This window comes from Ciconia boyciana, chromosome 1, assembly GCF_034638445.1.
Source record: "Ciconia boyciana chromosome 1, ASM3463844v1, whole genome shotgun sequence".
Lineage (NCBI taxonomy): Eukaryota > Metazoa > Chordata > Aves > Ciconiiformes > Ciconiidae > Ciconia > Ciconia boyciana.
The window spans coordinates 219044398-219295000 of NC_132934.1; the positions used below are offsets into that span (position 1 = coordinate 219044398).

Genomic DNA, 250603 nt, shown 5'->3' on the forward strand with positions numbered 1-250603 from the left:
ACACTTGGATTTCATGATGCTGCAGCCTGGAGATGCAGACAGCTGCAAAGTCACATCCAAGGAGAATATAAGGTGCCAGGGGAGATGGAGAGACCTTTGGAGGGTTCCCCATTCTCTTTTCATCCCAAAAGCCACAACAAGCTCCCAGATGGAAACTCTGAATGGGATATTTTCCAACTCAGGGTTGTGGTGCAGCAGCAGCCAAGAAAGGCACAGCCACATTTTCCTCCTGGCATTTCTTGTTGGGGTCTGATGGATGGGACGGACCAGCCATGGGAAACGGGGCACGCTGGGCAGAGGGACTTGATGTTTCCGAAGGGAAGATTATCTGCTTTCCCTGCACAAGCTCATTAAATAATAATTAAACAACCTCTTTATTAGCTCTAGCAGCAGAGATACCTTTTGCTAAGTAGGAGACAGCCAAATCAGTGCGTTCAAAAATACTCTTCACCCAAGTGACCCTGAGCTGTCCTCCCAAGCAGGGCTGCATCAGACAGATAATGCACTGCAGAGAAAATAAACTTTATCAGCTCTCATAGGCTCTGTGATATCTCAGGAAGGCATTATTAGATCTAAAAACCGTATTATTAATATTTTACAGCTGCATAACTCCTTTCTTTCCAGAGAGGCTGTGCAGCGTGCACAGACAGCCCCCCAGGACCCAAAAAACATGGTTAATTTGGGGGCGGGAGGTCGGAGCTCCTTGACAGGAGGGAATAATCTGGTGGAAAGAGGAGACTCTCCAGCTGCAAAGGAGCAAGAGGCAGACACCCAAAATGGCCCAGATGAGGCGACCCTCACCCCCCACGCCTAGAGAGCAGCAGGGAAAGGTGGACACCCCTTTCAGCAGCAATATCACACTGCAATTTTGCACGAAAGAAGAGCACCATCTATTGACTCCTCCTCAGCACCTCATTTCTAGCTGCTGTGAGCCAGCAGGAGTTTTGCAAGTGCACAGGCTGCTGCTCCATCCCAGGACCCAGGTGTTTGGCAGAGCACCCTCGAAGGCAGAGCAGCATTGTCTCCTTGCAGCAAAAACGTTCTTGTCCCGTTGGTCCAAGAGGGCTGCTCAATGGCACAGCACCGGGTTGCATCTCCACGGTCAGACAGGCTCCTCCTGCAGCCTCAAAGGCTGCTCGCCTGTCTTTTCCCTTGTAGGATGCAAACAGCTTTCTGCAAAGCATTAGAGCTGAAGGGGAATTTGGCTCTACGCTAAGGGATGCCACGGGACAGCGGGTGCATGCGGCTCGGCCGTGGCCATCACGCACTCCCTTGTGCAAGGGGTGTACAAGAGCCGCCATCCCCTTGGGCTGCAGGAATTCAATTAGCTATATATGAATCAGCTACACATGAATTAGCAATATGAATTGGTATTGCCTCATGTGGGAAAGGGATGCAGGAAAAAAGACCACGAATTCCTTGGAAGGAAAGTGTTCTTCGTGGTGCACTAGCCCTGTGGCTCCCAGCTTGGAGCCGTCTCCTGCCTGCTGCTGCCACTCTCTGACCAAGAGCTTTCCTGCAGTTCTTTCAGCTTTTAGGTCACTGCAAGCCTTTGACCTTCAGATATTTGGACACGCAGACCCTGAGTGCATCCCGTGTAAATGAAAAGGATAATTCCTATTGAAAAGCAAGCATTAAGAAAGTCCCAGAGACTAAAACCTGAATGGGCTACATGAAGTGCTTTAATAAAAGGAAATTATACCAATCTCATTACAGTCAGTTCAGTGCTGTTAAATTCTCTGGAGGATGTGGTGGAAGGCCTATTTCTTGGAAGAATTAAAACCAGTTTGCAGCAAACGATAGCAGTGCTTATCTTGTGCAAAGAGATTATAAAATTTCACGTGTCTGAGATTGTAAGTGTCCACAAATGAATAAATTGGGGCTTCCAGCCTGGAAGAGGCCACGTTAGCAAGCCCATATCTGCCCAGGCTCTGCTGGTTACCCCAACTCTCCTCTAGGTCCAAGAGCTAAGCTGGGTTTGCAAAGGAGCAGCTCAGTGTCCTGCATTGGAAATGGGACTCATCTCTACTTGTGGGGCTGAGGATGATCATTTGCTGCATGTGGGGTTAGGAAAAAACAGCTGGGATTTTACATCTGAGCTCTGCTGACGTCTTACAGAGAGCCAGGCAAAATCCGAGACGCAAATGTTTTGAATTCTGCAAATATTGTTTGCAGAGCTGGCATCTAAACTGAGTGGCCGGAGGCCACCAGTGGCAATTAGCCACCTTGCTTCTATATATTTTTGGGGCTGCTTTCTGAATCCCTGCCTCGCCTTTTAACGCATGTAGGAGTTGCACTGAAAGCTGTCAGCAACCGTAGCACAGATGTTGATGCAGGCTGAGTTCAGAAGAGGAAAGTCAAAGACAAAAACAGAGGCTGAAGTCATGGTTCCCTTTCCTGTCCCCCAACCACGGGACTTTCCTTCCTGTCCTGAAGAAAGAGGAATCTCGCGGGCTGTGCAAATGCAGTGAGAAGTATCCTCATTATTCTGATGAACTTCATCCTGAAATTCTTCTATAGCAGCAGAGGAGGGAAATTTCAAGGCATCTATTAAACTGAAATCTCAATTCTTATGAATGGGCAGTGCTATAGAGACACAGAGGAGAGCAAATTGCAACAGAGTGAGGTTTCAACATCTGCAGCAATAGCTGGAAGGGGCAGAGATAAATCCTGCTCTGGGTAAGGAGGAGGAAAGCAAAAGAAAGGGGAAAAAGTACAATTTTTCCCCATTCTGTTCTTGCAAAACTCCCAGCCCACTCCCTTGGGCGTACTATTTTGGGACAGCATCGCCCATGATGTGTGAGATGGCTTCAGCCCTGGAAAATCTTTCAAAATATGAGAATGTTTTTTATGAATAACACAGAAGTAATAATGTTTCCTGAAGGATGTGCTTTGACTTGAAAACCTTCCAGCGGGGGATTAACGCCACACTCAGAGGCTGCCTGAGCTCAGAGCATTTATGTGGCTGCATAATTGCACAAGATGCACTTCTCGGAGAGTTTCAAGTCTATTAATGCACTTCGCTCCTCGGGGACTGCGATTTATGGACAGCGGCCATCATGCTGTTTGTAATTCAGTTTAAAAAAAAAAAAAAGCTTGCAAGTCATGATGCTTCGCAGCCCAGTCCAGATTTCCACCCCTCGCTACATCTGAGTGCTAGGTGTTAATTAGGAGACCTAATGGCATTTTATAAAGGCAAGCGGCTAAAACGTGAGTATGCACATAGCAAGAATGCACTGAGACAAACATCCGGTTTTCTATTTTCTTTCCTTTTTTTTATGAAGCACGTCATACAAGTCGGAGCACCGTGGAAAACAAGGTCTTTCCTTGGTTGAGGATGTCAGCTGGGTGAGCACTTGCACTTACACCCACCATCCTTTCAGCACAGCTTTCAAATGCAGAAGGTACTTTGCAACGCCTTCGTTGTCCACACAGTCTTTCTGCTGAGGCTGCAGATGGATACTAATTAATGGCATTCATGATGGCAGCAGATTTATTGAAGCTTAATATATGGGAAACAGTCCCCTGACCACATCCAGTGTGGGCAGCTTGATCCACATCTAATGGGGAGATGCAAAGTCCTGCCATCCCCTGCCATTCCCTAAAGCCTTTCTGTCCACGCAGGCTTACAATTAGTCTTAATTGCTTCTAATGACCTGAGTGCTGATAGCAATGCTATGAGGAGGGGCAGAGTTTCTCCTAAGAAGGAACTTACTGAAAAGTAATTAGTCACTGAGCCAGACTGCGTAGCGAGTTCAAGGCGGGCACCGCTGGGTGCTTAATAATTGAACAAGTTCCTGCTTCTTGGAAGCATTTGTAATTTGCAGTTGTTATTGAAGTGAAACTTTACATGAATTTATACACAGACATCCTTAGAAGAACTGTGCCTTTATCAGCCTTCAAAGTTATCTAAATTATAATACATTTTGTCTTTACTAGAGTAGGCTAAATAAATTGCTATGCAAGTAAATGTTATTACAGCCCTGATAAAGCACTGCATTCTTCCCATTTCCACCAGTATCCTTTTTTCTCTTTTTTTGAAGATGTTTACTATCACCTATCAATTGAAATATAATCCCACCAAGCCCAGACACTGTCAAACCTAAAGGGATGAGAAAGAACTGTAGTCGGTTTCTAGAATGGAAAAGTCCTTGGGAAGGAAAGCCAGGCTGTGTGGCTCAGCAAGGAGGCATACTGTTTGGGCTAAAGTAATTTTAAAAATCGTTTTGACATTACAAAAGTCCATCTGGGAGACTTTCAGTTAGAAACCTGCAGGACTGAGAGATACCGTCCTTCAAGAAATGCAGCCCATGAAATGAATGAGATATGAAAACCCTCGGGGGAAGAAAAGGGCTTGGGGATTTTGCTCTCTGTGATGGCACCAACTGGATATCGCTGAAACTGGAGAGCGATGCTGCAAGCATGCAGGGGACAGGGAAGGTCAGATTGTCTCCAGAAGACTCCAAACTGGGTTTCTCCAAAAAAACCCCTAATACTGCAGGTTAAAGATTTTTTTTTTTTTTACCATGTCCTCACCAGGACAACCCAGTAATAACAAAAATCGTCCTGAAATTGCTCTGCCCTAGCATAGACTGTGCTGGGGAGAAGGAGGCCAGTGGAGATGGGAGAGGGTTGCACGATGAGCAGCTCTCTGCGCAGAGACTCGCTGGCTTTCATCCACAAATCCTGAATGAGGAGCAGAGGCAGCAAGCGGGGAGAGCAGGGAAGGAGCAGGACTCGGATGAGGACCTAGTCCCATGCAGAAATAGGGTTAGTCCTAACAGGGGTAAAAAAGAGGGATGAAGACGATGATGGGTCAGTCCACCCAACATCCCAGATGTCTGTATCTTAATGCAAGGAGTGTGGAGGGGAACAGGAAGAGCTGGAAGCCTGGACTTGGGTCAATGGCTCAAACTGCCCCACCAAAGACCCAGAGAAACAATCTCCATGACTAGAATACTAGTAGAAAAAGAACTAATGTTTTCAGCAAGGGCAGACAGGAGCAAAAGAGGAGCATGATGCCTTCTGTACCATTGCAGCGGTGCAGATTTATTCTGAAGTTCAGACCACGCCAAGAGTTAGACCAGCTGAAAGTCCGTAGGAGTTGGGACAAGAAAATGAACACTGTTGTGTGGGTCTGCTACAAAGTCATGAAGATCAGGTGGAGGAAGCTTTGCAGGCAGCTAACAAGGTCAAAAAAACCTGGAGTTTACAGAAATTAGGGCTCTTCACTCAAGGGATGGACAGAAAGTGTTGTAAGAGCATCGTCTGGTGCTCTGCTTTCAAGCCAAGAAAGAACTGGGCGAGATTGCTGGGACAATACTGAAGAGCAGCAGGAGCACATAGGGGGGATCCAGCCAGCAAGGATGGCCACCAGAGCTGCAAGGATGGCCACCAGCGCATGGAAGGGAGGGAGCCCAGAGAGGATCTGGTCTTGTTCTCCACGGTGGCATTGCCAGCCAACACTGCTTAATGGCTTTTTCACATCAATGTTCACCGAGAGGTCAATTGCAGCTGTGAGCAAAGTGGAGGGGAATGGACAGAGCCAAAATTGGTGAAACAGGAGTTTTGGGAGTGCTTAGATAATCTCAGTATTTTAAACTTGCCTGGGCCTTATTTTGGAGGACTTAAGGACAGGGTCATTTCCAGTGCTGGCTTTGGAAAGTCACGGCGAGAGGCTGTAAATCTGGAAGAGCACTAAGCAAAAGCAGCTGAGAAAACAAGCAGGAGCTACACTAAGCCGCGCCGTGCCGGCTGCGCGTGGAGATAAGCTGAGCTTAGAGCCAGCTATTGCTGACAGCCGAGCAGGGACAGCGTGGGCAGTGCCACAGTGACATTCAGCAAGCTCCAAAGTCCTCCTCACCAGAGCCTCTGCCTGAGCAGGATGACACAGAATTGTCTCAAAGGATTAAAATTTAACTTTTTTTTTAAAATTGATTTCCAAGTGATGATCAGGTTTCACAGCAAAGCTGACATGCTCCATCTCTGATCTCTGTTTTACACCAAGAGAACCTCCCATGAGCAGGACACTTGGCCACATCTCCAAAGGGCTGAGCTCAGCTGTGGCAACATCAGAAGAATACGTCCCAGGCACAACGGCCCCTTCTCATTAAGCCAGGCAAATTGGATTTTCTAAATAGGAGAGGAAAATGTCCACATCTGAGCAATCATCCTGCTTGTGAGGAACTCTCAAAGGTTGCAGAAGCAATTAAGAAGAGGACACCCATGTCCAGGTGGCCAGCAGCCCACCTCATCCACGAGATGGTCCAATAGTGGCCCCAAGAGCATAACCATTTACTACTCAACATTTCCTTGAGTCAGGACAGTCATTAACTATTTAGCAACCCTGAATTTCTCTTCCACTGACATCCCAGGTCCTTCTTTGAACTTTATCAGCTTTATCCCATGGGAGGGAGTTTCATGACAGGATGGATGGGACCCCACATGAAGAGCCACTTCCTCTTGTTTGCTTTGATGCACCTGCTGGTGGCTTCATTGGATGTCCCTGGAGTCACAGTGCAAATTCGGGCATTTAGATTGCCCAGAGAGGTGGTGGATGCCCCATCCCTGGAAACATTCAAGGTCAGGTTGGACGGGGCTCTGAGCAACCTGCTCTGGTTGAAGACATCCCTGCTCATGGCAGGGGGGTTGGACAAGATGACCTTTAAAGGTCCCTTCCAACCCAAACCATTCTATGATTCTAACATGAGGTTTGCAGGGCCCTGACCAGCCCAAGTCTCACGGTAGGGCTTCACCTGACCAAGTGGACATTTCCACCTCCAGGTAGCTCCTTTGGGCTCAACAGAAAAAACCAGATGCTCTGAGGATCTGGTGCCCTGACCCACGCAGGCGACAGTCCCGTTTAGAGGGGGAGGTTGGACTGGTGGCTACGAAGGTTTTTCCAGTTAACCCTTCCGAGGGTCTGCACCTTGGGTCCAGGGCAGATGTCGCAAACCCTTGCTCCACCAGCGCATTTGTCCAAGTCCCTGGATGAGGCACAGCTGTGCTGATATAATCCCAAATCCTTTCTTGTCTCATACCGCTGTGCTAGGGAGTATTAAAAGAGTCCATTGGTCATAAATCCACCACAGGTGAAAACCTGAAAGCCATATACAGAAACAGGTTGTGTGACTTGCATGGACACTGCAAGGAGGCAAGGCATGAGGGACTCTCACCCAAATGCCAGTCACGTGAGCCATGTATTCCCCCAAAATAACTAGCTGGGGGGTATCTGCCTGCTGAAAAGCTGGTGGGAACATGCAGAGCTGTCAGCTGGTAGTTACCACCGCAGCTCAGGAAGGAGATGGACGATGGAGGTGATGGATGGATGGATGGATGGACGGAGGGATGGATGGAGGGATGATCTCTTCTGCCACTGGCAGAGAAGAGGAGGAGTCCAGCGGGTCCTGGGGACGCTGGGCCCCCCAGGGCCGGGGAGCTGTGTGCCGGTATGCCGAGGGGTGGCAGTGTTAGAGCAGAGAAGGAGGACGGTCCCTCCGTGCAAGCAAGGAGCCTGCAAAGCCCCCGAGTCGGGACGCCCCGAGCCCCGCGCATCCTTCACCCCACAGCCCGGCAGCTCTCCAGAGAGTCCTGGAGCTGGGGATGAATTTTCTTTCTGTGCATATCCCTAGGCAAAGGGAGGAAATAAAAAATAATGAATTTAACCGACATTTTTTAGCTAGGCAAAAGGAAAAAAACCAAAGAGCAGTTCTGCCTTCCTGCTGCTCACAGGTTTGTGTGAGCAAGGGTTACAGCCACCCGCATCTTGAGTGGGTCCTAGGGACATCCTGCCTTCCTGTCAGACTCAGTTTCCCCATCTACAAAGTCAGGGCTGTTCAGACGAATTTCCCAGTGAATCAAGTCATGGCCACCCACCTCTCAACCCGCTGCACAGAAAATCCCCAGCCCTGCCTATAACTTTGGGGCTGCTCACCTGAAGAGCATCCTGGAGGCTGTGGGGTACGAGCTGCATGAGGCCAGCTGTGCTTTGGGGAATTGCTGAGTCCTTTGCCCCTTTTTAACAGGACGGCACATGCCTTGTGCACAGAAAAAACAGAAGCACAATGGAGGAAGGAAGGTGTCATCCTCACGCTGCCCCAAAACCCCTCTCTGTTGTTTTTGCAACTTGAGCTATGGGGGTGATTTACATAGAATTCACGTGCTGTAGGGAAATGCATTTTTACGGCATCCAAATACGGATTAGATCTAGCCGTGTCACTCACCTTGTTCATAGCATATCCATTTATTACTCTTCCCTTATTCAGCTATTTTATTAATTATCCATCGTGCACGCTTGGTGAAATTGGGTAGCTGAAGAGTGACATCCAGTGTTTTAGGCACACAACAAGAAATGAGCATTTCCCTCCCCAGAACTTCTGAAATTAAAAATCAATGACGTGGTCAATAATCTTTTAAACTGGGGCAAGCTGGGTTCATTATTCCAAAAGCATTAGTTTGCTCCTATATAGGATCACTCCCTGCTTAAGCAGGGAGCAAGCTGGAGGCAATGGAGATAAGGTGAATGCAGATCTGACATGTGGACCCCCCCCCCCAACAGTAGGACCAGGGGATGCTCACTGAAACCAGTAAAGGAATGATTTAAAACAGGAAAGTCCTGGGTTTATGCAGTAGGCAGCACATCTCAGAGATTTGCAGCCCATGAGGCTGTAGAGATGCAGAGGACCAGCAGGTCAAAGGGGAATTAATTTACAGCCCACAAAGGTTGTAGAGATGCAGAGGACCAGCAGGTCAAGTTGGTGGACAACAGGTCCATGAGCAGATGGCGAAGGGACGGTGTGACAGTTCTGGCTGCTGGGGTAGTGTGAATGCAATGGAGCCCAGGAAGGGGCTCTCCCCGTTAGCATCGCCACTGCGGACAGCAGACAGGGTGAGCTGGGCTGTGGTCCGACATGGCTGGGCATCAGCTGTGCTCTTATGTTCTTGGCCAAACACTGCTAATTTATTTTTATGCAGAGATCTTATTTTTATTTTCTTAAAAAAAATAAAGAAATAATTAAATAAAGAGAGAGAAAGTTCTTTCAGATGGCATCAATGTAAGAAATTTTTACATAAGTTAGTTCTTTGCTGGATCTTTTCCCTTTAAATCTAGCATAGATGTGAAAATGAAAATATTTTCCAGCAAGTCATAATTAGGAGAATGAAAGCACTTGTGCTACTCTGGGACAACCGCAGAGTACAGCAGCGTTCATGATTTTACTTATGGGAGAACGAAAAGCGGCTCCAGGATGACACCCCACATCTGCAGAGCAGCCCAAAGTGTAACCTCTCTCCATAGACCAAGTCGCCCAGAGCTTTTTAACATGTCAGGGCTGAAAAAGAAAAAAACATTTAAAGGGTTTAAGACCTTTAAAACTCCTACTGCATGCTCGCTGGGACCCATGCAATCTGAGGCTCAGGCTCCCTGAGGTTTCAGCACACTCCAGCACTGGCTGTGCAAGCCCTGATTACACTGTCCCTGGATATTAATTATTCTGAAAAACATTTCTAAAACCTCAAAGATCTGCAAGCCACTAAGAGACCAATTTGCACTGTCTGCACTGGCATTGCCACCCGAGTGTAAGAATTAGCGTTTCGAAAACAAACATGTTTGGAAATGCAACTTTTCCCAAATGCTTAGGGGGAGTATTTTTAACACGAGTATCCAGGAGCTCTGCCATCAGGGGCACGAGGTCCGCTTGGATGCAATCAGAAATTCAAGTGGGAAATTGCTCCATAAGGTGCACGTTAGAAAATGCATGGAAACAAGCAGAGTCATTACCTGTCCTGTTTGCGCCGAGCGTGATCATGGCTTAGCATTGACTGTACGTGCTCTCATATCCATGGAGCGGGGCCAGATCCTGCCTCCTGCATGGGGAAAAGAGGACACATGCCCTAGGTCTTCTTGCACCAAGAGGTGCTCCAAGAAGTGACCACAGAAACCAGATGACCAGAGATGAGCATGTGAGGGGGGTGCAGGGAAGGATTAAAGTGGGTAGGAGTGGTAGCAGTGTGGATTTGCAAATTCGCAATGTTTGCAAATTTGCCAAAAAATTTTGCAGCTTTGAAGACTGAGGGGGGGGTGAGGGTGGGACGGGGGGGTTTGGGCTCCAGGCATGGGGAGGGAACCGTAGGGAGCACCAGTGAGACTCATGCAATGGCAGACGGCAGAGGAGAAGCGATTCCTGAGCTGGAGGAGCAGAGTGTGGCAGTGGGAGAAGGTAGCTCAGACAAGTCGGAGGGCAAAGGGAAGGAGGGAGAAGAAAAGGAGATGAAAAGAAATACCTTGTCCGTTGTGAGCAATGAACTCAGCTGAACTAGCACGGGGCTTGGCTCTTCTGCCATCCCAATGGGTGGTCCCAGCCAGGAAGAGTGGGAGCTCCCAGGTGAAAGGACTTGGCCTTCAAGAGAAACCGTGGTCTCATTCGGGAAGGTCTGGTTGGCTTCTGTCTGACAGCCCTGCCGCCCTGTCCCACACCTGGCCAGATGTGCTCAGGAAGGGGGGACGGTGCAGGGAGGCTGCTGCTCGGTGCAACTGTAGCGCAGGGAAGGGATTTGTCCCCCACCCAAACACTGGCACAGGTTGCTCAAAGAGGTCGTGGAGTCTCCATCTGTGGAGATATTCAAAACCTGACTGGACACAGTCCTGGGAAACTGCTGTAGATGATCCAGATGATCTCAAGAGGCGCCTTCCAACCTCAACAATTCTGTGATTTGGTCCTTTGTCTTACAGCATTTAGCAGCTTCCTTTGCCGATACCTGCTAGTCACACTTGAGCAAGTCCCCGCAGCTTCATGTGTAGCATTTCCATGGTACAATTTCTCCAGCTATGCCAGACATCTGCTTCCGAATGAGATGAGCTTCCCCAGAGGAGCATCTCACCCACCATGGCCTGGAGCAGGAACAGGGATCTCAGATCTGTTGAGGGTGTAAACGTTTGTGCTGACCTCTCCATCCTCCACCCACCATGGCCATTCCACCCGGGACATGCAGACACCACCAGGGTCCTACAGAGCTGCACTCCTGGGAGGAGATATCTCAGATACCACCAGACATCGGTGTGCTCAAGACCATACAACATTCAGGTCTAGCAGACTGCTGTGAACCAGTGGACACCTTGATCATCTCTGCCCTGTCCCCAGCGAGCCAGTGATGACATTTTAAGCTGGAGCAGCTCTTAGTCCTGAGGTGTGGGTGTTTCATAGAATTGGGTAGTTTAATAAAATTGCCATCCTGAAGGAGGGATTGTTGTCCTGTGACATATTTTTCCACCAATTCGTTGAGAATGAGCAGAGGCTAGATAATCCCAGGATGATCTATAGTGGGTGTATCTGAAGCTACCTGTAATTAAAACTTAAATTATAACTGACAAGACAAGATCGCAGCTCGAATGGTTTATAATCAGCAATGAGTTTATAATCAGCAACCTCCTTCGTGCCATGCAAGAGACATTTTATTACCTGTTTTCCTACAGGAATATTAGAACTAAACGTTCAGGTGACTAAAGGTAGGGGAGATTTTTCTCATCCATAGTCTAAGCTCAGGAAACCATAGTTATGTGGGTTCGTCTGCTTGGAAACGGAGCTGGTGTCCCCTTGTTAGTCCCTGGAACAAGATGTGGACTGCAGGATACCATCCACAGCAGAAATGTGATGGAGAAGGTGTGAACCTCACACCAAAACCTCAACAAGTGTCGTGAGCACTTGGAGGCTATCAAGGATGCTAAGTCCATTTAGGAGGGACTTTGCACGGCTCCCCCCTATTACTGTTTCTGGCTGTGATGGCTTTTGGTGAGGACGTGACTGGACAATGGCAGGGGACAAAATAATTATGAAAATATACTGAGGATTCAAAGATACATGCAAACCACCCACTGCAGTAAAAGTTTATTTCAAAGATTCTGTTTAAAAACTGGCTGGCCCAATCTGGCATGAATCCTATCTCACACTTTACAAATAAAACCAAACCGGGATCCATCTCTGTGTCCTCAGGTTCCCAAAAAGATCTCAACCTCTTGCCAAGCCCTCAGCGATGCTCTGCTGACCCCATCTCCCCCCGTCTAAGGATTCAGCCCCAGGATGTTGGACCCAAGGAACTGGTACCTAAACCCCACCTATATTCTGGCTTGACTTCTCCTCCCAGGGATCATCCTGGGCAAAACGACTTTGAGGACACACTCCAGGAGCACCACCAGATCCCACCACCTGGCAGAGTTCTCCAGCTCTTTCATTTATCAAAGACGAGACTGCAATTTGGAGGAATAATTGGGTCGGAGCAATGGAAATGAGACTGGTTTGAGTTTTGGTTATGTATCTAGATGCTCCTGAGATGCAGGTGGGTGCATTATTCACAAATTGCTAATATTGTAATCAAATCTGTATTTTTCTGTATGGTGTCCAAGGACACATCCTGCACCACAGAAGCCTGAGTGCATCAGAACCTATTTACACAGGACAGGATTTAACGCTTTCTAATTGCCATCCAACGGCTTTCACTTAAGATGGTTGGAGGACAGTGAAGATATTTATGTAGGAATCTGGAGCACTGGTCTAGGAGGACATTTGGAGAAGGAGTTTAGTTTAGTGGCTATGAATTGCCCCTCAAAGGGCATGTCTCCCTCCATTGACCCTAGAGCCAGGTGGCAATGTCTTCTCATGCCACATGCCTGGATTTCCCAGTCCACGCAGCTCTCAAGGGCTGTCATTTTTCCCCTTGGCCTCAGCCACACTTGACAAAGCCTCCAAAAGAAGAAGCTGTGAGGTTTAGAGGCGATGGTCTCAAGGATGGAGAGGGCAAGGAGATGGGCTGCTCACAGAAGTGGCTCAGGGATGGCTGGTAGTCACCTGGTTGTCCATGTAAAGGGGTTGTATGTTGGCCAACATACCTAGACATACCTAAGCATGGTGCATGGAGCAGTCCTGGGCTCCTGTCTGAGGCGGAATTAAGAACCAGAGGCCAACCTCCAGGGATGGCAGCCAAGGAAACTCCTGAGCAGCCAAAGATATTGCCTAGCCCAGTCCCATGCACGTTGTCTTTGCGATTGCCCGCTCCTCCTGCACCAGCTGAGCCACATGCCAGGCTTGACCTGAAAACCCTGGAGAAAAGAGATGGAGCTAGAACAGATACAGGTCGGGATCCTCTGTGGCTGCGTTTGCATTTGGGCTGTGCCCACATTTGGGAGAGCTGCTGCTGGCCCTACCTGAGAGCTGCTCCTCTGCCTTGGCCGTGCACTACATCTTCGGTGTATGCCTCGGGTGGTGTAGAGGAGGAGACGGAGACTTTCATACCCTCCAGAGTGCGACCCAGGCATTGGAAAGGAAATGCCAAAGGAAGGGCCAATATTGAACCATGGGAAGCTCCTCCAGATCTGGGAAGAAAAGACCGGTCTTCCTCCAGTGTTTCTCCACTGGCCTCGACACAACAGCCCACTTCCATCACACGACAAACTTGGGGGAGTGAAAACTCTTCCTTTGCTGCTCTTGACTATGCAAATCTGTTGTACGATCTCCACCTGCTGTGAACTGCGGCGTGCAACAGGGGGATTCAAAACTGTTGAGATGCTCTATCGGGAAAAGAACGTGTGGGTCTCCCAGCTCAAGGCAAGAAAACATCACGGAGAGCATCTCTGGGGAGCATCTCTGGGTGGGGAGCAGGGCAGCGCGTTCAAATATGTTCAATATCAGTAATGGCTTTGCCCGTTGATTTACTGCAGGAGTTTTGTACTTCCCACTAAGGATAACATTAAGGAAGGGGAAGACCTAGTTATAACTTCAAAGTGCAAGTGAGTTATTGTTGATACTATTCTGTTAATATGATAATATTTTTCAGACTAATTAAGTGTCTCATTTTGATTTACTTTTTTCTCATGGGGTCCAGGACAGAAAAATATGATTGTAATACATGTCAACAGGCTCCAAAGAATGAGAATTTGATCTACTATGTCTGAAAATGACTTCAAATCAATGCTAATTTTAAGGACATTACATGCTGGCAATTTTAATTCAATACAATAAATTATCTTGGTTTTTTTAATAGCACAGCATTGTTTATACAAATTACATCCTCGAAGCTTACTAGTTTGGAAAAAATAATAATAAGAAAGAGAAATGGAAAAGGGTAGATTAGATGAGAGGTACAGAGTAAATGAAGTATCAGTTGTATTTAAATCTCAGTGTGGCAGAAAATCTATTTATTTGTAATATTAAATGGATCTCTCCTATATGGTTATGGAGATTACTTTCTGGGTGAAAGGTAAAACTATCTGAAAATTACCAGAGATTTAATAATGTTAGGAAATTGCATGAGACCAACCATTACTCTCAACTACTTGTGGCCAAGCACAAAACATTTCCAAGAGAGCTTTATTTCCCCTCTCTTAAATTGGGATAAGGAAACCAAGAAAAGGCATAAAAACTTAATTAAGCTTCATTTCTCCTTCTTTTTTTAGCATAAACCTAATGAAAACAAGGGTATTTTTTCTTCTGAGCATTATCTTATGTCCAGCCACTATAAAGAAAATTAACTCTATCTCAGCTGAAACCAGGACATCTTAGTTTTGATTTACCCAATGTTAGAGAAAATAGATAAATTCCAAAGGAATTTGTGCCTATGAAAGTGCAGTAGCTGTTTCGTGGCTTGAATAGAAGATGCTGGAAGTTTCGAAAATGCTGCTTTATTTTCCTGCAGCAAACAAATATATTCCATAGGGTTTGGGCAGAATAGTCCTTTCCAATCTGCATTAAATCTTTATGAGCAACAAAGGAAGTACTTCTATTGAGAGGAAAGAAAATCTCTGTAACTCAAGAATCTTGAAAGCTCATAATGTAAAATAAATGGAAAAGTACGGCACGCTCCTTCTTACCCTTCCTGGAGAAATCCAAAAAGTATCACAAGATTATATGAATAATGCAATTGTAGAGCTACATTATGTAAAATAAAGATATGTAAGGGCTGTAAGCTGTCACACATTGTGTCCCCCTCCATCTGAGCTGAAGTCACTGACGGATACTTATTCCTAGTTTTTTTATTACAGTGTCTTTGAACTTCATGAATCTCTAAAACATTTCTTGCCATGGTAAAAGACATAATGCTGACCTACATCAGCCAAAAAAAATTACCATGAAAATTCCTTTGCTTTTATGTACCAGGAAACGACCTGGAAGTCAAAAGAAATTCTACATTTTCATCTGAATGTCAGCAACAGCAGTGGAAATTGATTGCGTGCTGCAATGACTGTGGGAAACGCAGTGAGCTGCAAGTAGCCAACCAGAGGTAACATGGGCATGAAAAACGGTGATAAAAATGACTTTGGGTAGCAAAGATTGTAATAACCTAGCAAACGAGAGATGGATGATTGACTGCTTCTGACCTAATTCCCTGCATTCCCTTAGAGAAGAGAAACGGGCATTTCCATAATGCGGCTCATCTCCTCCTCGGTGCAGAATGGGGCAGAGGAGCTGCATTCCCCAAAATGCCCCTTTTCCCCACGGACCAGAAAAGGGACCCAGAAGGACCAGTGCAGGTGGGGGGGCTCTGTATGGAGGGCACCCAAAGCTAGGTGAGACGAATCCTTGTCCTTCATGCCCAAAGCTGAAGAGCGTGCCATCTAAAGACGTAATCCACATCATCAACAGAGAATCCAAATCATCTTAATTGGGGGTTAGAGACAAGGGGGGCCGAACTGTGTCTTGCAATGTGTTCGGCTCTGCAAGATTTCATCCAACATGTGTTTTCCTTGCAGAACCTCTGCAAAGCTCCTTAGAGAAATGTCTCCCTGCACGTCAGCCTGTTTCCAAACTCCCTCTTCATCCTCACAGGTGTTTTGACCAGCCCCACCATGGAAAGCTGCAGCAGCAACGCTTCCACTAAAGTCTTTTTCTTGGTGGGGTTTCCAGCTCTCCAGGATTTCCAGACCCTCCTCTTTGTTGTGTTCTTGCTATTCTACCTGCTGATCCTAGTTGGTAATGTCGTTATCATCACCGTGATTGTGGTCGACCGTACGCTCCACAAACCCATGTACTTTTTCCTGATTAACCTCTCTGTGTTAGATGTGCTGTTCACAACCACCACCATCCCCAAAATGCTGGCAATGTTCCTGGCCAATGACAAAACCATCTCGTTTCGGAGCTGTTTTCTGCAGATGTACAGTTTTCACGGGTTGACGGTAACCGAGGCGCTTCTCCTGGTGGTCATGGCTTATGACCGCTACGAAGCCATCTGCAACCCCCTCCGTTACCCGGCCAAGATGACAAGAAGAGTGAATATCCAGCTGGCAGTGAGCGCCTGGATCACTGCGCTGCTAATACCCGTGCCCGTCATCACGCAGACCTCTCAGCTAGCTTACAGGGACACAACCAGGGTTCACCACTACTTTTGTGACCACCTGGCAGTGGTACAAGCCGCGTGCTCGGACTTCAGTGCCGATTTCCAGACCTCCTTGGGGTTCTCCATCGCTATGACAGTGTCAGTCATCCCTCTGTGGCTCGTCACCCTCTCATACGTCCACATCGTCCTCTCCATACTAAAGATCAACTCCAAGGAAGGACGCATGAAAGCTTTTTCAACGTGTACTTCCCATCTGCTTGTGGTGGGCACCTACTACTCCTCCATCACTGTGGCGTACATGTCCTACAGAGCAGACATCCCTGATGATGTCCATGTCATGAGCAACGTTGTCTTCTCTATTTTAACTCCCTTGTTAAACCCCATCATTTACACTTTACGGAACAAGGAAGTAAAATCTGCGGTTAAAAAGTCTATTTTTCGAAAAATCTTTCCCCTTTCTAAAAGAACGAATTTATTTGGGTAAAATTTACAGCAGTGCAGAAGCCTCATGCTATTTATTATTTCAGACTTCTGGTTAATTAAGACATCATCACCTTTGGAGTTCTCTTTGGTTCCCCTGAACCATGGTATACCCTATGTTAATGTATTTCAGCCTATTTCTGTGAAGTTTCTAGTAGACTTGCTGTAATATTTATAATTTTCTAGTTTGGTTTCTATCCTTCAGTGACTAAATCACAGATGCACTAAATAAAGCTGTGAATGCACCAAATAAAGCTGAACTAGAGCAGTACCACATTTCTTTAAACTTTCCCCTCCACATTGCACCGTGGAGGATGCGTTATTTTAAGAGTTTAAGGGCTTTTTTGAGGGTTTAAGGGGTTCTCCATTTAAGAGTTTCAGGGGTGGTAGCAGTTATTTTCCCTACAAATGACACAGGTGACCCTGGATTGTTACTCCTGGGTGAGAAAACTACAAAATCACCTTACAGGACTGCAGAACTGTGGGAAAAGTTAAAAATAAATAAAAAATGCAGCTTGTACAGCTGGATGAAACGGTGCCTGTGTGCAATACGGTGCCATCAACCACCTCTTCTATCCAACAGCCTGATCCACAGGTTCCTGCACTAGGAAAGCCGATGTGAAGCAACAGTCAATAAAATACCATGAACCTCAAATTTTAGACAGAGATGCTATCAAGCATCAGAAAGTGTGTTTGCTTATCTGGAGCTTATTTAATTCATTTTTTTTTCTCCAGAGCAGTCAGATAGTTCGGTGCCAATGAGCATCTCTGACTTTTGAGACATGCTTGCTTTTTTTCTGTGATTAACATACTCAAATATATGTCTTTTCTACAGCATCTGTTTAACGGAGCCTTTTAAAGCTCATTAAAGGTGTTGGGGTCTGCAATAGAGATTTTGGGGAAGGCTTGGACTATCTCCTCACTCATTCTTCCACTAACATTTTTAACTTGAGACGCCGATTCAACGCAGATTCAAGCCCTTGCTTTGATAGTCCATGTAAGATTAGAAGGGTCTCCGTTTCCAGTGTACAAACATCTTTACCCTCCTGTGACCAACCTTCAATGCTCTTGGCTGCCTCTGAGCAGAGGACCTCCAGCCAAGGAGGGCTGGAGAGGTGGAGACCCTGCCAGGCGGGCAAGGAGGTGACAGCGGCCGCTCTCCTGCACTGTCCACCACCAAAAATATACATGTAGATTGGGGATTAATTGAAAGAGTTAAGAAAGAAGTCATTTAAACATAGCAGTCAATTTTGGCAGAATGCTTTATTTTTTAAATGTTTTTTAAACATTTAGTGTTTCCCATTACATTGAGTCCCTAACGTACAGAGCATCTTCTCTATCACAAGTGTGTGAGCAGGAGCTGAAAGCTTGCAAGTCACCGAAGGCATTTTCATGGCATCGTCTCGGTTGCCTAAAAGTGGCCACCACGCTCGGGCATAGGCTTTTGCTCCAAATGAGGAGGCACCATGGGATTCATAGAGGGAACAAAAGATGCCCGTGTGCTCCGTTGGCACGTACGTGGGCACATGTACATGGGCGTACACATACACAGGCACGTGACAGCTGCAGTAATGAAGTAAATCCTGGAAAAAATAGCAGTTGGTCTTCCTCTCAGATGTGAGTGGAGGAACCTTCCAGCCATTGTGGTTCCTCTGCATGTCTTTAGCCTTCGTTTGCATGCACCCCACCGAAGTGGAAAGGCTGCCAGGAGGTGGAGCACAGAGATTCCCCCAACAGAATGGGGACATACTGTAAAAACTCAGCACCGATCCCCTGTTCACAAGAGAGGAGAGCTGCACAGATGTTAAGAAAGAGGTTTCCACCAGGGATCTTGCAGACACACTAACAAGCACACCAAGTTCAGGTGCCTGAAGAGCTTTCGTGGGGCCAGGAGGTCTCCAATGAGCTTTGGCGACTTCCAGGATTAGACTGTGTTAGAGACTGGGTGCCACAGATCATCAATTTCTCCTTGGTCCCAGCTTCTGCAGACTGTGGTCTTTGGGTCTGGGAGAGCTGATATCTCCTTGTATCATGAAGCTCCATCACTTCTAGTTCGACTAGAGTGGAGTTTTCAGTTGAAAACCCCTCCTAACAAAGTGTTTAGCAGTGAAGAACCATTCATAATGACCAGTAAAATGTTCTTTTTTTATTACTCACACAGTTAAAAACCTAAGCCTTATTTCCACTTTTATGTTACTCATTTCCCGCCATAAGATCTTGTTTCATTTTTTGTCTGACGCCAGATCCCTGTTGCCCATGTAAATTCATGTACGAGATAATCAAACTCTTCCTTATTAAATGAGTGCCCAGAGGCTCTCACTGTAATACATATTTTCCAAACTTTTAACCATTCTCATGATGGTTCTCCCAACCCTCTTTATGTTCTTTCTTCTTGAAGGATAATCATAAAAACTCGATATAATAATCTTGTATTGGCTGCACCATCATCAAACAGAGATTACCACTACCTAACGCTTCCAGCATTCCCCCCCAATATATACAGGATTGTTTTACTCCTCTCAACAAGTCATTTTGCAAAGACAAGTGTTCCCGAGAAAAATAAGCCCTAAAGATACGAATTTTAGCTACTATTTTGATTGCATGGATTTTTCCAAGTGCCTTGAGGATGGGAAGCAGCCAGCACATTGAGCAGGGAGCTGTGCAGAGCCCGGCATCGTGGAGGTGCTTAGCCCAGAGGGGTACCCCCCAACCCAACAAGGCTTGCACACCTTTTTCATCCATGGCTTGGAAACTCCTCCCAAAGCCCTGGGATGGGGTACTGGAAAGGGATTCAAAATTCATCGCAATCCGTAGGAAGAGGGAGCATGGTCTACGAGGAAAGGGAGAGCACTGTGCTCTCCCCTCAGCTAGTCATCAGGAAAAAAAAAATTAAGCTGCGGAGAAAGGATGCATTCAGGTTTCCCCCAGCGCCAGCGGGTAGGATGTTACCAGCTGCCATAAAAATCCCATGGTGGTCTTGGGTGATGGCTTGTAACCACAAACTGCAGTGGGAAATCAGCCACCGCAGCCATGGCGGGGAGATGCTGAGACCCACCAGCAGCATCGCTCCTCCCCTTCCAACACCCATGGGCAAACTGGGGTAAAAAAGCCCCAGAAATGAACAAAAAATGAACATCACCTGTCACTTCTTAGAAGTTTGTTTCATTATAAGGGAATAAACCTCCCCCAAGCTGCAGGTGTCCCCTCTGCGTCCTTCACAGAAGCCATCTACAGGAGCTGCACCCAGGAGGCATCGCTCTAGCACGCGCACCTTTACCTCCAGAAATTATTACAATAAAGCCATTACTGGGACTTCTGTCCCCCCTTGCACATTGCTGTGTTGCTGGGACTTAGTCTCGAGGAGGAGGAGACCTTTCTAGGACCCCCCCAGAAGGAACAGAGCCTGCAACAAAGGGAAGAGCCCTAGTGCAGCACCTCACTGCCAGCATGACTATATAAAAGAAGGAAATCCACCCAAAGGATTTTACGTAGTTTTTAAATAGAGTTTTCCCCTTGGACAATGCGAGCTGTTCATTTACTTTAAGGAACTGGACTTTTTTACCTGGGTAAAGCCTGATTCTGTTGGCTGCTCAAGAAGGAAGCAAAGACCTCGGCTGGCTCTTAACATCTGCATTCAAGGGCAAGGTTAGAGCAGGCAGGGTAGAGAGGCTTGCAAACAGCATTCAGAGTAACATTACAGAAAATAACTACCAAGATAGGATGCTAAAGCCTTCTCCACTTCCCTCATTCATCACATCTGACAACATAATAATTTTGCCTAACAGCTAGAAACCATTTCCAGCTAATATTATTTGTTATCTGCAGCAATAGCATTATACTAATATCTAGAGGGTCACGCAGCTGCCTTTTACAAGACATTGCATTCACATAATGCGTTTTCTGCTCCAAAACTTCATCTCAGTTTTATATGAAACAAAAAATAAATAAAAATTACATCAAGCAGAAGAACCTGCAGACTCTGAGCACCAGTTTTCCAGCCGTAGCTGGGTATATCTGAGCCAGGAGCTGCAGTCTGTTTATGAATATGAACCCCAAATCCTTCCCGTACCCAATTTGTACGTCAGCCAGAACAACACTGCGTAATACTTTACTCTCCATCCAAGCAGCAAATTTTCTCACCTAATACTCATTATTGTCCTTAAATTACTCCAGTGCTCTCCACCTCACCTCCGGGGATGTCAGCCCCCCTTCTCCAGCCCCTCCACAGCCCAGCAGCTCAGACCGCTCTCCTTTCTCAACAGAAATCTTGCAGGAAAACCATGATTTGATTTTTCCCCCCCCTCATTTCAAAATGAAAGAAAATCAGAAAATCAAATCAAAAGATGTCAGGTTTTGCATCCATATAAAAATATAGGCACCCCAAGGAGCTTATCACTGCCCACTTTCATCTGCTGGTCTCCCCCTCTATCGTGAGAGCCCTCTCCCCCTTGACTTGCTGCTGCTTCTTCATGCCTGAGATGCCCTTCCCAAGTGGGTCATGAGCTTATATGTCGTGCAAATTATGTACACATGGATGCGAAGCAAAGGCCAGACTGTTTCAAGTGCCATTATAATAATAGCTTAAAATGATACGAGTTTATGGAATCTATTTTGCAATCAGAATTCTTCTACATAAAGTTCTTGTAAAAGCAGATATTCTTTTTCCATGGTTCCTTTATGCTCACCAGCGAGCACAAGAACTTCAAAATACATTTGCTTTCATTGTTTTTTGGTTTGTTCTGTTTGTTTTTACATGGCGTGAAGTGAAAGCCTCGCTCACCACAGTGCTCCACGGAGAAGGCACCCAAGGGTACTCCCACGAACCTCCTTCCCTCCCACAAAAGCACAATGCTCACCGGGGTCACTCAAAAGCCTCCAAAGAAACCCCTGAGCACCACAAGCAACACCCTGTCCCCCCAGCTGACATCCCCCCCTTCTCATCCATCAGGGCCAAGCTCTCCAGCTGAGCTCCTCCATAGCCAACAAGGAAAAAAAAGAGACATATTCAGGGGTAAGTCATCTTGCCTCTTGTATTTCTCCCTGCGGGATGGTCTGCACCTGGAAATGTTTGCAATCACCAGGGTGATTGGGCAGGACACTTCTGCTCTCCTTAAAGCAGATCAGTTCTGGTCAGCTCACAAGGGATCTTGCTGCAGCATTGCAGCAAGGAAAATAGAAAGCCGTGAGGTTTCCAGGGCTGTTTATAGATTTAAGAGCCAGGGAAATCTGGGTTGGAAATGTCACAACATCTGCAGTAGAGCGATACACATTCTGATTAATTGTTTTTAATAGAACAAAAGAAGTGGCAGAAGTCCCTGAATCTGGAGAATTAACTCATTGTTTCCTTGGTGGCTTATCACCATTTTTCATAGTTTGCACCAGCAGTGTGGCACTTGGTAACACAGATATCTGTTTTTTCCCCTCTGCTTTTTGCATAGATTTTTCTGCTTTTGACTGCATCCCTTCACTCCTGGAGAGCTACATGACATTTGCTGTGTATTTGTCATGCTGGGAGAGTCTGAAAATAGTCGAGGGGAGGGAAAAAAGGTATTTTTTTGTACACAGAAGAAGAAAAGCCTTATGGCCCAAACCCCAGGGAGCCCGGGGAACAGCTGGGAAGCCACTCCCAAGTCACGCTCTACTGCAGCTTCCCTGCTTAATGGCTTTCTTCACCATTTCTTTCTCGGAAATCTGCACAGCTGCAAACCCTGCCAGGAGCCGGGCGTCTTTCAGAGTCTTCCCGTGGTCATGAAACCCTTGGTCTTGCCCGCACGCCTCTGCTTTGAGATGTCTCCTTTCCCGTGTGCTAGGTTGGTGACCTGCCCTTTCAGAGCAGGGATGTTGCTGTGTCTGAGATGAGATGGCTCCTCTTTCACCTGACCAGGCAAGGAGGGATCAAGAGGGATCCTCCTCCCCGCTCCTGCTGCTGAGAGCCTTCTCCTTGGTCCCTCTGCACCAGGCTGGTGGGAGCAGGGGAGACACCATGCCCTGGAAGATGCTTTTCCCATGTGAGGCTTGTTCCTTGCACTGGGGGTGAGCTGAGCTCTCCACACCCCAAGGGAAGGGAGAAGGAGAGGCAGATACAGTGTCTCACCACGAACCAAATCCTCCAGCTCTTGCTATTAGAAAGGATGGGGCTTGGGGACATCATTGCAAGGATCCTGTTTGGCCCCACGCATCTCTCTACGAGTCTTCAAGACAAGAAAAAGTAGTAGCATCCTTCTGCCCTTGCCGCAAAGAAGGTGAATGGTGTCCTCAGCTGCATGAGACAAAAGTATTGCCAGCACATCAAAGGAGGTGATCCCTCCCCTCTGCCCAGCACTGGTGAGGCCACAGCTGGAGCGCTGGGTCCAGTGCTGAGCTCCCCAGTACAAGAGAGACATGGACATACTGGGGAGAGCCCAAAGAAGGGCCGTGAAGATACTGAAGGGACTGGAGCATCTCTGCTATGAGGACAGGCTGAGAGAGCTGGGACTGCTCAGTCTGGAGAAGAGAAAGCTCAGGGAGGACCTTATCAATGTCTATAAATACCTGATGGGAGAGTGCCAAGAGGACAGAGCCAGGCTCTTTCCCGTGGTGCCCAGTGCCAGGACCAGAGGCCACGGGCACAAACCGAAACACAGGAGGTTCCCTCTGAACATCAGGAAACACTTTTCACTGTGAGGGTGAGCGAGCACTGGCACAGGTTGTCCAGGGAGGTTGTGGAGTCTCCATGCTTGGAGATATTAGAGTCCTCTTGACATGGTCCTTGGCAAGTGTCTCTAGATAGCCCTGCCTGAGCAGGGCGTTGGACCAGCTGACCTCCAGAGATCCCTTCTCACCTCAACCAGCCTGTGATTCTGTGATTCTGTAGCTGCTGCGTGTGGTGTGGTTGCAATCCCATCGCATGCCAGTGTCCATGCCAGCGAATTACTGCTCTGCAAAACTACGTGAATCCTAATTCCTTGGGGGGTTCGAGCTTTGTGAGCAAGATATGGCCTTGTACTGCCTTTGTGCCACTTCGTGTGCTCCTCAGCCCTTCGATTTGCTGTCCATAACAGTAATTTTATCTGTTTGCCTCCAGGAAGCTTCTGGTCTTCCCAACTTATGTGAACAGATACATGGAAGTAGGGTTTTCTGGTCAAACCTGAATTTGGTAAGTCTCCGTGGTACTTTGTGCTTGGGTGTATTTAAAACGTGTCAGTGGTGTCATTCCTCTGCTTGACAGATGCACTCATGCTGGTTTGACTTTGTAATCTGCTTTATGGACTAAAATGCAATATTCCCTTCGGTCACAGACTAAAGAGGTAGAAATGCAAGGATGCTTGTCTTTGGTGAAACATGTTTCTTATTCATAGTACCATTTATGGTTTTAGGAGTAGTTGCCCAACTTATATGTAAATTATACTCGCTAACATTTATCAACTTCATTGCTAAGAAAGGAGGATGAAGGTGAATTTAAAACAACATCTAGGGAAAGCATTGAAGCCCTTGGCATGCAAACCATTGGATGTGCTGACTGTGGGACATTCAAACAAACTGGAAAATGCTGCTCTGGCTCCTCCTGCAGCACAGAGGACAGCCAGGAAAGGTCCACATCGCATGCATCAATCTGCTTCTGGTTTGAATGGGAATCTACGGATGTTCATACCCAAGAGGGATTCGAGCAACTAAGACTGGGCACCCAGTTCTCCCATCCTCACCAGTTCCCCACCGCCTCTCGTGCCTCCTTCCCTCCTGCCAGCCCTCTCCAGCCCCTGTGATGCACTGGAGCGGCTGGGGCTCAGCCAGCCTCGTCCCCTGCAAGCCCAGGTGGCAGGAGGGATGGTGCAAAGCAACGAGCAAACATCACTGCTTTTCTAGCAACATCAGCAACGCGGGAACGGGACCATCCTGCCTCTTGCCGGCAGTGGCAGCTCCGCCGCTGGGGTGGAGCAAGGCAGGAGCAGCCCATCCCCAGAGGATTTTTCTGCTTTGCTGGCTATTTTCTACCTTTAAGATGTTAAGAATCACTCAGAGATGAGCAACCCCTCGTTAAAGGTTTTATTTTGTAGGGAAGTTGGGGGCTTCTGCCTCTACCTGGGAACCTTGGCATGAGCTCAGTGCCTTGGGGCAACAATGTTTTCTTACCTCATCACATGCACAGAGCTGCAATATTACTGAACCCAATTTATCACTTTTTCTCTGCTGGACGAGATCTAACTTTAATCCTATTTCATACCTCCTGGCTACCTTGATCAGTGTGTTCTCATCCTGGGAAGAGTCACTGCTGCTACAGCTTCTCACATCAGCCATTTCCTTTGATTCTTCCCCTGACATCTCTGTTTTCCTTAATTTAAGCTTACCTAACATTTGGTTGTTACGTTTTGCAAATTATCTAGCATTTCTATTTTGGAGATCTACAGAAGCCTGTCAACGTTACTCCATCCCCTCCAGCAGTCTCTGTACATGGTTCCTCCTCCTTTATGCTTGAATAGTCCTTACTTTCTGTCTCTTACCCTCCCAAAAAATCCAAAAAAGGAACAAAGCTACTGTGGGTTAAAAGAAAACGTCTCCTGTAAATAAATACCTGGTTAAGAGATGATATTCACATGGGTGGAAATTAAAGGGGAGAGAGCCAGGGACTGGTTTGAGTCCCACGTAGTTCATCATGCTTTTGCAAGAGAGAGAAAAAGGAGCAAGCAGAGAAGCGGCAAAGTTTCCCATGACACAAATTATGAAGGGAGGTAAACATGATTTGGGAAGAGCCACAGAGAAATGTCACGATCCTGAATCGCTGCGTGATGGAGCAGTCGCATGTTGGTGTTGATGAACACAGGGTAATGCACATGGAGAAAGACAAACTGACAACACGCACTGACAGGTTGAAAATTAGGTGTTACCACGTGGGAAAAGGCATGAAGACAACCATGGCAGCTCTCTGAACACAGCAACTCAGCACCATCAGCTGCCCCCGAAATGGAGCAAATAATCATGAACGCTGGGAAGCAAAAAGAGCAAAAGCAAAAGCATCATTATCCCGCATAGTGTCCTGAATCCTCAGATACAGCACCCAACAATTTTATCTCCTCATCTACTCAAAATGGATTGTTTGGTGTTTCTCCTGCCACAAACACACCTGCAGAAGCTTTGCTCCAGCCCGGGCTGGCTCTGGCCCTTTGTGTGTTGCTCCAATTTTGCTCCTGCAGTCTCATGCCGCGTTCATCGTGCTTTGTCTCCTCCGCTGGGGATCACTAAGGGCTCCCAAAGGGCTGATGTCTCCCTGCATTTTTTGTCTTCCCTCTACATTTCAGTACGTTGCCTCTGCTTCACATCCATGCCCTCAACAGCATTTCTTTAAGGACCTGCCAGCCCTTAGCTGAGGAGTCACAGGCAACCCAAGTAGCCGGGAGCCTCCATCCCAGGGGAAGCCACACCATGCCTGGGTGGCACATCAAGAAGAGCCACACCATGCCTGGGTGGCACACAAGAAGAGCCACACCATGCCTGGGTGGCACACAAGAAGAGCTTTGTGCCATGGGCAGGAGATGGGCTGAGCTTGGCCATGACTCCCTTGCCCAGCACCGTGTCTCTGGGGGGAAGGAGAGATGGCAAGCGCATGTGATGCAGCATTTTCCATTTAAATGCTCTGATGGGAAGAATGACAGTTTCAGCATTAACGGACCCCTGATTTCTGGAATTCAGTTACGTGCTGCTGGGAAAGGCACAGGCTGAGGGGCAGGGGGGGCTGGATGCCAGTAGGAGGACAGAGGAAAGGGCCCAGGTGGTAGGTGGAGGTGGGACAGGACAGGATGGGACAGAATGAGTCGCAGGTGGAGGAGGGATGGTGGCAGTTGGAAGTGGGATTGGGGTTGCTGGAAGGTGGCGGAACAGGCGCAGGTGGCAGTTGGAGGAGGGAAGCGGATGGGATGGGCATGGCATGGCATAGGGATGCGATTAGATAGGACGGGAAAGGATGGGTGGCAGCTGGAGGAAGGATGGGGATGGGATGGGGATGGCATGGCGTGGCATGGCATGGCATAGGGATGGGATTAGATGGGATGGGAAAGGATGGGTGGCAGTTGGAGGAAGGATGGGGATGGGATGGGGATGGCATGGTGTGGCATGGCGTGGCATGGCATAGGGATGGGATTAGATGGGATGGGAAAGGATGGGTGGCAGTTGGAGGAAGGATGGGGTCGCATGGGGTGGCATGGCATGGCATGGCACGAAATGGGTGGCAGTTGGAGGAGGGAAGGGAAGGGAGGGAAGGAGAGAGGAGGGGAGGGAAAGCAGGTAGAAGGGGGTTGGGATGGTGGGAGGTGGCAGATGGAGCCCAGGCGGCAGCTGGAACATGGCAGGGCAGGGCTGGGTGGCAGCAAGGTGAGGGTTTGGGGTGGGGACAGGACGGGTCCAGGTCGGGGCAGGACATGGAGGCCCCCAGCGCCAGCTGGCGATGCAGGAGTGGAGCTGGATGAGGGCAAGAGCAGGGGCTTGGGTGCAGCTCGGGGCTGGAGGGTCTGGTGGCAGTTGGGGGGGCCCAAAAAGGGGCCAAGGGAGATGGGGAGTGGGGCTGGGTGGCTGCTGGGAGAGGTGGGATGGGGCCACAGCCAAGCAAGGTGGTGGGGGTGGAAACAGGGTGACAACCCCCCAGGGTGGGCTGAGGCCAGGGGAGGTTGGGGTGGGGGCTGCACTAATGGAGTGTCCCCACAGGGCTGGCCTGGCCCGGAGGGACACAGGGATGGGGACAGGGCACTGCCCACCCCCAAGGGGCGTGTGGGTCACGGCACTGATCCTGCTCCTCTGCCCAGGTGAGGGGCAGGGAGAGGGGGGATGGAGCAGGGCTGGGGCACCCCAAAGGGCAGGGTGGAGGGAGGTGGGACAGGAAGTGGGCAGGGGGATGTGGGGGGCATGCATGGGGTGACATGGGATGGGGGACATGCATGGGGGAATGTGGGTGGGGGACATGCATGGGAGGACGTGCGCTGGGGAAGGCAGGCATGGGGACATGTGTAGGGGGACATGGGGGACAACAGGTGGAGGGATGTGGGTGCAGGCTGGGGACACGGGCTGGGGGACGTGGGCTTGGGGACCTTGGTCAGGGGAAGGCAGGGTGGGGGACACAGGCTGGGGGATGCAGCCAGGGGCATACGGGTGGAGGACGTGGATGGGGGATGCAAGGGCAGGGATGAGGGTGGGGGATGCAGGCTGGGAGACACGGGCAGGGGGTGCAGGATGGGGACAAGCATGGAAGGACGTGGGCTGGGGAGCGTGGGCTGGGGACATGAGCAGGGGATGGAGACAAACATGGAGGGCTGTGGGCTGGGGAACATGGGCTGGGGACGTGAGTAGGGGGATGCATGCTGGGGTCAGCATCTTGTAATTACAGAAGTAATCTCATTTTTCCCCTTTTTAAAAAATGTTCTCTGGAGTTTCTTGTATCCTAAGCTTCATTAGAAGCCAGCGTTAACAGCACAGAGCTGCTCAACCACCTCCTTTATACCTCTCCGTGAAGACAGATGGACTCGCAAAATTTAAACCCACCAAATTTTTCAAACTTCCACTTAAAATCCTCCTTCTGCACTGCAGCGGTGAGAAGTCCTTCATTGCCTGGTGTGATTAATGCCCTTTTTCCCTAAATGCAGAATCTCTTTCAGGTTTTACTGAAGCATCAAGAATCATCTACTCCGAAGTAACAGTGCCCAGGCAGCTGGAGGCAAAGGATGGGACCTTCACAGAGGTAATTTGCTTTTTAGAAAATGTTTTTTAGACCACAGGTCCCTCCAGGCTGTACCCTGCCTCTGCCAGGGGCCACGGGTGGGTGCCAAAGGGAGAGCGGGGTGAGGAGACTGCCAAAAATCAGCCAAAATCAGCCTGTAAATAGTGTTTCCACTGCTGGATTAATTTCTGAAATTAATCAGTGGCTCGGCCATTCCAGGGGGACAGGTCCTATTTAATAACAGCAGAAGGAAACCACCACATCATCCATCTGACGCAGGCAAAGTAAGGCTCTTCCCCAGTTTTCCTTCTTCTGCTGTTTTTTTTCACAGGGCCACTGCAGGGAATTACTTAACTCGCACTGAGGATTTCTGCTTTGCTTTTCAGAAATTTGATAGCCAAGGACATCGCAGTTTTCACGTACAGTCCGGAGGGACACCTGATAACTGAGTTTCCATATATTCAGGTAAGTTTAGACGTCTGTCAAGGATGCATCAACAGCCAGAACTACACCAGTGGATCTGAGCAAGGGACGGCTTTCTGTTTCTAAAAAAATCTGGTATTTTTACACAGTTTGTTTAAAAAAAGGAAGGAAATTGTATAGAGACTGACAAAAACTGGAAAAACAATTTCAGATTGATCATCACACTTGATTTCCCTTTCAATTTGTAAAAGGTTTTAAAATAATCTTACTCATCAAAAGAAAAACTGAGACATCAAACACTACCACCTAAAAATTAATCATTATCCAACGATGAGCTATCGGCTCCTGCTTTTTCCCTGCTTACCTTTTAAGCCTTCACTCTTTTTTGCACATGAAATACCCCTTCCAAAGTGGTGAAGGGTGGATTTGGGGAGGTTTTATGTGTCCCTTTACTGATGCAGGGGTTTTGGACCTGGGCATGGGAGCTTTTCCCACAGCCTGAAGCCATGTTTGCACCTTGCAGGACGACTGCTACTATGAGGGGTTTGTGGAAGGCTCCCCAGGATCCATCGTCTCCCTCAGCACGTGCTTTGGGATCAGGTAGGGCTCTCCCCAGGGGAGAACGACGGGTTCGGTATCAAATTAATTGGGCTGGGCATTTATCTCCCTTTTTAAAGCAGGTGCCCTCACTTCTGCGTGCGATGCTTCCTGCTGCATCCTGCTACTAAAAATCAAATCTTCAACATCTTCAAACATAGCTGACATTTTTTTTAGCATTACCGATTTTACAGCATCTCCTGTATAGATTTTAAAGGCAGATATTTCATAGAAAAACAGGTTTTAATGGAATTTTTGGGCAAAGAATGTGCTTTATATAGCTTCTAAGCAGGCAGCAGGTTTGACATGCCAAGACACTCCAAGACTTACTTTAAAAGACAGTAAACTAAACAAGCACTTCTCGAGAAACTTTCCTCTTCAGGCGCACTCCACTTCTGGGATATATTTATTTCTGATAGTGCAAGCTCTGAACATGAGACAGGAAGCATATCTGCACGGGCATAACAGTCTCCTGCAAATCAGACTTCCTAAAATATGGGTGGTCACCCATAACCATCACCAACGTCCTTCTTGAAGTCCTTCCTGTAGAACTTATTCTTTATAATAATTTATCACTTTATAATATTAGTCAAACAAAAAGGAACACCAGCGTAACCCATCCTCTGAAGATTAAGAGGATATTTAAATGAACCGTGCATAGCTCAGCCGTCCTGTTCTTACATTAACCCTCTGCAACATGATCTAAACCAAACCTTCCATCTTCTCCAGAAATAGCAGCCCTGGGGAGCAGGAGCTGCTTTTTTTTTTTAAGAAGTTGTCTTAACTTTGAAAATGTTTAATTTTATTTTGTATTATTTTCACTGGCTTTGGTGGAAGGAAGTTATCCAGCCCTTCACACAGCCGTCCATGACTTACAGCATCCAGCAGAAACGCCCACACTCTGCACCAGTGTCAGCATGTCTTAGCTTCCTTCACAGCCTGGATGTAGGGGACTCACAGGGTGGGAAACCAGCAATTTTTTCCCATTAAAGACGTTCTTGATAAACACACTAGCACAACTGCCTTCGCAAAGTCTTCTGGGTTTCCAGCTCAGTGTTTGATGAGGCCACGTTGTCCTATTGTGATATACAAACCAGTAATTATGAACACTTCAGGACTAAATAACACAAACTCTGGCAAAAATAAGACCCATTGAGCCTCTCTTATAAGACCAGGCATGAGGCTGAAATTTGGTAAACCTACCTGCACGTTCTTTCTCAAACAAGCACCCCAAAAGGTCTCTGAATTAAGTGAGGTTTTTTAGGATGCAAACTTATTAGCAGATGCAGCCTATTTAGCTGCGGTGTCTGCGTGGGGATAAATAGATCTTAAAGACGGATGCTCCTTGGAAGAGCCGTAGCGCAGAGCTTTTATTGCCTTCTCACTTTCAATTAATATATGGCATTCATCTGTAGCTTCTTTACTTTTTCCCAAAGCTGCATGATTGCTCTCTCAAGGCTGTCTGATGTATCCTAAACCTTGGGCATGACGCTTTTTTCCCATAGAAGATCTTTTAGGTGAGCTCCTCGTATCGTCTCACGGGATCCCTGCCCACAGGAGCAATGGTATGAAAGAGCTGAATCTTTCCTTAACCACTCTTTCAAAAAAAAAACCATAAAATATGGGCTGATACCAATATCCCTGAACCCCAGAGGTGGCTCCTGGGGTTTCTACCTCTTGGCAAGATCCACAGGGCTGCCCCACATCTCCAGCCACGCTATGACAAGCACTCTGCACTTTGCTTCTTCCTGTATTTACTAAATAATTTAAGAAGCCATTTAGTTCACGTCTCTTACTGACTCCTCTGTTTGAAAATTTGCAGTGGAGTTTTCCAAATTGGAGATCTGAGGTATGAAATCAAGCCCGTGGAGAACTCCTCAACGTTTCAACACCTCATTTACCGAAGGGCATTGGAAGGTGGCTCACGTCGTCTGTGCCAAGTGCCTGAAGAGCACAAGGACCATCTACCTGAAGACGGAGAACTTGCAAACAGGAGTCGTAAAATCCTTGTAAGCAAAGTAAGGACTCCCCATCCACTTGTGTCAATGTTGCACACTTGTGTGTACACATACGGGTTATGTTAAACGCTGGGAGTGATACGACCATAGGGAAAATTCCTGTTGCATTCATAAGACCATGACAGGGATTTCGTACTGTAAAGCATCTGCAGGACTGGAAGCAAACAGGATTTCTGTATAGCGATGACGAGCAAAGCACCCTCACATGGTATGGAAACCACACCTACAGCCATGCCTAAGCATCCCACTGTGAAATAAAGACCTCATTTTGTTTCTGGAGGTGCGTTAGGTAGCACTTTGTCAGGTGCAGATCATGCTGCCCTGGGTTTGCTTCTCTCTTGAGATCCCTTTCCACTTGCCAGTTCAGCTCACAAACCCTGAAAAAAATATTCAGGTCTTAAAAATGGTGGTTGAAATGAAAGTGGAAATCGCAAACAAGAATTTTTTTTAAGACGGCGATAAAGAGGGTAGTTGACATGTCTGTCAGCTCCAGAGGTAAAAGCAGCTGGAGGCTTCAATAAACACATCTGGAATTATTAATTATTTTTAAAGACAGTTAGATAACGTTTCTAAATAAGCTGTGATCAGAAGCTATACAAGCAATGATTTCAATCGTTACTTTGTGTTATAGACAATCTCTCGACAAACCAGTATTTTACTGTCTGACTCCAGAAAGGAAAGTGTAGACTCGTGGACCAGGGGTCTGCATCCAGAGCTCTTCCCTCCAGACCACAGCCCTCTTCTTGCAGCGCTGCCCAGCCAAAGAGTCTGGGAAGGACACAGCTCGGCAGGTGGGCTGTGCTCTGGGATGTGGGTCCCATCAGCCCCTCTGACAACAGTCTTGATCTCCATCTCATAGGATCATAGGATGACCCAGGTTGGAAGGGACCTCAGGAGGTCTCAGGTTCAGCCTCCGCCTCCACGCAGGGTCAGCTCTGAGGTCAAACCAGGTTGCTCAGGGCTTTATCCAGTCGGATCTTGAAGACCTCCAAGGACGGAGACTGCACAACCCCTCTGGGCAACCTCCTGCAATGCTTGAATCTTCCTTATTAGTGTGTCAGAAATAGATGCTCTGAGGATATAATTCCCCTTTTCTAGAGAAACCTCTGAACACCTTCCAGTGTGTGCTGCCTTTCCCTGACCTCCAGAGGGACCTGGAGGTGCAAGTCTTTGCGGCCATGGCTGGGTGCCTCTCTCCCAGCAGTCATTTTTGCTGAAGTCTTGTGAGCAGCGAGTAAGGGGGAAAGTTATGTCACCTGCCTTTACTGATGCTACTTCTGCTCCTACGTCCTATTTGTTTGCTTTTCTTTTCCCTCTTTGAGTAGCAGAGTAATTTTGAGTCTCATCACTGTTCATCATACTTCTCTGATGGAGATGTTCGCAAATCTGCCAGCACGCCGTGTTAACCGCAGGCTGCTGGGATAGATGTTGAACAGTTTCTCCTCTGGGTCTGACTCCCTTGGGACTTCATTTAATGCATCTTTGCATCTTGGCAATAAAGATCAGCAACTGCTCCCTCTGTGTCTCTAGTTAGTATTCACCTTACAGTAAGCAAATCTGAACTCTACTGCCCCGGTTTGTTTAAATTACACAAAAAAAGCCTTAACGATGTCAAAATGCACACATCTGCTGGTTCTCTTCTGTTCAGAAACACAGTTTCCATGTTATCAAAGGAAATTAGTTTGTTCTGACATCACTTGATATTGGATATTACTGATATGGTTGTTTCCAGAAACACCTTGGTTAGAAAAATAGTTTATTTGCTTTGATTTGTGAATGCTTTTAGAGCTTGTGAGGACTTTTGTCATTGCTGTTCCTGCTTTCAAAAGAGCTGAGATAAAGTGTTATTTTTGTACCTACAAGCGTGGATTATTTATAGCGACCGCCTGGCCTATGCCAGCGTACTGTGATTGCATTCGGTGAAAGAAATAAAGAGTGACATTCAGAGATGCTGCCTCCTGATAACAATATGAAGCATTTAGATGGAAGAATTACTTATCAGCTCCCATGGTGAAAATATAGTTTTATAAATTGCTACAATTTTGCTGAATTTACTGAGAACCTGCTAGGGAAAGAGGATAATTTATAATAATAATAAAGTGGTATTTGTTCAACAGAGAAGAGAGATGAATCCCCATGCTTAAAATTACTTAAGCAACAGCATATTTTTAGCCATGCATACTTCTGCAACAGCCAAACCATTTAGAAAGTTGCCTTCCTGAGAGATAGAAACTCCTCCTCCTCTCTTCTACCACCAAAACACCTAGGAACTACCCAGGAACAATGCTAACATGTCTTCCTCACCCCCACCTCAGCCAATGCCAAAGCTACCAGCCAGGTTTTCGTAGGGTCAGCTTCTTTTTCTCCTCATTACTTAACAAATCTGCAGATCTTGAACGTTCTCACAGTCGCACTGTGCGCTCACTCCATCAGAGATGGGACATTGCTGCCAATGAGCAATACTTGCTCGGAGGAGAAGAATAACCCCCAGATTACCCATTAACCAATTGCTACCAGCAATTAATGTGCTGGATGTACAAAATGTAGAAGTCAATGAGTTCCACCCAGCCCAAGACTGAGTGTGTTGTACTTTTAACTACGGAGCTCCCTGTTCACAGGTAAATGTGCAGAGGGCACAAGCAAGAAATACCAAAAATTCTTTCCGGAGGCTGCTGGATCCCAGGCGCAGTACATGGAGCTTCTCACTGGCTGGGTCCATCAGTGGGCACATTCCCATTTGCTGTATTACGCAGGCGTGCTGAACAAAATGAAGAAAAACTAAGTAATAGTTATTTTTGTGGTTTTCATATGGCTTGAATAATTTCACTTCAGGACCAGTTTTTATCTGCAATTATCTGTTTACCCTCCTGGTATCTAGCATTGAGGCTGCTTGATGCAGGCAGCTCGTGTTGACCCCACTCAATTCTCCCTTTGATGCAGTTCTTGTGGTGCCAAATTTAATGATTAAAAAAGGTCTGAGCACGTGCAAAAGTCTGCAGCTCATAGTGAGCTGATTTAACATGACCAATGCCAGGTAATCCCCCTGCTACCAAGAAAACCCCACCTACACTTGTGTTGTGTCTCTCAATCTCTCTGCTCTCGCCCTGATTACTCATTGCGCTCATTAATCCTTCTCTAATGCATAACTGCTCTGTGTTCTTGTACTTAAGAGAAATTCTGGATTAGTTTGAGTAACACCACCTTGGTTTTTGCAATGCGGCGTAAGCTTTAAAGCTCCTGAACGTACCTCCGTAACCGCAGTGTGATTTCTTCGCTTCCAGGAAGTTCCTGGTCTTCAGAGCCTGCCCATGCCCACCAGATACTTGGAGCTGGCTCTGGTCACAAACAAAGAGCTGGTAAGCATCAGAAATTACCACCACGCTATGGCCATTGTGTTATATCGGAGGCAGTTCTTGGCGTTCAGCATTATAACGTAGCCCTTCTCCTCTTTCAGTTTAAAGTTAATAACTACAATGAAACCCTGATGCTACATCTGTTCATTTCCATAAGCAACCTCCTGAACACGGTGAGTTTTAATGACGTGGTAATTACAATTGCTGTTCTGCTCCATTGGTTGTCTGTCTAACCCACTACCCTGGGAAAGAGACAAATGATCTGTGCCTGACTGCGGCTACTCCACCAGGAACCAATGTGCTCCTCAATGCTATAAAACCCACTTTCAACTGTTAAAAAATTGCTTCAAATATGGGTGAAGTCAGTTTAAAAATAATTTTGAAATTATTAACCTTATAAAACGGTTGATTTGGAACATGCATTATTGTTACTAAATGCTTTCTGGTAGCTCATTACGACCTCCCTTTCTCTTCATCCTCTCCTTGCTCTGAGTCCTCCAAAACAGGACATGAGTTTTCATCTTCTGCTGCTTCCGTGTGAATACACCGACAAGGCACCGGTGCATCAGCCACAAGGCACTCAGAAATGAGCTCCAGAAAGCTCCATTAAATTAATATAATGCATGAAAATAAATGCTCAGCTCTTTCAGCTTTAGCAAGAAACTGGTTCTTGCACGAATAACATGGAGACAAGCACGGTGCTCAGGGCCACTGTACACCCCGTGGGCTGCACGGGATGCAAGCTCTTGCCATGTTCCAGGTCTACAAGCACGTGAAGCTGCAGATTGTGATCAGCGCGGTGGAGATGTGGACCAGGACAGACCGGGTGACGACTGCCCACAGCCTGGCCCAGACGCTGCAGGTTTTTGCCACGTGGTGTCAGAGGGATGCTGTCGGTCGCATTAATTATGACCATATCCAGTTACTGCTGTAAGAGTCCTGCATTTTAATCGCTCAGCTCACGTGCCGGCTGTGGGGAGATAAGCAGGGAGCAAGAATATTTTCATCTCTTTCTTCTTCTAATTTTTACATATATACGCTGATAAGTCTTTTGTCCTGGTGATATCTCGTGGAAAAACATGTAACAGCTTAATCAGTCCATGTACTAATCAGCACATATTTGTCATGTAAATTGATACAAGAATTTGCTTTTGCCTTTCACTGTGCTCTTTTATATTTTTCCACACAGGTACACACACAGAGTGTACAGCTTATTTCCAATTTTGATAGTTGTCTGTAACTCAATTATTTTAATCTCATTTTTAGTTTTTACTCATTTTTATATATACAAGCCACTCATTTTTTAGATATAATAGTTCATTGTTATATGGTTTACAATTCAATATTTCAATTAAACCTTTTTGCTAGGACAAGGGAGTTAGATTTCAAACTGCAAGATGTTTAATCACTTATTTCACTCATTTGCTTTTTAAGACCTAGCACCTTGTTTCTGTTTTGTCTGTTCCTTTTTCCTTTATTTTGGGGGAAAGAACCCTTCTGCATAGCAAAATACATATCTCAAAATTTATTGAATATTTCTTTTTTCAAATTCAACATATTACATTGCCAAATCTTTTTCAAATAATTTTGAATAATTATATTTTATTGCAATAGCCTATAGGCCACTCTTCCCTTTAAAGTAGGGAGGACACCAATGAGTTTATGAACTGTGGCTCTGCCTCCTTATCATGATGCATCGCTGGTGCTTGCACACCTGATCTGTGGATACCAGCCCAGCTGCATATGGGGCTCCCATAGGAGAAATGGGTGATGCTGGGCTTTTCTTCAAGAAAGGACCTCCTTGTTACCCAAAACCATTATTTTCCAGCTGTAATTCAGGCAATGCATCCCATTATTGAGACAAAGTTGTTCTGCACTTTAACGTTCAAACCTTCCCGCTGCAGTGGCCAGCACTACAAGGAACGGGGATTTGCCTGGAAGGGGACAATGTGCCAGATGAACTCCATGGGTGTTGTCTCGGTAAGGGGAGACCTCACGGGTTTGCACTGCCTGAAAGGGAAAATAAACCTCTCATATTCACAGTGAACCTTGGGAGTTAATTCTACATAACTCCTGGGCTCAGGCTTTTATCAATTAGCAGGTAACGTCTAAACTGGGCATCTAAAGGAGGTGATGTTGGTCTTGCTTTTGTCGTTTCCTGAAGAAGAGAAGATGGTGAAGGAACAATTCTCCAGTGCTTCCCCAGACCAACTCTTTAGGGGTCCTTTGGTTTCCCTAATTGGTTGTTTGCCATTGCAAGTCCCCAGCTAGCACAAATTTCACAATTACTGAGCAAAACATTGGAAGTCTAGATCTGAAGTTCTCCACATCAGCATACACCAACTTGAGAAAACGTGGACCTGTGGTTTTTCTTCCCACCTGCAGTTCCCTGGCCATGACACCATCAGCAACGTGATGATGCTCGCCCACGAGATAGGCCACAGCTTAGGCTTCAGCCACGACGATGCGAAACAATTTCATGACAAATTCTGCGATTGCAACTGCACCCGCAGAGGATGCATCATGCGAACATCCCCGGGGTAAGTAAAGCTTGGTTCTCCCTACATCACTGAGGGTGAGAATTGGATCATTGCCTCCAGCTCTCCACCTCTGAGCAACTGCTGTGTTTCTGTACGGGGTGCGTACAGCCATTCCTCCACACCATCTTTTAATCTTCCAGCTCAACTTGGCAGAGCAACGGAAGTCTAAGTTGCCCCTGCTTTGTGCAGGTGGTTGGACCTGATACTTCCAGAGGCCTCTTCCAACCGAAATTACAATGCTTTATCAAGTGAAAACAATTATTTAGATAATACAAGAGACACCAGTTCTCCCAGAAAAGTTGGCTTCCTTGGCTCCACTGGTCACAGTATAACTGTTCATTTATTTTCCTCTGCTTTCTCCAAGTGATGCTTGCTTTTGGCTTCTTCATAGCTGTGTTTTGATTCTTCCTGCAGATGTATGGGTTACTGCATCCCCTCCTCTTGCACTGGTCATTTACAATTGCTACCCATGAAAATGTATCTTCCAGAAAAGGTGCCTCGTGTACAAGGAGCTGCTCCTCATACCTGCTCTCTCGATATATGACCATCATGAAGAAAAATAATTCCACTAATTAATTAATGTCTCCTGAAACCTGTGAAGAATATTTGGTAGACGTCAGCTTCTCTTGTTTCACCATCAAAGAAACCATACGATACTGCAGGAACATCCCTGTGGTCAGCTCCAAGTGACTCCTGATAGTACAATGTCTTTAAAAATTACTCATTTCTCTTAGCTCTAGAGGTCTGCCCAACATGCAGTGAACTTCAGCAGGCAGTGAAGGTTGCTTCATTGCAGATTTGTTTGCTTCCAAATCCTAAGATCCTTTTCTTGGTGTGAAGAAGTCCTCATCTCTGTTTCACTCTCTGAAATGCACATACTGCAGCAATGAGAAGGACACAGGTTCCATGTGTAATATTAAACCCTTATCTGCACCAGAGACCAACTAAGTCTCCCTGAAGACGTTAAAGATTTGAGAAACTGAAGTCTCCTTGCAGATTCGTCTGCGCTTTCAAAAACAACACCACTGAAACAGCCCTTTCAGTGAGGTCACCAGCAGTCCTGCTTTACCCCGTGATGGTCCCTCCCCTCCTGTCCACCCAGAAGTCACCTCCTTGGTGACCTCAAGGTGACGGAGGACCCAGCACACAAGGGCTGGGGTGAAAACCTCAGCAAGTAAGAACACTGTGTTTCATAGGCCTCTGATCCTTCAGCTTTTGCTGCCATCCATTCAAATAGTAACCTTGTTATCCGAACATACTCATTACATTTATCTGTTTCCAAACCTCTCACTTTAGGCAGTAGTTCTTCTAGAATTCCTAAATAGCGATTAATTGACATGTTCAGTCAAGTTGCTTCCATTTTGGCTGCAGTAATTTCCAAGCCCATATTTATGCACAGCACCAGCAACTCTATTTCCGACTCATCCATCCTTCCATCCGCTGCTGCTTCTCACCTATCCCATGATGTCAATTTTTATTCCTCATCAGTCCTGTCCGTATATCACCCTAGGGGTATGTAAGCCCTCAGCACTTTAAGGGATGTCTGCACAGCTTTGTTCCTTATTTGAACTGCTCTGTTGTCCCATCAGTGCCACCTGACATCATGCTTACCAAAGCTGAAGGCAAGCTCTCATTTTGTTTTGAGCCACGTCTACACTTTCTTTGGTATCTGCATCATGCTCACTACATTACCATCTTAATTCAGCTTTCTTCTTAATTCGTATGATTACAAACTGCATTCAATTTCTCTTTTAAAATCCTCTATAAGAGATAACTTCACTTCTGCAAATTCTCATGCCCACACTCCTGCACAGTTCATGAGTAGCCATCATTGATTTGAGCAGCTAGGCATGAAGACACTCTGCTTCTCCCCTAGCTACTTTGCAAGTTCCAGGTAGTTTTCGTAGCGTTCACATGAAAGCAAGTAGATCCCTCTTTCACAGCTGGTGAGCTGCTCTCCACACTGTACGGCGTAGTGAATCATACCTAATCTCGCATTGTCTGTAGTGTGTCCTCTCCTCCACCTTCAGCTTTCCACCACAACCAAAACACTTTCAAAGCTGCTTTGTGGTCTTCCTGTTTTCTCATTCAGGCAACTATTCCTGTCTCCCATGTCTTTATACATGAAAAAAGGAGAGAAAAAAAGGCTTATTCCCCCTAAAACTGCCTATATTCTTCTTTGCTAGTTAATCTGTCTGTTCTGTGAGTCCATCAATTACTTTATGTATATGGTATGGTTATATATAATTAATATTTTTTTCTTACAGATTTTGCTTGGCATTCAGTAACTGCACTATGGGAGAATATTACAATGAAGTAATAAGAAAAAATCTACCTTGTCTACTCAACATACCATCTTTAAAGCCATTTCTTCTTGAACTCTGCGGCAACGGTGTCTTGGAAAAACAGGAAGAATGTGATTGTGGCAGTGACGAGGTTAGCAATTAAATATTTCACTGTTAAGAGTAGTGTTAGTAAAACTGTGGTGGTTTTGCAACTATAAAAGTTCCCTGACTCATGGGAAGAAATGATCTTTGAAATGTTACACATTCAAACAAGCCCACTGGCTTCCACTTCTGTGAATTCCCTTGAAGTGGGGATTTTCCCAAATACGGCTTTATTTGTGGGCAAAATATGCATGATATGTGTAAACACATGCAGAGCATATCTAGAGGTAAATTCAGTTTTTCTTCCACGGCTACAGAGGGACCTTTCGTGGCAGACTCTGTGCAGAGCTAACGACGGACTCTGTCTGCAAGTGTCTGATAAGGAGTCACGCTGCTGGGACAGAGATGAGACCTCTCCATACCTCATCCACATGGAAAGGTGTTTTCCTTCTGGCTGTACTAACGTTCATAAGAACGAGGGGTCTGAAGAAAATAAAAGTATCCGATCAGTGCTACAGTCAAAGTGGAAGACTCTGCAGAAGCGACATGTCTTTGCCTCTAAGCCGCTCTATATACAAGCAAGTTATGAGCACTTGCATCTTCTTGTCTGTAAAAACAGAGTTTTTCTATTTCTGTTCTTTCTTCTGATATATTTACCCTGAAGTCAGTGAAAGAAGTGCTTTTCTGAAGTACTTGCATGTTGGTATCTTCGCAGGTCTAATTCCAGGATCCATGCAGTTGTGATACTTCGGAAGTTTGAGTTTTCCAGTGGAAACTCTTGTGTTTTGTGTAATCATTATTTGTACAAAGCTTCTGTAGCTTTGTCAAAACTCAGCCTTTGCACTGACATTTCCCACGTAGAGCGATTTGCACGTGTTTGATATCCAGGCTTGGGTTGAACATCCTGCATCTTGCTGATAAAGAGGATTCACCCGCTTTAAGAAATTACGCTAGGAAAAACCAAACCCTACCACCTAGAGCCCCCAGACCCCTGGTCCCTCCAACAACTCGTCCCAGACCTCTTCTCCTCAATCAGGCATGGGGCTCAGCCATACAAGTCCTGACCAGGAGACCCTTTTTATCAGCCCTTTTTATCCCCCCTCTTTTCCATTTTCCCACAATTCTTCCTCCCCAGTCCACCTTAATCTCTCCCTGCCTTTGGTCCTTTCCCTAACAATCCCACACAAAGCTTTGCACACCCCCACATTTGCCTTAAAACATCCCACAATAAGTTTTACACAACCCTGTATTCCCTCTCAAATACCACATTGTAAGTTTGGTCTCTTCAGGAGACCCAAGAAAATCTTGTTTTCCATCAGCGACCTGAGAGTTCTGGTCTTTGTTAATGTCCCCATTATCTCCTCTTCGTCATCATTGTGTGATCAGTTCATTACTGTTCCTGTCTCCTTTCCTCGTTTTTATGCTAAAAAGCCATTAACCAGCTCTTCTTACAAAGTAGATACCCTTACATCCCAGGTATCCTTAAAATTTGAGCAACTAATTTTGTTTCTGTGACAAAGTTCAGAGTCCATCAGCTCTAGCGCCTTGAATGATTTGGGATTGGGAATTTGAATTTTTAAGGAAATGGTGGATCATTGCTGAAAGAGCTTTAAAAGGGAAGGAAGGAAAGTATGAAAGAAGGAAAAAAATTATAGAAAAGGAGACTAATCTCTCCCATTGTGCTCAGAGGGGTTTCCAAGTACTTTGGAAACATTAATGAACCTATTTTTAGAGCATCCCTGTCAAGCAGGTAGGCTGGCTGATTAACAGAGGAGATGAGATGGAAGCATTAGTGTTGGGAGAAAAATGTGAATTGTTTTAAAAATGTCTACACAAGGCGTACTTCCCCTCGACGCAGAACTCCAGAATGTCCAGAGTTTGAAGAGTAGCAGAAAACAGCAGTTTTTCCTTAACTTCCATTATTTCTGTGTCTCTTAAGCTAGAGAAGATGATCCAAATAAGAAACTCTCATAACGAGATGGTACGGCATTATTTACTTCCAGGCATGCCTTCAAGAAGGATGCTGCTTCTCCTCCAGCTGCTTGCTCGCACCAGGGGCTTCTTGTTACAGAGGTGAATGCTGTCACAAATGTCAGGTAAGTTATAACAGCAACAGCTGCTACTGGCTTTGTAATGTAGGGTAAACTAATGATTTAATTGTTTTTCAAAGCTGTTAGGTGCTATAATGTTTATTTCCTGCATTTCTCAGTATATCTGGTCAGAAAATATGCATAAACTTGACTGGAAACTGCTTATGCTTAGGCAGAAAACAAATAGTTTAGGAACAGTGGAATTATGTCAGACAAAAACCATCAGCAGGAGCAGCAAAGCGAGCGTGTAAGGACAGAACCGACTAACCCAACACAAGCATTGGTGTCACGGACCAAACATCCAATGATCACAAGTCTAGCTGAAAAGAAAGATATTTTAAAACCTCACTTACATTCCTGCTGATTTTGAGCTTTTAGGGAAAATCCAGCAATACTGTATTTGCGGAGGCGTTTCAGATTCATCCTGAAAGGCACAAATAAACCCACGAGTTTCTGTGCTGGAATATCAGCAATCACCATTTGCAATGTCTCCGTTTCTGTAGGACAGCAAGAACTTCAGCCCCTTATGCCCTCCTGCAGTCCTTATTCTGCCTCACTTTTTGCAAATTCAAGTTGCTGTTCTTCCTCTTACACTTTTGGGGCATTCCTTTAGATTTTGCCACATGGGTTTCAGTAATTTGGGCCAGCTGCTCCAGAAATAATTCCATTCAAAACTCATTTTGTGGGCTTTTCTTTACAGTTTCAGCCAGCAGGAAAAATCTGCAGAGAAGATAGGAGCATATGTGATCTCCCCGAGTACTGCAACGGCTCTTCAGGGACCTGCCCCATGGATGTATTTAAGCAAGACGGAACCCCATGTGGTGACAACAACCGCTGCTACGATGGGCACTGCCACAGCCACGAGGCACAATGCAAAGCTTTATTTGGCAGAGGCAAGATATTTCATCCAAGGAACGGCCAGATCATCTCATACGGAATTAGCCCTCACCTTCAGATAACACTTCATCTTGTGTCTCCCCGCCTTTCCCTGCCCTCTGCTTTGAAAAAGTTTGGTTTTTCCAGAGTCACTGAAGAGTCACTGTTTACTCTTTATAAGGCAGGCAGGCCTAGATAGCTGGGCCAGTTACTTAAGAATATAAGTACCTGCATAAAAAATACTACTGAACACTTTTAAAAGACCCCATGTTTTTATAACAATCGCTATATAACTATATATATATATAAAACAATGTGTATATAAAATATAGTATTGGACTCTTCGATCTTAAGGGTCTTTTCCAACCTAAATGATTCTATGATTCTATATATTTACAATAGTTAGGGTAACAGAAAAGGGCTTTTCTCAGGCAGTAGTTGTTGCAGTGCTGTTTAGGAACATCCCATGCCCAGCGTGCAATGGGAATGGCAGATGTGGCCACCTTCATCCATTTGCCAGCAGAGGGTCCCAGAAACAAAGATGTGCTGGAGACAGCCGTTGAGATCACTTTTATGCCCCTGAAAGCAACCCCACCCTGTAATTTGCGCATCTAAATTTCCCCCAATTCAAACTTGAAGCATGCATATGATTTTTTTTTTAATACCTGCCCGCATCCTCTTTCAGGTTATGTCAGTTCTGGAGGAAGTAACCAAACTTCCCCAGTGCATGTGTCCCGAAGCTGCGGCAGAGCAGATCTATTCTGCACTCCCTTGTTAGTGATATCAGTGATGCCCATCACAATCTGAGTCCTAGGTATCTTTATGAACATACAAAAGTATTCTGTGAGTAAAACCACAGCTCCTCTGTGATCTACCACATTTATGAGAAGTTTGGAGCCTCTGGGAACCCCTGCATATGGAGACGGTAGCATTTCTTATGAAAGGCATTGCTGGGGAAGGCAAGGATATTGATAAGGCAGAATATTTTTGTCATCATTTTGACATGGGACACCGAAGTAACTGTCACGCGAACATTTACGTGGTGCTAATGTGGCCAACAGTGATCTCAGCCACCTCTGCAGGACAGCTGGGAAGCCTGGCAGTTGGTTTTACTTTGAGAACATTTTGGATGCTTGAAAACTTGTAAAAACACCTGATGGGAGTCCTGCATTGACCACAGGCTCTCCATCTTTTCCCTCAGTGCTCTGTTACTCTTACAAAACACTTGGTGAATATAAAGATGTTCTGAAGAAACTGGGAGTCCCCTGGGTTAGAAACGGTTCTGCCTTACTGAAATCCAGATCTGTGGGCTGTTAGACATCAGAAAAATCTAACGGGAATTAAGTGTTGCTAATATTGAATATAATGGTAGTGATTCTTGTTTCAGGGTAAATGTAAGATATATTGACCTGGGTCACACAGCAAGTTAGAATTAAAGAAAAAAATAAGTTTGGGAAAGGTTTTAGGCTTTTAATCCAATTTTATGCTCCATGTTGTTCTGTATAAATGACCATGGTCCATTCTGATCATTGGTTGATCTCTCGGTGGCAAATCTGTTCATTTAGCCACTTCATTCTCACCTTGATTATTCTGGTCCAAAACAGGACCATAACCAAAAGAATAGGTGAAAAACAAATTGCCCATAAAACATGGCAGGTCAAATGCAAGCTGTGGATGACTAGAACTTTATTTCAGAAAAAAAATCACAAAAATCATCTGAAGGGATTACGGGGGGCGCGTATAGTCCCTGCCTCTCCGTGAACGCCTTCCTTTGCTCTCTCACTCTGCAGCCGCCCACCGTGCCCCGTTGAGCTGCTTCAGGGAAGTGAACGTTCGAGGCGACCGGTGTGGGAACTGTGGCTGGAACGGAACATACTACACTAAATGCCTGGAAGAGTAAGTGCTGGTTACTGGTGGTTACTGGTGGCCCAGTCCTGCCAGTAGCCAGGTAGGACTGGGACACCACTCTTGTGCATTGCTGTAGAAGGCACACAAACAGAACACTGTTTCTAAGAGCTTTTCAACTTGAATTTTTTTTTTGTTTGTTTGGATTAAGCACAATAAGAGAGGCAAAAGCAAAAATGGTATTGGAAAGAGGAGTGCAGCTTTTTATACAACTTGGAGGCTCTGCTAGGCTTTTCTAGTTGGTTTTCATAGATGAAGGAGTGATGTACAAGCATTGCTGAGAGCCTACCTGTGTAACCAAGTAGGGGAAAAAACACATGGCAATAGGAGGAGTTTGAGGCAGCATTTCTTCACATTGGGTTCTTCTTGCACTTTACCTTCAACCCAGAAAGTTAAGTGAGGACGGTTTTCTTTTTTACAGGAACTTACAGATTTTTCTTCTTTGCTTGTCCACAACTGCCTTAAATCTTATCTCCCAGCATTAATGGAAGTTCAGTGCGTGATACTTTCCAGCTTTCCCACAGTAAGGGGTCATCCCATCACCAGGCGAGGGCTTTGATAACAGGTTCAGTTTGATAATAGCTTCTCTAACCCTTTTTCTCCTATAGCATTAATTCTTTTCACGTTACTGCCACGTGCAGCAGCCATCAGTCAGTACATCTTGAAAGACATCTCTAGACGGGACATTGTTGTAAAGTGCCATCCCTCAACCTTTGAACTCATGACTCTCCAAGCCCTCCTTTGTGGTCCCGTCCTGAGAGCAGGACCTGCTGAGAATGACCAACATCTGAGTGTGGATATGGACAATCATTCAAAAGGAAGGAGACTGTTTACCAGGACCCTGGAGATTTGCCATCCCTATGCATATTAACATTCACTCAAAAATATGTAGTTGCTAGTACCTAACCTTTCTTCATGCTTGCACTTTGGCAGCACCAAGGAGGGGGGCATTGCTATCATTAGAGGAAACAGTAGGATGCAAATCCAGAATTTGAGCTTATTTTTTTCCTACTGAGCACTACACAGGCAGCACCTGAGCTTCACTGTTGCCATCTCTGGGCATAGAGATGAGTTTCTGAAGAACTATACCCAGTTCCTCCTGGCATAAACAGCAGTACTTCTCATACAGTATATAAAATGGGCAAAACTCATGAAAAGTGAGAGTCAAAAAGTCAAATGGAAGTGTCTCTGCAGCTTCTGGAGAGATACACCAAAGGGCGTATGTGCCTATGTGCCCAAGGCACTGCCACCAACTAGCATAAAAGAGTCTTTGTCAATACTAGTTAAATATCTTAACCTCAGAAAAGGGGTGGTTGGATGCAAACTGCTTAAAACGATTGATCCTGCACAGCTGGAACCTCTGACCATGCCCGGGGTTGCTCCAAGCGTGTGAGCTGGAACGGGCCAAATTTGTACCAAGGTGCTCGAATAGCTAACAGCACAGCTGTGTACCAGCACCATGGATCACCACCTCTTCAGATGTCTCTACAGACCTCACAGCAGTCTGTTTGTCTATCCCAGGAATGTCCTGTGTGGAAGAGTGCAGTGTGCCAACATTAAAAGAGTACCAGTCAGGCAAGACGGCGAGACCGTGGTTCAGACTACTGTGAACGATCAGCTCTGCTGGGGACTCGAATTTCACCTGGCTTCAGACACTCCTGACGAGGGATCGGTGAAAGACGGCACATCATGTGGTAGAAACAAGGTACCCTTAGAAAGCTAGGAGGATAAATGAACAGTACAGGACAGAGATTAAATGGAAGGATTTTGTTCCTAAAGGAGATGTTCTTGATCTCTGATATAAACCCCACAGTGACTTCTATTAAAGCCTCCTTTAGCAGCTGAAAAATAGCAATATCTTGTACTGGTTTTGTGGTTTTTTTTCCCCTGAGACTGAGTGGCTAACACAAAGGCTGCCATTTTTTCCATTAGAAAGGAAAAGCAATAGATTGTAGTCTTCTTTTGAAGCTACTAACCAAAGTCAAAGTTTATTTGTTGCACATACCAAAGAATTTGAAGTGTTGTTCCAAGAATAAGACTCACTTCTTCCCTTTGACCCACGAAGAAGACAAAATTCCTGTCAAGCTGGTGACGTACTAAAGGATGAGTTTCCTGCTATTACACAGCAGCAAAAATATTTCTAAGGAAAACAGAGGTGCTGAGTTCCACAAAAAGGCAAGGAGCTGTTCAGTGTTAGCTTCAGTAGAGTTCTCCTTTCAGGACACATGGGTTTCACAGCACCAAATGCAAAACTAATTCCAAAAATAACTAATTTGCAAGCCAAAAGTTGAAAATATATCTCCTTCATGCATTTGTGTCTCCTACAGCTAGGAAGATGCTCCAAATTATTCACTGAGTAAACAAAACATCTTCTGTAGTTCCAAGGTCTTGTCCTTGTCATGTGGACTGGATAGGACAAGACAGGAGCTCCTGAGCCACAAACTGCCGGGAGCTGGAGAGCATGCTGGGAAATAGTGTTGCATGTATGTACAAAGATCAGGATGGTTGTGCAGCATCAGTCCAAGAGTCCATCCAGCCCAGAATCCTCCACCAGTCTTGGGCAGGCACTTAGGAAAGGGTATGAACAGAGCAGGCACATATGGTACTTCCTGCTAATACTGGCATTACCTTCAATTATTTTCAGCTCTTAATTACCCAGTTCCTGAGGTAGAAGTGGTTTCTGTGCATTTTGTAACCCTCAGCAGGTTTGTTCAGTCTCCCCTTTGGTTTGTCTTGAACCTGGAACCCGAGATCTTCATTTTATGCTCCCCTAGTGCTTGTCTGGAGAAAGAAAAGTCTTGAATGAAATGAAATGAATGACTGAAAAGACTGTCTGCTGTTTCTCAGTACTTTTACCCCTATTCACCAGTCAGTGCCCTTTCCTAGTATCTGTCATTTTATCCTTTCACTAATATAAATCTGCCTCTTTCTGCAGATATGTATGAACAGGACATGTGTCAGCGCAGCTTTTCTCAACAATGATTGTAGGGACAAAAAATGCAATGGCAGAGGGGTAAGTAGAAATCATCTAAGTATCCTTTGAATAGTAGAGCATATGGAGTGTAAATCTGTCTCTCAAAAGCAGTATTAGAAGTCCAGAATCATTCCTGGTTCAGCAGCAGAGATATTATTTTGGTTTTCACCCATGACTGTCCTCCCAGATTCTGCTCTGGCTATCCACAGCTCTTCATAGAGTTGCGTTTGTTGGTTACTTTTACCATTTTTCTTCTTTGTTCCCTCAAATATTGTGAAAACCAACTTCCTCATCATAATGCTTCATCTTTCATTGCATCTGTCGGTGCTACTGAATTTAAATTAGGTGGAGTTGGAGAGATCTTCTAAAACATGCATGCTCAATTCTGTAACTTCACTTTCCTCACAAATACCAGAGAAATGGCACATTCTGTACAACGCTGGCTGCACTTAGTCTTATGTAAAACCTGCATTTCAGACATTAATACTGGCAGAATTATTTCACATGTGGATTTTTTTTTGTGACATCACTTCCAAGGTCCTGTCCCTTTTGCTATCATCTGTCCTTTATCTGTAATATCGCTGAGGACCGGGACAAAAAGTTACTGGCAGTCTATCAACCTGTAATTGGAATGGTCTGAGGTCTGCTTTTCTTCCACTCTGTCACCAGCTGTAGGTGGCTGAGTCCATCAGAAGTTATGATCTTGGCAACAGCGTTCTCAAAGTAGTCGGAATCATCATGTCTTTTTGCTGTCTCCAGAGAGAAAGGCTGTAACCCCAAAAATGCATGCTTTTTCCTTGGGAAGCAGTTCTCCAAACTAAACACACATCCTTGAAAATTAAGTTATTGCTCTATATGGTTTGAGCCGCACAAATGAGTGAAGAAAGCTAGCCTCAACCCTATCTCCCCAGGAGAGGAGAGAAAAATGTTACTCGAAGCGGAGATGCTACGTTTGGGTGGGAGACTGTCACTACCTATATGGGTGTGCACATTTGAGATGTGGGGGAGCAGAGCTATGGTCCATACTACCAAATAATAACACAAACCTGGACTAATAACATATAATAGGAAATCAGCCGACGAGCATCTAAAGAGGCTTAGAGAGGTTCACTTCTGCATCACCTCAGCGCGTGCCACTGACACAGGCTGACTGCAGACACACACTGCAGCATGACCCAAAATCAGGGCGGTAGTCGCAGGGGAGCTCTTCCCTCTGCTCCTCGTCCACAGCGAGGATACTCAGGCTGTTCGGCAGCCCTCACTGCACCCCGTCAGGCATTCAGCTGTTACAGACTGAGTGAGAACCAAGGAATGCAGGAGCCCAGTAATCCAGGCTTGACAGGACAAATAAATGTGCAACCAAGGGAGTCACAGTCCTATCTCGTAGGAAAACCTGTAATTTTTGAATCACCTGAAGGTGACAAATTCATTTGGGACATATTTGTGAAATATGTTGTCGTGACAGAAACGGTCAAAGCATTCACAAGTGCGGGGTAGCTCTGCAATTAATAAAGACTGCAAAAATGCTTTCCAACACTGAGATTAAAAATGGCTTGAAAAATGCAAAAAGCACTCCTACTAAGTTGGAAAAAGGCAAATATAACCATCTTTCACCTTCTATATGCTGTCATCTCTTCCCTGCTGTTTGTAGCACCTCTTCCAACAGGACCATCACCTCAATGATGGATCAGGAACTCTCACTGCCCTCACTTCACCAATATAGCAGACACCTAATGATCGGTACAAGCCACACAGCCCATGACAGCCTGTGACCGTGGGCACCAGTCTATCACCTTTGCACAAAACAGGTTGAACATTTCCACAATGGCAGCTAAAGCAGAGTAACAAATTTATCTTAGGACATGGATTTCATCCAGCCTGTCCCTGCTGTGCTTGCCAATAAGCTGTGTGTCGTGGTTTAGCCCCAGCCAGCAACTAAGCACCACGCAGCCGCTCGCTCACTCCCCCCTAGTGGGATGGCGGAGAGAATCGGAAGAGCAAAAGTAAGAAAACTCGAGGGTTGAGATAAAGACAGTTTAATAGGGAAAGCAAAAGCCGCGCACGCAAGCAAAGCAAAGCAAGGAATTCCTTCACTACTTCCCATGGGCAGGCAGGTGTTCAGCCATCTCCAGGAAAGCAGGGCTCCATCACGCATAATGGTTACTTGGGAAGACAAACGCCATCACTCCAAATGTCCCCCCTTCCTTCTTCTTCCCCAGCTTTATATACTGAGCATGATGTCATGTGGTATGGAATAGCCCTTTGGTCAGTTTGGATCAACTATCCTGGCTGTGTCCCCTCCCAGCTTCTTCTGCACCTGGCAGAGCATGGGAAGCTGAAAAGTCCTTGGCTAGTGCAGCAACAACTAAAACATCTCTGTATTATCAACACTGTTTTCAGCACAAATCCAAAACATAGCCCCACACCAGCCACTATAAAGAAAATTAACTCAATCTCAGCTGAAACCAGGACACTGTGCTAGCAGCCTATTCCCCAGAGAAACGCAGGGCCACCTCATGATTTATTTTATTTTTCATGCCATAAAATATTTGGTTTCTTTTAGGTGTGCAACAGTAAGAAAAATTGTCACTGCAATGTTGGATGGGCCCCTCCGGACTGCAAGCTGGAAGGGTTTGGAGGCAGTGTTGACAGTGGACCACCTCCTTCTTTTAACAGTAAGAGTGGTGGGGTGGGAATGCTCTGCACATCACACTGCCTGTCTTAGCTTTATTTTTTCTTCAACAAGTTCAGCAGTTCTCCAGCAGTGAGCCTTCAGCTCAGTTCAGACTTTGTTCAGGCATCTCTTTGTCCCTTGCTATTTCGCCATGTCAGATTATTTTTTCTCTCTTATCGTGCCTTCTTTTTTATCATTCCAGTTGTGCTTGCCTTGCCTGACGCTATCAGACTATTCCCAGGGCACCCACACGAACTGCAGATCGATTCCATTAAGCACAGGGGCCAAGCAGCCAGCACACAGTTCATTAAGATGGTTTATGAGGGGTGTCGTTCTGAGCTCATCAAAACCCTCTTAAGAGAATCTTCCTCTCCTCTTAACAGAGATCTTCAGCAGAGCTCCAATCTTGAGAGGACAGGACATAAATAAATACAATCCTGGCACACACCTTTGAGAGGTATACTTTTGCCTTCCTATACACTAGGTGTTCTAACTTGCTGATTAAGAAATACCACACAGTCACTCAGCAGTACTCCACAAACCCATCAGCACCCGACAGCTGACAGCCTTCAAGCTCTTCCCCAACCCTCTTTGCTCATTAGTTCTGCTACTGACGAAGAGCTATTAGATATTTCTGATGTTTATTTGACCAGGCAAATGGCAAGTTGCTCAGGCAGTAACGGGCCCACTGGCACTGCAGAAATATAATTATTTTGAGCAGGTAACAGTTTATACGTCAAATCGACTGTTGTTCAAATACCAACCCATGGTGATATTTCACATGCTTGCATGGAGGGGAAGGTACCCAAGTGGTAATGTTCTGCTCCTCTCAATTCACGGAGAAAGGCCGATGCCAAGTTTTAGGCTTGGCCTAAAAGTGGTTGCTTAGGTGTGCTGGGAGGAGTCAACCCTTTTACACTTCCAGTATGAAAAACCTCTCATACTTATTTATCCATACACTAACTACACACTGAAGCCTCAGCTGGTAGCTGAAGTAGGTGTTCAGCACACATTACTTATCCTTCAGTGCTGTATTTGGATATTTCTTCACCTGCGTGTCCTTACCAGGGAACTACATGGGAAGCCTCCCCGCTCGTTCTTTAGGTCCTCAAACTCCTTACCATGCAGTCCCAAAGACTCTCAATTTCCAGGCCTATATAGTAATATTTCATATATGCTGTATACCTCAAGGCTTTTTATTGTTTCTCAGAAAGATAAGAACGCTCAGAAAGATAAGGTCCCAAGCAGGGAGTGGTGGAGGTGCCTTGGAGACCCAGCCCGAGAGCAGAAGGGAGGGAGCATGAAAGTGAGCATCGGCTCGTCTGGGGTCGAGTGTGTGCACTCGTGAATATCTGAATATATATGACAAACTGCTGTTTCTACTAGCGTTTTGCTGTGCCAGAAACATCTGATGTGCACAAAGCGTGATGTCCTCTCTTTCTCTCTTCCATTCCAAGTGTTGAGAACTGCAAGGAATATGGGAAAAGCTGCTGGAATGCTTCTTTTACTCGTCTTGATTTTGGCCTTTTTGCTGTACAAGAGGGTTGCCATTGCTCAGTGGATCCGAAGGTAGGTAAAGCTCCACTAATCTTTACATCACCTGGCAAAACTGACGCACATTGAACAACTTCTAAGCAAGGCTCTCAGCATCCCTTTCCATGAAGGGCCTTACTATGAGTTCACGGTGCAATGCTGGCCACCGAGTTCCTCTTGCTTTAAAGACAACCTGCAGGGTAATGCAACCAAACGTGCTCTGACCCGTGAACAGAGCTTTGTCACAATTGCCTCTTAACCAGAAATGGCAGCTAGAGCTTAAGAGTTTTTAATAATTTCTGGCACTTTTTACAAGTTTTCCATAAAAATTTTGAAATTAAAATCATTGTCTAATTTCACGATAATTTTTCATAAAGTTTGGCTTTTTCTAAATGCCTCTTCTTTTTTTCTCTTTTGGAATGTTTAATCCCTTTTTCTGTTACCTTTTCGTTTGATTTTCACTGTTTTCATTCACTGAAAAACACAAACAAAAGTTGAAAAAAAGAAAGATTTTTAAATAGTGTGCGGAGGACAAATTCCCTCCTATCCTCTTACTGTTTTGCACATTTTTCCCAGGTCAAATGGGTTTATAAGCTTAACTGAAAGAATATGGGAATGTGACTGCAGACAGGGAGAATGTCCAAAATCCCAAACCAGAAAAGGAACTATGACATTCCGCTCCATGATCTCTGCACATCCACATGCCTCAGATTTGCTGGGCTAATTTATTCTGCCAAGTAGGAAAAACCACATGGACGTTTGTTCTGCTCTTTGCAGCAAGACTGTCTAGTACCCAAATACCTAATGTACTACCAATTTAGGTATCTCTAGCCTATGTTATAGTCTCCAGAGCAGATACAATAAATGCTTTCCCCTTACCACGGTGATCTGTGGTATCTCTGGATCTCAGGTAAGAGACAGGATTTAATTTACTTCATAGTTCTATTTTCCTATCATTTTACATATCCATGTCAGAGAACACATTTTCAAAAAAACAGCCAGCATTTCTGATAAGGTACTTGTCCATAAACTAGAGCACCTTATTCTGCACGAAATCACTGTCTAAATCACAGTGCTCATGTTCACTGAGCACTTTGTTACAGGTGGCGACTTAGAAGACAGGAAAAAAAATATAATACCACTCCTCCTCCTCCAAAAGAAGTAAGTGTGTTCTCCCATCCCCAATTTAAAAATGACATTCTCAAAGGGGTTTGGAAAACTAACTTCTCAGTACTTTCCGAACATCTTTTTCCTTTCTCAGTAATTCTTGCTCCCCCAGTTCTTTCAGTGCAAGTTGAAAGCTGCCAGTGAGGACATACCCAAAGAGCACGTGCAGCATACCTTCAGAAAATTGTTTTGGTTTATGGCGAAAGAAAGTTTAGGGTAAAAATAAGAAGTTCCTATAAACAGAAGTGCATTCAGACTGACTGCTTCAAGAGCTGGCATTAGCATGACAACACAGCTGAATAAAGCACAAACAAAATACTAGCCCTTGTCAGAAAATAAGAATTTTGTCTACATTGGGACAAATATGAGATCACTCCCAAAATGAGCAATATGAGGTGGCAGACATCATAGTGTCCTGGCAGGGAGTTGCCAGGCAGGAGAGTCAAGTTCAAGCCTCTGCTCTGGTCCTGGCCATGGGGCTTTTCTGCGGTGCCTGTCGCTATTCAGCAAGGCTGCTCTATCCTCCAGGAATCTAGCTAATCTAAACTACGTCAAAGCTGATGCAGTTTTATCAGATCAACTCTTCCAAGGAAAAGCTCCCTGGGAAAATAATTCCTGCCTCTTCTAGTTAGAAAAGCAGAAGGAAACAGATAAGGAAGCAGGAAACAGAAAGTACAGTAAGAAAGAAGAGCAGCTAAAGTCTCACCTCGCACCACGAGTGCAGGGATCACCCACGCAGGAGGCCCAGAGAAGAGCCCTGGGGTCAGAAAATTATGGTCTTCAGGGAAAAACTGGAAGACGTGGGTTCTATAATTTGAAGAGGTGACTGAGGGGATATTGGATAATAACCCCCAAATACATTCAAGGCAACCACAATTCAGACCTTGCTTTTTAGGTTTATCGTGGGCAGAACAAAAAATTATGAGACTAAACTGCAACACAAGAGATTTTGGCTAGGAAGAAGTGAAAAAATGCTGCGTTTCTTTTTTATAGCACTGAGGAGGTCCACCACATCTCATAGAACAAGTGAACCTAAAGAGACAGATGGGAAAGTTACTTTTATCTGTCAATAGTTAATTAAAGTATGGCAGTCATTGTCACAAGATGCTGATGAAATCAAGCACTGAGCATAACGCAAAGATTAGTCACATGAATAGATAACAAGATTAATCAAAATTTTAACAGACTATTAGCATAACCCACAAAATAAGTAAGAGGAGAGCAGAAGAGGTAGTCTAGGAAAGGTATGCTAAGTCTGCCATCTTTGCTGTTAGTACATCGTGTGTGGTCTCTAAATGACACAGGAGTCTAGAAATGACAAATTTGATAAAATGCATGTAAACTAATTCCACTGAGGCAATGAAATTTAAGAATTTCACTACAATTTTGCAAACATTATAAATGAGAAAAGCCACTGAAGACAGACAACATACATTAATTAAGAATACCAGGGAAGCACTGAGACACCAGGGCAGAGGTTAGAAACTCCAGTCCAGGGAACAGGAGCCAAGAGAGGAGATGCCTTGGTTACATTTGCAGGTAATACGCCTAGAAATGTAATATACCATGACAACTAAAGGAGTTACAAACAGAGCATGAACTGGCCCAGATCAAGACCCATCCAAAGCAGCATCTCATCTCCAGCATGCAGTAACAGACTGGGGAAAGCCTCATCACCAGGACATGGTGAGCTGACTCTTGTCTCCTGAAGTTCTGCTGATGACCACAGCGTGCATCCAGACCACTGTATTTAAAGGTCCTGTTGGACTCACCCTCCACAAATGCATCTAATCCCTCTGAACCTACTTATCCTACTGCCCCCCCCAGGCTCCTGTGGCTGTGAATTTCACCAAAAAAAAGTCTTCACCCTCTGGAAGTGCATCCTTCCAAACAGTTCCACTGTTCCAGTATATATTCCTTAAAATTCTAAACACTGGAGTCTCTACCACCAGCTTGCTAACAAAATAACCCCCATTTAAGTAGAATATGCTGTACTAACCTTAACATTTTATTTTTCAGGAGAACCTAGCAGAGGAAGAGGAAAGTCCTTCTAAGGATTAAGCTAGAGCAGTGCCTCTTTGCAGGACACAAGACCCCAGAGGGTTGAAAACAGCCTAGGCTGAGAGCAGCCTCACGCATCGCTGGCTCTGCAGGAACTGCAGGAAGCCGTGCTTCCCAAATCTGTCACATTAGTTTGGGTTTTGTTCAGCTTTAAATAGCAATGTTACTTTCACTGAAATAAACAGGTTTTCTTCCTATTTCTGTTTACAGCAAATACCTTGTTATCTAGGAGGAAGCTGGACTCCACACTCCTCCAAGGGTTTCCATCTCTGCTTCCTAGGCATTTTATGTCTGCTGTGGCAGCAGTCTGGGTCATCACTTTATGGTCCTTGCAAACTCTGTAGGGAGGCACGTGGCAGGCTGTATCTTGACATTTTCAATTTTTTAGGCTGAGTGTTTTGATTTGTGAGTTCAGAGCAACTGACTACGAACACACAACCCTGAGAATGCAGACCTTGCCTGGGGCCAGGGCAAGCTCAACACTACAAGCCGGTGTGTTCCTGAAAGGATGCACGGATTGCAGGATGAGTGGTTCGGAGTCCTTAGGATTCCTCAAGCCTCCTTTTTTGGACTGGCTGATGGAAAGTCCACCTCCCTGTTCCCTACTGTCTGCCTGGTAGACCAAAAAGCAGCTACATCATTTATTTGACTTCTCAGACATAAAAGAAAACAAACCCAAACAAACCTGCATTTCTGTTTGAAATACTCATCCCTGAACATACTGAGCCATGCAGTTGCCTTGCATGGGTCTGGATTTCAGAGTCACAGCAGAGGATGGGGCTGGATGGGCTCTGTGGCCATAGAAATGCCCAAAGGTCCGCTGCATTCAAAAACTGAATGAGAACAAAGAATGGGAAAAAATACTGCATCAGTGTGTTTGCCACAAATATCTGACATCAATTCTTGGTAGCCATTCCTGTTCTAACTTTCAGCTGATCTTCCCCCAAAGAGCAGAGGAGATCCTTGTGGCTCAAAACAGCTAACTCCGAGACACAGTCTTGAAGAAATGGCCTTCCCACCTCTACCTGAAGATAAGCAAGGACTACAAGGGAAATGCAATAGTCCCAAAATTACATTTTGCTTGCAGGGAGGTCCTGAAAACACCACTGTCCACCACCTTCTCCCTGGTTTTCATCAATGTGTCACAGTGACTGGCACTGTCTTGGCCAGAGTGAAATACTCTTTAACTTGGTCCAAAAGTTAGGCTCTTCAGAGTAACCACCCTGCAAGAAAAGGCAGGTCTACCAAACTTTCCAAGAATTCACCTACAGCACTTTGAAGTTTACTATAAATGTACAAGGGGTGATCACTCTTGGTGTGCAGCCCACACGAACATGAAAGAATGCTGAATATGAACAGCTCATTTCAGCACATATCTCATCATACCCCTCAGAGAAGGAGTACTGACCATCACCTCTACTGTGCCCAAGACAATAATGCACTCAGGAACTTCTTCACCAAATAATGGATGTTCTTAAGATACCTGCACAGGGAAAAATTCTTTAAGTGTTTGATAAATTGTATCAGCATCCAAAAAAATCAGTTTTCTCTTACTATAAGGCATTGGAGCTGGTAAAATAATGACGTCTTCAAAAAAAGCAAATACTAGGTACCTTCATCTACATTCAGAGGACTCACGCACATCTCGTCCCAGAAGCCTTCATAAAAACTCCTCAAATCATTTTGTCTTAGAGACCATCTCTGTGAGGCATGCCAGGCTGCCTCAAAGCCTTCTCTATTCCCATTCTGCTTCTCCACATGCTTGCAGGGATTCTGTGGTGACAAATTATCATAGAATAAAAAAGACTCACTTCTGCATCTTGGAGAAATAGAGATGTCGTCTTTATAGAGAGCAAACGGATTATTTCCACATGGGGGCTAAATGAACAGATAAGTGCCATCAGCCATGAACGAGGAATGATAACCTCAGCCTTCACTAACTTCATTCTTAGACCTTCAGGGCTGAGCAGTACATTTTCATGGATAAGCTCACCCTTCATATAAAAAGTCTCTGAAAATCCACCCAGTAAAATTTCTTTGACGAATACAGAGTCTTTCCTCTAGTCTTTCATCAGCTCTAAGCTTTCAGCAAGCTTTCAGCAGTGATAGTCATTCAGCCCTGAAGACTGCAATATGCCCATACCTCAATAACTGATTAACTGAAGAAAAACTGTGACAGTAGCCAAAGGGCTCTGCCAGATCTTACAGATCCTCCCCACATGACAATTGAGGATCACAAAGGAGGTTATTTCTCTCATGAGTTCAGAAAACAGAGCTGAAAAGAGCAGGGCCAGACTGCACAGAAACAAGGACTTGGCCCTTCAGGACAGGTTCAAGAACAGGCTGTCCTACTGAGCTCATCAGCCAGGTTCACAGTCCCAGTGGTAGAGCTGGTCCACCTTGGCCTTCGAGGTCGGCTGGCATCCTGCACGTATATTACGGTTTGCCAAACTTCATCATGTGCACTGAAAGTGTGATAAAAATAAGGATCTGCCCACAGATGCCACCTGTACGTGAGAGTAAAGATCCTCAGGGAACTCTTCTTGTTAAACTGTTGTGAGGATTTTTCAGACTCAGGCTCTCTTGAACTCTGGAAGAGTTTTCCCACAAATAGGTAGACCTGAAGAGCTGCTTCTTTTACTTTGGTAGTGTTTATTTCTAGCTGTGAGAGCTGATGATCTAGCCCCTTGCTATTCCACAACTGAGGAAGAGGTGATATTAGTGAATCAGCCTCAAGTTGTGCCAGGGGAGGTTTAGACTGGGTATTAGGAGATTTTACTTCACTGAAAGGGTTATCAAGCATTGGAACAGGCTGCCCAGGGAAGTGGTTGAGTCGCCATCCCTCGAAGTATTTAAAAGACGTTTGGATGAGGTGCTTAGGGACATGGTGTAGTGGTGGGCTTGGTAGTGTTAGGTTTACGGTTGGACTCAATGATCTTAAAGGTTTTTTCCAACCTATACAATTCTGTGATACATAAATTTGCACTGCAGACTCAAAGTCTTCAGGTGGCACTGCCAGCATTCCTACCCACAGTCATTGCTTCAGCACCACCAAAGGTGGAACACAAGAGGACCACGCCTCTGTAACAGATGAAAGGGTAACTCACCTCGCGACAACCGAGTTTTCTGAGGAGTGCCACCCGTGGTTATTTGAGTAACTTTGGGGGTAGAGCAATAACATCAGTCTGTGTGGGGCTGCACATACACATACGTCCGCTCCATATGGGGTCAGATTTCAGTTTCTGCAGAAAAGCTACAGTGAAGTAAATCCAAATAATGTCCTGAGCCTCCTTCCAAGCTTCTGAGGGGGGCTCACCTATAAAAATAGCAACTGGAAATATTTTTATGCTTGTAACTACTGTGTAATATTCAGACTGAAGACTGCTCGGACATCCAGTAGGCAAGTACCGTTTCACCTTATTTAGAGTGTATCAGTTCTCAAACTCACGATTTCCATTGCTAGCTCTTTCACAGTTTCCTTTCCCAACGTACATGCCTCCAAGGCTGCTCAAAAGCAGATACAGTGCAAAGCCAGTGGGCAGAGAGAAGCAACTAAAGCTGTAGTACTCTGAGTTGCCTTCACTTTGCCAGGCTCTCTGCACACACAAAACCTGCTGAAAAAAACCAGCAGTGTTTTGTATTTTCTTAAAATATATATGGCAGAGTCACATGCTGAGGTGTAACGAAACAGCTTAGCCTGCTCCTATTATTCTAACTCTGTAACAGATGTTCCCATTTTTTACTCTCTCCTTCAATATTTTGAGATTAAAATATTTCTTTTCTGGAGAGATTTTGAAAAAAACTTAAAATGTTTATTTTGTTTCAACTCAAATGGTCATTTCAGTTGTCATCTTCATTCAGGCCTTGGTACTTCAAAAACACCCTGTGTTATCTGTAGTACTGGAGAGTCTTCTCTTTTCCCCCACTTAACCACTTTGCTCCCCTAGTCCACTGGAAAGATAAAGAGAAGATAAGATAAAATAAAAGGTGAGAATGTGAAGACAAAACCGTTTTCAGGCTCTCTGCTCTCCCCACCTGGGACCCACAGCATCCAGTCACTCCCCACACTGTTCTGCCTCATGCTCCTTCTCCTCAGACAGTGGCCACCAGGAGATAATTTCCAAACAGTTACTACCACCCCCTAAACCAGTCTCTGGAGTTCAGGGGAGACACAACCTGCTCCTGTGTGGACTGTAAGTGATGCAGGGCAGTACGAGAGCAAGGCTGCACCACAGCTCACAGCTGAACGTCTGGCTCCCAGCCCTTCCTTTGGTATTTCTCCTTCTCTCTGTTCTCACGCCTTGCTGGAGGAGCACCTTGTGCTCACTTGGCCACTTGTCCACCTCAGGCTAAGCTCATGTCCTGCAATTAATGCACACAGATGAGGAAAGAGTTAATGGGAGAAAGTGACAAAAGGCTGACACAGCTCTGAGCCCAGGGAATACCACATCTCTGTGTTCTCACAGGCAGCTGGTACTGTCATGGCTTTACTTCCCAGCTCACTCCTACATCCCTCACAGGCTTCTATCAAAAGGTATTGTAACAACCATATTCTTTACATTAAAAAAGCCCTACAGAGCAGTCAGTTTGTTTCGGATTCTTCACAAGATGTTTACTCAACACCTTCTTTCTGAATCACAGCATGTGGAAAGACTTGCTAAGACAAGGGTTTTAGTGAATTTCAGACTGTTGAGCTATTTTACAAAGATAACGTGAATAAAACACCTCTTCATGAGAATTCTTGCCATCCTTTCTCTGAACAGTTCTAATACCAGCGTATCTTGAAGCAACAAAGTGGAGGATTTCAGGAAATTAACTACCGCTGAGAAGTGCCTCTCACATTGACCAGCTCCAGTTACTGCTTCCAGAGCAGCGTGCAGCCTCTTGGCTGAAGAAAGAAGTCCGGCTTTCCATCCTTGTTTCCACAGCACTTCTGCCTCTGTACCTGCTTTCACCCTTGCTTCCTTCTCACTCGCTACTGTACTGCCAGCCCTGAATTAGCCCCGAGCATACGGTTCAGACAGCACAGCCCAAGTCTGAACCCATCATGTCACCCAAAATGTCCTATCACCTCTCCAAGTACTTCAGGTGCCCAGGAAACTGCCTTACAAAACCGCCCAAAGCATCTCCATCCCTCTCTGACAACTTCTGCAGGACTGACATTGACAGCACGCTGAAAAGCGAGGGAAAAAGACACAGTACAGAATGCCACAAAACGTAGGAGACGCTACACAAAGATTCACATTCAGACGTATTTCTGTAAAAACAAGTCATTTTTCTGATTACTCCAGAGCCACCTCAGAAGCTGTAGGCTGCCACCTTGCAGTGTTATAGAAAATAGACACAGCTTGCCTCACAACACTGTGTGTGCCAGCTAAAACCCAGCCAGAAGACAGAAAAAGCACAATAACCTGCAATAAACTCCCAATTATCACCACTGATCCTGAAGCATCACTGTTAACAGGCAGTGAGCCCACAGCTGGAAGAAAGTTAGCTGCACCAATCCTTCAGCACCTGGTCTGAGCCTACGCTGGAGAGAAACGGAGAGGAACATTATCACTGAAAGAGCGATATCATCTTCTGCAAACGTGGGCTCACGGCCAGGCCCAGCCCTGCACTCTCGGTTTGAGCAGCATCCTCGTGGCAGAGGGGACCGGAGTCGATGAGATGATACACAGCACTCGTCAGGAAAACAGTAAAGTACCTATGAACGACACAGCTTTGTCAAAAATGAGAAAGCAAAGCCTATGTAAAGGTTAGTTGGGAACCAGTAGGTAACCACCACATCATACAGAGGCATTGGCATAAGGGGAAGAGTTTAGGCTTTTACGAAGATTTGTGAAGCTTCTGAATTTATCACCGCACCTGCACACAGGTACTTCTGTATATTTGAGAAGACGCACAGACCTGTGCTACATCATTACCTGTATTATACTTACAAACCTGCATGTAAGCCTGCCCTGTTACCTCCAATTTACTGTTCCGATCGTTAAAATAAGATGTGCCATTAAAGACAACAACGCAATGGGACCTGACCCTGCTTCCCCAGCCTCCCGCCACCCCCGGCACGGTAACACACTGCCCACGGAGGATCCGCGGCCCGGAGGCCACGCTCACCCCCAACACCCCGGGCGGGGGATATCCCCGCGGGAATAACGCCGCTTTCCCCCCTACACCCCGCCTTTTCCCTCAGGGAGGCGACCGCGGCCCGCGGTTCCCTCGGAGCCGCCGGCACCGACTGGTTTCAACCGGTCGCGACCGGTTTGGAACCGTCCCGCCCCGCCTCGCCTGGCAACGTCACTGCTGCGCGCCGCCGCGTGACGCCACAGGCGCGCCGGGCGGGCGGGCGTTGCCATGGAGGCGGTGGGCGCCGGGGAGGAGGAGGCGGACGAGTGGCTGCTGCTGTCCCTGCGCCTGTGAGGGAGCCCCGGCCCCGGCCCGGCCTCGGTCCCCCGGCCCCGCCAACCTCCCCTCCCTCCCTCTCTCTCCCCGCAGGTACGAGGACCTGCACACCTTCGAGCTCCAGGCGCCCACCCGCGTTATCGAATGGGCCCGGGGGAACCGTGAGTGCGGGCCGGCCCGGCGGCGGCGGCGGCAGGCCGGGCGGTAGCGGGGCGGAGGGCGGCGGGCCGGGCCGGGTCGGGTGGTGCTGAGGGGAGGAGAGGGGCTGGGCCGGGCCTCTGGGGGGGGTTAGGGTGGCTGGGCCGAGCCGAGACACCGGGAGAAAGACGGGGGACAAGGGGGAAGGGGAAATGGCCGCGGGGCCGGGCCGGGGCGGCGGAGGGGGGAGAAGGGAGGCCGTGGGGTCGGGCCAGGCCAAGGCCCCAGTGGGGAGGCCAAGGTGCAGGGACCCCAGGAGTGGGGCCAGGCGGCTAGGGCTGTACCAGGGTTCGGCCTGGGCTGGGGCTCTGGGTCTAGGGTTCTGGATGGACCGTGCTATGACTCGGGGGTCTGGCTCAGGCAGGGTGGGCCAGGCCGGGGGGCATCCCTCATCGTGTCCCTGGTTCTTCATCCCCAACTCCAAGGTGTCTGCGTAGCCGGGTATGGCCAGTCTGATGGGCATGAGATCCTGCAGCTGCTCCCACCACCGACTCTGCAGGCGAAGGAGACCCAGGTGGGTGCTGCAGCCAGGGTGGCACCAGGTCACTCTGTCTTCTTGGCCTGGTGTCTTCAGAGAACGAGGTAGGGCTGTGCTGGGCTGGGCTTCACAAGCTGTTACCTGGTCTCAGTTGCTCTGACAAGGACTTGGCCAGGTTTTGAGCAGCTTTGGTCAAAAGGTAAAGCATGTCATTGACCCGGCTGCTGTCCAGTTGAGGTAGCGCAGGTTGGCAATCCGGTCACGTAATCCTGCTGCTCTCCGGACAGCTTGTGCCATGAAAACTTCATCTCCAGATGTGTGAATGAAAGCGTTTCATGGGGAAATAGGACAGATGAGGACACCAAGGCAAATGAAGAAGGGACTGGCTGAGATGGCTGAGCCTGGGGCACCGTACTGCTGAACAGCGATGTTGGCCCTGGGGTGGGTGACCTCTACGCTAAAGTAGAAGGTGGTGTTTTGTCACTGGGTAAGCAGAAACCTCCTGAGCCAGACGTGCACGGATGGCAACAAACCCAGGCAGAGCTCTTGGCAGGAGCTTTCTCCGTATTTTTTTTTTCCTCGTAACTATTTTGGGATCTTTCAATCCTGTCGCTCCTGTTGAAACAGGCGTTACAGGACAGGCAAGAGCTTTACCAAGCGAGAGTGTATCTCATGTCTCTGTCTTTTTTTCATGGTAACTGACCACGCCAAGCTCTGCACCATTACCTGTGAAGAAATTACTTTGCCTCTGATTTCTAGGGCCTGTGTCCAGAGAGAGATTTCAAGGTGGAATGTGGTGGATTTTCAAACCGCCCGGTGTACAGCCTGAAACATGTGCCGGACACCAGGTATGGCCACGAGGTCCTTCCAGGGTGTACTGGAGATGGAGAGGGGGTTTGTCCACTGAGAGAGAGAGCTCCTTGCCTGCTTCCCAACCCAGCTGGTTAATCCTGCCAGCTCTGAGAGCAGTGTGAGTCTGAGTGGGGATTTGCTGGCCAGTGACACGTAGTGGTCCTCCCAGAACCCTGTCATGGTGTTTGGAGAGGAGCCGTCTATCGGGGTGCTCAGCAAAACGGGGTGCACCCCACTGCTGCGGCACTGAAAGCTGCAGTGGTGTGTCTTGTGGGGCAGCTGGCAAGAGCAACTGAAGCTGCTGCTGGGTAACTTGAATCCTCAGCTTCTTCCAGAAGTGAGCCGCAGGGGCTGCTGACGTTGAAGCTGGCTCACCAAGGATCCCTCCCTACCCCACTTTTGAGCAACAGGGGCCTGTATAGCTTCCTTCCTCTGCCTTTTCCATCCCTTCCTTCTGCATTTGGCACTGCGTGGAGGTGCTCAGCAGGCAGAGCAGGATACCGGTGGCTGCTGCCACTGCTCTGTAAGTCCCTGCATATGCAGGTTCAGAAGGTTTTTTTCCTGCCGCGGATTGTAGACCAGGCAAACACGCTTCCCTCTGGCTGATTCATTTCACTCCTTCAGCTCTCTCCTCCTACACAAGCCCCCGTTGCTACTTTGGGGCTCTTTGCACTGTTCTTAGTCTAGCGCTTTTGGAAAATGTGCTAATTAAATGCTGTTGCCTGGGGCTGTGTTTGCCTGGGCTGTGTACAGCACCCTGGCATGAGGAGTTGTGGCATTATGGTCCTTATGGCCCCTTCGCTGCTCCAAGCAGAGGCAGGAGCTCCTGAGCACAAGAGGAGTGGCAGACCAGTTTGTCCCAGGCTGGGGAAAAAAGGCTGTTCTCTGCTCCTGAAGAGTTTTGTGGGGTTCTTTTCATTTCCTCAGCTTGCTGGTGACGAGTGGACCACCAGACAGCTCCCTCCAGGTCTGGCAGGTGTCAGCAGAAGACTCTGGTAAGGGAACATGTTTCTGAGCTTGGGTAGTTTCTCAATGCGGTCCTTGCATCAAGCATCTCTAGCTTCCTCTCCTTCCTGGGCATAAAATGAGCAGAGGAGTGGCAGTGCCATTCAGTGAAGTCCTGAGTGACTGCCCTTGTGTGGCAGGGGCTGGAGAAGGGCACGAGACAAGTGTCTACTGTAATTCTGGTGGCTTGGAAAGATGTGGACTTGACGGCACAAACCTCGTAAGGGAATTAGTAGGTTTAGGCCTGTCACAGTGGCTTTCCACTTATTTGTGAGCTCTTGGTCATACAAACAAAACCCCTAATCATGTAGTTGGCACAATGTTCCCTTAATAATGCCAAGGGTTAGAAATAAAGAGCTCCATACATCACCTTTCAGGATATACCATGAACCACCTCAGTTCTCCAAGCCTATGTCTGCCTGTTTCTAGAAAAGGATTGCTGTTGCTTTGTCTATTCTTGCAAAACACTTTGAAACCACCAGAAACGAAGTAGAAAAGGTTATTAGAAGTTTTCTTGTTCTTCTTTGTTGAAAATAGACATCTTGATTCACAACTTCCCATGCGTTTTGCTAGATTTTAAATGGCTTGTTGTCAATCCTTGCTGGATGTGTTGGAAAAAGTGGTTTTATTCTGGAGAGGGGGTTAGTCATAACTGGATTTCTTGTTGGTTTAGTAGGTCACTTTTAGCTTTGCGAGGTATCTTTGTGAAACGGCTTAATCTTGTGGATTACTTGACTCCTGATGTGTTTTACAACTGCTTACATCTCTTTCAAATAGATGTTATTAAATCTGTAAGTGCCATACCTACAGAAAATGGCACTGGGCAACCTTGGGCTAAAATTGCAACCATTTCGGCCAGAGCCCCGTGGGTCCTTCACGGCTCAAGACTCAACAGCGTCCAAATTACAGAGGTTGAATCGAGGAAAAATGTCTACATGGCAGGTATTCAAACCAAGTCTAATGTCTGATTTTGGAAAGCTGGAGTTTGGTTAAAGCAAGGGTAACTGCTCAGGTGGCGAACATTTCCCTAGGGGGGTACTTCCAGACATGTGCTGAAGGGTATAAAGAGATTTGCAGAAAGTACACTGCACTGAGGAAAGAGCTCCATCTCCAGCTTTTCTCTACTCCCATGACAATGGTTTCTCAGGCTTCTGCCCCAGACCTGTGCCGTACGGGAGCCCCGTAGATGGTTTCGGTGCAAAGAATTGGGTTAGCAGAGGGCTGCTGTATATGTTGTCCCAAACGAGGGAGGTGCTGGCCCCCGAGTCACATCGCTTGGGGTCGTTGAAATCGGCATTAACTTCTGAGTGAGCTCTGCGTTACTCTGTGATCTGTCCATGCGGATTAGAGGAGGGATCACGCCAGCCTCATTAAACCAGCCCTGCCTTACCTCGAGGTGGTGAATCCAGGTCTGGTTTGTTGGGAGTCCTGGAGGGGTCCTGGAGACCGTATGCCTTCACCTACACAGTAAGACTCAGTCCCCATGCACCTCATCCCCTGGTGAGGAAAATGTGTGTGTCCAGTGGCTGTAACCCAGTGTGCTGAGCAAAAGGAGGGAAGGGCAAGTCTGTTTGTCACTGGAGGGCTCTGCTCTGTCCCCGTGCCACAGGGACTCATGCGGCTCCCACTGCTGGAGGCATCTGCTGTCAGAGCCCTGCTCTGTGTCAAGTCCCCCACGAGGACCTCCAACAGAGCTAGAGTTAGTCGTGGGCCTGCCTGTCTCCTCTGCCTGGGTGTTAACATCACCTTTTGAGGGGTACAGACTGAGCCCGCCCCACATGGATCCTGTGCAGAGATAATTCTTGAGCAGGCTGTCGGCCTCTGCTGCTTGCTCTCTTGAAGAGCATTGCTTGAAAGCCACTTCCAGGGACAAGGCTAGAAATCTGCTTTCTCAGGAGCGATTTCTCTGCTGCAATCTTGCCTCGAGAGCAAATGCTCCTCGTGGCATCTGAGATCTGCCTCTCTTTTCTAGCCTCCAGAAACATCGAGGAGCTCAGCGGCCTGGCGTTCCTGGATTGCAACACGTTGCTCCTCTGCTGTGCCAAGGGCCAGCTGTGCCTGGCTGATGTTCGGCAGCCGCAGAGTCCCTTGGAGGCTGTGTCCGTCCCCTCGGCGCCGTGTGGCGAGCGGTGGTGCATGGGAGTCGGGCGCGGACCTCAAGGCTCTGACTCAAGCTTCCAGCCCGTAGCTTGCCTCTCGAGCGGAGGGCACCTCACCCTAACAGACGTAAGAAAAACCTCAGAGTACTTGGCCTCAGCAAAATGCAGAGTTCCCTCTGCCAGCTCAGGTGCAGAGTTCCTGTGTGTCTCCTGGGCTCCTGCTCTGGAAGGCTGCCTTGCCATTTCAGGTACGTGCTTTGGGCAGAGATCTCCTTTTCTGGATGCTTTTTTGATCTGTACTTCTATCAAGGCCCAGTGCACCCCACCTTACTTTAAACACCCCAGTTAGGGGGTGGTTGTTCAGAGCTCCTCCTGGAGCCAGCAGAGATGTGAGCTAATTGTCCTCTGCAGCTGTCTCTCTCCAACAGCTACAGAAGGGGCCTGGATGGGTTGTGGGGGACTCCCGCTTCCCTCCTGGGAGAACAAAGACCCCAAACTCTTAGCAAACGCTGTCCTGATAGTGCCAGCGACAGCCTGGCCGCAGGGATACCGCTCTGATAAGAACCAGCTGGGTAGCAAGGCTGCCTCTTGGCCAGAGCATTGCAAATTCAGACTAGTGAATTTGCAGGCTTTTTGGATCTGGCCCGGGTTCTCCCTGGCAGCTGTTAGCTTGAGACAAGCTCCTCGGAGGCTTGGATGCTCTGCTGTCACAGGTTTTCAGTCTGGGCCTTTGTCCTCATTTCTGTCTCAGCAGCGCTGCTGGGAGGTGAGTGTGAGCCCGATGGGACTAGAACAAGCAATTTACTTCTGCGGTCTGATTCCCTTTTATTCAAGGTTTTGATGGGACCGTGCACGTGTATGACACGCAGAGCTGGGACAGCTCTGGCAAGGAAGCAGAGCCGATCTTTGTTCACAAAGGCCATGCGTTCGGCGAATGGGACGGCAGCGGAGGCCCTCCCCTCGTCACAGTGCACACGTGGCATCCGCAGAAACCAAGAACTTTATTGTCAGCAGCAAGTGACGGTTCCCTGCACGTTTGGGACTGGGTTCAGTCTTGTGGGAAGTGTGGGTAGATCATACTTTCGGTGAGATGTGGTGTGTTTCCTGTCGATGTTCTAGTTTGCGTAGGCTGCGAGGTATCTGCATGCAGATACTGTTTTGAGACAGTTGTAGTGAACAGAACCAACTGTAAAGAATGCTATTTTAATATAGTAAAAATTTTGATTGTAGTACTTGTTCTCCTGTGTACCAGCCTTCAAATGACAGCTGTGACTGAGTAGTAGCCTGTAGGTCTGGTCGTGCCCGCTAGCAGAGAACCATCATTTTATCGTAGACCCATGTCGTCTCTGCACCATGCTTTTCAGAATAAAACAGACAAAAAAAACATCAGTCCAGTTTGAGGAAATGGGCTGTTCTGTGACATATTTAACCCGCTGCTTTCCAGGCCTGAAGCACCGGGGGTAAAGCTGTACGCCCCATGGGGCGTTGGCATTTCATCACATGTGTGTGTCACAAGTAGCGGCCTCCGCTCAGGAAGTCGTGGTGCAAGCGCAGCCTGCTTGCAGCCTGCAAAAAGGAACAGGAACGACCTTTTCAGCCCCAGCCTGCTACAAGCTTTGCCCTCCCCCTGTGTAACTGGAGAGTACCCAGTCTAGGAGAAGGCCTTGGTATCTTTTTGGCTCTTTTCCCACCAACTGAAAGTTTAAATTTGATCGAGCTAATGTGATTTCCTGGGCCTGAGGAAGCCAGGCAATGACTTTTGCAACGCCTACGCTGTTACCAAGGTGTTACTTGGGAGGGGGGAAAACTGTCTGCTCCTTATCCCGAACATGAAAAACACCGTGTTTCATCGAGGAGCTGGGGAGGGAGTCAAGAGCCGTGGCAGAGCCTGGCAGCGGGGCAGGGGAGGGATGCGGGCAGGGGGTGCTCACCTGCAAATGCTTGCAGAGAGCCTGCCAGGCTGCGTCCCCTCTGCTCCGCACCCCGGCACCGTGTTTGCCGTCCCCTCGTGCTTCTAAGCACCTTTTCACCGTTATTTCTGGGGTCGGGAAGTGTCGCTCTGCTTCCCTCAGAGGAGGGGTACAAAGGGCTCCCCACTTTTCTGGGTGTAAGCTGAGGTGGGGAGAGGGTCTCGAGGACAGGCTGGGCGAGTCGGGGTGAAGGTTGTACTTGGGGAGGACGGCGCTTGAAGCGGCTGGGAATGCGGTGTACCGAACTGCGCCGTGTCATGGCAACAGCTGTTTGCCTGCAGGTGCTAAGGCTGAAACCTGCTCCCATCAACTCGCTAACAGGGGGAAGCTCCACACAAAGCCATGTGGGCTCTTCCCACTCCACACCCAAAATTGTCCCTGCCTACGTGGCAGCGTGTGAAATGGGGGGGAGCGTGTCCTGCCCGAGGCCGGGAGGGGTTTGATGCTTTGTCACCTACCAAAGCCATAGGTCTGTGTCACCACCAGCAGCGACAGTTCCTGCACCAGCAAAGAAAAAAGTCTGTTTGAGCCCAGGAGAATCTGAGCACTCATGCAGGAAGGCCTGGTCCTCCGTTCCACCTCTGGGGTGTCCCCAGCAAAACCAGTCCAGGTGTGCCAATGTCAAACTGGTGTGAATGGGTTCTGGCCAGGGGCCTGGGAGGATTTCTGCCCCAGTGAGGGGCAGCTAGGAGGGCTCCTGGCTTTCCAGTCTCTACATCTGCCATTGCGTGTGTTCCTACCTGCTGTGGGAGAGCACACCGTGCCCTTCCCCTGCACCGAGACCTCCAGGTCCGTGAGTTTAGGAGGTGGCTTTTCCAGCCCAAGATGGGACAAGGTGCAGTCCCAAGAAGGGCAGCGTGTGGCTGATGGGTACACAGACATGGAGGGTTCCCAAAGTGGGATCCTGGAGCTCAATGGATTTTTCTCAAGCACCCCTGGGAGCAGGAGATTTGGGAAACTGAGGTGCACAGCTCAGCTGCTGCAGCTCCTCTCGGCTCCTCCACAACACGCAGCCTTCAGATGGAAACACCCACCAGGGTGAGGGTCTGGCCCTGGAGGAGATGGGCTCTGAGGAGGAGAGATGACCACTGCAGTCTTCCCAGCAACCCGGCTTCATCTTCCTCGCTCTCTCCTTTGCAGGGCCATGGTGGAGGAGCTGGCAAGCAGAAGCAGCAAAGCCAAGCCTGACCCCGGCCCATGTCACGATGATGCAGGTAGTGCAGAGAGGACAGAGGGAAGCAAACTTGCTTGGCTTTCTAGAGAAACGGGGCTTAAGCAATAGCACAGTTTGTACTCATCTAAACTTCCCTTTTTTTTTTTTTCCCAAAATAACTTAAGCCTTCTTGTCCAGCTTGAACCAGATTTGACAGGGGACTAGACAAGTCCAAAATATTAAGTACTTGCAGCTGCCATGGAGAGGGATTATGCACAGAGGGATCTCCCTTTAAACATGACGCTGGAGAACTCAGACCGGGCGGTGAGGACATGTCTCCCAGCAATGCACCATGAGGACCTTCAGGCAACGCCTGAACGTTTCATCAGAGAGTCCGATTGTGAGACTGTGGGGACCTTGGCTTTGCTGGAGCCAGATTCGCCCTTGGTGGGGAAGGTTGGGATGGCTCCTGTCCCCAGCGCAAATGCTGACGCCCGCGAGAGGGACTGACTTAAGGACGGCCCCTCCTTCCCCACAGCGTCCGTGTGGCAAGGGGCAGTTTGCAGCTGCGTTGGACGTGCGTGTGTCCAACCTCTGCTCTCCATGGGACCACGGAAAGGTCCTCCAGGACCCCTGTCTTCCTTGAGGCAAGCTGACCACAGAGCTTTCCTCTCTGGTCGAACCTCCGAGCGAGCGGGCTGGACACGCAGGGCTGGAGAGATGTTTCCCAGCAGGGAACGGATCCAGAATGGTGCTGTGGATGCTGGCCAGAGCAAGCTGTGCTCTGGGTTTCTCCTCCCTTGCCTGGGAGGGGACAAGCCACAGCCTTCGCTGAGGGGCTGTCCCCCAATTCAGGCCCAGAAATGTGGGGGTTATTTGGCTCATCCCCCAGTCCCGGCTCCCGGGGGGATGTGAAGCTCACTGCAGCATCAGCTCCCCACTGCCCACGCACCAAGGCGGAGTGGTCCAGCCCTGGAGCTGCCGTCACGCTGCTCCATGGACATCTCCACCCTCCTCGCTGTCCCTCAGCGGGACGCCCACCCGGTGCAGCGCTGGGCTTGGGCTGTGGACTCGAATCACCTACAGAGACGTGCAGGCATTGCTGCGTCCTTCGGAGGAGAAGCGGGGCGGGGGTTCAGGGCCTCCATCCTCACTGCTCTCCCTGGCTCCTCCTCAGCCCCTTGCCGGGAAGACGTGATTTCAAAGCGAGTGCGAGTCTGGGTTTTAGTCTGCAGTGTGAGGCTGTGTGCTGCAGCAACAAGGGGAGCTATGGCGAGAGCAGGAGCTCAGTCTCCTGCGCCCAAACAGAGACTGTGAAAGCAGAGGCAAGCTTAATGCGACTATTTTGTGCCACACCAGGGGCTGAGAAGAGGCCGATGCTTGCAGCGCTGCTGCCGACAGTGCTTTCAGAGGGTGCCTGGCTGTTTTTAAGGACTGGGGACTTCTGCTTTTTGTATTTGTGGAGAGAAGAACAGCGGCACGGGGTGACCTTGGGTGGATTTAGCAGGGCAGCGCCTGTGTGTGCCTGTTCCCTTGGCAGCTGGAGCATCCTCTGCTCCTTGAGAGGCCGGGACACCTCCGTTTGCACCGAGGGCCACCCCAATTGCCCTATCCCGCATGGCAATGACACAGACCTGGTAGCCAGCTCTCAGCATCGGCCCTGGGAGGTGGTCCTCCCTTCTGCTACCCCGGGTATGAACGCACAGCAGCACAGCACTGGAGAGATCTCAGCTTTTACGGCTGGCTGCTGCAGGAGGTTGGGTTTTATGATGAGCACTATGATGGTCAGTCTTCCTTCATGCTTGTGGGTGCCAGCTCCTGGCTGTATCGAGCCCTGCAGTGCCAGCCCTTAGGGCACAACTTCCTAAACCACCAGCTACGAGGAGTCCCTCAGCGGGACACAGCCTGGACCTTGCTCATTTAACAAGTATCTCATTAGTATGCCGTGCTCGCTGGGTAACGTGTGGCCTTGCATTTCATTTCCTAAATCGTGCCCAGTCCCTGTGCGGGATACATCTCCTCCCCGGCTCCCATTGAAACACCTGCGTGTCTCTGCGCCCCGGGGGAAGGCTGTCATCGGTGCTGCGAAGAGGGGACGGAGAGGGACAGAGTGGCTCGGCGGAGCGGCCGCGAGCAAGGCAGGTGCTGCTGCTCACCCTGGTCCTTGGCAGGAGGAGCGGGATCCCCTGCGGTGGCTGTGTCCATCTGCGCTGGTTGTCTAGGACGGCGTCCCAGCTGATGGAGAGATGCCGGCATTTCTGGGGCAGGGTATAGCCCGTCGTGAGAGCAGCGTGTTGGTTCAATGCCTTGCCCTGGACATCTGTCTCCGCTGGCAGGGAGCCCAGGCAGGGTGGGCTGAAGCCGCGTTAGTCATTTCTCACCCAAAGGACCAAGATTTCAGATGTTAGCCGCGAGCGACGAGGGTGGTGGGAGCTGTGCAGGTCATGCCGGGGCAGGCGGCTCTCCTGTGCTCCCCCCCCGGCCCGTGTTAAGAGACAGCTTGATGTGAGTCCTGTGGCATTTCAGCATCGATTTGTGTGGTTTCTCCTACAGCCTAAAGCTCGCAGAGTGCACACGCAACCGCGGCCATTTGGCGTGAGCCGAGGACAGGAGCCAAGCTGGCATTTACCCGCTGCGTCTGTGTGAGCTTGGAAGCCAGGACATGCCAGGGAGCAGGGAGACATGATGGCCAAAGTCTCCTACAGCCAGATAAGGGCGTTTTGGAGGGGCAGCTGGGCCAGAGATCGAGTTCCAGAGACCAGGAAGGGGGGGTCCCAGCACTGACACATGGGCAGGCAGCAGCCGCAGGGGTGCTGGAAACACCAGGGCTGGAGATAGGATGCTGCTGGAGACTTACTTGCGTGTTAATGCATGAATAAATTAATTTGCTAGCGATGAAACGTGCAGCTGAGGACAGGAGCGGTGGGACCATGAGATGCTGTGACAAGGAAATCTGCTCTCATGAGTTTGCATTGGACTTGCTGGGATGGGACAGAGCAGCAGAGAGGGGGGGTGAGAGCCTCCGTACCCCCCAGCACCGCGATCGGGTGCCGTGTTGTAGAAGACCCCAGGCCTGTGCCAGCTCCCCTGTCCAGAGCCAACAGAAGCGTCCAGGCGCTGGGACTGGTTTTTTTGTTTGTTTTTTTTTTCTGAGTTTAATAAACTAGAATAATTTATTTGACAGAACACAGAAACATCACAGATATGGTGGAGAAACCAAAGAAGCAGGTCTCAATGAACAGTACAAAGTATCCACTTTACAAAAAGTACCACGCTGCCCATCAGCTTTACCCAAAAATAATGGGGGGGGGGGCTCAGCTCTGCAACCCCCCCCAGACAGAGGGGACGGAGCTATCCCCACGGGTTGCTCTCAGATGACAACGCTGACTGCAAGGGCACAATAAATAGTGAGAACGGCCTCTCGGTCGGTGGTGGGAGACCCGAGACCACGGTGGGGGTCTGTGGGGTGGGATGGGTCCCTGGGCACCCAGTGAGGGACCCCCAGGACGGGCACCACCAAGCCAGGAGGCACAAGCATCTGGTGAAACGCTCGGTTAGGGTGGCAAATGCTGTGTTCCCCCCCCAAAATAGGTGCTTGACCCCATGCAGGCACAGATAGGGGGAAAACATCAACCAGGGGAGCTCTGCAGGTTTGGGGGGGGGGGGGGGGGGGGCAAAGCATCCCTGGTGTAACCCCGCTGGGAACAAGGCTGTTACACCATGACCCTGCTGTGCTGAGAAGAGGCGTCCGTGGCCTCTCCCAGAGCAAGCATCGTGCGGCTGATGGCACGGACCCGCTGGGGCTGCGCTTCCCCGCTGCCAGCCCCGTCCCTGCGTGCCGGCTCCAAGCCCGCTGGCCTTACCTGGCCCCGGCAACTCACAGCTCTGAGCTCGCTTCCTCCAGGGAGGCTATATTGGTGTAAAAACCAATGCAGCCACGGAATCGACCCCTGGGGTTGGCTGCTTTAGGAGGATTTGGGGGTAAGAGCAGGGGGAGCGATGCCCACCCGTCTTGCTGGCTCCAAACCTTTGCCGGGGAGCGGCTGGGCTCAGGTCTCGGGCAGGGTCCAAGGGTTAAAGCCAGGCTCGTGCATCCCGGGGAGGGGACACGTGCAGCAGGGCCAGGCAGGAGGGGACGGTGGGCGAAAGGAGGGGACATCCGAGGTGTACGGGTGCCCTTTCCCATGAGCAGGCTGCCTAGAAAAGACCCCCCCCCGTTCTGCTGCACCCCCCTCCCCGTGGCAAACCGGTGTTGAGACTGGACGTATATAAAACGCGTAAAAGAGGCAGCTCATAGGAAAGGGCTCTGAGCGCAGGGGAGGGAAGGGGCAGGGGGCTGGACGGGGAGGGGAGGGGGGGGCTAAGGCGAGGGGTGCTGCGACCCCGCAGCCCCCCTCTGCCTCCAGCACCCCTCCGGCCGTGCCCTGCACGGGAAACAGCAGCTCTGGCAGCTGGATGAAGAGTGACAACACGGCACAGCTGGAAGGTTATAATTGCTGTCGCCATCGGGCGATCCATAGGCTCCCGGTACAGGTAGAAAACAAAATTAATAATTATACAAAAGAGAAGAAGCCTAATGCACGGGTGTTACTGGCGCACGCCGGCCCGGCGAGCTGGCGGGGCTCGCTTATCTGTCGTTGAGCTGCGGGGAGTTTGTCCGCTCCTCCTCGTCCTCCTTGTCGTCCTTCATGCCTTTGAGTCGCTGGCGGGCGAAGTCTTCAAATACGATGTCGTCGTCACTAGCAGAGACACAAGGGAGAGGGGCTTTACGGGGGGACGGGGTGTGCGGCGAGCCTGCGATTTGGGGGAACCCGCTGCAAGGCTGTCCCGGCTCGCACGGCGAAGGCAGGCGTGCTCCCACGTGCTCAACCTGCACCGTGATATTTCAGCAGCTCAGGGGGCTCTTAAAACCCCATCCTCCAGCAAACAGCCTCGTTTTTCAAAGCTTTACCGATGCCTGCCCCCCGCAAAAGCCCCCAAATGGGTGGCTGCCTCGGTGCTTGCTCGAGGAGCAAGCTGAGCAGCCCGGGAGTGATGCGCAGCGGATGCAGCTCTGCATCGGCAACCCGTGGCATCGCCGGGGCTGTCCGCACCGTTTGCTCTGCTCCTCGGGGACCACAGCCCTTGCAGAGAGCGGCTGGGTTGGCGGAGCACTGCAAAAACCTCCCAAACCCACTTATTCCAGCGCAAACGCAGAGTTAGGGATTAACCCGGTTGGTGTGACGCAGCCGCGGCATTGCCAGCCCCAGGGCGTGCACCCCCATCCCCGGGGACACGGCGGGGACACCCCCCCGCCCCGATGCACGATCCCGGCGGGCACTTTCTTACTGTGGTTTCTCCTGGTTTTTGGAAAGCCATGCAGGGAGATGGCGAGGGAGGAGAAAAGAGAGACGGGCACGGCATGCGTTACGGGTTACGTGCGAGGGTTAGTCATCGCGTGCCGATCCCACGGCACGGCACGGCAGGCGTTAGTGGGTTAGGGGGGTGCCATGCAACCTCTGTAAACGCTTCGCGTTCCCACACAGACCCCGGGGGAGGAGGTTGGGTTTTGTTTGGGTTTTTTTTTGTCTCTTACTTCGTGTCAAGCTCTATCAGATTTGTATCTATGGGCGCTTCGTTCTCTGGAACTGAAGAGAGGGAAGTATGGCACAGGGTTAGTCACTGCAGACACCGGGCTCATCACCGCCGTCCCACCGGGTGGGTGCGACCCCCCCCGGGGTTTGGCTGCACCGGGGTGGTGGGGGAACCCCCATGGTTTTCGCCCCCGGGATTTGCTGCCCTGCAAACAGGGCACCGCAGGCTCGACGGGAGCCCAAATCTCCATCAGGCACCGCGCCGCCTCGGTGGCACGGATAGGAGAACAGGCTGACCCCTCTGCCCCCCCCACACCACCCCACAGGGGGCTGCCCCACATCTGGGGGCTGGACACTCACCGTCCCGGTGTGCCGGTTCCTCCTTGGGTTTGGGATGCATCAGCGTGAAGGGCAGCTCCACTGCGACGTCGCTGCAAGAGATGCCGAGGTAAAGGACGGGGCTGCCTGCACTTTGCAGGCAAAGCGGGGCAAATTTGGGGTGAGGGCAGAGCAGCATCACACATTTCAGCTGCCGGGGAGACCACAAAGCCGGGCAAAAACCTGTATCATCCTCCGCGTAGCGTCTTTACAGCTATCACGCTTCTTGCTTGAGCTTGACCCCGTGGTTTGGGATCAGCACAAACCCTCCCCGCCTGCGGGGCCGGCAGCTGGGCCAGCCAGAGGGCACGAGGGAGGGGATCAGCGCAGCAAAACTCTGCCTTTTAGCAGCTTATCAGCATCTGGGGATCCAAATCCCCTGGGTTTAGGCTGCGTGCCGGCAGCGCCGTGTGAACGGCAGCGGGGTCTGGGCACCCCCGGTGCTGTGGGAGGGATGGAGGAGGTGCACCGAGTTTCCCAGTGCTCAGCGGGCACAGTGATGGCAGGGTGAGACGGCTCAAACACGGCCCCGAGCTCCTTCGGGGACGGGTAGGACGGAGCTCTGCCTCTTCCACCCGCAAGCGTGTTGCAGCAGGGGGAAAAGCGTGTTGTGTGTGTCAGCTACAGCCCCAGCGTCCCCCGGGAACGGCGAGTGGGCACGGGCGGGTGTGGGGAGCCGTGGTCCCCGTGGGACCCCATGGGAGGGGAGCGGTGTGAGGATGGAGACCGGGAAAGCCCCGGAGACTCTGCTCCCCATGGCCGGAGATGCTCAGCCCCAAGGAGCCACCTCCGTGCTCTGCTCACTGCCCCCAGCAGCACCCGTGGGCCCTTCTCACACCGGCCCCGCTGCTCCGGCACGGGGAGGGGATGCAGGATCCGGCCCCCACCGGCATCCCCAGCCCCACAACTCATCAGCCCCAGCATCTTGGCCCCGTCTCTGCGGGCTGCCTGGCTTTTGGCTTCGGGTTAGCCGGTGATTCCAATGGTGGTGGCATCCCGAGGACAAGCGTGGGGTCGGGGTAGCAGCAGAGGGGACCAAGGGGGGACGGAGGGGGTGTGACGGTGATTCGGGGGGAGCAGCGCGGGCGTTACCTGGAGGCGAGGTCTCCCAGCAGGCTGGCGTGGGTCAAAGGAGACAACACATTAGTCACCGCTCCCCAAGGACATGCGACCCCCCCAGCTTGTGTCCCCCCATGCTGCTGAGTCCCAGGAGGGGTCTGGGGGGGTGACGGGCCCCGTCTGCGGCACAGGAGGGCTGCAAGCGGGGCCCCATCCTGCAAAAGGTGCTGCAGCACAGAGAAGGGGGGGAGTGGGGTGGTTGTACCAATTAATGACCCCCCCCAGCAATGGCCACGCTGGTGTCCCCAGAAAGGGCCACCTTGTCCAGAGCTGGGCTCTGACACAGCTTCACCATCCTGTCCCCGGGGAACCACGCACCATCCTGGGGGGGATGCGCCGAGGCCGGTCCCAAGCCCAGAGGAGAGCAAGGGAAGAGAGGGGGTGCAGCACGGGGGGGGGGTCCCCAACACTCACCCTCCTCGGGACACCACCAGCTTCACCTTCACCTTGTAGGAGACGATAATGCCCAGGATCTCCTTGTTGGCTCCGTCTCTTAACCTGGAGGAAGGGGCAGGTGGGGATCAGCGAGGGGATGCCGATGGGGACCAGCCCCCCCATTCTCTTGAAGGTCCCCCCACCGGGTCTCCTCCCCCCCCGAGCATCACCCCTGGAGCAGGAGCTGGATGCCCACCAGGGCTCAGTCCTCCCCCAAGCTCCCCCCACGCTGCCGGAGGGAGCGGGAGCCCCGGGGGTGGTTGAGGGGGGCTCACAGCGTGCTGGAGGCCAGGTTGGTGTCCTCGTGCTTGAGCTTGCCGTCCAGCGCCAGCCCCCGCTTCTCCCGGTTGTTGGCGAGGAAGGGGGTCAGGGTGTAGACTTTGCAGAACGTCGAGCTCGGGGCCACCATGTCACTAGGGACAACAGCCACCATCAGCCAGAGCCCTGTGGCACCCCTGCAGCTCTCCCCACATCTCCAACAACCCCATGGGCCACCCTGGACATCTCCATCCCAGCCCCAGCCTGGGAAACATCTCTGATGGACATCTCCATCCCAGGCCCAGCCTGGGGAACATCTCTGATGGACATCTCCATCCCAGGCCCAGCCTGGAGGACATCTCTGATGGACATCTCCATCCCAGGCCCAGCCTGGAGGACATCTCTGTCCCATGCCCAGCCTAGAGGACATCTCCATCCCATGCCCAGCCTGGTGAACATCTCCATCCCAACTCCAGACCCAACGCAGCAGACATCTCTGTCCCTGCCCCAGCCTGGAGTTCATCTCCAGCCAGGAGGACACAGAGGGTGATGTCCCCAAGGGTGCCATTGAAAAAAGGGTCTCCATCTCCCCGCTCATCCCACCAGGACCTGCTTGCTGAATGCAGCATCCCACTGCTTTGAAGGTGCTGCACTGTGGCAGGAGTCCTCCAAGGCTCCTCTGAGGTCCCCAGAGCCCCTCGCAATGTCCCCGAGCAGCCGGTACTCACTCAGCATCCTCCACAGCCACCGGGCACTTGTACTGGGCGGTGTTGAAGAGGCAGATGTCGGCGTACTGGCGCACTGGGGCAAGAGATGGAGAGATGGGGGTCAGGGAGGGCCCCCGCGGGGACGGGGACGGCAGCCGGGGGGGCAAAGCCATGCTCCTCACCTGAGATTTTGATCTTCTTCACCGTCTTGTTGGTGTTGTTGGTGACGTGGACGTTGACACTGATGGGCTCTCCGTGGTAGTAGATCTGCAGGGAGCAAAGGAGGGGGGGACGGTGAGGTCCCCATCCTCGCCGGGGTTGCCTCGCCAGTGTCCCCTCCCCGGTCCTCGCCCACCTCCTTGTCCAGGGACGCCTCGAGGTGCAGTGGTTTGTCCGACATGAGGAACTGCCGGGTGGTCTCTGCCATGGGCTGGGGGCCGGGTCGCTCTGGTGCATACTGGACCTTACGGATCACCAAGCGCACCGAGTTCCTGGGGAGAGACAGCGAGAGGAGAACCCAGGCGTCCGGCTGCCTGCAGGCAGCTCTGCCCGCGGGCTGCCCTCTTTCTTGGCCCGTTTTGGGCTCAAATCCCTCTTTTCTTCTGGTCTGCTGGGTCAGGAGAAGGATGGCGTGGAAGGTCCCGGCTGGATGCCCAGCTCGCCGGGGCTGCGAGGGGACAGCCCCATGGCCATGCCAGGCTGTCTGCGTGGCCCCACACCATGGGAGGGTTGGGCTCCTTGCCTGCAGCACAGTGGTAGATATCTCCATCCCAGCCCCTAGATCATCGCTCACCCAGCCCTACCCTGGAAAGCATCTTCATCCCAGCTCCATCCTGGGGAACACCTCTGTCCTGCAGAGCATCTCCATCCCAACCCCAGCCTGGAGGACATCTCCATCCCAACCCCAGCCTGGAGGACATCTCTGACCCAGCTCCATCCCGGTGAACATCATCATCCCAACTCCAACCCCACCCTAGGTAACATCTGTCCCAGCCCCAGCCTGGAGGACATTTCCATCCCAGCCCCAGCCTGGAAGACATCTCCATCCCAGGCATAGCCTGGAGGACACCTCCATCCCAACTCCAGACCCAGCCCAGACATCTCTGTCCCAGCCCCAGCCTGGTGAACATCTCCATCCCAACTCCAGACCCAACACAGCAGACATCTCTGTCCCTGCCCCAGCCTGGAGTTCATCTCCATCCCAGCCCCAGCCTGGAGGACATCATCATCCCAACTCCAGCCCCATCCTAGGTAACATCTGCCCCAGCCCCAGCCTGGAGGACATCTTCATCCCAGACCCAGCCTGGAGTTCATCTCCATTCCAGCCCCATCCTGGAGGACACCTACATCCCAATGCCATCCTGGAGGACACCTCCATCCCATCCCCATCTCACCCACCGGTAGCAAAACAGGATGCCCCTTCCCCGCTGCCGGGTTCCAAGCCCCTGCCAGCACCCCGAGGATGCTGCTCCCACCCGGGCTGGATGGATCCTCTCCACTCACCTCTTGTGGATTTTCTCCTCCAGGTTCTCCGCACAGAAAGCTTTGACCTCGTAGTCCACACCGCAGGCCTGGAAACCAGGAGAGGGCAGAGAAGGAGGCAGAGAAACCCCTTTGCACCCCCCCAAGAGGTGACCCCAACCAACGGCCGGTCACCACCGCCCGGTGGCACAAGGACGGGTGGACCTTACCTTCCCCGTGTCCTCCGGGCCGGGCTGCAGCGTGACGGAGCAAGGCAGGTTGGGGGGGATCTGAAGGGAAAAGCGGGGTTAGGAGCGGGGCCGGGACCCCCATCCCCGAGTCGGCATTTTGCCCCGGAGACCCACGGCATCACCCGCTCAGCTGCGGGGCCGGGTGCTGCATCCCCTCCCGGTGCTGCCCCGGCTTTTCCCGCTGCTGCCAGCATTTCCCCTTCCTGCCCGCGGCGGGGGGACAGCCAGGAAGGATTTCATCATTTTCCTGACGGCATTTCCTAATTGCATGGTGCCCTTTTCCTTCGGGCCGTATTTCAACCCAAGTCCTGCTCTGTATCCGTCCTGGGCAGCGGCTCAGTCTCCTCAGACCCAAACCCCAAAGGGTTACAAAAAATACATGATTTGGGGTTGGTTTTTTTGGTTAATCTGGGCGATTTGGAGGAATTAAGATTGTTTCGCAGAGGGTCAGGGCCATTTGCGAGCCTGTGGGGCTCAAGCCTGGAAAATGCCACCAGGTCCCCAGCGGCTCCGGGGACGGGGCGGCCGCCAATCGCCAAAGCTGCAACGGGGAAATTGGGGGTGCGGGTGCACGAAGGGGGGGGGGTCTACCCCCACCCTGTTCCCCAACGGAGCCGCCTACGCTCTACTTCGCTTTGGGGGAGCACCCCAGGTTGGTGTCACTGCCCCGGTCATGCCGAGGGCATGGACCCCCTGTGCCAACGTGCACCCCGTGCCTCAGTTTCCCCACCGGTGGCTGCTTTTTGCTGCCGAGTTTTAAGATCCACTGCATTTTCCGTAAGATCCAGCTGCGTTTTCATCATGGGTGGCAGCATCTCACCCCCAGCCGTGACCTTACGGGGCCAGAGGGGACCTCAGTGTCCCCAGGGAGGGGGACACCGTCCCCTCCAGCAGCAAGGGAAGAGCACCCAGGGGCATCGCCATCCACTGCCACCTACCTCGAAGGTGAAGGGGTAGGCGTGCTCGCCCAGCTTCTTGATCAGCCGCTCCTGCAGCCGCGTCAGGGGCTTCTTCTCCTCGGGGACCGGGGGGAAGGCCTGGGCGTTGGCCACGAAGAGGTCCTTACGGAAGGTCAGCCCCAGCACGTCCAGGTCCTCGCGGCCGTAGCGGAAGGCGCAGGTCAACGTCACGAAGACTGGGGAGGGTGGCAAGGGGTGGACGTTGGTGGCAGGGTGTGGTGGCGTCACGGTACGGTGGCATCACGGCATGGGGACATCGTGGGATGGGTGGTATCGTGGCGTGGTGGCATTGTAGCGTGGTGGCATCACAGTTGTGGTGGCATCACGGCGTGATGGCATCATGGCATGGTGGCATCATGGCTCATCCCGGTCCCACCAGCACCGGGAAGCGGTGGTGGCTCCCAGGAGGTGCCACGGTGGGGAGATGGGGACGCAGCCCGGGGACCAGCCATGCGCCTTGGGGTGGCCACCACAGGACCCCCGTCCTCTGCAGGACAGGGGACCCACCGCGGGGACAGGGGGCTGGAAAACATCACCCGAGGGCCCCGAAATGCCAACGCCGGGGCTGTCCCCTGCGGTGGTGCCACCTCCGTGGCCCCAGGAGGGAGGGACCCGGCAGGGAGCCGTTACCTTTTCTCTCCTTCAGGTACTCGGGATCCACCAGCACCACTCCATCTGCAAGGGAACACTGCAGGCTCAGGGGACGGGGGGGACACCGGCAGGGTCAGGGCGGGAGGACATGCACCCGTCGCACACAGGGGACAAGCAAAGATATGGGGGGGGGCCACGCCGGGGACCCCGGGAGCCCCACGGTGCCTAGCTCCTCATGTGCAACCAGCCACACGGCTGCCACTCTCAGTATTTTTATTTTTTTTTTAATTTATACGTATTTTTAAAGCCTTCTCGCTGCAGGATGAGAGAGAGGGGGGATTCGGGCTGTGCCTCCCAGGGTCATTAATCCACGGAAGCTGCAGGCATCTTAAATGAGTAATAAAACGCGAATATTATTCAAAACCGGCTGTTTTCTGACGCCTCTGGCACGGGAGCTTCTCCAGCGGCTGTCCCTTAGGCACGCAGCCAGTGCCAGCGGATTGGGACGTCCCTGGGGAATCTCCCGGGGGGTCCCTGCTCCCCAAAAACCTTCCCTCCCACTCACGCAGGCTCAAGCGAGCCCAGCCCACCCCGACGCGTCCCCCCCACCCAAACTGAGTTCCGCCCCCCCCCGCCGGCCCCCACGTACCCACGGGGTCCACCACGTCGATGTGATCCACAAAATCCCTCTTCCCCAGGTAGACGGTGAGCTGCGGGGAGGGATGGGGGGTCAGGGGTGCCCAGAGCAGCCCCCCGGGCTCCTGCAGCCGGATCCGTGCCGGCAGAGCTCCGGGGGTGCCCTGAGGTCCCTCGGTCTGGTCACCACCCCCTGGGGTCCATCACCCCCATGGTCACCACATGCCACCCTGTCCCTGCGGCACCCAAAAGCCAGCCCCCTCACCCCCCCCACACCTCCCTCCAAGCCCTGGCTGCAGGCAAAGCCTGGAACCCCTTCAGATGTCCCCAGACCTGGTGACATCTGGAGGCACTTGGCATCTGGGGACATTTGGGTCAAGGTCAAGCCTCAGTGGGGAAACTGAGGCACGGGGCACAGGCGCATCACCCAAGGGTCAGCAGCAGCATCCTCCCCGGGCAACGCTGGGCATGACGGAGAGGAACACCAGCCCCGAGCTGGGAGCGAGCCCCGGTGCCGGCGCACGTTGCCACGGGCTCGGACGGTCCCTGGCTCGCCAGCTCGGCATCTCTGGCACCGAATCCGATTTGCGTCCCGCCGCGCGGCCCCGGCAATCCCAACCAGATCCCGGCTGGAGCTGGTTAGCTCCCCACCCCAGCCTCATCCCATCAGATGATTGAATAAATAAGCCTTTCCCTCCAGCGCAGGGCAGGCGGGAGCAGGCAGGAGCAGGCAGGAGCAGGCAGCATGACTCACTGCCCCGGGGAGCTGCCAGGCAGGGGGTTACGCTGCCAGACCCTTGCTGGGGGCTGCCTGCACCCCGACACCCATCTCCTCAACCCCATGGGGAGGCTGCAGGCAGCTCCGCCACTGACTGAACCCCCTGACCTTGGGCTAGTCCCCCCTAACCCTGCCGTGCCTCAGTTTCCCTTCCTGCCGGCGTGGCAGGATGCTCAGGCAGCAAGTGGCTCACAGGGCATCTTTGGGGTCTGGGTACGTGCTCGTCCCCCGCCCTGGCCGTGCTCGCAGGATTTGGCAGGGGGTCACCCCTGGAAGCACCAGCTCTCCCCACTTCCCCCCGGGGAACCACCGGCCTCCCGCTTACCTTCCCGTTGGGACTGGCTTTCTTAAACACCCTGCAAAAGAGCAAAGGGGGAGGGGGGGGTTAGCGGTTGGGGCACCCATGGGTGCTGCGGGATGCGTTTGCATCATGCCAGGCCGGCACCGGGCAGGCGACGGTACCTGACCCCATACGGCACGGGACCCACGATGCCCGGCCCCATACAGCGTCGTGGGGCACAGAGTGACGGGACCTGACCCTATATACCATAAGGGGGCACAGACAGCCTATTCCCGACCCCCTATGGCACGGGGGCAGCCTGGACGTTCCATCCCTGACCCTATAAACCGCAAGGCAGCGGCCAGCCCCAGCCCCGTGCCTCAGTTTACCACCCGGGTGGCGCGTCGGGGCCGGGAGGGGACCCGCGCAGAGGCAGGGCCAGACGCCTTCCCGCAGTGCGGTTACGCCGGGGAGGGGTTTGGCCCCTTGCCTGCAGCAGGCAGGGCGTCCGGCAGCCTCCTGCCTCGGGGGCCTCGTCCTTGGGGGGGTCCCTGCACGGGTCTGCCCCGAGCGGGACGGGACGGCTCTGCTGCCGGGCGAGGGGCCGGGCGCGGTGCAATGCAGGGTGCAATGCAGGGTGCTCAGTAAGGGGCCGTGGCAGGTGCCATGCAAGGGGCCGCGCGAGGTGCCACGCAAAGGCCCTGCCGTGCAAGGTGCCATGCAAAGGCCCTGCTGCACAAGGTGCCACGCAAAGGCCCTGCCGTGCAAGGTGCTGCGCAAAGCCCCTGCCATGCAAGGTGCCGTGCAAGGTGCTGCACAAAGGCCCTGCCGTGCAAGGGGCCGTGCAAAGGCCCTGCCATGCAAGGGGCCGTGCAAGGTGCTGCACAAAGGCCCTGCCGTGCAAGGGGCCGTGCAAAGGCCCTGCCGTGCAAGATGCCATGCAAAAGCCCTGCTGCACAAGGAGCCGTGCAAAGGCCCTGCCGTGCAAGGGGCTGTGCAAAGTGCCGTGCAAAGCCCCTGCCGTGCAAGGTGCCATGCAAGGGGCCGTGCAAAGGCCTGGCTGTGAGAAGCCAGGCTTTCTGCAAGCCGGGGAACCGCATGGCAGAGGGGCAGTGCCCAGCAAGCGGTACAGCCCCCCGCTCACAGCACCCCGGCACGCGGAGGTGCTCACCCCCCCCCCCCAGGAGATGGATGCCATCTCTCCAGCCCCGGCCGAGCGGTGCGGGGAAGGGTCCCTGGGGGGACAAGCACCCGCCAGTGCAGCCCCGCTGGGTGCCGGGACCCGGCCAACCCTCGGCATCCTGATGAACAAGCAGCCGCAGCCGCTGCCAGCACCCTGCTCCGGAAAACAGAGGCGTTGGGAAGCCAGCGCAGCACATCGCATGGGGACGGCGCCCAGATACCACCGTGATGGGCAGCAGCCTGAAGCCTGCAAGCAGCAGAGCTGCATCCCAGCACCCAGCCGCCTTCCAGCACCTTCCTCCCAGTTTATGGCTTTAATTCGTTTCTAATTACTTGAAAGTAAATTAAAAATAAGTTTTGTACCGCACACACGGATATTAAAAAGGGGGTTGGGGCATCACGGCACGGTGGCTCCCCCAGGGACGGGGACGAGCCCTGCGGTGGCCCGGGGAGCTGGCAGCAGCGTGGGACCACGGGGACATGTCACCCAGGACGGGGGCACCCCGAGGGACGAACCCCTACCCCAGCACGTTTGCACCTGCCGTGGCTGTGGGGTGACGGTCCCCACTGTCACCTCTGTCCCACGGGACGCGGAGCGCACGGATGGATCCCAAAGCCACTGGAGAGGCAAGGAGAGACCGGGGTGCTGCTGTCCCCGGGGCTTTCCATCCATCCTCCACCCCGGGGGATGCCCTGCACCGCAGGAACAGCCCCCAGGCACCCCCCCAAAATCCCTCTGCAAGCCCCCACGGAGCCGTGGGGGAAGGACGTGGGTCCAATGTTGCAAGCGCTGGGAAAGCCGGAGCATCCCCGATCTGCCCGCTTGCAGGCAGGGAGAAGCCAGCATCCCCAATCTGCCTGCTGCAGGCAGGGAAAGGGCAGGCCGCCTCATTTCGGAGGCTGTTCAGAGCCTGCCCTGGCACGAAGCCACCCGTAATGGGTTCTCCTCGGATAATCCCTCCTCGCCTTTAAATTCCATTAAAGCCATCCGGGAAGATTAGCGACGTCGGTTCGGGCTGGGAAAAACAATTCCCAGGGCAGCTGCTCGGCTCTGCCAAAATACCAGGGGCTCCTCCAGGCGCTGCCGGGATGGACGCTCGCCCCACGGCCAAGGAGAGCTGCCGGCATCCCCCTGCCTGCATTTGCCTGCACCCCACCGAGGGGCAGGCAGGGAAAGCGGCAGCCGGTGGGTTTGCTCGGCGCAAGCAGGGAAGGAAAACAAGAGCGGTGCCGGTTCAGGCTAGGTCAAACACAGGGGTGCCCTGCATGCCAGGGTGACCGTCATCTCTGAGCCTGGGTGCTGGGGTGACCCCCACCCCCGTCCCTGCATGCCAGGGTGACCCTCACTGCCGTGCCCACGTGTTGACCCATGCAGGAAGGGACAGCAGTGCCAGGAGCGCTCCCGAGTTGCCAGCAAGCCCCAGCACCAGCCTCACTAGCCCGGCACAGCGCCGGCGCTCGGCACGGCACAGCCCTGGGCTACCAGGGACGTTCGCTCCCCCTGCTGCCATCGTGCCCGGTGGCACTGTCACCCAGAAGGCATCACCACCAGGTCCCCGGGGACCGGAGCACCCAGCAGGGCACTGCTCAGCTCTGCGGTGCGTGCAGCCAGCCGGGGAGCAGGATGCGGCCCGCACGGGCAGGAGGAAGCAGCGTTGCTCCTTCGGGGAGCAAATTTCCACCATTCCTGAAATCCCAGGGAGAGTTTGGGAGGCAGCTGGGATTCCCGGGGCTGGAGTCACTCTCCCCAGCCCCGACGGGGAAGGGGCTCAGCGCGGAGGAGATTTCCTCTGCTGGAGACCCTAGAACTGGAAAAAGGCGGGGAAAAAGGGGATTGCTGAAATTTAGCATTCCCTCCGAGTGAAAATGCCTGGTTCTGCCGGGAAAGGGCCCTTCCTTCATCTGCTTCCAGCCCAGCCGCCTCCTCCGGCAGCAGTTCCCACGCCGGGGAAGCCCGGGCAGGCGGAGGAGGAGGGCAGGGGGCTGGGCAGGGGGCTGAGCCGAGGCTGGAGGAGAGGGCTGGATGCTGAGCTGCTCCGGCAAACCCCTGGCATCACCCACCCCAGAGGCAGGAGGATGCTTTTACGCTGTGCGTCAACCCCCTTGCCTTGTCGTGCCTCGGTTTCCCCACGTCCCCTGCCTTCGTGTGCCTACAGAAAGAACGGGGGGGTTACCGCCTGGAGCGGGGTACGGCCCTCGACTCGGGGAAAGTGGAGAGCACAGGGACACCCCGGCACGGAAAAACCAGCGAGAACAGGAGGTCAGGTCCCCCCGTGCCAATGCGGCGGCTTCGCCCCTGCGCAGGCTGTCGGCAGGGCCCGTGGCGGGGAGCGGCAGGACGAGTGTCCCTGCCTGTCTGCGTCCCTGTGTCCCAACGACCCTGCGTCCCTGTGTCTCTGTGTCCCAGCACCCCTGCATTCCCATATCTCTGCTTCCCCATATCCCTGTGTCTCTGGATCCCCATTCCCTGCATCCCCGCATCCCTGTGCCCCTGCATCCCTGTATCCTTGCGTCCCTGTGTCCCCACATCCCTGCATCCCTGTGTCCCCATGTCCCTGCGTCCCTGTGTCCTTGCGTCCCTGTGTCCCACATCTCTGCATCCCTGTGTCCCCACATCCCTGCATCCCTATGTCCTCACATCTCTGCATCCCTGTGTCCTCACATCTCTGCGTCCCTGTGTCCCCACATCTCTGTGTCCCTGTGTCCCCACGTCCCTGCATCCCTATGTCCTCACATCTCTGCATCCCTGTGTCCCCACATCCCTGCGTCCCTGTGTCCCCACATCCCTGCATCCCCTGCGTCCCTGTGTCCCCACATCTCTGCATCCCTGTGTCCCTGCATCCTTGTGTCCCTGTGTCCCCACATCCCCGTGTCCCCATATCTCTGCGTCCCTGTGTCCCTGCATCCCTGAATCCCTGCATCCCTGCTTCCCTGTGGCCCCGCATCCCTGTGGCCCCGCATCCCTGTGTCCCTGCATCCCTGTGTCCCTGCATCCTTGCGTCCCCCTGTGTCCCCACACCTCTGCATCCCCCTGTCCCTGCATCCCACCCCCTCGAGAGCCGCAGAGCCCAGCATGGCCTGGCCGAGCTCTGGCCGGGGAGCGCAGCAGGATCCGGCCCAGCCCTCAGGCTGCCGCCGAGGGGGTGGAGGGGCTGGGGGGGCCAGGGGGGCCGGCCCACGCCCACGCTCTTATTCCCTTGACCCCAGATGAGCCCCAGGAGACGGCAGGGGCTGTAGACAAATCCTCTGCCAGGCACATAAACACTCGCGACGACCCCGCAGGCTGTCCCAAAGCCACCGGGAATGGCGGGAACACTGGGAACATCCCACCGGCCCTTCCCGGGCGGCCTCGCCTCGGGATGGGGCGAGGGGGTTGAGTTTTCCCAGCCGAGATGGGAGAGCTTTTCCACGGGCGGGATGCTCGGCACGAGGGTTTGCTGGCACCACGGTCCCCGGTGTGCAGGGCGAGGGCCAGATCCTGCGCCAGCGCGAGCAAAGCCGGCGTTAACGGGAACGCTGCTGCGATTAAATAAATGGGGAGGGGGAATAAAGGGCCTGGGCTCATCAGGGAAGGGCGGCAGTGCCGTTACTCAGCATTTCCCCTTCCCCACAATTAATTAATTAACTGTTTTGTAAGGCCAAGGGGTGATCAGAGCACCCAGTCTCGAGAGCCGGGGATGGAGGGGGCGATGCCATCCTCCTGTGAGCCCAGAGCAATTAACAGGGGGATTTTTCTGGGTAATTAATGAGGCGTTACATTAAAGCAGCACGGGAGCATCCTCTGCCAGCCTGTCACCCCCCCTGTCACCCCACATCCCCGCCTCGGGGACCCGCACCCAAGGGAGACCCCGGAGAACGCTCGCGCCGGGGTCAGCGCGGGGAGGTTTCGGCGTGCCGGATCCTGACCCCGAGCCGTACCGGGAAGCCCTGGGAAACGCGGCCAAAGGACGGAGGCTCGGCTGGTCCCGCTGCCAGGACCCCCCCAGGGACGTTGCAGGGGGGAGCAGTGATGCCTCCTGCCTGGCCCTCGTTACACAAACGAACCCGCTAATGAACCCCGGCGAAGACAAGATCGATGGCGGGCGCTGCAGAATTGCCGAGCAGGAAACAATTACTCACCGCTCCTCCCCGGCACCGCTGGCACCCGCCCGCCCTGGCCCCACGCTGGGGGCAGGAACCCCATGCTATGGGGCAGGAGCCTGGGGTGGCCCCACGCCGTGGGTGCAGGAGCCCTGCACAACCCCATGCCATGGGTGGGCATGAGCCCAGGGTGGCCCCACACTATGGGTGCAGAAGCCTGGGGTGGTCCCATGCTATGGGTGCAGGAGCCCAGGCTGGCCCCACACTATGGGTGCAGGAGCCCCACAGAGCCCAAGACTCGCATGGGCCCATGCTATGGGTGCAGGAGCCCTGCACAGCCCCACACTATGGGTGCAGGAGCCCCACAGAGCCCCACGCTATGGGTGCAGGAGCCCCACAGAGCCCAAGACTCGCATGGGCCCATGCTATGGGTGCAGGAGCCCAGGCTGGCCCCACACTATGGGTGCAGGAGCCCCACAGAGCCCAAGACTCACATGGGCCCATGCTATGGGTGCAGGAGCCCCACAGAGCCCCACGCTATGGGCGCAGGAGCCCCGCACACCCCCACACCGTGGGTGCAGGAGCCTGGGCTGCCCCCCAGAAAGACCTCCACGGATGCACACCCCAAGGGCCAGCTCCGTCCGAAAGCACCCACGGGAGCAGGGAAGGGGGGGCACGCGGGGCCAGGGTGGCCTCTCGCTTTTCAGCAGCTGCTCGCTCGATGCCGGGGGGACCCTCGCCCGCTGCCGGATCCGGAGGGAGGGGAGGAGGAAGCACGGAGCCTTCCCTCCCCCCCCAGCCCTTCCTGATGTCGAAACGCTGGAGATAGGAGGCAGGAAGCCGTGGCCGCCGCTGCCCATCGGTGATTTCCAACCCCAGGGGCCCCACGCCATGGGCTGGCAGCCCCGGTGCCCCCCGAGCCCCCCGGCACGCTGCCGCAAGGCCGGATCTTTCTCTCCTGCCCACCCTGCCCTCTCCTTGTCATTGATCCGGCACCTTAATGAGCTCGTTAGGCACACGTCCGGGGTTAACGATCGCTTTATTTGGTGGCTGATAATTGAGTGGGGTCCGTTTGATCTCTGTTGGGAAGATTTACGAGGGTTTGACTCCCCTGGGCATCGGAGCAGGGTCTGACGGCAACGCCATCGATTGCCTTTGAACTTGGGGCGGAGGAGCTGGGGTTTTCACGGGCTCTCACGCTAATGGGGCCAGCGGGCAGATCTAATTAGCCAGCGTCACGTTAGAAGGGACCTCCGGGGATAACGGAGCCGCCAGCAACCACATCACACACTCCGGCGTAACCCCACGGCAAGCGGCCGGTGGCTCTGCGCCAGCCGTGCCGGGATGAGCCCGGAGCACCGTGCCAGCCGATCCCAAAGCACGAGCAACCCACGGGCCCAACGCTGCATCCCACGTCCCTGCCGCATCCCCACATCCCCGCCGCATCCCCGCATCCCCTGCCACGCTCGGCGGCAGCGTCCCCCAGCCGGGTCGGAGCTTCGCCGGCTTCCCTGGCAAGGAAACGCCTTGGCTGTGGGATCCGGGATGTGTCTGGATCCTGCTGTTATTACCAGAGTTTGTTCTCCAAACAACATGCAGGAAGCAGGAGTCTCCCCTCCCGGGCCACCTTCCAGAGCTCCTTCTCTTCCCCAGTGGAGATCCCTGTCCCGCTCCCGGCCCCTACGGCTTCATCCAGGGGGATGCACGGGATGCCGGGACTGCAAAGCACCCCCGGGGACCGCTCAGCCCCAGCATGGTTTGATGCTGCAAGAGGGGCAGGATCGAACCGTGGGGCCAGGGGAAGGGGTGCGGAGGGGTGCTCGGTGCCAACCGAGGTGGGCTCTGCCGCACCGGGACCACCGCGGCGCTTCCCCAGCTCCAGCTCCAGCCTCGTCTCCGCTGACCACTGGGAAACCACCCTCCGCTGTGGCTCAAACCACAGGCCACCGGCCGAGCATCCCACTGGCCCACGGAGGCCAGTGGGTGCCCGTGGGGCTGCAGTTGCTCTGGCTGGGTGCTGGGTGCTGTGTGGGAGGAGCCGGAGGGGGGGGATGAGCGTTTTTGGAGAAGCTGCAAATAATTAGGCGACGTGTTCGGCGGCGGCCGGGGCTGGCCCAGTCCCCGGCAGTGCCAGCAGCCACAAACTCGCCGCCTGTTTACTCCACCGAGCCGCTTCCTCCGGCTCTTCCCACCGCAGGGCTTTGAAGGGGGCTCAGCAGGAGGCTGGGAACGACGGCACGATGACGCACGGAGCCGCACCGGCCGAGCCCCGGAGCACCCCACCAAACCCGGGGATGGCTCCTGCACCCCGTGCTCGGGCTTCACCTGCACCCTGCGTGGAGCACCCGGGGCCATGCCGGGAGGAGGGTGACCCCAAACCTCACGGCACCGAGACCAGTCGCCCACAGACATGGAGTGCTGGGACCCCCAAGAAAAGTGGGGTGGCCCCATGCTGGCACTGGAGGAATCAGCAGAAATAATGCTTTTGGGGTATCCGACGGTAAATCAGCTCCCGCAGCCAAACCCCCCGACCCCTCTCCGGTGGCTTCAGGATGAATCCAAGCGGATTTGGGGCCAGAGCTCCGAATCGGAGGGGAAAGGGAGACGCTGGGGAGATATGTCAGCCTAATTCCCCCCTCCCCGGCTCCCTCCGTACGCGCTGCGTGGGCAGGGAGATCAGCTCATGCCTCTCCTGCCTGCACGCCTGCCCGCGGTCGCTGCCAGCCTATGGGAACGCCGCTCGCCCGCACTCCCCCGGGCACCCGAAAATCTCCGGGGGTCCAAACCGGCTGCATCCCGGGGATTGCACCCAGGGGCAGGGAACCCAATGGGTGCTCCAGCCCCAGCCCTGCTGCTCTGAAAGTGGGGCTCTCCCCCGGCCCCCCAGCTCTGGGGGGCTGCTCGCCCGCTCTGGGGGTGCAACACGCCAGTTCTCAAGAATTAGGAATGCTGAGCCGGGGGGATGCCGATGCCATCGGCCACGGCCGAGGCAGCAGCACCCGGGAAGCCTATCCAGCAGCGACGGCCCCCCCAGTGCTGGGGGTCAGTGGGAGTCCCCAAATCCCATCCTGCCACCCCAAAAAGCTGCAGCATTTCTGGAAGGTTCTGCCAAAGCAGGGCCGGACCTTCCCCGTCCTCCTCTCCTGCCATGGGGCACGGCGGTGGCATCGGCTGCACCGGAGCTCCCTGGTCCTGACGCCCAGGTGCCATGGGGGGGACCAAGGGAAGGGCAATGCCACCCCCCCCGCCTGCCCACCGGTGTCAGGGGCCGAGCAGGAGCACCCCTAAGTACCTGGCCCTAAATAATTAATGATGGGGAGGCCCAGGGGACCGCGGTGACGGGTAGCACCGAGCTGAGGTGTTAACCCCTTGGCCATCCCTCCATGACAGCTAGAGCCGGCAAGGGAGGGGGTGTCACAGGAGACACCCCCAGACCCTCCCCAGACCCCCGATGCATGGGCTGGCAGGGGTCACCGGGCTCTCCCATGGGGTCCCAAAATCCCAAAAGCCCTTTCCCAGGGTGGGTGCTTCCGCGGGTCCGTGCATTCGCCGCAACCCTCTTTGCCGTGCCCTGCACCCCGGGAAATGAAGGGTCCCCGTCGGCAGGGGGGTCCGCAAAGGATGACAGCCATCGCGGCGGCTCCCTCTGGGACCGAGGCGTCGCGTGCCGTCATGGTCCCCGCGCCTCCAGGCCTGGCACGTGCTCCCTAACACCCCCTGAATGTCGGTGGGGGTCCAGGGCCCGGCTCCCCGGCATCGCTCCAGGCTCCCACCAGAACCACGAGCGGGAAGAGCTGGGGTGACACCCCCCCCCCCCCAAAACCATCCAGGCTCCAAATCAATCAGGAAGAGAGCAGTAACACCTCCGACCACTGACCTCGGACCCATGGCGGGGCGAGGGTGCAGGCAGGGGTGTGGGCAGGGGCGCAGGCAGGGGTGTGGGACCTGCTCCCCAAGCCTCCGGGTCCCCACGTCCCCCTGCACCCCGCCGGCCTCAAGCCACCGGCCCTTGGCCGGGATGCAGACGCTGGCTGCCGCCTCGCACCCCAGCAGCGGGAGGACCCCGATGGGGACCCAGGGGGGACCCCCCCGGCTCAGCGGTGCCCGGACGTTACGGCTGAGCCCGGCTCTCGGGGCCGGCGGGCAGCCCCGGGAGGGCTCGGTGCAGGCAGCCGGGGAGCAGGCAGCAGGCAGGCAGCGCTGACACGGGCAGCGGACGCGTTCCGGGATCCCCCCCCTCCTTCCTCCGCCATGCCGGGGGCTGCCACCCCGGGGTGCCCCGCTCCCCCCCCCCCACTCACCGGGTGCCTTTGTCTCCCATGGCCCCGCCGATCCTCCGGGCAGCTCAACCGGGAAGCGCCGACCGGGCTTGGAAAATTACTGGCTGGATGGTGGAGGGGAGAGGCGGCGGCGGGGCTCGGAACGGCTCGGAACGGCTCGGAGCGGTTCGAAACGGTTCGGAACGGCTCGAAACGGTTCGGAACGGTTCGCAACGGCTCGGCCCGGCCCGGCTCGGCTCCGGTGCGGGCGCTGCCGAGCGCAGCCCCGCGGCGCTGCCGCTGCCGCCGCCGCCGCCGCCGCCGCCTCCGCCCGCCCCCGAGCGGCGCGGCCACGGGGGTGGGGGACGGGGGACGACACGGCACGCGCGGGGCCACACGGGCGGGGGACACACGACACGGGGGGACACACACTCACGGGCGCGCGCGCACGCGGGAGAGAGGGGAGGTGCGCGCCCCCCCCGTGCGTGTGCACACTCACAGGGAAGTGCAACCCCCCGCGTGCAGGGAAGCACACGCGCAGAGGGAAGGGCTTTGCACACCCACGCGCGCCCGTGCACGCGCACGCACGCCCCCAGCGGGGGGCGCGCGCGGGTGCACGCGCGCGCGCGCGCTGCGCCCGGGCGCGCGCTCACACGCACGCACGCGCGCAGCCCCAACCCCTTTGTGCAGGTACACACCTGCACGTGCGCACAGCCCCCCCGCGTGCACACCCCCACGTGCAAACACCCCCCAAGCCCCTGCGTGCAGGCGCCCACCCACGGGCGCACCCCCACGCCTGTGCACACCCCGCCAGTGCACGCTCACAGCCCCCGGGGCACACTCACGCACACCCCCACGCACCGCTGAGCTCTGGGGTGGGGTCCCCCCTCCCCCGTGGGGGTCCCCCCTCCCCCGTGGGGGTGCCACCCCCTCCCAGGGGTCCCACCCCCTCCGTGGGGTCCCACCCGGGGACCTGGGACACCCTCGATTTCCCTCCCGTCCTCCAATCAAATTCAAGCTCTGCCTGCAGGCAGCCCCTCCCCTCTCCTCCTGATTGGCTGCTTCCCCCCCTTCACCCGCCTCCCGCAACAGAGCAGCCAATCACAGCCTCCGTGGGAATGGGACCCGGTTTATTCCCACGGGCACCCCCCAAGCCGCCCCCTCCCCCGCCCCGGCCACCCACGGAGCGTGGGGGCGGGCCGGGCAGGAGCAGGCAGGGCCGGGCAGGAGCAGGCAGGGCTCCCCCCGCGTGGGGCGCGGCACTTCCCGCCTGTGGCTTCACAACCACGAGGCCTCCGGGGCGGGCAGGAGTGCAGGCAGCGGGCGGGCAGGAGTGCAGGCAGCAGGGCAGGCAGGAGTGCAGGCAGCAGGTGGGCAGGAGTGAGTGCAGGCAGCGGGCAGGCAGGAGTGAGTGCAGGCAGCAGGGCGGGCAGGAGTGCAGGCAGCAGGGCAGGCAGGAGTGCAGGCAGCAGGTGGGCAGGAGTGAGTGCAGGCAGCGGGCAGGCAGGAGTGAGTGCAGGCAGCGGGCGGGCAGGAGTGCAGGCAGCAGGGCAGGCAGGAGTGCAGGCAGCAGGTGGGCAGGAGTGAGTGCAGGCAGCGGGGCAGGCAGGTGTGACTGCAGGCAGAGGGGCGGGCAGTAGTGCAGGCAGCAGGTGGGCAGGAGTGAGTGCAGGCAGCGGGCGGGCAGGAGTGCAGGCAGTGGGGCAGGCAGGAATGCAGGCAGCGAGCAGGCAGGAGTGCAGGCAGCGGGGCGGGCCCTGCCTGCAGCGCCGCGGGGTGTGGCCGGGCCCCCACCCCCCGCACCCCCCACCCCCCCTGCTGGGCAGCCCCCGGGGGGCTGCGGTGGGCACCAGGGCTCTGGCTGTGCGGTGCGGTGCAGCATGGCGCAGTGACGTGCAGTGCAGCGCTGTGCGGTGCGGTGCTGGGCAGCGCTGCATGGTGCGGTGCTGTGCAGCGCGGGGTGGTGCAGTGCTCTGCAGTGACGTGCAGCATGGTGCAGTGACATGCAGTGCGGTGCTGTGCAGTGTGGTGTTGTGCAGTGCTGTGCGGTGCGGTGCTGTGCAGTGCGGTGTTGTGCAGTGCTGTGCAGCGTGGTGCAGTGCGGTGCAGTGCGGTGCTGTGCAGTGCTGTGCAGCACGGTGTGGTGCAGTGCAGTGCTGTGCAGTGCAGTGCTGTGCAGTGCGGTGCTGTGTGGTGCAGTGCAGTGCTGTGCAGTGCTGTGTGGTGCGGTGCTGTGCAATGCTGTGCAGCACGGTGTGGTGCAGTGCTGTGCAGTGACGTGCAGCATGGTGCAGTGACATGCAGTGCGGTGCTGTGCAGTGCTGTGCAGCGCTGTGCGGTGCGGTGCTGTGCAATGCTGTGCAGCGCGGTGTGGTGCAGTGCTGTGCAGTGCGGTGCAGCATGGTGCGGTGCGGTGCTGTGCAGTGTGGTGTTGTTGTGCAGTGCGGTGTTGTGCAGTGCTGTGCAGCGTGGTGCGGTGCAGTGCGGTGCAGTGCGGTGCTGTGCAGTGCACGGCCCCTTGCTGGCACTGTTCCCGAGTCGGGCCACTCAGCACAGGGCCAGGGTGCAGCAGCCCCGGGACACTGCACCCACCCACGGGCAGGCTCCAGTGCTGCCTGCCCCGGCCCCGCTGCCTGCTCTGCTGCCCGCTCTGCTGCCTGCGCTGCGCAGGGCAGAGCCCTGGCTCTCACGCCTCCCCGAAGCGACGTTGCGCGCACGAGGGCACAGTTGTGTCCCCTGTGTCCCAGGCACGAGGGACACATCCCACGCGCAGAGCACGCCCCACGTGCAACAGGGACACGTCTGCGGGCACGAGGGACGCGTCCACACGCAACGAGGTCGCCTCCCGTGCACGAAGCAGGTACGAGCCCTGCACGAAGCCCGCGGCCGCGTGCACGAGCACCCACCCGTGCAGGCTGGTCACCTTACTGCCTTGAGACCCGGTGGGTGTCCGGCCTCGGGGGACGGGTGAGCGGGAGGGACGGCAGCGCAGGGCGCTCGGGGACACGCTGGCACGGGGGCTGCGAGATGGGAGCTGCGGGCAGTGGGTCCCATCATGGGGGAGGGCTGGCTTGAAAGGACCCCAGGTCCAACTTGCTGCCAGGCTGCACCCATGGGTGCACAGCATCCTGCTGCAGGATTGCACCGATGGATGCACAGCACCTCGCTGCAAGGCTGTGCTGGTGGGTACACAGCACCCTGCTGCAGGATTGCACCCACGGGTGCACAGCACCCCGCTGCAAGGCTGTGCTGGTGGGTACACAGCACCCTGCTGCAGGATTGCACCCACGGGTGCACAGCACCCCACTGCAAGGCTGTGCTGGTGGGTACACAGCACCCTGCTGCAGGATTGCACCCACGGGTGCACAGCACCTCGCTGCAAGGCTGTGCTGGTGGGTACACAGCACCCTGCTGCAGGATTGCACCCACGGGTGCACAGCACCCCACTGCAGGGCGATCGCTGGAGCACCCCCTTCCTGCCCTGCTCCTCGCGGGGGAGGCAGCGGCCCGAGGGGCTCCAAGGCCACGGCGGTCACGGGTGGCCCCGCTCAGCCCAGCCCAAGGCAGCGCCAGCACCGGGGTGCCCCCAGCTCCCCCAGCCCCCCGTGACCGAGCGGGGCTCCCGGTGGTCCCCGGCCAGCCAGGCCAGCAGTTCCCCGCTCTCCCCGTCCCACTCGTGGACGGTGCCATCACAGGAGCCGGCCACGACGTAGCTGGCGTCGGGGCTGGAGGGGACATGGAGGGGGGGGCTCAGCTCCCGGCCCCGACAGCCCCACAGGGACTGGGACCCACACACGGGGCCCTGCAGCGGGGTCCCGGCCGTGCCCCCACCGTGCACGGCCCAAATCCTCCTCCCACGGCCTCTGTGGGGCAGCAGGAGGGGACCAAGGGCTGAGCCCCACGGCTGGGCACAGCCCGCACCCCCCGCCACCCCATGGCCAGACCCACAAGGACCCCAAGTGCCGGGGTTGGAGAGACAGAGGCATTTGGGGGGGGGGGTTCTGGGGCTGCCCCGGGACGTCTGCAGGGTGCAAGGTGCTCCCCGCGCCGAGGAGGGACAGCACGGGCAGGGACCCTGGCTGCGGACCATGCAGGGACCCAGGATGCGGCCCCGCAGCCCGGACACAGGCAGAAGGGACAGAAGCTCCTCCGCTCTGGGGGTGGGTGCTTGGGGGGGACGCAGGGACAGGCTGGGGGTGACCCGAATCTCCGGGCAACCCCCCCCGGTGTTGTTTTGTGAGGGGATGCTGAGGCTACCCGGCCGGGGGGCACCCAGCTGCCAGCCGCCCCTGAGCCCCCCACCCACCCGAAAGCAGCGTTGGTCCCGAGACCCCTCCAGCCCCGCTGGCTGCTGCAGGGAGTCTGGCACTGGGGGCACTGGGTTTGCCCACGGTGTGGCCACTGTGCAGGCAGCGGGTGCCATCTAGTGCTGGTGCCCAGCCCGAGCTGCCCGCTGCAGGCAGGGACCCCCACCCTGGGAACCCAGGGCTGGAGCTGGGGACGCTGCAGGGGACCGGCCAGGCACGGGGCAGCAGGACGGGGATGGGGAGGAGGCAGGGGGGTGCTGAGCAGCCCCCCAAAACCCACCCCGGCTCCAGGAGGGGGCTGGCCAGAAGGTGGGGGACATGCCGGACCCTTATCTGGGGGTCACTTAGGTGGGATGCCCAGAGGACACCTGCACCCCATGGGGACGATGCTGCGCGGGGCACGGCCACCCACCCCAGCATCCTCCTGAGGCCACCCGGGGACGGGGTGGTGGCAGCTGGGCAGACAGCCAGGGAAGGACAGACAGACAGAAGGCGCTGGCTGAGACACACAGGGGGACAGCCCCGAGGCTGGGGTGAGGGGCAAGACGGGTGGCATGTGGCTGTGGCACCCCACGTGCACCCAGGAAGGCAAAGGGACGTCACCGAGGGCATGGAGCCATCGGTGTCAGAGGCAGGAGGGGACAGCTTGTGGCTGGGGACCCCAAATATGCTGGTGCCCCCCGGCAGCACCCAACCCTGCTCCGGGACTTGCTCTGCATTAAAGCTGATGCACAGGATTTAATCCCGGGACTTACTCTCGGCTCTGCTGCCAGGTTTTACCGTGGCCGTGAGCAGGTTGGGGGACCCTTGACAGTTTTTACAGTTTTTCACCCCAATTTTGACAGCTCGCACAGCGCCAGCATGTGCCGGCGTCGAAACCTCCAGGGACTTTTCCTCCGGCATTAAACACTGCTGCCCGGGATGAAGCCATCAGCTCAGGCCGGGATGAAACCTCTGCATGGATCCCGGGTAATAAATTGCTCGTTAGCGGGACGGCTGGTGGGGCTGGGAGCTGCAATGAAAACCACAGCCCTGAGGCGAAGGTGATGGGCAGAGCTGAGCTCTGCTGGGGGGGGGGTCCCCTCCGGGGCAGTGCAGGGGTGGCTGCTGGACCCAGAGGAGCAGGCCAGGGTGGGATCCTGCACCCCTGCAGCCCGGTGCGCGGGGGGAAAGGATCCACGGGTGACTTGGGGCACGTCATGGCCGTGCAGTGCAGGTGACAGCGTGACCCACGGCCGGCCATGGGTGCGGGGTCCTGGCCCGGCCGGATCCTGCCCTGCTGGCTGAGGGATGGGGGATCCCAGCGCCGGTGGGATCCTGGGGGGGGAGGGGGCTGGGAATCCTGTCCTGGCGGGGTCCTCTTGCCCCATCGCATCCTGGCACAGCCCAGGACCGGGCTGGATACAGAGGGGTCCCAACTGGCGCCGGATCCTGACCCAGTGTCAGTCATGGGGGGGGGGGTCCCAGCCCAGGGCTGGGTGCAGGGACAGGGGCTGGCGTGGAGGGGGTCCAGCCCAGCCAGTCCTGCACCCCACTCCCAGCCCAGGCACGGGGGGGGTCCCAGCATGGGTGTTATCCTGCACCCCAGCCCAGGATCCTGCAGCAGTCACAGTTCAGGCCAGATCCTGGCCCAGGCCCAGCTCCAGCTGCTGCCCTGAGAATGGGGGGTCCCAGCACGGCCCCCAACTGAGCACAGGGGGGTCCCCACCCGGCAGGTTGGGGCTGGCAGGGGCCAGAGCATCCCAGGGGGCTGGAGCATCCCGGGGTGGGGCAGAGCATCCTGGGGGTCCAGAGCATTCCAGGGGGTCGGAGTATCCCAAGGGATTGGTGCATCCCAGAGGGTCTGGATCATCCCGAGGGATCATCCTGGGAGGTGCAAAGCATCCCAGGGGTCCGGAGCATCTCGGGGCATCGGAGCATCCTGGGGACCAGAGCATCCCAGGGACGCTGGAGCATCCTGGGGGTCTGGAACATTCCGGGAGGGAACAGGGCGTTGGGGGGGATTGGAGCATCCTGGGGGGCCAATGCTTCCCTGGACATTGGAGCATCCCAGGGGACCGGAGCATCCCAGGGCAGGTCGGAGGATCTGGGGGGGACTGGAGCATCCCAGGGGGGGCCGGAGCCCCCGGCCTGAGCTGGACTCCCCCCCCCAAGGGCAGTTTTGTGGCGTGTAAGTCTCAGCTGGAGCCACCCACTCCCCCATGGGCCGTGACAGGGGCTGGGGGCGACCTGGGGTCTCCTTGCAAGGGAACCCCTGCCTGCACCCCCAAACCCCTGCCTGCACCCCCAAACCCCTGCCTGCAGCCCCAAACCGTGCTGTCCTCACACCGGCACGGCCCGCAGCCTCGCCTGCTGCACGCACCTTGCATGCTGCTGCCCTGCACGCCTCGCACAGCTCACACACGGTCAGGCTCAGCCCCAAACACAAGTTGTCCCTCCTTGGTGCTGCCGCACATCCTTGGGGACACCCCCCCCCCCGCCTGGGAGCATCCCCTGGGATCCCCGACACGAGGCACCCACCGACCCGCCGCGGGGAGATCGACGTATGAAATTTATTTAGGAAAACCAAAACCCACCAAAAAAATAATAATAATAATAATAAAGAAGAAGGAGGAGAAGGAGAAGGAGAAAGAAGGAGAAGGAGAAGGAGAAAGAAGGAGAAGGAGAAGGAGAAGGAGAAGGAGAAGGAGAAGGAGAAAGAAGGAGAAGGAGAAAGGAGAAGGAGAAGGAGAAAGAAGGAGAAGGAGAAGGAGAAAGAAGGAGAAGGAGAAAGAACGAGAAGGAGGAGGAGAAGGAGGAGGAGAAGGAGAAGGAGAAGGAGAAGGAGAAGGAGAAGGAGAAGGAGAAGGAGAAGGAGAAGGAGAAGGAGAAGGAGGAGAAGGAAGAGAAGGAGAAGGAGGAGAAGGAGAAGGAGGAGAAGGAGAAGGAGGAGAAGGAGTCATCTCCTCCTCGAGCCCAGAACAACCAGCGCTGCGAGAGGGGAGGACAGAAAAGCCGGAGGAGGTTTTGCACGCCCACGCACGCCCGTGCACACTCATGGGGGAGCTGGGCTGGGTGCCGGCTGCGCTCCCCAGTATCCATAGGGGTATGTACAGGGGCAGGAGCCGGGAAAGCATCGACCACCTACGCACACCAGCGGCAGGGGCTGGAAAAATGGGATACAGCTGGGAAACGGGCATCCCTGCGTGCTCCCCCATGGCGTGGTACCCGGGATGTGGCACCCCAGTGCAGACCCCCCCCAAAATCCATTGGCACCGGCTTAGGCTGGGAAGACCCCTGCATCGCCGGGCACCCCTGGATCGGCACCGGGCTGGGAGTGGTTGCGCCCGCCGGCACGTTGGTGGCACGGCCACGCCAGCGTCATGCCAGGGCTGGAGCCGCCTTCCTCCTCTTGCAGTTTGGGGGTTTGCTGCCTTCTGGAACCATCCCTGTCCCCCCGTGTCCTTGCACGGTGGCGTGGGGAGGGCGAAGAAGGGCTTGAGGGGGGGGTCTTGTAGGCGAAGCCATGGGCCAGCGGCCAGACGCGGTCACCGGGCGGGTCCTACCGGGGTTTGGGCAAAGCATCTCGCTAAAGGCATCTCCGAGTAGGTAAGGCAAAAGGAATTCAGTTCACTTCGTCCCCGGGGAGCAGCTCGGCTTTGGGGGTCTCCCATTGCTCCCGCAGACACACGCGCTCCGGGTACCCCAAGAAAACAGGCGAGGCGTTGCTTACAGCCGAGACGACGAGAGGAACAGCCGCCCCGTAGCCCAAATCCGGGAGGGACCCATCGCACTGGGAGCATCACCGTGCCGCGGGGACCCGCTGCGGCACCGCCGGGGCTCGGCACAGGGATGGTGCCGTGGGATGCTGCGGCGGAGCGGGGCTGGGGCGGTGAATGACCCCATGGCTGCACGGGGGCTGCCCTTGTCCCTGGTGGAACCAACCCCGGTGGAACCAACCCTAGTGGGACCGACCCTGGTGGGACCGACCTTGGCAGCGCCAGGATTTCACCGTGCCGCTTCTATCGCCTTCGCCTGCTGACCGTGAACCCACCGGCTGCCGTGAGCCGGATGATGCAGCCAGGGGGGCTCAGTGCACCCCAATCCCTCAGGGCTCAGCATCCACCCTCATCCCCAGCCCCTCCTTCAGCTCAACCCCGGCAAGGCGAGCTGCTCGCGGGGGCTCACCCTGGCCTGGTTCCCCTGCTCATGGGTGTTTCGGGTGGCTTGGGTTGGGGTGACACAGACCTGGGTCACACACAGCTGGAGGGACCCTACAGGGCTGGTTGAGCAGAGCCCCCAGGGCTGAGGGGGTTCACGCATGGTGGGTTGTGGGACTGGAGGGACCACGGGGAGGCTGGCAGGGTCCATGCACGGCAGCCAGTAGGACAGGAGGGACCACAGGAGGGCATCACTGTCCATGCATGGTGGTCTGTAGGACCAGAGGGACCACAGGAGGGCATCACCGTCCATGCATGGTGGTCTGTAGGACCAGAGGGACCACAGGAGGGCATCACCGTCCATGCATAGTGGTCTGTAGGACCAGAGGGACCACAGGAGGGCATCACCGTCCATGCATGGTGGTCTGTAGGACCAGAAGGACTGCGGGACAATGGCAGGGTCCATGCATGGCAGTCAATAGGTCTGGAGAGAACCTCAGGAGGCCATCACCATCCATGTATGGTGGTCTGTAGGACCAGAGGGACCACAGGAGGATGGCAGGGTCCATGCACAGCAGTCAGCAGGGCAGGAAGAATGGTGGGAGACCAACAGGGTCCATGCATGGCCACAGGGACCATGCAGAAGCCAGCAGGATCCATGCATGGTGCTAAGTAGGACCAGAGGGACCACAGGAGGCCATCACTGTCCACGCATGGTGGTCTGTAGGACCAGAGGGTCCACGGGAGGATGGTAAGGTCCATGCATGGCAGTCAGTGGGACCACGGTGGGATGGCAGGGTCCATGCATGGCAGTTGACGGGATCAGAACAACCGCAGGAGACCATCAGGGTCCATGCATGGTGGTCTGCAGGACCAGAGGGGCCATGGGACACCAGCAGGCTCCATGCATGGTGGTCTGCAGGACTGGAGGGACAATAGGACACTGGCAGGGCCCATGCACAGCAGTCAATGGGACTGGAGGGACCACAGGAGGCCATCAGGATCCACGCATGGTAGTATGCAGGACCAGAGGGACAATGAGACACTGGCAGGGTCCATGCATGGCAGTCAATAGGACCGGAGGGACCGCAAGGAGACCATCAGGGTCCACGCATGGTGGTCTGCAGGACCGGAGGGACCACGGGACACCGGCAGGGTCCATGCACGGTGGTCAGTATAGCAGGAGTTGTGAAGCCACCGCAAGCTGGGGATGCTCATGGACATGTCGGTCACCGGTGCAGCTATTTGCAGAGAGGAGGCTCCCGGGTGGGCACCACGGTGCCAAGCCAACAAAACACCCACACACCGGGGACACGGTGGGGACATGGGGGGGACCAGACCCTCTGTGGTGTCCCTATGGGAGCGCAGCCCCCCCACCCCGTGCGTGCAAACCAGGAGCAGGAGCCCCCCCAGCCCTGGCACGCGTGTAGCCCTTGCAGGGGACGTGGCTGCGTGGGACCAGGCTGCGCGAGGGACACTGAGTCCTTCCACGGGTGAGTGGGTTCGGGGGTGCCCGGGGAGGGGGGGGTCTTTTAGCCAACGGATGCTCGGCGGCTGCTGGGAAGAGGCAGGAGCTGGTTCTGCAGCGTGGGGGGGGGCCGGTCTGGCAGGACCCGGCAGGGGATGCAGGCAGAGCATCCCCACGGCCGTGGCCATCCCGCTGTGGGTGCCTCTTCCCTCCTCCAGCCAGAGCCGGCCTCCTTCCGTGGGCCTGATCCTGACTCTTCTGTCCTCAGACCTCCCAGTCCTCCTCCCGCAGCCTCATGGGGCACCCCCCCGCGCCCTGCAGCCCACCCCACCAGCACTCCCGCTGACCCCCGCAGCCCCACAGCCACGTTTCAGGGGGATGACCCCTCCGGGGGCGCTTCCAAGCCCTCCCCACCTCCAGCTGCCGAGGACATTGTCCCCATCGTCACCCCATGGGGACAGGACCTGCGGCCTTAAGGCAGTTTAAAGCACATCCATCCTCCAGCCCCACGGTGTCCCCACGGTGTCCCCCCGGTGTCCCCAGCCACCGAGGCAGAGTCCCAGCAAAGAGGGGTCCAGGGACACCTGAATACCTGCCCCGGAGGGAGGGGACAGTCACCCACCGGTGGGGAAGGACCTCACCGTGGTGGTCCAGAGTCACTGATGTCCCCCTAAAACTCCTCCCGATGGGCTGGGGGACAAGGATTGGGGATGCTCCTGGCCCCCAGCCCCGGCCCGGCCCCCCCCACCACCCCCCTCACTCGGCCCCCGCCTCGGGCTGCCCCCCCTCAGGCTCCAGGCAGCCGTTGAGCTGGGGGTCGGGGGCCTGCGGGTCGTATTCCTCATCCAGAAAGTCCAGGGAGTTGTTACTGGGCAACCCCCGGATGGTGAATTTGTGGGAGACCTTCGTCCACTGCTCCCGGTTGCTGGCCACCCTCTCGTAGAGCTCAGCCGCCTTGGGGAAGAGGTCCTGCAGCAGCCTGGGGGTGGGGGGGGGCACCCATCAGCATGGGGTTGCACTCTTAGATGGGTGCAACCCCGCTCCCCTCATCCCCGCTGTTTGGAAACCCCTCTAACACCTGCAAGACGCCCTGCCCAGCACCCCCCGTCCCACCCTGGCATGGGCAAGAGGGGGTGATGGGAGAGGACCCCCCCCAACCCTGGCGCCAGCCCTGGGGGCTCACTTGTAGATGGGCATGGCGATGTGCTCCATGAAGCTGATCTGCAGCTCGGGGATGTAGGCTTTCTCCCGGTCCATCATCTCCAGCGGGCGGTTGCCCATGGCCTTCTCCTGCAGCGGTGGCAAGGGGAGGGCAATGCCGGTGGCCGTCCCCTTCCCATTCCCGGTCCACCCCCTCCCACCTCATCCGAGCCCCCTTGGTGCTGGCCAAGAGCGTTGGCCAAGCCCAACCCTGCCCCAAGCCCTGGTGCTACCTACCAGGTCACCCTGGGAGAAGAACTCCTTGTAGATCAGCTCCTGCAAGGGACAGGCTGTCAGCACGGGGGGGTGCACGCCTGGGGTGACCCCTCCACCCCGCCTGCCCTCCAGACCCCTCTCCACGGCTGCAGGGGAACGGCTCTGCATTGGGCAGGGACATGGTCCCGGCATGGCAGGGCTGCTGCGTGGTCCGGTGGTCCCTGCATGGAGGGACCCCCTCCATGGGGCACGATGCCACTGTGAGGGGCAGGTTGGTCCCCGGCGCTTGGGGACGTGCGGGTGCCCGGGGTGGGGTGGTGGGGTGGCATTCAGGGGGTCAGCCCCACGGTGCGGAACTCACCGCAATCTTCCTGGTGGTCTTCCAGCCCTTGGTCTGGTCGGAGAGGTCGCAGGAGGTCATGAGCAGGCAGAGCAGCAGGCTGCGGTGCTGCTTGTTCTTGGGGTCGTAGCCCACTGCCGGGCAGGGAGCGGGGCAGGGGTTGGGGTGGGGGGCTCGGGAAGGAGCCCCACAACCCCCATCACCCCCTTACACGAGGATTTTGAGGACATCCAGGACCTGCCACGCCACCTCCCAACCTTGGTAGGATGAGTTCCCACCACACCCCCAACCCCAAGCAGAGGAGCTTCACCTTCTGCCATCTTCTGGAGGTCCTTGAAGATGCGCAGGTGGTGGGCCAGGTCGGTGGCCAAGATGATGTCCCTCATGAGGTCCAGCATGCGCTGGTAGTCCTGCAGGGCCAGGCAAGGTGGCCGGTGTGATCGGCTCTGTGCCCCTGCCCGCCCCTGCATCCCAAGGGCCGGATCCAGGGATGGGGAGCTGGGGGTCCAGAGGGGATGAGGGGGCTCAGCTCCGGGCAGGGGGGGCGGGGGGGGGTGGCATGGGAGAGGTGCCAAGGTTGGGGGCTCACCTTGCGGGAGAAGTGGTCGAAGATGTTGCAGCCCTGGCTGTTGAGGATGGCGATGGCTTGGGCGAAGTGATGCCTCTGCGGTAGAAGCCGGGGCGGTGGGAGCAGGCAGGGTGCAGGCAGGGATGCTGCCCCACAGCCGGAGCCCCACGGAGCTGAGGAGGGGGAGGTTTTGGGGGGGACCTTACCTCCATGACAGAGCCCTCCGAGCTGTACAGCGCGGCCAGGACCGATTTCTGCAAGGCAGAGCGGCCCCGGTCATGGAGCTATGGGGGTGAAGACCCCCCCCAAGCTCTGTCCCCGTCCCCGTCCCCCCCCCACCCATGCACATCCCAGCGCTGGGCTCGGCTCACCGAGGCCACCTGGAAGGAGTTATTGGTGCCTCTGTGGTCCAGGTCGTGGCACATGCAGGAGATGAAGAGGGCAAAGATCTCGATGTCTCTGGGGAGGGGGAAGGAGGGAAACTGAGGCAGGCGGGAGGGCAGGGAGAGCCCTGGCCGGGCCAGGGGACAGGGACGGGGACAGGGACGGCGCCTGGTCTTACTCCAGGTAGTTGACGAGCTCCAGGTTCTTGTAGAGCAGGTAGCAGAAGTGGGAGACGGAGAAGGCATGCATCCAGTTGTGGTAGGGGGGGTCGCGGTAGCCCTTCTTCACCATCAGGCAGAACCTGGGGGGGGCAGGTTCATGAGGAGAGGGGGGTCTTCACCCCCCGGGGACCCCCCACTTGTGCAGGGGTCCCACAGGTGGGCATGGGGACAGGGACAGGGGTGGGACCCACCTGGTGAGCGTCTGGCGGTCCATCTTGTAGTTGTTGATGAAGTTCATGTCCTGCAGCATGCTCAGGATGGCCTGCGGAGGGGACAGGGTGGGTGGCAGGGGGTGACAACGCCCAGCAGGGTCTCCCCCGTGCCACCCTTGTCCCTGCCCGGCAGGCAGGGAGATGCTCGGGGGTGCAGCCGCACCCCCCCATCCCAGCCCCCCCAGCACCCTGGGGTTGGGGCACACGACCTGACCGAGGGCAGGCAGGGGACGGTGGCAGTTGGGGACCGTCCCCGTGGCCCTCACCATGGAGGTGTCGTCCTCGGGCAGCGAGCGCGGCGTGTAGGTGAAGCTGGCGAAGTTGGGGTCGATAGTCGACACGGGCTGGATGCCCTCGCTCAGCAGCTTGGTGTACTCATCGTCCGACACCTGCGGGAGCCATTGCCGGTGGCCCGCGCTGTGACCGGGTCCCCAGGGTGTCCCCAGGCTGTCCCCTGGGCCACATCAGCCCCAGCGAGAGCAGAGAGCCCTGGGGTGTCATTGCCATCCCGTCCTCCCCCCCATGCCACCACCTCGGGGTGGAGCGTGGGGGCACCGCGCTGGCAGCGGGGGTCCCGGCTCGTGTCCCTGTCCCCGTCCCCGTCCCCGTGTCACCTCACCTTCATGTGGTACATCATCATCTCGTTGGCCAGGTGGCTGCGGTACTGCGCTTCGTTCACCTTCTTGTACAGCAGCGACTGGGGGGCGGGAGGGGGGTACGGGAGCGCTGGGGGTGGGCAGACCCCCCAAACCCCCCAGCACCCCCCAGCCCACCCTGACCCCCCAGCACATCCTTGCTCCCCACGTGTGTCCTCTCCATCCCATCTCGTCCCATCCCATTGCCACCACCGCTTGTCCCCAAGGAACGGGGACCGCACTCATGTCCCCCCATCCCTGTGGCCGGCTCTGGGGCAGAGTGGAGGGCTCCCCTTCCCCCCTGCCCCCCATCCCGGGTTGGGGACCCCCCCCGGGCTCGTACGTGGGCGATGCTGATGCCGCAGTAGATGGAGAAGGCGGTGGCCAGGTCCTCATCGAACTTGCTGAACCAGGGACCGTTGATCTTGTTGACCAGCTCCGCCACCCCGATGACCTCTGGGAGCAGAGGGGGGACAGGGGGCAGGATCGTGCCCTTGTGCTGGGGACAGGATCGTGCCCACATGCTGGGGACAGAATCGTGCCCATGTGGTAGGGACAGGATCGTGCCCATGGGCTGGGGACAGGATCAGACCCACATGCTGGGGACAGTGCCGTGCCCACATGCTGGGGACAGTGCTGTGCCCATGGGCTGGGGACAGGATCGTGCCCACAGGCTGGGGACAGGACGGTGCCCATGGGCTGGGGACAGGACGGTGCCCACAGGCTGGGGACAGGACCGTGCCCACGGGCTGGGGACAGGACCGTGCCCATGTGCTGGGGACAGGATCATGCCCACATGCTGGGGACAGGATGGTGCCCACAGGCTGGGGACAGGACGGTGCCCGTGTGCTGGGGACAGGACCGTGCCCATGGGCTGGGGACAGGACTGTGCCCACGGGCTGGGGACAGGATCGTGCCCGCAGGCTGGGGACAGGACCGTGCCCGTGTGCTGGGGACAGGATCGTGCCCATGGGCTGGGGACAGGACGGTGCCCATGGGCTGGGGACAGGACCGTGCCCATGGGCTGGGGACAGGACGGTGCCCACAGGCTGGGGACAGGACCGTGCCCACGGGCTGGGGACAGGATCGTGCCCACAGGCTGGGGACAGGACCGTGCCCGTGTGCTGGGGACAGGATCGTGCCCATGGGCTGGGGACAGGACGGTGCCCACAGGCTGGGGACAGGACCGTGCCCGTGTGCTGGGGACAGGATCATGCCCATGGGCTGGGGACAGGATCGTGCCCGTGTGCTGGGGACAGGACCGTGCCCACGGGCTGGGGACAGGATCGTGCCCGTGTGCTGGGGACAGGATCGTGCCCGTGTGCTGGGGACAGGACCGTGCCCACAGGCTGGGGACAGGATCGTGCCCACATGCTGGGGACAGGACCGTGCCCACAGGCTGGGGACAGGATCGTGCCCACAGGCTGGGGACAGGATCGTGCCCACGGGCTGGGGACAGGACCGTGCCCGTGTGCTGGGGACAGGATCGTGCCCATGTGCTGGGGACAGGACCGTGTCCCCCGGCCCCCTCACCCTGGCTCTCGTTCTTGATGGGGAAGCAGAGGATGTTCCTGGTGCGGAAGCCGGTGCTGTCGTCCACCCCGCGGTAGAAGAGCGGGTGGGAGTAGGCGTCCTTGATGTTGAGGATCTTGCCGGTGGTGGCCACGTGCCCGGCGATGCCCTGGTCCGCGGGGATGCGGATCTCATAGCTCTGCGGGCAGGGAGAAGGCGGGGGGGGGTCACCGGCACGGCTCGGGTTGGGGGGCAAGACCCCAGGATCCGCTCCCCTCCCCCCCCCCGCAACCTCCATCCTCTTGTCCCCACGCTCACCTCGTCGTCCACCACGCCGCCATCAAACACCTTGGCCACCAGCTCGTGGCTGAGCCGGTCCAGCAGGAACACGGAGCATCTGCAAGAGACGCCGCGGCCGCTCGCACCCGTCGGCCGCCCCCCCTGGGGCCCACCCGTGTGTGTGTTGCCCCCCGCCCACCCACGGCAGGGCCCACTCACATCTCCGCGTTGCTGAGGTTTCGGGCCTCCGTGATGATCTCCTGGAGCAGAACAGAGACGTCGTCTGCGGGGCGGGGAGGGGGGGGAAAGGGTCAGGGAGCCCCCAGCCAGGCAGCTGCTGCCCGCCCCATCTCCCCACTCATGCAATGAAAGGGGGGGGTCTCAGCTCAGGCTGCACCGAGGGCGGGCTGTGCCAGCACACCCCCCCCCGCCGCGGGGGCGCAGCAGAAAGGGCCGGGGAGCGTGGGGGGGACGGGGTCTGCACCGCGCGTGGGCGCGCGTGGGCACGCTGAAGGGTGACGCGCAATGCGGCAGGGTGCCTGCGTGCAGCGCGAGCTGCGGCTGCGCGGGGGCTGCAGCAGTGCGGGGGGGGTGCAGCAGTGCGGGGGGGTGCAGCAGTGCAGGGGGGGAGGGTGCAGCAGCGCGTGTGTCTGCAGCGGTGCATGGGTGTGTGCAGCAGCGGTGCGGGTTTGCTTGCAGCAGTGTGTGTGCGTGCAGTGATGTGCGTGTGCAACAGTGCATGTGTGCATACAACTGTGTGTGCATGCAACAGTGCGTGCATGCAACAGTGTGTGTGCGAGCAGCAGCGTGGGCAACAGTGCATGTGTGCATGCAGCAGTGTGTGTGCATGCAGCAGTGTGTGTGCAAGCAGCAGTGTGTGTGTGCAACAGTGCATGTGTGCATACAACTGTGTGTGTGCATGCAACAGTGTGTGCATGCAACAGTGTGTGTGCGAGCAGCGTGTGCAACAGTGCATGTGTGCATACAACTGTGTGTGTGCATGCAGCAGTGTGTGCATGCAACAGTGTGTGTGCGAGCAGCGTGTGCAACAGTGCATGTGTGCATGCAGCAGTGTGTGTGCACCCAACAGTGCAAGTGTGCATGCAGCAGTGTGTGTGTGCAACAGTGCATGAGTGCATACAACTGTGTGTGTGCATGCAACAGTGCGTGCATGCAACAGTGTGTGTGCGAGCAGCAGCGCGTGCAACAGTGCATGTGTGCATGCAGCAGCGTGTGTGCACGCAGCAGTGTGTGCAAGCAGCAGTGTGTGTGCACCCAACAGTGCAAGTGTGCATGCAGCAGTGTGTGTGCAAGCAGCAGTGTGTGTGTGCAACAGTGCATGTGTGCATGCAGCCGTGTGCGTGCATGCAGCAGTGTGTGTGCACGCAGCAGTGTGTGCAAGCAGCAGTGCGTGTGTGCATGCAGCAGTACGTGCGTGCAGCAGCGTGCGCGCAGCAGCGCGCGTGTCTGCAGCTCTGCGTGCGCGTGCAGCAGTGCACGCCTGCAGCGGCGCGCGCGCGAGTGCACGTTTCTAAGTGCATGCAGCCCTCTGCGCTCACACGACGCCCGCGCCTGCAGCCGTGCAGCGCCAGCGCCAGCAAGGCCCCCGGCCCGCTCACGGCCGCCCTCCTGCGACCAGCCCCCAGCAGGGCCAGGGCTGGCAGCGCAGGGGACAAGGTGTCCCCAGGCTGGGGACAGGGGACCCCGGTGCCGCCGTCCCGCGGGGCGCGGGCGCTCCCCGCAGCGTGCACCTACCCAAGTGCGTGAAGAGGTTCTTCGCCACCTGCAGCAGGGCCTGGCGGGGACAGAGGGGACGCCGTCACTAACCGGCGTGACGCGGGACACGCACACGCGTGTGCCCGGCGTGACACGGCCCCGCGGGCGCTCACCTGGCACTCGCACTTGAGCTTCTGCTCCTTCTGGAAGGCCAAGGTGCTGGTGAGCACCGTGGAGGTGTAGCAGAAGCAGTGCTGGATCTTGTGCTCGTCCGCTTCCGTGTAGCTGCGGGGGGACAAGAACCCACGCGGGGCGGGGGGGTGACGCCTCAGTCCCCTGTCCCCACCGGTCCCCACGCCACGCCTGCCCCCTCCTTCCTCCACGGTGACGATGCTCCGCCAACCCCCGAAGGCAACCCCAGCTCAGGGCAGAGGGGCAGGGGCGGGGGCCGGATCCTGCCCGCTGCCCCCCCAAGCCGGAGCTGCTGCTCACCTCTCCCCGCTCAGCTTGTTGAAGGCGCAAGCCAGTGCCACCACCTGGGAGGTGGCCCGGCTGATGACGGGGACGCAGAGCATGGAGGTGACCTCGCAGCCCAACATGCTGCTCAGCTGCTTGTGCTCCTCCTGCGGGGAGGAGGCGAGACGGGGCAGGATTTTTTAGCCCCCCCCACACCCCCGAAAACCCCACGGTGTCCCCGGGTGCCGGGAAGGGGGACACGGTCCCCATGCGGGGCAGGAGAGCTGGTACCCACCTCGCTGATGTCCTTCAAGGTGATGGACTTCTTGTCCTCCACCACCTGCCCCAGGCGCCCGAAGGTGAGCTGAGGGTGCAGGGGATGGGTGAGCCCATGGGACCCCCTTGCCCCCACCCCCCCAGCCCTCGCCACCCCCCCACCCCGCTCACCGAAAAGCTGATCTCCTCCTCCAGGACGCGGTCCCCCACCACCTGGAAGAGATGGGGGGGGGGGAGGGTGGTGGGCGAGCCCCATGGAGCTGTGCCCGGGGAGGGGGGCGGGGTGCAATGGGACCCGCTGGCCCCATGGGGGGGTCGGGGTGGGGGGACCGGCCCGGTGGCCCTCACCTGGCAGAAGAGTTGGTGGTTGTCCTCAGAGACGAGCAGGAGGCAGCAGCAGAGCGACTGGGTCTCCTGCTTCAGCTGGGGGGGGGAGTGGGGGGGTCAGCACCCCAACCTGCCCCAAGCCCCCCAGGGCAGGATCTGGCCCCTCCTCTGCCTCCCTGTGCCCAGGGCACCCACACGTGCCCCCCCCTTAGATCCTCTCCCCTGTGTCTGATCAGGTTCACTCTGGAGACTACTGATGGCGAGGGCAAGGGCAAGGCTGTTCACTCTGGTCACTACTGATGGCTGTGCAGAGGCTGCTAGAGAGCGGGAGGGGGACCCATCAATTCAGAGTTTCCGTGGTTAGGGTGGCACTGTTAACTCTAGAGACTACTGATGGTTATGACAAGGCTGTTCACTCTGGTCACTACTGATGGCTGTGCAGAGGCTGCTAGAGAGTGGGAGGGGGACCCATCAATTCAGAGTTTCCGTGGTTAGGGTGGCACTGTTAACTCTGGAGACTACTGATGGTGGGGGCAAGGCTGTTCACTCTGGTCACTACTGATGGCTGTGCAGAGGCTGCTAGAGAGTGGGAGGGGGACCCATCGATTCTCTTTCAGAGTTTCTGTGGTTAGGGTGGCACTGTTAACTCTAGAGACTACTGATGGTTATGACAAGGCTGTTCACTCTGGTCACTACTGATGGCTGCGCAGCTGACGCTTGAGGCTTTTCTTTGCTTTGGCGGAATTTTTTTTCGTGTGGAAATAAAACGGGGCTCCCCGGTGTGCCCTGGGGCCGGGAGTAATGGGGGGGGCCGGCGGGGTGGCTACTCACATAGTTGATGACCTTGAGCTGGAGCGAGGCGGCATCCAGGTCGTACAGCTCACCTGCACGAGGGGCGGGAGCGCCGTGAGGGGCTCAGCACCCCGGCTTCACCCTGCCCGCGCACCCCCCGCCCCCGGTGCCGCCCCCCGGCCTCACCGCAGAGCTGCAGGATCTTGCAGTCCAGGTGGCTGTAGCCGCTGTCGGGCGCCTTCTCGGGCTTGGCCAGGGAGTTCTGGGAGGAGCTGGTGGAGAGGCTGACCTGGGGCCAGGGCTGCAGCTTCTGCAGGGCTTGCAGGCGCCGGTATGCCACCAGGGCCTGCAAGGAGGGGCGTAAGGGACAAGGGACAGGGGGGCCGGCGGGTCCCCAGGTGCCGGGTCCCACGGCTGAGCCGGCGTCACTCACGTGTCTCTCCAGCGCGCGTAGGTTCTGCTCGTCCGAGTCGCTCAGCTGGCCGCAGTGTACCTGGAGGGGCGGCTGCGGCGTGAGGACCCAGGCCCCCGGGCCCTGTCCCCGTCCCCCAAGAGCCCTGTCCCACGTCCCCGCGCTCACCAGGATGACGCACACCACGGCCCCGCTGTCCTTGTCCACCAGCGGGATGATGAGCACTGCAAGCCGAGACGGGGTCGGTCCTGAGCGGGCACCGGGGGCAGCCCGGGGCTGTGGCACGGAGCCCTCGGGGTGCGTGTCCCCACCACGTCCCCGTGCATCGCCCGCCCACCCCCCCGCCTGTCCTCCCACCCACCCATCCACCCATCCATCCATCCATCCATCCACCCATCCATCCATCCATCCATCCATCCATCCATCCATCCATCCTTGTCTGTGCATTCACTGGCTCGTTCCTCATCCACCCCCCTGTCCCCACCCCCCACCCACCCATCTGTCCACCTCCATGCCTACTTGTCCCCAGGCACTCCACCCACCCACCCACTCTCCCACCCATCCACCCACCCATTTGCCCACCCATCCACCCACTCTCCCATCCATCCACCCACCCATTCACCCACCCACCCATCCACCCACTGACTCTCCCACCCATCCACCCACCCATCCACCCACTGACTCTCCCACCCATCCACCCACCCATTCGCCCACCCACCCATGGACTCACCCATCCATCCACTCACCCATTCACCCACGCAGCCACTGTCCCACCCATCCACCCACCCATTCGCCCACCCACCCATGGACTCTCCCATCCATCCACTCACCCATTCACCCACCCAGCCACTCTCCCATCCACCCACCCACTCATCCACCCACTGACTCTCCCACCCACCCATGGACTCTCCCATCCATCCACTCACCCATTCACCCACCCAGCCACTCTCCCATCCACCCACCCACTCATCCACCCACCCACCAACTCTCCCGTTCGCCCACCCACCCACCCATCAACCCACCCACCCATTCTCCCATGCCCCCAACCAGCCCTGTGCCCCCTCCCACCCACATGCCCCCTCCCCACCCATCCCCCCCCCGCAGCCCCCACCTTGCGTCCCGGGGGCCAGGGGTGCTGCCAGGGGCCCCAGGGGCCGGGCGGGGAGCTCGGCGGGGGGCAGCCCCCCGCACTGCAGCCGCTTCTGCCGCCGCACCGCATCCCTGCGGGGACGGGGACAGGGACGGGGACACCCTGAGCCAGCGCCCCGGGGGGACCCCAACGCCCCCCCCGGCAGGGGCACCCCCCGGGCAGGGACCTGCACGCTCCGGGAGGGGACAGGCCACCGGGGCTGTGCAGCACGCGTGGGCACGCGTGGCGCCTGTGCACGCGTGTGTGTCCCTGTGCGTGTGTGCGTGTGTCCCTGTGCACACGTGTGTCCCCGTGCACACGTGTGTGTCCCCTGCACACGCAGCGTGTGTCCCTGTGCACACGTGTGTGTCCCCGTGCATGTGTGTGTCCCTGTGCATGCGTGTGTGTCCGTGTGCAGGCGTGTGTCCCTGTGCATGTGTGTGTGTCTCTGTGCACACGTGTGTGTCCGTGTGCACGTGTGTGTCTCCCTGTGCATGCGTGTGTGTGTCCCTGTGCATGTGCGTGTGTCCCTGTGCACGCGTGTGTCCCTGTGCATGCACGTGTCTCTGTGCACGTGTGTGTGTGTCCCTGTGCACATGTGTGTCCCTGTGCACGCGTGTGTGTCCCCTGCACACGTGTGTGTCCCTGCACGCCCTCCGCCACGCGGGTGCCCAGCTCCCAGGAGCTCCCTGAGGGCCGATGCCCGGCGATGGACAGGGATGGGATGGGGACGGGATGGGGACGGGGACAGGGACAGGGTGAGGATGAGGATGGGGATGGGGATGGGGAAAGGGAAGGGGATGGGGACAGGGACAGGGATGGGGACAGGATGAGGAAGAAGATGGAGATGGGGATGGGGATGCGATGAGGATGAGGATGGAGATGGGGATGGGGACGGGCACAGGGATGGGGACAGGATGAGGAAGAAGATGGGGATGGGGATGGGGATGGGATGAGGATGAGGAAGAAGATGGGGATGGGGATGGGGACGGGGATGGGGATGGGGACAGGATGAGGATGGGGACAGGGATGGGGACAGGATGAGGAAGAAGATGGGGATGGGATGAGGATGAGGATGGAGATGGGGATGGGGACGGGGATGGGGACAGGGACGGAATGAGGATGGGGATGGGGACAGGATGAGGATGAGGATGGAGATGGGGAAAGGGAAGGGCATGGGAATGGGGACAGGGATGGGGCTGCGTTTCGGGGGCACGGCGGCCGTGTCCCCCGGGAAACCTCGCGCCCTCCGCGCCCACGCGTGGGCACGCGTCCCCGCCGAGCCACACGCGTGTGCGCGCGGACGGCGGGCGGCCTCACCTGAGCGTCCCCTCGGGCGGCAGCTCGTGGGGGGGGTCGTCGCAGATCAGCCGGGTTTCCCCGTCCCGCAGGTAGATGTAGACGTGCTCCTGGGGGGGGAGAGCGGGGAGCGCTGAGGGACGGGGACCCCCACCCCGACCCTCGCCCCCCTCCCGCCGCGGGCTCAGCAGGCCCTGCCCCTCCCCAGCCCCCCCAGGGCGGCTCCGGGGCTGGGGAGGGGCTGCGTGCCTCAGTTTCCCCAGGCGCAAAGGGCTGTGCCAAGGCAAGAGCCGCGACACCCCACGCACAACACGTGTGCACAGCCACGCATGGGCACGAACACGTGTGCGCGCACGCACATGCGCACAAACACGTGTACACAGCCACACGTGGGCACGAACGCGTGCACACACATGTACACAGCCACACATGTACACGAACACGTGTGCACCCACACGTGCACACATGTACACTGCCACACATGTACACGAACACGTGTGCACACACATGTGCACAAACACATGTACACCGCCACACGTGTGCACACACGTACACAGCCACACATGTGCACGAACGTGTGCACACACATGTACACAGCCACACATGTACACAAACACGTATGCACACACACGTGCACACATGTACACAGCCACACATGTACACGAACACGTGTGCACACATGTGCACAAACACATGTACACCGCCACACATGTGCACAAACACGTGTGCACACACACATGTACACAGCCACACATGTGCACGAACGTGTGCACACACGTACATGTGCACAAACACATGTACACAGCCACACATGTACACGAACACGTGTGCACACACACATGCACAAACACATGTACACAGCCACACATGTACATGAACATGTGTGCACACACACGTGCACAAACACATGTACACAGCCACACGTACATGAACACGTGTGCACACATGCACACGTGCACACATGTACACAGCCACACATGTACACTAACACGTGTGCACACACTTGTGCACAAACACATGTACACCGCCACACGTGTGCACACACGTACACAGCCACACATGTGGACGAACGTGTGCACACACATGTACACAGCCACACATGTACACGAACACGTGTGCACACACATGCACACATGTACACAGCCACACATACACGAACACGTGTGCACACACATGTGCACAAACACATGTACACCGCCACACGTGTGCACACACATGTACACAGCCACACATGTGCACAAACGTGTGCACACACACGTGCACAAACACATGTACACAGCCACACATGTACACGAACACGTGTGCACACACGTGCACAAACACATGTACACAGCCACACATGTACATGAACATGTGTGCACACACACGTGCACAAACACATGTACACAGCCACACGTACACGAACACGTGTGCACACACATGTGCACAAACACATGTACACCGCCACACGCGTGCACACACATATGTACACAGCCACACATGTGCACGAACGTGTGCACACACATGTACACAGCCACACATGTACACAAACATGTGTTCACACACACGTGCACACATGTATGCAGCCACACATGTACACGAACACGTGTGCACACACATGCACACATGTACACGAACACGTGTGCACACACATGCACACATGTACACAGCCACACATACACGAACACGTGTGCACACACATGTGCACAAACACATGTACACCGCCACACGTGTGCACAAACACGTGTGCACACACACATGTACACAGCCACACATGTACACGAACACGTGTGCACACACACGTGCACAAACACATGTACACAGCCACACGTACACGAACACATGTGCACACACGCACACGTGCACACATGTACACAGCCACACATGTACACGAACACGTGTGCACACACAGGTGCACAAACACATGTACAAAGCCACACGTGTGCATGAACACGTGTGCACAGCTGCACACGTGCATAAACACACACACACCTACACATGTATGTAAACACATGTGCACACCCACACATGTGCATAAACACACGGACACATCCACGTGTGCACATAAACACACGTGCATACCCACGCGTGTACACACCCATGCAGGCATGCACTCACACACTCATGCACACACACACACGAACACACGCCTGCATACACATACACAGGCGTGCACATGCATGCACACCGCCTGCACACACATGCACCATACACACCTGCGCACACACGTGCATATACACACCTGCAGGCTCGCACACGCGTGCATATAGGCCTGCACACGTGCTTGCAGACACACGGACATGCACCCCTGTGCACACTCACACATGCGTGCACACCTGCACGTGCACACTCGCACACACAGACCTGCTCACATGTGGATGTGCACCCCTGTGCACACTCACACGTGCGTGCACACCCGCACTCGCACACACAGAGCTGGTCACACACGGACGTGCACCCCTGCGCTCACTCACACATGCGTGCACACTTGCACGTGCACACTTGCACACCACAGACCTGCTCACACAGATTGGTGCACACTCACACAGGCGTGCACACCCACACGTGCACACTCACGCACACAGACCTGCTCACACACGGACGTGCACCCCTGTGCACACCCACACGTGCGTGCACACCCACACTTGCACACTCACTCCCCCCCCACTTTGCTGGCCCCATGGCCAGGGCACCCTGGCCCCGCCCTTGGCCTTGTGGCCATGGCTGTGGCTCCCCGGGGCACGGCGCTGGTGTGATGCCCACCCCATGCCTGGCCGCCGCCACCACCAGGGCCACCAGCACCTCTGGGCTATCGGCAGCACCAGGGCCACCAGCACCTTGGGTCACCACCAGCACCAGGGCCACCAGCACCTTGGGACCACCACCAGGGTCACCAGCACCTTGGGGGCACCGCCAGCACCAGGGCCACCAGCACCTCTGGGCTATCGGCAGCACCAGGGCCACCAGCACCTTGGGTCACCACCAGCACCAGGGCCACCAGCACCTTGGGACCACCACCAGGGTCACCAGCACCTTGGGGGCACCGCCAGGGCCACCAGCACCTCTGGGCTATCGGCAGCACCAGGGCCACCATCACCTTGGGCCACCACCAGCACCAGGGCCACCAGCACCTTGGGGCCACCATCAGCACCAGGGCCCCCAGCACCTTGGGGCCACCACCAGGGTCACCAGCACCTTGGGGGCACCGCCAGCACCAGGGCCACCAGCACCTCTGGGCTATCAGCACCCCAGGGCCACCAGCACCCCAAGGCCACCCGCAGCACCGAGGTCACCAGCACCCCAGGGCCACCAGCACCCCAGGGCCACCACGAGCACCAGGGCCACCAGCACCTTGGGGCCAACACCAGCACCATGGCCACCAGCACCTTGGGGCCACCACCAGGGCCACCAGCACCTCTGGGCTATCGGCAGCACCAGGGCCACCAGCACCTTGGGTCACCACCAGCACCAGGGCCACCAGCACCTTGGGACCACCACCAGGGTCACCAGCACCTTGGGGGCACCGCCAGCACCAGGGCCACCAGCACCTCTGGGCTATCAGCAGCACCAGGGCCACCAGCATCAGGGCCACCAGCACCTCTGGCCTATCAGCAGCACCAGGGTCACCATCACCTTGGGACCACTGTCCATACCAGGGCCACCAGCACCTTGGGGCCGCCACCAGCACCTTGGGGCCACCACCAGGGCCACCAGCACCTCTGGGCTATCAGCAGCACCAGGGCCACCAGCACCTTGGGGCCACCACCAGGGCCACCAGCACCTCTGGGCCACCACCAGCACCAGGGCCACCAGCACCTTGGGGCCACCACCAGGGTCACCAGCACCTTGGGGGCACCGCCAGCACCAGGGCCACCAGCACCTCTGGGCTATCAGCAGCACCAGGGTCACCATCACCTTGGACCACTGCCCGTACCAGGATCACCAGCACCTTGGGGCCACCACCAGCACCCCAGGGCCACCAGCACCCCAAGGCCACCCGCAGCACTGAGGTCACCAGCACCCCAGGGCCACCAGCACCCCAGGGCCACCACGAGCACCAGGGCCACCAGCACCTTGGGGCCAACACCAGCACCATGGCCACCAGCACCTTGGGGCCACCACCAGGGCCACCAGCACCTCTGGGCTATCGGCAGCACCAGGGCCACCAGCACCTTGGGTCACCACCAGCACCAGGGCCACCAGCACCTTGGGACCACCACCAGGGTCACCAGCACCTTGGGGGCACCGCCAGCACCAGGGCCACCAGCACCTCTGGGCTATCAGCAGCACCAGGGCCACCAGCACCTCTGGGCTATCAGCAGCACCAGGGCCACCAGCACCAGGGCCACCAGCACCTCTGAGCTATCAGCAGCACCAGGGTCACCATCACCTTGGGACCACTGTCCATACCAGGGCCACCAGCACCTTGGGGCTGCCACCAGCACCTTGGGGCCACCACCAGGGCCACCAGCACCTCTGGGCTATCAGCAGCACCAGGGCCACCAGCACCTTGGGTCACCACCAGCACCAGGGCCACCAGCACCTTGGGGCCACCACCAGGGCCACCAGCACCTCTGGGCTATCGGCAGCACCAGGGCCACCAGCACCTTGGGTCACCACCAGCACCAGGGCCACCAGCACCTTGGGACCACCACCAGGGTCACCAGCACCTTGGGGGCACCGCCAGCACCAGGGCCACCAGCACCTCTGGGCTATCAGCAGCACCAGGGCCACCAGCATCAGGGCCACCAGCACCTCTGGCCTATCAGCAGCACCAGGGTCACCATCACCTTGGGACCACTGTCCATACCAGGGCCACCAGCACCTTGGGGCCGCCACCAGCACCTTGGGGCCACCACCAGGGCCACCAGCACCTCTGGGCTATCAGCAGCACCAGGGCCACCAGCACCTTGGGGCCACCACCAGGGCCACCAGCACCTCTGGGCTATCAGCAGCACCAGGGCCACCATCACCTTGGGCCACCACCAGCACCAGGGCCACCAGCACCTTGGGGCCACCACCAGGGTCACCAGCACCTTGGGGGCACCGCCAGGGCCACCAGCACCTCTGGGCTATCAGCAGCACCAGGGCCACCATCACCTTGGGCCACCACCAGCACCAGGGCCACCAGCACCTTGGGGCCACCACCAGGGTCACCAGGACCTTGGGGGCACCGCCAGCACCAGGGCCACCAGCACCTCTGGGCTATCAGCAGCACCAGGGTCACCATCACCTTGGACCACTGCCCGTACCAGGATCACCAGCACCTTGGGGCCACCACCAGCACCCCAGGGCCACCAGCACCCCAAGGCCACCCGCAGCACCGAGGTCACCAGCACCCCAGGGCCACCAGCACCCCAGGGCCACCACGAGCACCAGGGCCACCAGCACACCAGCATTAGGAGCCCTGCAGCTCCTGGGCGGGGGGCGGGGGGGGTGTTCTCAGAGCCCCAACAAACCCCCGACCGCCCAGGGGGCTGCTCTGCCCCCCACCCCCCAGCTCCCCACGCCACAGCACCCTCCCGCCAGCCCCGGCTCCGGATCGGGCCCCGTCCCCCCGTCCCCCCGCCACCTACCACTCTGGGCAGGAGGGTGACGAGGGCATGGCGGAGGGCGTCCCGCAGGCAGGAGACGTCGATCACGGCCCCCAGGCTCAGCAGGGCGTCCTGGGGAGAGAGCAGAGCGGCGGGGGGGGGGGTTAAGGTGGCCTGAAGCCACGGTGAGGGGCACCGCGGAACCGGTCCCCCTCCGTCACGTCCCCAGCGTCCCCATGGCACGGGTCCTCCTTCCCCCAGACCCCCGCCCGGCCACCCCAAGCTCGGGGAGCGGCCCACCCAACTCTTTTTGGGGTCAGAACGGCGCTTTTTGGTCACCGGCCACCACGGGGAGCTGGGGGAACGCTGGGCGGGAGCGGGGGCTCCCCGAAAGGCTTCGGCGGCGGAGGGCGGGGGTGCACTGGGCTGGGCGTGCCGCTAAACTGGGAGCACTGGGCTGGAGACCCGGCCCCGCGGGGGCGGCACGGGGAGGGTGTCCCCAGGGAGCCGAGTTTGCAGGGAGGTGGCCCTGAAGCCACGCTTGGGTCCACGCGGGCCTGCGCTAGCCACGCCGAGGTCTGCATGAGCCACGCCGACACCAGCGTGAGCCACGCCGGTGCCTGCATTAGCCACGCCAGTTCCTGCACCAGCCAGGCCAATGCCATGTCAGCGCCTGTGCCAGGCGTGCCACCGCCAGTGCTAGCCACGCCAGTGCCTGCACTAGCCACGCCAATGCCGGCGCTAGCCATGTCAGTGCCTGCACTAGCCATGCCATCCCCATGCTAACCATGCCAATGCCTGCGCTAGCCACACCAATACCTGCAACTAGCCACATCAATGCCTGTACTAACCAAGCCACCCCCAGCACTAGCCACGCCAACGCCTGCAGTAGCCATGTCAATGCCAGCACTAGCCACACCACCCTCAGTGCTTGCCACACCAATACCAGCACTAGCCATGCCACTTCCAGTGCTAGCCACACCATTGCCTGCACAAGCCATGCCAACACCTGTACTAGCCATGTCAATGCCTGCAGTAGCCATGCCAATGCCTGCACTAGCCATGCCGCCTCCAGTGCTAGCCACACTGATGCCTGCAGTAGCTATGTCAATGCCTGCACTAGCCACACCGCCTCCAGTGCTAGCCACACTGATGCCTGCAGTAGCTATGTCAATGCCTGCACTAGCCACACCGCCTCCAGTGCTAGCCACACTGATGCCTGCAGTAGCTATGTCAATGCCTGCACTAGCCACACCACCCCCAGCACTAGCCACACCAATGCCTGCACTAGCCATGCCAACACCTGCACTAGCTACACCAATGCCTGCACTAGCCATGTCAATGCCTGCACTAGCCACGCCACCCCCAGTGCCAGCCATGCCAACACCTGCACTAGCCATGCCACCCTCAGTGCTAGCCACGCCAATGCCTGTGCTAGCCACGCCAATGCCTGCACTAGCCACGTCAACCCCTCATCTCCCTCCAAGCGCTGCTGCGGCAGAGCAGGCAGGGCAGGCAGGGAAGGCAGAAGCAGGCAGAGCAGGCAGGCAGGCAGGGCAGGCAGAGCAGGCAGCACAGGCAGAGCAGGCAGGGCAGGCAGCACAGGCAGAGCAGGCAGCACAGGCAGAGCAGGCAGCACAGGCAGAGCAGGCAGGGCAGGCAGCACAGGCAGAGCAGGCAGCACAGGCAGAGCAGGCAGGGCAGGCAGCACAGGCAGAGCAGGCAGCACAGGCAGAGCAGGCAGGGCAGCAAACCTGGCTGCCTGCCCTTAAATATTTGAGTCAGTGCCGGTTCCTTTGCATTAATGAACGGGGGGCAGCCGGGACCCGTCCCCGCTCCCCATCCCACGGCGCCCTGCGGCACCCATGGGTGCAGGGGATGGAGGGACCACGCTCCCCCCCGCTGCCCCCCACCTCCCTTGGGTTTGCCGGGCCGCAGCCGTGGCCGCCACCGTGGCTCCTGCCAGCCACCCAAAGGGAGCCCCGCCAGCAGGAAAATTCCTGCCGTTCCCCTGCCAGCGCCGCCATAAATCACCGGCGGGGAAGACGAATGGGGCGAGGAGTTGGATAAAGCTCGTCGGCGCTGAAAGCTCATCTGAGGATTAACGACCCCGCGGAGGGACGGAGGGCGTCGGGATGGACGCACGGAAAAGCCGGGGGGAAGAGGGGGCTGCGCGGTGTGACACACGCGCCCCCTCCCCGGCTCCGTTCCTGCCTCCAGCGCTCGTCTGGGAGACGGGGATGAGGATGATGTTATTGCGGGAATAGGTGGAGGCTCGCGGTCGGGCACCAGCTGATGCCGCCGGGATTTGCTCTTCCTTCGGTCCGGCTTTTGCTGGGTGGCTCCGGGCTCCATCCCCGGTTGCACCAACAACCGGCCCCGGTGCCACCACGAGGTCCCTCCGGGGACCGTCCCCAACCCCGCGCCCCGGGGGACCCCAGCCGGGCCAGCAGCCCCTCGCCGGGGCCGTGCCACCCGCCTGCCCCGGAGCATCCTCGGCCGCGGGGCCGGATGCGGGCGGCGGGCGGGAGCGTGGCCAGCGGCAGCGAGGGCGCTTCCAGCTGAAGACATCGGCGCTGGCTGTTATTCCAACAGGGCTGCATCTCCAGTCGCTTACTCACACTGGAGACACATGCACTGTAGAATACAGCCAGGCCTCGGCCGGGTGTCCGTCCTGCCGTCCCTCTGTCCCTCCGGTCCCTCCGTGGCGGCTCAGCATCCCTGCTGTGCGCAGGGGGAGACGGGGCAGAGCCCAAAGTGGGACCCCCGGGGCTGCTCGGAGCATCAAATGCCGGTGGCACGCTCGGCACGGGGACGGACGGGTGGCAGCTGGACGCGGGTGATGGCTTTAATAGGGCCGGGAATCCGGGTCTGTCCCCGGGGAGGGTGGAAAAAGCTGCAGGAGCTAAAAAAAACCATCCCAAGATGAGAGGAGAGCGGCGGAGGCAGGCGGGAGTGTTTGCTGCATGGGGAGGCGGTGGGGGGAGTGAGGCTGGCCCAGGAAGGGCATCCTGGTCATCCCGCTCATCCCAGTCGTCCCAGCCATCCCGCTTGTCCCAGTTGTCCCGCTCATCCTGGTCATCCCACTCATCCTGCTCGTCCCGCTCATCCCACCCATCCCACCCATCCTGCTCTTCCCACCCATCCTGCTCATCCCGCTTGTCCCGCTCATCCCATTCACCCATTCATCCCGCTCGTCCCACTCATCCCGCTCATCCCATTCATCCCACTCTTCCCACTCGTTCCACCCATCCCGCTCATCCCGCTCATCCCACCCATCCCACCCATCCCGCTCATCCCACCCATCCCGCTCGCTGCCCGCAGCCCCTCGCCCCCGCTGCGTTTTGCCCGCTGCCCCTCGCCCCGCGTCGCTCGGCCCTGGGGACGCTGCGGTGCCATGGCCGGGGCTCCGCACCCTTTTGCTGCCAGGACGCAGCCCTGCTCCCGGGCAAGCAGCCAGCGCGCGGCCGGGGCCACCACCCCGGCCACGTCTCCTTTATTGCCATAAATAGTATTCCCCGGTGGCCTCGGGCCGATCCCGCCGCAGGCTCGGCCCGGCTGGGGCCCCGCTGTCAGCTCTGTTTGCTGCTTTTATTTAATGACCCCACTCGGGAGCTGAAGCAGCGAGTCCCTGCGGGCGCCCAGGGCGCTGGGAGAGCTCGGTGCCACGCGAGGCACGGGGCGGGGGGCACAGCTTTCCCCGCACCCCCCCCCCCCAATTCCTCCTCCTGATGGGGAAGAGGGTCCCTTCTCCAGCGGGATGCGGGGGGGGGGGCAGGAGCCATCCCCCCGCACCCCCAAACCGGGCAGGGAGCACCCCTGCATGCCAGCGGCACTGGGACGCTCTCCGCAGCCTGGGATCCGGGCTGCACCCCTGCCAGGGAGCTAATTAAGGGGCTAATTAGCCTCCCGAAGCTGGGCACTGGCACGGTGAGCCCAGCTTGCTTCACCAGCCCTTGGGACGCTGCGGTTGGCAGCGAGGGGACGGGGTGTGTCGTGTGTCCCCCCCCGTCTCGCTCCTGGCACTCTGCACCACAGGTCCCAATCCAGGCACCACCCCAGTTTGGGGGGGGGTTCTCCGGACCCGTCCCCGGCTCCCACGGACACGTGGCTGGGCCAGAGCGTTTGGATGAGGCCGTGCTGGCACACGCGTCCCTGGCACCGTGGGATGCTCCAGCGCCCGGCGGGGAGACGAAGCCATGGGCCACCGCATCTCCGTCACGGGGGATGTCACCGGGACCCGCCGAGCTGGGCTCACCGCAGCCCCAGACCTGCACCCACCGGGGCAGGGGACCAAAACTCTTCCCAGGAGAGGCTTCCCCGTCCGCGGCTGCCAGTGCCTGCTCCGCATCCCAGCTTCCCCGGAGGGCAAGGCAATAATAACGCTTCCCGGGGTGGGGGGACGGACGGAGGGTTAATTAACATCAACAAAGCGGGGGGAAGCGTGGAGCAATTGCATTTCCCTCGTCCCGAGGTCTTTGTGCCGAGCGGCTCCGTAGGAAAACGCTGCATGGACACGGGATGCCTGGAGACGGGCGCTGGGGGGGATTTGGGGGCAGGCAGCGGCTCCTGGTACCCATCCAGAGCTGGGGACGTGGGACGTGGCACGGCGCTGGCCGTCACCGACACCCCCAGGAGCGGAGGGTGCCGCTCCTGCGGAGCAGGGTAGAGGAGGGGAGCAGCACCCTGTCCCCGCCGTGGTCCCTGCGGTGCAGACGGCAGCCGTGGCCCCGTGGGACCATCAAACTGGGACCAGCGTCACCTTTGCTCTGGCCTGGAAGGCTGGGGACGCTGGTCTTGCTCTGCCAGACCCCCGAACCGACTGGTTGCCACATGCCATTGCCGATCCCCCCGGGTACCCCATGGGACCGCGGTGCCGGCAGGGATTTTTGCCGGCTCCCGCTCGGCTGGCACGCCAGCATCCCCCGGCGCGGCGCAACGCCAAAGCCGTATCTGCCTCAATATTTCCCAGCGGAGCCGCCGGGTGATTAATGAAGCCATTCATCTCATTAGAGTAAGCAATTTGTCTTTGCTCCGACACCAGGGCACAGCGCGGCCCCGCGTGGCACAAACCCCCGCGGCTTCGGCAAAGCCAAAACTCACCGCAGCCCAGCCGGCCGGACCCCGGGCTGCTCTCCTCCCCGTGGAAAACAGCACCCTACTTTCCCCCTATTTCCCCCCCCCGCCTTTTTCCTTTCGGAGAGCGGTGGCGGCATCCCGTACCCAGCCATGCAAGGGTGGGGACCCCCAGCACGGCCCCCCGACTCGTCCCAGTCCCCCCCAGGCTCCGACGGACCCTGCCAGGATGGAAAAGCATCTTTTCCAGCGGAGGGAATTCACCGGCATCAAAAACATGGCTTTTTTGGGGGGAGGGATGGCCAGGCGCTGGGTGGGGATTTCTGGGACGGATCCGTCCCCCTGCTCAGCCCCGCCGGCCGCGGCAGCTGGATTTGGCTCCCCCGGCCCTTCCCCGGCCTCTCTGGATGTTTATGGAATAGAGAAATCCCATCCTGGCCGGCTTCCTCTCCGGAAAGGCTCCTCTCACGCCTGCCACGGGGAGGGAGGGAGACTGGGGGGGGTCCCGCATCCCCCCCCCAGCACCCACGCTGGCTCTCACGCCTCGGGGCTTGCGCCCATTCCCCTGGCCTCGCTCCTGGGCGACGGACGGAGGGGGTTTTCCCCCCATGGGGGAGCTCAGGGTGATGCTCCCCTGCCCAGACTCCCCCCAGGGCGAGGAGGAGCCCCCCCAGAGTGGGCAGAGGCCGGATCAAGTCCAGCGAGGCACCTGCTGGGATGCTCAGCCCCCTCGGGGGTACCAAGGGGAAACTGAGGCAGGGAAAGGGAAGCGGCGGCACCCTTGCCGCGTCCTTCCCCGTGCCGTCCCCGCGGGGACAGCAGCCCCTGCTTGCTGCAGGGCCGAGGAACCTCAAGGAAATGAATCATCTCCCAGCTGAGCTTCCAGCCCGGCTGTGCCGTGAAAGCTGCAAGTCAATTATTCGACTGACACGACCCTTCGAGCTCGGAGGCGTCCGTCTCCCTGCGAGCCTTCGGAGTCCGGCTCCTGCCCCTCCCGCGAGACTTTATCCACCTGGGAACGCGAGGGAAATGATCCCAATTAATTCTGTAAGTGGATTAGTGCCTTAGCCCCCGCGTGAGCGATCGCCTTCGGGATGAGGCCGGACATCGCTCCGTCTGGACGACTTCACTCCCCGACCTGGGGCACCCAAATCAAATTAGAGCATCCGAGATGCTGAGTACGCAGATCTCCGTGCCCACGGGCATCGCATCCCCCCCACGCCCCGGTACCCACGTCCTGCGGGCATCACCCCCACCCAAGGGCAGACGCTGCCCGATGCGTTTGCCAAGCTGCCGGCTCGGGATGCAAAGGGACAGGGACGCTTGAGAGCGCGGCGTACAGCGAGGAGGGGGCTGGGGCAGGGGAAAGCCCCCCCATCACCCCCTTTATTGCCTTGCCCTAAGCCCTCCCCGGCAGCAGACGGGGTGCGAGCTGGCAGCCCTGCAGCCGGCAGAGCCCGGGTGTAGCCGGGACCCCCCTGCCAGCCCCCAGCCCCTCTCACACCAGCCCCTGTTGCCTCTTGCAGGGTGTTTGCAGGCGTCAAGGACCGAGGAGCATCTCCCAGAACCGGCCGCTCGTCGGGGCATCCCCTGCAGAGCAGAGCCCTCGGCGAGGAGGACGACCCCGTCCGCTTGCCCGCGTTGGGCAGGGCACAGCCGGTTCTTGCCCGCTGGCAGAGCCGCACACCGGGCAGGCACCGGGAGCCCGGTGAGGGTGGTCGCCCCACCGGGGTCCCGCAGAGCCAGGGGCTGGGGGTTTGCCTCCCTCCCGCCTTGGATTCATCCCGTCGGATGCATTTTTAGCCCGTGCTGGCTCAGCCGCAGCCGCCAGCCTCTGGATCTTGTTACGCTCTCCCGTCTGACAGGCAAAAAGCAAATCACATTTGTATTCCTGCCGCCGCTCGCTGCCATCTGGGAGGCAGCCTGCCTCCGCCAGCACAGCCCTTCACCGGTCCCCGTGTCCCCAGCCTGGGGACACCGGGTGCTTGGGTCACCTTCCCTGGCCGGGGCAGCCCCAGGGGCTCCCTGCCTGTCCCCAAACCCGCAGGCAGCGGGTCGGTGCCCGCAGGCAGGGACACCCAGATCCTCTCCCATGCCACAGCTCTGGCTTTCCCCATCACTTTCCCCTCTCCAGGGCACTTTCTCCCCTCCCCCCTCCTCTTTGCAGAGGAAGATGCTGGTCCAGGACCCCCTTCTGCCCCCACCGATCGCACCCAGGGTTGTCTCCCAGGGCACGGGGACAGACGTCCCTGCCTTCGCCACCTCTCCAACGCGTGGCAGCAGGGTGACAACACCGCGCTCGCACCCTGGGCTCCCGGGGGAGCAGCCGAGCCCATCCCGGCCCCCCCCAGGACCCCCAAGTTGAGCACCAGCAGCCGGCGGCTGCAAGCAAACACCCAACCCCAGCGCCCGCACCGCCCTGCCTAAGCATTTGCTGAGCAATCTGGTGGTGTTAAAAATATCCCTGAGCCGTGATTCATCCTCCTCTCCTGCCTCCCCCTCACCTCCGGCAATGCCGAGCCCCCCAGCCCCGCTCCCCTCCCCGGGGGGCTGCTCCCTGCTCCCCCCCCCCAGCTGCACGGCCCCGTGCTCCGGCCACGGCGGTTAAATATAGCCAAGCTCCGGCTGTGTGTTAGCAACGCGGAGCTGACAACAAGCAGGCAGGGCCAGGCAGGAGCCCTGTGCAGGCAGAGAGCATCGCCGGGCTAAAACCCCGCGGTGCAAGCGGGGAAACTGAGGCACGGAGCAGGGAAGCGACTCCTGAAGGCAGCGGGTCCCACCGCAGGCAGGAGCTTTGCTGTCACCTCCAACCAGCTCTGCTGTGGGCTGAGTGACGCTGCTGAGGTCCCTGTCACTCTGTCCCTGGCCCCGCACTGCTCCAAAAGCCTTCCCCCAGCCCCCAGAGCCACCATTCCCTGGGGAATCCTCTCCATCGGGCCGGGGGTATGGAGGCAGCACCCCTGGGACAAGCGCCGGGCAAGGTCCAGGGCGGCAGAGGATGGAGCGATGGACGGACAGAGGGACGGAGAAGAGAGCCAGCAGCTCTGCCCGACCCCGGCCGGGAAGACATCCATCCCTTCCGAGCCTGCCCATCCCGGATTAGAGCCCTGCTTTCAGTCCCAAATTACATTGCTTTAATCTAATCAGGCAGCAACAACCTGTAACCCGAGGTAGCTCCTTAATTACCTCATCTTTTATAGGGGGATAATGAGTGTAAACGGGAAGGAAACACTTCTGGGATATCTCTTGCCTCCCCACGGTCATTTGCTCGGGGTCCTGTTGCAGCAGACAGATGAGGAGCTGGGCCCCCGCGGGCAGCAGCCCAGCACGGAGCTGCTCCGGCACCCAGCGATGCTGGGCTGAGGCTTCCCAGGGCCGGAGGATGCAAACCTCTGGCATCAGCCACCCGAAAAAAAGCACGCTAGGATGCCTGCAATACCCACGCCTGCCTCAGTTTCCCCGGCTATGCAGGGTCACGGCCGTGCAGGACCAGCTCGGCGCTGGGGTTGGGTCCGGATGGGAAGGGCTGTGCTGAGCCCAGCACCGACCCCGGAGCTCAGCGCATTCCTCCACCCCCTCCTCCTCACCCATGCACTGGCCTCGCTTGGGCTTGCGGCGCGGAACCGCAGCCTTCGCCGCCACCCGACAGGCACAGAGCTGTTTGCACCGGCGTGAGCTGTTTGCTTCTCCTTAAATAGCGCTTTAAAAGTCATTTCAGGTGCTCTTGCTCTATTAGCGAGTCCCAGCTGATGAGGCTGCAATATAATCACAGTTGAGCCCGGCGGAGAGCGGCGGCTGGCACGGCATCGCCCTGCCCGGCACACGGCGGGCAGCCGGGCGCTGAAGCCACAGCGGTTAGTGCAGGGTGGTCTGCACGGGGCGGTTTGCACGGGGCATTTGCACAGGCCGTTTGCACAAGACGGTTTGCACGGGGCGGTTTGCACGGGGACTTCGCACAGGGTGGTTTGCACAGGCCCTTTGCACGAGGTCGTTTGCACGAGGTCGTTTGCACGAGGCCCTTTGCACAGACTGGGGCCTGGGGGACCGACGCTCCCTGGGGACACCACCGTCTCTGAGCAGGGTTTTTTTAATTTCACAAGCAAACTTGCCAACCTCCGTCATCCCCCGAGACCTCCGGGGACGCTCCCCAGGTCACCCCCCCGCCTCCCAGCCTCGCACCCGGGGCCGATGGACCGGGGCCCGAGTCAAGGTCGCTTCCTGTTGATGTCCCTTTGTTGGGCAGGACAAACGGCCGGGACCGCGGCCGTCCTCCTCAAGGATTTCCCGTCCCCAAGAACATCGCGGCCTTCTTGGAACAGCGGTCCCCGGCCGGGCCGGCCAAACGATTTGCCGTTAATTAATTGTTGATAAGAGCGGAGCTGGAAAGGGCTGGGGGTCTCTCCCGCAGGGAAGGGAAAGGGAAGTTGTTATTGCGGTGGGAAACAAATTGCGAGGAGCAGATAAATGGCTGGTCGGACCGCTGCGCCCCGGGGACCACCGGCTCCCCTCCCCACGGCCCCCCGGGGAGCTCCCGTGCACCTGGCAGCCAGGGCAGGGTGGCTGCTGCCTGCAACGCTGCCTCCAACGCTGCCTCCAACGCTGCCTGCAATGCTGCCTGCAACGCTGCCTGCGCCCTGCTCAGCCCACCACCTCCTGCCCCGAACCCAGGTCCTGTGGCAAGGAGGGGGACAAGGACCCCGCTCAGCCCCATGTCACTTGGCCCTAACCCAGGTCCCGTGGCAGGGAGGGGGACAAGGACCCCGCTCAGCCCCATGTCTCACGCCCCATGGTGGGGAAGGGCCACGCAACCTGCCCAGCCCCATGTCACTTGTCCCTAACCCACGTCCCGTGGCAGGGAGGGGGACAAGGACCCCTCTGAGCCCCATGTCACTTGTCCCTAACCCATGTCCCGTGGCGGGGACGGGGACATGGACCCCTCTCAGCTCTCCGTCTCCTGCCCCAGCCCGTTTCGGGGGTGCAGCGGCACTGCAGTGACACCCCGGCGCTCCCGGGAAGGGACTTGACCTGGCTGCCCTTCTGTTCCCAGCACGGAGCTGCCCCGCAAGGCTGCGGTGCCAATAAATAACGCGCCGGAGGATGGGGGCGGGCGGGGACAGGGCAGGGGGACCGGGCCCGGCTGTGGGGTACACGGGGCCAGGGGGGTGATCCCATGGATGGGCTGGGGGGTTCCATCCTGCAAACCCAGAGCTCAGGGCAGAAAATGGCCCTGAACGAGCATCTGCTCCGACCGCCGGCCGCACCCCAGCAGGCGATGCCGGCCCCTCGCCAGGGCTCGGGGACCATCTGGGCAGAAAGGGCAAAGCCACACCGGTCCCTAAAATCCTCGTCTCATCCCACGGGCACCGCACGCCCTCCCCGTGCCACGGCTGCAGCCCCGGAGCCCTCTCCATCCTCCCGAGGCAGCCGCAGGGAAACTGCTCCATCATTTGGAGCATCCCTGGTACCCGACCGCCTTCACCCCGAGGGACGCAGGCGTTTACGGCAGCCACCGTGCCCACCCTGGCACCCAGCTGCTGGCTGCTGCGACCCTTCGGTGCTGGCACCGGTGGCAGAGCCGGGCACAGGGCCGAGCATCGCTGCCGCAGGGCCCCGGCTGCGGGCAGTGCCGGGGGAGCTGGCACCATGTGCATTCCTGGGACACGGCGTTCCTGGAAGGCTTTCCCTGGCACACGGTCCCCTTCCTGTCCCCACCGGCCACCAGCACCTCCCGGCTGGCCTAGATGTTTCTGGCGGATTAGCTGTGCCGAGGCTCCTCTGGCCTGGCTCTGCTCGGGAGCATCGTGACAAAGCCACCTCCCCAGACGCTCCGGGGATGCAGCCGGAGAGGGGCTCGGGGGGACGGGGACAGCCGGGTCCCATGGGGGGGGGACTCGGAGCCGTGGAACGGGAAGGGGAGATGTGGCGTTCCCGCATCCCCTCCTGGCGCGGACGGCACTAATGGGATCTGCGCAGTGATTAGGAGCTCATATATCAGCCTCTGATGGGATCTGGGAAAATTGAATTCCCGGCCATCTGCAGCTGGGAAGGAATTCAATCTGGGGCGGCGCTCCGGGCCAGGGGCTGGCAGAGCCACCTCCCGCGGGGGGGTTTGCTCTGTATGCACGGGGACCGCTTATTTTCCATATATAAGAGGGTTTGGTTACAGGATCCAGCTCTCAACCACCGGGGAGGGGTCTGGGAATCGCGGGGGTCTCACTACTCAGATGGGGAAACTGAGGCACGGCCAGGGGAAGTCCAAAGCCACCCATTAAATGGCTCCCTATACAGGAAGGTTTACAGCGCTGGCGTTTAATGGATCAGCACCCGGCCAGGCAGCATCAGCGCCCAGCTGGGGGTCCGGTCTCCAACCCCCTTGTCTACGGCTGGTCCCAAAGCCATGCCCAGGGCATCCAAAGGTGCCAGGCACCATGCACCCACCAGAGCTGCGGGCACCAGTTTGCCCAGCACATGGGTGGCAGAGGGATGCGCCTGCGGGGACGTGCCCGAGCCAAAAAAGCAGAGAGAAAATCCCCGCTCTGGCTGACACAGCTGCCAGGGAGGATTTGCTTCTGGGTTTGGCAGCATCGCGACGGGCCCGCGGAGCCGGGCTGGGAGCAGCGATCCCCTCTCCTGCGCCAAGAACAGGGAGTTTCAGCACCCAGCCCTGCTCCCCATCTGCTCCCCTCCGCAACGCCCAGCATTTCCCTCCCCACGTGTCCTCCTCGGGGCAGGTCCCCAGCATCCCATCCTCTCCTCCATGCCCATGGGGCAGCCGGGGTAGGGATGCGACCGGACCCGGCTGCAAAGATCCAGCAGCTCCAGATCCCAGCCTGGTCCCCAGGTCCACGGACCCACCTCCGAGACGGTCAGCCCAGAGCTGGTTTGGCTCCTCGGGCCCCGGAGCCCATTTTAGGGATGAGCTTTCCCATGGCTGTGGATGCTCGGGGAGGGGGGGCTGAGGTGAGACCCAGGTTCAGCCCTCCCCAGTAACACCCCGACTGCCACGTCGGTATGGGACGGACGAGAAGACCCCGCTGAATTCACCCCTCTCTCCTCCCTGCACTGCCAGGGATGCCACTGTCCCCGCAGCGAGCCCCCCGGGTGCCTGAGCCACCCCCCCCCACCCGGCCTTGCAGGCAGCTGGCTCAGCTGCCCGGCCGCAGGCAGGGGATCTCTGCCATCACCTCCCCGCAAAATGTCTCAGCTCGGCTCCAAAAAGCCAAGGTCGGCTGCGGTGCCCGTGGCGGCTGGGAGGACGCCGCCGCCGCGCAAGAAATTCCTCCCCTCCAGCAAACACCGAAGGTCAAACCCTCCCCGGCACCCGCTGCCCCCAACCCACCTCCGCATCTCCCGGTGCCGATGCCTGCACGCAGCCCCCCCTGCCCGGGGTGCAGCCGGAGCCCCCGCACCCCAGCCCGGCTCTGGGCTCGCCGTGCAGCCCCCCCCAGCCGGTGCAGGGCTGTGCCACCGTGGCCGGGCCATTTCTGCACCCCAACTTGGTTTGCACGTGCCTGGAGGTGGCTGCAAGCCCAGCGTGATGCCGTGGGGCACGAGAGGGCCGGGACCCACAGCCCAAATCCCACAGCCCCCCAGAAAGCAGTGCCAGGGCACACGCAATGCCGGCACGGGCTGATCCTGCACCCGTGAGCAGTCGCTCCTTGCAGCAGCCGTGCAGAAAGAGCTTTTGCCGGTGGGGACCCCCACGCCGGGGACCACTAGGGTGCACCCACCCACCCCGGTCTAGGGGTCCCGCTCAGCCCCCCGGCCCTGCAGCTCAGCGGGGTGGGGGAGGAAGCCGGCCCTGCCCCGCGTCATGGAAAGAAGCGCCCCTGCCGCATTGTGCGCCGTGGCCCTTTCCTCCCCTTTATTGCCCTGCTGATGTGTTTGTGTCCACCGGAGGAAACGCCGGCAGCGCCGGGACAAACGCCCGCACACGCATGTCCCCTCACCGCCCTCCACGGGCCCCCCGCCCCACGAGCCCGGCCAGCCCTACGGATGGGGAAACTGAGGCAGGAGCAGCCCCACGCCACCGGCCGAGGCACCCCGAGACCTGGCAGGTCGGCAAAGGCAACGCCCGGGGTAGGATGGGGAGCAGGGGGATGCGGCACCCGAATGTGCCCCCCCCACCCCCTGGGCACAGCATGGCCCCCCCAGCTCCTTCCTGCTTAGCCAGGCTGCGAACATGTATCAATTAGGGCTTGATTCATGGGCCAGTCAGCAGGTAATTGCATTGGGGCCAGCGGCCAGGAGGGAGAGGAGGCACAGACATCTCCAGCCTCACCCCACAGCCGGGTGGTTGCTGAAAGCCCCAAGCCCTATATACCCCCTATATATCCCCCCCCGGCTCGGGGATGGGGGTCCCAAATGCAGCCGGCACCCAGGGCACCGATGGGGACTGGGGTCCCGGAGCATTTCTCGGGGCGGGGGGATGAGCTGTTCCTCGCCCACCCTGGGCTGCCATGCACCAGAGCCAGGCAGCCTGGCAGGATCCGTCCCCCGCACGTCCCTGGTCACGTCCCTTTGCCCCATGCTGCTGTGGCCTCACACGCCAGGGACGGCCGGGGGGCAGCTATGCCCCGTCACGCACCCCCCTCTTCCTCCTCCTCCTCAGTGCCACCCCAGCAGCCCCCAGACCAGGCTGGTGGTCCGGGTTAAAACCAGCCCCCCCCCCCCCACAACTGGGTGGCTTTTGCTCCCCCAGGACCGGGGCTTGTGGCCCCCTTCCAGGTCCCCGCGCACCTCCGGGTCCCCTCGGGGGGCTGCAGCCGGGGCTCGGTGCCCGCCCAGCTGTAAGCCCCCTCCTGGGACAGGGCTAGTTGGGTGCTGGGGGTCTGGGACCAAGAGGGGTCACAGGGACCCCCGCACCACGGAGAGAGCCGCTTGCCCTGGCCGGTAAGGAGTCACACGTCCACCCCTGTGCCAGGTGACAGCTCCGATGTCCCCAAGCTTCACCCTGCCCCTCCCGGGGGGCTCAGCACACCCCACAGCGAGCACCGGCCCTCCTCGGGCGCGGGCCAGCCCAGCTCAGCTCCTTTCCCTCCGTCAGCAGCTTTCGGCTGTTTCCCGAAGAGCGTTTCCTTCCCTTTATTTCCCAGCGCAAAGCTCCGGGTCCCTGCCTCGCTCCGGCCTTGAACCCGGAGCCCCTGCCCAGCCCGAGCCCACCGGAGCGGGGCAGAGGGGCTGTGCCGCCGGCCGGCTCTGGGCATGTAGGGGGGACCACGGCCACGGCTCTCGCACCCAAAACCATCGGCGCTGCCCGGCACTGGGGTCAGGGATCCGGCACGGAAGGCGAGAAGGGGTGGGAGCGCTCCGGGCTGGGGCGAACCCCTCCAAGCTGCCCCTTCCCCAAATCTGGATGCGTTTGAAGGCGCAGGAGCACAAGGGCCCAACCACGTTCCCCTCCGCGTACTGTGCATCCCCCCCCAAAGCGCGCAGCTCGCGCAAGGAGGGAGGGGAGGACTCTGGGCAGGGTGCTGCTGGGGGGTCTGATGGGGCCCCCCCCTTCCCAGCACCCCACCCCCCCCCCCCCGAGGACTGGCCCCACAGCGGGGACATGCTGCCTGTGCCCCGGTCCCTGCCTGGCCCAGGCAGGGCTGCCCGCAGCCGAGCTCTTGGGGCACCCGCTGCGAGCGGAGCAGCGGGTGGGGGAGCGGGGACCCCAACCCCAGCACCCCGATACCCCCAAACACACGGAACCCGCCCTCCCAAACGCATCACATCCCCCAAACCCTCAGCACACGAGGGACCCCCGGACACATGGGACCCCCAGATGCGTGGGACCCCCAGCCCCGAGGCCACCGACCCCCGGGCGGCTGGGTACAGCCCCCCCTCCCCTCGTCCCCGGGGTCGCTTACAGCGTCCTGGAGGGTGCCCATGGCTCGGCCCCGGCTCCCGGCTCGGCTGCGGGCCCGCCGGGACCGGGGCCGGGAGCGGGACCGGAGCCGCCCGCCCGGTCCAGCCCATTTCCTCCGGCCCGGCGGGATCCGCACCCCCCCCCCGCCGCCTCCTTCCTGCGTGGGGGACACGGAGCCCAGCGTGTCCCCAATCCCCGGGGAGGGGGGACACACACACACAGCTGTCCCCCGCCCCGGGAGCCCTCTGGGGGGCTCCGCACCCCGGCACCCCGGCGGGACCCCCCCCGGGAGCCACCGAGCCCGTGGGGGTCCGGGGGGCGTGGGGGGGGGTACGGCTGCCGTCGGCCCGCTCTCCCCGGTGCTCCCCATCCCTGCCAGCCCCCCCAGACCGCGCCCGCAGCTCCGTGCCTCAGTTTCCCCGCCGGGCAGGAGCACCCCTCGGCTCTCCCGGGGGGCTCGCAGCCCTCCGCCGAGGAGGGGGGAGATGAGAGAGCTCGGGAAAGCCCCCCCCAGCCCCCCCGGGACCGGGTGGGGAGTGGGCTCAGCAAGGCTGCCCCAGTCGCCGGTTCCCCGTGTCCCGGGTGGGAGGGGAGGCGACTGGGATTGGGGGTCCCGGGTGGGAGGGGAGGAGGGTTAGGGGTGTCCCGGGTGGGAGGGGAGGCGGTTGGAATGGGGGTCCCGGGTGGGAGGGGAGACGGTTGGAATGGGGGTCCCGGGCGGGAGGGGAGGCGTTGGGATGGGCGTCCCGGGTGGGAAGGGAAGCGGGTCGGGGTCGGGAGTCCCGGGTGGGAAGGAAGCGTGGGGGGACCCGAGGGGACACCCGGGGCGGGGGGGGGGGGGTGTCCCCGCCGTCCCTACCTGTAACGCCTCGGAGCCGGGCACGGCGTCCTCCACCTTCAAGAAAACCTGCTGGCCCCGTCTGAAAAAGTGAAGGAGGGCGGTGAGGAGGTGCTGCAGCCCCAGCACCATGCCGCCGGCCGCCTCGCCTCGCCCCGGCCCGGCCCGGCCCGGCCCGGCCCCCCGCCCCCGGGCAGGGGCTGCGGGCGCCGCTGCTCCCCGCCCTGCTCCGCCCCGCTCCGCACCTGCTGCGCGCCGGCTCCGCGGGGTCCTAAGGGGCCGGGGCGGGGGGCGCCGGTGGGGGTCGGGGTATCGCTCCCCGGTGGGGAGTGGGGGTCGGGGGCCCTGGTGTGGGGTGGGGGTCGGGGTATCGGTCCCCGGTGGGGGTGGGGTCGGGGTATCGGTCCCCGGTGGGGTGGGGGTCGGGGGCCCCGGTGGGGTGGGGTGGGGGTCAGGGGTATCGGTCCCCGGTGGGGGTGGAGGTCGGGGGCCCCGGTGTGGGGTGGGGGTCAGGGTATCGGTCCCCGGTGGGGGTGGGGTCAGGGGCCCCGGTGTGGGGTGGGCGTCGGGGTATCGGTCCCCGGTGTGGGGTGGGGGTCTGGGCATCACTCCCCGGTGTGGGGTGGGGGTCAGGGTATCGGTCCCCGGTGTGGGGTGGGGGTCTGGGCATCACTCCCCGGTGTGGGGTGGGGGTCAGGGTATCGGTCCCCGGTGTGGGGTGGGGGTCTGGGCATCACTCCCCGGTGTGGGGTGGGGGTCAGGGGGCCCCGGTGTGGGGTGGGGGTCGGGGTATCGCTCCCCAGTGTGTCGAGGGGGTCGGGGGACCCAGTGTGGGGTGGGGGTCAGGACATCGGCTCCCCAGTGTGGGGTGGGGGTGCTCCCGCTATGGGGTGGGGGGCAGGCAGTGCTCTCTTATGGGGCAGGTACCCCCACGGGTTTGGCCTCCGGGAGGGGGGGGACACCCCCACCCCACGTCAAACCCTCCCCTTGTTGGGTTTGGGGTAGAGGGGTCGGGTTGGGAGGTGCCTCCCCTGCACCTTCCCCCTTCTTGGGCAGGGGTCCCCCCCAATTCCCTCCCCCTCCCAGTGCATTCTCCAGCCAAAGTGACCCCCCCCTTAAGAGCTCTGCCCCAGGCTTGAATTGGGGGTCCCCCCCCTCCCCATCCTCCCTGGTCGGGCACTGGAAGCCTCACCCCATTTTTGGGCAGGGGTGCCCATGCCTGGCTCTGGGGTGGGGGTGACTGCTGCAGGGCTTGATACGGAGAGCTCTCCCCCCGCCCCCACCCCCATCGGGGGGTCCCACCCCCACCCTGACGAGCCCTGCATTGGCAGAGCACCCCTCCCGTTCTTGGATGGGGAGGCTCCCCCGCTGGAGAAGACCCCACTTGGGGACCCCCCCATAGGGATGCAGGAGCTTCACCCCCAGACTCCTACATATCCCCCATCGCCTTCGGTGGGAAGTGACACCCCCCCCTCGCCAAGTCTCCCCCATCCTCTCCCGAGCACCCCCGGGATTTTGGGGGTCCCGCTCCCCCTGCACACCCTGAGCCATACAGGGACCCCGGGGACCACCTCTCCGCAGCACGCACGGAGGAGCGGGGTGCTCTGCCACCCCGACATCCCCTGGGGCACGGGCTCAGCTCGGGGAGCCCACCCCAAAGCGACGGGGGGGCTTTGGCGGCAACGGACCCACAGGATGGTGTTTAGCGGCTTCATCACGCACGGCGAGGAGCCGAGAAGGATCGATCCAGCGGGGACGCGACACGGCGGCCGCGTGCCAGCCGGCGAGAGGGGTGCGGGCAGCGTGCACGAACGAAAACCCAAATAAATGGGAAATAAAGGAGGCAGGAGCGAGACGCGCCGTTGAAGAAGATATCGTGCCGACGACCACGAAGGCAGGGCCTGCCGGGGCTGGCATCCTGCCTCCATCCCTCCGTCTCCTCCGGGCAGAGGAGGAAGGTTTGGGCTGGGGGAGGAAGGCCTCCTGCTCTTTCTCCAAACCCCCTGAACGCCTCGGCTCACCCCATGTTTCCTCGTCACCCAGATCAGCTAAATCGGAGCTAAACTGGCCTAAGCCACCAGTAAGAGACACTGGAGTGCTGCTCCTGCTCTTCTCCTCTCCCAGGGGCTGCTCAGCAGCCGTCGCCTGCGTTAGCGCAAGCCGATTCTTCAGCCAGGCTCGCAGAGAGGCTGCGTGGGGTGGGAAATCCATGGGGTGCAGGGCCCTTTGCGGGGTGCGGGGTCCTTCGCGGGGTGCAGAGCCCTTTGCGGGGTGCAGAGCCCTTCGCAGGGTGCAGGGCCCTTTGCGGGGTGCACAGCCCCGGGCCCCATCCCTGCCTGCCCCAGGACTGCGGCTGCCTGCGCCGGGCGCTGCCCTCAGCCTGCCGGGGAGGTTTCGGCAACACATCCCAGCTCGCAGGACCCCAACGGCCCCCAAATTAGCCTTCCTCCCGAGCTCTTCCCCTCCACCGCCACGCCACGGCTGCTGCGAAGGCGAGCAGACAGCCCCAGCCAAGCTGTCCCCCCGCTGCGTGTCCCCCCCCCGCCATGGCACTGGGGCTCAGCCCCGCTGCAGAGGGGTGTCCCCAAGGCCCTGCTCCGCAGGCTCTGCAGAACACCCCGAGAGCCTCCTGCGTGCCAACGCTGCGCGCGCAGCCACGCTATCGGACATCAGAGAATGCACACGCGCAGCTGCGGGTGCTGCCCCACGCACAGGGGAAGCTTTGACCGGAACGAAAGCGCAGGTCCCTGGTTTTGCCTCCCGTCAGCCGGGAGCCGAAGGGCCCTGCCACCCCCCAGGGACAGGGTGCTGTGGGGATGCGCTGGAGGCTCGTAGGGGCTCAACCCCTCTCCCATCGTCTCGCAACCCACGGGAGAACACGGAACCCATGAAAGCCTGGCTGCTGGTGGAGACGGAGACATCCCCAAAGGGTGGAGGGATGGAGGGAGAAGTTTCTCGGTGCCCTCGCCCCTGTGAGCGTCCCGTGGGGACATGGGGTGACAGGGAAAGGCCTCCTCGGGGCAGTGGGGAAGGGTCTGGGGGCTATGGAAGCAGCCCCCCCCCAGCTAACCCCCCGCTGCAGCTCAGGGAAGGCTCCGTGCCTGGTGCTGCAGCCCCAAAGCACCCTTGGGTGGCTGGGCCAGGGTCCCTGGGGAGGTGGGGGCCTGACAGCAGGACCCTCCCCTCTGCAGCCTGCACCCTGCGTGCTGCACCCTGCACCCCATACCCTGCACCCCACACCCTGCACCCCACACCAGCACCCCACACCCTGCGTGCTGCACCCCACTCCCTGCACCCCACACCCTGCACCCCACACCAGCACCCCACTCCCTGCGTGCTGCACCCCACACCCCGCTCCCTGCACCCCGCTCCCTGCACCCCACACCCTGCAGCCTGCACTCCACAGCCCCCGCGGCCAGGGCCGGGGGGGGGTGGGGGGGGTGTGGTACGGCGACCGGCGGAGCCGCAGGGCCATCTAGTGGCCAGAGCCACCGGGGCCACCCCGGGGTGCTCATCCCGGCCACCCCTCGCCGTGCCCCGGGGCACCCACCCGCAGCCCCCCCGGCTTCACCCCGGGAGCAGCCGCCACGGGCAAGAGGGGGTCCCTCCCCGGGGGGGCGAGCACCCCCAGGCTGGGACACAGCCCCTGCCTTGGCACAGGGGTCCCCGGCCGTCAGCGTTGCGCTGGCACCATGCCGGGACCGAAGGGTGACGCGGCTATGGGTGCAGGGAGACGGGCACCTCGTCCCGGGTGGTGGCACAGGGTGACGGGCACCTCGCCCTGGGTGATGGCAGAGGGTCGAGGGCACCTCACCCTGAGCGACGGCACACGGCGATGGGCACCTCACCTGGGGTGACGGCATGAAGCCGCGGCCACTTCACCCCCGGTGATGGCACGTGGCGACGGGCACCTCGCCCTGGGCGGTGGCACACGGTGATGGGCACCTCACCCCGGGACACCAGCTCCTGGGCTCAGCTCCTCACTGCTTTGCCGGCTGCCGGAGGAGCTTTTCTCTCTCCCGGGGCCTTGCCCTACCATCAAATCCTGCGGTGCAGGCAGGCGGCCTGCCTTCACCCCCTGCCCGCTCCCCTGCCCGCCCCGCGCCTCGCTAGCCGCTTTGCTCTCTGCTCCCATCCCCGGCAGCGGCCGTGTGTGCTCCGGTCCCTCTCCTCCCACCAAAGAGAGGTCCGCTGCTCGCCAGCCCTCGCAGCCGTCGAGGAAAAACCCTTTGGAAAGGCTCTTCCTCTGCTCCAGCCTCAGTTTCCCTCCTCGCCGAGCGGGAATCAGCCGGATCCGGGCGCTGGCAGGATTTGTTTCTATGGCAATGGGGATGAGCGGCGCCGAGATGGGAGCAGATGCTGCAAACAGCTTTGGAGCCGCGGCTGCCAACCGCCCCGGGGTTTGGGGTGAGGGGGGAGCACCCCTGCGCTGGGTGGGGAAGGACCCTGCCATCCCCACCTTGTCCCCAGGCGGGTCCTGGAGATCGGGTCCCCACGGTGGGATCGGGGTGGGAGAGGCCCAGGGATCCGAGCCCGGTGGGTGGTGGTGCGTCACCCCGTCGTGCCCACGAGGATGTGACCACGGGCATTTTGGGCTGGCAAACAGCGATTCTCATCACGAGGAGCTGCTCTGGCCGTGAGCTGTGTGGGTCCACAGGCAACGGGTGGAAAAACACCCCGAAAGCAGAGACACCCCCCCCCGACACGCACCCCTGGGCGGTGGGACGCTGCTCACCCAGACCCCCAGGGCTGGGGGGGGGAAAGGGCCTCGCTGGGGAGCGGGGGTGGGGGAGGACCCTGCCAAGGGCTGCTCCTGGTGAGTCACCCTCCAGCTGGGCTATAATTAGAGATGGCAGCAAGGGGAGGTGTGGAGCTTCGTCAGCCGCTGGCCTTAATGAGGTAGGCGGCAGCAGCAGAGGCAGGCGGGCCACATCTCGGCACCCCACGGCAGGGTGGGGGGCTCAGGGGGAGGGCGAGGGCAGAGCCAGCCAGCCAGCACCCACCTTCAAACCCCGGGGACTCCAGGGGTGCTCAAGCCTTGCACCCCAAGTCAGCTCCCGTGGGGCAGGGTGTCACCATAGCCCGACGAGGCCACCATGGGACCCACCGTGTCCCCAAGATGAAGCCCCCGGAGACAACCCGCTGCAGGGACCCCAGCGTCATCCCAACCTGCCGGCTCTGCCCAGCTCGGACGGATCCCGCCGGCTCGGATGCGGGTCCTGTGCTCCACGCATGAAGCGGATTCCCCGTGGGGCCGGCAGCCAGCAAGCACCCCCCCGAAGAGCCGGGGCTCCGCGGCAGCGTCCGGGCTCGCAGGATCCGTGCCGAGCCTGGCACGTCACCCTCGCCAGAGCCACACGCGGAGCGGGTCCCAGGCCCGGCACAGCTGCCCGGAGGACAGAGAGCCATTGCTGAGCCCGCACAAGGGCACAGTGTGGGGCTGTCCCCAGCTTCCCTGTCCCCAACTGCTCGCCCACGGGAGCCTGGGGATGGGGGAGTGGGACACAGGGGTGCAGGGACACAGGGGTGCCTGGGGACAAGGCAGTGGGACACAGGGGTGTGGGGACACGGGGGTGCCTGGGGACAAGACAGTGGGACACAGGGGTGCAGGGACACAGGGGTGCCTGGGGACAAGGCAGTGGGACACAGGGGTGTGGGGACACAGGGGTGCCTGGGGACAACACAGTGGGACACAGGGGTGCAGGGACACAGGGGTGCCTGGGGACAGGGCAGTGGGACACAGGGGTGTGGGGACACGGGGGTACCTGGGGACAGGGCAGTGGGACACAGGGGTGCGGGGACACGGGGGTACCTGGGGACAGGGCAGTGGGACACAGGGGTGCGGGGACACGGGGTCCCTGGGGACAGGACAGTGGGACACAGGGGTGTGGGGACACGGGGGTGCCTGGGGACAAGACAGTGGGACACAGGGGTGCAGGGACACGGGGGTGCCTGGGGACAAGACAGTGGGACACAGGGGTGCAGGGACACAGGGGTGCCTGGGGACAAGGCAGTGGGACACAGGGGTGTGGGGACACAGGGGTGCCTGGGGACAAGACAGTGGGACACAGGGGTGCAGGGACACAGGGGTGCCTGGGGACAGGGCAGTGGGACACAGGGGTGTGGGGACACGGGGGTACCTGGGGACAGGGCAGTGGGACACAGGGGTGCGGGGACACGGGGGTACCTGGGGACAGGGCAGTGGGACACAGGGGTGCGGGGACACGGGGGTCCCTGGGGACAGGACAGTGGGACACAGGGGTGTGGGGACACGGGGGTGCCTGGGGACAAGACAGTGGGACACAGGGGTGCAGGGACACGGGGGTGCCTGGGGACAAGACAGTGGGACACAGGGGTGCAGGGACACAGGGGTGCCTGGGGACAGGGCAGTGGGACACAGGGCTGCGGGGACACGGGGGTACCTGGGGACAGGGCAGTGGGACACAGGGGTGCGGGGACACGGGGGTCCCTGGGGACAGGGCAGTGGGACACAGCGCTGCGGGGACACGGGGGTGCCTGGGGACAAGACAGTGGGACACAGGGGTGTGGGGACACGGGGGTGCCGGGGGACAAGACAGTGGGACACAGGGGTGCAGGGACAGGGGGGTGCCTGGGGACAAGACAGTGGGACACAGGGGTGCAGGGACACAGGGGTGCCTGGGGACAAGGCAGTGGGACACAGGGGTGTGGGGACACAGGGGTGCCTGGGGACAAGACAGTGGGACACAGGGGTGCAGGGACACGGGGGTGCCTGGGGACAGGGCAGTGGGACACAGGGCTGCGGGGACACGGGGGTACCTGGGGACAGGGCAGTGGGACACAGGGGTGCAGGGACACGGGGGTGCCTGGGGACGGGGCAGTGGGACACAGGGGTGCGGGGACACAGGGGTGCCTGGGGACGGGGCAGTGGGACACAGGGGTGCAGCACCACAGTTGCACGCAGGCGCTGCTTCTTAGCCAGCACGCATGCAACAGAGCTCATGTCCCCGGCCGGCTTGCTAATGACCCGCTGTAATTAAGAGCTGCTCCGGCTCACTGGCTCGTGCCATCCCTGGGGACAGCATCCCTCGGAGGAGAATGTCACAGCCGGATGGGGACGTGCAGCACCGGCCCCCCGGCACAGGGCCGGGAGCTGCCGGGGAGTAAATCCGGGTGCTGGGGAGAGGCAAAGGAGCGCGTTTCCCGGCCCTGCTTCCTGCATCTCCGTTCCGCCTGGGGTTTTGTCCCCGTTTCCGAGCTGGGGTCGATCGAGCGGTGCTGCCCATCCAGCCTTTCCCCAGGGACTCGGGGCGGCAGCCTGCCAGGCACCCCAGCCCTGCTTCAGCTGGAGGGCGTTTAATGGCATAGGAGGGAGCAAAGTTCACGCGGGCTAGTAAATATTAACCCTTATTTCACATAAAAGATGCCGGGAGAAACCCCCTTTGGTGTTTAAGACCCGCAGACTCGGCTTTTCCCCGGGAGAGCGGGAGGTGCTGGCAGCAAATGGCAGCAAAGCACCAAAGCCGAGGGATTTTGGGGGAGGGTTAAGAAGCAAGGCTGAGCCTTCGAAGCCCGTGTAGCCCCAAAAGACGCCAGCACGTTCCTCCCCACACCCAGGCCCCTTTGCAGGTCCTATGTGGGAGGGGAAGCTGCAGAAACCTGCCCCCGGAGCAGCATCTTTGGGTTATACTGGGTATACTGGGAGCACTGGGATGCCGGGTGCCGCCTTGCACGGGGAGCCGGGGCGGGAGGGGAGCGTGGCCCGGCGGTTACCAGCTGTGCCAGCGTTGCTGGAAATCATGTCAGATCAGTGAAGCTTCGTTAAGCCTCGGCAGCGGAGCCGGGCTGGATTGCAGGGCCAGATCCTGGCTCCGGCAGCGGCCGCGGGGAAGCACGGCCGGGATGAGGACCGAGACGTCCCCACAGCATCCCTGACCCGCAACTCGCAGGAGGGAGGGGACACGCAGCGTGGCCGGGCACGGGGACACCGTCCATGTGGTCGTGGGAGGCCACGGGGAAGCAGGGCGGGATGCCGGGGGCTGCAGCAAAGCCTCCAGCATTGAAAATGCCTCATTGCACCCATGGGTGCCTGGCAGGGGACCGGCGAGTGGGGAAACTGAGGCTGCGGGGTCCCTGCTCGTGGACCGGTCCCTGCCGCGGAGGCGACCTGGACCCAGCTGGCTCGAGCAGAGCTCTGGGGACGCGGCTGCTAATCGAGCTGCTGTATCTACAGACAAATTGAGGTGTTATTTCTCCGGAGCTGCTAATCTGGGGTACTCTGCCAGCTCTAAATTCAGGCGGAAATAAATCCATCTGTTCTCCCGCTCGGCCACTAATCCCCCCGGCCGGGGCTCTCCGCAGCAGCCAAGCCTTGCCGATCGCTCGGCGGGGATGTAACCCGGCGCTGGACGCGGCTGCAGATCAATATCTCATTTGCTGCTCGCAGAGGAAGGCGGCGATGGTTTCTTCACCGATAAATCCCACCCAACGCCATGGCCCTGGCTGGCGGTGGCCGAAATGGGGCTGCACCGCGGGAGGGTCGCGTTGCCCGGCCGGAGCAGGGGACGCTGCAGCATCCCTCCCCAGGGCGATGCTCGGGGTCAGCCGCCACCGAGCCCTGGGGACGCGGCTCAGGGTGCCGGGAGGCTCCGTGGGCCCAGCCGGTCGATAGCACCGGCTGCCGCAGCCAAACCGCTTCGGAGCAGCAGGGAGAAGCCGCCGGCTCCTTCCCCTCGCGTTAACGATGACGTCTCTGCTGCTGGGCAGGAGCAGGCAGGGTCCCCTGCCCGCAGGGAGACCTGTGCATGTGCAGGAGCGAGGAAGACCTGCAGCGGGGCAGGGAGGAAGAGCGGGGCAGGAGGGCATCGCTGCTGGGGGGGGTTTCTGGGAGAGCTGGCAGGGCTGAGGCTGCTCCTGCGGCTGCTGAGCGCAGGGACGCCCCCTCCGAGCCCCTCCGTGTGTGTGTGTGCGTGCACACGTGTGTGTGCACACGTGTGCGTGCACGGGTACGCACAGCTCTGCGCATAACCTGCGTGCACGCGTGCATGCATGCAAGGGGGTGTGCACGCGTGGGGGTGTGCATGCAAGGGGCAGCGTGGACGCAGGGGTGCATGCGGGGCGTGCTCGTGTGCGTGCACACACGGGGGGGGTGCAAGGATGGGGGTGCACGCCTGCAGAGCGTGCGTACACAGGAGACGTGCACGTGTGGGTGTGTTCGTGCAAGCGTGGGGTGCATATACGCACAGGGGGTGTTTGTGTGCGTGGGGCGCACGTGCACGCTGATGAGTGGGGGGGGTGCATGCATGGGGGGTGCACGTGTGTGTGGGGGGGGTGTATTTGTGCGCATCGGATCGATGTGCGTGCGTGCGAGTGTGAGTACACACACACGCTCCCCAACTTTCCCTCTGCCTCCTCGTCCCGTAGCCGATGGCCGGTTCCCAAGGCCACGGGCACGTGCCAAACGCCCCACGGGCAGTGGGGAGCCCCCCAGCCCCCCAGCCGCCCCACAACCACCCCACGGGTGGGGGTCCCTCAGCCTGGCAGCCCCCACACTGCCCGGGGGAATGCGACGGTGCCCCGGGGCCAGCACGGAGCAGCAGTGGGGGCAGCAGCCCAGTATTTGCCCCCCCCCCCCCCCGTAGCCCCACATTTTTACCCTGCGCGCCCCGGTGTTTGCACCCCACGCAGCCCTGCATTTGCACGCTGTGCAGCCCCGCTCTCGCATCCTGTGCCACCCCAGCGTTTGCACCCCACGCAGCTCGGTGTTTGCACCCTCTGCAGACCCGGGGCAGCTCAGCCCCACCCTGATCCCCCACATCTGCCTGCCCTGGGGCACGCCGGGGACACCCCTTCCCCTTCCAGCCTGGGCCGGGGGCAGCCGGCTTGCCCTGAGCAACGCAAAGGGATCACCCGCTCGCCCCCATCCCCACCCCAGCCATCACCGGGGCCGCTCCTGCCATCGCCGTCACCCCAAAAGCCGACAGCACCCCCGTCACCCCCGGGCGCACTGCAAGCCCCGCAGACACCCAGCACCCGGCAAAGGGATGCGACCGCAGGACCCGAGGCACGGCACGAACCCCGGGCCGAGCAGGGACGCGGGGGTCCTGGCACCCGGCCCCTTGGCAGGGACAGTTCCCCGGGAGATGCCAGCTGCGGGGGCCGGTGGCAGCACGTCCCGGGCGCGGGCAGGGGAGGTTTTGCTGTTGTTGCTGCTGTCATTACTATCGCTGGATAACGAAGGGGCCCGGCTGAGCGAGCGATGCCGGCGATGAATAAGTGATGGAGCCCTTGGAGGGTCTCTATGGAGACAGCTCAGAGCGCGCCGGGTGCCAGGGGGCCGTCGGCAGCCCCCGCATCCCATAGCCGCGGCTGGGGAGCCAGGGCTAATTAGGGGGACGAGCATGATGGCAGAGCCCTCTCTGCTCCCTGGCAGCCGATTTCCCTTCCCAAGAAGGTGGCTGGGCCCCTGCGGGGCCGGCTGGTAGGGGTTTAAATGGCTGTTTGCTCCGTTTCCATCCCTCTCCCCCCCCGGCAGCAGTTTCCTCCCGTTCCTCGACTGCTTTCCCCATGTGGAGCCAGCTCGGCCAGTCCCTGGGGCATGAGCAAGCCCCGGCCGTGGTGGCCACGGGCATCTCCAGCTTGGCTTGCAAGGGTTTTTGCACCCCGGGTGGCTCAGCCCCACTGTCACACACATCCTGCACGCGTGGGGTCAGAGCACACACCCGCTGCACGCTCAGAGGGACGAGGGACAGATGACATCCATGGGGACAGCATGCATCCGGGGGGACAGCATGTGCCCAGGGGGACAGCGTGTGCCCAGAGGGACGGCCTGCATCTGGAGGAACATGCGTCTGGGGGACAGCACGTATCTGGAAGGACACCACACACCTGGGGGACAGCGTGTGTCTTAAGGGACGGCGTGTGTCTTAAGGGACGGCACGTGTTCTTGAGGGACAGTAGGTGCCTGAAAGCACAGCGTGTGTCTAGAGGGACAGCACGTGCCCAGAGGGACAGCATGTGTCTCAAGGGACAGCACGTGTCTCGAGGGACAGTAGTTGCCTGAAGGGACGGCGTGCGTTTGGAGGGACGGCGTGTGTCTGGAGGGACAGCATGCGTTTTGGGGACAGCACGTGCCTGGAGAGAGAGCATGCATTAGGAGGAGGGCCAGCAGGTGCCTGGGGGACAGCATGCGCTGGGGGGACAGCATGAAGCCAGGGGACAGCATGAAGCCAGGGGGCAGCATGAAGCCAGGGGACAGCATGCACTGGGAGGGGGACAGCATGCAGTTAGGGGACAGCATGAAGCCAGGGGACAGCATGCACTGGGGGGACAGCATGTACTGGGGGGGAACAGCATGCACTGGGGGGACAGCATGCACTGGGGGGACAGCATGCACTGGGGGGACAGCATGCAGCCAGGGGACAGCATGCACTGGGGGGACAGCATGCATCAGGAGGGACTGCGCACCCTCAGGGGACAGCGAGCACCCAGGGGCCCAGCCCACGGCAGACACGCAGCCCCCGGCACCGTGCGCAGCAGGGTGCAAGGTCCCCCCCAGCCCCGCAAGCCCCCGCTGCGAGTTACTCGGCCACAGGCAACGGGCTGGGACTCGGGAGAGCGACGCTTAGAGCCTGACCTGCCTCCAACCCCTCGTGCCTCAGTTTCCCCCAGAGAAAACAGCCCTGAACGCCCCCCCCTCCCCGAGCCCCCGGGGCTGCCCCAGGCAGCGGGCACGGCACCGGGGCGCAGAGTGACCCAGGCTGGCGCGACGGGAGCCTCGTTCGGAGCTTCGTTTGGTTTTGCCGTGTTGCCCCCCCCCTCCTCTTTAATCACTGAAAATTTCTCTTCTGATACATTCTAGGCGAAAAATAAATGAAGCATCCGAGCCAGGCGGGCAATGTTCTTCCAGAAGTACTTACGCAAATCGTTAGCGTGTTAATGATCGTGCCACGCTGGCGATTCCAGGTGGCCCAGCAGCAATAAGGAAGACCCCAGACCGGCCCAGGCATACGGAGGATGTGAATTTATTGCCAGATTAAATAAAAGAATAATAGGCGCTATCTGTTAGCGATGGGTTGTGTCGCTCCGCGCTGGCCCCGCTCCAGCCGCAGGACACGGGGACTCCTGCCACCTGCTCCCAAGCTGTCCCCTCCGCTCGCCTTGGCCCCTGGTTTTGCAGTGGGTTCGCTTCCGAGGGACAACAGATCGAGGTGCCACCGTCAGCACCCGGGCCGTGCTCTGGGACGGCGGAGCGGGGCTCGGTTTCCATCAGCTTTTGAGACTGCTGAGAAATTTGGCGCGCGGGGAGCAGGGTCCCCGTCCCCCCCGCTGGAGCTGGCGGAGGCTGCGGGATGCAGGGATGCTCCTGCCCGGGACCCAGATGTTGCTCCTCGCTTGCCCCAACGTGCTGATGCAAAGCCCAGGGGCAGCGGGCAGCCCGTCCAGCGGCGAGCGGGGACCGCGGACGTCACGGCGTGGGGGAGAAGGTCTGAAGAAGCCGACTGGGAGGGAGCGTGGCTCGGCAGACGTTGCCAGTGGGCCAGCAAGCGAGCTGGGGGCAGGAGGGAGAAGGGCCGGGAGGGGAGCTCTGCCGGCGAGGAGAGGGCGACGGAAGCCTGGCACAGGGAGCAGGAACAAGGCCGCACACAGGAACGGCCTGAGGGCACGGGCTCCCCAAAAGCAGACCTGAGGGGGAACAGCAGCACGGAGCCCTCTGAGCCTGGCCCAGGGATGCTCTGAGCCTGGCCCGGGGATGCTCTGAGCCTGACCCCAGGGATGCTCTGAGCCCTGACCCCAGGGATGCTCTGAGCCTGATCTGGGGATGCTCTGAGCCTGACCCGGGGATGCTCTGAGCCTGACCTGGGGATGCTCTGAGCCTGACCTGGGGATGCTCTGAGCCTGGCCCAGGGATGCTCTGAGCCTGACCTGGGGATGCTCTGAGCCTGACCCGGGGATGCTCTGAGCCTGACCTGGGGATGCTCTGAGCCTGGCCCGGGGATGCTCTGAGCCTGGCCCAGGGATGCTCTGAGCCTGACCCGGGGATGCTCTGAGCCTGACCCGGGGATGCTCTGAGCCTGGCCCAGGGATGCTCTGAGCCTGACCCCAGGGATGCTCTGAGCCTGGCCCAGGGATGCTCTGAGCCTGACCCGGGGATGCTCTGAGCCTGGCCCAGGGATGCTCTGAGCCTGACCTGGGGATGCTCTGAGCCTGGCCCAGGGATGCTCTGAGCCTGGCCCAGGGATGCTCTGAGCCTGACCTGGGGATGCTCTGAGCCTGGCCCGGGGATGCTCTGAGCCTGACCTGGGGATGCTCTGAGCCTGACCTGGGGATGCTCTGAGCCTGACCCGGGGATGCTCTGAGCCTGGCCCGGGGATGCTCTGAGCCTGACCTGGGGATGCTCTGAGCCTGACCTGGGGATGCTCTGAGCCTGACCCGGGGATGCTCTGAGCCCTGACCCCAGGGATGCTCTGAGCCTGACCCGGGGATGCTCTGAGCCTGGCCCAGGGATGCTCTGAGCCTGACCTGGGGATGCTCTGAGCCTGACCTGGGGATGCTCTGAGCCTGACCCGGGGATGCTCTGAGCCTGGCCCGGGGATGCTCTGAGCCTGGCCCAGGGATGCTCTGAGCCCTGACCCGGGGATGCTCTGAGCCCTGACCCCAGGGATGCTCTGAGCCCTGACCCCAGGGATGCTCTGAGCCTGGCCCAGGGATGCTCTGAGCCTGACCTGGGGATGCTCTGAGCCTGGCCCGGGGATGCTCTGAGCCCTGGGCCGGGGATGCTCTGAGCCTGGCCCGGGGATGCTCTGAGCCTGGCCCAGGGATGCTCTGAGCCCTGACCCGGGGATGCTCTGAGCCTGACCCCAGGGATGCTCTGAGCCTGGCCCGGGGATGCTCTGAGCCTGGCCCGGGGATGCTCTGAGCCTGGCCCGGGGATGCTCTGAGCCTGGCCCAGGGATGCTCTGAGCCTGACCTGGGGATGCTCTGAGCCTGGCCCAGGGATGCTCTGAGCCTGACCTGGGGATGCTCTGAGCCTGGCCCGGGGATGCTCTGAGCCTGGCCCAGGGATGCTCTGAGCCTGACCTGGGGATGCTCTGAGCCTGACCCGGGGATGCTCTGAGCCTGACCTGGGGATGCTCTGAGCCTGACCTGGGGATGCTCTGAGCCTGGCCCGGGGATGCTCTGAGCCTGGCCCAGGGATGCTCTGAGCCCTGACCCGGGGATGCTCTGAGCCCTGACCCCAGGGATGCTCTGAGCCCTGACCCCAGGGATGCTCTGAGCCTGGCCCAGGGATGCTCTGAGCCTGACCTGGGGATGCTCTGAGCCTGGCCCGGGGATGCTCTGAGCCCTGGGCCGGGGATGCTCTGAGCCTGGCCCGGGGATGCTCTGAGCCTGGCCCAGGGATGCTCTGAGCCCTGACCCGGGGATGCTCTGAGCCTGACCCCAGGGATGCTCTGAGCCTGGCCCGGGGATGCTCTGAGCCCTGGGCCGGGGATGCTCTGAGCCTGGCCCGGGGATGCTCTGAGCCTGGCCCAGGGATGCTCTGAGCCCTGACCCGGGGATGCTCTGAGCCTGACCTGGGGATGCTCTGAGCCTGACCCCAGGGATGCTCTGAGCCTGACCTGGGGATGCTCTGAGCCTGACCCCAGGGATGCTCTGAGCCTGACCTGGGGATGCTCTGAGCCTGACCCCAGGGATGCTCTGAGCCTGGCCCAGGGATGCTCTGAGCCTGGCCCGGGGATGCTCTGAGCCTGACCTGGGGATGCTCTGAGCCCTGGGCCGGGGATGCTCTGAGCCTGACCCGGGGATGCTCTGAGCCTGGCCCGGGGATGCTCTGAGCCTGGCCCAGGGATGCTCTGAGCCCTGACCCGGGGATGCTCTGAGCCTGGCCCAGGGATGCTCTGAGCCTGGCCCGGGGATGCTCTGAGCCTGACCCGGGGATGCTCTGAGCCTGACCTGGGGATGCTCTGAGCCCTGGGCCGGGGATGCTCTGAGCCTGGCCCGGGGATGCTCTGAGCCTGGCCCGGGGATGCTCTGAGCCTGGCCCAGGGATGCTCTGAGCCTGACCCGGGGATGCTCTGAGCCTGACCTGGGGATGCTCTGAGCCCTGGGCCGGGGATGCTCTGAGCCTGGCCCGGGGATGCTCTGAGCCTGGCCCGGGGATGCTCTGAGCCTGACCCCAGGGATGCTCTGAGCCTGGCCCAGGGATGCTCTGAGCCTGACCCAGGGATGCTCTGAGCCTGGCCCGGGGATGCTCTGAGCCTGACCTGGGGATGCTCTGAGCCCTGGGCCGGGGATGCTCTGAGCCTGGCCCGGGGATGCTCTGAGCCTGGCCCAGGGATGCTCATCACCCCACTGAAGCCATCTCAGCCTGGGTGTGTGTGGCCAGCACAGCTCTTTGTGCCTGTGCCCCCCCAAACCTACTCGCCCCCTCTGGGCACGGACCGGAGGGCAGATGTGCTTGATTTACAGACACCTTCTTCGGAAGGGCACCCGCTGGGCACCCGCTTCATCCCTCCTCTCGCTCCGGGGACACGAGCACACACATCCCAACCTGTCTTTCCCCCACACGTCCCCTCGCTCGTAGGACACCCTGGGGAGGGACAGCTCTGTCCCCACGGCACCACGGATGCCTGGGTACTATATCCTGCTATGAAGATGCTTTGAAACATGCTGTGCCTCAGTTTCCCCTTCTAGACCCATTTGCTAGAAGGGGGACAAAAGGGGACCCCAGCCCTTCCCTAGGACCTTCGGGTGCTTCCCACCCTCCTCCCGGTGGAAATCTCCTCCTTGGAGGCAAATCAGGCCACGAGGATGCTCCCCTCCCGCAAAGGGATGAGCTGGGACACGGGCAGCGCCGGCAGGAGCCCGGCAGGACCGTCCCCAAGACACCCCCCCGGGGACCCCGATGTGGGGGTGACACCCGGCTCTCGCTCCCCTCCCTCTTGCAGGCTCCCACTGGTGTCCCCAGGGTTTTTCCCCTCTTGGGACAACTCTCCGTGGGCATCCCTCGGCACGACTGCCCACTGCCACCCTCTCGCCTGGCACCTGCCTGCTCCAATCCCCCTCGTTATCTCTCTTTTGTTAACGATGCATTCACTCACCAATTTAACCTGGATTAAATCTGGCTCGCTCGCTTGCTCGTTCTCCTCCAATTAATTTGTTCGTCGCTTCTATTTCCAAATTAATTCATCAGGCTCTTTGGCAGGGAGAAAACGGCGGTGCCTGGGGTCTGCGCTGCTCGGGAAGGGATCGGGGTTAATTATCCCGGCGGGAATAACCGGGAGGGGAAGCGGAGCAGGGGCTCATCCCGGGATACGGACCCGGATCCGGGGCAAGCGGCGTCCCCCGGCCCACCCGTGAGCATCCCACCGCAGGGGGGCCATGGGATGGGGGACCACCGGCTCATCCGCGCCGGCCCCATCATTTCCATGTCACAGGGACAAAATCCTGACGGAACAAAACGTGGCACCTCTGGGGGGGTCGCCCCGGTCCGAGGCGGGGGTGAGGGGGGGGCCCAGGCTGCACCCCGCAAGGGTTAACGCCGGGTACAGCACGGGGTGTTCGAGCTAAAAATACGCGGTGACTTTTTCTGTATTTGCTCTAATGAGTCATTCTCTTTAAGTAATTTATTGCTCGTTACATAATCACTTTCATTTTCAGCTCAAGAAAAATGGAATAATTTTTTTTCCCTTTTTTTTCCTTTTTTTTTCCTTTTTTTTTTTTTTTTTTTAATGAAAAGGGCATTTAGCAAACCCTGCAGGCGCGTGAGCATCGGCCATTTTCCCAACTCTTCCCTGCATTTTTCCATCAAAGGACCGGGATGCCGCCGCCGGCGGCTCCTCAGCTCCTTTCGCGTCCTCCAGCGAAAGCTTTTCGGGAGCCCGGCGGGCACCGGGGCGATGCTCTAGGGTGTGGGGGGGCTCTGGGTGCCTGGGAGGGGGGCAGAGCACCCTGGGGCCGGCTCGGTGGGGATGGTGGCACCAAGGAGGCTCGGGGATGGGCTGGAGGGGCCGGATCCGCGGTGGCCAGCCCAGGCACGTCTCGCCTGGCTGGGGCGAGCACCCACCAGCGCGGCCCCGAGGGCCAAGCCTGGGCTCCAGCTGCGTCCCAGCAAGCCCAGTGCTGCATCCCAGCTAACCCAGTGCTGTGTCCCAGCAAGCCCAGTGCTGTGTCCCAGCTAACCCAGTGCTGTGTCCCAGCAAGCCCAGTGCTGCATCCCAGCTAACCCAGTGCTGTGTCCCAGCAAGCCCAGTGCTGTGTCCCAGCTAACCCAGTGCTGTGTCCCAGCAAGCCCAGTGCTGCATCCCAGCTAACCCAGTGCTGTGTCCCAGCAAGCCCAGTGCTGCGTCCCAGCAAGCCCAGTGCTGCATCCCAGCTAACCCAGTGCTGCATCCCAGCTAACCCAGTGCTGCATCCCAGCAAGCCCAGTGCTGCATCCCAGCTAACCCAGTGCTGCATCCCAGCTAACCCAGTGCTGTGTCCCAGCAAGCCCAGTGCTGTGTCCCAGCTAACCCAGTGCTGTGTCCCAGCAAGCCCAGTGCTGCATCCCAGCTAACCCAGTGCTGCGTCCCAGCTAACCCAGTGCTGTGTCCCAGCTAACCCAGTGCTGCGTCCCAGCAAGCCCAGTGCTGCGTCCCAGCTAACCCAGTGCTGCGTCCCAGCAAGCCCAGTATGGTGCCCCAGCAATTCCAGTGCCGTGACCCAGTAAACCCAGTGCCATGTCCCAGCAAGCCCAGTGCCGTGTCCTAACAAGTCCAGTGGGAGTGTCGTGTCCCACCAAGCTCAGTGTCACGTCCTAACAAGCCCAGTGCCGTGTCCCAGCAAGCCCAGTATGATGCCCCAGCAAACCCAGTGCTGTGTCCCAGAAATCCAAGCGCTGTGTCCCACCGAGCCCAGTACAGTGCCCCGGCAAGCCCAGTGCTGTGTCCCAGTAAATCCAGTGCCATGTCCCAGCAAGCCCAGTGCCGTGTCCTAACAAGTCCAGTGCCACATCCTAGCAATCCCAGCGCTACCTCCCAGCAAGCCCAGCGCTGCGTCCCAGCAATCCCAGTATGGTGCCCCAGAAAACCCAGTGTCGTGTCCCAGCAAACCCCATGCTGTGTCCCAGAAATCCCAGTGCTGCGTCCCAGCAAGCCCAGTGCCACGTCCCAGCAGCCCAGGGCCGTGTCCTAACAAGTCGAAGGGAAGCCACAGGGATGGGGACCCCAGCCACCCTCAACACTGGGGGGTGAATGGGGGGGCTCCGGCTCAGGCTCCCCTGGGACTGGGGGGGATCTACGGCCTGGGGGTGGGAACCCCTGCTCCCCTCTACCCCTGCCAGCCCTCGCTGCTGGCAGCTGCCCGCTCCCTGCCACCGAGATGGGGGGAAAAATCTCGAGTTTGGAGCTGCAGACTAGGAATTAACTCCGCCAAATGTTTTATTTGTGTAGAAATGCAATTATGCTAATTAAAGCATATCTGTAATTACAGCACTTAGTGGCCCGTAAAGTGCACAAGTGACTCCGGTGACTTTGGAGGAGGTGGAAACCTGGAGGGTGGCCTGGCCCCGGCGCCAGCGACGTCCTCAGCATGGCGAGAGCCAGCGTCCCCATGGGGTGACAGCGGTGACCCCAGCGCCTGCAGAGCTGGTTGGGACAGCGGGCAGCGATCTCAGGCAGGGCGCAGGAGCGAGCTGGGGCTCGTTGCAGAGGATGCTCGGGGAGGGCAGGACAGAGCGGTACCCACAGCCGTGCCTCGGCACAGGCGCCCGCCGCCAGCCGCGCCACGGTCCCGCCTGCGCCGGGTGCGAAGGCGAAGGGCAGGCGATGGCTCCAGCGCCCGAGGGACGAGGGAGCAGGAGGAGAAGCGGGTCCCCAGGGGCACGGGGCAGGGGTGGGCATCGCCCCGGCTGCAAGGGGAGCACAGCCCAGGGTGGGCACCGGTGCCCGGGCAAAGGGAGAGGCTGGTGTGAGCGAGGCGGAGCGGGGAGCAGGCTCGGGGCCCCGGCTCCGCAAGCGGCTGAGGCTGGAGAGCATATCTGGAAGGGAGAGATAAATGGGAAGGAGAGGAACACGACAGCCAGAGCACCGGCCAGACAGACCCACGGGCTGGCTGGGACCAGGTAACTCGGTCTCCCAGCAAAAGCAAGAGGGGAAATTGCGCCTGCCCCCGCCTCAATAAAGCCCTCGCTGTGGGCAGCGCGTGACGGGGGGGACAAGGACCATGGTGGGGGGACGGGATGGGGCAGAGGGGAGATGCTACGGGGGCCCGGGACAGCCCGGGGCAAGGGGAGCAGCAAACTCAGGCTGGCAGCGATGGGGAGCTCCGGGGTCCCCGCACCCCCCGGAGACCTCTCCTCCATCCTTCAGCGGCAAAGAGCACTCGGAGGCAGCCGACCTCCCACGCTGGCACCTGCCGACTCGGATTTCATCTTCCCCAGCCTCAAGCAGCGACAGAAAATTGCCTGTTTACTGCAATCGCCGAGTCTGAAGCCAAAGAATTTCGCCGTGCGCATCCGAGGGATGGATCGCGGCGCGGGCACGGGGTGCCCCGCGGTTAAGCGTCGCCGGGGCATCCGCGGGCAGGACGGGTGGGGATGGGTGCCCAGCTCCCGTGTTTAATTTGGAGCCATCGTCAGCTCCGGGTAATTACAGGCCTGCATATTAATGGGCAGGTGCTGCAGGATGCCGGGTGGTGACACGCCAGCTGGCGGGAGCACGGGCGGGAAGGGGAACGGTGTCACCGAAGCTTTGCCGGGTGCGATTTATTTGCTTAACAAACGCATCAAGCCCTAAGTGCCTTCCATAAATCCGCGGAAGGGCTGAGCTCTGTTTGCACGGCAAACGCACTTCCCCGGGTGCTGCCTGGCCCTTAAGCGTTAGGTCCCATGCAGGCAGCTGCCTTCGCTGCCAGGCTGGAAGAGCAGCTCCCGGGGGGCCGCGGAGCCGCAGGAAGGCAGCCCAGCCCCGACTGATGGGGCTGGAAAGCCTGGCAGCCCCGCAAGCCTGCAAATCCCCATTCCCATTGCATTGCACCCCAAGATGCCAAGACCCAGCTCGCTGGAAGCAGGAGGGTAGCCCTGAGCCCCCCCCCAAGCTGTCCCCAAGGGGGGACACTGGGAATGCTGGGTGACACAAGAAGCTTTGCATGGCAGCACCGGAGCAGGGAGGAGAGGAAAACAGGAGTGCCACCACCTTGGGGACCTCCAGGCGAGGCCACCGGTACCCCGAGGGAGCTGTGCCCGTGCCGCAGCCCCGGCACCAAACCAGGCAGGAGCAGCGCCGGGTGCGGCGAGGCCGGGGGGAGGAAACACACGGTTACCCTGAATCTCCGAGGAATTGTCCTTGGCCAAATGCAGCGTTACAGACTCTGCCAACTCATCTCTCAATTAGTAGGTTTAGTTGATAACCAGGGGGAAAAAAAAAAAGCAGCAGGAGGTGGTGTTTTAGCGTGCGTTCATTATCTTCCCAGCGCTGTTTGCTGGTTTTTTCCCTTTCCCGGCTTTTTTTCCCTTCCACAAGCCCCCTCCCCATCCTCCCCATCCCGATACACGACCAGCCCCACTGCTCATCCCTGCCCAGCACCGAACCGGGCTCAACCCCACATTCGGGGTGCGGGGTCCTCTCCACCCGCTGCCATCAGCAGAATTCCATGGGAACAGAGCAGGACCCCAGCATCCCACCTCTGTCACCTGCGCCCCATCCCTCCCTGGGAAGCGCAGGAGCAGGGATCCTCTCCTGGGCTGCAACACGCCGAATTTCTCAGCGAATCCTCCGTGTACAACCACGGTGCAAGCGGCAGCCGCTGCCCGGGCCGGCCTCCCCTCCAAAATGAGCCACATCCCAATGCTGAGGCAATAAATGCAGCACATTCCCCTCGCAGGCACCACACGAACACGAAATATTAATATTAGCAAGAGCAAGCCCGGGGATCTGGACCATCAGAGGAGGGAAGGGAAAGGGCTCGGCTAAAAGATGCTCGTGCCTTTGGGGATAGGGGCTGGCAGCGGGGATGCGGGCATCAGGGCTGGCACGGGCATCGGCGGAGGGAAGGGGCTGGCAAAGAGATGCAGGGGCACGTTAGCCCACGGGGACCGGGGATGTACCACCGGCCGCTGCAATGCTCCGGAGGATGGCAGCGCATCTTGTCCCTTAATCAAGCAATGAAGCAGTTTTTATGTCTGACCAAGCCTCTACGCAAGGAGCAGACGCTTCCCCGCCCTCTCTCTCGGGGGTTACGGCGGCAGCGGTGATGAGGGAGAGACCCCTCCTTCGGTGGGGCACCGGCAGCCGTCCCCAGCCCCACAGTTGTCCCTTGCAGGGGGGACACGGGTCCTGACACCGATGGGAAGGCCAGGAAGGTGGGCAGCTCGGCCCCGGGATGGGCATGGAGGTGCCGCATCTTTCGGCGACGGTGCCTGGTGCTGCCAAACCCCCTCGGCGCCGGCTCTCCAGCAATGAACTTCAATCAGCTTCAGCAGGGTGGCCAGATCCTGCTGCCGGTGCGACCAGCGCTTGGAGCAGGTCAGGCTATTAATGCTGGTTGCACTTTCTATGAATTAATGGCTTTTCAGCTCGCTCTGCCATGCCGTGCCCGGCCAGGGCGCTTGCAGGAGGGCTGGCAGCTGCGTGTCCCCCCGGCAAGCGTCCCCAGCCCTGTCCCCTTCCCTTCGGTGCGGTCCCCATCGCAGGGTCTGGTTCACTGCGGTGCAGGAGCAGCGGTGCCGGGATCTGACCAAGCAAGGAGGGATGAAACGGGGTCCCCAGGGTAGCACCTTGGTCCCACGGTCCCCTTGGTAGCACTGTGCCTCTCTGCTGCACCCACAGATTTGGGGCTTACGGGAAGGAGGGGAGCGGGGGGCACGGCTGGGGTCCCCCCTGCCCATGCTGGTGTCCAGCACAGGCTCTCCGCATGCTCAGCCTGAACACGGGGTTCGCTCCCCAGCACGGTCCCGGCTCCCGTACACAAGCGATGCACAAGCGCGCCTGACTTTGCACTTCTCGCGGAGCTGCGGGCTCGCCAGCCCACGGACCTGCTGTCCCATCTCCCTGCCAGCGCGGCGGCGGCGGGGGGGGGGGGTCCCCAGCAGCGCCGTGGGCCCCTGCCAAGCCCCCGCCTCCGCAGAGCCCCTCCGTCCTCACCAAACCAGCCACGGCTGCAGCCCACCCATGTGCCCCGGGAGCTGGCTCCCACGCTATTCCCGGGGGGAAGAGACCCCCTCTTTCCGTCCCCGCATTCCCAGGGGAGCAGTGCAGTGGGACAGCCCGCCCCGGCTCCTTGAAGAGGGGGCGATGATCACGGCTGGACCCGGGGGGCCCCAAGGACGTGTCCCTGGCATTGCCCTGATGCAGCTCCCGGGCTTTGGGAGGGCACGTGCGGAGCCGCCGGCACCGGTGCCCCTTCCAGCCAGCCCACGGCACGGCACTCATCCTGCCCCGGCTCTCCCCGGGGACCGCAGGCAGCTGGGCAGCCCCAGGGGTATCCTGGCCATCTGGCAGGGGCAGGATCGGAGCTGGGTGCCAGGCAGGGAGCCACGGCCGTTCCCCGGAGTGTCATTTGCCTGGGGACAGCCAGCCCCAACAGCAGTCGTCCCCCCCCCACCAAACCGCTCCCCAAGCCCCCCCCGGGGTGCAGCAAGCCCGGGCTCTCACCCTGAGCATCGCCTTTTCCCGCAGCATCCTCTGGAGCGGGCGCTTGCTCGGCTCTGCGGCTGCCTCCACTCGCATCCCGGGTTTGGCCAAGGGCAACCAGCACCCAAAGGGCACCTTAGTGCCCTTGTGCATATTTTGGGGGATGCTCAACCCTCAGCAGCTGGGCTTAGGTTTCCTTTGGGGCCGACCCTGAGCATCCCCCTCTTGAAATCCCCTGCTAGTGTCTCGTGGCTTCCTTGCGACGGGTTACCGCGCCGAGAAGTCCATCTGCACAGCCAGACCGAGCCCAAACCCACCGTCTCGGCGATACGGCAGGGTGGCATCGCCCACGGTGCGGGCAGGTGATACCGGGCTCGGGAGAAACCCCATAATTAACACATTGCAGCACTCCGCTGGAGGAGCCCAAGCCTCTGATGGCGCAGAGCACTGGAGGGAACCAGGGGAAATAAAAAAGCAAAAATTTAATTAACAAAGGTCACGATGCTCCGGGCTCACACCGCCGAGCTGCGGTGCTGGCTGAGCCTGCCCCGGCCCCCTCCCTCCCGAGGGACCCCCAGGGTGCCCCGCAGCCGAAGGCGGCCACGGGAAGCAATGGGGAGAGGAGCCGGTGCACACACGCAGCCACGGGGCTCTGCCGTCGGTGCCGGCGGCTGCAGGCATGGGCTGGAGCAACCAGAAGCCTCTGCGAATAAATGCAATGCGGCCAGGTGCCCATCACCCTGGTGTGTGACACCGAGCCGGCCCCGCAGCCGACCCTTGGGCTCGCTGCAACTTCTCACGCCTTGACATCTGCTTTATCCGCAGGCTGTCGCAAGCGTCCCCAGCCCGGCACCGTCGTTCCTGGCTCAAGCTTTAGCGAAACACTCACGTTTTGGGGGGTTTCACCCACGAGCGTTTGCTGGCTCAGCATCGGTCCCGCTCCCCGGTGAGGCCGGGAGGGGTGGGAGATGAGGCCAGCCCGCGTGGCAAGTCCTAGCCGCGCTCCGGCTCAGCCGGTGGGTGAAGCGTGTGCATGGGGAGAGCCCCGGAGCCCCACTGCCGGGGAGAAAGGAGCCTGCTGTGCCGAGCGAGCGTCCCCAGGTCCCCTATCCTGGGCACCCCAACCCTAACCCTAACCTTAGCCGTAGCCCTAGGCCTGAACCTAACCTTAGCCCTAACCCTAGCCCTAGCCCTAACCTTAACCTTAAGCCCCACAGCAGCCGAGGGAGGCCAAGCCCATCTGCCGTGCACCAGAACCGCAGCCCCGAGCATCCCCGCACCCCAGTTTCCCACCTGACCAGGACCCCAAGGTGCTGCAGAAGAACCCGGGGGGGGTCCCCGGGTCCTGCAGCTCCCCCGGACGATCGCACTCAGGACCAAAGAGCCTCCCAGCCCCTGCTGAGCCGTGGGTCCCATCGCCGTCGGCTCACCGGCAGTGACAGAGCAGAGATTTCTTGCCTCGCGTAGCTGATAATAAAATCGTTAGGGGATGTATCATCAGCCTGCTTGAGCCGGGAGATTAACGGCTTTGCTGGTACCAACACCTCTCCCCATTGCTGGAGCTGCCTTGCTCTGGCACTGATTTCTTATTTAAAGGCTGCGCGGCTTCCACGTGCTTTTTTCACATGGGAAGGATGCTGCCATCAGCCTGGCTGTGTTATCACTAGTAAAAAAAAAAATAGGAAAAGGCCCCATTTTTTTTGGAGAGCAGGGAAAAACACGGCAGCGCCCATGGCTTGTGTCCTTCCAGCTGAGTATCGGCTCAAGGACGGGGCTGTGACCCATCCTGGCTGTGTGACCAGGGACACGGGGCAGTCCCGGCGTTATCCCCTTGCAGAGGATCAACCCCAGCCTGCAAACTCCTGCAAAGCCGCGCGGACGTCCCAGCTCCACTCGGAGGGGAGCAGAAGCTCCGGCTAGGGACGGTGCATCACCTCCCAGCCCCGAGCCGCCGCTGGCCTCGTCCCCAAGCACACGCTGGCTCCATCAGCGCGACATCCTCACCAGGCTGATCAATCCCACCGCTTGGCAGGGCTTCACGCTCTCGGAGCCAGGCTGGGTGCCATCCAGGCCAGCGAGGGCTCATGTCCCGGGCTACAGCTCCCTGCATTGCCAGGTAGGAGCGGATTCCGGCAGCCCTGCCTGTACCTTGCCCCCGCAGGCAGGAGCATTAGGGCTTTGCCGCAATGGGGCGAGGATTGGGGTGCCCGTCAAGCGAGGAGGGGTTTAAACGGAGGTTTTGCACGCCAGGCAGAGGGGAGCACCAGCATCTTCACCCCGTAGCAACCGGACCCTGAACCTCCGGGGACGGGGACAGGGACAGGTCCCCTTCCAGACCCGCCTGCCCCCGGGCCACATCTGCCCGCAGCCAAGGGGAGCGCAGCCGCGTTTGGCCGGCAACAGCTCAAGGAAAGAGGTGGGGGGGGGGAAAAAGCCCTCCACCGATCTTAGCCTTTCAAATGCTCATTATAAATAGCTCCTCGGTGTCTTCTGAGTCACCCAGCTGAAACGTGCAAGCTAATAACAAACTGGGAAGGGGCTGGGAAGTGATTACAAGCCAGGGGAGGCTTTCTGGCTAAGTCATCACTTCTGCGATGGGGCTGCACCGGCAGCTGCCGTTTGCTTTTTCCCTCCTCGGGTGCAACGGTTCTCCGCCACGCCTGGTGAGAAGAGGGCTTTGGGGATGCCGAAACGCGCTGCGAGGCCGTTCCTCGCCAGCCGCAACACCCAGGCCAAGCCCTGAACCCCCCTAGCCCCAGCCAAAAAAATCAGGTTTTAATATTTTCTGTGGGAAATGCACCCATCCGAAACCACCTCCTTTTTTCTATTTGATTTATTATAGAAAACACAAACTGACAAAGACCCAGAAGGCTTGAACCCACCCAAAACGCTCCCTGCAAGATCTCAAGTCATCCTTTCCCCTCTGCCCCCCCATGCTGGCGTTGCAGGCAGGGCTTTGCCAGGCTGTGCCAGACAGGCGGGGCACAGGATTTGGGGACGGGAGCAGGACCGAGGGCTGCTGCTGCCCAATAACCAGTCCCCGGGACATTTCTGAGCCAGCACTCAGCGAGTCCCTCGAAGACGCTACGTGGGTGACAAGGTTTGGGGACACCTTCCTGCTGCCTGGGGATGCCACAGCGTCATGGACCACCATCGACCGGGAATGGCTGCCCAAGGACCAGCTGGAGACCCCCGACCCAGGCTCCAACCCCCCCGAAACAGCGAATCTTGGGGTCGTCACCCATTGCTGCAAGGCAGGCGAGACTCCCACCCACCCTCGAGACCTCGGCAGCGGGGGTCCGAGCTGCCGGGCTGCCCGTTGCCTGCGCTCTGCCGGCTCTCCATCACCTAACCCCCCCCCGCTGCCGTGCGGATGGAGCCACAGCAGCAGACAAAGCATCTCCCAGCGCTCTCCATCCCCCTCGCTCCCCCCTCCAGACAGACCCATCCATTAACGAGGACAGCTCAGCCCTTTGCAGGAGAAAGCTGGACAGGCAGAAAGTCCCAGGCAGCTCCGGCCCTGCCTGCGTTTCTGGCTGCAGCCCAGCACAGCTCTCGGCGAGCCACGTGGGAGCCGGGAAAGAGACAAAAGCGAAAGCGGGGACCGGGGTTGGGGGAGAGCGGGAGGCAGGAGGGATTCCCAGAAAGGGCTGCTGCATCCACCGCTGCCCCGGGGAATCCTGCATCCCCCATGGAAGAGCTGCCGGAGAGCTGGCCGCCCGCCCCGGATGGATGCTCATCCTCCCGGAGCCAGTGGAGCAGCGCAGCTCCCGGGGGGGATGCGCGGGGGTTCGGCTGGAGATGATGGCCAGGGCACGCTCGCTCGGTGCAGCCCCTCGCCGGCAGAGCCACCGGCGCTGGGCCACGGCCAGGCCCCCGGTGTGCCAGCCTGCTCGGCGGAGCGGAGGCCGGCCTGATTGCCTGCATCTGCACTAGCACCTGGCCGGCAGCCGGCAAGCGCGGGAGGTTAATTCCCCGACACTTTAAAACCACTCGCTGCTCTGAAGCTGAGGATGCTCAGGGGGATGCCCCGGGGTGATGGAGGGGAAGCTCCTGGCCGGGGTTCCCCCCCACCCAGGGGACCTCCCTGGGCATGGAGAAGTGCAGGGTGCCAGGAAGCTCCTCCATCCTCTTCACGAGGCACCTCCGAGCTCCGGGGCTAGGTGCCCAGGCGGGTGGGTGATGCCGAAGCGTCCCAGACACCTCCCAGCTGACGTACCGGCACCAGGCTGGGCAAAAGGCAGAGGCACGAACAGGCTGAGGCTTTGCAAAAGCCCAGAGAACATCACACGCAGCCGCTTGCAGATCCCGAGGACCCCAGCAATGGGGGACCAGGCTGCCCTCGCCCCGCTGAACCCCTTGGCCCTGGTAAGCGGGTGCCCGGCGAGGAGCAGAGCCGCCCCGGCTGCGCTGGCTGGGGCGATGGAGTCGGTATTTTCCACGGCACTTTAAACATGCAACCCGGGGGCTGGCAATAACCACGAGGCAGAGGTTTGGGGCAGGCTCGGCAGCCTGCCCTCGGCTTTGCAGGTGCTCAGAGACCTCCAAAAGGCAGCCGAAACGCTTTGGCAGGCAGCTTACGCCCTCCGTGTCCCAGCCGGCGTTGCTCACCGGAGCAAGCCGTAGAATCATAGAATGGTTTGGGTTGGAAGGGACCTTTAAAGGTCATCTAGTCCAACCCCCATGGACGCCACGTCTCTTGTCGCCAGCGCCGCCCTTCGGATCGTGCTCCCGGAGAGAAGCAGGGAATAACGGTGAAGGCACACGAGGTGGGGAGGGAGCAGGGTTTCCCTCTGATGTGTGCCCAGGCCACACAGGCAGTGGCAGGTAGGGACATCAGCAGCATCATGAGTGTCACCTCATGTCTCCAGCTCCTCCAGTTGCTCCCCTGGGCATCCCTCGGGCCGGGATCCCGGAGGAAACGGCTCCCGGGTGTCTGCACCAGGGAGGTAACATGGGGATGGTGCATTACACGTTGCCCTTGCATGAGCCTTGACGGGGACACGCCGTCGGGGTCCTGGCATTGACCTGGAATAACCGGCACAGAGACTAACGCACTCCTGCAAAGATGCATAAGAACCACCTTTGTCCCCTCGCAGGACACCGGGCCCTTCCCTCTACCGGTGCCCGCGGGCTCCCGGCTGCTCAGCCGGCCGTGCCCCGGGCAGGATGGAGCCTCTCGTCCCAGCTGCGGCCGCAGCCACAGTCCCTCCTCCATCACGCGCCTGGCACCGACCCCGTCACCAGACCAGCGCTGAGCATGGTGACACTTGGCCGGTTCACACGTCCCCGCGTCTGCTCCTGCCAGGCAGCTGCCAGAAGCGAACCAGGCAGCGGGGAGAGCTGGATGAGGAGCAGGCAGCCCTGCCTGTTCCCCGAAGGAAGCCCTGACCTCTCCCCAGCCTCTGCTGAGCCGAGTCCTTCCCTGCAGGGATGCTCAGAGCATCGTCTCCTCCTCCGTGTTTTCAATCCGCAGAGCTCGGCTGCTTCTCCCCCAGCCCCAGCTGCTGTCGGATGCTGTGAGAGCAGCAGCTCCAGGCACCCTGGCATCCCACCCGCCGCTAACCGGGTCAGGAGCCGCCCGCCCGGGAACACGCTTCCCGCCGGGGGAAAAAGAAGGAGGAAATGGGTTAAAACGTGACCTGGATAATGCAAAATGGCACTTGACTGGCTGCCACCCGACACTCCCCTGCGATAAATCAGAGCTTATCAACCGCGCATGTGGGAGACCTGGCCCACCGATGGATCTCGGCCCCACGCAGCATCCCCAGCCGGGCAGCAGCGCTCTGCGAGGGCGGGCATCGGCATTGCTAAGATCTGCCGGCAGCACACGAGACAAGCCAGCATTAAACAACGCGGGGCTCGAGAGGAGGCAGAAAGCAGGCAGCATCACCCCGCAGCACTGGCCTCACCGGGGACACCCGCTCCAGCCGAGTGCTGAAGGGGCAGCTGGCTGCACGGGCAAGGGCATCGTCTGAACGCTCTTGGGAAGCTTTTCCACCTCTATATATCCCCCGGGGTGTACAGGAACAGCGACAAACACCTCCTGGGAAGGACATGAGGTTATATCCTGGGTAAAAGGGGGAAGCATCTTGGCTCACCATTCCTGCCTTTCCTGCCCTGGATGGCTCGAGGGGCACAGCCAGTCCAGCTACACTAAGTTTCTATAGCATCTACCTTTCTTTAAAGCCATTAAACAGCAGCTGCGAGTCAGCAGAGGCATTCCAGCCGGAGGAAACATGGGGATAGCATGGCATTTCAAGACCTCTGTGTGTTTGGCTTAAAGAAAAGGACACGGGCACATGTTCTGGCAGCAGCGTGAAAGGATCTCTGCAGGGAACAAAGCACACACAGCACCAGAGAGCGAGCCAGGAGAGCTGGGGGGAAGGATGCTGCCTGCAGAGGAGATTGGACCCAGCACCCACGGCAGTGTAGGGACATCAGCAGCTCCTGGTGCCTCTGGAAGGTGGGTCTAAGGCCCACATCACGAGATGCTGGAGGCTATTTTCTATAGAGAGAGGCAAACTTCTCATCTGAAGGTCACCTCGTGAGGGTGTGAAAACCTGGTGATGCCAGAGGGAAACGTGGGGCTGGGGCAAGAGCAGGCGGCAGATTCCCTCGCACCCCGATGGTCCTGTAATCACCTAAAGCACCTGCACCAGGAGACCTGAGGCTGCTCCTGGGCACGTCCCTGTGTGGCGAGGCAGGCCCTGGGAGCGGTGGTCCCGGCGCAGGCTGCCAAGCCAGGCAGTTCAGCCGGTGCCTGAGCACGTGGAGCTGGCACCGCCAGACAAAGGAATCCAAGCACCGAGCAGCCTTCCTCCTCGTCCCCCTACACCCGCATCCCGTCCCCGCCAGATCAGCTCACCCCTCTGGCAACGTAGGGTCTGATCCCAGCAATCATCAGGGAGGCAAGGGACTGGGAGCATCCAACATCTTCCGGTACCCGGGAGGCAGAGCACCCACGTACTGCAAATCGCCCGTGCACAGCCTGCTACCCAGCAGCTGTGGAGCCTCGTGAGTGCTACACACACGCGCACGCAGAGCCGGGGGTCTCCGCCATCCCTAGCCGAGCCTGTGGGCGATGGGAATTCAGGCACCGCATGCTTCCCGTTAGCCAGCTCAGCCCCTCTTCCCACGTGGGCTCTCCGGAGCATCACCCTTCACCGCTTCCAGGGAGCACTGTCATCCCTCAGCAAGGTCACCCCACGCTCGCACGCAAAGCCCCTCGTGCTTGCGCCGCGGAACGAGATCCCCGTGACCCCCGGAGCCCCTTCCCCACCTCGCTGCATGCAAAGAGGCACAAGCGACACCAGGACCCCCAGACCTGTTGCGTGGGTGGGTGTGTGGGGGGTGGCTTCTCTTGCCCTGCATGGAGCCGCCGAAACCACGATTCAGAGGCCTGACCTGCGTTTCACAAAGTCACCCAAGCCCCCTCCAGCCCACCACCGGGCCAGGAGCCTTCCGCTCCCATGGGAAACCGCCATGGGGTGAGGGTGACCAGGGAAATGGGGAGATGCTGTTCACACCAGCCCTCCGGCACACAGCCCTTCAGTCAGCAGCCAGCGATGACCTGCCCTGGGCTAACACAGGTGGCTAGTGGGGAAACGGGGGGGCGGGGGGGGGGTCGCAGCCGCTTGTCATTCCCCCGCCACCCCCTCCCCGCCAGCTGTCAGGCAGGAGGAACTTTTTCCTGCCTCCCCTCTCCCCAGTGTCTCCCTGACTCCTTCACCCAGCATCACCCCCGGAGCATCCCTCCCTCTCGGCGCGGTCCCCCCCATCCCCGGTGCCGGCGGGAGGGGACTCACAGGTCAGACGCGGCCGCCTGGTACGGCTGGCTCCGGCAGAGGATGGAGTGTCCGCAGCCCTGGCCCATGGCTCCGCATGCTTCGGCAGCCCTGCCAGGCGGGCGGCGGGGGCTCGGCGAGGGCTGCCGGCGGCTGGGGGCAGCGAGGAAGCCGCCGCTGCACCCGGTTCTCGGTGCTGGCTGGGAGCGGAGCCTCCCGCCGCGCTCGACGAGGGTGTCTCCAGCCCGCTGCTGTCACCGAGCCCGATGCAGCGCGCCGAGGCGTGCGGGAGGGGAGGGCGGAGGGGGGGAGCCGCTGATTGACGGCGCCGCTGCGGCTCCGCGGGGCTGGGCGGGGGCCGAGCCGCTCCCGCGGAGGCGCCGATGGGGTCCGCACCTGCCGCCCGCCGCCGCCCGCCGCGGGCCGCGCCCGGCTTCTCTCGCCGCGCCGCGCCGCGCCGAGGGGCCGCCGCCTTTGTCTAGTGAGGCACACGGTGGCCCTGCCCGCCCCGCGCTCCCCGCGGCGGCAGCCGCCCCGCCGGGCAGCGGGTCCTGATGGGGCCGCAAGCCCGTGCTGCTGGGCTTCTGCCCCGGGGGCATCGGGCAGCACAGGGCAATACTGGGCAGCACTGGTTCTGCAGGCAAGTCCCTGCCCCGGGGGTACTGGGCAGCACCAGACCCACAAGCAGCTTCCTTCTACAGGGGCACCGGGCAGCATCGAGCAATATGGAGCAGCACCGCCCCACGGGCAGGTCCCTGCCCCAGGGATACCGGGCAGCACCAGGCAGCATGCTTTCCCAAGGGCACCGGGCGGCATCGAGCAATATCAGACAGCACTGGCCCACGGGCAGGTCCCTGCCAGGGCAGTACCCTCCTGCAAGCAGGTTCCAGCCCAGGTAATACCCAGGGCTGGCTGTGCCCCCCTGACAGCTCCCTGCCCAGGCCATCCAGGCGGTGTGGAGCTGCTGGCTGTGAGATGCTGCCCACTGCATTGCTCAGCTGGGGCCAGGAGCGGGGAGGGGATGCTGAGCCCTTGGCTACCCCAGGTGGGTGAGCCCCCAGCTTGAACCTGCCCCGGGCCCCAGCCCACTCCCAGGCAGGGCTGCAGTGGAGGATCTGGAGCCTCCCAGGTGCCTGCAGCACCACTCCATGCCTGTGCCCATGCTGTCACCTCCCGAATTAGCACAGCTTCCCTCTGGGAGCCTGACTGAGCACGCAGCCCTTCGCATGTGTGCAGCACCGAGCACCACCGGAACTTGTCTTGGCTGGGTTGGAGGAGCTGCTGCACTGTCCATGCGGGCTTGCAGGACATCAGGTGGGTGCGTCCCCCACAGCCACACCGGGATCCCTGGCCTCCCTGGGCCGGGGGCTGTCAGGGTGAGCTGTCACCAGGGTGGGACGGTGGCAGAGAGTGGCTGGAGAAGGGCAAGAGTGGCTGCAGTGCCAGCCCTGGCCGTGCTCTCCAGTTGGGGCTGATCTGCCACAGCCAAAGACGTGGTGCACTGGAGCTGTGCTCCCAGGAGGGACCCTGGGGAAGGGCATCCATCCTATGTTGAATGAGGGTCAGAGCAGGCTTTGCCTGCTACGAAACCCCACATCTCCTGGCACAAGGGGAAGGCATGAAGAAGGAGCAAGAGCAGCCTGGGCTTTTAAAGATATTTAAGCATTGCAGCTCCTTCCAATGCGAGCACCAGAGACATCAGGTGAAGCTAATAGGAACCAGGTCCTGAACAAAGAGAGGGAGGAGATCATCCCGCAGGTGAAGGTGAGGAGCAGAACTTCTTGCCCCAGGATGCTGTGGATGCTAAAAGTTCACATGGCTTAAGGGCAGCATTTTCATGTACACAACGATACAGCAACGGGCAGTAGTTCGGGGCATCCCTGAGCACCACGTGGTCAGAGGCCAGGAGAGACCTTGGGAAAATTTTGCATATACTTGCCCTGCTCTTACACTCGCCCTTGGCATCTCTTGGCCACTGGCAATGAGGGGTGATGGACCTTTGGTTTGAGCCAGTACAGCCACCCTGATGATAGTCTGGTGAAGCCAGGAGCATCTCCGGGGTCCGCAGGCTTTGCAGCATCCCTCTGCAGGCACCCGCACCCTCCACACGCTCTCCATGTGCTGCACAGCGGTACCGACCCACGCTCCCAAACTGGGAGCTCGGCTTCGTTTAAGGAGCTTTTGCACCGAAAGGAGCTATTTTGGTTGCTCTTCACTAGCCTTGTGGATCTCCATCCCTCCAGGGTCACTTTTTGTGGGGAGAGGGGAGGAACGTGCTTTAAAATCAGCATGGATATGTTGCTACTCCCCTGCTCTGTCGTGAATCCACCAGCTGGGACTTTTAAGAGCAGCAATAGATACTAAGAGATTAGCACTCAAATCACATCAGTTCCTGTCAAATTCACAAGGATTAATATCCCCATGGTCTACATAAATAGGCAGTGTATAGTATGAATTACACGAGATCCTCTGCCTGCGCTGTCCGGAGGGGGAAACCGAGGCCCAGACCTGCGATGACTTGCCCAGATTTTATCCCAGGAGGTGATAGTAGAGCCAGGGCTAATTTGAGATTATTTTAAGGACCATCACCTTAATCTAATCCCTATTTCCATCCTGAGTCTCAGGTTTAATGATGTTTTCGTCCTCTCGCTGAGCTCACCCGGGTTTTTGGAGCACGTCCCGCACTCCTTCGGGGGGAACCTGCTGTGGGACACCATGGGATGCCCTGGGGACTGGGAGCCATCCCAGTGCTCACCCATCTTCTCCCAGCAAAGTGGCTGGTGCCAGCCCAAGGGCAGGCAAAGCCTCAGAAGGCTCAAACATTCAACTCGGTGATTTTATTTAGTGCTCTCACTCTTTTTTTTTTTTTTCCCCCTCAGGTTGTCATTATTTGATTTCCTCCCAGCAGCCTGCACCTTGGGGGGAAAACAGCTGCGCCATGGTTCTCATTTCGGCCCAGGCAGGTTGAGCAGGCTGTCGCCGCACGGTTGCACTTAGCGTTGGTATTAATGCATCCAGACTGCAGCAACTCTCAAACTTTCTCAGTTTCTGGGCTCCGGCAGAGGTGCGGACTGCACAGGAGGACTGGCACTGCCTTGCTTTCTGCTTTTGCTTCTTGTGGACTTTCTAGAGCCCAAGACTTCAGGCTGACCTCGAGTCCACGATGCAGGGGATGTGGAGACCCACACGGATGCCGTGGGGCTGAACCGGTCCCTACACCCTGCAGCGGCGGCGATGGGCGCGGGGAGCAAGGCGGGTGCTGCGTACGGGCCATGCAACGCCCACCGAGCCTGCTAACGCCCATGTGATGGAGCCGCCTTTCCACATCATCTTGGCACGAAGACATCTACAGGGAGTCCCCTCCTTCCCGGAAAAGCTGGTTCCCATGGTTGTTTATCCCAGCCTCTCTTATTCCCAAGAGGCGTTTGTGTCTGGGAACGGTCCCCAGCCAGAAGCAGCTGAGAAGATCAGAGCAGATTTGAGTGCAAGCCCCACCAGAAGGAACCACCCATCCCCAGATGCGAGGCAGGGACCACCACGTCTGCGTATTCCCAGCATCCGACCTGCTCTCAACCCCCTGCGAATCCTCCCGTGCAGCCGGCGTGATGCCTGGCGCTCTCCCCTATCCAAATGTTATTCCTGGTATTTAAAAGACGTGGTTTTTCTCTGCTCCACGTCGCTCTGTACTATTTTCTCCTCAAGAGAAAAGTCAGCCCTGTATCCAAGCAGCTTCCCAGAGTCCTTCTGCAGACGGCAGCGCGGGTGCTCGGGCTCTCTCCCTAGGAGACACGGTTCCTCCTTTCAGCATCTGCAGCCCCAGGAGTTTCACAAATGCTGAGAAATTTAAATAGCCTGATGGAAAGCTTCCGCTGCTTCTGAAATATTTTGATGCATTTCATTAAAAATGCTCAGTTTGGTGTTTTTTTTTTTCAGATAAATCCCTACTTGCTCTTGCTTGGAAGCACCCAGGAGGGCTGGACTGGCACCTTGAGGGCCCAGGGGAATTCTGGCTTGGTTTCATAAGCAACCAAGGACTACAGGAGCCCACCCAGGGTGAGGGGCATCGCACAGATGTCAGGGGGATGCGACCTTCTGGTGGATGCCATGAAAACGGGCGGCTGGTTTGGAGATGGCGAAGGCAGAGGATCCTGAAGCGCCGAGCTTTGGCTTTCGTGCCGCGTCTTGAGGAGGTTTCTCAGCAGGTTTCTCCACCAGCCTCAAGCAAAGAGGCCTCTGCCTCTGCTGCAGCTCCCCATCATCATGACGGAGACATCCAACCCCCTCCGGCATCACCTCTGCACCCATCAAAGCTTCTCTTCCTCCAAGTGCTGCACTTTGTGGGCAGATATTTCTCCACCGAAGCAGCCGGTCCCTACCTTCCCCCTTCAGATGGTGTTGATCCATCACCTGCCAGCCCGCGCCTCCCCAAGAAGCTGCCGTTTGGAGAAGGCAAGGATGTTTGCAAGCATCCCCGGGTTTCTGACCTCCCAGAGCAAACCTGAAGCGCCACGGGCATAAGGGGTGCAGGTGCTGGGTGGGCATCGTTGGGTGGGCATCGTTGGGTGGGCATCGTTGGGTGGGCATCGTTGGGTGGGCATCGTTGGGTGGGCATCACTGGGTAGCCCCTCCACCACGTGGGGAGCAGGAGGGATGTGCCTGGGCGAGGTGGTGCGGGTGCTGGCTGTGGTGGCCCGTCCCCTCCCATGCTTTTGATGCCCCCTGATCTAGCGGGGTTGCTGCAGGGCAGGGACTTCAGGTCTCTGGTCCAACCTCCTGCTCAAAGGTGGGTCAGGCCAGGCCTTCACCTGATCCATCTCCAAGGATGGAGACCACATGACCTCTTTGGGCCATCCGCTACTCAACGGTGGAAAGGTTTCTCCGTATTCCCAGTGTGAGCATCTGTGCTTGCTGTGGACACCCACCTCAGCTGCTCCGTGGGTTGCTCAACAGCCCCCAGCCCACGTTAGGACCCCGTCATTAGGAACGCAGCACCCTCCAAGCCCTCCAACACCCAATCAGCTCCGAGGCCACCTCCACCTCCTCTGCACGCTGCCCTGTGCCCACTGAGGTCCCGTGGGGCTCAGACCCCCACGGAGCTGGCGCTGAGCCTGGCTGTTGGAGCTCAATGGGGTGGGCACCGCAAAGGCAGACAGGGATGTTAGACCTGGACCATGGTGAAGGAGCGAGGCCCCGGTGATGGCCAGCGAGATCCACCAAGAAACCTTCTCCAGGCGCATCCAAAGGGTGCACCTTACCCCGAGGAGGGAGAGGGTCCCGGGAGGGTCCAACACGGCGTCTCCTACAAACCCCTCTTGTTTCTCCGCGCGATTCTGCGTTAGATGCAACAAACACCCTTTTGATGGAGTTCATGGCAATCCCCGCTCTTGGCGCTGACACGGGCCGTATATCTTTATTTATTGTCAGGAAGACGAAGCACTGCCGGCGTTTCAAAGGCATCGTTACAGTTACGTGCCCTCGTACCAATATTTGTGGTGTGAATATGAAACAAGCCTTGCTTTCGACTTCTGCGGAGCCTCCTTAGCTACAGGATTGAATTTTTTGAGCTCTGAATAGCCGTGCATTGTCCTCGAGTGCTCATTGTGCAGGATACCAATTCCACCGCTAATGTAGATGTATTTGCAGATACAAAGCAATTTGCTCTGCAGATACTTTCCCTACAAAAGGGCTCGGCATCGCTGCCGCCCTGTGCTCAGAGCTGCGGGCTTCCAGAGAGCAATTTGCTCCCTTGCTGTGCATGCAAGCTTTGCTTCTTCCAGAAATACCCCGGCAGCTCAGCCCAGCATCCCGGGATAATCCCAGGGACCGAGCCACACTCACTTTCCTACTTGCAGGGTTTCCTTACGGCTGTCTCTCAAGCATCCCTCCACCGCCCCGTGCACCCCGAATAAATGCCGGGCAGCCACGGCCGGGCAGGGAGGAGGTGAGGGCTGAATGCTGGGTGCTGCCGGCGGTGTCAGGGCAGCTGCTGCTGCAGGGTGCTGGGGGTGCTGGGGGTGCTGGGGGCGAGGGACAGTCCCCACGGGCAGGAGAGCAGAGCATTGGGCTTGGGAGCTCCATGCAGGTCCGTTTGCAGCCCCAGCTTTTGCTCCTGCACTGAAATGCATCCCCTTCTGCAAGCCTTCAGCGTGCTCAGGTGAGCCTGGGGAGAAAGCCGGGGCAAGCACTAGCCGCAACGTGCCTCCCCCACAGCCCCCAGCAGATCCTCTTGCCCCAACATCGGCTTTTTTGTGGCCTGAGCCCCCAGCCAGGGCAAGAGGGAGGAATCTGGGGAAGCCCCAGTGCTTTTGCATGATGTGCGTGCGAGCCCTGCACGGCCCAGCCGCCCGCCCGGGATGGATGCGGCCCCACGGGACGCGGCCAATATTGTCGGTATTGCCACCGAAGGAAGCCCTGGTCCTGTCGCACCTGTAGAAATATCGAGAAAGTTCAATTTCAGCAAGTTGTCTGGTTTTTTCCCCTCTCTGATTTTTCTGCCGTTTTCCCCAGCACGCTCGAAAACCCGAGGAGTCTTTCAGGGAGGGAAGAAAATGGTGAAACGGAGAAAAACTTTTCCATTTTCACTGACATTTATCCTGGGAAGGGAAAAAGAACAGAAAACAACACCCAGAGGAACCCGGAGCCTTGTTTTTATCGCAAGGTCGGTACAAGCTGTTCTCAAAAAAAAAAAAAAAAAAAAAAAAAAAGAAAGAAATCCTCAATGATCGGGAAAATGATTTCGCGCGGCTGCAGGTACAACAGCTCTGCCGTGGTGTGGGCAGAGCGGGGTATTTTGGGGCTCCCCCAGGTATTTTGGGGCAGTGATGGGGCTCCCGAGGAGCTGTTTGGAGGTAGTTTGGGTGCAGCATCCTGCTGCATCCCCGTCCCCGCGCCGGGGAAGGTGCTGCAGGCAGAGGTGGGATGCGGTGCAGGCTCTCGCCGGTGCTCACCCACTCCATCCCATGCTGAAGCCGGTTGCCTTTCCCAAAAGCAACCGGGAACAAAGAGGGATGGAGGGGATGCTTGGGGGGGGGGTGTCTCAGCATCCCCTGCCCCATCAGCACGGGGGCAATTGGAGCAGCGCGGCGGCCGGCAGCCGAGGAAGCGGCTGATGAAAAGATCCTGTGACCAGATTAGGGACGGGAAATGAAACCCAGAGTCGCGGGGAGAGGCGATCTGCTCGCCGGCTCACTCCGAGGAAGGACAAGGCGTTGGTGGGAGCGTCCTTGGGGGGGGCCCGATCAGCGCCCCGGTCACAGCCAGCAGCCCCATTCCCCTCCCAGCAACCCCTGGGTAAATACCCCACCTTTATTTTATATTTTTTTCCCCATTTTTTCCTGTCATTCTGTTCCCCGGCAGCAGAAATGAGAGCGGATGGCCATGCTCGCTTGGCCGCCCAGAATCGCCATTGCATTTGCCACCTCCTGCCCTCGGCCACGTCCTGGTTCGGTGCCGCTTGCCAGGACGGTGCCGGGGCTCTGCGGCCGTGGGAGTGGCCCTGGGACAGCCCCCGGCCACGGTGCTGGGATCCGGCCGGCTTGGCTGGGGATGGGGAGCCCCAAAAGGCCCGGGAAGGGGCTCGGGCAGCCTGGAGGGGGCAAGGACTTTCCCTGGCTTTGTGAAAGTGGTTTAGAGTGGGAAGGGGAATGGGAAGGGGAAAGGGAAGGGGAAGGGGAAGGGAAGGAGAAGGGGAAGGGGAAGGGGAAGGGGAAAGAGAAGAATGGGGAAGGGGAAGGGAAAGAAGGGGAAGGGAGAAGGGGAAAGAAGGGGAAGGGGAAAGAAGGGGAAGGGAGAAGGGGAAAGAAGGGGAAGCGGAAGGAGAAAGGAAGGACAAGGGCAAAGAAGGGGAAAGGGAAGGATGGGGAAGGGGAAGGGGAAAGAAGGGGAAGGGGAATGGGAAGGGGAAGGGGATTGAAAGGGGAAGGGGAAAGGGAAAGATGGGGAAGGGGAAAGAAGGGGAAGGGGAAAGAAGGGGAAGGGAAAAGATGGGGAAGGGGAAAGATGGGGAAGGTAGAAGGGGAAAGAAGAGGAAGGAGAAGGGGAAAGGGAAGGGGAAGGGGAAGGGCTCTGAGTCAGCCACCTTCTCCAGGGCGGTTTCACACCAGCGCAGGCTGCAGGCTGGTCCCAGCAGCCCCCCAGCCCGCCGCAGCTCCCCTTGCGTGACAGGGCCAGCAGAAGGGCAGCGGGGCCCGGGGCCGCATCCAACGCTTGTCACTGAACCTGCCCTCCGGCCTCTCCTGGCATCCTCTGCCCGGTCGCATCCGTCAGCTGGGGTGCGGGGAGGGGACAGGGACCCGCCGGCTTCATCGCGCCGAGGACTTCACACGGGTGCCCTTGCCCAGCCCTGACTCGGGGAGACAAGGCGCTCGTGGCCGGCGAGGGGCTGGGGGGACCCTCTGTCCCCGCTTTCCAACCTCCGTTTTCCTCGCCCAGCAAACGCTTCCCACGTCCCGTGGTCTGACGTGTCCCCCGAGACCGAGGTCTGGAGCAAAATCCCCCCGTGGTGCCGATTCCCCGGGCGGCAGCATCCGTCCCCGGGCTGTGCCGAGGGGGTGATACCCATCGTACAGGCGGTGGGAAATAGGAATTTAAGCAGGGCTGCAGGATCAGACCTGGAGAGACCCAGCCTGGCCGTGGGAATCATTGGGAATCATTGGGAATCATCGGGTTGCCCACAGGGTGCTCCCAGCCTCCTCCCGGGGCTCTGCCGGGCACCGCGGTCCGGGCAGCATCCCATGGACCCCCGCTCTGTCCCCCGCCACCGGTTCCCCATCCTGAAGCTGTCTGAGGTTTTGGAGATGCCTGTTGCTACCCCTGACCCCTTCCCAGCTCTCACGTGGCTGCCCGTGGCGGGGAGCAGGGGGGCACCCGGTCCTGGGGTGGCACTGGGGTGCGGGCTGAGCCCAGAGGTCCCAAATCCCTCCTGCCCATCACCCAGAGGCAGGGGTCCCTCCTCTGGTTTGGGGGTGATGGAGGGGGGCTATTCCTCTCCACCCAACACCCCCTGCCCCCAGGGTGGGTTGCAGATGAGGCTGGGAAGGGCTGGGGACGGGGACAGGACAGGGACCGGGGACACAGGAGGAGCAGAATGGGGCTCTGTGCCCCCGGGAAGGGGTGTCCCAGCAGCGTGCACCCCGACACTGCTGGGGCAGCCGAGAGGAGGTGTCCCTGCACCCTCAGTGTCCCCTTAGCATGTCCCTGGGTGCAGCCAGGGTGCAGGATGGGACCGTGAGCTTCTCCCTCCCCACGGCCCCATCCATGCACTGGGGAAAAAAAAAACAAGGGCTAAAAAGCACGACGGGTGGCTACTGGGAAAAAAAAAAAAATCAAATTAAATACCCCCCCCTTGCCCAGCCAGACGCGGGGCCGTGGAAATTAGCGGCATTGCTGCCCGCCTCCTTCACGCGCGGGTTGGCTCCCACAAAAGGGAGCAGAGAGGGATTAACCGTGCAGAAGGCAGTAATGGATTGCACAAAATCAATGCCAGGCGGTGGCGGGGGCTTTTGTTGGGCGATGATTAGGCGACGTGCTACACGGAGCCGTGCAAATAATCGTCTTGTCGTTGAACGAGCCCCGGGGGAGCGCGGGGTCGGTGGCACCCACGCGCTCGGGCATGGGTTTGCCCGCTGTCCCCTGCCCCAGCCAGGTCACCCTCTGCACCGGGGACACCCCGTCCCGGCAGCGGGGATGGGGGTCCCGTGGGACAGGGGCTGCCTTTGGGATGGTCCTCGGGGGGCCATGGAAGGGATGAAACCCAAGGCGTGGGGTTTGGGACATCCGTAGCCGGGGTCAGCCCTTCGCTTCAGCGGGGTCTGGGAAATGTCCCCTCCGCCTCCTGCTCCCCCCGGCAGCGTCCCCAGCCCTGAAGCGATCCCCAAGTGAGCGCTGAGCTGGGGAACCCGCTTGCTCCCCACACATCATCCCCCTGAAGCCACCCAGAGCATCCCCGAGGGACGGCACGAGGCACCGAAAGCCGCTTTCCAAGGGTCTGCTTTCCAATCCATCTGCCTCGAATCACGGCCCGCGAGCAGAGAGGAGAGAGCTCAAGCCCCCATGGGGTGACAAAAGCGTGTCCCCTGGGTGACAGCCCCGCTCCCTGCTGTGCTCCGGGGCTTATTGCGGTGGGGAAAAGCAGGGCTGAGGTTTCCAGGGGTGGTGGGAGGACTCTGTGACCATCGGGGCTGCAGAAGGGACCTGTAGCCCTGCAGCACCCCTGGAGCGTCCCTCCCGGGCTGGTGGCTCAGCTCTGCTCCCCGTGCTGCAAACAAGCTCGCAGCCCTTTCTTCCCAGCAGGTTAAGGCAGGGAAATCCCTGTGGAAGCAGTCAGGGTCACATAGAATCACAGAATCACAGAAGGGTTTGGGGTGGCAGGGACCTTTAGAGGTCACCCAGTCCAACCCCCCTGCAGTGACCAGGGCCATCTTCAACCAGAGCAGGTTGCTCAGAGCCCCGGCCAACCTTGGATGTGTCCAGGGATGGGGCATCCACCACCTCTCCGGGCAACCTGGGCCAGGGTCTCACCACCCTCAGCGTAAAACACTTCTTCCTTAGACCCAGTCTAAATCTCCCCTCTTTTGGTTTAAAACCATCAGCCCGTGTCCTGTCGCTGCAGGCCCTGCTAAAAAGTCTGTCCCCATCTTTCTTAGAAACCCCCTTTCTATCTCGAAAGGACGCAAGGGCTCCCCGCAGCCGTCTCTTCTCCAGGCTGAACACCCCCAACTCTCCCAGCCTTTCTCCACGGCAGAGCTGTTCCAGCCCTCGGACCATTTTCGTGCCCTCCCCTGGACCCGCTCCCACAGCTCCACGTCCTTCCTGTGCTGAGGACCCCCGAGCTGGACGCAGCACTGCAGGGGGGTCTCACCTGGAGCCCCAGGACGTAACCAGCATGCAGCCCCCACTGCTGGCCCTTCTTCCAGGGCTTGGGGCAGGGACGTGGACACACAGCGCATCCATGCCCAGCTCCTGCTCTGCACCCGGATGCACCAAGCCGGCGGTTATTGCTGCCGGGTTTCACATCACCCAGCAAATGGCAACTCGGGGACGGGCACGCCGGGCTCTGTCCCCGTGGCTGGGAAGCCATGCCGTAACGGTCCCTCCCCGGAGCGACAGGGATGTCGGCCGGGATAACCCCGTCCCCTGGACGTCCAAGGCTGGGCTCCGCATGCCCAGCGTGCCGGGGGCTCTGCCGGGGCACCTCCTTCCCGGCGTGCCTCCCCATTGCCGGCCTCCCGTCCCTTGCGATGCCCAGCGGCATCTCCCCAAGGTGGGTACCAACCCTCGGGGTCCGGGCACCGGGGTCGGCACCCCGTGCCGGGCGTCAATGGAGTTTGCCAAGCGCCGCGGCAACAGGTGCCGGTGCGGCCTGAAGGTTTGTCACCGGTGGGACCGCGGGGACACGCGCCGTGGCACATGGGGCTGGCACGCTGCCGCCCCAGCAGCGGGCTGCCAGGGCTCGCAGGTAGCCATGGAAACCTCCCGGCAGGATGCTGCGCCGATAAATAGCCAATTTAAAGTGATTCTCCTCAAAGAGCTTTTTTTTTAATATGTGTGTGAGCAAGTCCCACTGGTTTTTATGGTTTTCCTCTTTTTTTTTTTCTTCTTTTTTCTTTTATGTTGCATTCAAGGTCTGAACGCTGCCGTGTGATGGTGACTCGCAACACTTCTTTGTGTTAAAAGAAACGAAGCGGGTTTATCCTGGCGGCAGCAAATATGGAAGCGAGGTGAGTTTGTTCAGTGGGTGCTGGGCCGTGCACGGCCGCGTGTGCACAGAGCTGCTTCCTACCTGCGCGTTTATTTAGCCACGCACGCTTGGAGACGCAAATGCGTGTGCACAAATAAATGCATGCGCACAAATAAATGCATGCACATATATAAATGCGTATGCACAAATAAATGTGTGTGCATAAATAAACGCTTGTGCATAAATGAACGTGTGTGCATATATAAATGCGTGTGCACGAATAAATGCGTGTGCATACATAAATGCGTGTGCACAAATAAATGTGTGTGCATACATAAATGCGTGTGCACAAATAAATGTGTGTGCACAAATAAATGTGTGCACAAATAAATGCGTGTGCATACATAAATGCGTGTGCACAAATAAATGTGTGTGCATAAATAAATGTGTGCACAAATAAATGTGTGTGCATAAATAAATGTGTGTGCACAAATAAATGTGTGTGCATACATAAATGTGTGCACAAATAAATGCGTGTGCATACATAAATGTGTGCACAAATAAATGTGTGTGCACAAATAAATGCGTGTGCATAAATAAATGTGTGCACAAATAAATGTGTGTACATACATAAATGTGTGTGCACAAATAAATGTGTGTGCATACATAAATGCGTGTGCACAAATAAATGCGTGTGCATCTGTGTGCGTGTGCACGTGTTTGGATGCATGGGCACGCATCCCGCCTGTTTGCTGCTGCACTCCACGCGTGCACGGACTTGTGCACGCCGTGTCGGTGCAAGCATCCCCGCAGCAGCGCGTGCCAGCCGGGTACTCGTGCACGCACGTGTGCGTGTGTCAGGGCAGCCGCGGCCCAGCGCGGGCTTCTCTGCAGCTCCGGGTCCTCCCGTTCTGTCCCTCCGGGGAGTCTCCCAGGGGACGGAACAAGGGGAAAATGGGGATTTTCAAGTCCCGGTGACCCACGTCCGCCGCAGAGGTGACAGCCACCCCCGGCTGCAGGGGCTCTGGCCCCAGCCAGATGCCACCCGGGCTTCATTCTCCGTGGGTGGAGAAGCAGAGCCATGCCTGCTCCTCTAAGGATGCAAACCGGGTTTGGCTGCAGGATCAACCCCAGGGCCGCGCCGAGTCGGTAATGAGAGATACCTGTATGTCCCACATTGCACGCGTGTCCCGGGGGATCCCGTCCCGCTGCCTTGGCACCGGTCCCAGCTCCGTGCCCAGCCCCGGCCAGGGACGGAGCAGGGAATTCTCCGGGCTGACAACCCAGGAGGATCCCTGCGGACAGCCGGGGCGGGAGGCACTACTAACAGAGAGATTGAAAGCTCTGTTATTTTTAAATAAATGCAAATTGATGTCGGCTTAATGGAGAAAGACAAGCCCGGCTCTTCGCAGCGAGCGCAACGAAGGTGGGTGAAAAACAGCCCTGCGCCACTGCCGCCGGCGGGGCGAGGAGCCGGGGCCGTGTGCCGGCACAGCGGGGCTCTGCCCCCCAGCGTCACCAAAGCCCTGTGGTCCCTGGGGAGGGGGACTTCCCTCCTGTCCCTCCTTGCTCCCAAAAAGAGCACTGGCCTTGGGATGGGCCCTTGGCCACCCCACGGCACTGGTGGGGGCGGGAGTCCCTCCGACTGGGAAAATCCCAGTTTGGCTCCTGCCTCCGCCACCCACCACCAGCTGGCCTTGGCCATGACTCCTTGCCAAGCCAAGGGCAGCCACCCCACCCAAACACCTCCTTCTCCATCCCCACGAGCTGCCCGGTGCCGAGCCCCCGACACCCATGACCGGCACTCGGCCCCGAGCCCCATGGCACTGCCAGCGCCCCACGGGACTCGGGAGAGGTGGATCACCCCATCCCACGGGACCCCGGCACCCTGCCCGCGGGTGGCATTTCCCCGGGCACAACCCGCCTCTGCACCCCCTTCTCCCCCGCGCCTGTTCGACATTTATTTAGTTATTTAAATTTCCTTTATTTTTCCCTATTAAGGCAGGAGCAGCGAGTGGGCGGCTGCTGGGGAGGGAGGAGGGGAGCGCAGGGAGCGGGGGGAGCACGGGGATGGAGAAAAGGCTTCAAGCAGCGGGGTCCTTCCCCTGCCCCATCACTTTATGATGTTAAAACCCTCCGAGCGGCTCTTCTCCCCCTTCTCCACCATTGGGAGCCCCTCCCCACCGCTCTGGCTGGGCTGGAAGCCAGCGGAGCTGCCGGGTGGGTGGGAGACACCGGACCGGGTCGGGGAGCAGAGCTGGCGGTTGTCTTTTCAGAAGGTTTGCCCAAATCCTTCCCTAGCTTAAGCCCATTTTATGGATGGGTAAACTGAGAGCGGAGGGAGGTGGTGATCCTCCATCCCTGATCCCCCCTTGGTAGCATCCTGAGCGGGGAGGCAGCCCCATGCTCGGATAAAAAAAAAAAACAAACAGGGATGGGGAAAAGGCGGGAGGGAAAGAAAGGGGAAAAAAAATGTGAGAGCGCCTGAAAAAAGCCAGTGACAGTTTAATGGGGCTGCTGATGAAATAATGACTGTTTTAAAGTCTGCTGGAGTGTGGCTGCGCCTCTATTAAATCTGGGAGCTGCTAATCTGCTGAGTTCATTACCGCGGTGGGGGAAAAGCAGCCGCTCGGCAGGACGCGGTGCCGGGGGCTGAGCTGCGTGGGTGCGGAATGAGGGTGGGGGGCACGGCTGGCCTGCTGCGGGGCGACCCGTGGGGACAACCGGTACGGGTGCCGTAGGACGGCTGTGGCATCGTGCCGGGCAGCCGGCATTGCCCAGCTCCCTCTTAGGGGACCCGAGGGAGCACCCAGGGCAGGCAGCACCCAGGGCAGGCAGCACCCAGGGCAGGCAGCACCCACACCAGGCAGCACCCAGGGCAGACAGGACCCTGGGCAGACAGCAACCAGGACAGGCAGCAGGCAGCACCCTGGGGCAGGCAGCACCCAGGGCAGGCAGCACCCAGGGCAGGCAGCACCCTGGGCAGGCAGCACCTGAGCAGGCAGCCCCCAGGGCAGGCAGCACCCAGGGCAGGCAGCAGGCAGCACGCTGGGCAGGCAGCACTCAGGGCAGGCAGCAGCCTGGGCAGGCAGCACCCAGACCAGACAGGACCCTGGCCAGGCAGCAACCAGGACAGGCAGCAGGCAGCACGCTGGGCAGGCAGCACTCAGGGCAGGCAGCACCCAGTGCAGGCAGCTCCCAGTGCAGGCAGCACCCAGGGCAGGCAGCACCCAGTGCAGGCAGCTCCCAGTGCAGGCAGCACTCCAGGCAGGCAGCTCCCAGTGCAGGCAGCTCCCAGGGCAGGCAGCACCCAGGGCAGGCAGCACCCAGTGCAGGCAGCACCCAGGGCAGGCAGCACCCAGGGCAGGCAGGCAGTGTGTGCCGGCAGCCCTCACACCTCCAGCCCAGGGCCCGTGGGAGGTGGCTGGGGCTGTTTCAGGAGGGGCTGGGGCCACGGCCGCGGCACAGCCCCGGGGAGCCGGAGAGGGTGCTGCTCAGAAAAGCAAATGCTGGGTGAAAATAGACCCGCAGCGGTGTATTTTATACGCTCTGCTTACCACGGGGCTGAGGGGTGCCCCGTGCCTCAGTTTCCCCCTCTGCAAAGGGATGAGCCCTCCGGGACTTGCCCTCTGCCAGCCGAGGGCAGAGGAAAGCCAGGGGCTGGCTTCCAGCCCCCTGAGCATCGTCCTTGGTGGCACGCAAGTTCCCGGTGTGTGCTCTGTGCCACCTGGGCAGTGACTCTCGCCTGGCATTTACCTAATCCACGCGTTTGGCACACGAGATCACCGACGCTCCTGCCACCGCCAAACCACGGGCGAGGGCAGGGATGCTGCCGGCTCTGCCACGTGCCAAAGGCTCCCGCACCCTGGGAAGAGGCACCGGGTTCCAGGCGGTGGCTGCAGAGGGGCTAGAAATCACCCTCACGTGCTAAAACCCTGCCGATGTCGGGAATTTATTAAGTTGTTTGTAAATGACTCCGGATTAATCACTTGTCTGTGCAAGGTATCACATGGCGCTCGCCTCCGCAGCTCTATATATAGAGGGGAGGTGTAGGTAGGCTCCATCCAGCCCGCCCTTGAGAGACAGGCTCTGGGCTGGGCTTCCTCCCGTCGCAGGGCCAAGGCTGAGCACGCACCAGCTCGGTGCAGCTGTGGGGCTGCTGCTGCAAAGCGCCCTGGCCCCTTCGTGCCTTCTCTGGGCCCGGGGACATTAGAGCGGGGGGTCCCCAACATCACTGCTGCAGCCCGGCAGCTCCTGCCTGCTCCCAGCTCCCCTCGGATGGCCCATCAGGAGCTCCCTGTCCATCCTGGAACCAGGATGGAGGTGAACGGAACCCCAAATCTCATGCTCGTGGGATCCAGGCCGCTGTGGAAACCACAGGGATCGACGGTGGCATCAACCCCAGCCCGAGCCGCGGACGCGGCTCAGGGCTCGGAGCGTCTTCTCCGTGCAGCGTCAGCCAGGCTGCAGCGCAGCCCCAGAGCATGAGCTGCCCTCGGAGGGACGAGGCCAGCCCCGAGGAGCTACGCTGGGGTCTGCTCCCCTTTCCGGGTGCTGCGCTGCTGCCTCTCCCACCACGTGCAGCCCTCGAGGGCAGCGCGGACACCGAGGGCACGCTGCAGAAACCCAGCCTCTGTGCGGACACCGAGCGCGCGAGCGAGCCCGTGGGCAGACACGAAACGCACGTGCAAACGCGCACCCCAAGCTGACAAGCGTGTGTGCAAACTGGGGGTGCGCAAGCACGTGCAGACACCCAGGATGTTGCAGAGGAGCACGTGCGCGGGCTGAGTGCACGCGCGGCACTGAGCGCCCGTCGCAGACATTGAGGGCACGAGCAAACGTGCAGACACCGAGCACACGTTGCAGGCACCGAGCAGGCGTTGCAGACAGTGGACACGCTGCAGGCACTGAGCACACATTGCATCCACCGAGCACGTGTTGCAGACACTGAGCACGCGTTGCATGCACTGAGCACGCATCGCATATACTGAGCGTGAGTTGCATGCACTGAGCACGTGCTGCAGAAGCTGGGCACGTGTTGCATGCACTGAGTATGCGTTGCAGACAGTGAGCAGGTATTGCATGCACTGAGCACGCGTTGCATACACTGAGCATGAGTTGCGTGCACTGAGCACATTGCAGACACTGAGCACGTGTTGCACGCACTGAGCATGTGCTGCAGAAGCTGAGTACGTGTTGCATGCACTGAGTATGCATTGCAGACACTGAGCACGTTGCATGCACTGAGCACGTTGCAGACACTGAGCATGAGTTGCATGCACTGAGCACGTGCTGCAGAAGCTGAGCAAGAGTCACATGCACTGAGCACGTTGCAGACACTGAGCATGTTGCAGACACTGGCCACGTATTGCATGCGCTGAGCACGCACTGCAGACACTGAGAATGCGTTGCATGCACTGAGCATGCATCATATACACTGAGCACGCATTGCAGACACTGAGCATGCGTTGCATGCGCTGAGCACATTGCAGACACTGAGCACGTTGCATGCACTGAGCACGTTGCAGACACTGAGCACGTGTTGCATGCACTGAGCACGTTGCAGACACTGAGCACGTTGCATGCACTGAGCACGTTGCAGACACTGAGCATGAGTTGCATGCACTGAGCACGTGCTGCAGAAGCTGAGCAAGAGTCACATGCACTGAGCACGTTGCAGACACTGAGCATGTTGCAGACACTGGCCACGTATTGCATGCGCTGAGCACGCACTGCATACGCTGAGCACTTCTTGCATGCACTGAGCACGCACTGCAGGCACTGAGAATGCGTTGCATGCACTGAGCATGCATCATATACACTGAGCACGTTGCAGACACTAAGCACATGTTGCATACACTGAGCACGTTGCAGACACTGAGCATGCGTTGCATGCGCTGAGCACGCACTGCAGACACTGAGCACGTTGCATGCACTGAGCACGTTGCAGACACTGAGCACACGTTCCGGGCCTCAAGCCCGCGTGCAGACACCAAACGCACGTGCAAGCACCGCGTGACGTGCGCCAACAGGCACTGCCGACGCCGAGCGTCCACGTGGGCTCCAAGCGCTCGTGCCACGCCTGGCTCAGCCCACATGTCCGCCAGGGCTTGGCACTGCCACCGCCGGCACCCCCGGCACGCTGCGGCTCTGCACGCACGGCCGGCCTTTCTGCAGGGAACCCCCAGCTCTGGGACGGGGTTTACACCGCCGTTGCCCACCGTAAAGGCTGTGGGCCGGCGTGCTGGCATCATCTCCCCTGCCCGCACCTCCACCCAAGGCGTCGCAGCAGAAACCTGCAGGCTCTCGTCGCCCAAAGGGCTCGGGGTGTCCAGCGAGAGGGGAGCCCCAGCCCCGGCGGATGAGTTCGGAGGTGGGATTAGCGCAGAGAAACCCGAGCACGGGCAGCAGAAACAGCCACTAATGGAAGCTCAGGCGGTTCGCAGGGCTGAGAAGAGCTTGCTTGGCTGCTGGAACGGGGCAGGGCGAGGGCGGTTGGAGGTCCAGGCGGTGAAAGGAGGGGCAGAAGGACAGATGGACGAGGGCATGACTGGAGGGACAGGTAGGCTGCTGACGGGTGAGCGGATGGATGGAAGGAGGGATGGAGGGATGGGTGGTGGGATGGGTGGAGGGACAGAGGGAGGGGTGAGGGGATGGGCGGGTGGTGGGATGGATCAGGGAATGGACAGAGGGATGGAGGGATGGGGAGACAGAGGGATGGATGGACGAGGATCTGGACAAAGCTGAGCGCTAACGGCATTTCACGGCGCATCACTGGCGTTTGGTGGCAGGCACCCGCTTCCCTGCCTGCAGGGCTCCCTGCCTGCAGAGCCCTGGCCACCAGCAGCCCCACGGGACCAGCCGGCACAGCAGAACGGGAGAGGGGTCATGGAGCCGGGGGTGGCGGAGGCTCTTCCCCTCTCCCCGACACCCGGGTCCTCGCCCCGGCACGGCGACGAGGGGCCGGAGCCACGCGCAGGCGAAGCCGAGGCTTGCGGGGTGGGGGGGAGCTGGTGTCGGGGGGCGGTGGGGACATGGGTGCCTCCCCTCCGTCTCCATCTCGGCGGCTCCACCACGCCTCGCAGTGCCGTGGGTGACGCCGCCAGCACCGCCACAAACCTGCAGCCCCGGCAGCGCCTGCGGGTGATTGACAGCCCTCTCCCACGCGTGACTCACCCGGGGGGGGGGCTCAGCGTGAGGAGGGGGCGGTGGGACACCCCCACCCCAGGCCAGCGCAGCGGGGGGAGCGATGATCCCAGCCCTGCAGTCGCACCCAGCCCCCTGCGTCCCTGCAACCCTGCGTCCCTGCGACCCTGCATCCCTGCACCCCTGCACCCCTGCAACCCTGCACCCCTGCAACCCTGCGTCCCTGCATCCCTGCACCCCTGCACCCCTGCGTCCCTGCAACCCTGCGTCCCTGCAACCCTGCGTCCCTGCATCCCTGCACCCCTGTGTCCCTGCACCCCTGCATCCCTGCATCCCTGCATCCTTGCATCCCTGCACCCCTGCGTCCCTGCACCCCTGCATCCTTGCACCCCTGCAACCCTGCAACCCTGCGTCCCTGCACCCCTGCGTCCCTGCAACCCTGCGTCCCTGCACCCCTGCATCCCTGCGACCCTGCGCCCCTGCATCCCTGCACCCCTGCGTCCCTGCATCCCTGCAACCCTGCACCCCTGTGTCCCTGCGTCCCTGCACCCTGCACCCCTGCATCCTTGCACCCCTGCAAACCTGCACCCCTGCGTCCCTGCACCCCTGCATCCCTGCACCCCTGCATCCCTGCCGCCCAGGTCAAGCTCCAAGGACGTTCCCAGCAAGGACGGCTGCAAGACGGAGCTCGAACGGTTTTCCTGGCAAGGGCCAAGGCCGCGGACACTGGACAGTGGTCGTGCACGGCATCAGCCACGCGCTGGGGGGCTGACACGGGTGTCGGGGAGGAATTCCCGGGGCTGCCGTGCTCCGAGGAGCAGCCTGCTCTGCCTGCGCAGAGCGTAAATAGCAGGCAGCTCCTTACCTCCGGCTTTAAAACGCCCATCGTGCCTCGGCGCTCCCTGGAACACGCCTGCAGACGCGTTCTTGTGCGTGCACACGCACACGTGTGCTTGCACACGCACCTTCATGCCTGCACACGCGTGCTCCCCGTGACAGCGGCCGTTACGGAGCAGCACCGAGCGGCTGTAGGTTTAACGTGGGTTTGGCTGTGGGTTTAGGGTGGGCTTGGATGTGAGTTTGGCCACGGGTGTAGCGTGGGGTGGCCGCGACCACAGCAAGCGCAGGGCTGTGCGCTGCATCGCCGAGCAGGACCTGGCACACAGGCGCTCCCCCGGGCTGCACCCAGCACCCTGCGCCGGCCCCACACAGCCCCCCCAGCAATCCTCAGGGCAGTGCCCATCTCACCGACCCCCCACCCAGCCCCAGTGACCCACGGCGGCAGCACGGATCCCAACCCACCACCCTAACCTCCCCCCCCCGCTCCCCATCTCCCTGTGAAGGAACAAGCCACCCCTCCTGGGCACGTCCCCTGGGCCACTCCGGTCCTCGCCGGCACCCAGGGAGGCACAGCCGTCCTGCCAGCAGCGGGCAGGACGCCACGGGAAGGTGGGTGCAGGCAGGGGGGACTGCAAACGCTCGCCCACCCTGGGAGCCGCCTTCCGTCCCGGCGTGCCAACGCCCCGGTGCTGGCACGGCGTCCCAGCGGGACGGGCAGGACGGACGAGGGTGCCACTGCGTTGTCCCCAAAAGGAGCTCGGCAGCTCGCTGCCCGCTCCGCGGCATCACCCATCGGCTCGGGAGCACCCAGCGGGTGCAGCCGGCGCCGTCCCACTGCACCCACAACCTCGCTAGCTCCCGCCGTCCCCCGCCCCGGCCACCCACCCTGCGTGGCCGGCAGAGACCTGGACACCTCCACGCCGTTTCCCCAACACCTTTAATACGGTCGAGACGCGGTGGCGGGAAGCGGGGGCAGCTCCTGTCACCCCCCACCCTGTCCCCCCTCCCCTCCAGCAGAGGCTGGAGCCAGGGGTGGGGGGCGGAGGCCGCATGCACCCCCTCCCCAATCTGGGGGGATGCAGAGGCTCCTGACGCCCTGCCCGGCACGGAGGGGACCCCCGGGATGGGGCACCCCCTCCCCAGGAGCGATGGCAGCACCGCGGTGCCGGAGCCCAGAGCCGGGCGCGCATCCCATGGGAAGGGCTGCTCCCGCCTGCCTTGTCATTTTAAAGGAAAGAGACTTAAAAATAGAGGGAGGAGGAGGAGGAGGAAAAGCAAGAGCCCCCGGCCGCAGCCCCCGGCCTGCGGCTGTGCCGGGGCGCCTGGCCGGGCTCTGCCTCTCCGCCTGGAGCTCGGAGCAGAAGCGGCAGCCGAAAGCAGCCGGGGCACGGGGTGGCCGGGTGGGCTGGCACTGCCCGGTCCCCGTGGGCTGCCTGGCCGTGGCTCTGCCGGCGGGTGGGTGGCCTCGCTGCCATTTCCCCTCCTGGCTGCCCGTGGGTCACCGCGAGGGGAGGCGAGAGGGCCCGGCGGAGGCTCCGGAGCCAGCGGGACCCCCGGCAGGTGCCAGGGTGCGGGGCTGGCACGGCTCCCCGAGGGGTGCCCCGCTTGCGGACGAACCTGCGGCACGAGCGGAGAGCAAAGGGTTGGCGAAGGGGAGGGGGCTGCCACCTCCGTCCCCCTCCCACCTCGCAGGGGGACGCGCGCGCGCGGGGGGCTCCGCCGTGCACGCGTGCGTTTGCCCGGGTCCCCGAGCCGGGGTGGCAATGGGACAGCCAGAGCCATCGGCTCCCACCTCCCGCTGCCTCCCCTGCCCGCACGCCGGGGCCGGGCAGGGGTGCAGGCAGGGAGGGACACTCACCTGGCGTGTCAGGCCTCCAGCTCAGACGTTTCGCAGGAGCTGGGGACAGAGAGCAGACAGGTCCCCGTTAGTCCTCGGCCTCCTCCGCGACTGGGCATCACCGGCAGCGCCCAGGGGGACGCAGCAAGGCTTGGGGGAGAAAACCCAGGGCGAGGGGAACCGCCGTCCCCTTGGCACGTCCCCTGAGCAGCCGGCACGAGGGGACACTGTGGTCCCAGCCGCTCCATCCCACCCAGGACCAGCACGGCACTGGTGGGGGACACCCACAGTACTACCCCCTGGGAGCCCCGGGGTGCTGGTCCCTCACCCCGGACCACACCAGCTGCTGCTCCACGGCCTTTGGGGTGCAGAGACCCCCTGCCAGGGGTGGGGGTCCGAGCCCAGACCGGAGGACCAGGCACGGACGGCCGTGCCTCGCACACCGGCACACGCACACCGCGAAGCACAGCCCACGGCAAAGCCCCAGAGGAGCTTCCCCACTGCCCCCCCGTTATAAACCTGAGCCTGGGTGGGGGTCCTGGGGCAGGGCTCCCCCGTAGACCCGGTCCCAGGGGACGGGCACGAGGTGGGGGGCACCAGGGCAGTGACAATGCCGCTCCTGCCCTCGGGGAACCCTCGGCTGCCCGTCAGGCAATGCACAATGGATGCTGGCAGCGGGACCCCCCCCCGGCACAGCCGCGTCCTCAGGTTTATAACAGCAATGAGGGCCCGAGGGATCGGCTCGGGCGCGGTGGAACCGGAGCAGCTCTGTCCCATCACCGGCCGGCGGCACCGGCGGGCCCCATGGCTAAGCAAGACTCCGACACCCATGGCCAACACCGGCGTGGCGGGGGGTTGCCCGGTGTGCGACAGCCCCCCGGGCAGGACGGCTGTTGCACAGCCAGACAGACAGCAGGACAACGGGAAGGGGGGCTGATTTGTGACCAGGACGGCATTTCAGAGAAACCACCCTTGTTATAGGAAAAAATCAGGAGCCTGGCAGCATCCCCTCTTCATGCATCACACGGTTTGGGACACCCCTGCACCCCAGGAGACCACCCACCGGCCCCGATGCCGGGCAAGGCACCCCAAGGATCAGCCACCCCCCCCCCAGCTCTCTCCAGGGTGACCGGAGGCTGACGCTGGTACATCAAGAATGGGACCAGGGATGACCCGACCCCCCCCCCCAAGGTTTGGGGACCAGGACCCCCCGGCGTGTGATGCAGGGGAGATGCAGCCCCGCGCAGAGGGACCCCCCCAGCCCCCCCGTCTCACTCACGGTTAGAGGGTCAGTAGCAAAAGCAGCCACACTGTTCCTCATCTCACTCTCATTGCCCCGCAGCGGGATGAGGGAGATGTTACCCAACCTGGAGTCCTGCGGCGACCGCGACGCCCGCACCTTGGAGGTCTCCGAGGGCCACAGGGCCCCGCCGTTCTGGGGACAGAAGGGACAAAGGAGGGCTGGAGACCAGCTTTTTGGTCCTCGGCCACCCGGGGACCTCTCCTCCCCCCTGGGATGCTGGTATTTAGGGAGGCTTGGCTACCCCAAAGGGTTTCTGCTAGCCAAGCATCCCTGCCCACAGGCAGCCCCCTCCCTACCTGCACGTGGAGGAAGGTGGCAAACCACTCCCGCAGATCGGCCTGGGTGTCACAGCACAGGTACCTGCGGGGACACAGCGTCAGCGGCCGGAGGGGACCGTGCCCGTTCCTGCTGTGGGGACACCCGGATGCTCCAGGCGCTGTTGGGGACAGCGCTGGGACCGGGCCGCTGCTTTGCACGACATCTTGCAGACCCCAGGGGACCGAAGGGGACAAGGGTGACAGCCACGGACCCTGGTGGTATCCCGAGTGGGTCCGTGGGTGCCCAGCCGGGCTCTGTCCACAGAAATCCCCATCTACATCCCCACGGCGAACACCCGCCAGCTCCGGAGAGCAGCCGCCCCGGCAGCGTGTCCGTCTGTCCTGGGGGATGCGTTTAGCGTCCCTGTGTCCACCCCTTCCCTTACCATTGCTGCTTCTCGTGCTTCTCGTTTTCATAGAAGACCGTAAAGCCCCAGCTGGAAGGGGAGAAGCGAGACCATGAAGACCAGTGTTCCAGGCTGCCCTGCCCTCGGCTCCAGCACGCCGGGTGGCAAAGTAGCCCTGCAAAACCCCCCGTCCCTGCAAACCCCCCGTCCCTGCAAACCCCTGTCCCTGCAAACCCCTGTTCCTGCAACCCCTGTCCCTGCAAACCCCTGTCCCTGCAAACCCCTGTCCCTGCAAACCCCTGTCCCTGCAAACCCCCCGTCCATGAAAAGCCCCCGTCCCTGCAAACCCTGTCCCTGCAAACGCCCCGTCCATGAAAAGCCCCCGTCCTTGCAACCCCCCCGTCCCTGCAAACCACCCCCAGCCCTGCGCTGCTGGGCGCCCAGGACAGGGTCCCATCGGGTTTCGCAGCTCGACGCAACGCTACGCAGCGCTTCAGGGCCAGTGAAGCAGCGGGCAATGGCCCTGAGTCCCTCCCAGTTTGCACCAGTTTGCAGTCCAGCAGGCCAGGAGCAGGCACAGGTGTCTGAGCCGGCCCTTGTGACGGTGGCATTTCTTCCATGGTCGCGCTCTGCCTGCTCTCAGCCCCTGCCTGGCCTCAGCTGTGCCCCAACGTCCCTGCAATGCCGGGCCCGGGCACCAAGCCCCGGCCGCCGCTAGCCCACCCTGAGACCTGCAGCAACGCTGCCCGGCACCGTGGCACGCACCCAAACCCCGGGGGGGGGTGGTCAGGGTGACAGCCTTGCACGCGCACGTGCATCGCCACGTACACGCGCATGTACGCGTGCACGTACGCACACGTTTCCTGTCCCCACGGTGCAGGGTGGCCCTGGAGCCCGGGGATTTGAAACCTGCAGGGCTCATGACACGCGCGAACATGCACACGCAGACGTGCGCTCGTGCGCACGCACTTGCACACGCTCACGCGTATGCATGTGCAAGCGCTGCACGTGCGCACCCACATGCACACACTCACACACATGCATATGCACACAGGCGCTGACATGCGTGCACGCACCCACATCCACACGCTTGCGCACACACACGCGTGCGCACGCACACGTACACAACTTGCCGACATGCATGCACACACATGTGCACACACGCATATGCCCATGGGCTCATATGCACACACACGCACACTAACATGCACGCACCCACATGGACACGCACATATGCACACACACATGCACACAACTCACTGACATGCACGCACACACATATGCACATACACGTGCACACGCACATATGCACACGCACACACACATGTACACAATTCGCTGACATGCATGCACACACCCACTTGCACACACATATGCACACACACATGCACATATGCACATGCACTTGCGCACACACGTACACGCACACTGACGTGCATGCACACACCCACATGCACACATATATGCACATATGCACATGCACACGCGCACACACATGCACACAGCTCGCTGACATGCATGCACACACCCACACGCACATATGCACATGCACACATGCACACACATACACAACTTGCCGACTTGCATGCACACACCCACATGCACACACATATGCACACACACGCACATGCACATATGCACATGAACACACGCACACACATGTAGACAACTCGCTGACATGCATGCACACATGCACACACACATGCACATGCACATATGCACATGCACATATGCACATGCACACACGCACACAACTCGCTGACATGCATGCACGCACCCACATGCACACACCCACACGCACACACACATGCACACGCGCATATGCACATGCACACACGCACACACGTACACAACTCGCTGACACGCATGCACACACACATGCACACGCACATATGCACATGCACACACGTACACAACTCGCTGACATGCACGCATGCACATATGCACATGCACACGCACACACAACTTGCTGACATGCACGCACACACACATATGCACACACACGCACATATGCACATGCACACAACTCGCTGACAAGCATGCACACGCACATGCACACACCCACATGCACACGCACATGCACACACCCACATGCACACGCACATGCACACCCACATGCACACCCACATGCACACGCACATATGCACACACACGCAGGCACATGCACACAGCTCGCGGACATGCACACACCCACACGCGCACATACGCGCACACACGCACACGTGCACACGCACACGTGCACACAGCTCGCTGACACGCCCGCCCGCCCCCACACGCACACACGCACAGGGGCAAACTCCCGTGCGCACACGCACGCCCACGCACCCACAAGCACCCTCGCCCCCCCCCCCCCACGGCCGCGGTTCCCCTCCCACCCCAGCGCCAGGTCCCCGTTAGGCACCGGCACCCGGTCCTGGCCCCCACCGCAGCCCAGCGCCGACCCCCCCCGCCTGCAGCCCCTCACTGCGGGCCAGGGGACCGCCATGGGGCCGGATCCAGCCCCCCGTGCTGGCACCAGGCTGCGGAAGCGTCCTGCGAGGCTGCTCTGACATCTGGTGGCAAGAGGCACGGCCAGCAGGAGACGTGTCCCAGCTGTCCCCATCCCCGTCCCTGTCCCCATCCCCATCCCCATCCCCGTCCCCATCCCCATCCCCATCCCCATCCCCATCCCCATCCCTGTCCCCATCCCCATCCCCATCCCCATCCCCATCCCCGTCCCCATCCCTGTCCCTGTCCCCATCCCTGTCCCCATCCCCATCCCTGTCCCCATCCCCATCCCCATCCCCATCCCCATCCCTGTCCCCGTCCCGTCCCCGTCCCCGTCCCCGTCCCCGTCCCCAGCCCAGTGCGTCGCAGTGCCACAGGGCACCGCGTCGCTGCTCACCACGTCGGGGGCCGAAGCTTCTTCTTAATGCCCAGGTAGACCTTCAGGTTCCTGACGGGCCACTCCTTCTCCGGCTTGTGGCTCTGGGGGGCGGGGGGGAGAGGGACCCAGCACCGGGTTGGGGGCTGCCAGACCCTTCGCCACCCGTCCCCACCCGCTGCAGCCCGCACCGATGCTGGGATGGGTTTTGTCCCCCCGACGGGCAGGGAGGAGAAGCCGTAGGGACGCGGTGATGGGGAGAGGGAAGAGCCTCAGCCCAGGTCTGGGCTTGCCAAGGACGCGGGTGAAGCCCAGGACGGAGCAGAGGAAAGGGCAGAGCGGGCGCCCATCGCCCACGGCAGAGGCCACGGGTAGAGGGGAGGGGACGCGGGAGGCCTGTCCCTGCCGCGGGGTCCCCCGGAGACGGTGCCGGTTGCCTTCGGAGCTGGGACCAGCGCTGGCACGTTGCGATGGGGTCTCGAGAGCCTGGCACTAGATGTCCCCCATGGGGACACCCACGTCACACCCCTCCTCGGCATTGCGGCCACGGCCATGGCAGCAGTGGCCCCAGCCCCGCTCTGCCGGCATCTCTCTCTGCCCCGGCCGCATCCCCGGACGTCGCACCGCCGGCACGGCACGGCAGGCAGGCACCTCTCCGCGGCGGGTGAAGATGGGTGCCCCAACTCCCCGGTCCCACTTGGGCTGTGCTGGGCTCCCCCCTGCATCCAAGCATCCTCCGCACCCTCCCTGTGCCCAGCAGCACCCTAAGAGGAGGGATGGGGGGAAAAGCGGGATGTCCCGGCAAAGCCAGCGCGCCGCCGGCCCCAGCCAGCTCCTTCCCCGTGGTCCGAGCCGTGGCAGCGGGCCAGTCCAGGCATCACCCATCGCCGGCAGACGTTCCAAAGGGGCAAAGCCCCGCAGCTCCCTCTCCTCTCGCCCGGGACCTCCCCGGTGCCGGCTGCATCTCGCCATGCCGCACAAGCCGTGCCCTGGCAGCGGGTGACGTGAGGGGGACCCCGGGGACCCCCCCGTACAGCTGCCCGCCTGTGTTTGCATGCAAGCGCCGTGACGTACAAGAGCCCAATCCAGTGCCCGCGGGATGGGGAGCCAGCTCAGCCCATCACCGCTGCGCAGCACCGGCCCCTTCCCCATCCCCATCTCCAGCTGCCTGGAGCAAAGGGCAGCGGTACCCCCAAATCGGAGCACCCCGGATAACAGGGGTGCAAGCTGACGCATCCCCCAATGCTGGGGGCTAACGGGGGGGGATGGCAGCACCGGGGGCAGCTCCGGCACACGCAGCACCCCGTCGCCTGCCACGTCCACGAGCGGGCGGCGATGGGCACGCACATGCTGCGGGATTGGATTTGGGATCGACCCTGGGCAGCCTTGTAAGGGCAGAGGGTGCGGGACCCCCCCGCACGCCCGGCTGAGCCCCCCGGGCTCCTCTACTCACGTTCTCCAAGGGGGGGGTCCGCTGCTTCAGGCTCTGTTCAACAGAGGACGGGGGTTAAAGCAGACGTGGAGGACGAGCCGCAGTGGGAGGCGAGGGGACCACCCCCCTGCGGACCCTACGCTGCCGACGGGATGGAGGCAGCGATGTGCCGGGGCGCGGCGTCAGCCCAGGGAGCCGGGGCAGGGGGAACAGGGACAGGAGAGTGGGGACCGGAGATGTCCCAGCACGGCTGGGAGGCCAGCGTCCCCCTCCTGAGCCCTTGCACGGACGCAGAGCCAGCTCCGGACCTGCTCCGGGAAAGCTCTGGGTCTGGGAGAGCCACGGCACTTCTGGGGCAGCCCCATCGCTGCCTGCAACGCCTGTGCGATGCCAGCCCCATCGCTGCCTGCAACGCCTGCCCCATCGCTGCCTGCAATGCCTGTGTGACGCCAGCCCCATCGCTGCCTGCAACGCCTGTGCGATGCCAGCCCCATCGCTGCCTGCAACGCCTGCCCCATCGCTGCCTGCAATGCCTGTGCGATGCCAGCCCCATCGCTGCCTGCAACGCCTGTGCGACGCCAGCCCCATTGCTGCCTGCAACGCCTGCCCCATCGCTGCCTGCAACGCCTGTGCGACGCCAGCCCACGCAGGTCCCCAGCAGCAGGGATGTCCCATGTCCTGCCAGAACTCCCGGCACAGCTGGGAAGGCAAGTGAAGGCAGGGGAAGGGAAGGCAGGGGAAGGGAAGGGAAGGGAAGGGAAGGGAAGGGAAGGGAAGGGAAGGGAAGGGAAGGGAAGGGAAGGGAAGGGAAGGGAAGGGAAGGGAAGGGAAGGGAAGGGAAGGGAAGGGAAGGGAAGGGAAGGGAAGGGAAGGGAAGGGAAGGGAAGGGAAGGGAAGGGAAGGGAAGGGAAGGGAAGGGAAGGGAAGGGAAGGGAAGGGAAGGGAAGGGAAGGGAAGGGAAGGGAAGGGAAGGACAGGCAGGGGAAGAGCGCGTTGCCTCGCAGGCAGCCAGCAGGCAGGGCTCACCCGCACTTCCTTGTAGAGGCGCAGGCAGGTATGGTTGAGGATGAAGTAGCGGTCGTGGAAGCCGGTGCTCAGGCCGAGCCCCAGCAGGTTCCTCTCCTCCCGAAACTTCATCATGCCGTGCTTGCAGTCGCCCACTCTGCTGGCTGGGGGCACACGCCTGAGCGGCTCCGGCCCCCCAGGGGGGTCAGGCCCCCCAGGAAGGGCGCGGGGTGCAGCCAGACCCGGTCCCGCAGGGCAATAGCAAGGGCAACCCCTCCCTCAGCCCCAGCACCGCAGCCCACCGGCTGCTGCCTGCTCCCAGCCCGGGCAGGGCAGGCAGGACCGTCTCCCCCAGGGCGCTGGGAGCAGCAGCCAGCCATGCCCCCATACTGGGGGGCTCCCAGCCACGCGCTAACCCGCTCCGCTTGCACGGTCGGGCAGGATGCGGCCCTGGGATGGTTGATCCTATGGGGGATTCTCTGCAGGGTCACAGCCGGCAGGATGGGGAAGCTGTCCCCGTCCCCGTCCCCATCCCCGTCCCCGTCCCATCGCCATTCCCATCCCCTCCCTCCTCTCCCTGCCAGGGCTGCGGCTCCCCGGCTCCTCACCGAGGTAGATGAGCATGTTCTCCATGGACATCTGTTTCTTCACCACCAGGTAGCTCTCCGTCCCCAGGCAGTGCAAAATGGGCAGGACTTTTTCCGAGTAGTGCAAGGGCCGTTCTGTTGGGCAGGGAGACAGGCAGGGGTCAGGCAGCATCCCCAAGGGGCTGGCACCCACCAAGGTGGGGTCGCACGTGTGTCCCGAGGGTCTGCCCGGCTCCTGCCTGTCCCCGAGCAGACCTCCCACGCAGCACCATCGCCTTTTAATTGGACTCATTTCACGGTGCCGCTGCGTACGAGTTGTCCCCTGGGGAGGTGACTTTTGGCCCGTGGTACGTGAGCAGCGGGGACACGCCGGGACTGGGAGGTGGCTAAGGAACAATCGCCAACAGATATTGCAATTGCAAAACGTGTATGTTTTGAAAACGTAGAGTGCTGGAGGCAGCGTCTAATCTGCACACACGCTTGCAAAAATATGCACAGAGGTATTTCAAACATGCACGTTTCCACGCAAGCAAAGGGCGAGTCAAGGATGTCATAAAAGTTCATAGGTGAATATTCAATTTTAGGCTAATTTTAGCCCTTGCACAGCCTGAGGGTCCTTTTTTTTTTGAAGGGCTGAGCGGTGCTCGGCTGAGCACGGTGCTTCGGTGCTTCCCCGAGCGGAGGGAGGGAAGCAGCACCCCCCCCTTTGCAGAGGGACCCCCGAGCTTGACAGCTTGGGGTTGGCAAGGACCAAAACATCTCACCAGGGGCTTTCGGTGATGCCCAGCGTGCTGCCGGGCTCGGCGTCCTGCCTGTCTCCCTGCCAGGCACGGCCCCCGGGCACGCTCAGCCCTCGAGAGCCGGCAGCGGGAGGTCGAGGCACCAGCAGGCAGGACCGGGGGCTCATCCTGCTCGTGCCAAGCTCTCGCTTGGTGCTGCCTACGGGCACCCCAGGGCTGCTCTCTTTGGTGGCCGGAGAGCCCGGACACCCCCGCCAGGTTTTAAAGGCATTTGAACCCCTAGGGATGCAGACAGATGCCCTGGGGGTCCTGGCCCAAGCCACCGGCCCATCTGCAGCGTTCAGCCACGGGCAACCTGGATGCGGTGAGCAAAGCTGCGGCACCGCAGCTGGCCTCCCCCGAGCGCCCGGAGCCCGGCCCGGCATTGCTCCGCAGTGCGGTCCCCGTGGGAGGCTTCTCGTCCCCGTCCCCATCCCCATCCCATCTCCACCTCCATCCCCATCTCCGTCCTCGTCCCCGTCCCCGTCCCCACCGCCCTCATGGTCCCGCACCAACCTGCCTCCTCCCTCTCGTTCACTTCGAAGCAGCTCCAATAGTCCTTCTCCTTCGTGACGATTTTCCTCCGGTCTAAGATCTCGAAGGTGAGCTCCTCGGCTGTCATGGTGGCCGGGATCTGGGAGGGAGGGACGGAGGGAAGGGACAGGTCTCCATCAGCCAGTGCCCGGGGCCGTGCCACCCTCGTGCCAGCTCAGAGCATCCCCCCCGTGCCACCACAGAGGTCTGGGCATGCAACGGGGGGTCCCTGTCCCCTCCGCGCCCTCCACCCCACCGCTCACCTTGACGTGCTGCTCTGCCTCCGTCTTCTTCTCCTCCAGGTAGACAGTGCAGATGAAGTCCCCGGCTTGCTGGAAGGCGACAGAAAAGCACTTCGGCCTGCAGCTTCCCACGTGTGGGCGAAATCCCCGCCACCCAGCGTGGACACCCCTTGCCTGGGGCATCTCCAGGAGATGCTGGAGCAGGCGGTGAGGTCCCCGTGCAAAGAGGGTGCCCCAGGAAGGTCCCCATGTCCAGGACCCACCTGCGTCCCGCTGGACGCTGCCTCCCGCATCTTCATGATGGCCATGATCTCATCCTGCTGCTTCTTCATCTCTTGGTCGTTGACCTGCCAAGGAAGAGGAGCCCAGGGAGCCATCAGGGCTGACCAGACCACCCTTAAGTTTCACTGCAGAAGCAGACACGGGTCCCCAGGGGAATCTGCTCCCCTGCCCAGCAGTGCCTCGGGGGTCTCCAGGGTTTGCAGGGACATGGACCCCCCTCCCCTCGTCTCCAAAGCAAGATGTCTGCAGATAGAGTAGATCCAGCTTCCTCCTCCTTCCACCTCCCCATCTCCTGGGAATGTCCACACATCGGCCTGGTCCAGAGCAGCGCCGGGGCGGTGGGTGAACCTACGTTAAAGATCTTCACGTAGTGGCTGATGAGGTCCTCCACCACGCGTCCCGCCTTGTAGTCCTTCCCGTCCGTCTGGAAGAGCGTGGGCCCGAAGACGATGGCCAGGTTGTGCGTGTTCATCTGGTTCTCCCCAGAGAAGCGTTGGACCCTGTGGGGAACCCCATTGAGATTCCTGCCCCAGAGGCCCCCCCGGGACCCCCCTTCAGCCTTGCCAAGGGGAATGCCCCCTGCGCCGGGACATGATCCTCGGCTTTGGGCACAGCTTGACCCCAAATCCCTCTCCTTTCCTTGCTTGGGATGTGAGCCAAGGGGTGAGGGCTCTTCTCCACCCCACAGCCTCCCCAGGACCCCACAGCGGACGTGGCCATGCCCCACGGGGGCTCGGGGACCCCGGGCTCCACCGTGCCGCAGACCCGCTGCCCGTGCCGTACCGAAAGAGGTGGTTGATGAGCGCCTTCAGCGTGGCCCGGTTCACCGTGGGGAGGGTGCCCAGCAGCCGCCGGTACTCGCCGATCTTCGCCTCCTCGTCCTCCAGCGCTGCGAGAGGAGCATGAGGGAGGGGATGAGCACGGAGGGGCGTGAAGGTGAGATTAAGACCCACAGCCCCACCGTCCCCTCTCCAGACCCTACCTCGGACCCTCCTGCCCCACTGTGGGGATGGAGCATCCCAGCTCTATGGGGCCAAAGCATCCCAGCTCCGTGGGGATGGAGCATCCCAGCTCAACGGGGCCCAGAGCATCCCAGCTCCGTGGGGATGGAGCGTCCCAGCTCAATGAGGTGCAGAGCATCCCAGCTTCATGGAGCCGGAGCATCCCAGCTCCGTGGGGATGGAGCATCCCAGCCCAACGGGGCCCAGAGCATCCCAGCTCCGTGGGGATGGAGCATCCCAGCTCAATGGGGCCCAGAGCATCCCAGCTCCGTGGGGATGGAGCGTCCCAGCTCAATGGGGCCCAGAGCATCCCAGCTCCACAAGACAGGAGCATCCCAGCTCCATGGGGATGGAGTATCCGAGCTCAACAAGGCCCAGAGCATCCCAGCTCCACAGGGTTGGAGCATCCCAGCTCCGTGCGGATGGAGCATCCCAGCTCAACGGGGCCAGAGCAACCCAGCTCCACAGGGTTGGAGCATCCCAGCTCCATGGGGTTGGAGCATCCCAGCTCCGTGGGGATGTAGAATCCCAGCTCAACGGGGCCCAGAGCATCCCAGCTCCGTGGGGATGGAGCGTCCCAGCTCAATGAGGTGCAGAGCATCCCAGCTTCATGGACCCAGAGCATCCCAGTTCTGTGGGGATGGAGCATCCCAGCTCAACAGGACCCAGAGCATCCCAGCTCCGTGGGGATGGAGCACCCCAGCTCAACGGGACCCAGAGCATCCCAGCTCCGTGGGGCCGGAGCACTGCAGCTCCACAGCACCGCGGCTCGTGGCTGTTCAGCTGCTGGGTGCATCCAGCCCTGGTGTTATTCAGGGGCCGGATTCAGAAGCGAAGGGCGGGGGGGTCTGGCTCTCTGCCCTGCCTCAGCCCCAGCCGTGCCGGAGCACGGGGCTGCACGGGGTCAGCGTGGGCACGCTCTGCTCCCCACCCACCGCTCCAGCCCCCGGCGCGGGGCGGCTCTGCCGCACGGCCAAGGGGAACGCGGGGGGCCCAGATGTGCTCCCCCCACCATGCAGCCCAGAGGAGAGGACGAAGGGGGCTGCAGCAGACCCAGGGAGCCCGACCCCCTCCTCCCGCTCCCCCACCCCACCCCAGCAGCCCCCCCCAGGGCTCACCCGTCGCCCGCAGCCAGTCCTGGCCCCATCGCCCGGTGAAGAGCCCGTCCCCGAGGTCGCGGAAGAAGCGTTTGAGGGTGTTGGCGACGTCGTCCACCTGGTGCTCGCCCTCCTTCAGACGGACGCTGCGGGCGTCCCGGCGCAGCATCTCCAGCAGGCTGGTGGTCTTGGAGTTCTGCCCGCTCTTGCGGTAGATGCCCTCGGACGTCAGCCCTGCGGCAGAGCCGGTGGGGATGAGACCCCCTCCGTGGGGGACGGCCACCCTTCCTGACCCCCAGCTCGCCCGCCAGCTCCCCATCAAACGCCACCGGCAGGGAGCCGGTGCCGCGGCGCTTCCCACCCCGCAGGTGTTGCCACGGCCGCCGAGGACCCACGGGCTGGAGCCAAAGCCCCGCTCTAGCCGGAGCCCTCCCACGGAGCTGGAGCGGATGCTCAGGGAGGGAGGGAAACCCATGTCACAAGTGCATCAGGTCTCAGGCTGATGGGTCCAACGGGGTCCCCGCCGGCATCCGGCGGTGGGCGAGGGCACGTACCGCACTGGGTGATGTAGTCGATGCAGCGGTCCACCAGCAGCGGGACGTCCGACTCCGTCAGCTGCTGCTCTGCCAAGGTGTGCCCCGAGCTGCCCGCAGCCTTCTGGATGGCGTGGACCCAGCCCAGGAAATCCAGCTTCCTCTCCCCCTGGATGTACAGCGTCCTGCCGGCAAGCCCGGCCTCAGCGGGGGGCCAGCCACCCCCCCCAAAACCCCACTGCATGGCCGGGACCCCCGGGAAGGCTGGCACCGGGGGCCTGGGGAGGGTCCCAACTCTTTTGGGGGTCCCCAGTCGCCGCGGGGAGGGCGAAGGCACCCCTGGATGAGGGTGGGCTTGGGCAGGGTGTGATATTTTGCTGGACCCGCACGCTCTGCTCTTACCTCCGTCTCTCCACCAGCACCAGCACCTCGTTGTCTCCCTGGATGGCTGGAAGGGAAGGCAGAGAGTCCGTCACCCAGGGGAACATGGGGTCCCCCGGCGCCCCCAGCCCCACGCGCCATGGGGGGCCGTGCCAACGGGTCCAGCTCCAGCCCAAATGGGACGAGCAGCGACTTTCCAGGGGTGGGGAAGAGGATGGAGAGGAGGAAGAGTGGCTGCATCCCACCCCGCATCCCAAGCTCCATCGGAGCAGCACCCACCACCCCCCCACACCAAAACCACCTCGGCTGGGTGCAACCCAGCGGCTCGGGGCAGGATTTGGGGGACACCCCCCCTCCTCCCCGAGGTCCCTCCCAGCTGGGGGGGTCCTGCGGCGGGGCAGGGGCACGCACAGAGCTCCTGCAGCTTGCGCAGCTGGAGAGGCTCCTGCCGCTCGCTGTCCTCGAAGCAGACGTGGAGCGTGGAGCCGGCCAGGGCGAACCAGCCCTCCTTGGCTCGCTCCAGGTTGAGGCCGCCCTTGTAGTGCAGGCGGCCGATCCGCTCGAAGTCGAGAGCCAGCAGCTCCTCGGCGCGGGGATGGACGAAGGACTGAGCCGGGGAGAAGAGGGATCCGTCAGCGCCACGGCACCCGGCTCCCTCCGGCACCCGCGGCCGCCCCAGCCCACCGCATCCTACCTTGGCGATGGACTTGAGCCATTCCCGAGCAGAATCGGGGCTCTCCAGCCCAAACAGGTAGAGCCTCTCCGACTCGATGTAGACCTCGAACGTGCTCTCGATCCTGCGGGAGGGAAGGAAAGGGGAGCCTGGACGCCCGCGGGTGGTGGGACGGAGGTGGCTGGGTGCCAGGGGCATCCCGGGTAGGGAGAACATCCCGCTGCGTGCCTGCCACCAGCTCCGTCGACGGCTGATCCTATTTGGGATCCCCCCACCACGTCCCTGGGCCCTCCAGCATCCCCGTGCTGCCATGCACGCTCCGATGGAGAGCAGGGGGGCTGCAGAGGGGCCGCAAAAGGCGTTGCAACGGGGCTGCAGAGGGGCTGCAAAAGAGGTTGCAAAGGGGCTGCAGAGGGGCTGAAAAGGGGTTGCAAAAGAGGTTGCAATGGGGCTGCAAAAGGAGCTGCAGAGGGATGCACAAGGGGTTGCCAAAGGGGCTGCAGAGGGGTTGCAAAAGGGGCTGCAAAAGGGGATGCAAAGTGCCTGCAAAGGGGTTGCAAAGGGCTGCAGAGGGGCTGCAAAAGGAGCTGCAGAGGGGATGCACAAGGGGTTGCAAGAGGGGATGTAAAAGGGGTTGCAAGAGGGGATGCAAGAAGGGGTGCAAAGGGGTTGCAAGGGGGGATGCAAGAAGGGATGCAAAGGTGTTGCAAAGCGGCTGCAAAGGGGCTGCATAGTGGTTGCAAAAGGGCCACAAAGGGGCTGCAAAGGGGGTTGCAAAAGGGGCTGCAAAGGGGCTGCAGAGGGGCTGCAAAGGGGTTGCAAAGGGGCTGCAGAGGGGCTGCAAAGGGGGCTGCAGAGGGGATGCAAAAGGAGTTGCAAAGGGACTGCAGGGGGGATGCAAAAGGAGTTGCAAAGTGGCTGCAAAAGGGTTGCGAAAGGGCTGCAAAGGGGCTGCAGAGGGGCTGCAAAAGGGGCTGCAGAGGGGCTGCAGAAGGGGTTGCAAAGGGGCTGCAGAGGGCTGCAAAGCAGCTGCAAAGCAGCTGAAAAAGGGGCTGCAAAAGGGGCTGCAGAGGGGATGCAAAGGTGTTGCAACGTGACTGCAAAGGGGCTGCAGAGGGGCTGCAAAAGGTGTTGCAAAAGGGGTTGCAAGAGGGGATGCAAGAGGGGATGCAAAGGTGTTGCAAAGCGGCTGCAAAGGGGCTGCAAAGGGGCTGCAAAGGGGCCACAAAGAGGCTGCAAAGGGGCTGCAAAGGGGTTGCAAAAGGGGCTGCAGAGGGCTGCAAAGCAGCCGCAAAGGGGTTACAAAGGGCTGCAGAGGGGCTGTAGAAGGGGTTGCAAAGGGGCTGCAAAGGGGCTGCAAAGGGGCTGCAAAGGGGCTGCAGAGGGGATGCAAAAGGAGTTGCAAAGGGACTGCAGGGGGATGCAAAAGTGTTGCAAAGTGGCTGCAAAAGCGTTGCGAAAGGGCTGCAAAGGGGCTGCAGAGGGGCTGCAAAAGGGGCTGCAAAGGCGCTGCAAAAGGATTGTGAAAGGGCTGCAGGGGGGCTGCAAAATGGCTTGCAAAGGGGCTGCAAAGGGGCTGCAAAGCAGCTGCAGAGGGACCACAAAGTGGTTGCAAAAGGGGCTGCAGAGGGGCTGCAAAAGGGGCTGCAAGGGCGTTGCAAAAGGGCTGCGGGGGGGCTGCGGGGGGGCTGCAGAGGGTTTGCTCCGACTCCTTGCCGAGACGGCCGGGTCAGGCCTGCCGCAAGGGCCGGAGGGGCCAGCGGTGGGGTTGGGGACCGCAGCCCCCCGTGCCACCGGCCGGGAGCGGCGCAGCGGCCGTGCCCAGGCCTGCGGGAGCAGAGGGGACGTCGGGGTGCTATCGGGCGGGGTGGGGGGGTGCAGCCTTACCCGTGGGCGTGGGGCGGGTTGTTCACCAGGCACACGATCTCCTCCACCTTGATCTCGCCGTTGGGCACGGCGTTGCGGTCGTTCTCGTAGTAGCTGAGGACGCCGTCCTGCAGCGTGCACCATCGCCGGCTGAACTCTGCGCGGCACAGGACGGTGCTGGGCAACCCCGCCACGCTCCGGCCAGCCCGAGGTCGCCCACCGGCCCGGCCTGGGTGGCCCCGCAGCACCCACTGGGTGCCCACCCACTGCAATCCCCCCTCGAAACGGGCTGGCCAGGTGATGCTGCACCTCCCTGGTGCCTTTGCCGTGTCCTGGGGAGCAGGGGACGGTGCAATCCCCCTGCCAGCACCCCTTTTGCGGCCGGCTCGGAGCCCCCCACCCCGCCGCACCCCTATTTCCCAGCCCCGTGGACCCCCACGTACCTTCCTGGCCCTTCCGCTCGCCGACGGGCTTGGCCATGGAGGGGGTCTTGTAGAGGAAGCCGTTGTGGGTGACGGAGGGCAGGGGCACGGAGTAGGGCTTCTCCTCGCTGCCCCCCACCTCCAGGCGCGGTGTCTCTGCAAACGGGGTGACAACCTGTCACGGGGGGGGCTGCACCCCCCTGCAGAATCCCCCCCCCAACCCCAAAGCGCTGCCGGTGGGGATTACAAATCCCCCTGCACGGCTGGAGGGGGGGCCTGGCAGCTATGGGATGCGGCGGGACCCTGCTGGGTCAGGGAGGGGGTGACAGCGGTCCACGTCATCCCCCGGGTGCTTTGCTGATGTGACATGAAGGGGCCAGCGGGGGGGGGCTGCCGTGGTGACACCGGCCACATCCTGCTCCGCGGGAGGAGAAGGGCAGAGCATCGCAGTCCTGCGGCTGAAAGAACGGCCCAGGGCTCTGCCACAGCCTCTCCGTGTGACCACGGGCATGTCCCCCCCGCCTCAGTTTCCCCACCTTGCCTGCCGGCAAGAGCCATCCCCCCATTTCCTTTGGGGACGAGGCAGAGACGGGGTGCAGGGACACCCCTAAAGTACCCCCAGCTCAGACCGTGGGGCTGCCCGGAGCAGTAGAGGAGGAAATGCAGGACGCAGAGCCCTGCTCCACCAGCCCAGCCCTGCTCCGCACACGGCGCTGGCCTCATCGATCCCGGGACTCCGGAGACGCTTGCCAGAGCCGGCCCCGGCGTGATGAGCTCAGGGGTTTGGTTTTCTCCAGCTCACCGGGGCGGCCGGGAGGCCTCGCCGCTCTCCCAGACCCCTTTTGTGCTGACATGTCTGGAACAGCAGGGCCAGCCCCAATCCTGGGCAAACTCCAGCTTCCGCGGGACGGACTTGGCTGCCGAGGCGGTGAGGGAGGTGACGGCTACGGCAGGCGCCGGCCGGCCCCGGCACACCTCCGTCCCGGCTGCCCGAGCTTTCCAGGGCCGGAGGTTCACCCCGTGTTAGGGTGCGGATCGGTCCCGTGGGTGCCGTCAGCCCACCCAGAGCGGGGCTCGGTGGGGTGGGCACCTTTAGCGGCACGGGAGGGGGCTTTTAGGGGAGATGGCTCTGCAAAACGGTCGGACCCCCCCGGCCCTGGCGAGGACGCTCGAGCGGGGGCTGCCCATCTGGCAGGGGGACATGCCGAGGCTGCCGGGGATGCCCCCGGCGTGCCAGGACGGCACGGGAGAGCTGGCTCCATCCCTCCTGGAGCCCGGAGCACCAGCCCGCATCCCCGGCGGGGTGCTGGACCGGTGTCGGACCTCCCCAGCCCCGATGCGAGGGTGCGGGGGGCTCCCCAAAGCCCCTCTCCCAAGGTGCACAGAGCCCAGCAGCACCGAGCAAGGCAGAGAGCCCCGTGCCGGGAAGCTGCCGGGCAGGATACAGAGCCGGGAGCGGCTCGAAACATCCCTGCATCCCCCGGGACACCCCGGCAGCTCTCCTCCCCGGCTCCGGGAATGCCGGCGGTGGGTTTAAGCCCATGGGGGCTTCAAGGGGTCAGCCCTTACCTGAGGTTTTGTTGTGGAGCAGGAACTCCATCTGCAGCCGCTGCCCGCTCTTCTCGGCCAAGGCCAGGGGCGTGGGGCACTGGGGGTCCCCGGTGGCACAGGTCACCGCCGCCCCGCAGAAGAGCAGAGCCTGCGTCTCCGCCAGGTCACTGGTGGTGACGGCCGCGCACAGAGCCTGTGGCAGAGCAGGGAGGGCAGCGGGGTGAGGCCGAAGGCTCCCGAGGAGGAGGAGGAGGAGGAGGAGGGAGACCCCCAGCGAGAAGCCACCCCGGCAAAAGGAGCCGGGTGGGAGCGCGGCGAGCAGCCGGACCCCCGCTGCTTCCCGGCCGCCTGGGCAGGACAAAGGAGGCTGGAAGTGGGAGAAAAAGTTTGGAGCAGGCGGCGAATCCCTCCCTTAAGGAGCCGGGGTGAAGTCATACGGCAGCGGGGCGGGACGGGCTAGCCGGAGCAGAAAAACAAACAAGCCCACATGCGAATTCCCGCGGCCACCCAGGCCCCCGGCTCTTGTGCAAACGCGGCAGCGCCGAAGGCAGCCGGTGGAGCCGTGGCCGAGGGGAAGGCGAAGGGCCGGCGGCCAGAGCGCCGGGATGGCGTTCCCTGTGCCGGCTGTGCAGAGCGGGACGAGGGGCCGGCTCAGCACCCTGCTGGGACCAGGAATGGGTGCCCTGGCCCGGGATGGGGGGTGCTGGCCGGGCTGCTGCGGGGTGCTCCGGGGAGCGGCTTCGAGCTGCCCCCCTTGAACCCCGCTCCAGCCCAATGCCGGACCCCAGCGCCATTTCCAAGCCAGGGAGCGATGAACCTGGGGCGGGGGGTCTGGCTGTGGGAGGGGGATCCCGCCTCGGACCGGGCTCTCCAGCCTGGAAATGAAGCTGGTTGTGCCCCATCCCAGAGATGTCACCCTGTCCCCGCAGCCTGCTTGTCCCTCCTGGAGACCCCAGGCTTCGGCACGGGGCGCACGGTGGGGACGCGGGGTGCGCCATGGGGGCTGGGGCGACGCAGGCGGGGAAGGAGGGTGGGAAACCAGCCAGCCTGGGCAGCCTGCTCAGGCAGAGACCTTGCTCCCCAAAATAATCTCAGGACCCCGGCTCAGCACCACTTAGCACCCAGGCAGGACCCCCAAGATGGTGCCCGGCCCCGGGGGCCACTGACCCTGTCGAGCTCCTCCTGGTTGCCAAAGAGCGGGTGGTAGCGGCGGTACTTGCCCTCCCGGTATTTGGCGATGAGGAAGCGTCTCCTCTCCTGGCTGCCGCTGGCGGGGGTGATGGCCTCGCTGGGGGGCACGTTGGCGGCCCAGAACTGGTTGGCCACGGCGTTGCCAATCTGGTGGAAGAGCTGCGGGGACAAGGAGAGGCCGACGTGACGGTGTCACCAGGGGACGGAGCGTGGCCGGGAATGGGGCGGGGGGGGGCTTTGCGGCGAGTCTCCGGGGGGTCTTTGCCGGGGGCGGGAGGGGATGAGCACGGCAGTAGCCGTGCTTACGGGGACGTTCGCAGCCCAAAGGCGCCCGGGAGAGCGGCGGGGTGCAGGCAGCACGGCGGGGATGATGGGTGGTGCACGGGGAGCAGGGACCACGGGTGGGCAGGGTGCAGGAGCACCCACCCGCTGCAGGCATGCAGGGCTGCTCCCTGCCCAGCCCCGTGTCCCGGCAGCACCGGCGGCTCAGCCCCGGCGTCTGGCAGCCCCCGCAGCCGCCGACCCCCCTTCCTGCCCTGGAAAATCACATCTGGAAAGCAGCGCCCAGCTGTGGGCAGGCGGGGGGGGGGGATATGTTCAGCATCCATCAGGGCCATTTAAAGGGCTTTCTGTGGCCCCCCCGCCATGCCGAGCGACGCTCAGCTCGGCGTTAAGCAACCCGGGGTTTAGCCCCGTCTCACGCCCCAGCAAGCCCACGGGGTGGGTGCTCTGCCAGCACCCCCAAGCTCTTTGGGGTGGCAGGGGTGCAAGCGAGGCCGGGGAGGGGCTGGAGCGGGCAGGGGGGGCCGGGGATGCTGGCGGCAGCTCCCCGCCAGCCCGGCGGGGTTCAGGGCAGCCTTCCCGGAGAGGGGAGGGGAAGGGGAGCAGCCGCAGGCAGCAGCTGGAAGCGTTTGGGGGCTGAGGGAGCGGGCGATGCCGGAGGCGGGAGCTGCGCGGGTGGGACGCCAAGCAGGAATGCAGGATCCGACCGGGACGGCCGGGAAGCGTTGGGGCCAGCCAGGGTCTGCCGGCTGGAAATGGCGGCCGGGTCGGGTCTGGTAACAAATCCCGGCTCCCCCCCCGGCGCTGGCTGCGCCGACGCATTCCTCCGTGCTGGTGGCCGCACCGCTTTGGGGGGCTGCTCTGACGCTTGGCCCCGCGCCCCAGCCCCACGGCTCCGCAGCCGTCTCCCCGCACCAGCCCTACGGCTCTGCAGCCGTCTCCCCGCGCCAGCCCTACGGCTCCGCAGCCGTCTCCCCACGCCAGCCCTACGGCTCTGCAGCCATCTCCCCACGCCGGCCCCACAGCTCCGCAGCCGTCTCCCCACGCCAGCCCTATGGCTCTGCAGCCATCTCCCCACGCCGGCCCCACAGCTCCGCAGCCCTCTCCCCACGCCAGCCCTATGGCTCTGCAGCCATCTCCCCACGCCGGCCCCACAGCTCCGCAGCCGTCTCCCCACGCCGGCCCCACAGCTCCGCAGCCATCTCCCGATGGACACACAGACACCGTCTGTCTGCGGCGCAGGCACACAAGCACCGCTTGTCCTCGCCGGCGTGCCTGGGTGGGTGCCGGCTGTCCGCAGACCACGGGGACGGGTATGGAGGGCTGTTGGGGTCCCCTCCCCAACCAAGCCACGCTGCAGAGTCACCCCAAGGGGATTGGATCAGGCTGGAAAAACCCTGCCGTGCTCCTGCCGTCCCCGGCCCGTAGCCAGCGGGTCCGCCATGGGGAGGGGACGGGGTGTCTGCCCCCAAAAGGGCTTTTGGGGTTGGTCTGCGCCAATACCTCGATCAGCTCCTCCGTCCACACCTTCCTGTCCATCTTCAGGCTCCGGACTTTGGTGATGCCGGGGCCCAAGCCCCGGTGCTCCCCTGCCAGCAAGACGAGCCGTTAGGGACCCGTTTTAGGGTGGGAGAGGCCGGGCTCCCCCGTGCCTCGCACCCTGCACCCCTACCCAGGGCAGGGGATGCACAGCCCCTTCCCGGGACGTGGGTACCTGCGCATCTCTTGCAGATGACGACGCAGAGGTTGATGGAAGCCCAGTCGGGCTTGGGCGAGCCGCAGTCGGCGCAGAAGCGATTGGACTCCACCGCCCAGATCCTCTCCGCTACCTCCGAGTTGGAGAGAGCCTCGGCGATGGACTGCTGCATGGCTTCCACCCACTCCTCCTTCTCCTGGTCCGAGTCGGCAGAGAAGCTGCCGGCAGGGATGGGGGTGAGGGACGGCACGGCGGGGGGGGGGAGGACCACCGGCACCCCCTCCCCTCCCTCTCAGCTCACCTGAAGATCCTGTACGGCGTCGTGAGATCGAAGCCCCTGCGGTCCACCTCCTTGACGTTCCCCACGTTCATCTCGATGTAGGTGATGCCGATCCCCAGCCGATAATCCTGGTGGGCGAGGACGGGCAGAGGGGTGAGGGAGGGCAGCGGGGGGGGGGGTGTCTCCTCCCAGGGGGGGTACAGGTGATGCACTGCCTGCAGGAGCTGGTGCTGGGGCTGCCTGCGCTGCTGCCCGCACACCGCACCGGTGCCGGTGGCCGGCAGCTGGGGTCCCCAGCACGGGGCAATGCTCCTGGGGGACCCCAAAGCTCGGAGCCGGCGGGGAGGGGGGGGCTGCAGCCCGGGGGTCACCAGCCTGCGGGGTCTGAGCCGTCCCCGTGCGGGGGGTGGCAGCCCCGGGGTGCCCAGCTCAGTGCCGCTCTGCTCAGGCTGCAGATGCGAAGGGACGAGGTCCCCCTCGAAATGGCATTGGGGGTCCCCTCTGGTGCCACACCCCCCCCGCCCCCCGCAGCCACCCACCTCCGCATTCTTGTAGAGGAAAACTTTGTCCCCGGCCACTGCCACGAACAGCTTGTGCTTAAACCCCCGCAGCTCCAGGAAGCCGCTCTTGTCGGCCGGGTCGGCGGCACCGTTGGTGGTCAGGGACATCGACGTCCTCTCCGGAGCTTTGCTCTTCCGCTCTTCCGCGATCTGCTGCAGGGTCCGTATCCACTCGTTACGGTCCGCTGCGGGGCCGGAGGGGAGACGGGTCAGGATCAGCTCGGGGCCAGGAGCCTCCGGGGCTCATCCCTTGGGCCAGGGGAAGGGGGAGCAGCTGGGGCCACCCACGAGCAGGGACCCCCGGCGCTCACCATCGCTCTCGGCCCGAAACACGAAGTTGCGGTTGTTGGTGACGACCTCGAATTTCTGGTCCCCGACGCTGGCGATGCGGGAGATGGAGGAGACGGGGATGAACCGCTTGGAATAGGCGTCCTGGGGCAGGGCAGGGCGAGGAGAGACACGCTGCTCATCACCACGGCCTCGGGGAGACGCGATGGGCACCGCGCCTGGCTCGCGATGCTGCGAGCGTCGGTGTCCGGGAGGCTCCGAGCCTCCCACCCCGGTGCCGGCATCACCCCAGCACCCATCTGTTGCTGCTCCCCGGGCTGCTGCCCCTTGGCACGGCCACGTCTCGTGGCCGGGATGCCTAGAGGGACGTGGCCCCTCTGGGGCAGATCCTCTGCCACCGTCTCGCCCCGAGCCCCCCAATCCTCCCTCCCTACTCAACCTTTTCAGTGTCAAAATAGCGGAGGTGGTCGGCATCGAGCTTCACCCAGCGCTTCTGGTAGATGTAGGACCTGGGAAGGGACCGGAGGGACGCGTTGGAGGGGACGGGGTGACCGAGCTGCACCCTCCGCGCGGGGCAGGCAGCGGGTGCTGCAGCCCACCCGAGGCCAGTGCTGCTCCCGAGGGTGCTGGGGTGCAGGAAGGGTGATATGAGCCCCCCGGGACTGGAGCAACCCCCTCCCCGCTCGCCCCTCACCGGCCCCGGCCCCACGGCACGGGCTGTGCCGTGCCAGGCAGCCCCGGCAGCTCCGGGCTACACCGTGCGCCCTTGAACTTGGGGCCACTCCGCTTGTGCGTTCACGCCCCAGTTGCCAAAAGCCTGGGGCCACCTCGCCATCGATCCTGCGCCGTGTCCCCAGCCCTCGTGTCACTGCTGGGGACAGCGATGGGGACTTCATGCTTTCCTCTGAGCACCAATTAAAGCATGGAGCTGGGAAAGGGGGCTTGCCCTTAAAAGCCCCCCCCCTCCCCAAATCCCTATTTGCAATTACTGCTCGGGACCTACAAGCCGGTGAGGGTTCAATCCTGGGGACACGTGCCAGGCGGTGCCGGTGGCACCCCGGGCTCTTACACGGCAGAGGGAGAAGCTGGGCAGCTCTATCAGGATGGGGATGCAGGGGGAGAGGGGGGACCCCGGGGCTGGAGCAGAGCCCACCAGGGACCCCTTCGCCCTCCCCAGCCCATCATGCAAGCCGGCCACCCAGCGCAAGGCCAAGGTATTAAACCCTGCAGCCCATCCACCCCGGCGTCAGGGCTGCAGAAGAAGCCAAGCCAGCTCCCACCCTCAGCGCCCACACAGCTCCGACAAGCCCCCCACCGGCGCTGCCCCCCCACCGCCACGCCAGCCCCCAGCCCCGGCGGCTCTTGCTTAAGGGCTTGTTAGCTCAGGAAGGATTTCGCCATCGCCGCACGTGACCCCGGCGCTCGGCCTTTACGTAACCAGCAATGGCAACGGGGATTAAAAGCACTCGGCTCGGCCGTAGGCTCTCCCGCTCCCCGTCAGGAGCTCGTCCCTGTCCCGTGGGGTGCAGACACCCCCAGCCCTGCTCTGCCCTCCAGCTGCTTTTAGCTGCTGAGGGGTTGGGCTTTCTGGTTTTCCTTCTCCTCCACCCCAAGCAGCCGCCGGAGCAGCTTCTCCAGCTTCCCAGGAACCTTCCAGCTGCTCTCACTTCCCCAGCAGCCAGGCTGCTCTGCTGCAAAGAGCCGGAGCTTCCTCCTCGTCGGCGGGACTGCAGCCTCGGGCTTTCCTCGTAGCCCAGATTAAGCAGCCCCCAAAATCCCTCACGTCTCCTGCTTGAGTTTTGTCTCCCAGCTGGCGCGGTGGCTCCCTGAGCTGGGTCTGTGCCAGGATGGGGGCAAGCATGCTCGCTGTGCACGCTGCACTCGCTGTGCACAGTGCGCTTGCTGTGCACGCTGCGCTCGCTGGGCTCCCTGTATGTGCTGCGCTCGCTGTGCACACTGCGCTCACTGGGCTCCCTGGGCTCCCTGTGCATGCTGTGCTCACTGGGCTCGCTGTGCACACTGCGCTCGCTGGCCTTGCTGTGCACACCGTGCTCACTGGGCTCCCTGGGCTCTCTGTGCATGCTGTGCTCACTGGGCTCGCTGTGCACACTGCGCTCACTGCGCACACTGCGCTCGCTGGGCTCCCTGGGCTCCCTGTGCGTGCTGTGCTCACTGGGCTCGCTGTGCACACTGCAATCGCTGCACACACTGCGCTCGCTGGGCTCCCTGGGCTCCCTGGGCATGCTGTGCTCACTGGGCTCGCTGTGCACACTGCAATCGCTGCACACACTGCGCTCGCTGGGCTCCCTGGGCTCCCTGTGCGTGCTGTGCTCACTGGGCTCGCTGTGCACACTGCAATCGCTGCACACACTGCGCTCGCTGGGCTCCCTGGGCTCCCTGGGCATGCTGTGCTCACTGGGCTCGCTGTGCACACTGCGCTCGCTGGCCTTGCTGTGCACACCGTGCTCACTGGGCTCCCTGGGCTCCCTGTGCGTGCTGTGCTCACTGGGCTCGCTGTGCACACTGCAATCGCTGCACACACTGCGCTCGCTGGGCTCCCTGGGCTCCCTGGGCATGCTGTGCTCACTGGGCTCGCTGTGCACACTGCGCTCGCTGGCCTTGCTGTGCACACCGTGCTCACTGGGCTCCCTGGGCTCTCTGTGCATGCTGTGCTCACTGGGCTCGCTGTGCACACTGCGCTCACTGCGCACACTGCGCTCGCTGGGCTCCCTGGGCTCCTTGTGCGTGCTGTGCTCACCGGGCTCGCTGTGCACACTGCGCTCCCTGCGCACACTGCGCTCGCTGGGTTCCCTGGGCTCCCTGTGCGTGCTGTGCTCACTGGGCTCGCTGTGCACACTGCAATCGCTGCGCACACTGCGCTCGCTGGGCTCCCTGGGCTCCCTGGGCATGCTGTGCTCACTGGGCTCGCTGTGCACACTGCGCTCGCTGGCCTTGCTGTGCACACCATGCTCACTGGGCTCCCTGGGCTCTCTGTGCATGCTGTGCTCACTGGGCTCGCTGTGCACACTGCGCTCACTGCGCACACTGCGCTCGCTGGGCTCCCTGGGCTCCTTGTGCGTGCTGTGCTCACCGGGCTCGCTGTGCACACTGCGCTCCCTGCGCACACTGCGCTCGCTGGGTTCCCTGGGCTCCCTGTGCGTGCTGTGCTCACTGGGCTCCCTGGGCTCGCCCGCCATCGAGCACGCGGCCAAACACCCAGCAGCCCCATTAGTTTTACTTCTGCAACCGGGTGCTCTGCATCGGTGCCGATGGCAGCACGGCTCCGGCGAGCCGCCGGGGCTGGGGCTGCCAAACGCCGGGCTTGGGGCCGGCACTGCCAGCAACGTCTCCTCCCTTGGCAAACACAGAGCAGACCAACCCCACACGCGTGTCCGGTGGAGGAGCCGGGCTGGCCGGGCTGTCGGCAGGAAGCCCGCCCTAACACCCCACTTCTCCGCCAGCTGCTTTTCGGGATCGCTGCTATTTCAGGGCTTCCCCAGAGCAAAGGCAGCTCATTTCCCAGCGAGCCCGACACGTGGCATGGGGCCGGGGGGGAAGTTCGAGCCGCAGCCTTCCCTCCTCCTCCTCCTCCTCCTCAGCCGGCTCAGCGCAACCGCTGGTGGCACCCGCTCTGAGGAAGGCTCTTTCACCAAAAATAGGCATTTTTAACCTAAATCGGGGGAGGTGGGAGCGAGCTGAAGGAACCCCCTGGGCTGGCTTTTCGCTAAAGCAAAATTACCCCCCCGTGAGCAGGAAAAGCGGGGGGGGAGCACCTCCCCTGCAGGGCACACGCGCCGAGGCACCGGTGGGGGGTCCGCGGCCCCCCCGGCACATCACTCACCCCTGCGGTGGGTTCTTGTCCAGCCACCCTACTTTGATGGTGGGCGAGAGCGGGGTGGCGGCGGTGCCATCCATGCGGTCGCCGAGCGTGCCGGGGCTGCTGCGGGAGAAGGCGGGCACGGGCGGACGTGGGCTGGGGACGTGGTCGCTCCAGCCGCTGCCACCGCTGGGGACGAGGAGCCGAGGGAGGGGGTTAAGAGCTGGTGGTTCGCAGGGGGGGCTGGCGGTCGGGCAGGCATGGCCCCCCCCCCCCCCCCCCCCCCGCATGCTTCGGCCTCCCCTTGCCCTTCCCCGAGGCACGGGCGATGCAAGCGCCCGCTGTTTGCAAGCAGGGACCCTGGTGGCAGTCCCCTTGGCGGGGGTCCCAGCGCGTCCCCCAGCTCCGGGGACAGCAGAGACCCAGATGCCAGCCCTGGGAAGGGGGGGCAGGGGCACCCCCCGGGCCACGGCCCCAAACCCAGAGACGTGCCGAGTTGCCGTCTGCTCGTGCGTGCGCACACACGCTCCCCCACGCCGGCACTGCCTGACTCGTGCGTGCACACGCACACGCGTCCCGTGAAGCCGTGCAGACACGCGAAACCCCAGCGCAGCCCCACGCGCGAGTGCTCCCTGCCTGTGCTTACATGCACGCACAAGCGCGCGTGTGCGCACGTATCCCTTGCCTGTAGCCCCAGCTCAGGCATTTGCATCCCGTCCATGCACGCACGCGCACACACACAAAAATAACCCCTGCCCGCGTGCGGTCGTACAGATTCCCCGCCTGCGCGTGCACACACGTGCCCGCCCACGTGCACACACACGCGCGTCCCCGGCCTGCACGCACATACACACGCACACGGGGCAGAAGAGCTCCTACTTGGCGGGGGGAGCATCGTAGTAATCCTCGATGAGCTCGTCCTCGCTGAAGAGGCTGTTGACACGCAGGGACCGAGGCCACCCCGTCACGGGCTCTGCATCCTCCTGCGGGGACGGACGTGGCTGATGTGGGCGACCCCGCGCCCTCCCCACTGCCCCAAAGCTCACGGTGGGGTCCCCCCTCTCCGCCTGCCTGCACCGTAAGGGATGGGCAGGGGATAGACGGAGAAAGAGGGGTCAAGATGCAAAATCACCACCCACGTTTCCCGGGTCCGCAGCTGCCCACGGTGCCGGGAGGTGCCGGGAGGTGCCCGGGCGCTGCCGGCCCCCGCGAAGGGACACGCTCCTGCCCACAGCAGGACGGAAGCGTGGCCGTAGGGAGGAGCCGAGTGCCGCGCTGGTTATTTATATCAACCAAAAATATCTGTGCTTGCTGAGAAATCCTGCGTTTCCCCCTCCTTGGCCAGGGACGGGCACGCGCCGTCATGGGGGTGTGACTGTGGCTGCAGGCTGGGGGTGGAGGGTGGCCAGGCAGGACCACGGTGCCACGGCCGGTTATCCCCAGGCCCTTGCCCCACGCTGCAGCCCCCCGGGGCAGGGGGTGGCTGGGCCGGGGTTAGAAGCAGCCACGGTAGCAATCTGTCCCCTTCGGGCTGTTCCCAGGCGAAGGCAGATGGGGGGGCTCCAGGCGCTCAGGGGTCTGCTGCAACCCCTCAGATCACAGAATGATAGAATGATAGAATGATAGAACGATAGGATCGTAGAATCATAGAATCGTAGAATCATAGAATCATGGAATCATGGAATCATGGAATTGTAGAATCATGGAATCATAGAATCATGGAATCATGGAATCGTAGAATCATAGAATCACAGAATCATAGAATCGTAGAATCGTAGAATAATAGAATCATAGAATCATAGAATCATTAAGGTTGGGAAAGACCTCTAGATCATCTAGTCCAACCGTCAACCCCACACCTCCATGCCTGCTAAAATCCAGATCCCTCCAGACCCACCCCAGCTCGGCCTCGGGAGCGCCAGGCAGATAGAAATCCCCGATCCAGGGATTAAAATCCGGCTGCGATGCTGCCGATGTCCACTAGCACGCACTCTGTGCACGTCACTTTGCAGAGAGGCTGCACGGCCGCGATGCTCCACGGGGACCCTGGGGCTGCCCGTGGGCCGGTTCCAGCCCCCGTGGGAGACCCAGTGGGTGCTGGGCGAGGCAGAACCCCCTCTCCGGCCGCTGCGGACCCGCTCCTCCAACCCTAACTGGTAAATCTCCAAAGCAGCCCCAAGGCCAGCGCCTCTCCCCTGGGGACGGTCGCCCCGCTCGCCCCTCCCCACCACCAAGCAGGACCCCCCCATGGCGGGACCAACCTTGTTGGCCATCTCCCCCGCGGGACCGGCTAATTCCTCCTCCCAGGCAACGTCCTCGTAGTCCGAGTCATCTGCAAAAGCGGAGGGAAGATGCTGGGAATCAGCATGCGGGGGCCCTGTCACCCCCTGCCACCTCTCTGCCCGTCCCCGCCAGCATGGGGACGTGCCAGCGCCGGAGCCCGGCAGGGAGGATGCCGGCACGGTGGGTTTCGCCCTTGCTCTGCCCTTGGCAAACAACCGCTGCATCGGTGCGACAATGGGGGCTTTATCACGGAGTTTGGAGAAGAGCAGGGAAGGGCAACGTCACGCTGGTGGCAACTCCTGGCACCATCGCGACCCTCCCGGCACCGCCGGGAGAGGACTTGGGTGCCACCAGCCCCGGCACCGCACCTTCGCCTGGGAGCTCCTGCTGCTGGGGCTTTTCCCACGGCTTGTTTTTCAGGGTGGATTTCCCTCCCTCCCCCTCCATTCCTTATCGGCTGGTGGAGAGACGGGAGCAGCGAGCGGCTCTCGAGCCTGCGCACCCACGGGAAATAAGATCCCGGAGAAGGGCAGGAGCAAGGAGCCGGTGAGCCGGTTCCTCCTCGCCCGGCACCCGCGGCAGCAGAAATCCTGGCCAGCAAGCACCCGTCCCGCAGGGGACAAGTAGCCCCAGACCGCCTGTCCCTCGCAGACACCCTCTCCCAAATCCTAGGGATAACCCGGACCAGATTTCTCCCAAAATCCTAATCCAGAGGATGCTGTTACGGGCCGGGGAGCCCTGGTGCTGGTGGAGGGGTGCGGGTAGATGCTCTCCCTGGGCACGTCCCTATAGGGGACCCCCCCCAAGACTTTGCGGCACCCAGCGTTTGCTGGCTTTTGGTGCAGAGGAGCGGCCGACCCGCCGGGGCACGGGGCAAGCTTTCCTCCCCGCACGCCCCGACAGAAGGATAACCTTTCTGTCCACGGCTTCTCCTACCTTTTGAAACCCACCCCAGCTCCCAGTTAAACCAGTGCCGCTTCCCGCATGGCTGCTGGCCAGGCCAGACCCCGGGTGGGCACCCAGCACCCCGCAGAGCCCTGCCTTTCCTCTTCCTTTTGGGAGAGCTGTTCAAGCTGGATTAGAGCTATTAAATAAAGGAGCAGATAAAGCTGAGCTATTGCTGTTACGCAGCGGCAGAGCCCGAATCATTTTGGGCAGCCCCCCGCCGGGGCTGCTCCCCAGGCGATGCTTTGGGACCAGGGCTGCGTCCCTGCACGGGGTCCCCAACTCAGCATCCCCCCCTGCAGCCGCTCGAGCCCCGGGGACCCCCCGAGGAGGGGGCTGGCGGGTGCAAAGAGCTGCCGGAGGCCGTGCAGGGAGCCGGGGGTCCCGGCACCGGGGCCGACGGCTGCGTCCTGCTCTTGCCGTGCCCTCCCAGCACCCTCCAGCCCCCGCCGGCCGCAGCTCAGGGACATCCGAAGGCGCACGTGTTTAACGTCCCCGACGACGGGTTTATTTTTCCTCCGGGAATTGGTGCGGCGGCTTTCAGAGCCCGTGCAAACGTTTGCTCTCCCCCGAGAGAGGGTGAATCCAAATCCCCGGCCCAGATCTTGCACCCCTGGAAAAGCCCCAGCCCAGAAGGCAAAGACGGGGATGGAGGAGGGAGGGACCCAGGCAAGGCTGTGCAGGGCAGAGGGACAAAGTGATGGGGGAGGAAGGCACAGCACCCATGGGATGGGTGCTGGCCAACGGGCAGACAGACCCAGCCAGGCATCCCAAGGGAAGATTTGGGACAGGGGAAGATTTGGGGCGCCCGGGCCCCCTCATACTCACCGAACTCAGGCACGAAGGGGAGGTTGGCCTTGGACGGCAGCTCCGGCGGCAGCGGGGCCGGTGGCTTTGTGCGGGGCAGGAGGGCCGGCGGGGACGGGGGGACGCTGGGTGCTCTGTCGGGGACGGGGACCTCCTCTTTGGCACGGGTGCTGCGGGAGAGAGGAGCAAGCGCTGCCTTACACCGGCCCCGGACCTGCCCTGCCCTGCTTTCCAAACCCCGCTGCACCCACGGCCGTCGGAGGGGGGGGTCCCGGGGTGCAAGAGGACCCCCAGCACAGCCACCTTTACACCCCCCCAAAGGGATCAAACATCCCAAAGCCCAGCAGACCCGAGTCCACAGCCCAATTCCTAACAGCCTCCCACGGCAAAAGGCTCCACCTTGCTCGGGTTATACCGGTGCTTTTCTAACCTGAAAATATTTTCTGGCATCCAACCTCACCTCCCCGTCGCTGCCGCCGCGGCTCAGGCTCCTTATCTGGCCCTCAAGGACACCAGAAGCCGCCTACAGCCTTGAAGCCCATGTCCTGGATCAAGTTGGTTTTTTTTTTTTTCCTCCTCCAGTCTAAACAACGGCGGTGCCGCTTCCTCGGCCGGTTTGCAGGTGGCCACGGGGTCCCCCGAGCGGGGTGGGGGTCCCGGGGATGCTCCCTTCCTACCAAGGTCCCTGTGCTGGGGTGGGTGCGGGAGATCCGGGGCAGCGAGAAGCCCCCTGGAAATGGAGCCTCGGGCTTCTCCTGGGTCAGCGAGCAGCATGCTGTGCCCCCAGCCCCAAAACCTCGGCCAGGGGGGGACCCCGGGGATGCTCCTCCTGCCTGCAGAGCCCCTGGGCAGCCGGGCTCGGCCTCTCCTGCCTCCTGTTCTCTGCTTGCTTCCTGCCTTGTCGATAATCGCAGGCAGACAGGCAATAAATAGAAACCTCTGGGGTGATGGTATTTTTAAGGGCAGGAAATTAAGAGGAAGTTTCTTCGGGGTACAAAAATATGAGGCACCTGATTGACCAGCCCTGAAGTCAGGGAGAGGGCAGAGGAGGCAGGCAGCGAGCAGGCAGGGCTGCCTGCTCCCACCCCAGACGGACCCCTCATAGCCCCACGGCCACGTGGGCGAGCCCCAGGGGACCCGCATGCTGGCCAGCGAAGCCACCGCCACCGTCCCCATCCCCGACCCCGCTACCTCCCACCGCAGCCCCAGGCCGGAGCAGCCGGTGCAGGACCCATCCCACCGAGCGCCAAACCCCGGCACGGCTAACGGCATCGCCCCACGGCCACGCTGGAGAAAAGCTCAGCGCGGCCAAGGTTGCCGCCGGCACCCAGCAGTCCCTGGGGATGGCCAACCCCGGTCCCCGGTGACTCCCAGCCCCGCGGCCGGTGCGCGAGAGCTTTCCCCGAGCTCAGGGCGAGCTGCGGAGAGGAAACTTCTCCCTCGGCTGCTTGCATGGAGCAGGGGGAGGACGGCGAGCGCTGGCTCTGCTCTGGGTCAGGCTGACCTCATTTCTCAGCAGCCATTTCCATGGGAACCAGCCACAACCATCCATACATTAGGGAACGCTGGCAGGGAGGGCAGGGGAGCGCAGGCAGAGGAGTGTGGGCAGGGGAGCGTGGGCAGGGAGCTCTCTAGGAGCCCAGGGCAGCAGCTTTGCTCCCAGCAGCACCGGGCAGGGGCTTGCTGGGGCGGGGGGCTGGCACCCAGGGGTGCGGGGACCCAGGGACAGGAAGGTGACAGCGCGCAAGCCACAGAGCCCCCGGCAAGAGCCCGCCCGGGGTCTGCATCTGCACAGCCACCCAGGATGGCGTTTGCCCCCCCGGAGCGGGCGCGGGGGGCTGCAGCGCGAGCCCCAAGGCCAGCAGCAAGGCGACCGTCCCCCGGCTGCCCCGCTTTCTGCAGGTGCAGGCATGGGGACATCTCAGGAGGGTTTGGGAGGAAACCTTGTCTACCCCTGCCCCCCCCCACCCCCCCAGGGGCTGGCAGGATGGGCGGCCGCGGAGTCCGGGCACAGATAACACCCTAGTTCCCCAAAAACACCCTCCCCAACGGGATCAGCCCCTGCTGCCAGAGCATCCCCCCGCCTTGTGTCCCCCCAGGGCTCCGTGGGGCAGCGTGGGTGCCCCATCGCCCCGTGCACCCCCTGTTTCCCCCCCCGTTCTGCATCCATGCCCAAGACGATGCCAATCCTGCCGCGGGCAGGGTCAGGCCGGTGCAACGTCTGCCGCTAGACAAGTGCCAACCGGCGCCTTATCTGCCGTCCTCCTCCCCACCAGCGACGGCTCGGCTGGGTCCCCCCCCACCGCAAGGCTGGGGAAGTTGAGGGGGGGGCTGCTCTCCCGCAGGCAACGCCGCCCCAAAGCCAAACCTCTGCCAGGGCCACCGCCGCACCGCCGGGGCTCGCCGAACTGTGCCCAGACCTGGGCAAACACGGAGAAGGAGCCTTCTGCCGTCGCCTTCTTGGACATCGCTCGCTGCCCTTCCACACACCCCCCCCGGGGTTCAAACCCCCCCCCAGCTGCTCGGGGGGGGCTGCTCTGCACCCCAGACCATCCCCTGGGTGTGGGGAGCGGGTGCCCTCGCCGGCAGCTTCACCCCGTGACTGGGGTGCGGGCACCAGCATCCACCGCTGCTGGGACCCTCTGCGGGGTCTGCAGGTCTGAGCCATCAGCGGCCAAAACCGGGGAGCTCGTAGCCCCGCCGCTGGTACGAGGAGGGGGGGGACACATCAAATCCGGCCACTTTCGGGAGCTGGTGAGGAGCACCCGGTGTCGAACACGGCGGCTGCGATCGCCCCACGGGAGGTGGCATCGCGGGCACTGGAGCTGGACCTCCCGCACCCAGCAAGGCTGAGACGTCGCCGTCACCTCCGGTTCCCCGGCACAGGGATGCCCAGGGTGGCCCAGGGCTGGGGGGGGGACGGCGGAACCCCGGCGGGGAACGCGGCGTGGAGGAAACCACAACACGGCGCCTGCCGTGGCCCCCAGCGGCTCGGCCCCCCCCAGCCTGTCCCCACGCCGCTCTTGCAAAATGCCAACCCCACGGGGACGTTTCCCCTCGGGGGCGAGCGGGAGGGTGCAGGCACGGGGTCCCCGCGGTGCAGCCCCACGCCAGCGGCCGAGCCCCACGCCACGAGCGGCCGGGAGGAAGCAGCGGGGACCGTGGCGGTGCAGCCGGAAGCGAGGGGAGTCGGGTGAGCGGCGTCACCCCAGAAATGCCGGGCAGCGTCGTCGCAAAGGCCCCCGCGGCGCTGCCGGGTCCCTCGCCCTGCCGCAGGCTGGCCGCTGCCTGCACGGGCAGGGGTGCTCCAGCTCTTCCCTCGACCCCGTCCTCGGAGACGCCTGCGGTGCCGGCGGGCACCCGCTGCGCCGGGGGGGCTGTGGTGAGGGCCTCATCCCCCCCAAAGCGTGGGCTGCCAGCGCCGGACCCCTGGCACAGCCTCGCTGCTTGCCGGCAGGGCAGGCAGGAGCCAGAGCCCTGGCATCAGCCTGGGTGCAGCAAGCATCACCCTGGCATGGGCAAGCATCACCCTGGCGTGGGCAAGCATCAGCCAGACGTGGGCAAGCATCAGCCAGATGTGGGCAAGCATCACCCTGGCGTGGGCAAGCATCAGCCAGACGTGGGCAAGCATCACCCCCAACACGGGCAAGCATCATCCAAACATGGGCAAGCATCACCCCAGACATGGGCAAGCATCACCCCCAGCATGGGCAAGCGTCACCTTGACGTGGGCAAGCATCATCCCCAGCATGGGCAAGCATCATCCAGACATGGGCAAGCATCACCCTGGATATGGGCAAGCATCACCCCCAGCATGGGCAAGCATCACCCTGACATGGGCAAGCATGAGCCAGACGTGGGCAAGCATCACCCTGACGTGGGCAAGCATCACCCCTCTGCTTTAGGTCCCTGGCCACCCGGCCGCGTCCCCCCGGCCCCAGCCCTCCGTGCTGGCTACCGGCAGGCAGCCGGGGCGGGTCCCCACCCCCGGGGCAGGGGAAGGTGTTTCGGGGCCGGCACAACACCCCGGCGGCTGCGGGGCTCCCTCGGTCCCGGCCGGCGGCACCCCAGTGCCCGTCACCGAGGCCGGGCACCCCGTCACCCCCCGGGGCGGCCCAGGAAGCCGCAGGGCAGGCGGCTGCGGTAGCCGTGCCGGCACGTGCCGCCCCGCACGCGGAGCCGGGACCGCGGCTCGCCGGTGGCTGAGCCTGCGCCAAACAGCCGCCGCGGGTGACCCAGGCCTGCGCCCGCCTGAATGCAGCCCTTGTCTGCGCCAGCTCGGCTGCGCCGCGGCACCTCCTCCATCGCCGGGCACCGTCCCCAATGAGAGCGGTGCCTGCGCACGCGCCCGTCACCGAGGCGCGGCACAAGGCCCGACCCTGCCCTGTGCATCCGCCATAGGGCCCGCGCGCCAGCTTATACGTACCCTGCCGTATACATCCACCGTAGGGCCCGCGCCCCAGCTTATACATACCCTGCCATATACATCCACCATAGGGCCCGCGCCCCAGCTTATACGTACCGTGCTGTATACATCCACTATAGGGCCCGCGCCCCAGCTTATACGTACCCTGCCGTATACATCCACCGTAGGGACCACACACCAGCTTATACGTACCCTGCTGTATACATCCACCATAGGGCCCGCGTGCCAGCTTACACGTACCCTGCTGTATACATCCACTATAGGGACCAAGCGTGCACCTGCTGTAGCAGCACACAGCGTACTGGACGTATACGCCAGAGCAACCAAACAGCTTGGTTGCCATACCCTACTGCGTATATCCGCAACGGTAATCAAGCACCAGCACGTATATACCCTACTGTATATATCCACATATATACAGCCTATATGGATATAGTAGCAAGGTATATATGCTACTGTATACACCCCCTGCGGTAGCCAAGCCGCAGCACATGTATTCTAGGACATATTTTGCAGCATTTATATATGTAATGTATACGTGAGGCGTACGTCAGCGCCCACGGAGCGCCGGGGCCCCACGGCCGCCCCGTCCCCTCTCCTTTCGGGCGCCGGGAGCCGTCCGGCTGCCCCGCTCCGGCACGGGCTGCAGGGCTCCACCGCGGTGTCCCTGGTGTCCCCCGGGAGCCACAGCGGAGCCTGACGGGGACAAGCTGCCGGCGAGGTCACCCGTAGCCATCCCTCCGGCCCGGGGAAATCAGCTCCCGCCATCCCGGGAGGTGCCGCTCGGCCGCCAGCACCCGGTGAGGACACGTCCCCGTCCCCTCCGGCACCGGGCACGTCGCTGCCAGCTTGAGCCGGGCTGCGCGGACCCCGCAGCCGGTGGGCACGGCTGTGCCGTCACCGAAACCCCCGGGAGCAGCTCCGGTGGCGAATGCCAGCGCTCGCCGAGCCGGGCAGGAGGGAGCAAACCCCGGTGCCATCCCCTGCCCACTCCCCGCTGAGCCCCGGGGACGATGCCCACGTCCCCAGGGGCAGCCCCAGGGAGCAGGGACCAGGCGGGGGGGGGGGGGGGGGGGGCAAACGACGCCGACGGCGCAATCCAGCTCCTGTTCGAGCCCCCCAAACTTTCAGCGTCTGCAAAACCCTGCGGCACGGAGCTCCCTGGCCCAGCTGCCCCCGGGGGAGCCCGAGTGGCTCCCAGATCCCCCTCCCGGGCCACCCATGGGGGCTGGGAGGAGAGGGGCCAGCCGGGGTGCTCAGCCCCGGGGCGGGGGGCACGGCTGCCCAGGTGGAACGAAATGTCCGTGCAAAGCAAAGCAAAAAGCAGAGGAAGGGGTCGCCGGCGGGGGGGCTGGCGGGGCGCAGCGGGGTCCCGGCCACCCTCCACGGTGGCATACGGAAAGTGCCGTGACAGCACGGGAAGCCAGGGCCGCCGGGGACCTGCGCGGCAAACAAACAACTCCTTTCCTGGCAAAGCCACTGTGCCACGCCACGCCGTGCCACCGTGGCCGGTGACCCACGGCCCTGCAGGGCCTTACGGCAGCCGCTCTCCCGGCTCGGCCGCTGTTGGCTCCACCGGCGCTGAAGCTCGAGCGGAGGCAGGAAACACCCGGCCGAGCAAAAGCAGGCGAGACTCGCGCCTCGCGGCACCGGCAGCGTCTGTTTCCCGGCCAAAACCCCCACCGGCCCCGTCCGCTGCCGTCCCACAAACGCTGCATCGCTCCCAGGGCGATGGCGGCGGTGACGCCCCTACCTGGGCAGCCAAGCGGGGACCCCCAGTAGGGCTGGAGCCGGGGCTGTGGGGAAGGTCCAGCAAGGCCGGCCGGCGGTGCCGGCAATGCCGGCGGGGAGCGGAGCTCGTCACCCCGAGCACTTCCTGCACCACGCTCACCCGCGAGCAAAACTTCCTGAGGCGGCCGAAGCAGCGGCACGGCCGGCACCAAACCGGCGGCCACCGGCCTCACCGAGCACCGGCATCCTCCCGGCCAGGGCCGGATGGAGAACGGCTCCGGGGGGGGATTTTGGGGACCACCTCGGTGCAGAAATGCGGTGATGGGGACAGTCGCCGGGGCTGCTGGGACGGACGCGGCTTCGGCGGTGATCCGGAGCCCAGGGAGCCCCGGGGACAGGTCCTTGCCCACCCCATGGGGTGCCAGCCCCCCCTCGCCTCCCCCGGCTGCCAGAGCCCCCTCCCCGGCTCGGCATCCCACCCCACTCCCTGGCTGCATCGGTGCCAAGCGGGGGGGGGGGGGGGCGGGGAAGGAGGGGGAGGGGGCATCTCTGCCCGCCTTACCCAGGCAAGAGGAGGGGTTCTGCCCCAAAAATCCTGCTGGGGCACAGGGATGGGCAGGCGGGGGGGCACAGCCACCCCCCCCATCCCCGTTCCCATCCTGACCCCACAGCCGCCTCGGGGAGGGGGGGGGTCTCATCCAGCACCGTCACCCAGGGCTGCGGGGATGGGGCAAACGCTCCCCGCGGACCCCCGGCTCCCTCGGAGTGCTGGGGGGGGGGGCTGGGGGTCGTGGGGAGGGAGGCGGGGGGCGGGGGGCGAGCACAGGGGAGCTCCCTGGCGAGGCTGCGCAGCCGGGCTCAGCATCGGCCACCGCATCGCCCCCCCTCACCCCAGGGGCTCCTCTCCCCCCCTCCCCCAGAACCCCACTCCCCCCCCCAGCTCCGTGCCCGCCCGCTTGCTCTTGTGCTCTTGCAGGATTTTGGGGTGCAGCGGCGGTGGCACGGGGGGGGGGGGATGCTCTGTCAGCCGCAGCCAAAGCAGCCCGGTGAGGGTGCAGCAAACGCTGCGCTTGCAGGGAGGGGCTGCGGCTGAGCGGTGGGGGAGCACCGGGGAGGGGGGGGACACACATCAAGGGAGGGCTGCGAGCGCTGCTCTCACCAAACCCCGGCCTGCTCTCGTGTCAGCCGGCTGCACCGGTTCCCCCCCCCCCCGCCTCCCCATCCCCTCCCGCTGCGGTTTGCTGCCTGTCCCCGCAGGGTGTGACGAGTTCCTCGGGCCTCAGCGCTGACCGCAGTGCAGGCAAGGGCCGGGCAGGGCTCTGCACGCCCGCACGCTGCCGGGCACCGGGGTGGGGAGCAGAAGCCCAAGCCCCGGAGGGGTTGGGGTGACGGGGGGGACGGGGGTGGCTGCACCCAGCCGATATATCAGCCCCCAAGACGCACGTCGAGCCCGGGAGAGCAAAGAGGCGCAGACCCCGGCACTCACGGAGCCCACGCTCGGGATTCGGCCACCCCGCGCTGGCCCCGCATCCCCCCACACACCCCCCGAAAGGGGATGGGGACAAAGCTGGGGTGTCCCGGGGGTGACCCCCCCGGGGCCGTGTGACACTAGAGGGCACCGCTGTCCTGGGGAAGAGCAGCCACAGCCCCTCTCCTGATCCCCCCCCGGCCCGCTTGGGCCCCCCAGGAGATGGGGCTGGGGGGGATGTGGGGACCCCCAGGGCGATGGGGCGGGGGGGTGGGGGTACCCCGAGGAGATGGGGCTGGTGGGGGGTGGGTACCCCAGGGGATGGTCTGGGGCTGGGGGGTGTGGGTACCCCAGGGGATGGTCTGGGGGGTGGGTACCCCACAAGATTTGTCGGGGGGGGTCTGGGGACCCCCAGGGGATGTGCTGGGGAGAGGGGGGTGTGGATACCCCCAGGAGATGGGATGGGGGGGTGTGGGTACCCCCAGGAGATGGACTGGGGCCAGGGGGAGGATTCCAGGGGATGTGCTGGGGCTGGGGGGGTGTGGGTACCCCCCGGCAACCCACGCCGTCACCACGCGCACCCACCCGAGGGTCCCACGCGCATCACAGCAGCCCCCCACGGGGACCCCGCTGCCTCGGGACACCCCCAGACTCAGCCCCCCCCCCCCCTTGCAGCCCCCTTACCTCCTGTGGGACACGGCCCTGGGGGGCAGCACCGGTGGGCGGCTGGGCGGCGGGGGGGCCTTCGGGGGCTGGCACTTCTCTTCCTGCTGGTGCCGCTTGGCCGGCAGCGGTGGCAGGGGGGGTCTCGCCCTGCTTTCGGCCGGGGGCTTCTCGGCGAGGGCCGGCGGCGAGGGCAGCTCCGGGGCCGGGGGCCGGCTGCGGGGCACCGGGGAGGGCTCGGGGCTGCCCCCCCTTAGCAAGGGGGAGAATTTGATGGGGGGACGGCAGCCCACCCTGGGTGGGATGGGCGGGGGCAGCTGGGCGAAGCTCGCACCCCCCTCCGGTTCCAGCAGCGGGGACCCATCGGGCATCGCCGGGCAGCGGGGCTCCGGCTGCTCCGGCTGCGCCGTCGCGGCACTCAGGCGGAAGACGTGGCGTTTCAGGGGTACGGGTTTCCTGGCGGGGGGCTGGGGGGTCCCGGCGGGCAGGGTCGCCTCAGCGAAGGCTTTCTGCAGTCCCAGGAGGATGCGGCGGCGATGGCCGGGCAGCACTACGCCCAGGCGGGTGAGCGCCTCGTCCGTCAGCGCCCGGCAGTCCCACACCGTCCGCAGCTCGCTCTGCTGGAAGCTCTCCACGTACTGGTCGAGGTGGAGGGCCGCCAGCCAGGCGGCCACCGGCAGAGACCCCCCCTCCTCCATGGCGGGGGTCCGGCCGCAGAGACCTCGTGCCGCTCAGTGCATCTCCTGCGCCCGGCGAGGCTCAGGACAGCATCGGGACCTGGGGATGGAGGGAAGCAGGGATGAGCTCGGGGTCGGGATCAGGCCCGGACTACGCGCTGGCGGAAGCCCGGGGTGCCAAAACGCCTATTGCCCACTTAACCAGCGTGGTTTTCGGGGGGGGCTCCTCGCCTCCGACCACCCGGTGTCCCCAGCGGGATCGGGCACCCGGATGCCGGCACCTCCCCAGAACTGAGGGGGCTGCAGGGAACCGGGAACGCCGGAGGGTCCCGGTTTAGGCGTCTAAATGTAGATGCCATCCCTGCCGAGGCTCGCCGGATGACGGCACCGTGCGGCCCCGGCGCGGTCCCCGGCGCCGCGTCACGCCACGCGTGGGGGGCGATGCGTGGGCTGGGGGACGGGGCAGGGTGTGGGGTCCCACGCTGGCCGTGAAGGCCCTGCAGCCGGACCCCAGAGCAAGAAGGAGCCGGGCAGAAGCCGCCGAGACGCAGCGGTGACGGTGCCGAGGGGCGGCGGGATGTCCCGGGCGCCCGGTGGGGCTGACACCCAATTCCGGGTGGGTGTCCCCCGGGGCTCCGACCCTGCGCAGGAGGGCCTGCGGTCTCCCCGGAGGATGCTCAGGCAATTCGGGGCGAATCGACGGGGAGCGGATGGATGGAGAGCTCCCGCAGCCCCCCCCGAGACCCCCCCGCTCCCTGCCCCCGGCCGCTACGGGGGGGACACGGACAGACGGACGGGTCCGGCAGGCTGCACCTCACCGACGCCGGACAAAACCTTTGCATGAGGTGCTGAGAGGAGCCCCCCAGCCCCGTCCAACCCCCGGGTCCCAAAATGTTGTCTCCCAAAGCCCCGAGAGAGCAAGCGGAAGCTCGCGCTGGCTTGCAGCCTCCCCGCTCCTCGGTCGGTCTTAAATCTGGTTTGGGGGCGAGCTCGCGGCTTTAGGAGAGGGGCCAGATCCTGAGCTCTGTGTGCAAACACGGCCTTCGCCGCCCGCCATCCCCAGCCGGGGCGGTGGCAGGGTGCTGCTGCCGGAGACCCCGACCCGAAGCCCACCCCACCCCGGCTCCCAGCACGGCATCGCTCCCGGCTCGCGGCCTGCCCCAGGGCCGCGGCTGTCCTCGGCAGCCCGGTGCGTCGCTCCGGCAGGGCACCCTGGGGTGCACCCGCCTGGCAAAACACCCCGAGAGATTGGGTGGAAGGGGGACGCGGGGACTCGCTCAGCATCCCAGGTCCTGCCGGACCCCGGGCGGGTGGCAGAGCACCCGTGCCACACCGTAGCCGCCGGCGGGGCCGCGTCCCGTTATCTCGCCGAGCAGCGGGGACGGGATACCCTGCCCTTTCCGCCCACCGGTGGGCACAGCCCCTGGCAGCCCCGCGGTCCAGGCAGGGACAGGAGCTGTGGCAGGAGGCAGACCCCGGCCGTGCCGGCACACGGGCTGCACTCCTCGTGGCACCGACGGTGACCCTGGCACACGTCTTGTTTTGGGTTTGCCGGAGGCTTTTTTAGACCTGCTAAACAGGAGCCAGAGGATTTCCTGGTGCTGTAAATAGGCCGGTCATGAAATCTGCCCGTCAGAGTCACGTTTGCTCTGACTCAGGCAGCTCCGACCCCTCCGGCTGGCGCTTGCGGTTTCGGCAGCGGGGACTTGTCGAGCGGAAACCGCTCCTGCCTAACGCGGGCAAAGCGTGCGGCAGGGCAAGGCTCATCTTCTTCCCAAGGCTCGTCCTCCTCTTCCCGGCACTGACCGGGCACAGCCGAGCCTGCCGGACCCCCGTGGTGGTCTGAGGTCCGGGCTGGCAGCGGGGGTCACCCGCTGGCCCCCACGCCTCCAGACACGGGCATCCTGGCATTGCTGCAGGGGTCTGGCCACGGTGCCCCTTCCCCGGCACAGCTTGGCCGTGCGTCCGTCTCCGGCCGAGGAAGGAGCAACGGGGATCCCGGGGCCGGCTGCGCCCCACGGCTCCTTGCTGGCTGCACCAGAGAAACCAGCAGCACCCAGGACCTTCCTGCTGGTGCCGGCAAAGCCAACCAGCAGCACAAAAATCCCTGAAGCAGCATAAAACAGGAGGGGCCGCGCACACGCAGACCGGCCCTTTCCCTCTGCCACCTCCACAGCTTAAAAAAAAAAAAACCAAACAAAACCCTTTACTCTTAAAAATAGACAAGTGACGGCGCTGGGTGACATGGCTGTCACAGGACGCCGGGTGCTGCCTGCGCAGGCAGGCTCGTCCCCTGGCCGGTCGCTGCCTGCGACGCGCTTCTTGCGGCGGAGCAGAAGGAAACGCGGTGGCACCGGCAAGGGGGTCCCACACGTGTCCCCTCCCAGCGGGAGCCAAGGAGTCACCGCGAGCGTCACCCATTGCCACGGGTGACGGCAGCCCCTGCTCCGTGCCGGGGCCATGGAAGCTGTGGCGGGACAGACCCACCTCTGGCAGCCAGGAATTTGGGGTGGCAGGGGGTGGGCACGCACCCATGAGCCCCCCCCCGGGTGCAGCCTTGCCGGGAGGAGGAGAACGTGCAGCGGTGGCTCCGGTGTTGTCGCCGGTTCTGCTTTTGCACCGAGCGGGAAGCGGATGGGTTTGTGCCGCGCTGCCGGCACGGGCCACCTCTCCCCGTCCCCCCGCGACGAGCCCTGTGCCGCTGCGAGGGGAGAGCTGCACCCACCGGACGCTCACCTCGGCTCGCTGCCGGCACCGCCCCGGCACCACGCACGTGCCAGCGGAGCGCCGGGATGGCCGCGGGGCCTCGCTGCTGCTCGCCGGGGACAGGGACCGGGGACAAAGCTCCGCCGAGGGACCTGCCGGGTCCCTGGCACGTGGGGCTGGCAGCTCACCGTCACACTCCGTCCCCTCGCCCTCGCCGAGTAAATCATTCATCAGGACCCTGCTGGGTTCCCTCCTCTGGTCATGAATCATTTAACCTCTGCCCAAAAAGAGACGAGGAAATTCCACAAACAAAATCAACCCGGAGAGCCACCGTCACCCAGCCGGCTGCCGGGGAGCGGGGGGTCACCCCAGCCCCGGCCCCCGCCGCCCCTTTCGGCTCTCAAACCCTGGCCGTGCTTACCCACCGCATTCCTCCGCGGGATTAGGCAACTCGGCCAAGGCTGTTTTGTAAGAGACTTAAAGGCTGTAAGAGCAGCGTGACGAGGGGCAGGCAGGGGCTCCCGGGACCGGGGCAGGGATGGGCAGCTGCCTGCAAAGCCGGAGGACGAGCCGGGACGCCGAAACACGCCACGGGCTTGCAGCAGCCGGGGCCAGACCCCGCCAGCCCCGTCCCAAGCCCACGCTGCCCTCGGTCTCCCCGTGCTGGAGGACCTGGGGGTGACCGGGGACGGTCCCCATCGTCCCCGTAGTGCGGACCGAGGGGCTCAGCCATCCCCTCTGCTCTCAAACAGGGGTGCTGGCTGCTTTCCCGGCAGGATCCGGCAGCCGCCCCCTCCTCACCGGCCCCGCTCGGATGTCGCCAACTTCTCAGCGGGGTTTGGATGCTCTTTGTCCCTGGCCACCTGCACGCGAGCCCCGGGGAGGGCCGAGCACCGCGCCGGGCTCCTGGGGCTCAGCCTCCACCCGGGGCACCGGGGACCCTGTCCCCATCCGCCCCCAGCCCTGCGCCAGCGTCCCCAGCCTCGGGGGACACCCTGCGCCCAGGGGCCCTTTCCGAAGCGGAGTTAAGCAAGAAAACAGCCGTGCCCTCCGCTTCGCAGCCACCCCACCCGGGTTCGCAGCCCACCCCGAAGCCTCGCCCTGGCTTTGCTTGCCGGCGCTGCCGGATGGTGCACCGGCCACCGAGCAGCACCACCAGCATGCAGAAGTGGTTCTGGCACGCACCGCCAAAAACCAACCGCTCCAGTTAAGGCTCCTCCGGCACCGTGCACCGCAGCTTCCCCCCCGTGAGGGTCTGCTCCAGGGTTACCCACCCCCAGGTGCCGCAGGCAGGAGCCCCCGAGCCCCCCGTGCCGCGGGGATGTGCCCATCCTTCTCCCACGGCATCCCGCGGTGGGGCCGCGGGTTTCCCGTCCTACGAACCGGAGACAAATGGCTACGGGCAGCAGGAGCGTGCACGGCGAGAACGAGGGCCAGGCTCATCAGGTTAACGAGCTGGGTGTGCGATGGGAAGGGTGGTGGGCTCTGATCCGCAGTGGCAGGCGAGCACGCCGTCCTCACCGGCTCTGGCAAAGCCCCGACCACCGCAGAGGCGACCGCACGCAGCCCCCTGCGCCCTGGCAGCCCTGCGGCACCCGGCTAAATCATCATTACCCCTAACGAGGCAGTGGGGAGTCAAGTGGTTTGACCAGGACCGGTCGGTGCGTCAGTGGCAGAGCTGCACTGAGCAGCTCCGGTGACAGCCGGGCTTGCGGCAGCACCGTCCCCAGGCACCAGCAGCCAAATTGCGGCCGCCCCACGGCTCTTCCCTGCCCGTCCCTTCGAGGGCACCCGGGCAGGACGGAGGAAAACAGGCGCAGGAGCCGGTCAGGCGTGCATCGCCCGTTTGCCCACTCCAATTCCCATCCCGATTCCTCCTCCAGCGCCGGCAACCCGGCAGGCAGGGCAGGCAAACCCTGCCTACACCCCAGCCTTCCCCTTCCTCGGGCCTTCAGGCTCGTTAATCAAGGAGAAGTAATTAAAGCAGGCGAAGGACGGTACCTTGGCTCAGCTGTGGGAGGTGGATGGGGCGAGGCGGCTGGCGTGCCCGCAGCCCACACCCGGCTCCTGGCCGGCGCGACGATGGCCTGCGGAGGGGTCTCTGCCTGCCCGAGGACTTCCTCAAACGCCGCCTCGGCGATCGGGAACTTGCCGAAAAGCCGAGACGGACGTTACGAGCCCCACGCGCGGGGGGGACGTGTTGCAATAACCGCCGCTCGCTCACAGCTCGCTGCAAGAGAGCCCCGGCAAAACCCGCGGTATCTTGGCACGGCAGAGAAGCGCCAACTGCAGCCGCCGTGGGAGAGGAAGAAGCCAGACCCCAGTGCCGGACGAGCCCCGGCTGATGGCGGGACGGGGCAGGGCCTTCAGCAAGAGAGGAAGGAAGAAACGGGGAGGGTGGTCCCCGGAAAGCCGCATGGCGTTGCACTGCTCCCCGGCACTGCGGCGGGGACCGGGGCACCGAGGACGGGGTGTCCTGGGGCCGGCAGGACAAGCCGAGCCCCGGCCGCTGGTGCGGAAGGGACAAGCGGCCGGGTGGCTGCCGCGTCCCCGCCACCCCGGGACCCCCGTGGAACCCCCCGGGAGGGCAGTGAGCCCTCGCCCACGGGGGTGCCGGCGGGCACCGGGGACACGGAGCCAGGTCGTGGGGAGACCTGTGGGAACGGGGACGGCCATCAGTGGGAAGGGGGTTACCCGCTGCCGCGCTCCCGGCTGCGCTGGGCAACCGGCCTGGCACCAAGGTTGCCCAAATTAAGAAGGGAGCCTCAGCCGCCCAGCACTGGGCCGATGTCCCCAACGTCCCTGCGGGACCCGGGGGACAGACCCAGCCGGGCAGGGGACCCCAGGACCGACTTGCCTGGGGCTGCCGCAGCCACCGCCGCTCTCGGCCGGGAATCGAAAGCACCGCATCCTCGCACCCAAAACTCGCCGACGCGAATCCTCGGCGAGCAGAAAATGCCCAAAAGCAGAAGCAGGGTCCTGGGATCGCACCGAGCCTCGGCTCCCGGCAGCACCGCACCCCACAGACCTCCCACCGAAACTGCTCCGGCGCTTCACCTCGGCACAGTCCCATCAGTTCAGCAGCTGCAAAGGTCTCACTTTGGGAAGACGAAGCCGTTTCATTTTCAAGATCTCACAGTGGAGCACAGGCCAGTAAATACAACATGCAAATCATATTCAAACACCCCAGGCCCCAGGCAGCATTCAGAAATCAAGTTAAATCTTGCAAAGTCATCAAAATCGAGGGGTGGAAAAGGTTCTTCAGAGCCTCTTCCTGCTGCCAGCGATTCAAATCTCAAAGTGCTTCATATTTAAGCAGCCGGGACAGTACCCCAGCCTCGCTGCAGGCTGCTGGGCTTGCTTCCGAGCTCCTACACGCCCTGCCTTCCTCCCAGGGTGCCGCCGGCTGCCAAGCTCCCTGCGGTGGGAACTGCCCGAAGGCAGCTGTGCATGGAGATTTGGGGGGTGCATGGAGATTCGGGGGGTGCATGGTGGATCGGGGGGTGCATGGCGGTGCAAGGTGTGCATGGAGACCCGGGGGGTGCATGGAGATTCGGAGTGTGCATGGTGGTGAGGGCTGTGCGTGGAGATTCGGGGTGTGCGTGGAGATTCGGGGTGTGCACGGCGGATTGGGGTGTGCATGGAGATTCGTGGTGTGCGTGGTGGATCGGGCGGTGCGTGGCAGTGCAAGGTGCGCGTGGAGATTTGGGGTGTGCATGGAGATTTGGGGTGTGCATGGAGATTCGTGGTGTGCGTGGTGGATCGGGCGGTGCGTGGCGATGCAAGGTGCGCGTGGAGATTCGGGGTGCGCGTGGAGATTCGGGGTGTGCAGGGCGGTGCAAGGTGTGCGTGGCCTATCCGGGTGCGCGTCGTTGCTCAGGGGTGCCTGGCAGTTTGGGGTGAGCACGGCCGGCCGGGGCGCGCACAGCCGATGGGGCCGTGCACGGTAGCGTGGGGAGAGCCCGGCAGCTCGGGGTGCGGACGCCCGGTGCCCTGGCGCAGCGCGGCAGCTGGGCCGTGCTGGAGGGAAGCGGCAGCACCGGGAGGAGAGGGCAGCGGGAGAGGAAGCCGTGAGCCAGGACGTCGTCACCCGTCGTCACCCATTGTCACCCATTGCCAGCCTCCGTCCTGCCGCGGGCAGCGGGACGGGGCAGCTCCTGGGGCTCTTCCCCCTGCTCCGACGCGCGGCGGGAGGAAAGCGATGAGGAGAGCGATGAGGAGGGCAGCGGGGGGCAGGGAAACGGGGGCTTCCTCCTTTCCCCAAGGTCCCGCCGATGTTTCCCTTCTCCCCCTGGAAGTAAAACCCGGGAAGGTGAAGTGTGCCCTGGGCTGCCGCACGAACGAGGGCAGCCGAGCTCCCGGCATCCCCTCCCAGCGCATCGCCGCCGGCCTGGCAAAGCTAGCCAGAAAAAGGGCCAAATCCAGCAGAAAGAGGGGCAAATCCAGCAAAAGAAGGGCCAAATCCAGCAAAGAGAGGGGCAAATCCAGCAAAAGAAGGGGCAAATCCAGCAAAAAGAGGGGCAAATCCAGCAAAAAGAGGGGCAAATCCATCCGGCAACGGCTGTCCCTGCCCTGCTGAGCCCCCACCGGGATGCTCTCAGCTCTTGACACACTTTCTGGAAGCCGACTGCAAAATGGATCCGCACCCCACATGCACAGCCCCCCCCCAGCAGCCCCGCCGGGCACGGGGCTGTCCCCCACCTCCCGGGGTCCGGCGATGCCGCGGGGGGACCGTGCCGAAACACCGCGGCAGGCTGAGGATGCCATGGCCGAGCACGTCACCTCCTTCCTCCGCGGGGAATCGTCCGTGGCACCCGCACGTGGCACCGAAACCGGGTCGGTCCCTGTTTCGCCTTCCCGTAAGTGGGAAGTGAAAGTGTCTCGGTGAAGGGCTTGACCGCTCCGGCTGCGGCCAGGGGGGCCCTGTGCCGGCCCAGCTGCCCTCCTGCCTCCTCCTCTTCCTCGGGGTGCTCACCCCCAGAGCCACCCAAAAAACGCTGCCTGGAAAGAGCCGGCTCAGCGGGGTGCAGCAGCACCCCGACCCCACGTACAGACACCGTGCCGCGGCCGCCCCCCGCCACCACGGCACCGCCCGGCAGCCCTTCGGCAAGGACGGGCCAAGCCGCGGCGCACGGATGCTACCGGCAGGGAGGAAGGGACCGGGTACCCCCAATGGCGTGCACTGGCTCCCCTATTTGCAAAAGCCTTTCTGCACAGCAGCCCCCCCATTACCTGCAGATTTGGGGTGTCCGAGCACCGCCCCGGCCTCAATCTGCGTGCCGCGAACCAGGGCGGCATCGCCTGCCTGCTCCGCCGGGCTGGCGGCGTGGGCAGGAGGAGGAGGAGGAAGGTCATGGCAGGGTGGGGGGGGGCCATGGCGTTGCTTTCTAACCTGCCCCAGCTGGGCGGGAAGCCCCGAAATATTTTTAGCCTATTTTTTTTCCCCTCGAGCGTGACGTTCACGCCGTGCCGCAGGCAGCGAAACAGGCAGGGAGCGAGGCGATGACCCCCTGCCAGATTCCACCTGCCGCTGCCGAGGTTCCGGGCTCTGCCTGGGAAGGATTTAACGGGCCACATCCATCTGCAAAACTTCCCCCAGCGCTAACACCCCAACGGCCGCGGGGTCCCCGCCGCAGGACGCTCGCCGGAGCCACCCGAAGCCCCCGGCACGCGGTGACGGTGCCCGCAACCCTCCCAAGCCGCTGGAACGGGACTCGATTTGCTGGGGGGGGGCAGATGCGAGGCACGGGGTGGTAAAAATACACGGCACGCGCCGTATCCCGCCCGGATTTGGGATGGGGCCGGCTGCGCCCGAGGAGAAGAGCTGCGAGATGCCGGCACAGGGGAGCGTCGCTGCCTGCCTCCCCCCAGACCCCCCCAAAATGCCGAGGGCAGTGGGTTTTCTAGGTGCTGGCAGCAAACGACCTGCTTTTGGGGGGGGGACAGGGGACGTGGGGCGCGGAGGGATGCAAAAATCCCACATTGCTCTAAATAAGCCCATCCCCGATGTCCCGGCTGCTTCCTACACCGGCTCAGCCCCGGTAGCCGCTGCCGCGGACAGGATGAGCACCCCCGGAAAACAACCGGCCGCTCTCGGGGGGCCTTTCCCTGGCACAGACGTGTCCCTCCTCCCGACGCGGATCCCGGCACCCCAGGGCACCCCGGCACGGCCACCCACCCCCGGCACCCGGGGTCTGCCCCGGGCTGCCAGCCCACGCCTTCAAAGGCTGGGATTTTTTTTTTTTAGGGGTGAACATCGCAAATTAAAACCGCAGCCTCCGCAGCGGTGCCCAAGCCCTGCAGACCCCCCCACCGGAGCGAGGGACCCCCCCTGCGCAGGCACAGCCCCCGGCCCCGCACCCCCGAGCATCGTCCCGACGGCCCCGGGGACGCGGCGGCAGCGGCAAGGCCGCGCAAGGAACCAGCTCGCCGTTACCGGAGGACGAAGCGGCGAGCGTTGTGGTCCCAGCCACGCTGCACCGGCAGCCTGTGCCGGAGCGATTCTTCAGGCCGTGCCAGACATACCGGGATGCGGTGAGGAGGAAGAGGGAGGCGAGAGAAACGCGCCGGCGGCATTACCCAGCGTTTGGGTGCTGTCGGCGGCAATGGGCGCTGCACGGGCGCTGCTGGCAGGGATCCTGGCAGCCCTGGCAGAGCCGCAGCTGCCGGCGTCGTTTGGCTGTGAATTGGGACGCGCCGAGTCGGTTCTCAAACAGAAAACAAAGCTGCCAGCCGGGCCCTCGGGGTCCCGCTCTCCTGGGCTTCACCCCTCTGTCACCGGCCCGCAGCCGGCCCCGGTTCCACCACCGCATCCCCGGGCACCGGGAGCCCCGGCGAGCACGGGGACGTGGCCATTGCTGCACCTCGGCTCCCCACGGTGGCCCGGGGACGGGGGCTGTCGGCACAGCGGGGGCCCCGAGAGACTGGGGGTGAGCTGGGGTATACTGGAATTGAGCTGGGGTCTGCTGAGGGGGAGCTGGGGCATACTGGGATTGAGCTGGGACATACTGGAATTGAGCTGGGTTATACTGGGATTGAGCTGGGGTATACTGGGGCTGAGCTGGGGCATACAGGAATTGAGCTGGGGTGTACTGGGATTGAGCTGGGTTATACTGGGGTTGAGCTGGGGTATACTGGGACTGAGCTGGGGTTGAGCTGCGTTATACTGGGGGTGAGCTGGGGTCTGCTGAGGGGGAGCTGGGGCATACTGGGATTGAGCTGGGGTGTACTGGGATTGAGCTGGGTTATACTGGGGTTGAGCTGGGGTATACTGGGACTGAGCTGGGGTTGAGATGGGTTATACTGGGGGTGAGCTGGGGTCTGCTGAGGGGAGCTGGGGCACACTGGGATTGAGCTGGGACATACTGGAATTGAGCTGGGTTATACTGGGATTGAGCTGGGGTATACTGGGGCTGAGCTGGGGCATACAGGAATTGAGCTGGGGTGTACTGGGATTGAGCTGGGTTATACTGGGGTTGAGCTGGGGTATACTGGGACTGAGCTGGGGTTGAGCTGGATTATACTGGGGGTGAGCTGCGATCTGCTGAGGGGGAGCTGGGGCACACTGGGATTGAGCTGGGGCATACTGGAATTGAGCTGGGTTATACTGGGATTGAGCTGGGGTATACTGGGGCTGAGCTGGGGCATACAGGAACTGAGCTGGGGTGTACTGGGATTGAGCTGGGTTATACTGGGATTGAGCTGGGTTATACTGGGGTTGAGCTGGGGTATACTGGGACTGAGCTGGGGTTGAGATGGGTTATACTGGGGTTGAGCTGGGGTATACTGGGACTGAGCTGGAATTGAGCTGGGTTATACTGGGGTGAGCTGGGGTATACTGGGGTGAGCTGGATTATACTGGGGTTGAGCTGGGGTATACTGGGGGAGCTGGATTATACTGGGGTGAGCTGGATTATACTGGGGTTGAGCTGGGGTATACTGGGGTTGAGCTGGGGTATACTGGGGTGAGCTGGATTATACTGGGGGTGAGCTGGGGCATACTGGGGGTGAGCTGGGGTGTACTGGGATTGAGCTGGGGCATACTGGGGTTGAGCTGGGGTATACTGGCACTGAGCTGGGGTTGAGATGGGTTATACTGGGGGTGAGCTGGGATCTGCTGAGGGGGAGCTGGGGTGTACTGGAATCGAGCTGGGTTATACTGGGGTGAGCTGGGGTATACTGGGGTGAGCTGGGGTATACTGGGGTTGAGCTGGGGTATACTGGGGTGAGATGGGGTATACTGGGGGTGAGCTGGATTATACTGGGGTTGAGCTGGGGTATACTGGGGTTGAGCTGGGGTATACTGGGGTGAGCTGGGTTATACTGGGGGTGAGCTGGGGCATACTGGGGGTGAGCTGGGGCACGCTGGGTTAATCTGGGATGTGCTGGGGGTGCGGGTGCATCCAGCCGGGGGGGGGGGGCACAGCCCTGTCCTAGCTGAGCAATTTTGGAGCGTGGGTGCCACCTGCCCCCCGCCCCCCCGGCGCCCACCGTCCCCGGTGTCCCCGCAGCACCGCGGGCCAGGCAGCCGCCTGCCGCAGGACACACATAACCCCCCCGCCCCCGGGGCAAGACCCCACAGCCGGGGAGGTGGTGGGTGCCCCCCCCCCAGCACCCCCAGCCCCCCGGGCGTCGCCCACCCCAGTTCAGAGAGCGAAGCGCGGTGGGAGAGCACCCAGTACCTCGGCCGCCGCGGCGCTCCCCGGGGTGGGGACGGGCAGGGACCCCCCCGGCCGAGCGCGGCGGCCGCGCTGCCAGGCCAGGGCTTGTTCCCGCCCGGAGGTTTGGCCGCCTCATGGGAACGGGAGCCGAGGGGAAAACCGGAGGGACTTTCCCAAAAAAAAAAAAAAAATAGAATAAAAGGGTTGGTTTTGTGGGTGGGTTTGGTTTTTTGTTGGTTCCCCCCCCACCCAGTTCCCAAGGCCTGGGCGAGGGGGAAAAAATGAAGCGGGATGGTTTGGGGGAGACGGGGGGGGAGACGCGAGGTTCCTGCGGCCGCCCCGCATCGCTCCCACGCCGGGGGCTGCGAGCTGGCCCCCGCCGAGGCACTCGGGCTGGCCGGACAATGCTCCTTTCATGGCGCAGAGCGGCTTGGGGACGGGGACGCGCTGGCTGGCTGCTGCCCGGGGAGGGGGGGACGCGGTCCCCGCGTCTCGGCCCCTCGCCCACGCGAGGCCGTGCCCCGTGCGAGGAGGGGGCCGGGCGCAGCGGCAGCCGCCGGCCGACGCACCGGGCTCGGCCCCGCGTTGAGGGGATGGTGCTCTGCGGGGGTTCGGCCTGCGGGGCCAGTGTCCGGCTCCCCCCAAAAAGCACCTCTGCTGCCTGCATCCCCCCGCTCTCGGCATCCCCGCTCCCAGAGCCGTCGCATCCCCGGTCCCAAGGCCATCGCATCCCCCCCCTTTCGGCATCCCCGCTCCCCAAAGCCATTGCATCCCCCCATTCTTGGCATCCCCGCTCCCAGAGCCATCGCGTCCCCCCTTTCAGCATCCCCGCTCCCAGAGCTGTCGTGTGCCCCCCCTTTCAGCATCCCTGCTCCCAGAGCCATCGTGTCCCCCGCTTTCGGCATCCCCGCTCCCAGAGCCGTCGTGTGCCCCCTTTCAGCATCCCTGCTCCCAAAGCCATCGCACACCCCCTTTCAGCATCCCCGCTCCCCAAAGCCATTTCATCCCCCATTCTTGGCATCCCGCTCCCAGAGCCATCGCGTCCCCGGTCCCAAAGCCATCACATCCCCCCCTTTTGGCATCCCCGCTCCCCAAAGCCATTGCATCCCCCCATTCTTGGCATCCCCGCTCCCAGAGCCATCGCATCCCCAATCCCCAAAGCCATCACATCCCCCCCTTCCGGCATCCCTGCTCCCCAAAGCCATCGCGTCCCCCCCTTCCGGCATCCCCGCTCCCCAAAGCCATCGCGTCCCCCCGCTTTCAGCATCCCCGCTCCCCAGGCGCTCGGAGCCATCGCTGCGGGATCCCCCGCCAAAGCCTTTGGCAGAAGACGAGGGTGCGGTGGCCTTATCCGGGTCACGGCGTTGCATACACCGCAGGGCACCCTGAGGCCCCGGGGGGGACCGGCAGCAACGCTGGAGGGTCACCCCGGCGAAGCCGAAGCCTCGCAGACCTTCCCGGCAGCGTTTCGGGGCTCGCTAATGTCCTCGCGAGCCAGCCGTGGGACCGAAACTACAACAGCATCGCAAGAAACCCCCCGGCGCAGCCCTCCCGTACCCGGCAGATCCATATCCGCCACCTGCGCCGCCCATCGCCCGCAGCCTACCTGAGCCCCCGGCTCTGCCCGAAGCCCCCCGGCACGCAGCTCCTCCGGCACCCGGCCACGCTCCGGAGCACCCTCCGCTCCCCTACGGAGCCATTTCTTCTCCCGGTCCCCCCAACACCGAGTCTCTGGCAGCACCTCCAACAGCCAAAAGGCCCAAAACCCCCCCTGCGAGGGGCTTCGCCCCCACGATCTGCCCCCCGGCACCGGAGCCGCCGGCGGCACGTCCCTGGTTTTGCTCCGTTATTCCCCGCGCGGGGCTGGAGCGGCGGCCGGCTGCTTTTTTTAATTGGGTCCTATTTTTAATGCCGGTTGGGGATGGGTGCCGGGGCGGACGCGGAGGATGCCGCAGATGGAAATCAACGGGCGAAACACGGAAGCCAGTCGCCGGTGCCCAGCCCGGTGCCAGTCCCACGTGCGGCAGCGACACGGGGTCACGCCTGGCACTGGGGTGCACCGGCTGCACGCCGGGAACGTCACATCGGCCGGCCCCAAGCCGGACTCCGGCACACGCGTCCATCCGGCGAGACCCCGCCGGCGTGCAGGGAGGGCTCGGGGGTCTGCCAAGGGGTGGGGTGCCCGGAGCACCGGGGGGGTCAGAAGTGGGGGGGCTGCACCGGCCCTAACCGCGTTCGCCCGGGGCTGCACCCCATGAGGAGTGGGGGGGTCCCAGGGCTGAGAATCCCCCAGGATGGAGCATCCCCCCCCTCGGGCACCCCAACACCTCGCAGCCCCCAAACCCCTCCCTGCACCCCAAAAAACACCCTCGCCGTGGCGGAGCTGAGCTTCGCAGCCCACACCGGTGCCCCCCCCCCCCCCCCCCCCCCCCCTTGCTCCGGCCGCTGCCCAAACTTTGCGGAGAAGCAGCAAGGGGGGGGTGGCAGGGCCGGTGAGGGCCCCCCCAGGACAGCGAGGGGCCACCACCACCGTGTCCTCCCCCCGGCTCCCCCGAGCACCCCCAAACTGACCTGGCCGAGCAACTGTGGGCTTCGCTGGCAGCTCCGGGCTGGGGGGGCTGGGGGGGGGGGAAAACCCTTCCCAGAATTAAATAAATAAATTTAATTTATTCTATTTAATAATATTATTTTAAATATTGATTTAAAAGATTTAAATTAATTTTAATTTAATTTAAAATTCATTTTAATTAAATTTAAAATTTTGTTAGCTTTTAAATAATTTTAAATAATTTTTAATAAATTTTTAATTTTAATTCAATTAAAAAATTAATTTTTAATTTTTAAATTAACTTTTGCAAAGCCTGGCACCGGCCGCCTGCCCGCTGAGGGTCTCCCCAGGCACCCCACCACCCTCATCCTCCTCGCCATCACATCCCCCACGCTCCGTGCATCCCACCGCCCCGGCTGGGGCCCACAGCTCCGGGGGTGGGGCGGGGGGGTCCCGGCAACCCAGGAGGGTCCCCTGCTTAGGGGACGCTGCTTTTAGGTTTCCCGGCGAATATCAGCAGCCCCGGGAAGGAGGATGAAGGAGGACGAAGGAGGACGAAGGCCTCGGGAACGCCGCATCTTCCATCGCACGCTGGAGAATCCCCCCGCGGAGACGGATGGGGGCATCGATGGCCGCGTCCCCAGCAGCCCCTGGACCCCCAAATAACGCCCCCCATCGCCCCCCGAGCCCAGAACACAGGGACTCCTCTCCCAGGGGTGTTGGGGGGGGGGGGGGTGCCCCAGTTGGGGTGTTCGACAGGCAGTACTGGTGTTACTGGTCTGGCTGGGGCTGGGGCGAGCAGCCTTGTCCCTCGTTAGCACCCAGCGCTAATTGGGTTTAGGGGTTGGGGCCACCCTCTGGTGGCATCGCCACCCCCGAGAGCCCCCCCCGGGGCCAAAGCCTCCTCCGGGAGATCAGCGTGGGGGACCCCAAGGGTGAGCGGCACCCAGCAGCACCCACCGTGACCGGGGACCCCCAGGGCCCCCCCTGCCCGAGCCCACCACGGAGCCGGGGACAGGGAGGGCTCCCAGGGGCCCGAGGCAGGACAGAGATGCCGAGCCCCCCCCCTGCGCCGGATTTATTTGTTTTATTCCTAAATAATCCACTCTGGTACAAGGTACAAAATCGCCCTCCTCCCCTCGCCACCCCCAGCAAAGGAGGGGGGGCAGGAGCACGGCCGAGGAACAGCTCCCAAATCCCGATTCAAGGCCTCTAATTCTAGCATAGAAAGTGGTCAGACCCCGAGCTGGGGTCCCTCACCTGCAAAAGGGGGGGGGCAGGAGCCCCCAGAGACCCCCAGCACGCCTGGAGGTGCCAGCAGCCCCCCAAGTCCCCCCAACGTGCCTGGAAGGTGCCGGGAGCCCCCAAGACCCCCAGCACATCTGGAGATCTCTGAGATGCTGGGAAGCCCCAGAGACCCCCCCAAGAATATATGGAGGTGCCAGGAGCCCCCCAGGTCCCCCCAACATGCCTGGAGGTGCCAGGAGCCCCCCCAAGTCCCCCCCAGATGCCAGGAGGTGCCAGGAGCCCCCAAAACCCCCAGCACATCTGGAAATATCTGAGATGCTGGGAGCCCCCAGAGAGACACCCCCCAGAATATATGGGGGTGCCAGGAGCCCCCAACTCCCCCAGCGTGCCTGGAGGTGCCGGGAGCCCCCCTAAGTCCTCCCAACATGCAAGGAAGTGCCGGGAGCCCCAAACCCCCCAGGACACATGGAGCTGCTGGGAGCCCCCAAGTCCCCAAGATGCCTGGAGGTACCAGGAGTCCCCCAAATTCCCCCAAGATGCCAGGAGGTGCCAGGACCCCCAAAACCCCCAGCACATCTGGAGGTGCCAGGAGCCCCTCAAACCCCCCCACTTTGTGCCTGGAGGTGCTGTAAGACTCCCAAAGACCACCCCCCCCCAACATGCCTGGAGGTGCAGGGAGCCCCCAAGCCCCCTTCGCATGCTTGGACAAGCCAGGAGCCCCCAAGCCCCCCCCCCCCGCATGCCTGGAGGTGCCGCAGACCCCCAAGCCCCCCAGCCCTGGGGGGGGGGCCCGCTGGGGGCGGGGGTCCGGCAGCTCTGTTAGACCCTAACAGAGAGACGGGGCCGAGGGACAGGGGGGCAGAGGGGGAGCGCGGGGGGGCGGGGGGTGCCCCCCCTTTCCTCTGCCCCCCGCCCCGGGGCGAGAGCTGAAGGGCACTTGGGGTTCGCCAGCCCACGTGGGGACAACGTCAGGGTCCCGCGGTGGCTGCGAAGGGACCGGCTGCACCCCCCCCGGCTTCCCACCCCAGGGAAGGGGGGGCGCAGCCCCTGGCTGGGGGGAGCCCAGCACGGCCCCGCTGTCCCCGGGCAGGGGGACGGCAGCGGGGGGTCCCCCCCCGAGCCAGAAGCGTGGGTGCACGGGCACGTGCGAGAGAGAGAGAGACACGAACCGCAGGGGAAGCGGGGGGGGACGGACACACAGGGACAAAAAGACCCCCCGGGGGGGCTCGGGGGGCTCAGTTGACGCTGTCCTCGTCGCTGGCCTCGCCGCGGTCGTCTTTGGTCTCGGCCAAGGAGCTCTCGTCGATGTTCTCCAGGGAGTCGGCGTGCTGCAGGGAGAGCTCGGAGAGCGGCAGGGCGGGCAGCCGGCTCTGCTCGGGGAAGAGCCAGGGCTTGAAGTGCGGGTTGTGCTTCAGCTTCCACGCCGGGTACTTGAGGCAAGCCTTGTACATCTTCTTCATCGCCTGGGACGAAGGCTGGGTTGGAGCTCAGCCGGGCAGGGGGACCCCCTCGCCCACCCCGGCGCGGCCGACTCACCTTGGGGGCCAGGAACTGCGAGGATTTGTTCACCACCCATTTTGGCAAGGAACCTGCCGAGACAAGAGGAGCCGGGCTGGGACCGGCACCCCCGGCACCGTCACCCTCCTCGGGGACGCCCCGTCTGGAGAGGGGACGGGGCGAGCCGGGAGCAGGGAAGGAGGGGTTCACCCCAAAGCGCTACCTCAGCTTCTCGCCGAGTTCAAAAAAAAAAAAAAAAGGCAATTTCGGCACGTTGGCCGCCTCTTCTACCCCAAAAAAGACACCTTCCAAGAGAACGGGCCCAAAATGTTTCCTCCTGGCATCGCTCTGGCTCTGGCTCCGGCCGCATCCCGGCTGCCTCCCTGCCCGTCTCCGCGCCCACCCACCCCTCCGGGCTCCGGCGAACCCCCAGCCCCATTTATTAACCACGGCCGATCCGTTACGTTACGACGGACCCCTAACGGGGCGCTGTCCCCGTCCCCGGGGGACGCGAGGGCAGGACTGGGGCGGGCTGAGCCCCCCCGGGGCGCAGGAGCGGGGGTGTCCCCCCCCTTACCTTTGGGGTCCACCTGTGCCAGGTAGGTGATGGTGCAGCTCGTGGCTCCCGTCCCCTCGATCAGGTAGCCCGTCTGGATGGAGACAGCTCGCACCATGTCCTTCCGAGGGGGGTAATTCTGCAAGGGGGGGGGACAGGGGACGGACAGGGGCAGGATGGGGCGCAGGCAAGCACTGGCTGCAGGCGGGGCTGCCCTGACCCCCCCCAAAGCCCCCCGACACCTCCAGCCCTGCCCGGCCACGGGGCAAACCCAGCCCCACGGCGGCGGGGGCGGCACCCCCGTTGCTCCCCCCCCCGGGGACTCACCGGGTGCTTGACGGAGTAGTTCATGATGATGTAGTCGGTGCCCATGGGCAGCCAGGAGCGCAGCGTGATGACGTCCCGGTTCTTCAGGGGCTTGGGGCACTTCCCTGGGGACAGCAGCGGTGGGGGAGCACGGTGAGATACCCCCCCCCAGCACGGGCATCCCCCCCGGGGCCCAAGCCCGCTCCCCAAATCCCTCCTGAACCCCTCCCAGCCATGCCCGGGCACCCCGGCGCCCACCAAACCCACGGATGCTGAACCCACGGATGCTGCCACGACAGCCCCAGGGTACCACAACAGCTCCCCCCCCCCCGGGACCCCCCCAGCCCCTTCCTCACAGGCGTAGTAGCCCACGTCGGAGTTGACGGTCAGCTTCCCGATGTCGAAGGTCTCGATGACGTTGGTGTCCCACTTTTTCCGATACTCGATGTCATGCAGCACGTCGTAGAGCGTCTCCGCCGGCACGTCCTTGCACTCCATCCTGCACTGCAAGGGGTGGGCGGGTGAGAAACCGCCCCGGGGCGGGAGGGCGGCGGCGGGGACCCCTGGGTGGGGGTCTCCTCTCAGGCTCCCCAAAACCCAAAGCAAACCCCCCCGCCCCCAGAGGAGCCGAATCGCAACCAGCAGCTCAGCCCAGTTTGGCCCAGTTTGCCACCCTGCAGCCGGCTACACCCCGAGCTGAGCCCCCCAGATGTGGGGGGACCTTCTGGGGGGCCTTTCTGGGGGGCCCCCTCCCACCTCACCTATTCCCCCCATCACTGGCCTCCCCCCAAAGCAGCAGCCCTGCACGGGGCACCAGCGGTGCCGGGCTGGTGCACGGGGCCATGCTGGGCGCCGTGGGGCAGAGAGCATCGTGCTGGGGGGCCGGAGTGGAGCGGGCCCCCCCCCCCCGGGGGTTGGGAGCAGCTCCAGTAACGGCGGCAGCCAAATCCTCGGGAAGACGAGGAGAAGAAGAAAGGAGAAGCTGCCGTCCTCCCCCCGCAGCGGCGATGCCGTGCGGCCAAGGGCGCCGGAGCCGTGCCGTGCGCCGCGGGACACTGCTCCTGCACCCCGGCCAACGCACGGGCCCCGGGTGCCTCTGACGGGGGTACCGGCGTGGGTACCGGCATCCGGAGCCCGCCGAACGCCCCCAGTCCATCTCCAGGGACGCTCCGGCCCCTCCTGGCCCCCAGAGCTGGGGGGCGGCCGGGCTGGGCCGTGCCCCCCTCGCTCCGTCCGGCAGCCGGGGAGGGAGCTGCTCTTGGGCTCTTCCTTCAGGGGTTCAGGGGCGAAGGGGCCGCGGCCACCGGAGACCCCCGACCCCGGCAAGGGGAGCGGCAGCGGCCGGCACCGGGGCACGTCGTGCCCACAGGCGGCCCCTCGGGCAGCGAGCAGGGCAGGGCTGCTGCCCGCCGAGCCCAGCGCTCCACCATCCAGCCTGTCCCCGACCCACCGAGCCTGTCCCCAAACCCATAGGGCCTGTCCTCAACCCCACCGAGCCCGTCCCTGCCCCACGGAGCCCGTCCCCAACCCCACGGAGCCTGTCCCTGCCCCACAGAGCCCATCTCCAAACCCATAGGGCCTGTCCTCAACCCCACCGAGCCCATCCCTGCCCCACGGAGCCCGTCCCTGCCCCACGGAGCCCATCTCCAAACCCATAGGGCCTGTCCTCAACCCCACGGAGCCCGTCCCTGCCCCACGGAGCCCGTCCCTGCCCCACGGAGCCCATCTCCAAACCCATAGGGCCTGTCCTCAACCCCACGGAGCCCGTCCCTGCCCCACGGAGCCCATCTCCAAACCCATAGGGCCTGTCCTCAACCCCACGGAGCCCGTCCCCAACCCCACGGAGCCCATCTCCAAACCCATAGGGCCTGTCCTCAACCCCACCGAGCCCGTCCCTGCCCCACGGAGCCCGTCCCCAACCCCACGGAGCCCATCTCCAAACCCATAGGGCCCGTCCCCAACCCCACGGAGCCCATCTCCAAACCCATAGGGCCCGTCCCCAACCCCACGGAGCCCGTCCCCAACCCCACGGAGCCCATCTCCAAACCCATACGGCCTGTCCCCAACCCCACGGACCCCGTCCCCAACCCCACGGAGCCCATCTCCAAACCCATAGGGCCTGTCCTCAACCCCACGGAGCCCGTCCCCAACCCCACGGAGCCCATCTCCAAACCCATAGGGCCTGTCCTCAACCCCACGGAGCCCGTCCCCAACGCCACGGAGCCCGTCCCTGCCCCACAGAGCCCATCTCCAAACCCATAGGGCCTGTCCTCAACCCCACCGAGCCCGTCCCTGCCCCACGGAGCCCATCCCCAACCCCACGGAGCCGTCCCCAACCCCACGGAGCCCATCCCCAACCCCACAGAGCCCATCCCCAACCCCACGGAGCCCGTCCCCAACGCCACCGAGCCCGTCCCTCGCACTGCAACCCCGCCACATGAGCCTCCACTCGGCCGAAAACTCAAAGGGGACAGCCTTGCAGGGCCGTTTCAGGGCGCACAGCCCCAGGTGACACGCTTGGGGACCCCCCGCTCCCCGCCCGCACCCAGGCACCCCCGCCACCGTGCCGGCACCGGGCGGGCTGGATGCGGGATCGGGCACTGCCGCCGCTGCCGTTCGTTCCTAAAGCGGGAAGGCCGGTCGGCCGAGCCGTGCCCACGCGGGCAGGACCAGCCGGGTGGCCCAGGACCTGCCCGTGCCGCCTGCGACCCCTGGGTGACTGATGTCCCCAGGGGGGTCTTGCCGGGAGAGGGGACGGTGCCAGCCGGGAAGCGCCCAGAGCGGCGCGTGCCCCAGCCCTGAGTCAGTATTGACTCTGACGTCTACGGGGTGAGGAGGAGGAGGAGGAAGGAAGGAAGACGGAGAGGAGGGAGGCGAACGCAATGGGCGCGAGGGGCTGCCAGGGCCGGGCTCTGCCCCGACGCCCTCCCTGTCCCTGGGGTTTTGCAGGGCTGGGGTTGTGCCGGGCACGAGGGGACAGCCGACGGCACGCCGGGCTGCGGGACAGGAGCAGAGCCCGCTCTGCCTAGGGGGGGCTGTGGCCACCCTGGGGACACGCTGGCCACCACCCAGGTAGTTGGGGACCGAGGGGACCCCTGGGATGGAGGAAAACTCCCCTGGGGTCACCTCAACCCCACATCCGACACCGCCACGAAGCCCTGGCTTCGCCGGCAGCCCGGAGCAGGCTTCCCCAGCCCCGCGTTGTGCACGGCACCTGGTGCAGGCAGCACCGGCGGCCGCGGTCGCGCAGGTCGTTAATTAAAGAGAAGATCTCTCCCGTGGCCCGGATGTTTGGCGCGATCATTAGCGACCGGGCGCCGCGTCTCAAGGTGACCCCATGAATAAGTAACGAGATGGAGCCGGGCTCCGGGCAGGGACGGTCAGCGTGCGCGTCCCGGGCGGCTTCCCGGAGCCCGGCCACGCCGGCAGCTCCGGCAAAGCCCGGCGAAGCTCCAGCCCCTTCCCAACGCTTCCCACGGGACGGCTCCTTGCGGAGCAGCCCGTTCCCAGGGGCGGCATCTCCCCCGGGGGTCTCGGGTCCCCGGGCACCAGCTCGCTGCTCCACCAGGGTGGGGAGGGGGGTCCCGGCCGGGGTCCCCCATCCCGCAGCCATCTCGGGCACCGCGACGGTTAACGGGCAGCCCCGAGGCCACCGATTCCCATGTCCCGCCGATGAATCAGCCCTGGGTTGTGTCGGGTGGCACAAACTTGTTTCCAGACTCCCAGAAAACAGGTTAGACGAGAGCTGCATCCCTAATGGGAGGAGGGGGGGGGGGACACACAGCAGCCGCTCCAAAGCAGGGCGAGACCTTCGGGTTTCATTTAATTACAAAGCAGCAGCAGGAGCGAGGAAGGCAGCGAGCAAACAGCGAGGCAAACAGCTCTTGGGAGGCTGCCGGTGCCAGGCACAGCCGGCAGCCCTCAGCCCCCTCCCCGGGGAGCTGCGGCGTGGGGGGCGAACACCCCAGCTCGGCCTCGCCGTGCCACGTCGGCCGCGCCACGTGTGCCGGGGCAGCTGCCCGTCCCGCCAGATGGCACGGAATCCATCCGGAACGTCCCTTGTGCTGGGTCTGGGTGCTGCTGGGGACCAGGGGGGTGGCACAGGGACCGTTGGGGTGTGTGTCCCCCCCCCACGGTACCCCGACACCTGCCCGGGGCAGCCGGTGCCGCCCAGCACAGGCACAGCGTCGACGTACAAACGCCAGCGGGATCTTTGCAAGCAGGATCCGGCCCGGAGGGTGCTGGGGGGGGTGGAGGGGGGGGGCCAGGACCCATCGCGGCCGCGGGAGGCACCGGGCTCTGGGGGAGCAGGGCTGGGTGCCAGGGTGGGCAGAGGGGCTGCCGGGGGGGCAAGGCTTCGGGGGGAAGGGGCAGGAGGAGCAGACGCGGGGAGCAAAGGCGGCCGGAGGGAAGGCAACCGCCGCCGGGGTAAACATGGACCTCGGCCTTTCGGGGATGAAGAGGGTCCTCGGCGGGGTTCGACCGAGCAGCACCCCAAGCCCGGACTCCCCCCGGCGCGGAGAGCGAAGGACCGTGCTGCCCGGCCCTGGGGTGCTGCCCCGGCTCGGGGACCCCCGTGGTACCGACCGCCCCGTGGCGGGAGCGTGCCGTGCCAAGCCTGGGCCAGGACATCCTGGTGCACGCCCGGGGCTGGTTCCCTGCCACGCCGATCGCTGCAGGCAGACGTGGCACACCGGGATTGCTGGGGCGGGCAGGGGACGGGCAAGGACACGCACACCCCCCCCACCGCACCCTCCCTGCTGCGTGCTTGCACCCAAGCAGCCCTACAGAGAGCTGCACCCCGACCCCACCGCAGACATTTTGGGGTGCAGCAACACCCCAGGAGCAGGCGGCAGGGCTGGGGGGCACGGGGGGCTCGGCGTGGGGGCCGGCACGTGCCGCCCCACGGAGCCGTGCCTCCCCACAGGCCGGCGTGGCCGGGGAGATGCCCAGACCCCATGGAGATGGGTGCTCTGCGTCCCGCTGGGCACCCCGGGCTCGCCGCTACGGCACCAGAGGCTGTTGCCACCGGGACACGGGGGGGACCTGTCCCCGGGTCACCGCAGCCCAAACACGCCAAACACGCAGCCACGGCTCTGCCACGCCGGCAGCTGCCTGGCGCCGGGGAGCAAACAGAGGCGATTCCCAGCGGGCGCAGGCGCAGCGGGAGCCGGGCACAGCCGGTGCTCCTGCCACCGCCACCACCCCAGGGACGGGTTTCCCCGGCGCTGCCGGCACCGCTTGTTTGCGCGGCTGCTGCAGAGCAGCGTACGAGCAGGCCGCAACGCCACCACCGCCACCGCCTCCGCTCCGCCACCGACCCCGCCGGGCTGCTGCCGTCCCTGCCGGGCTGCCTCCGGTCGCTGCCGGGCCTCGGCACGGCGGTGAGGGCAACGTAACCCGTTGCACCGGGGAAAGCTTCGCGGAGGTGCCGGCAGGGACGGGGACGCCAGCCAGCCCTGCAGAGAGCCAGCCGGAGGCTCCAGCGTGGCACGGTGGCCCGTGGCCACCGGCAGCCCCAGCCTGACGCCGCTCCTGTCCCAAGTGTTCCCTTTGATTCCCAGTGCCCGGTCCCCACTAACGCTGCCCGTATGCCCGCTTTGCCGGAGGGACGAGCCGGGACGGGCGGGCACCCGCCTGCCCGCGGGCCCCTGGGACCCCCCCCCCGGCACGCTCGGCACCGCAGCCCCGCTCCTCGCTGCGCACCAGGATCTCGCTCCCCGGTTTTGAAGGCGAAGGATCCGACCCGGCAGCCCAGGCTCCCCCGGCAAAGCCCATCCGATCGCCTCTGGGCGGCACGCCGGCCCCGCAGCCGCTCAGAGCCGCCTGTGCCAGCCCGGCAAAGCAGCACCGCGGAGGGAAGGGACCCGCCGGAGGACGCAGCGGGGACCCGGGGAGCCCCGGGGTGTATGGGAGGAGAGGGGGCTGCAGCGGGTGCCGCAGGGCAAGGGGACAGCCCGGCTGGGGACGCGGGGTGAGCACGGAGCAGGGCTGGCGGGGGGACAGGCAGCACGGAGGCCCCGGGGTCCCACAGCCCCAGGGGTCCCTGTTTGTCCCTGGGCGAGTTCCCGGTCACCCCGTGCACCCCCCTCGTCCCCAGGGGTCCCTACTTGTCCCTGCTCAGCCCAGGGTGCCAGCTCACCCCCAGGGTCTTGCTCGTCCTGGGGTCCCCACTCACTCCCCGAGTCCCCCTTTGTCCTGGGGTGCCAGCTCACCCCTGGGACCCCCCCCAACTTGTCCTGGGGTCCCTGTTTGCGATAAGGTGCCAGCTCAGCCACATCCCCACTCGCCCCAGGGTGCCGTATCACCCAAGGGTCCCCACTCGCCACAAGGTCCCCGCTCACCCCTGGGTCCCCACTCGCCACAGGATTCCTGCTTGCACCCATGGCCCCTGCTCGCCCTTGGGTGCTGGCTCACCCCGGGTCCTTGTTTTCCCCCCGGGTCCCCTAGCACCAAGGTGCTGGCTCATCCCAGGTCCCCGTTTGCCCCAGGGTCCCCATTAACTCCTGGGGTCCCCACTCACCCTCAGGGTCCCTCTCACCCCAGGGTGCCGGTTCACCCCCCAAGTCCCCACTTGCTGTGGGGTCCCCACTAACCCCTGGGGTCCCCACTCACCCCAGGGTGCTGCATCACCCCAAGGTCCCCACTCACCCCAGGGTGCTGGCTCACCCCCCGAGTCCCCACTCGCTGTGGGGTCCCCGCTCACCCCAGGGTGCTGCATCACCCCAGGGTCCCCACTTGCTGTGGGGTCCCCACTCACCCCAGGGTGCTGGCTCACCCCCCCAGACCCCACTCACTGCGGAGTCCCTGCTCACCCCAGGGTGCTGGCTCACCCCATGGTCCCCACTCGCTGTGGGGTCCCCGCTCACCCCAGGGTGCTGGCTCACCCCCAGTTCCCACTCACCCCAGGGTGCTGGCTCACCCCCAGTCCCCGCTCACCCCAGGGTGCTGGCTCACCCCCCAGTCCCCACTCGCTGTGGGGTCCCCGCTCACCCCAGGGTGCTGGCTCACCCCCCAGTTCCCACTCACCCCAGGGTGCTGGCTCACCCCCCAGTCCCCGCTCACCCCAGGGTGCTGGCTCACCCCAGGGTCCCCACTCGCTGTGGGGTCCCCGCTCACCCCAGGGTGCTGGCTCACCCCCCAGACCCCACTCACTGCGGAGTCCCCGCTCACCCCAGGGTGCTGGCTCACCCCCAGTCCCCACTCGCTGTGGGGTCCCTGCTCACCCCAGGGTGCTGCATCACCCAAGGTCCCCACTCGCTGTGGGGTCCCCACTCACCCCAGGGTGCTGGCTCACCCCCCAGTTCCCACTCACCCCAGGGTGCTGGCTCACCCCAGTCCCCACTCGCTGTGGGGTCCCCACTCACCCCAGGGTGCTGGCTCACCCCCCAGTCCCCACTCGCTGTGGGGTCCCCGCTCACCCCAGGGTGCTGGCTCACCCCCAGTTCCCACTCACCCCAGGGTGCTGGCTCACCCCCCCAGTCCCCACTCACTGCGGGGTCCCTGCTCACCCCAGGGTGCTGGCTCACCCCA

General features: G+C 60.8%; 7 protein-coding genes and 1 long non-coding RNA gene across 14 annotated transcripts; 3 read left to right on the forward strand and 5 right to left on the reverse strand.

Annotated features, from left to right (window-relative positions):
- Positions 1-15832: 15832 nt before the first annotated feature.
- On the forward strand, positions 15833-16804 carry OR2AT4 (olfactory receptor family 2 subfamily AT member 4). The gene has a single exon (XM_072859394.1). It carries the CDS (start codon positions 15833-15835, stop codon positions 16802-16804), a length of 972 nt encoding a protein of 323 aa, XP_072715495.1.
- Positions 16805-28089: 11285 nt separating this feature from the next.
- LOC140650742 (disintegrin and metalloproteinase domain-containing protein 9-like) lies at positions 28090-51662 on the forward strand. The gene is made up of 19 exons (XM_072859491.1): positions 28090-28102; positions 28404-28498; positions 28697-28761; positions 28864-28942; positions 29424-29500; positions 31320-31515; positions 34797-34871; positions 34970-35041; positions 35629-35798; positions 36773-36848; positions 37254-37408; positions 39676-39844; positions 41799-41891; positions 42586-42778; positions 44552-44657; positions 46188-46371; positions 47602-47679; positions 50204-50329; positions 51525-51662. The coding sequence occupies exons 1-19, from the start codon at positions 28090-28092 to the stop codon at positions 51660-51662; spliced, it is 2160 nt and encodes a 719-aa protein (XP_072715592.1).
- Positions 51663-52251: 589 nt separating this feature from the next.
- Positions 52252-56563, reverse strand: LOC140648979 (uncharacterized). Its single transcript, XR_012041426.1, has 3 exons — positions 56484-56563; positions 55761-55908; positions 52252-52321 (listed from the first exon to the last, which is right to left on the reverse strand). It is a non-coding gene; the product is annotated as an uncharacterized lncRNA (long non-coding RNA).
- Positions 56564-61383: 4820 nt separating this feature from the next.
- WDR73 (WD repeat domain 73) lies at positions 61384-67338 on the forward strand. Its single transcript, XM_072851004.1, has 8 exons — positions 61384-61491; positions 61571-61638; positions 62101-62189; positions 62913-63001; positions 63933-64000; positions 64788-64952; positions 65983-66357; positions 66944-67338. Exons 1-8 carry the CDS (start codon positions 61430-61432, stop codon positions 67180-67182), a joined length of 1155 nt encoding a protein of 384 aa, XP_072707105.1. The 5' UTR covers positions 61384-61429; the 3' UTR covers positions 67183-67338.
- A 6369-nt stretch (positions 67339-73707) lies between these two features.
- On the reverse strand, positions 73708-92524 carry ARRB1 (arrestin beta 1). The gene is made up of 16 exons (XM_072851005.1): positions 92222-92524; positions 82704-82734; positions 81614-81674; positions 81004-81048; positions 80353-80549; positions 79394-79453; positions 79206-79273; positions 78058-78193; positions 77885-77969; positions 77724-77796; positions 77013-77150; positions 76717-76800; positions 76276-76299; positions 75166-75236; positions 74808-74859; positions 73708-73971 (listed from the first exon to the last, which is right to left on the reverse strand). The coding sequence occupies exons 1-16, from the start codon at positions 92239-92241 to the stop codon at positions 73860-73862; spliced, it is 1257 nt and encodes a 418-aa protein (XP_072707106.1). The 5' UTR covers positions 92242-92524; the 3' UTR covers positions 73708-73859.
- A 10325-nt stretch (positions 92525-102849) lies between these two features.
- Positions 102850-165809, reverse strand: PDE2A (phosphodiesterase 2A). The gene is made up of 31 exons (XM_072855553.1): positions 165742-165809; positions 135369-135429; positions 119623-119712; positions 114089-114177; positions 112751-112860; positions 111808-111863; positions 111661-111720; positions 111414-111573; positions 111267-111319; positions 110457-110531; positions 110280-110321; positions 110128-110196; positions 109869-109999; positions 109550-109661; positions 109416-109455; positions 107880-107943; positions 107700-107778; positions 107403-107580; positions 106213-106325; positions 105854-105931; positions 105501-105623; positions 105214-105284; positions 104980-105102; positions 104789-104876; positions 104624-104671; positions 104439-104513; positions 104160-104259; positions 103871-103983; positions 103531-103569; positions 103277-103383; positions 102850-103072 (listed from the first exon to the last, which is right to left on the reverse strand). The coding sequence occupies exons 1-31, from the start codon at positions 165807-165809 to the stop codon at positions 102850-102852; spliced, it is 2838 nt and encodes a 945-aa protein (XP_072711654.1).
- A 20494-nt stretch (positions 165810-186303) lies between these two features.
- Positions 186304-222919, reverse strand: ARAP1 (ArfGAP with RhoGAP domain, ankyrin repeat and PH domain 1). Of its 7 annotated transcripts, none has more exons than XM_072851024.1 (34): positions 222764-222919; positions 216606-216754; positions 214811-214881; positions 213429-213532; positions 212574-212672; positions 209172-209241; positions 208756-208876; positions 208424-208629; positions 207906-208012; positions 207623-207822; positions 207412-207497; positions 205603-205785; positions 204454-204628; positions 202906-203040; positions 202484-202619; positions 200618-200720; positions 200335-200530; positions 199945-199990; positions 199564-199727; positions 199031-199243; positions 197695-197800; positions 197264-197411; positions 196893-196976; positions 196651-196719; positions 196370-196487; positions 195096-195209; positions 194509-194651; positions 193504-193536; positions 192072-192154; positions 189227-189277; positions 188820-188883; positions 188500-188655; positions 187242-187280; positions 186304-187000 (listed from the first exon to the last, which is right to left on the reverse strand). In XM_072851024.1, the coding sequence occupies exons 3-33, from the start codon at positions 214820-214822 to the stop codon at positions 187263-187265; spliced, it is 3543 nt and encodes a 1180-aa protein (XP_072707125.1). In that variant the 5' UTR covers positions 214823-214881; positions 216606-216754; positions 222764-222919; the 3' UTR covers positions 186304-187000; positions 187242-187262. The 7 variants fall into 7 exon arrangements, 5 of the variants coding, with proteins under 5 accessions (XP_072707125.1, XP_072707123.1, XP_072707124.1 ...); XM_072851022.1 differs by having other exon boundaries at positions 212574-212738; XM_072851023.1 differs by lacking the exon at positions 193504-193536 and having other exon boundaries at positions 212574-212738.
- An 18466-nt stretch (positions 222920-241385) lies between these two features.
- On the reverse strand, positions 241386-243574 carry STARD10 (StAR related lipid transfer domain containing 10; the record flags this gene model as incomplete). Its single annotated transcript, XM_072851006.1, is given in 5 exon segments — positions 241386-242174; positions 242248-242300; positions 242786-242903; positions 243092-243195; positions 243427-243574. Coding segments are annotated over 5 exon segments (651 nt in total), but the record flags the coding sequence as incomplete, so codon positions are not given.
- Positions 243575-250603: the final 7029 nt, after the last annotated feature.

Coding starts and splice junctions, on each gene's coding strand:
- OR2AT4 (XM_072859394.1), top strand. CDS start 15,833: ATGGAAAGCTGCAGCAGCAACGCTTCCACTAAAGTCTTTTTCTTGGTG.
- LOC140650742 (XM_072859491.1), top strand. Junction 34,872..34,969: donor TGGTCACAAACAAAGAGCTG/GTAAGCATCAGA, acceptor CTCCTCTTTCAG/TTTAAAGTTAATAACTACAA. Junction 37,409..39,675: donor ATCATGCGAACATCCCCGGG/GTAAGTAAAGCT, acceptor TTTTTCTTACAG/ATTTTGCTTGGCATTCAGTA.
- ARAP1 (XM_072851022.1), bottom strand. Junction 196,977..197,263: donor ACTACGTGAAGATCTTTAAC/GTAGGTTCACCC, acceptor CTTCCTTGGCAG/GTCAACGACCAAGAGATGAA. Junction 195,210..196,369: donor GAACGAGAGGGAGGAGGCAG/GTTGGTGCGGGA, acceptor CCTGCCCAACAG/AACGGCCCTTGCACTACTCG.
- PDE2A (XM_072855553.1), bottom strand. CDS start 165,809: ATGGGCCAGGGCTGCGGACACTCCATCCTCTGCCGGAGCCAGCCGTAC. Junction 114,178..119,622: donor TCACCCTCCTGCCCAGAGTG/GTAGGTGGCGGG, acceptor CTCCCCCCCCAG/GAGCACGTCTACATCTACCT. Junction 106,326..107,402: donor CATCAAGAACGAGAGCCAGG/GTGAGGGGGCCG, acceptor CTCTGCTCCCAG/AGGTCATCGGGGTGGCGGAG.
- ARRB1 (XM_072851005.1), bottom strand. CDS start 92,241: ATGGGAGACAAAGGCACCCG. Junction 81,675..82,703: donor AAGCCAGTCCCAACGGGAAG/GTAAGCGGGAGG, acceptor CCCTCCCCGCAG/CTCACCGTCTACCTGGGGAA. Junction 81,049..81,613: donor CGACGTGGTGGACCCCGTGG/GTACGTGGGGGC, acceptor GTTCCCTTGCAG/ATGGAGTGGTGCTGGTGGAT.
- WDR73 (XM_072851004.1), top strand. CDS start 61,430: ATGGAGGCGGTGGGCGCCGGGGAGGAGGAGGCGGACGAGTGGCTGCTG. Junction 62,190..62,912: donor TGCAGGCGAAGGAGACCCAG/GTGGGTGCTGCA, acceptor TCTGATTTCTAG/GGCCTGTGTCCAGAGAGAGA. Junction 63,002..63,932: donor AAACATGTGCCGGACACCAG/GTATGGCCACGA, acceptor TCATTTCCTCAG/CTTGCTGGTGACGAGTGGAC.